Genomic DNA, 269,302 nt, shown 5'->3' on the forward strand with positions numbered 1-269,302 from the left:
CCGAACATGGCATGCATGCGGAGGCACTTTCGGCCCCCGAACGTGGCCTGGCCAGCCACTATAAAAGGGTCCCTTAGCCGAAAACGGGCGAGCTTTTTCCCCATTTTCGGCCAAGGTGAGTCCTTCCGCCATTCCTCACCATCCTTGAGTTCTTTCCTTCAAATCTTTCAAGTTTTTCACAAGCTTTTGTTTTGTTTTGAAGATTTTCGAGTTTAAAGCAAGTTTTGGAGCTTTGAGGTTCAAGAACTCAAAATCTCCCACCTTCGAGTTTAGGACGTCTCTCTCTCGATCTTCAAGAGGTAAGAGCCGATCTTAAGCTCATTTCATGTTTAAAGTAAGTTTTATGCAAGATCTATGGGGTAGAATGCATGTTTAGCTCATAGTTAGGTTTTTTAGTTAATGTTATGTTTTGAGCATGTATGTTGGATTTGTGTTGTTGTTGTGTGTTGTAGTTGGGGTTTAAGTTAGTTTGAAGCCCCTAGGAGCCAATGTATGTATATTTGCATGATTTGGATGAGTTATATGCATGTTGAAAGATTTGGGAGGCAAATGTGCATAAAGGAGCCAAGTTTCTGCCCTTTGGCAGAAACCAGGTTCGGCAGCCGAAGGAACTTTCGGCCGCCGAACATGGCTGGGGAGGCAGGCCTTTCGGCTGCCGAAGTTGCCCCCGAAAAGAGACTTTCGTCTCTGTCTGGGACTTTCGGCCGCCGAAGGCGCCGCCGAACCTGCCTGGGTTTCAGCTCTGGAGGGACTTTCGGCCGCCGAAGGTGTCGCCGAACCCGCCCTGTTCAGCCTTCCTTTGCATATTTTGGCATGATTGTTTGAGGTGTTTTAGGGGGTTTTTGGGGGATGTTTTTAGAGTTATGTTCTAGTTGTTTGGTCCCTCATTTGAGTCCACCTGTGTAGGTTCGGACCCGAGGAACCGAGGACCCCAGCAGTGAGTTAACTGCATCAGTCTTTGTCAGAGCTAGCCAAAGGTGAGTAGAATAAACCTTTATGTTTTTAAGCAAATGAATTATAAAGTTGAGCATGTTCATGCATCATGAATGCCATGTGATGAATTAGGTTGTTTGCATTAGAATTCACGAATATGTTGCATTGCATTTATGATGTTGATGTGGATTGGTCATTGAATGATCTTTTAGTCCTCATATGGTATGATGATGCTACGGCATGAGATGGTATGGAAGTCCAGGTTGTACCCATTCTACGTCCCTGGCACTATGTAAGAGAAAGTCCAGGTTGTACCCATTCTACGTCCCTGGCACATTGGTATGTATGATATGTTATGTTAAGAGAAAGACCGGTTGTACCCATTCTACGTCCCGGCACTTTGGAATGTAGAGGACTATTGGTGACAATACCATCCGAGATGTGATTAGTTGTGATGTGTTGCATTACATAATGGCATGAGATTTAAATATTGTTTTCTATTATTCTGCTCACTGGGCTCTAGTAGCTCACCCCTTTTCCCTAATCCCCCCAGGATTGCAGGTACGGGCTAGACAGAGAAGTCAAGAAGAGTAAAGAAGTCTTATGTATGTAATAGTTAGAATGTGGACATGACAAATTGTATAATGATGTATAGAAATGTAATGTAACGATGTTGAGGTTTAGAAGTGTGCTTGACCATAGTATATTGTAATCCATTTTTTTATTACATGATCCTAGATGTTTATTAATGTCTATGTTTAGCCAACTCAACACATGTTATGCCACCCATTGGGGGCATTGATGAGATCCCACAAAGGGGTCAAGTTTATTATTATGGTTATGTTCAGTGCATGCACAAGTTGAGTTTGGCGTATGATAGAATGTATGAAAGAAAAGTTTTAATTTTTATGTATGTCGTTGATCATGTATGGGATTAAACAGGATTTTCAGGATGCATGTTAGGCTTGCTACGGGTCCCGGCGGCCTTAAGTCGACCCGGATCCTAGCGCCGGTAGCGGTCCGATTTTCGGGTCGTTACAACAAGTGCTAGGCGTATTCATGGAGATCGATACTTGAAATCAGTCCCTTCAGAGCTCGATGGACCAACGCATCGACGAAGCCCGCCTTGAGGAGAATATCTTGGCTATTGGTGAGGCCCGTGGGAATATCATCAAGCTCCAAAATCAGATCGAGGACCTCATCAAACGCCTAGGATACATGAGGGAAGAGGTTAGCAGGGCTTCTGAACGGGCTTCTGGAGCAGAGTCTTAACAAGACGAGGCCTTGGCACAGTTGTCTGCTTTGGAGAAGTCCTACTGCCAGCGTGATGAGGCTCAGACCCAGCGTGATGAGACTTTAGCCCATACTGCTGTCCTCCAACAGGAGCTTAATAAACACATTGAGGACATGAAAGGCATAGCCTTGGCAGTGGAAGAGTCTCATCTTCAACAACAATAACTTTGCCATTCTGGTAGTCAGGAATCAAAACGAATTTGGAGAAAATGACATATAATGAGATTCTCACATATCTTAAGATTGTCTTTTTAAATAACTTGTCGATAGTCTCATTTAGGTAGGATTTTGATTCTATAATTAAGTCTTAATAGGATAAGAAATTCTATTGTTCTAAATTTTAGTGTGGAATGGGTCTTGAGAGCTTATTTAATTTGAAATGGATCATAGAGAGGTCTATTCAGATTTACAAGTCTCTTGCGTGAATAATAATAATAATAAAAAAGAAGTTTAAGATGAATGGAGAAATCTAAAACAGAACTTAATTCATGAGTTTGAAATAAATAAATATTGAATATATTAATTAGATTTAAATTCAGATAAAGTGATGTATTCTATTCACTGTGCATTCTCTGCGAGATGAAAGGTCAAAAGAAAAGTATATTTAAACAGTCCATGTCCCCCAAAAACTTTCAACAAGAAAAAGGATGAACTCCACTTCCACAAGTCACTTGGCAAGTTTTCAATCGAAATAAGTGATTTTTTTTCTAAAAAAAAAAATTATTATTTCAATAATGTTCATAGTCAATCTTGATTGGTCTATCTTTAACTAAATTTATGTAAATGAACTTAGTACAATACTTCAAAGATTATCTAAATTTTTAATTTCATAGTTTATTTATCTTGTAATTACCTAATAAACATATAATTAAATCTATTTTTTAAAATACTCAATATTCAAAATTTACTTACCTAATTAATTTGGATTCAAATCACTCCTTTTTATTTTTTAAAGATATTCTATATTTAAAATTTAAATATTAAATTACTGTAAAAAATCATATTATTCCATTTAACTGCTAGGATAATATAAAAATTTAATATAACCATTATTAATTTTATTCTGAAATTGATTAAATTAATGCTAAGAAAATATAAAGCATATAAAAAAAATTAAAAATACAGATAAGTAAAGTTGGAGGTATGAGAGATAATTTCAAAGAAAGGCACTAATGCAGTGAGTGATGGGTCGAGTTGCATCCAGTTTTCCCACAATAGTGACACATATTTACAGCACGTGCTCAAATTTCTCTGCAAGTGTCCATGTCTCGGAGAAGCATGCTTGTGAAAGTCGTTCTTTTTTTTTTTTATTATCATGATTTTTTTAAGATAAAGGTGGACGAAGACTTTCACACATGCCTTATATAGAATGAGTGTATAAGTGAGAATTGTTTATGTGCTCCATGAATATGGCAGCTTTTCTGTGAGTAAAGCTGGAGCAGATGATAAGGTTAGAAAGAATATTTCAAAGAAAAGCACTATTGTAATGAGGTATGGGTCTAGTTGTTTTCAATTTCCCCACAATTAGGAACACATATTTAGAGCACGTGCTCAATTCTCTGGAAGATGTTCAAGTCTTGTGAGAGCGGGTAATAACGATATTATGTCTGAATTTCAATTATATGAGTAATGCAAAAACCTTCTAACATATTATAACCAATTTTCTAGTTAATCTGATATTATGACTGAATCTTTTATTTTTAAAAATATAAAATGACCATATTACCCTTATCTTTTATCTCTCTCCCACCATCACTTCTTTATCTTTTTAACCCTTTCTTTTCTTCCACGTTCTCTTTTCTGTTTCTTCTTCTTTTGAATATCTTCGTTGATTCAATGATCAAAGTTCATGCTTGCTTTTTGATTCATGTGATTCCAACTGTCTTCCTCACCGTTTTGGATTCTCCACATCTACTAACAAATAATAATTATAAACTAAATTATTTATTAAAATTATTATTATATGTAGTTAAAATTTGATTTTTTTACAATAATTTTATTGCTATTAAATCATTATTTTAATAATATAAAGATAAAAAGTTAATAATTACGATAAGAAGGTTTAAAATAAAATTTTTAAAAAAAATACAAAAAAGTTGAACCCATACAATATTTTCTCCATGAATTTGAGTGGATAAGGGGGAAGCCTTTGTAAACCCAACTACAGTATAAACGAGACTCCTCATGCGTGTCGAGCATCTTCAATCTAGATCTCCTCTTCTAAGCTTCTTCGCATTTAGAAGCGAGTAGTATTATGTTAAAAACTAAATTTTTAAAATTTAATTTAATTTTAATAAAAGCATACATGTATATATTCACATGTCAATATTCCAAATGAGCAGACAAAGCTTCTATCTCATTTTTCTTTTCTTGCAACCCTATATAGTTAAATATAAAAGTGGAGAGAAAGATACATTTTCACTGTTGAAAATGTAAAGAAACAGTGGAACTCAGATGCTGTGGTGTTTGAAATTTTGAATCATTGTCACACTGCTGGTCTCTAGTATTGGTAGGCTCCATTCTTGATTTTGTTCTTTAAACAGGTTTTGAGAGCACATGTTGATTTTCCTACAAAATGAAAAATTAGCCAAACCATCATATCATGATGCGATAGCCAGCTAAATAGTATTGCGGTTTATATGGATAAGGAAATAGCAGCAATTTGTAGTTCTGATTCACCCATTAGAGACTTTAAATTTTTAAACATTTATTTTAAATTGATTCAAATAATTTTTAAATTTATTTTTTATTTAATTTAAAATAATTAATTTAAATTATTTAATAATTTTATATTAATTATTATATATAATTTTATTTTTTTATAATTTATAACATAATAATTCTTTTTACTTAATTTAGCAACGTCTTTATTATAATTTTATTATATTAAATTAAATATAATTATTATATCAAAATTAAACTATTGAATATTGTGATTCACTAGTGTTTTTAGTGATTTAATTTCATTTTATATGAGTAATCCTTTTTTTACAACACACTAATTTTCAATAATTTTTATAACTCAAATTAATTTTGATATTAATTATGAAAATTAGGTCTAAATTAATTTAAATAATTTTATTTTTTATTTAAATTTTATATTAATTATTATATATAATTTATTTTGTCATAATTTACTGAGATTGAATGTGATAATTTCAAGGTGTACGACTATTTATTTTATATATTTTTAATTAATTTACACTAATAAATTATATAAAAAAAATTAGACAAATATTATATATCTTTTTGTATATGAATATATATATATTCTGACCATTATATAATTATAAATTATAAATTTTTTTCCATAATTTATTTTCTTCAATCGACTCCACAAATTGTGTATACTATATTTTTTTTAAAATAAAAATTGAAAATTGAAAGAGTAAAATTTGATCTTTTATATTTATTCAAATATATTTACCATCAAATTAAATCTGTGAGTGCCTATGTATCCTATATATAGTTATAGAAATAAGACTTTCTGTGTTTAGGTTTTATGTTTTTCTATTTATTAATTATTTATATTATTTTATTACATTGTATACGTTAATTAATTATATTTTGCATATGCAAATATTTTAACTTAAATTATTTATGTTATAAATTTTATAAAATAAATTTATCACTTAAATATTATATAATTTAATTAACGGTATTTATTTAATATTTTATTTTATCTTGTTGAGATTTCATCCAGAAGAATAATTAGTTAACTGCAAGCTAAAGGATCACCTTTAATAATTTTGTATAAATTTCTAAATTTTATAATTGAAATTTAAAATTAAAAGACCTTCTGCATTATGGTTTTTTATTGAAAAATAAAAAAAAGAATTTTTTGCCAATTTCTTAATAAATTCATTCAATTGATAATTATGCTTTTATGTAACACCTATTGACATTAAAAATTAAAAATTTATTATTTTAGTGATCTAATTTTATTCTTTAGATCTTGGTTTAATAATTCAGATTCCCAAAATTGATTTCATTTTTATCTAATTTCAAAATTCAATTTGGGGACGTATGTATAATTTCGTACGGCAATAAATTGATTTTTTTATTCTTCATATGTCTATGAAATAAAAGCCTATTTCTTTGGAAAAAAAAATCCATGATTAATTAATTATCAAAATATTATTGCTGTAAATCCATTAAAAGATCACCAATTTTACCGTATAATCTTTATAAAAAAAATGCAATTATGCAGTTGCAGTAAATATATAATACCTCGATGTATTATTTATTAATAAACTAAAATTTGGAAAGAGATAGAATTTTAGTATAAATGAGTGAATTTAGTCTGAATGGTTAATGTTTTTCTTTTTTTTTTTTTATTCTTTAGTGATACATAACCGCCACTTTATAATAGTGTCACATGTCGCTATAATATAGATTTATCCGTATGGACATACCTGCCTTATTATCATTGTCAGACGACTATTTAATTCCCTTCTAACACTCGTGCTGATAGAGTTGTGGCATAGCTGAACCTGCTCCCTGCTCCCCTATCACGATAGATGAGCTGAATATCTTTTTGTTGAGTTTGGACCTCGATCAGCCAGGCCTGCTCGATCATGGACTGGGTCGCACGCTAATAAATCAGATTACATAATGGACTCTAATATGTTTTGGACCTAATTCAACTACAATATGAGTGTCAATGACTCAACGACTATCATTTATATTTCCTGCGTTCTATTATAAAATAAATTTTAAATACAAGTCTCCCCATCTATATATTATGAAATATTAACTTTTTACTGAGAAAAACAGGAAAAATTATTTTACACTGTAGTTTTCTAGTTTGACTAGACTATTATATTTAAAAAAAAAACTAAGAAATGTGAATTTATATATAAATATATATATATTAGCATTAATTTATATATAAAAAAAATTTTAATAGTTGAAATGAGATGGTACGAGTTTTTTTTTAATCAAAGTTTTTTGTCCATTTAACGAATGCTTTGTTCATTTAACGAATTTACCTACTACGAATCTAGATTAATCGAATAAATAAATTTTGAATAGGAGATTAGTCGTAAAAAAAAACACTATAAACAGAAATAAATGACGATGATTTATTTAGTGGCCAATATTTGTAATCTTAGTCTAAAATAATACTCAATTTAAGCAAGAACATTACTGATTCATAATTATCACAAACTTGTTAGTGCCATGACAACAAAACCAACATATTATTCTCATCACTAATTACTCACAAATATCATATGAAATTTAGGGTAAACTGTAAAAAGTAATTTCATATTCATCCCATAATTTTATTTTTTTATTTAAAAATTCTTTCTTTTTTAATTTTATTTAAAAAAAATTGACTCCTTTCTCAAAAACAAAATCACTATTTGAATTTTGCATAAATCTAACTATAAGAAGGTGGGAAAGGAAAGAGATTTTCTCTCCTTCATTCCAATAAGGATAATGGGAATGAGTGATCCAATAAATCATCATTGATCAAAGACAAATCTGAGAGTTGAGAATGAATCCCACATTGAAAATAAATCATTGTGGAATTATTAATATAAAAATTTTATAATTTTTATCTATTTTATTTTTTTATATATATTAAAAAATATAATTTTTATTATTATTTTTAATTATACATATTTTAAATATATTAAATTTTATTAAATATTAAGAAATATTTTAAGAGATTTTTAAAAATAAGATAAAATTAAAATATTTTTTTAACAAATTTTTTTATTATCAAATTTAATTTTATCATCAAATTATATGATATATTTGCTATGATATCTTGAATTTTGAATTTAGAATTCGTATAAAAAGTAGGAGTTAGCTATAATTAAAAGTTAATTATTAATATGTTTATTAATATTTTTTATAAAACAACATTATTAATAATTAACTAGATAATAATAATCACTCACAGGTTTAGCCTGATTGTAGATACATCTGAATAAATCTGTGAGATTTCAGGTTCTACTCTCCCAATTTCCATCTCTATTTTAAAAAAAATAATAATAAAATATAAAAATTATTAATTTAAAAATAAATAATTAAATATCTGATAAAATAAAATTAATGAGAATTCTTATAGAAAAATGTTAGATCTTTTGAAAGCGATTATTTAGTTGCACAAGTAGTTTTATTTGATGTAAATTAAATTCTTTTTATTTCAGTATTAATTAAATATTATTTTAAAAAAATAAAAATCTATCATTAATGTAAATAAAGAAATAATTACATTTTTAAAATTAATTATTAAGAAGTTTAAATATAGGTATTGTTGAACTCATTTTATTATATATTAATGAAAATTATTTCATATTTCTGTATTTGAGATATTTAAAAAATTTTGTTTATAGTAAATCTTTATTAATTAAAGAAAAATAATTTAAAACCTTAAAATTAGTTTTGAATTAAGATCAATCTGAATTAATTAATTCAATAAAATTTACAATAATAATAATAAAATGAATAAAAAGAAATACAATAATAGCTAAAATATTGATAAATTTATTAAATTAAGATTCCATTTAAAATAAAATAATTAATTTTTATTAATAATTAAATTTTAATTTTATCAAATATAAAAATGAGAGTGGTGGGAAAAAAAATAGAAAAATAGTTGAATAAGCTTTAATTATGTTTAAGACTAATTAAAGTATCAAGTGAGATGGAAAACCTTAATTTCTGAAAAATCTAAAGTGTTATTATCCACTGATCATGTAAAGTCATCCTCTTCTCCATTATTCTTGTTTTTTTTTAAATTATTGGAGGCTAACAGTTTTTTTTTTATAAAATAAATAAAAAAATTTTTAATTTGAGTTTAATTTTATAAAATATATAGATATTTTAATTTTAATCGAGTGATTTTGAAATAATTATGGTAATTCTCATAAATAAAGAACAAAACAACAAAGGGAGCAAATAAAAATAAGGAAAAATTATTTTTTAGTCTCTGAGGTTTAACATAATTAACACTTCTGTTCTTCTATTTTGGCGACCCAACGCTTAAGTCCCTCACTTTCTCTTCCGTCCAAATTCGTAGTTCTTCCGTCTATTTAAACTGTTTGGTCAAAAAGTCAAATGTGAGAGATGATAATTTTTTCCAAAAATACTCTTCTCTCAATGTGAAATTCCTATTTTTTTTTCTCCAGTTGCAGAAAGGGTAGAAAGAAGAAGAAGAGGCATTTGGGTTTGGGTTTAGTGAGGGTTAATTTTGTCAATTCACGTGTCCCAAACGGCTATTTTGAACGGAAGGACTATGAATTTGGACAGAAAATAAAGTGAGAGACTTAAGTGTTGGGTCGTCAAAATAGAGAGACAGAAGTGTTAATTACGTTAAACTTCAGGGACTAAAAAGTAATTTTCCCTAAAAATAAATATAAAAAAAAACACTGTATATGACACAAAGGCATGGTGAGTGCAAAACTTCTCTATAAATTGATGAGCTTGTGATTCAAAAAAGAGTAATTAAAGAGTCTCAAAAGCATCCCAAAGACATAGCTGAGCATGAAGAGAGTAGTTGAGTATGCACATGTAGTGGAAAGCCACAAGCCTTACATAGCAGTGCTCTTTATACAGTTTCTATATGCAGGCATGGCTTTGTTCTCCAAGGCAGCAATTTCTAGAGGAATGAACCCTTTTGTTTTTGTTGTTTACAGGCAGGCTTTTGCCTCAATCACATTGGCTCCATTTGCTATCTTTCTTGACAGGTTAAATTTATCAAACACCTTCTGTGCATACTCTGTGTCTCTCTCCATTAGCTGATCTCTCATAATTTCTTGGTGATTTTTTGCTTGCAGCAAGAAGGCACCTCCCCTGTCAAGTGGTTTACTTTTCAAGATATTTTCGGTTTCCTTTTGTGGGTATGGACCACTTGAAATTTTTTTCTTTTTTTTCTAATTAAGACTAAAATGCATGCATTAATTAAAATTTTTTCAGATTAACTCTGAGTATGAACCTCTACTATATTGCAATCAACTTTACAACTGCAACTTTTGCTGCTGCAACCACTAACATAATACCTGCCATAACCTTTATAATGGCTGCGCTTTTAAGGTAAGAGCATCAACTTTTTAATTTCACTCCATCTTAAAAATCTTTGTCTTCAATACATAAATGATAATTTTTGAATAATATTTCAGGATGGAAACTATTTCCATAAAGCATGTGCATGGAATTGCAAAGCTGATGGGTTCTGCTATTGCTGTTTCTGGTGCTCTAGTGTTTGCTTTTGTCAAGGGACCTCCTCTGAAGTTCATCAACTGGAATCAAGCTACTCATGATGATCATATTCAAGACTCATCAATGAAGGGTTGTTGCTCTAGAGAAGAATGGATCAAAGGTTCTCTTCTGATGATCACAGCCAACATACTTTGGTCTATGTGGTTTGTCTTGCAGGTGAATTTTTTTTTCCCCTTCTTCTCCCATAATCATATGATAAATGTAATCATTTATTGAAATTTCTGTATGTTTTAGCTAAGTGTATTTGTGGTTTGGTGGTTTGTTAGGGTCCCATTTTGAAGCAATATCCAGCAAAACTGAGGCTTACTGCTCTGCAATGCTTCTTTTGCTGCATACAGTCAGCTTTTTGGGCAGTAGCTGTGGAGAGGAATCCATCAGCTTGGAAGCTTGGATGGGATGTTCATCTTCTGGCTGTGGCCTATTGTGTATGTACTCTCATTCATCATACCTTATTTAACCATATTATTTAGTTTATCTAATTGGATGATTAAAAAGTTTGATTATAAAATATAATAATAATATAAATGAGTGATATATCGGAGACTAAACAGCTAATTTAGATACGCGATAATAATATCATATAAAATTAATAATGTCTTTATTATTCATGAAAATAATATATATTTATTAATATTAATTAAATAGTTAATTTTAACAAAATATAAAAAGGTAATAGTAATAATCTCAATTATTATTTGTATGATTGGAGTGTGAAGTTGATTTAAATTTCAATATCCCACAAAGATATACCTGTTACTTTATTGGACACAATTTTTTGCATAGATAATTTGAAATCTTGATATCTCAAATCAACTATTTAGGACTAGTAACTAATAAGCATTAAGAAATTGCATACACACACTACTTCCAAATGCACAGTAGAAAAATGTTTATTCACAAAACATTGCAGCAATTTCCTCCCAACTGATAGGAGAATGTCTTGCTCAATAATCCATCAAAACCCATTAATGATTTGATTTATCCTTAATGCAGTACCATATCGAAAATTTATGAAATTTTTTATTTTATTTTATTTTTTTCTTTACTGAACATGGAGTGAAAATTTCAGGGTATAACTGTGACTGGAATATCGTACTGGTTGCAAGTATGGACAATAGAGAAGAAAGGACCAGTTTTTGCATCAATGTTCACTCCATTAGCACTTCTTATTACAGCCATTTTCTCTATATTCTTGTGGAAAGAAACTCTCCATTTGGGAAGGTCTATATCCTTCAACTTCTAATTTACCCTTTTTATTTTTAATATTCATGGAAATTAATTAATTATTAAATATATTATCAAATAAAATAGAGCCATAACCAATCAAATCATGTAAATATAGACAATGACAAATGAAAAAAATTGATTTTTTGAAATGTAATGGCAGTGTTGGTGGGGCAATTTTGCTGGTGAGTGGACTTTATGGAGTATTATGGGGCAAGAAGAAAGAAGAAGGAAAAAGTGTTAGAAATGAAAACAATGCAGACACTGAAATCACATTGGAGTCCATTACCCATCACTAGGTGATTGTGATGGAATTGTGGCAGATCATCATCACTTCAATTCCCTCTCTTATGTAACCATGTGCATGCCCTTTTCTATATATTTATATTTTCTTTTTTTGTTTTTTTCTTCATGTGTAGATATTGATTTTCAACGAGGAAGAATTGCTATCAAATCTTTTCAATTTTGAAATATTTTAAAATTATTTAATTCAAAAGTTCAACCTCTTTAATTCTTTATCAAAAAATCACTAGTAAAATTAATTAAAAATTAGATTTTAAGAATATAAAAATGAACTAATTAATTTTATAAAAATTTAAGGATTTAATAGTAATTTACCTTGACAAAAATATGAAACATCCAAAAAGAAAAAGGGGGAAATTTAATTGAAATCAATTATTATTAGGGTTTAATATAAATATCTAGAGTGGAGAATTCTTAGAAGAGACAATGATGGAGTCTTCAATATATCTGTCAGCCTCCAACTGATTGATTAATCTATTCCTAAGTATTATTTTTTAAAAAATATGTCCCTGAAAGTCAAATTTTTATTTTTTAAATTTTATTCAAAAGTTGTAATTTTTAACAGTTTATTCAAATTATTGAAACAAAAAAATAATTCAACTTATTAAAAGTTGTTGCAAATTATTTTTGTCAACTGAATAATTCACTCTATTTTTCTATTTATTTACAGTTATTCATGAAATTTAACCTTATCACTTTTATTAACACATAAATTTTCAATTTATATCTATAAATATCGGATAATAATAAAAATCTAATATTAATACAGAGAGAATAGACACTCTAATATTTTTTTTTAAATATACTTTCGAATTAATAAATAAATTAAATAGCTAAAAACGTTCTATGTAATACAAATAAAATAAAATTTGAATTTGTTTGTTTTGAAAAGAATTTGAAATAATTATAAATAGTTTAGATAAAATTATTAAAATAACTAAACAATTTTATTTATTTTTTTATAGGCAAATTTAATGAAAAAAAAAAAATCTAAGCAATTGATCTAAGTAATAAAGAAAACGTTTCGTTTTGATGTTTAAAACAAGGTAGAAGAGAGATGCATGTTTCACAATCATAACTCAATCAATAATTAAAGTAATGATAATGCATGAAAACCCTTTACAATAATTAAGCAAAAATCCAAACAACCATATATATCAACAAGAACAAAAGTGATTCAGCTTCCAATATCTACATTCTCTTTTCAATATATTCTTTTTAACTTAGATTGATTTTAGAATAAAAAAATAAATAAATTCTTATAAAATCATATTTTTTTTAGAATGAATTTTTTTAAAATTAAACGAAATTGAATTTTACATTTTAAATAAAAATAATTACGAAATTATTTAAAACAGATGGGTAAAGTTTTTCTTTGATTAGCTCTTTTTTTTTGTTCAAGGATAAAGGTTATGTCAATTTATATCAACAGTTTTGGAAATGGTAATTATCAACCATTCAACTAGTCTTCTACATTATCTTTTCTCAAACTTTTTCACCTTTAAAGATTACAATATTGATTTTTAAAAATCAATATTTTGAGATAAATAAAATATTTGTTACTTTAATTATTTCATTTGAAAATAAAATTTTATTAATTTTTAAAATTTTAAATCTTATATTAGTTATTTTTATTGAAAATTACATACTAAAAATATATAAAAATGGTTGATAAATATAAATGATTGAATTATAATATTAAATTGACGGTGATTTTGATATATCATGAGTCACTGATACTCGAACTATAGACGAGCCCTTGTAAGAGAGTTAAGTTTGAAACTTATTAGAATCCATTATGCAAGTTGGCCCATTAGTACGTGATCTAGTTCACAATTGAATAGATCAGACCGATCAGGATCATACTCATTAAAGAGGGACCCGACTTATCTAATGTAATAGGAGAATAAGGAAACAGACCCACCTATGCCACAACCCTACCAGCATGAACGCGGAAAGGGAATTAAATGGTCGCCTAACTATGGTGAGAAGACATGTGTGTTCGTACATAGTGCTCTGTATAATAGTGACATGTGATACTGTAGATATCATAATCCTATTTTCTAGATCTCAAAATATTACAACTCAATCACTCATATAAATTCGTATAAAAACAAATTAATAATTAATTTACTCGATATTTTCTCCAAATTTTAAAATTATAATATTTATTTTTAATAATAAAACTTTGGAGGCTAAAACATATTGGTTACTCCTAAATACATTATTTGTTTCTATTAATATTTTTTAAGGCAAAACTTTATTAATCTATATATATTATATTATTTGTTCTAACAATAATTCTTGTTAGTACTTAAATGTTTTATTATTTATTTTTAATTTATTAAGACTGATTGTTGTTTATGAAAAATTAGGAGTACTATTTTTAGTTTGTTGCTAATAAAAAACCTTATATCTTTTAAATATATATATATATTCGTATAGAAATAATGAAATTTATATTTTTTTCAATCATATATAAATAATTGAAATTTTTTAAATATTATTGTTAATTAAATTTATAATTTGAAAATTATAAACATTATAAAAAAATAAATTTAGTACATTATTAAGTGATATAATTATTTATATTAATTGAAAGTTTAAATTAAAAATAAAAAATAATAATAAAAAGCACAAAATACAGAGAAAACGATATGGTATTAAAAATCCTAAGTCCCTACTCAAAAATTTTTTTTTTTAAATTTATATAGAGACTCGAATCTAAATTAATTAGATGAGTGTTATATTTTTAATTATTTAATTAAATTATGCTAGTCAGCATGTGGTAATATTTTATTTTTTAATTTATTTATATTTGATATTAATAATATTTTTAACATGAGTATCTCAAATGCCACAAAATATGAAAAATATTTTTTTGTGAAGTTAACGAAAATATAAAGGCATTTTTTTTATATAGACTAAAACTAAATATTATCTCTCTGTTCCATAATATATTTTTCTTGAGTTCTTTTTAATGGATTTTTTTTAAAAAAAAAATTTCAGTATTTAGTCTTTTACGAGTATCCAACTCTCAATATTCATCACCCATGCTTAGCCTCTGGTCATTTGTAGACTTATTTCAAAACCCAAATTTCAAAACCCAATGCTTTAAAGCCCAATCAATTCATTCTTGATTAATATAAATTATAATTTCATTTTATGTTGTTTAACAAGATTAAGAAAAGTTTTTTTCCCTAAATATATTAATTAAATAGTATTGAAATAAATTTACAATTCAAAGTTAGAAGTTTGTCATTGAAAATATTACAGTAATAAAATAGATTTTTTAAAAACTATTTTTAATAATATTTAAAATAGTTTTTTTTTTCACTTTAGTATTAGTTTTGGACTTCAAACACAATGTCAAAATTTAATCAAATATTATATAATAAAGTAAAATATATTTATCATAATGGGAGTCCATTAATAATAAATATGATTTTTTTTAATTTTAAATATAAAATTTAAATCAATAAATTATTTTATTATCACATAAATTTAAAAACTGCATATTAATGGAGAAAAAATTATTGAAATTAGAGTAATTATATAAGATAAACAGTAATGTAGTAAAATTGAAGAGTACTTCTATATCATGATTTAATTATTGAATATTGTAAAATAATTGTTTTCTTAATCATTATGTAAAAAAATTAAAAAATAAATAAAAATTAAACGAGTCGGGTATTTATGCATAGAAATATATATATAGAAATATTATAATTCCCTAAAACAGACCGACTCAATATTGCGTACTCCAACCCATGACTAAAGCATGCCGGACTGACTCCATACGCGGGTCCACCAGGGAATAGTCTAGTTCGGTGATGTGATAAAAGATAGGAGAGCAGGTCCAACCTCCTCACATCTTTATCAACATGTACGCCAGGAGAATTAAATGGTCGCTTGACAAAGAGAGGTACGCTGGTACGTCCGTCCATATGGGTCTGAGTGATAAGAACAAATAATATTGCAATAGGGTGGCGGTTATGCGTCACTGAAGAATAAAAAAAAAAGAATAAAAGAGGAGAGACGTAATTTTTCCGAATATAACTTTTTACTTACACTAAACCCAATTTTCTAAATTTTAGAATATCAATATATAATCAATATTGTAATATGCAAACTTAACCTAATATCTCTTATCTAAAATCAAAATAGACTCAGAATTCAAAATTATTATTGATGAATAAACTTTACAATAATGGAAAAAGAAGAAGAAGAAAGAGAAAGAAGCATGCAAGATTAGATTTCATGGCTGTGCATGGTTAGGATTCTGATCCAAAGGTGTAATCTTGTGAGGACTAAACATAATTTTGAAGCCATCTATGCACTGGGCAATTGCCAAAACCATGAAAGTAGCAAAATAAAGTATGAGAATTGCAACGAAGAAGGTGGCTGTTGCATGGCGTTGTGGAGCTCTAGCTTCTTCCAATATTCTCTTGTGATCTATAATCCCTATTACCATCAAAATGGCTGCCACTAAAAACCCACAACTTAGGGCTAGATTTCTTAAAAGTGCATCCAAAAAGCTGTTCCTTTCCATCTCTCTCTACTGATTAATTTTCACGTACCCTTTTGCATGCAAATATTTTCAATAAGCTTATCAACTTGGGAACAAAATCAACCATTAGCCCTAAGTTTCTCTCTCTCATCCTCAAGAAGAAACAAAAAAGAAAATTTATTAGATGGTGTGAATGAATAATATAGAGTTACAGATGTGCATGCCCAAGAAAATTGAAAAACTTGCATGAATATGCCAATCCAGAATATAACAAGAAAATTTTAGTAATAAATTTTCTAATAAAAATTAAGTTTCCCAGAAAATTTAGGATCCAACCTATAAAAGAAGGGGGGAGAATATAGTTGCAATCTTATGTGGGTGCCAATTTTAGGGCTACTCTTGATTACAAGCTCTCATTGCAGAGGGAAATATAGAAAGTTTCTTATTTTTCTTTTTCCCTTTTTTTTAGTATTTGAGAAAGAGAGTTCTACTCCTTGAGATTTCTATCATAAATAGCTTCAATTTCTTTTTCTTAGAAAATTAACCATAGGATTAATTATGCCTTCAAACCACAAGTATTATCTAGGATGAGATCTCAATTTGGCTCTTCAGTATTTTAATATTGTTTATTCTGAATGTATTTAATTTTATCATAAGAAAATTGATAAAAAAAACTTCAAATTATAAATACAAAAAATAATTACATAACTCACATGAATTTTATAAATTATTTTTGGGTATTCGAAATTTATTATTTCATGCTATCCAATTTCATTGTAAGAAATATATTTTAAATTAAAAATTAAGGATAATGATTTTTAATAAGAAATTAATGAAGACATAACTAAATAAATGACATTTAAAAGTGATTAACTAGAAGGTGGCAATAATAGAGTTCAATCGTTGAAGAAAAAGGAGGAAAAAAGGGAAAGGTAGTTTATCTATCCATTGACTATGTTTCCTAAGGTCTAATCCTTCCACATGAAAGAAATATTACTTTAAAAAAAAAAAAAAAAAGATTCTTCCAGACGCCAAGCTAAGCAATTTTTTTTTAAATTACTACATAAAATTTTCTATTTTCTTAATTTATTTTTCTCCACCTACTACTATGAATATATCATTTTTACATCATATTTTATAGGTTTTTAAAAGTTTAAAACATTTTTTCTTTTAAAAGTAAAACTATTTATTATATTAATAAAATTTCATCAAATAAAAAGGGATATCATCTTAAACAGAGAAACGATTATATCTTATAGATTCTCTAGCTAAAATATGAGCAAGCATTACGATGAATCCATATAACAGAAATATCAGTTCTAAAATTTAATAAAGATTTATAATCATTCAAAATTAAATATCTGCATAAGATAATTTGATAAAAATATTCCTCTTACTTATCTCTCGAGCATAAATCATTAAAGTTTTCCGAACAAAGTCACGGAAGAGAGTTTCTACGAGATAAATCTCAAATAAGATTTCAAAACTGACGTCGTCAATTGCGATTCCGGAAACTCATTATAACTAGTAAACTTCCATTAAACATTATCTTCCGAAACAACCGAATTAATAAAATTTGAAAAAAAGTCAACCACAAAAATAGACCCATGACACTTCCACATTAAGGAAAGGCCTCCTCCCAAACCTTGTCTATTGACTGAGAAGCAATCATCAAAATGTAAAAAAATATGAAAAAATTTCATGCGAGAACTAAGAGATTTTGTTTCTATCAAAAATAAAATATCCGGCTTGTAACTAGAAATCAAATCCTTCAATATAATAACTGTCCGAGGATTGCCGCCATAAATCTGCCAAAGAGGTCTGCATATTCTGAAAATTGATTGGATTGTACGTGAAAAACATCCCCAGTATACAGAAATCATAAGTGATGATCGGAATATCTCTAAACTCTTAATAGGGACAACAACATCTTCTTTTTCATCGATAGTCAATTGATGCATATCGTCTTCAATGGAGAAGGGGAAATAAAAAGTTAGATTTCAGGAAGAGGAAAAGGTGAGAGTATCGAGTCAAAAAGAGACTACAGAGGGAAATTTGCGTCAAAAGTTATTTATCGAATTAAAAAGTTTAAAACATTTTATCAACAAAAATTATCAACAAGCATATATATATATAAGAAATATTGTAAGTTTTTTGAAATAAAAAAGTAATTGATATGAATATAATGATTAATGAACTTTAACTAATTAATTTTTTTTAAATTATGAAGTAAGATTAACTCAGAATATATCCATTAGTATAAAGTTGATTTGAGTCGTTCAATAAAATTAATTAGTTAACGAGATTAAATATTTTTTATTAATAAATAAAGGATTAATTTTTATTTTGAGTGTCGAATCTAATAAAAATAAAAAATATTATTTTTAACCATTATAAATTATAGATATAGTGAATATTGTCGAATCCACGTAAAATGAGTTAATCATTGTATTTTTGTTTTGCAAGAATAATATAAAAGAAGATGAATGGCGTTCTCATGATTTGATGACCTTATGATTGATCTGTCGACTTGATAACCGATCTATCGATCTTATGACTGACTACTTAACTATTGATAAGATGACCGATCGATTTTGGATCGACTACCGGATGACTTGATGGCCAACCACTTAGGGACTACCCTAAAGAACGACGTGACGACCTATTGAGCAAATGACTTAATGACTGACTGACGACTATCAACTAACCACACGATGACAAACTGAACTATTGACTATTCTGATGCCCTGTTGACTGACCATTGGATAATTTGATGGTCGACCACTGATAACCTAATGGCTATAGCCTTGACTAATGATCAACCTGTGATCGGCATGACATCCTGTTGACTTGTTGAATTAACGACCTGTCTGATGATCGACCTGTGATCGGCTTCTCAACTAAGCAAAATAAAACTGCAAAAATAAAGGGGGGTTTGAGTTGAGTAGATTTAACTGGATGCAAAAGTAAACTAATAACGAATAATGAATTAAAGAGATTAATCAGAGTAAGAAAATATCTAATTTCAAGAATATCTTGATGATAGTTCTCTGGATTGGTCATAGATAGAAGGATGTCCGACTCAAATTCTGATCAGCCAGTTATAACAGTCTAACAATATAATTTTTCCTTAGATAAAATACTGAAAAGGATTAGCTCACCAATCAATCCCTAATCAGCAAACAAACAACATGATCAGCTCAATGAGATTTAATTTGATAATCATATTAAAAATTAGGAACACTTGACTCCGACCAAGAAGCTCACTCGGTGCAGCTGTCAAAATTAGAATATGTTATTCCACAATAAAATATTGTTTGTCACAAGTATCAAACTCACTAGTGATTACAGATTTAATGAATCCAAATGATTGTATATCATTCATTTAATTGAACAATTGGCAAGACTATATCAACTAAATAAATAATAATCTCAAGAATAAAAGGAATACTATAGAAACCAGAAATTAGAAGGAAAATTGAGCTTGATTTGATTTCACAATCCTTGAGATTACACCTTAAAAATTCTCTAACTAGATAAAGGAGTTTAGCTACTGAAACTTATGTTTCAATTCTCAAAATTCTCAAAAACTCTCTCCAAGACTCTGAATATCTCAATGCCCAATACGAAGAACTTTCCCTTTTTAAAGGTGTAATCCTAAACTAAAGAAGAAGAAAATAAAATATCTCTTTAAAAGGGAAAGTGACAATCCCTAATTTCTAGATCTTTTTGAAATCATTTCTTTCCAAATGGGTCTTATTCAATCATATCTAGAAATCTCGTGATATTTCATAAGTCAGGCCATTAGTCCGCCCTTGTAACGACCCAGAAATCGAATCGCTACCGGCGTTGGGGTTCAGATCGACTTAAGGTCGCCGAAACCTATAACAAGCCTACTATACATCCTGTTACACATGATATAATTCCATATATGATCACATGAACAATTAAAAAATAAAATCATTACATGAACCAAGACTCGACCTGTGCATGCATCATATCTGAAAACATAAAATTCATACTAGAGCCCTTATCAAATGCTCCAGTATGGTCAACATAACATGCCTCAAGCTCAGTTCAAACATAACTTATATTTAAAATTTTTTACATAAAAGGATCATGAAACATAGATTACAAGGAAGAACATAGGCAAAGCACAATTCTAATCTACAAATTAATACATGTTCATAACTATACTATTACAATAGGCTATACCAGCAACTCAGCGGACTTCCCGAACTAATTCTAATCCTGCAAAACTGGGGTTAGGGGAAAGAGATAAACTACAAGAGCCTAGTGAGTAGAACATAAAAAAAAATAGTTTAATGAAACATATACTCGTATGAATGCGTCATAATACAGATAATTCATATCAAGATGGACTTGTCACCAGTAACCCTCTACCAATTCCAATAGTGTCCGGCTCTCGACGGGTACTACTCATGACTTCCTCTTAAACATAACATAACATGTTCATAGTGCCAAGAGCGTAGAATGGGCAGCCCTGATCTTTCCCTTACATAGTGCCAAGAGCATAGAATGGGCAACCCTGGTCTTTCCATATCCGTCATAACATATCGTAACATACTCGATGGCTAGTGGGTCATCTAACATCCATCTATAACAATAATAAATTATGCAATGCATTATATTTGTGAACTCTAATGCAAAGCAACCTAATTATATATATATGGGATTTGTGATGCATGAGTATGCTTAGAAAGTTTGATTTCTTTAAAATAATAGATCAGTTCAGTTTTACTCACCTCTGGCTGACGCTCGCCTAATATTGAAGCAGTTATCTCACTGCAAGTCTCTACGATCTTTCAAGTCCAATCATACACAGATAGACTTAAATGAGGGACCAAAAATAACTTTTACAACGCTTAAAACAACCACCAAGGAATCCCTAAAAATACACAAGAACACTCGTAGGAAACGAGTTGGAAAAGGCTGGGCAAGAAACTTTCGACGGCAGGTTCGGTGGCCGAAGGTCCTTTATAGATTTGAAGATCAAAACCTTCGGGGGCAGGTTAGGCAGCCAAATAGCTGCCTCCACAGGCAGGTTCGGCGGCTGAACATGGGTTCTCCAGCAAGGCAGAATCCGATTTTGCCCTAAACTCACAGAAGGCAGAACCCGATTCTGCCCTAAACTCACAGCCACCAAATACTCCCAATCTCATATGCAATAGACTATAACAACCATACACACTCAACACGCATAAGGGGCATATATAGCTAGCCTAGTTCTCATCATGCATCATCAACAATACAAGAAGAATCCTCCATTACTCCAAAAATAAAATTTTAAACTCAAAAACATAAAAAGGGAAAAGACAATCCTTTGCATGCATTCTTAAAATAGCAATTTTAGCAACACATAACTAACATTGAGTCTAAAAATAAAAGGTCTTAGACAAGTCAAACTTACCTTTTTGAAGGGTCATAAACACAACAACAAAGATGAGGTTTTGGAGAAGGAAAAGGAATGAAGTTAGAAGATTTCAAGAGCTAGAATTTTGAAACACCACTCAATCTTCAAAACAAAAGTAAAAACTCATGAATTATTTAAGGGATTTGAAGAACTCCACAAAAGCATCAAGGAGAGTGCATGGACTCGTATCTGCCCGAAAATGGAGAAAGAGTTCTCACATTTTTTGCTGAAGGCTTTTTATAGGTGGCTGAAAAAGTCAAATTCAGTGGCCAAACTTGAAAGTTTGGCCGCCGAACCTTCAAACCTTTACAAAACTCTTTTTTTTTTTAACACGTTTAAAAATGTCTCAAATTCATTTTATAAAAGTCTCATTTTACCCTTCTAAAAATTTCAGTTTCGAAATTTCGGATTCCGATAGGGATTCCGTCGGAAAGTTGAAATTTCAACGCTGGAATTTAATTGAGTATTACAGCCCTGCCTGAGGTCGGCTTTGTGCGAGGTTTGCTTTACTCGCATCTACTTTGCATGAGGTCGCCTTGCAACTCCATCTTTGATTTCTGCCTAAATATTTCAATTATGATCTTTTTATTCTAAAGAATATAAAATCTGTCAATATCACAAAAAGAAAAAAAAAATTCATAACTCATTATAGTCAACTCTAATTTTATAAGAAATAATGTGCATTAAATAGGTAAAATATACCCCTATAAAAGATAAGTTTTCATTGATGATAATAAAAGGTTCAAAACCAAAATAAAGGAGTATGAAACAATATCTCAATGGCCTCTAGACGCAAAATAAATAACCCACGTATTAAAGCTCAAATCTAGAGACCCGAAGCCGACTCGAAAGCTATTAGCCCATATACTTTGAAATCTAAAACGATCAATAATTTTTTTCTAAAAGATTTCGATTAATAGCAACACATTGCTAAAAGGGCAAAAAACACCGGAAATTTTAATTATATATTATAGTCATAAATTGTTTTAAACAAACTCATCGAGGTCTAAGGAGCATAAAAAGAAAAAGACAAAATCTATCAAAAAGATTCAGAAATCCAGAACCATAAGAACAGATTTGGTGACAACAAAGGTTTTCTGTGCATACCCACAAGTATAGTATAACGAAAGACAAAATGAAGGAAATGATAAGAAGGATAGGAGGTTGAGGAGATGGATAATAGATGTTTATGTAATGGCTACATCATCACGTGCCAAACAGGGAAAAAAAGGGCGTTAGAGAGTTGAAAATTCAACTTGTGGGACCCCTCCCCACTACTGCTCAAATAACCTGCCAAATTTCAAAACGCACAACAAACTTTGAAAATTCATCGTTTTGCCTTCATAAAGCAATTTCATCTTTTTTTAATTTTTTCAGTTACATTTTGACCATAACCCGACATCTGCTTCAACAAATTTTTACCCGACTTCCATTCTATATAGTATAAAAATATTAACATATTTTATTTTTTAAATTAAAATGAAACAATAAAAAGTAAATTTTCTTCTTAGAAAAAATTTCTCTATTTAATATATTTATGTGAAAAATATTTTCAATAAATAATATTAAAAAAAATTATATCAAAGATATTTTAATTTTTTTATAATACTTACAAATAGAGTAATCAGTAAATTTTTTTATAAAATAATATACACAAACTATTTTGACTTAGAACAGAAAGCCAACATTTGAAGATATTTTGAGAGAATATAAATTTTAATCTTCTTATAAATACCATCTATTTTATTTTGAAAATCCACATTTCTCTCAATTTCAATTTCCACTACTTTTCAATTTTTCACTCTTTAATTGTCATCTCTTTTTTTTTAATTTATATATTATTATAATTAATTTATATATTACTATAATTTAAAAAAATAATAATAATTTTAAGATAATTAAAAAAATATAAAAAGTATAGAGAGAGGAAGTAATTAAGAGATTAATTAAATAATTAATTAATTTATTCAGTCATTAAAGGAAGCTTCCCGAACACGTTTTGAGGAAATCTGAGTAGGAAACCGCATGGCGCACGCACTTGCACACGTCCCAAGTAGACGGACAATCAGGGATAGTATAGTCATTTACAATACCCCCAAAGACCTGCATCATTGCCGCGTGCCCCATATCATAATTTTGCTCACATGACCTACGTCTACGTTTTTCTTTTCTCAAAAATATAAAATAGACTTATTATTATTAAATCTTTATATTTTATTAAAATTAATTACGTGGGCACGGCTTTGTTTCATCCATATTTTGTGACGTTTCAATACTAAAAATATTATTTTAATAAAAATAAAAAATCTCTTTTAAAAAAATAAAAATAAAAATAAAAATAGAAAATCATTCTAAAAAAATATTTTTTTCCTTTTCTAAGAAAAAAAATTATTTTTTACAATTTAAAAATCTTATTAAAATTTATATATAAATTTATTAATAAATTTTTTATATGAAAATTAAATAATAAAAAAAATATTTGATTAAAAATATTTTATTTATAAAAATATTTAAAAAAATATTTTTTATAAAAATATTTTTTAAATATAAATTATTTTCTATAAATAATTGAAATTTTATTTTTATTTTTAAATTAAAAAGTGCATATATTTTATCAGCCTAAAAATTTTAATCCTTATTTTAAATAAAAATATTAATAACTTTTAAGATAAAAATATTAATAACTTTTAAATATTTAATATTTTTAATGTATTATTTAATCTATGATTTTAAATATTGGTATTAATTAAATTTTATTTAACAAGATGATTAGAGTTGGATGTTTTAAAATATATAAATATTATAAATATTTTTTTCTGTTTGTCCATTTATTTTTTTATATATATTAAAAAATATAATTTTTTATTATTTTTAATTATATTTATTTTAAATATATTAAATTTTATTAAATATTAAAAAATATTTTTAAAAATAAAATAAAATGTATTTTAGAATAGAATTAATAAATACTAGATAAATGTAAAAAACATTAAATGAATTAGAATCGTGTAAAAAAATTTAAAATAAATGAATAAGCATTGTGTAACAAAATTCAAAATACAAATCAAATGAATTTAGATTGAAAAACTATTAAAATAATTTTTTTAAAAATCGATAATAAATAAATATAAATTGATTTTTATCAAAATTAGAAGGTAAATTAAATGAATCTGTAAAAAAATTAAAAGGTAAATTAAATGAATTAAATTGAAAAATTATTAAAATAATTTAAAAATCAATAAAAATTAGAAACAATTATTAAAATAATTCAAAATTAAAGAAAAAAGAAAAACCTTTTTTTTTCTCTCATCCTTTCAACAGCCTACTTTTTATATACAATGAATTTCATGAAAATAATTTTTTGAAAAAATTAAAAAAAAAAGTGAACGTTGTGCAATAACTTTTATTCTCAATATATAATTAATTTGGAGAAAAATGTAGCTCATCATTGCCAACTACGGCATGTCGTCCCGCGTTAAAAGCAATAATAGATACATTAATGGAATGATGTCACCGAACATGTACATGGTATTATCAATTATTAAATTCAAACATGAAATAAGTAGATTGATTTTTAAAATAGCTGGTTAAAACTCCCACTCTCTACGGAGAGACAGCTTTCCACCTCCGAATGGGATAAGCAGTATCGAGTTGAAATTGAAAAAATTAATTAAATTAAATTGATTTAAAAATTTAATTATATTTTTATATATTTCAGTTCAATTTAAATTTAAATTTTAAAAATTTCGATTATTTTAATTCGATTTAATTTTAATTAGAAAAAAATTAAAAAAATTAAATCGAACCGATTAGTGATAATAATATATTTTTTAAATAATATTGATAAATTAAATTATATTAAAATTAAAATATTTTAATTAAATTTTAAAATATTAAAAATAAAGTTTAAAAAATAAAAAATTATTAAAAATTAAAACCAATCAAACCGAATCGAATTGAATCGAATTAAATCAGTTCGATTCAATTCGTTTTCTGACTAAAATCGATTTAATTCGATTTTTATAAATACTAAAATTTCGATTTTTAATTTATTCAAATTAATTCGATTTTAAATCATATTGAACCGACCGAATACTCACCCGATTCTAGGTTTCTTTCATTTGAAATGTCACGTCTTGTTAATAATGATTGAGTTGCGGAGGGCTCCTCCCTCCCCTGTTCGGGTGTAGATTTTTCACTCTCCTTTAGGGGTGGGCATTTGGTCGGTTCGGTTTAAAATCGAACCGAACCGAATAAACCGAAAACCGAAATTTTAGTGTTTATAAAAATCGAATCGATTTTGGTCAGAAACCGAGTCGAACCGAACCGGTCTGATTCGGTTTGATCGATTTCAATTTTTAATAATTTTTTTTATTTTTTACACTTTATTTTTAATATTTTAAAATTTAATTAAAATATTTTAATTTTAATATGATTTAATTTCTTTATATTATTGAAAAAATATATTATTATCACTAATCGGTTCGGTTTGGTTTTTTCGGTTTTTTTCTGATCAAAACTGAACCGAACCGAAATAATTAAAATTTCTGAAATTAAAAACCGAACCAAACCGAAATGTATAAAAAACCGAATCAAATTTTCAATTCGATTCGATTCGATCAATTTTTTCAGTTTGAACCGAATACTGCGCACCCCTACTCTCCTTCACAAAAATTTTGTGAATAGTTTTATTAGTGCTTTATTATTGGCAGACAGTTTTTTCGAAAATTTTGTGAATATGTTTTTTAATTTGTGAAATTCATAAATTAATTAATTTTAAAGAATATATTTTATATAAACATTATGAAGTTTATATAAAATTAACGTATTATATATGAATTTCAATATATTTAATATATCATTAACATATGTAGTGTAAAAATTAGTACAAATTATATTATTATGCATGTAATTACTGAAGTGAATTGAAATAATAAAAGATTAAATTTTAAAAATAATGAGCACAAAACTAAAATATAAAAAACATGAATAAAACAAATTAAAAAAAATGCTATAAACAGAACCCATCTCAAATATTTTATTAATAAAAATTAAGAATTTTCATACGTAATCACAAATATAAATTAAATATACAAACGAATTGCCACATAATCAGAACTCATAAAATGCACAAATTAACTTAGAGATGAGCACCGTTTGAAAACCAAAAAGAAAAAAAAAAAAAACAAATGAACAATTTCAAATGAAGTGGTGAACATAACCCATATAAGCAAAATGAAAAACTCATTCATTGATTTATTAATTTTGATAAATAAATTAAATATTGATGATATTTTTAAAAATATATTAATTATTTTTTTATTAATTTTAATTTTTAAATATTTTACTATAAAAGACAGCAAAATTAATAGACATACAAAACATCGTAGTTAAAATAATTTTAATTAATTATTTGTTAATTAATTAAAAAAAAGGGAGCCGAGTGCAAAATACTAAAAGCAGCCGTTGGTCGGTCAAAGAGCGCTGTTAGCGGAATTTTGAATTTTTTAATTTAAAAAAAAAAAAAAATTCAGGTCAACCGTTTCAGGCCCCAATTAGTAATTTCACAAGAAAAATCCAGGCAAGCTAGCCAAGGACTTTAAATCTTCTGTAGGTTTAGGCCATTAATAGTCTACTAAAAAAAAAAAAAATTCAAAGATGATCATATTCTTATATAATTATTATTAATTATATATAAATAATTATTTTTATATAAATTTTACTTAATTTAATAATTATTAAAATTTGTGTTGAGTTTATTTTAAATAAATATTTAGTTGATTTAAAAAAAAAATTTAATTATATAATTAGTGGCGACTATAAAAAAATTTAGTGGATTATAAAAATTAAAGCAGCAACCATTTATGCTGGTTCGTGAACTGGATTTAATCAAGTTTCAAGTCCGTCTGTATACTTTTTCTCTAGAGAGAGAAAATAGAGAGAGAGAGAAACCGTGTGGTAAAGCTAAGGATCTGTCGCAGAGAAATATGGCGGTGAGCTATGCTTCCACTTACCGTTTGTTCTTTTTTATTTTTTGCTTTTTAGATCTCTTTCGGATTTTCTGTTTTTCTCCAAAATTTTTTTTCCTGGTAAAATTCCTCAAATTTTGTGCTTCTGCTCTGTGATTTTAACCTGTATAAGTCTGGTATTGAGTGCGTATCTTCATCTTCCCCTTTGCTCCTCTTTTAGTTTGATTTCTGTGACCTGGGGTGATTTTGTTTGGCGAGTTTGGCCATTTTATGCAGATGGGTTAGCGAGTGATTGGGATTTTAGTGCATTCTCTGAGGCTAAAGTGTGTGTTTTGATGCAGAGTATGTGTCGAGAGAACTGATCTTTGTTTCCATTTTCCTGATCGGTGAAGAACTAAAGATTGAGGGTGGAATAACGAATCTTTCAGCAGTGCCTGTGGTATAAAGGTTAGTTTTTCTTTTCCCATTTCAGACCTGAAATGCTTAGATTTGACATGTTGAAATTGAAGCTTTACAATTTTATCTAGAAAAATACTTGATGGGCTTGGTTAATTCCGCCTTAAATAAAAAATTTTAGGGGTTGAAACATAAATTAGGGGTTTAACTAAAGAAAATAGTTTCTGATCTCAACAATTTTTATTGATGTTTTTTTTTTTTTTAAAAAAAAAAAAAGACCAATTTTGACCCAGTTGATTTTAGTGGTTTTTGCATATGGGTTTGGATAAATATGTTGTATTTTTGTTAATTCTTCATTTGAATACATTTGTACGATTTTGAAAGTGAGATGATTGATCGAATTTGTGTGGTGTTTTCCCCCTCTTTCTGAAGTGTGTTTTACAAAGTATATCTAGTTGTTTCTTTTCCTTTTTGTTAAGATACCTAATTTGAATAGGATCGCACTTAATAGGAAGCTAGGTTTGAGTTAATATCAATTTTTGTTTAAAAACCCTGTCTAGAACTGGCCAAAAGATCATCCTCTGATAAAGTGTTAGGTGCTTTAGGTCCATGCGAGTCTTTTCTTTTGTGAGAATCTTCTTTACTTGCTTTGTGCTTTTCCTTATCTGTCTTGTATCTTATTTCTTTCTTGTTTATTAAGCATTCATGCTAAAGATTAAAATAAACTTTGGTTGATTTGCAGTTGTCTGCAGTTGTGGTATGGTTTGCAGACTTCCATCCACTCAAGTGTAAAATTCTTTTATGCAACCATATTAAAGGATCTTCTCAGTTAGGGTTACAAAGGTTTTGGAGCAAATGTCATTCCGCAGTATAGTTCGTGATGTGAGGGATGGGTTTGGGAGTTTGTCAAGGCGGAGTTTTGATCTGAGGCTGACAGGCCATCACAGAGGGAAATCTCATAGCTCGGTAAATGAGTTGAATGACCAGCCTGTGGTCATCCAGAATAGTCGTTGGGCTAGCCTCCCGCCTGAGTTGCTGCGTGATGTGATCAAGAGATTGGAGGCAAGTGAGAGCGCTTGGCCTGCTCGGAAGCATGTTGTTGCCTGTGCTGCCGTGTGCAGGTCATGGAGGGAAATGTGTAAAGAAATAGTCACAGGTCCTGAGTTCTCGGGGAAGATTACCTTTCCAGTTTCCCTGAAGCAGGTGAGGTTTCTTGTGATCTTTGTCTCACCTCTACAACATAGTTGGATGATGTAATCACATTCAAATATTCAAGGTTTAAGGCATTGAGTTAGGTTTTGTTTCTGCAAAATTACCCATCTGGACATGATCAGGTGGATGTCTTTATTGATTTCTAAGAAGGGGTGCTGTGCAATATGTAATGAAATTTGCATGGTTTTGATTGTCACTTGCAGCCAGGGTCCAGGGATGGAACCATTCAGTGCTTTATTAAGAGGGACAAGTCAAACTTAACTTATCATCTTTTCCTTTGCCTTAGCCCTGGTGAGCTTTTCTCTCGAAACTTGTGTTGATTCCAATGGCTTTTATATGCCTGCCTTGTCTTGTAATTTGTGTGGTGTTGTATTTTTATGTGTAAATATTACTGTGCTTTAGTTTTTTCTTCATGAAATTTGTGGCCTTCAGTCATGTGGATTTTTTAAATCTCAACGTTTGAATTCAATTTGTAATAGGGTACTGTACTTTCTGGATTTATGTGATGTAATTTGTAGCTTTTTGTTCTTCCAATAATATAGCATTTCTACGTCATGCTGAATTATAGGTTCTAGTTTTATGACAAAAATAATAGTGGTTTTTATAATTCTCCTGAACAGCTGAAGAATGATATATTCAGACTAGTGGTAATCTATTTTCTGTGATATGGAAAGACCTGTTTGACTGTTGTAAGCAATTTTTAGTAATAATCATCCAATTGTGATTAATAGGCTAATTTATTTTCCATACCAAGGGAATTGTCACTACAATATCACACTGCCTTTGAACTTTATTCATCAATTGATGAGTTAATCTTTATTCATAACAAGCTTGTTCATTACCTGTTGTATTCTTTTACCGAAAATGAAACTTTGGTTGGGGCTCCGCTAAGTGGCATTAGGGAAGTGCTGCTTCTCAGTCTAAACCCATCCTTTAATTGTCTACTCAGCATAGTGTTTGTGGATTGTGTCTTGGTTTGTTGACTTGCTATTTTACTATCTGTTTGCCATAAACTAGACCAGTATATTGAGCTATCTCAATTCTCAAACTGAATTTCTGCTAAGCACTTTGTTCTGACTATTTTTTGCCATAGACTAGACCATTATGTTGAATCAGTTAAATGTCCCTGCACTTCCCTTATTTAATTAAGTGGTTCTCATGTTTTCGATTTAGTTCTCTTTTCCAGCCAACAGATCTCAACTGAGTTATTAGAATGCAATAAAGTTTCACATTATTCTTATTCTGCTGCTTAGATGTTCTGCATGGTTGTTTTCCCTTTAATTTTACTCTACGGTTAACTTGACTCTCTCTTGATAAATGCCATGCTTTTGCAGCCTTGCTTGTTGAAAATGGGAAATTTCTACTGTCTGCAAAACGAACCCGGAGAACTACTTGCACAGAGTATGTAATCTCAATGGATGCAGATAACATATCAAGATCAAGCAGCACTTATATTGGAAAACTGAGGTAGAAGTTTGCCTTGTATTTTCTGTTTGATTAGCTGCTATTGCATCTTCTCCAAAACTTTGGTAATATCCCTTATTTTAGACATCATGATAGATTTTAAACATGTGTTTCTGAAGCTGGCTCCATCAATGCTAGTTGTTTGCACATGGCATTGTTATATGAGTATACTTATGTTTATAACTTCTACTTCTCTAAGCCAGGCAATGGGTTCAATGATAAAGTCATCTCCTTGAAGCATGTTAAATTGAAATGACTGGGTAATAGGTTTTTCATTTGCAAGACACTTAAAAATTGTCATTCTGAATGGAGTTGTCACTACACATTCGTATTAGTTGGTACTACACATTCGTATTAGTTGGTTTGATCTTTTATATGTATATGCAAGAATGTGACATGTTATAGTGCCAGGGAATTTGAAAAGGTAAAGAGTCTATTCTCTATTAATTCCCGTATGTACACACATGAACACATGCACATAATTTGTAAGCATGTAAGTTTGTCAAGGATGTTTTGACATCCTTGTACTTGGTGCAGAAATCAAGTACTTTCTTCTAAAATCTCGGTTCCAACCAATGTCAAATGGACTTGGTTTATTTTTATGTTAGTTTCATAAATGTTTTTGTTTTCCCGGATAGTCTAACAAGATAGAATTGTTTATGCCATGCACCACATGATTAAGGTGCTCATATCTGTGAAGATCATAATTTTCTTTGTTAGTTTCATAAATGTCTCAAGTGCTTGAATTGTGCTGAAATAAAAATTTGTCTTGTTCCAGGTCAAATTTTCTAGGTACCAAATTCATAATTTATGATACACAGCCCCCTTACAACAATGCTCAACTTTCCCCACCTGGCCGGAGTAAAAGATTCTATTCAAAAAAAGTATCCCCAAAGGTACCCACTGGTAGCTACAACATTGCTCAGGTTACATATGAGCTGAATGTATTGGGCACGAGGGGTCCACGTAGAATGCACTGCACAATGCACTCAATCCCTGCCTCATCCCTTGAGCCAGGCGGTTTCGTCCCAGGCCAACCTGAGCTCCTGCCACGTTCCCTTGAAGACTCATTTAGGAGCATTTCCTTCTCTAAATCAATCGATCATTCAACCGAGTTTAGCAGTGCCCGGTTTTCAGACATTGTTGGACCTCGAGACGGGGAAGATGAAGGGAAGGAGAGACCATTGATTCTCCGGAACAAGGCGCCAAGATGGCACGAGCAGTTACAATGTTGGTGCCTCAATTTCCGTGGAAGAGTAACTGTTGCCTCTGTAAAAAATTTTCAACTGATCGCAGCAACGCAACCGGCAGCTGGTGCACCAACACCGTCACAGCCAGCGCAGTCTGATCATGACAAGATAATTCTGCAGTTTGGTAAGGTTGGTAAGGATATGTTCACAATGGATTACCGGTATCCACTGTCTGCATTCCAGGCATTTGCTATCTGCTTGAGCAGCTTTGACACTAAACTGGCATGTGAATAGAAGGAAAAGAGACCAGGGCAAGAGATAGAAACACTTAGTTAAGCCTTTTTTATATGTGGTAGGGTTTGGTAGGGGATGTGGGGGATGGTTGTATGCAGTGGCTGTACAACTTACTGTCAACTGGAAAGTGCAAGAACATTGGAGGTCACTTTGATTTTTCTCACCCATTTACTTTCCTTGCCTTGGTCTTCTTCTGCATTGTGCTTTATCTGCCCTTCTGCTATTAATTGTTTAACTTTGTACCTTTTACAAGAAAAAGGGGAAACACATGAGATATGGAAAGTGTAATTGACATCATCTATGAACAATTTGATTCCAATTTACAAAAAATTTAATTAGTTGTATTTTATATTTATAATTTATATTTAATTGTGACCGACCATTATCAGGATGTGGGATCGCGGCCATAGGAGTTGTATCCCACTTTCTCACAATTGTTATTAAATATTTTGTTTCAGCATTTTATCAAACAGGTGAGCCACTGTCAGTGAGTATAATATCTCCCTTGTTTCTTCTTTCGCTTCGCTCTTTGCATGCAACTCCATCAATGGCTACTGATATTTGGCTACTTAGAGAGGCCAGAGAGTTAGGAGTAAGTGTTTCATGCTAGGGTTTCGATTTGCTTGGAGGCCATTCATCTTCAGACCTTATGGCTCCACTGGAACCTCGACAACCAGGTTCGAAGCTGTGCTATGAACATCAATCGTTGTAATGGCCCTTGGACTATAACATCGATGACTGTAATGTTCAAGGGTAATTGATTTAATTATTAACATCTTTATGAACAATGATTTGATTTTATTGCAATTTTGTGATTGTTTGACAAAAATTGGAACTGAATTTTGTGTTTCTGGATTTGGATCTTGAAATTTTAGTTTGGATGTTGAAAATTTTTTATTTAAAATTTTTTTGATGTTAACAACACTAGTTAGATTAGTTTGAAAATTTTGGTTTAAAATTTATTTGATTTTAGTTAATTGTTGAGAATAGTTCTAATTCAACTTGAGGAACTAATGTTTTTATGAACTCGAGAGAATTGATGGATATAGCCGAATCAGAATTGATTTTTCATTTATTTTAATGCAGTTGATTTTTTTTAATTATAGTTCGGTTCCATTCTTTCTCTTTAAAAATGATTTTTTTTTTTAATTTTTTCAGTTGGAGAGTTAATTGTTATTATTATTTTTTTTAAATAAAATACCATAATTTTTCATTTTTCAGAGGAAGCTATAATTTAATTACTAAAATATATACATTAATTTTTTTTTTTGAAATGGAAGGCTGGGAATTGGAATAGTAGAATTTGAAATCTTTCAGATTTATTTAGATATATTTTATCTCCGGACTAAATTTACGAGTGTAATATATTCATTAGTTTATATATTTTAAAAGCGATCTATTTAACTCTAAAAAAAATAAATAATTAGCTATTATAATGAAAATATATTTGAATTATATATTGTTGTATTATATTTTAAGGACTAATTCATTTTGGACTTTTCAGGTATTATTTATTTCACAAGAAAAAGTTTAAATGAATTTTTAAAATTAATTAATATTTTAATTTATTTTGAAATAAAAAATTTGCAAGTAAAAAAAAATTGATTCATTTCATTTCAAACAAAAATTTATTTATTTTTTTAAAGAAAACAAATCCATTATTCAGAATACTATCCTAAATATGGTGACCAGCATAGAAAAAGGAGGTTCTAGCAAGCGCTCATTTGTTCGCTTGTCTTCAAATCTATCTAATAATAATATTAGCTCTTTAATGTGATAACCTAACACAATCTTGAATAATAATCTCAAACTCTGAAAAGTCTATAAAATTAGAATTAAGATGAAATAATAAAGTCTAAGAAGCAGTAAAAATGCAACCCGAACTAAGAAAATTATTTTGTAGCCAACCAAGAGCCTTCCTAAGTGCAAGTGCTTCGACTAGAAGGGGTCTAGAAAACTGTCCAAAAAATCAAAAATACCACCTTGGAACTGTTCTTCTTGATCTTTAAGTACCATTCCATAACCTCCATAACCAAACTTTTGAAAAATAGCACCATCAGTGAAAGCATGCCATTGAACCTCGCCCGAATTAGATATTGAAATAGAAGTGATAACATGCCACCTATGAAGAGAAGCTGGACTAGCAGCAACTGAAAATTGAAGACTCATCAAACCCTTGTTGATGGTGCTGTAATAATTGCCTTGTGATACCTCTTCCCAATCATGAACCCATCTTTCAATTGTAGTAGTTAACCAATGAGAATTCATGTCATATTGTTACCAAAGCCAATTAATACCACCTTTCCAAATTGTCCACGTTATAGCCACTACCTTCCGAATGGACACAAATCTCTAAACATTACTCCCTTTAATACACTTAAACAATATATGGTCCCTATCTTCCTCACCATCACATCACCCACATGTTTTATCAACCATCATCCCTCTCTCTCTCCTAACTTCACTGTAGTTGGTAACGAACCCCTCAATACTCTCCACATAAACTCCCTAATATTTAGGTGGAATTCCCATATGCCAAACTGTATTCCATAACTCACTCACTAATCGCTCTCCACCCCTATTCAAATTTTTGAGAGCCAAATAATAATTCGTTTTGATACTGTATACCCCCTTTCTCTCATAATACCATATAATCTTGTCCTCACATTCACCCAACCCCAAAGGAATATTCAAAATGTGTCTGATATCTCTTGCACTAAAAAGCTCTATAACCTTACTCGCATCCCACTCCCTCCTCTCACTCACAATAAAATCCTCTACCTTCAAATTTGGTTCGAGAAATAAGTAACCATCATCAGCAATAAAACTATCATTCTTTGGAATCCAAGGGTCCATACTAGCTAAAATCTTCTCTCCATTACCAACCCTCCACCTATATCCATTGTTTAATGTACCCGTACCAAGCAACACACTCTCCCAAGTAAAGCTAGGATTACTACGTAGCGTAGCCTCTAAAAAAATGAAAATATTTAGCTTTGAGAATGTGAAATAAAAGAGTGTTGGATTCCGAAATTAATCGCCATCCTTGCTTCCCTAGTAAAGCAACATTAAAACAACGCAAATCATGAAAACCCATCCCCATCCTTCTTACTACTACGCGTACGGTTCCAAGATAGTCAATGAACACCTCTATCATTAGATTTCCACCAAAAAACATTCATCGATTTTTGCAACTCATCACAAAATGAAATAGGAAGGAGAAAAACCATCATACAATATGATGGTATAGCTTGAACAACGGATTTAATGAGGATCTCCTTACATGCTCTAAATAAAAGCTTACTTTTCCTAGAATAATTCTACCCCAAAGCCTCTCTTTGATATAATTGAAGACCTGCTTCTTATTTCTTCCCACAAGAGAAGGTAAACCCTGAAATAGCTTATTTCTTTAATTCAGCCACCATAGGGCTAAACATTAAACCTGATTTTTGAAAATTAATTGCTTGACCAGCAACTTCCTCATAAGTCTTTAATATCTCTTTAACACGCCTGTTTTCATATTCATTAGCCCTAAAAAAGATAAACAAGTCGTTTGCAAAAAGGAGATGGAAAACTCTAGGGCATCTCTACCTACTCTGCAGCCATGAATCCGGCCTCTCAATTCTGCCTCCTCAAACAACAAAGACAGTCCTTCCGAACACATAAAAATAAATATGGGAAAAGTGGATTCCCTTACCTTAAACCCCTCTTTGGTTTAACAGGCCCCACAATAGTACCGTTACAAATCATGGAGTAGTTAACCGTAGTAACACATAACATCATCCACTTAATCCATTTAATCAAAAAGTTTATGGCCCTCATCATGTTTTCTAGAAACAACTATCTAACTCTATCATAAGTTTTAGATATGTCAATTTTAAGAGCTACTGACCCCTCTCCATCCAATCTTTCTCTCTTCATCCCTTACAATAACTCAAAGGCAACAAGCACATTATCCTGAATAAATCTTTCCGGAACAAACGCAGGCTGACTAGTGAAAATAATGCTATTAAGTACTCTTTTTAATCTATTGGCCAAGACCTTAGTAAGAATTTTGTAAAGAACATTGCACAAAGCAATAGAGTAAAAGTCACGGATAGAATCAAGACTGACCATCTTAAGAATCAAGACAACATGAGTATCATTTAAGTGCTCAGGGAAAATACCTCTTTGAAGCCACAATCTGCAATTATCAGCCACATCTCTACCCACAATATGCCAAAACTTCTGAAAAAATGCTGGATTGAGATCATCTGACCTCAGGAATTTGTCCAGATGCATTTAGAATGCTGCAACTCGGAATTCCTCATTTGTAAAATCAGCCACTAAGTCTCTGCCATCATCACTCGAAATTCTCTTCCTCACTAATTTGGAAACAGTATCAGGCCTATCGTCTCCTTTCGCAAACAAATCGGCAAAATAATCACTAATAAATTCATGCAATTCTGCCCCACCTTCAACTCAATCTCCATCATTATTCCTCAGCCTTTCTATCTTATTATTAGCCTTCCTACCCTTGATATAGGCATGGTAAAATTTTGTATTTCTATCCGTATTATTCAACTAGAAAGTCTTTGCTTTTTGTCGAGCTTGAATATCTTCAAATTCTAGCAAATTGTTCCATTCACGTCTATGAGCAAGGTAAGCAGAATTAGAAAGGGTGTTTTCCTCCTCTTCTAATAGTTTCTGAATGATACGCTTCCTATCACGTTTGTCTCTATTTTGTTAGGCCCCCTATCTACTTATCTCCTGCACACAATTATCACGTTTATCCAATATTTTAGCATTGGAAAACCTAGTCCACCCTTTACGCACAACGTTTTCTAACTCGTTATCAAGTAACCATGAGTTATCGAATTTAAACTTCCTTCTCCCTACTGTCACAACATCAACTCTAGTGGAAAATAACAAGAATTTATGATTTGAGACAAGCGAAGAGAGAACTTTAACATTACTGTCTCTAAACTGATTCAACCATTTAGAATTAGCAAAACATTTGTCCAACTTCTCACGAATTACAACTTCCCCATGGCGCCTATGTTTCCAGTAAATTTAGGACCTATCGTAATTACCTCAGCCAAATCGGCATCCTCCACCGCTGAATGGAAGTCATTCATAAAAAATTATGGTTGTACTAAGCCACCTTCTTTCTCATCGTGTGACAAAATATCATTAAAATCACCTAAGTATATCCAAGCTTTGTCATCTCTATTCGCCAAAGCTCTTAACAAATTTCATGAAGACCTCCTGTAATTCCTTTCTGGATGACCATAGAAGCCTGTAAACCGAACAAACTCTCCTTTCCAATGAAAATTATAATCAATAAAATATTTTGAGTACCCTGTAATTTGAATATCCACAGTATTATTCCACATCAAAGCTAAACCTCCACCTCTTCCCATGTTATCCACTGTAAAATGATTTGAAAAACCCAAACTACATCTAACCTCCTCTACCTTCCTGTCATTCGCTCTAGTTTCTATCAAGAACATAGTGTTTGGCTTGTGAATCAAGGAATATTCCTTGAGAATTCTTACCGCCTGGGTATTGATAAGACCCTGGCAGTTTCAGCTAAGGGTCGTCATAGCTTTCGGCTGTCATGTCTCACATGACTAGCCGTTGAATTATTTTGAGAAGCTTCATTCGAATCCTTTAACACAGAAACAAATGGTGCTTTGTTGTTATTTTCCTCACGTTACCTTTTTTTTCTTATCATCAGACTTTGTAATTCCCTCATGCTCCATTTGGTCCATTAAGGAATTGGTCTGGTCCACTGATTCCACCTCCATCCCTAAAGACAATCTCTCTTTCTTAAACCCACTTAATGTATTGGTCAAATAAGGATCATGATAGCCAAAATTATGCATGTCACGTAAACTGCCTTTTTTACCTTTCTCAATTTTTGCCTTAGAATTAGCCATACCTTCCAGAGATTCTTTCCTAATTCAACTACTCTCCCTCTTTGCAGCCCTGCGTGGAGAAGCCCAGAGCGATTCATCCCACCCAAACCGGATGTCTTCTTTCTTAATCTTCAACCTCCATTCACAAAAACTGTCTGTATGTCCCAATTTTCTACACAAATAGCAGAAGGTGGATAAACGTTTATATTTAAAATAAACAAAATAGACTAAACCATCTGGAGCCACCAATTTCTTCTTTCATCGTAACGATTGCAAAATATTGAGTTTTGTTATGACCCTTATAACCTCAAGGTTTTCCATTGTAATGATACTACTATCATACTCCACAAACTGCCCCATGAAATCTCTCAACTGCTAAGCAGATGCTTCATTCATATAACCAGGTGGGATATCAGACACTTGAACCCAATAATATGCATTAAGGAGAGAGATGGTTAAAGGATCAGTAGCAGTTCAATTTTATCCCACACAAGGAGATGTTTATTAAAGTGCCACGTGACCCATTCCAGACTCTTTTTACATCAACTTCATTATAAAAGCAGAATAGATGACATTTGGCTCCTATATCTTGAATATCCATACCACCTATAGGGTGCCAAAGATCGGCCAAAACATTCTTCATAGTCACAAAATTAATTGAATTCAATGTTAGAAACATTTCAATAAGGCAATGTTCATACGTTGTCGTAGGAGCTCTTGGTAATGGGGCTAAGCGGATCTCATTGCTCCTCTTCATCAGCCAAGGAATGACCATTTAACATATCCTCTATAGAATGAGAGAAAAAGAGAAAAATAGAATAAAGATAGAAAATAGAAAAAAAAAGAAGAAAAGAGGAAAAGAAGAGAGGCGAAGAATAGAAGAGAAGATAGATTAGGTTTTCACAGAAACTTAGGGTATTGAAACCTACCGGAGAAAAGATGCATAGTGCATTCGAGAGGATGATAACTCAAAAGGACTAAATTTTCAAACGAAAAATTATTAAAATAAAAATTAATTAAATTAAAATTTTACAATATTTTTAAAATTGACAACCTAAGAATTAAATTATTAAAATTTATAAAAAAAATAAAAACTAAATTGGGAATGGAACAAAATAATACCTTGCAATATAGGCACCAAACTGCTGATTTTCTAAGAATTACAAATTCTAAATAGACTAAATAGCAAGTTTTTCTTTTTTAATAGCATAAGAGGAGATCTATAAAATCGCCCCTAATTATTACTATTATTAAAGTTGATATTTATATTTAAAAAATTCATTAAAATATTTTTAAATTAATATTAATTTCTTTTATTTTTAAGACTTTAGTCTTTTCATACATTTTATAAATATTTTCCAACAATATCGCGTTAATTAAATTTTAAATAATCATTTGCCTACTCATGGAATTTTTGCCATTATAAAATTTTCATATATTTATGTAAAAAAATATATTAAAATATCTATTTTGAGAGGGTATTTTTGTCTTTCCAAAAATATTAACAGATAAATAAATCGAGACTAATATCATTTTCATGGTAATATAATGTTGAATTTAATTTTTTTTTTTTTAACAAAAAAGATATTAGTGGTTGTAGGCAATTTTGAAGAAACGAAGTCTGAGCAAGAACAGTTAGGAAGAGGAAATTTAGAAAGATTCTACAATATTGTTGGAACCAAAACAGAACTCACCTGAATTTTGATTACTTTATTTTCAACAAACCCATCAGCCAAACAAATCCAAGACTCAAAACTGAACAAACAAGTAGAAGAAGAAGAAAAGAAGAAGATCCCATCTTGATTCTTAGCAGGCTTGCTCACTGAGCCATGGGAGAGCTAGGGAAGATGGAGGAATGACAGATTCTGAGAAGTGAGCACTTTCTATTTTATATTTTCTTTCTTTCTTTCATAACCCAACTGCCAATAGCAGACTGCATCTCTGAAACTTCCATTACTGTATAGTCCTCAAGGAGGATTATGCATCCTTATGCTTGGCTTGTGCATGCCGATAATGGTGATGGTGGCCAAGGCCATTGTTCACTTCTTCTGGAAAAGGCATGATTTGAGGATCTCTCTCTGCTTCTTATCACCAGAAATGAATCGTCTGTAATCATGATATATCTTAATATTTTATTTGGTCTAGTGGTTTAAATTTAAAATTTTAATTATCAATATTGAAAATTCGGTAGGTTTAGTCGATTTTCTTTTTCAAATATTGGAGATTAGCTATTAATTTTTCACTTTTATAAAATTTAGTGTATATATATATATATTTAATTTTTTATTACAAAAATTAATAATTAAAAAAATAAATGAAAAGATTTGAACAAGAGAATTTTATTTTTTATATTTTAGAATAAAAAAATAAGATTATTCATTAATTGGCTTGATTTTTCAGTGATGAGAATATTCTATTATTAAACTAAATAGATTCTCATTATTATTATTATTATTTGGTATTATAAAAAATGAATTGATAAGGCAACACAAAGGAATAAAATGATAATGGACCTACTCAATAATTACCTCTTCAAATAGGACAAAGAAGAAAGGGAAGTTGGAATCATTGATACATATGCTAATGCTGGTCCTAGCCTTCTTATAATATTCTTTATTATTTTTCAAATGAAATTCACAAATATAAAAATAAAATTTAAAATTTCTTAAATTTATTCAAATAAATTTATCATCATATTAAATCTGTAAGTATTATAATATTCTTGATTTAATGTGTCTAATTTAATTATACAATAAATTAATGATAAATTACCAAGTTAATTTAAAATTTAAAATTAAAAAAATTGGCTAACTTTCTATTTTTCCACTTTTGCCCGCAATAAAAAAAATTATTGGTATGATATAATACAATTAATATTGTCACATTTTAGAGTATAATTATTGATAAAAAATAATATTATTTTTGAGTAATTTATACATTTAATATTGTATGCACCAATTAATACAATACAATTAATATTGTATGCATCAATTCAAGCCTAAAATATTGTTTTTTTTAGAAAAAAATAGAAGAAATTATTTTTTTATATAAGAAAACTGCATTTATTAAGAATATGATCAATTCACATTATTATTATTTTTGAGCAATGATTTTACATTATTACGTCATGATTCATGAACTCTCTATCAAAATAAATTTAGAATTAATAAAAACAAACGTTATCATTTTAAAATTTTTGCAATTGCATTTTCTATTAATTTAATTTTAATTAAATTTTATATATTATTTTAAATATAACCATTATTATTATTAGTATTTAATAAAATTACCACTGTTATATTATCGTTATCTCATGTTGTTATTATATCGATAAATTATCGTTATCTCAGATTATCATATCGGTAAATTTGAGTACAATCGTTAAATTTTTTTTAAATTTAAAATTTTTTATTATTTTATTTAAAATTAAAATTTATAATATTAAAAATTTATATTATTATTAAAATATATTTTTAATTTTATTTATAATTTAAATATACTATTTTATATTAATTTAATTTCAAATTAATTTATCTTTTAAACTATTTTTTTAAATCTAGTCTAAATATTATTAGAATTTAAAAAAAATACATAATTAATAATATTATTAAAAGTAAAAAAAATTAAAAAAAAATAAAGCTAATAGTTGCAATTATACTGTATATTAATTTAATGACGAATTAAATTCTATTTTTACAATATGCTTTAGCTTTTTTATAAAATATTTTCAACTATAATGTACTTTTTAACTAAAATAATAATTATAGTAAATAATTAGAAAAAATAATATAAGAAGTGGGTTAATTATTGGAGATTAAATTAATTTAAATTAATATAAACAAATTATTGATAAAATTAAAATAAATATAATAATAATATTAAATATTTTAACTATAAATTTGAATTTTAAATATAATAATAGAAAAACTCAAATTTTAAAAAAATTATAATTACACATGACTTTATAAAGTTTTATCAGCAAATGATATGGGAACAGCAATAATGTGATAGATGACCTGATAATTTTTATACACCAATATATAAAGTTAAATTAAGAGTTTAATTGAGAATTATATTAATATAAGATATAATTATAAAAATTTAAAAGGATAAATTTTTTTTATTTATGAATAACTCATAAATTTATACGCAATATATGAATAAAGATATAGGTAGTTTCTGTGCAGAAACAGAAGAGAGAGAGGAAGAAAATGAGAACTTTTATTTAAAATCAGAAAAATGACGTTATGTCCAGTTCTGGAAGCATCGCTTCCTGTTTATACCAAACTGAGTCACACGCACAACATGTGCATACAAACAACTCAATCTAAACAAAACGACACAGTTTAGATAAACAATATAAAATAGCAACTACAATCAATAAAACGACATAGCTTTTAACACCCCCTCCTCAAGTTGAAGTTGGGAGAGGCAGAAGATTTAACTTGCTGGTTAATGTGCTATGGCGGGAGGCTGGTAGGGCCTTGGTGAATAAGTCTGCCAGTTGTTCTTCAGTAGTGACATGGTGAGGTAATATAAATCCCCGTTGAAGTTGATCTCTCACCAGGTGGCAATCTATCTCGATATGCTTCGTGCGCTCATGGAAAACCGGATTGGCAGCAATGTGGATGGCAGCTTTGTTATCACAGTGCAGTGGAATGGGCAATTGGATGTGAACCTGCAAATCCTGCAAAATATAGCTAATCCAGAGGAGTTCACATACAGTGTTAGCCATTGCACGATACTCAGCCTCAGCTGAGGACTTAGAAACAGTAGGCTGTTTCTTTGTTTTCCAAGAGACAAGGCAAGGGCCCAAGTATATGCAATATCCAGATAGTGACTTTCTGGAATAAGTGCAAGCTGCCCAATCAGAGTCACAGTAGGCATTTAGAGATAAATCAGTACTTACAGGAAAATAAAGCCCCTGATGTAAAGAGCCCTTAAGATAGCGAAGCACATGTAAAGCAGCCTCCCAATGAGGCTTTCAGGGCATGCTCATAAATTGACTCAAGTGTTGCACAGCATAACATATATCAGGCCTTGTGAGATTAACATAAAGGAGCCTCCCAATCAGTCTCCTATATAAATCAGGTTTATCAAAAACCTCTCCTGAATCAGGAGATAAATGCAATCCTTGAGGTAAAGGACAAGAGGCAGGTTTGCAATGAAACATGCCTGCATCTTTCAATATGTCCGAAATATACTTAGTTTGACTGAGTAAAGTTGCTTGAGAGGATCTAGCAACCTCCAGTCCCAAAAAATATTTTAGGGGTCCCAAATCTTTGATAGTAAATTTTGAATGTAAAACAAGTTTGCATTCAGTAATGGCATCAATGGAGTTTCCAGTCAAAATAACATCATCAGCATATATAAGCAATATCAAAGTTAAAACATCAGTGTGCTGTATAAAGAGACAATGATCATGGGGGGACTGCACAAAGCCTAAACCCTTCAGAAAAGTGGTAAATTCAATGTTCCACTGTCTGGAGGCTTGTTTAAGCCCATATAAGGACCGTTTAAGCAAGCAAACTTTCCCTGGCTGAGCTTTGTGATAGCCTTGGGGAGGTGTCATGTACACCTCTTCATCAAGATTACCATGTAAAAAGGCATTGTTTATATCCAATTGAAAAATAGGCCACTGTTTGGAGGTAGCAAGAGCAATCAAAACTCTTACAGTTGTAAGTTTGGCCACAGGGGAAAATCTATCCTTATAATCCAACCCCTCAATCTGGTTGTAGCCCTTGGCCACCAGCCGGGCCTTATATCTCTCTATATCCCCATTTGACTTAAATTTCACTTTATAGACCCATTTACAGCCTATTGCTTTCTTACCCTTAGGTAAATTAGTGAGCACCCAAGTGCTGTTATTTTCCAGGGCCTGAAGCTCTTGCTTCATGGCTTCAACCCAATGTGCATCCTTAGATGCTTGAGTGAAAGTACAAGGTTCAGAAGCCTTGTTAACATTGCAAATGTAAGATTGATGTAGAGGATGGAAGGTCATAAAGGATATTTGCTGGGAATCAACATAGTCTTGCATCCAGATAGGGGCTTGTCTATGCCTTTGTGTCCTTCTAACTGAAGGATGTTTCTGTAGGTCATCACTGGTGTGACCAGATGGACAGGTTTCAACAACAGGACAATCATTCTCAATCACAGGAATAGGAAGCACATGATTTTCAATCCGATTGCTATCTTGGAAGGGAAAAATATTTTCATGAAAGATAACATCCCTACTAATAAAGAAGGTTTTATCATTGATGTTATAAAGCTTATAGGCTTTGTGTGTGCTGGCATACCCTATCATCACAGCCTTAATGGCTCTTTCTTGAAATTTATCCTTCTGAATTCCCACAGAAGTAGCAAAACACAAGCAACCAAACTTTCTCAAGTGAGAATAGTCAGGTGGGGTCCCATAGAGCCTCTCATAAGGCGTGGACCAACCAAAATGCTCCATAGGCATTCTGTTAATGAGGTAGGTGGCAGTTAAAATGCATTCTAACCAAAAATGAATTGGGGCTTGTGATTGTATTTTCAAAGCTCTAGCAGTGTCAAGTATGTGTCTGTGTTTCCTCTCTACAACTCCATTCTGTTGTGGAGTGTAGAGGCAGGATCTTTGGTGCTTAATTCCCTTGCTCATAAGCAGAGAACTATAATTATGGCTTAGAAACTCCCCTCCATTGTCACTTCTAATGACTTTAATGGTAGTATTAAACTGATTTTCTACCATGTGTATAAAGTTTCTAGTCAAGCTAAAGGCCTGACTTTTTAAGTGCATCATGAAGGTCCATACAGCCCTACTATAGTCATCAACAATGGTGAGGAAGAACTTAGCTCCAGTGATAGAGCTAGTCTTATATGGCCCCCATATGTCAATATGGACCAATTCAAAAGGTTTTGAGGCTAAGGTGTGGCTTCTGGGAAAAGGTAATCTGGCTTGTTTAGCTAAGGGGCAAACAGGACAGCATCTCATAGCCTCATTACTGATGTTCATGCCTTTAACATGTTTGAGCTTACCTACTGATGCATGCCCTAGTCTATCATGCATGTCATTCATGGTCACTACATGCTTATGTGTCTGCTCAAGTTGCATGGAATGTTCTTTATTCAAATCCATTTGGGAGAAAGTGCTATTTACAAAGCTGTGAAGATCAACATTAGAGTTCATGATTTCAAACAAACAATTCCTTACATCAGAATGAGAAAAGCTCATTTGGTTCAGCCTGAAGAGGCCTCTTTGTTTCTTGCCTATGGCCACCACCTTCTTATTCAGTGGGTCCTGTATAAGGCAATAATCCTTCCACATTACTATACAGTAGCCATGGCTATTCATTAATTGACCAACAGAAATCAAGTTATATTGAAAGTGTGGAATGTAAAGAACATCATCTAAAATCAATTTTCCAAAGAGATTTAGCTTTCCAGATTGAGTAACTTGAGTTGTTTTCCCATCTGGAAAGCACACACAGATGTGCTTGTGTAGTGGATGTAAGGTGGTGAACAGATTGTTGTCTGAACACATGTGATTTGTGGCTCCAGTGTCTAGGATCCAATTAGATACATTTTGCATATGTGCATTGCAAGTGTTATAGACAGTAGACTTACCAGCAAAGTCCATGAAATGTGCCTCAGATCCATGAGATGTGCTTGGAGCAAGAGTTCCTTTCCCTTTTACAAGCTGGGAGACTTCTTGTTTTAAAGAGCTCAGCATGGATGTCAATTCATGTATTTTACCTGATGTGTCCAGGTATTCCAGAGGATTATCCTCTTCTGACTTGTTGCCCTCAAAAGCAGCCATAATTATGGTGCTTCTATTTCCTTTGAAAGATTGGGTTCCTGCCTTGTTCTTACCCTTGAACCAATCAGGGTACCCAATCAGCTTAAAACACCCTTCTCGAGTGTGACCATCCATGTTGCAGAAGGTGCAGTGGCCCTTCTTGACCTCAGACCTCCTTGGTCTGGACAGATTCTGAGCTTGAGCCTTATTTAATAAGGCAAGAGATTCTGAGTTGTCATTCATTGCCCCCAGAATCTCCCTTTGAGACTCAAATTTTACAACCATGGAGTATGCCTTGTTTACTGTAGGTAAAGAGTCCATCCCCAATACCTGATCTCTCACAGACCCAAAGGCCTCATTCAAGCCCATTAGGAATTGCATGAGCCTATTCCTGTTTGTTATTTCAACTATGTCCCTAGAGGCTCCACAGGTGCAGGTTGGAAGAGGTTCGACTGACCCAAGCTCATCCCACAGCCTCTTCAGCTTAGTGAAGTAGACAGATACAGACTGGTTTTCTTGGGAGATGAGAGACATTTTCCTGTGTAACTCATAGATCATAGGACCATTGCACTCTCCAAATCTCTCACAGATCTCTTGCCAGAGATCTCTGGCAGAGGCGGTGTATATGAAACCATCGACTAACTCCTTAGATATGGAGTTGAGAATCCAAGATGTGACCATGAAGTCACATCTTTTCCATTGTTCATAACCTTCACTGTCTTTGCTAGGTGCCGAAGTAGTGCCTTCGACAAAACCTAATTTCATCTTGGCTCCTAAGGCTATTCTAATTGCCCTACTCCAAGATCTGAAATTAGTTCCTACAAGAGGTGCGGAAACGAGACTCATACCTGGATGGTCGGATGTTTGAAGGCTCAGTGGGTCTCCCATCCCCGCATTCGCGATCTGCAATTTTTCTGGAGCTCCAGTCCCTTTCTGTTCCTTGCTATTGCTCGCCATGACCAGATCTATTGAAAGAACCAAGGATCTCTCCTATGCAATCGGCGACGCGCCGGCGTGAGTTAGGAACCGCGCTCTGATACCATGTGCAGAAACAGAAGAGAGAGAGGAAGAAAATGAGAACTTTTATTTAAAATCAGAAAAATGACGTTATGTCCAGTTCTGGAAGCATCGCTTCCTGTTTATACCAAACTGAGTCACACGCACAGCATGTGCATACAAACAACTCAATCTAAACAAAACGACACAGTTTAGATAAACAATATAAAATAGCAACTACAATCAATAAAACGGCATAGCTTTTAACAGTTTCTCTGCAGCCTGACTATCTCCTTTATAAAAGAGAGAGAGAAAAAAAAAAAAAGCTACAAAGATATGCGTATTCGTTAGCAAACTTCTTACATGAATACGATTTAAAATGGATTCAAAAAATAAATAAATAAATTTTATTTAATTTTTATATAAAATTCATCATATTTCTATATTTTAAATCTATTTATATCATGCTTAAATAAATATTTGTCATCAGATGAATATCAAATCAATTTAAATCTAATTATGGTTTCATTCATATGTTTAGCAATAGTTTACAATAACCTTTATTCTGATAAATTGGATAAAGTTATACTATATTAGGTCTGCATAGTTTATCAAAATTTAGTAATTTAATTTTTTAAAAATCTAATTAAAGTGTCATTATAAATTTATCAATTTAAACTCTTTATTTTTTTTAAATAGTTAATTTTTTTAGTCTCAAATATTTATACTATTTAATTATTTTAATAAATTGATAATTTTAGTCTGATCAGAGTTATGTTGAGAATAATAAAATATTATTAAATTAAATATTTAATTAAATTTATACATGTACTATATATATTTTAATTAATTATAAATAAATTTCAATAAAATTATCTAATTTAATTATTATTAAATTTATTTTCATGTGAAGTTGAGTCTATATAATTAAAGGTTAAATTATTATTAAATTTCTGAATTTTTATAAAATTAACTATTTAGTTTTTATTTTAAAATATTCATGTTTTTTTTATAAAATTTAATTTTTTAGTTTTTTCTGTAAAAAAATTATTAGTTGATTTAGTATTATTTATATTATTTATTTTCAATAATTTTAATTATATATATAATACTGTAATCTCATAAAATAAGTTCGCTATTAATTTATTTGATAGAATATCCGAAAAATTTAATTTTATATTTTAATTGAATAATTTTAAAGTGGAAATGAATTAATAATTTTTTTAAAATTTAAAAAATTTCATTTTATAACACCATAATGAAAATATAAATTTTATTTTATTTAAACGAATATGATATTAAAATTTTTTATTAGAGTGCGATTAATTTTTAAAATCATTCTCGGTTCTAATTGTTTTTTTTTCTTGTTAATTAGATAAAATCCGTTTATGACATTTTTTAAAATTGAAATTCTCGATAACGTGACATAAAGCATCCTTGACAATACTCTCACAGTTAAACACACCCTAATCAAAATTGGAAGGATTTTTAACTATGAGAATTTAATTAGTATTTGGTGGAGCACTTATGTGAATCTTGAAAATGAGATTTTTTTTTTTTTTTTTTAAAAAGAGTTGTTTGCCTGTGGTGATAGAATTCAAGAGAAAATATATTGGAACTGGACTTGGCACAATTGGTCACTAATAGATTACCTTTTTGGAACATTAATAATTAGTACTGTGTTATGACTTTATTAGTGGAACTTTTCATTTTATTTTCAAGTTGTGATTAACCCTATAAAATATTTATTTTCATAAGTAATTAATTTATCTATTAGAAATTAAGATAATTATATATATATATATATATATATATATATATTATTTCACTTTTAAATCACGTCAGATGAATTGGGTTTCTTTTTTATTAGTTTAGCTTGTTCAATTGTGGACTGATTGCGCGCTAACGAATCAGTTTTTATAGTGAGTTATGATGAGTTTTGAATCTGACTCTCTTATAAGATTTGATTATGGTTTGAATGTCAATAACTTATACTTTATATCTAATCGATGAGCGAAAATCAAATCATTTCCAAATTATAGTTATAAATGAATTAAAATTGATTAAAAAATAAATCTACTTTTTTATTGATGAAGCATGACTCACATTTATATTATATAGATTTGGATGCATAAAGCATATATAAACCAACACCAAAACTTGCAATAATTTGTCTAAATTAAAATAATTTTAAAAATTTTAATTAATTTAATCTAACTTCACCTAATTATAGAAAGTTGGTAGAGGATTTGTTATGCACATAATTAACTGCTCCTTTTTTTTCTTTCCATATTTGACAAATTTTCAGATTCTGGTCCACTTCTGGCTGGGAAGACCATCCCGGCCAGCCTAATTCATTGGTGAATCCAAATAAAAAAAATATTTATAATTTTAATCTAGTTAAATTATGTTTGGAAGAATTTTTTTTTATTAACATTTAGGATTTAAAATAATAATATAATTTGAAATTTGAATTCAATATAAATCTGTTTAACATTCATCTTCATTTTAAATTTAGAATTAAAATATTTTAGCTAAATAAAATACTTTAAAATTTCAAATCCATAAATTAAACATAATTTTCTAAATTTTGCCTTTTTAATAAAAAAACCACTAGTTGTTTTTTTCCATATTGCACGAGTAATTTACTATAATATAATTTAATAGTTAATTTGATAATTCATATTTTTAAATTATATTATAATTTTTTTACAATAAAATTCTCAAGCACACTATTTTTTTACAATTTTTTAAGATATTTTTTATCTTTAAAATCAATTATATAATTTTATGATACTAAACTTATCATCTTAAAAAATTAACATTTTAATTCGGAAACGAGACATTTTAGAATTAACCTAAAGTTTTTCATATATAATGATTCGATTTTGCCTAAAGAAATACGACTCTGTAGATGGCTTTGCAAACAAAAATAACCTAAACCCGCGTGACACGTTCTCGGGTCACGATGAGTTGGATTCGGAACACTACGGGCCGCAGATCGTAACTCTAGAAAGTCTTGGGCTTCCGTTCGAGAATTTAAAAGACATTGGGCTACAAGTGGGCCTGACAAAAGGCCCACGCCCACTGCCTACAAAAGATCCCTTATCCTTGTCCATCTGTTGAAATATTCCACTGCAAAATTCAATTCCCCCGTATATGCTCCAAACAAGACTGACACTATCTCCTCTAACCCTAACTTTCCGCTTAAGCGCCATCTGCTTAAAGGACGAAGCCGATTAATGCCGGTCGCCGATTATTCTTCCTATTCGCTTATTTCGATTGCCATTGATGAGTCTGACTGCTTTTTTTTTTTTTTTGGAATTTTTGCCCGATGATGCATATCATAAACTTATTGAGCGGTTGCAAATGGTAGTTTTAGTTCACTCTGGCCTTCGCTCGCCACCAGTTCCTCCACCGTCTTTTGCACATATATATATATATATATACATACATACACATGCACACACAAACGCACCAGTGTTGTGGTGGCGTGTGAAGGCTTTTGATGGACGCCATTTGGCTAAAACTGCGAATGATTTGTTGAAAGCTATGAGATCTGAGGGCTTTTTTTATTTAATTTTTCAAAGCTATGCATTTTGCCTGAACGGTGAATGTGTTTAATTACGCTAGTGTTGGCTTTGCATGTATGCTTCCTCTGGTCTCTGGGCCTGATCTATTCCAGTTAGGATACTTGTTTAGATGTTGCATTGGTCATCTTGTCTTTTGATATATTGATTTGCCTAGATTTTTCCGCTAGTTAAATGCTGGGTGTTTGGTATTTGTTTTGGACTGTGAATGATGATTCTTGCACTGGGCTCTGAATTATTGATGGAAATGCAAGCCTAGAAAGCTTTATCTGACTCCCTTCTCTCTCTCTCTCTCTCTTTATTAGTCTTGGTGGGTTGTCTCTCTAGGGAATACGATAAGCTAATTGAATAATTGCCCATAAACCTTACTATGCTTTCATTCTATTTCTCTCTGTTTTTGTCCTTAATATTTACAAATTTTTATTGGTTTTAAAACAGTTGTGGTGTCTGTGCTTCTTATTCAGATCCTTTGTAATTCCTGGTTCATCAATTCATATTTAAGAGCTTCTTTGTCTTTTGAATTTGCTATACCCCAACTGATGACACCTGATCAAATGGGAAGTTGCTTTGATGCCTCCCATCTTCACTATCTGTACTTCTGTCCCCAGTTATACTGGCTGGTGGTGGTTTTTATTATTGTTTGAATTTATTCTGTTATCTGTGAAGATGTTGATCGACTTTTAATGAAAATCATGTTTTTCACTGCCCGAAGTTACAAGAGTTTGATCAGAGGGCTTATAAAGCTATCTAAATTTGCTCTTCTTTTTTTTTTTTTTTTGGGGGGGGGGGGGTGTAGACAGAATAATGTCACTTTTAATAATTTGTGTAATGGTCCAGAATATTATTATGCTATTGAGTTTATCAACTTTGTTGTGCAATAGTTGGATAATAGGATACTGAGAATTATCTTCCTTTCTCACTGCCCAATGATGGAAAATGAGAAGTTAATTGAGTGGTTACTAGGACGTCCACTGAGAGCATTTTGCCATCTATACCTGTATCAGCATTGCTGTGATCTCTCTGTCTGTCTCTCTCTTTTTTTTCTTTCTTTCTTTACTAGGGTTGATGTTGTGATAAGGCATCAGTGGAAACTAGGTGCAACCTCGATGAACTATTCCAGCTTTGATATCTGAGGGCATTTTTGGATTATGTGCATCCCCAAGGTTTCAGTACATGTTGGATGTTAACTTTTATCTGTAATCATTTTCACTTCTATGCTCTATGTTCATTTGAGCCAGTCATTTTACTTTTACACCATACTAATTTTGTCTTCTTAGTCATGTGTAGTAGACATTTCAGTGGAAGTGATCTCATTGTTCGAGTGGTGACTTTATTTTCCATTTGTTAGCTGCCTCTATTTCGTACTTCACCTCTTACTGTTTTGCTTGAACTCTTTCCCTTCTTCTCATTATTGTTATTGATGGTGGCGGCAATGGTGGTAGTCATTTCCTTTATAATTGAGAGGTGAGGAGGTTCTATGCGAAAAATAAAGTCCTACTATGAATGAGATGCTTTAAATATAGATGCTGGGAAGGTGGTTGTGCTGCAGAAATGTCATCTTTCTATTTTCTCTGCATTAGCTGTTGTTTTCTCTTCATTTTGATGTCATGTACAATAATCATTGAGTTGTTTTCAAGTGTTAGTTTTTCTTTTTTGTGTGTGTTTGGGGGGGGGGGGGGGTATGTTGGGAGTTGCACAGTGTTACAACTAGAAATAACCCCATTGATTATATTATGCCCAATGATGGACAAATCAACCGAATTGAGTGGTTGCATGGTTTTTTATCATTAGTCTATCACAACCACCTCTGTGTGTGTATGTATGTTGTTCGTGATGTGTGTGTGTGTGTGTGTGTGTGTGTGTGTGTGTGGCGTGAAAAGGCATTGATAAAAACCATGTGCGTTTAACCACAGATGATCTGTTGAAGCTATGAGATCTGAGGGCCTATTATTGAATGCAGCCAACGTCCAGGGTGGTTTTTTTGTTGAATTGTGTGGTGTTATGAGCTGAATTCCCAATCTCTGTAGCATGTGGGATAGTTATATTTGTTTAGTGTGTATTTTGTTGATGGAAATAATTTTTTGTGTAGGTAGCTGATGTTGTCCCTAAAAGAAAGTCTGCGTGATCTAACTTATATTGTATTCCATTAGTGTTGGGAATAGGATATCAGAGATTGGGCAATTCTAGCTTAGACTTGGTCCATGTTGGACCTAAGACAAATGTGTGGTTACATATTTTTATGTTGGTCTCACTATACCAATTGTGTCTCCGGTCCACCGTGGACTGGGCTAAGCAAGAATTTCCTAAAAGATTTCAAATGTCTGTTTATCCTCATCCTTTAGACCACTTGATGAAGAATTGAAGTTGTGATTTGTTTTTCATCTTCAATATGAAAAATTGTAAGCTGCCAGGCTGTGTCAGTATGTGATGTGAAATATGGATGCTCATGGAGTAGACCTGTGTCGGTTCTATGCCACAGCTCCGTGTCAAAGGTGATTGAAGCTAAAAGCTATCAAGGTTTACAAAATTGAAGGCCGAGATGGCCTAGAGGAATTGTTGGATGTTACGGTAAATGTGATGTTGAGATTTCTGTTTGCAGCTAGATTTTTCAATTTGTAAGCATTAATTTATTTATCAAATGTAAATATTTGTGAAACTGATCGGATGATATTGATATGGGATCATGGTGAGGATTTTCATTGCTCTGATTTACAAATAGTATCATCGAGTCATGTTTATATTCTTTTGATTCATGGAGGGTTCTAAAGTCAGCTACGTTAAGTGCCAACATTAAAAGGAAATTAACTTATTCCTCTGTTTTCTCTCTACTTTTTTGAATTCCTTTGTATTGGTTCGTCCTCAACCCTTGTGATTTTCCCCCTTTTTTAGCATATTTTTTCCTTACTTCATTGTCGTTAATTTTCATTTTCTTCTTTTTAGTAGTGAATTAGTTTTTGCCATCTAGTTTTTTTAATTAAAGCCCAATGACAATTCAGCAATTTTGCAAAAATAGCAGTCTGTCTTTACAACATCCTTCGTGAAGGGATTGCAAGTTTTTCTTCTTTTTATTTTTTTTCCTTAATTTTTTATGCCTAATTTACTATTTAGTTTAGTGAGATTAATTATTTTGCATTTCTACGTTTAAAATTGCATTAGATAGTTTTATATTTTTAATTAATATTCTAAAAAATTAAAATAGTTAAATTCGTAAAATTTTTAATTTTAAATAGGGATAAAGTGTTAATCATTTTATACATTATTAAAAATATAATTAGATCGTTAATGGTTGTTTTTGAAATGAAAATATTAAGTAATTGGCTATTTAATCTACAAGAAATTATTTATTTTGCTATAAAAAATTTTAAAAAATTAAAATTAAAATTTTAAAATTTAATGAAAATTGAAATAGGTTGGAGAATTAAGAGTAAGAAACGAGAGGAGAGATGGTGATATTTTATTAAGGAAATGCATTTTTTTATATCTCTGAAAATGTTCTCTAAATATAATTATTTTTAGGTTTTTAGACATATAATTGATGTTCTTAAAGTATTTGGTTTTCGTATAAACAAATAAACAGATAATAAAAGGAAAAAAAATATTATCTAGTGGTACAGCAAAATTAGTTGGTTAGTCTATGGTTTTTAAAACTTAAAAATTCAGTGAGTTAAAGTTTTAATACTATTATCTTATTATCAGTTTCTAATGATAATAATGTTAAATTTGAGTTTTAAAAACACAAACATTATTTAATATATTTTTAAAATGATAAAAAGTAATTAGTTAATTTTTTATATTTCATAAATTAAATAGTAATTTTTATTATGGGTGATGAAACAATGTGTGTAATTTATTTTTTGAATTAAAATTTAAAAATATTAAATTTTATTTAATTTAAAAATATTAAATTTTATTTAATTTATAAATATTAAATTTTATCTTTTAATCTAAATTTATCTTTAAATTAATAATAAAAAATTAAATAAAATCATATACATTTAAAAAAATTATAACTTCCACTGTTAAATTAGACTAGAAAGGTTATAGTTGAATTTATTTATATTTTTGCCGAAGCCGTTGGACGCACTAGGTGACTCTCTCAGTACATCACTTGGCTGGCGGCAGACGCTGCTTACGCGCTTTTTTGTTTTTTTTTTTAAATAAATTTATTAACTGTACTGGACTTGTAAATTTGGTTTCAAAGGCTGGACCTTCTATGGCCATTTTTTGGGCCCGTTCGGTAATAAAAATATTGATAGTTCTGATTTGAATCTTCCGGTCTCTGTCTGATTCTGATTTCAACCCGCACCGTGGCCGGTTTACAATCCCCTCTTCTTTCTCGCCGCGGCCACCCCAGAAGAAAAAATTTCATAAAGGGGAGACTTTACAATGCTGGAGGCAAGAAGCCTGAGAAAGGCCGTTGTCCCTTCAACTCTCATTGAGAATCCTTCTCCTGGAAATCTCCAGCCCACTCGCCTTGCTCTCCATGTACCTACCTCCCTTGCTTTTCTTAATCCTTCTTATGTATTTATGCCTCTGTGTTTGCTGCTTCTTTTTTTTTTTTTTTTTTTTTTTTTTGTGTTTTTAATCCATTTGCTGTTGTTTTTCAGGTTAATGAGGATGCCTTCTCTTGTTGGGTCTACATGGCTTCTGGGTGTCATGTCTACAAACTGCAGGTTTCAAATGAACTTGAATTCATGCTAACCCATTTTGACAATTTTGTTGCTTTATATGTATATATTTTTTGTGTAGTATGATAAAAACTCAAGACGTACTTCTTGATTTTCTGTTCTCTGTTAAAACCCAATTAAGTGTTTCAGTTGCTAATTGCGGAGTTAATTGTTAACTTCTTATTGGTATAAAATGATTATAGTTCAAACTATTGTCTTTGTCCCATCAACAAAGAAACTTTAAGCATTTGCAAGTCAAGCAGCTGTATTTCAAGGCTTGTTTTCTTTACATTATAGAGCAGGTGTTCTATAATTCCACACTAAGTTCATCATGAGTACCAACTACAAAGAGGATTAGAATCTTCAGAAAAGAAAATGTTAGGAAGAGCTTGTGAAGCTAGAAAATAGTGATATTAAAATAGATTGAGAAAGGCATGTCATATGCTGTGTGATTTTGACCAGAATAATGCTGTAATGACTGAGTTTTGAGTAACCACCTACTACCTATCAAGATTAAGGTTACTCCAAATTCATTTTTGGACCTGTTTTATAATTTTTTTTAATGATTCTGTATGTGGTTAAGTGATTTGAACTCACGAACAAGTGCAGAAATTTATCTTTATAACAATATGTTTGATAAATTTTCTGGCTTTAATAAATTTGGTAGCCCGTTATGAGCATTATAGTTGCAATGAAGCAACAATATCTACCATATCATATGTATCTTCCTGTGGTAACCAATTAGTGAGTCGTATTATTTGGGTTCTCCTTTCCTCCTTTGAGATACTTTAATTTTGGAAAATTTATATGATTTGCAGTCTCTACAATAACAGTGAACACTTGACTGATTTAACTACACGGCTATAATTGTAGGAAAGAAGTGAACCATGAGAATTCTTATGTTGTTTCATCTGATCTTGTTTGTGAAGGTTGCTTATTTTTAGTTTATGATGTAGGCACTGATCTATTGTGAAGAATCAAATCCTTCAATAGATGACAGTTAAATTGGCCAGCTCAATTTATTTTCTTCTCCTTTTCATAGGTTCCAATGCAAGATTCTTTTGTTAGCAAGGGGAAAGAAAGCCTTCTCATTCCTGTCCAAACACAGGTACTTCTGTTATAGTTAAAACAGTTTGCTATTGTCAGTTTGCAGAAAGCAGGTCTTGACTCTGCTTGGCTTATGTCAGCTTATGAGCTTAGTTGATTGCATCAGCCATCATTTAATTAGTAAAGTGTTAATTTAGTCATTTATTATTTGGCATGTTAAAGGTCATGGACTCTTCTGTAGTTAACCGATGCCCTCATCGTTCAGAAATTCAGAGTATAGTGCTTTGTGAAACTGAAAGTAAGTGATTTTGTATTTGCATTAACAGAGTCATAAAGATGTATTGTCCTTATGGCATTTATTCTTAGAGCTTAATTTTTGTACTAAGAGAGTTTATCCTGTTTGTGAAATTTTTGCTTTGACCAAATTATCTGTAGGCCTTGGTAACTTGGTGTTGGGAAGTGTGGATTGCTATGGTCATCTTATTGTCTCTAAACTAGATAGTAGTGGTAAAGGTACAATTCTACTTATTTTACTTTTCTTGATGATGGCTTGACTTGCTTTGAAGATTTGATGGTATACTTTGTAGCACTACTGAATTGATATTGGAACTGTATATCATTCTCATCTTCTTTGTTAACTCTTTGAGGGGATAATCTAACCAGAAATTAACTTCTGGCTTTTACTTATTTATACCGGCAAACTACACTCTAGCATAAAGTAGTTGTAACCCAAAATTCAGGCATTTGTAGTTGTGCTTTTTGGAAGCTTCAGGTGATAAATTACTGTTGTGAATGCATGTTGATGGGACTATTTTCTAGGGGCACTCTATTTTCAAGCAAAAATAGTCAAACCGAGCAATAACAAATTAGTGTATCTGTGAAATTTTGTTCTTGTGGACTGTAGAATTCTCTTCTGTCTATCTTCTCTATCTGAATGAACTGATAACTCCATTCAGTTTATACTCAAGCGTGCTATAGTTTTATTTGGTTTGAGTGTTTCCAGGCTGGCATGCTGCTTGTACTCTGTGCCTAATGTATCATCTTCTTTATATTTCTACAGATCTTGCCATATTGGGTTAATTGCATTTTCAATCAACACAACATTCATGGAACAATACTTTTTAGGTTTTTAGGCATTGAAGAAGATTGATAAATTATTATCTGTTAACTATTTCTAGATCATGGATAATATTACTGATGTTACTGGATTTGCAGACCTAACATGTAGTGTGCTTAAAGAAACAACTGCTTAATAGCTAAGACCATATGTACATTAGTTGCTTAGTTGTTCTTTTACCTATTTGTGGTTGAAAATACAGTCTCCTAATATAATTAAAAATGTATATTGTGAAATTTTCAGATATTGATAGCCTTACATATTCAGTATTGCCAAGAGATTCGGGTGTTGGAGAAGGTAGTTGGGCAGGGCTCTGTTTCAGTCCAAGTCAATGGTCAATGGTATCTAGTTTTTCTTTGAACTAATTTGAACCTGTAGACATTCAGTCTGGTCCTTGCAAATACCTTTTAGATCTATATCACTGAATAAGCAAAACATTGTAGCTATTTGAGTTGAGCAATATGACATTAAGTTGTTATATCTCCCAAACAATTACATGAACATGATGGTAAGATCTTTTGAGCTATGTAGGTGCTTCCTTGCAACAATGTGCTAATTTCTTCATTGACTGCTTGATGCTTTTGTATTATTACTTTATTCTAAATGTTAATTCAAGCAAATGCTAATATGAGCTTGTACATGGGGTACATGATAATAATGTATCCAGTTATTGTCTTACGCTCTGATAGGTTAATGGCTGTTGAAACTCTTTGCAAATTTGCATATAGAATTTAATTCGCTTATTATTATTATTTACTTGGAACACCTATGAAAGAACCCCTGAATCTTTTGTGCTTTCATTATAAGCCCGTCAGTGAAGTTCTATTTTATTGAATCATTTCAGTTTTTAATTTAGTGCCATTAAGTGCTAGCATACTAGCTAATAAAAGACATAATTTGTCCAAATAACAATATGAAAGTTTTGAATAGCAGAATTCTATTTTAAAAAGACAAAGAATCTAATATTGGTTAACAAACTTAATTTATCAAGGTTACAAACATATGATATGAACATTTTGTTTGACAAAATGCTTTAATTTTTTTAATATGCAGGCATTAGAAACCAATACTAGAGGATTTAAAAATGAAAAATTTTGGTAAATTGCCCAATATTTTATTTGTTGCATCAAAATTAGTGCTAAGTAGCCAGTTTAATAGTTCAAGGGTTCAATGGAACACGCCTTTGGTTGCTCTGCGCCACAATTAAAGCATAAACGGCTCAAGAGCTTCTGACGGGTTTTGCCATTTCATGATAATTAACTTATTTTCATTTACCAATGCCATTTGCCAGAAATGTTTTATAAGTAGCATATAATAATGCCTTGTTGCTGTTAGTATCTCAATGTTGGGCTCGTTTATACATGAATGTGAACTTGTCCTCTTCCTGAATAATCGTCCTGTCTTAATTTCTGTCTGGTCCAGGCAGCTGTAGCAAGGAGCTTCTGCAAAAGCATTGATGTTTATGACCAAGACATTCACCTACGAACTTTGCGTACGTAAGTGTTGAGTATGCTTGCTATTTATTTTTCTTTTTTTCCCCTTTCATTATTTCAAATGGAAATTCATGATCAGAGTTCAAAAAGCATCATGTTTATTTGTAACTCTTATGTTGCTTTTCAAATTTCTTATGTATGTGTAGATTTGCACGTACCACTGTGAATTTGTCTGTGTTTGAGAGGGGGTACTGGTGAGCGTTAACCAGCGAACCTGTTATATGGTCGAACATTTGGTCAAACTTTCTCAATTCCAGCATCTTAAATTAGTTGCAATCAGTTGGATCTTTTTGCCTCACTGTTTTTGTTCAGAGATTACTTGCTGAAAATCTACCAGAACTATACAGCCTTATATATATAATTATATATATATTTTTTCTTGAATCTTACGGCTGCTTCCGTCTCAATCCTAATATGGACCTCCTGTTTTTATTGGTAATGTGTTCATAGCAAGACATACATGAATATTATTTCGAAGGATTTTTACGCAGTTGCTGGTGCTCCATTAAATACTTATTGGATATATCTATATTGTAGAAAGGCTGAAGTTCGTAGATTCATTTAGATACCTGAGATTCATGTGGCTATTTTGCAGACTCTGGTATCCATCCTCATTGAATTTTTTGCAGAATTTAAATAATGGAAATGGAAGTTCAATTTTAGCCATCGCTGAGGGCTGCCAGGTATAAGTCTGTATTCAGCTTGCTTTTCATCATTTCTTGCATAAAAGTTATTACTCCACTTCTTTCCGTGGAATTACTGCAGCTGACAATATGGGACTTGAGGATGAAAGAAAATGGTGGTTGTCTACATCGAATTTGTGGTTCTCTTGGTGATAATTTCTATGCTGTCTGCAGTTCACCAACTGGCTATATAGCTGTGGGTGGAGCTGATCGCACTGTGACTATTTATGATCCTCGGAGGTTGGTCAGTTTTAGTTTGTTGTAGCCTATGTATAGGAACTTCCAATTAACAAGGGGCTGCAAGTTCTATTTTGGTATTGGGGTTTGCCTATTTTGATACTTGATCACTGATGTTGTATGTTTTGAATATATAAAAATATGCATGTTAAACATATCAATTCTGCTAGTTAATGAGTTGTGTTTTTCTCCCATATGCTTGCCTAGTTTTTGTTGAAGATTGATATAAATGTGATGTTCCTAGAATTAAAAATGTTTCCCACCGTGAGCTAGGGGGAAGCATTTGGTTGGTTCAATTTATTCAGTCCCAAAATTTAGAAAGAAACTGTACTATCACAAAAACTACGTTAACCAAAATAATATATTCAATTCAATCTAATTACTCCGTTTGGGCTTTTCCTTGTTAGGCATTTAAATATATCTCAAATATATGAAGACGATTAAACTATATTAAAAGTGTAGTTGATTAACTGAAAGTTTCCAAATTTATTTAAAAAAATGAACTAAAGTACCCAAAATTTACTGGCTTGGTTTGGTACTTATGTTGTAAATTGAGTAATTTCTCATCCATGCGATGAACAGAATGAGGCCTTATAAGTGCTTCTGTCTTTACTGTAGATGGTCGCCACTGGCAAGATGGGTGCACTGTTCAAAATATGAGGTAAAAATTGTATTTTAACGACTTCCTCCCTCCCCCCCCCCCCCTAATTTTTTCATTGTTGAAGCGTTCTACTTTAAGGAGCTATTTTAAATATCAAGGGTAGGTTTATTGCTAACTTGAATTCGGAGCGAAGAAAAGACTTTTCCTACTTCATTTGTCTATATTTGACGGATAACATATCTTTGATAAGTAGCATTAATTTGTGTAGCCATCTTCACCAGAACAACTCAAAATGCACTTTTTAATCTCATCAATGGAAATTGTAATGTGTACTTCTTGGGCATGTTCAGAACACTGTTGCTTTTAGTATTTTCTATAGTTTTTTTTATTGTTCAGAAGTCACCATTATAACCATGCGAATACCTAGTCATTTTGAAACATTTATCTGAATTCACTTTTTTTTTGCTGGTTTTTGAATTAGCTAACATGCAACCTGTTATAGCTGCACCAATACATTTTTGCCATGTTCTTTTATGGACAGAAATCTGAAGTCTGTTGGTTAAGATTATTAAGCTATTAAAGAAAACTAAGCACAGAAGTGACTGAAAACATGTGTTGTCAGTTTTCTCTCTTGCTTTCCTTCATTTTAACATATCTCCCTGATTCAAATTTATGTGATTAGATTACCTTGCTTGTGAAGTTCATAAATTTTTGTCAAAAATACATGCAAAATTAATGGGAAATGCCAAGAGTAATAAAAGCTTGCCTTTTGGCTTGTATTTCTGTCAACATATTAATTGTAAAATTGACCAGGAAGAATTTAACAAAGGTTTAAAGTACTTTCATGTACAGTAGTCTTACAGCTCTAGCATTTGTCTCTTTGGTTTTTAATATTGCATCTCAAGTTACTTCTGTTTCATTGTATTGCAGATAACTGGACTTGCATTCTCATCACTGGACTCTGATTATATCTATATTCAAGGTGTTGACTATGAGGTGATTGCTTTGGAAGCAACTGAATCTAATCTCTTCCTTTTTCTTTTTTCCCATTTCTTTTGTGTGTTTTTTATTTTCCTTAATTAGTGCTTTCAGTTTCAGATCGTCTAGCAGTTTAATTTGTTTAAGTTTCAGCTTGGTGCATACAAACAAATTTGAGCTTAAGCAGGGAAGGATCTACCATAGGGTCACTTGCCCCTACCACCCCCAAAGAGATCCTTTTAGAGTATACGGTCAAAATTTTCTCTTTAATAATTGAGGTTTGCCCTCATGTTTAAAAATTATGTTTGCCTATACTTTTTTCACTTAATAATTTCAATTTGTCCACAAACTTAAAATTTTAAAATATCCATCAATTTATATTATTTACAATTATTTAAAATTAAATGTTATACTTTGATTATTCATTACATACTTTTTTTTTAATTTGTGTAATTTGATCTTAATAATTAAAATAAATAACTCTATCACTATTTTTCTTAAATGAACATTTAATTGTTTATATTAATATATGTATGAGGTAGGTGATGAAAATCAAATCTTACCTATGATAATTTCTTATAACTTAATACTATATTAAAAAGTGATATTTTTCATAATGCTTGCCAAAAATGTTGGGTTGATCTATTTGGTAAAAGTGAAGCAAACACTTGAGTTCAAATGCTTTGTCCAAATCTTGGAAGGAGAGTATGGTCAAGAGCTTTGAAACATCGATCCTACGATGCATGTGGGTGGTTGACGTGAAGACAATGTATAATTTTGTCGTATGGTACTTGTTTGTCTGAGGCATGAAAATTAGAATAGCTTTGCAGTTTCAAATGTCAAGCAAACTATTTTCATCTCATAGTCTACTTATGTGTTGTGAACTGATGCTTAGATGCTGCATAATGTGGAGGATCGTAATAAAATTTTCTACTTCTGTAAGAATCTCTCAATATGCTTGTGTTTTATTTATAATGTTACAGAATCGTGAATGTATATTTGTAGGTCTGTTGTGGCCAATGGAAAGAGAGCACTAAGGTCTTTTCATTCAGAGGAGATTCAAACTGGCTTGGGTTCAATAAGGTATTACTTCTGAAATTCTCCATGAAAGCATGTGGATATACCCATTGGAAGCACACACATATATACGTTTTTTTCTCTTGCAGACATAAATCTAATTCTATGTCTGGGACTAGTTTGTTTGAACAACGTCTTCTCTTATTTCTCTGTCAATGAATCGTTTGATTTGACTAACCAAACCAAATGAAATAGGTTCTTAACTGAAAGTTCCATGTGTTGAGCGCAAGAACACGATAAAATATTCTTGTGCGAGGAAAAGGGAATATATTAATTCATGTAAAAGGCCATTGCCGAATTATTATATAACTCTGGTAAAGCAGAGTCTCCAGCGAGAAAAATCTTGAAATTCCTAAACATCTAATACTTTTCTCCTCTTCTAATACTATTCTATTGGTATACATCGAACTATGACTTGTTCCAAGATCTCTTCATTCTCAGGCTGTTCTTTGCTGCAGTGTTCGAATTCAAGTAGGGATTTACTCGGCGGATGGTGTGATTCTGGTAGTGTGTTCCTGGCTGATGTTGGAATTAATGGAAGCTCAGTAGAAACCTCAAAAGTCAAAAAGGAGACGGATATCATCCCAAGTGGTTGTTGAGCTGTCTTCTTTTCTTTTTAGTTGGCTTTTGCTCCTTGTTTGTCCACAAATTTTGTTCAGTCAGCAGCATTTTATCATCACAGTTTCAAGCGGCCATTGCTTCCAGTCAAGCCATTACATTAATGAGCTTTAAGCTTTTCACAATCTAAAGTCTTTAGTCTCCTGGAATCCATCATCCACATGATTTCTGGGTTTTGACCATCCAAGTGTGGCCATTGAAGACCAGCAATAGGATGCAGACATAATTGCAAATACTATTGATTTCTGTAAGCTTCTTTGATTCTGGAAGATGAAGAGTTTAAGGATTCATTCTTTTATGTGTCAGTCTTCAAGAAGGCTCTTTGGATTGATTTGAATTTTCTTGTTACATTGACACAGGCAAGTGGCTGCCTGCAGAGAAAAAGGAAAAAAAAAAACAGTTCATGGGTTTTATTTTAAGGTTTTCATAATTGCTGCTGATCCTGCTTTTCTGCTTGCTTTTGAAAAAGATAATAATAATAAAAAGGGATAGAATATAAAATTGCAAGTTTATGCAACCATTTGGAGCTGGAATTGCATGCTTCCAAGTTTCTATTTTCTTGTCAACTTAGCAATCTAAATAATGACCAAGCATTGGGAGATGGTGACATCTGGCTGGGTTTTGAGGACTTTTTTTGAGCTGCATTGATGTGAAATTTTCAAAGTCAAGGTCAAGGATATGAAGATGAAGAATCTTAATAAGATATTGCTGGTCATGGTAATGGAGTTCATAGGTTCTGATTGTGAATTGTGATAGATTAGGGACCCACAAAGTTGGGTCCCCATTGTTCATGAGTTCATATTACAGCTCACCAACCTCTGTTGGGAGATGTATATCACCTCCCCTGTTTCCACCTCTTATTTTACAACCAAACAATGTCCAATGTAGATTCTTCATTTCATTGCTAAGCAATGGATTTTGGATATTTTCAAAGTTTTGGAAATTTATAAGGTCATGTTGAACATAAATTATAAATTTATGCTATCTAAGCATTCTAATATAAAAAATTTCTCCACTTTCATTTTTATATAATTTTTTTTTTTTAACTGAGATTTAGAGACCGGAGAGTAGATTCTGAAACCTTTCATATTTATTCAGATATACTTACCACCGCACTAAATCTATAAGTGTTTATATAATATTATTTTAAAATTAATAATTTTAAAAGAATTTCAAATTAGTATGATTTACTTTCTATAAATTTCTTTATATAATATGTGAGAATTTAATTATTTTTAATTTAATAGAAATTAACATGTAAAATAATTATATAATTTTACAAGTTTCACTTAAATTTTTTCCTTTCAAATTAAATAGATTCAAACAAAACATTAAAGAGTCTATCAAAAAAAAAAAAAGACATTAAAGATTTAATTTAGTTAATGTTAAACCTGTCGTGTTTTTGATAGCTGGTTGCAAGTTGTATGTTGTGCGGCAAGTCCAGCATGGGAGGATTTTGATTTGGTAGATCTGTCCTTGCTTAAAACGAAACGAAGCCCTAGATAAATTTAATTTAAAAAATATAAAAATAAAATTTTAGAAAATCCAATAAAATCTAAATAACGATTGAGCTTTTGTTTATTTATTTAATATTCCGTTGCAGATGAAATAGTTAAGGTTTCTTGTTGCTTTCTAACAAGCATCACCAAAATGTTGAACCTTAAGAATTATTATTAAATTTCTTAATTTTTAAAAAAATTTATTAATTTATCTTTATATTAAAATTATTTAATAAAAAGTTTTCATATTTTTATAAACTCAAATTATTTTCAATAAATAAAATTATTAATTAATTTATTAATTAAATTTTAATTTTTTAAAGTTATTTTTATTATACCTACGTGATTTATATATCGTTAGAAATTAATAAAATTATCACATCATTCTTTGTATCACTATGCCACACTAATAAATTTCAAAATAAAATTGATAATAATTTAAAAATTTATAATAAAATTGTAATAAAATTAAAAATATGAAGTTTTTTTACAATTATTTATTTTATTAAAAAACATTTTTTTAAGAGATGAAAAATAATCACTCCAACTTATAATTTCACATGCATTATTAAGTTTTAAATTAATTCATATATTATTAATTTTTTTTAAAATTTACTCTAAATATTAGTATAATTTAAAAGTTCATTAACATTATGTTTAGAGTTAAAAGAATAATTTTAAAAAATATATCAAAAATTATTTTATTATTTTTGATATTGTTAAGTTGAATTATATTAAATATTATTTTAAATTATTTTTAATATTTGATAATTAATATATTTAATAAAGTTATTTTTTTAACGGTAATTTTAAAAATAATACTAAATAATAAATATATTAGACAAATTTAAGAAAAAATAATTTCAATCATGATAAATTGTTATTATAAAACTATTGATAAAAATAATAAAAATAAATAGTAATATAAATAGTAATTTTTAAATACATTTAATAATAAAAAAAATAACTTAAATAATTTTATAAGTTTTTAACTATATAAATAGTGATAAGATGCATTTGGTAAAAAAATTAAAAAAAAAATTTAATAGGTAAAAAATAAAATATAGTGTAAAATTGTAATAAAAAATAAAAGTAGAGAATTTTTCAGGATAATTATTCTAAATTTTTATTGATGATATTGAGTGATGTAATAATTTTATTAATTTTTAGCGATATAAATAATAATTAATATATTTAGAGTAATTTTAAAATATTATAATTTAATTGATAAAAAATATAAAATATAATTATAATAAAATTTATATAATTTTTTAGTAATTAATTTTTAAAATTATAGAAATTAAATAGTATAAAAATTTAAAATGGTTAATAAATTTTTAATAAAAAATTTAAAAATTTAAATTTTATAAAATAAAAAATTTTAATTAAATAATTTTAAATAGCATCAAACTAATGAATATTTTTAAAATTTAAAAATAATAGTTTAAATTTAAAATAGTGTATTAAAAAAATAATTGGGAGAGGGGAGATTAGACTCGTTTGTAGAATAGGTGTTTGAAGCAAGAAAATGGCGGTGAAATATTGTGCCTCTAAACCCAATTGTGATAAAGAATCAATTTAACAAACCAATGATAATAATAATAATAATAAATTTATGTTCATTGGAGATAATTATTTATTTTTAAATTTTAAAAAATAAATAAATAAAATTTAAAATTCAAATATTTCTCTATATATATATATATATATATATTAGTTCATTCATTTATAAATATATTATTTGTATGAGAGATTTGTTTTTTTTTATTTTTATTTTATATTAATATTTAAAAATATATCTATTTTTTAAATGTATAAATTAAATATGACAAGAAATTATTAGACTTGTCTAAAGAAGTTAAACTAAAGTACTGACAATAAATGCCCTCTTCCTTTTGAAGTTCTGCGAAGCAGACAAGACACTGGAATATGTTTTCGTGGTATCAAGAAAAAGCAGCTATCTTGTTAGACAACTGAAAATCAAATACGCATATGACAGTTTTGAATCAAATTTAGATTTAAATTATTTTAATTCGCTATAAATCTTTTTATTTGGATTTATAAGTATAATTCAATCTAATTTAATATTTTTTATTTATTAACTCTTTATCATTAACTGTTAAAATAAAATTTAACTAATTAATATCATATTAATTATAAAATATTATGAAAAATCATTCATTCAGAAAATGTAGTTAAATATTTAATTAGTTTAATTTAAAATTAAAATAAATTAAAATAAATTAAAATTTTAAATTTAAATATTTATAAAAATTAAATCAAATCAATAAAAAAATATATTTAAATCAAATAGATTTAATTCAATTCAAAATTAGATCCGTCTTTTGGGATGCAAATATGCAACTAATTCTTTCAAGCATTAAATTAATTAATAATATTTTTCATCTCATAATTTTTATATATTTTTTATTTTTAAATATTTTTAAATATAATTAATTTTGTATTCACTTCTTTTCAATATAATCACTCATTAATTATTTATTTATTTTTAAATAAAAATATAAATTATCTTTTAATATTTAATTCAAACCATAAATTATTTATAATAATTTTATTATTTTAATAAAATTTAATATCTCTGTTTGATATATAATTAAAAAAATTATTATTTAACAAAAATAAATATTATTTTCAAAGTATTAAAAAAAATAAAGTTAATAAAAAGGGAAAATTATTTTGTAGTTCCTGAGATTTAACGTAATTAACACTTTTGTCCCTCTATTTTGGCGACCCAACACTTAAGTCCCTCACTTTCTTTTCTGTCCAAATTCGTAGTCCTTCCGTCCAAAATAGCCGTTTGGGATACGTGAATTGACAAAATTAACCCTCTTCTTCTTCTTCTTCTTCTTCTTCTTCTTCTTCTTCTTCCTACCCAGTAACTTTTTCTTCTTCTTCTTCCTACCCAGTAACTTTTTCTTCTTCTTCTTCTTCTGGAATTTCACATTGAAAGAAGGGTATTTTTAGAAAAAATCATCACATCTCACTTTTGACTCTTTGACCAAACGGTTTAAATGGACGGAAGGACTACGAATTTGGACGGAAGAGAAAGTGAGGGACTTAAGTGTTGGGTCGCCAAAATAGAGGGACAGAAGTGTTAATTACGTTAAATTTTAGGGACTAAAAAGTAATTTTACCTAATAAAAATGATGTGAGAAAGCATTATATGATTTATTTATGAAGTTAAATATAATTAAAAATAAAAAGACGGTTTGCAGCCTAAGAAAACTTAAACGGACACGACACGTTTCATAAAGAAGGGCCAATTTCGTAAACTTCACAGCCCACGCTCTCGAACTATTCTAGAAGTGGTACACGAGCGCGAGTAGCGACTAGCCGGAGACCTCACCACAACGAACTCTACCAGACTACGCGCCAACGAAGATCCAGCTGTACTCTCCACGTGTACACTTCCCAAGAATATAAAATGACAGTCTAGTCACGTTAACAAACCACCAGGCAAAAAGGCCCCCACCTCTCTGTTCATGGATAACGACAGAATATTCTCATCCAACGGCAGTTACGTCTATCATCGTACACGATCCCGCGGTTTGTATTGAACTGAAAACCTTTTACGAGGTAATACGTGTTCTCTGCGTGTGCGGTGCGTGTTAATATGAGAAGGTTTTTCGGTTAAGTTTTATTTTTAAAGTAAACAAAATTAACTAAAAAATTTTATTTATTTTTTTCCTAATTATGGTAATTTATTTTACCTTTCTCTTTCCGACCCACCATGAAACGCGGTCCAAATCACCAATAAAATGCCCATCTTCTTCATTAGGGTTTCGCAGCCATTTCTTGGTTTATCGCGCTTTCATCAGTGCTTCAAGCTTTCTTTATATATGTCTAGGCGGCTTAATTAGGATGTCTTCACATTCAATTTGGACTTAATTCTATACGCTGTAATCAAAATTTGCGCCCTTAATTGGGGGTTTTTTGTTTTGTCATGTGATAATGCCCGCGACGGATTATCAGGGTTCCTCTGCGTCGTTTGGTCGTTCTATTTTGAGTCTCCGCCGTGACCAGGTTCATTCCATGGAAGCCACGCATGAGGCATCTGGTCATGAGTTGGAGCTTGAAGCTTTTCAAAGGAATGTAACGGAGCGGTTCGTGGATCTGTTTTCTGTCGGTTCGGATGATTTACTTTCGCTATCTTGGATCAGGAAGCTGCTCGATTGTTTCCTGGGTTGTCAGGAGGAGTTTAGAGTTATTTTGTTGAACAACAGATCCCACGTTTGTAAGCCACCTGTGGATCGGTTGATCCATGACTTCTTTGAGCGGTGCGTGAAGGCTTTGGATCTTTGTAATGCTATTCGAGATGGAATTGAACAGATCAGAGAGTGGAAGAAGCTAATTGAGATTGTTCTCTGCGCTTTGGGCAATCAGAAAATGCTTGGGGAAGGACAGTTCCGTCGTGCTAAGAAGGCGTTGGTTGATTTGGCTATTTCAATGCTCGACGAGAGGGAATCTACAGCTGCTATGGCTCAGCGAAACCGCTCCTTTGGCCGCCAAAATGCGGCGTCTTCTAGAGACCAGCATCATCGGAATTTTGGCCATTTTAGATCCTTGTCGTGGAGTGTGTCACGGTCTTGGTCCGCTGCAAGACAGCTCCAGGCGATTGGGAATAATTTGGCAGCACCCAAAGCCAATGAAATTGTCGCTACTAATGGAATTGCGGTGACTGTTTATACCATGAACTCAATTTTATTGTTTGTAATGTGGGCTTTGGTGGCAGCAATACCTTGCCAGGACAGAGGGTTGCAAGTGCATTTTTCGATTCCTAGGCATTTTCAATGGGCTGCAGCAATGTTGTCATTGCACGAGAGGGTGCTGGAGGAGTCAAGAAAGCGGGATAGGAAGAATGCTTGTGGGCTGTTAAGGGAGATTTATCTGGTAGATAAGTGTACTAAAAGTTTGGCTGAATTGGCTGATTCTATTCAATACCCTTTGACAGAGGAAAGAGAGGCAGAGGTGAGGCTCAGAGTGCAAGAGTTGGGAAGGGTTTGTGAGGTAATAAATGAAGGGTTGGATCCATTGGAGAGACAGATTAGAGAAGTATTTCACAGGATTGTTCATAGCCGGACTGAAGGGCTTGAGGCTCTGGGTAGAGTGAACCACAACGATTGATGTCATGATTGTGGGTGCTAAACAAGAGACGTAAAGAGGATGATTTGAGGCACGGGCTTAAAAATAAAAGGGTATGGAAGCAAAAAAAAAGGAAAAGAAAGAAGAGTATTTATTAACAAATATATCGTGTAAAGCAAATGTAGGATATGGAAATTCAGACTCTTGTTCTCCATGGTGCTGATCTCCAGCTTTTCATTGCCATTGTATAATCAAAATTTCCCAGTAAATTACATCTTGCAACTGTAGCTGACTTCGTGTTCTTGATTTTGACTCCTTCCCTTTTTGTTTGTTAAGGGTATACATACTATTGTACATTGCGAGAGATGTTGCTATTGCTTTTTTTTATTGTTATTATTATTATTTACATTTTGGTTTTCAATGCTATAACTAGTTAATAATTGAATGTTCCAGTGTTTGCTGAACAATGTGATGGTTGAAAGAAGCCATAATACTTATCGAAAATAAGGTTTAAATAAATTGATCTAAATTTCTGATTGATTTGTTGTTTGTGAGCTTGCATGTGGTCAGATCTCTCTCTCTATCTCTCTCTCTAATTTATGCTTTCGTTTCTCATTTCTCAACACAACATCGGAGACCTATTTTTTATACAATGTTGTAATTTCCGACCATCTCATTTATGAATAATTGCCTAAACAGATATGCAGCTGCTTCTTTCTGCCCCTTTAAGATTACTTATCTGAAGGCATGCTGTGCTCATTAACTGACCTTCTAAGGTGTTTGTGCAAATTCTCAGTGGACATTCATGTTCTATCTTACCTTTGCTGTCTCCATGGATGAGGACACAGATCTCGTTTGTCCCCTCTCTTTCTCTCTTTCTAATATATATATGTATATCTCATAATTGTTACTTTCTTTCCTATGTATAGCTCATAATTGTAGTTAGTTTCTTTCCTTTGTGGGTACTGGGGGTAAAGAATTCAATTTGAATCTTTCCTTAATCTTCATAAATTGATTCTCACCCCTAATAAATTACTGCAGGAATTGAACTTTCTGCTTGCATTACCGCAATGCTGGCGCTATGCTAACCTATTACATTCACAGCTCCAGCTCTCCCTTGTAGAGAAGATTATTTGACTTTGATTTGTTGGTATATAAACGAAGGTCATCTTGGGCTTATCGTACTTCTTCCTTTATTTAAATACAAAAATGGTCAATTTTTTTATTATAATATCTTTGAGTTATCTATTGTTGACTTTTGTTCATTCAGTTTTAATGTCCTTCAAAGTTGCAGCTGTAATAGAATTTTCATTTATCGTGGGATGACGTTTTTTTTTAATTACTTTCGGAGCTTTATATTCTTGGCAAAGGCAATATGCATTAATGCTGTTCATTCTTATTCTATAAGGAAAACATCGCATCAACCAAGTTGGATTTATGTGGCTGCTTGATTTTGGGTGAAGTATTTGCCTGAAGAAACATTCTGCTGATAACCCCTGCTTGTGGTGGGAAAAGGATCTGCCACTAACTTATTTGATCTACATCAAATGATAGTTTAGAACTGTAGAGTAGCATAGCCTTATGGCGTCTTTGAGAAATTTTTAGTAGTGACTTTATATTTTTTATTTTTTATTTTTATCACGATGCAGAAACATTGTTGGAGTGGTAAGAATTTTGGATTGAGATGTCAGTACAATAGATGTTTCAATGTAGGATGTCTAAAGCTTCTATCGTACATCTTTCTACCCTTCACTTTTTTATCTACTGTTGTCTGTGCTCACTCTTTAATTGACATTATTTTTTCCCCATCCTTGCGTAATGTGTCCCCGTTTCAAAAGCAATATTGATCTTCTTTCCAGCCGATATTACCAAAAAAATACACTGGACAAGCATGTTAGGTATTACCATTATGAGGGAGGAAATGTTTTATTCCATCTCTGTTCATATTAGCTTTTTATGCTCTGGCAGATGCGAAGATTTTTGAGGAAATTTAATTTGTTCAATTTTACGTGTTTCTGCGTGAGGTCTATTCCAGAGAAAACTGATGCCATGTTATTTACCTTTTTATATGGACAATGGTCGTAGTAAATAGATCCAGACCGGGTAATGGAAGTAATTCTAAATTCTTATTGGTAAACGAGGCTTGCTCAATTGCTCTGTTGCTTTCTAACAAGCAGCACAAAAATGTTACTAATTCGTAGCTGAATTTCTAGCCAAAAGTGATTCAGCCTGCGACCTGCGTTAACTATTTGCTTTAGGTTGTTGTCTGTAAGCTCTGTTGCTGTAGGTTGGCAGACCCCCTTATTGCCTGTGTCTTGGCCAGGTATGCAATGCTTCTCCCCTATAGAAATTCGGTCCAAAAGAATAGACTTGGAAGCTTTGAATCCAGTAATTGTTTCTCATATCAATATTAGCTAAAAAGAAAAGGATTTCTCAACTAATCCATTGCTGTCTTTATCTTTTATGTGCATCACAGGGCTTGGTTGGTGAAATATAACATCCTGGAGAAAGAGCAGATTGGTCGCTTGCATACCTACCATAGAAATTGGAGAGCCAGCCATTTTAGTGGCCATCCTTACAACATCAAAATTAGCTGTCATAACTGCTAAAGCTTTAATTACCAAAAGCTTTGTGAGTGCACGAAACACCTAGAGTAATAATGTAGATTCTGAATGGTCCATTTTCTTAGCTAGTAGCTAGGCAGCAGGCCTCCCAATCTGCATGTGAAAATGATATGCTTTATATTAACATGAATAAGGCTCCTCAAATCACGTTTATGTTTATAAATCTTAACTATTTCCATTGAGACAACTGAATCTTAAGAAGGGATCAAAATTTACTGTTCGTGGTCCGACTTTAGGCTTTATCTGCTTCTTCCATTTGTTCATGCATAGCCATATTTGGAAGTTGTCTTAACTCTTCATGCAGCCCACTTATCTTTCAAGTGTTTAAATGGGTTCAACACTCTCAGCAGTGGTGGCCCCTTCCATAAATGCTTAGCTTTCTTTCTATTTATCAACTTATATCCAGCTACTTGTGGCCATTCCAATCTGCAGATTATTGCCAGCTAGGCTTAGCATTACAGTCTGAACTAGGTTTTTTTTTTTTTGAAAAAAATTGATAGTCTTAATTAATAAATATTGAAAACTGTTAGAGTGTGAACATAGTCTGTACATAATCATAGGAGATTACATAATCATAGGCTAATTGATTGATAGAGGATTCTTAGGAGTTGTCTTAACAAAACTTTGTAATATGTATATATATACACTTACTTCAATGGAAAAATATACTGAATTTGTCCAATTATTCCTTATCTTATTACATGATATCAAAGCCATTTCTATAGAGATTTAATTTATTTTTTCTCTCCCGTCAAGTTTTAATTTTTTTTGGAGATTTAGGGCTTTTGTTTTTTTAGGTTATCCATTTAGGGTAACATTTGTCTCTCACTGCCCACTTAGGGAGGACGTCGAAGTTGCCTTGCAGTCCCTTTGTCAAATTTGTAGTTTGTTTACCGTTTGGGTGTTGGGTGGAGACGTTTTTCTTACTGTTCACTGGGTTAGGTTTTATCATCTTCTTTTAATTCGTTTGAAGGTATAGGAGTATAGGGTTTTGGTTGAAATGGTTTATGACAGTAAGACCCATATTATTAAAAGTATCTCAATGTCTTCAGTAGCAACTGAGACAGGTACAACATGTCTTATTTCCTCTTCATATAAATGGGTCATTGATTTTGGTACCACGGATTACATGATAGATAATTCTCATATTTTTACTAGCTTTCGATCTTATAAAGCATCTTCTCCTGATATTATAGCTGATGGGTATAATGTTGAGAGTTTTGAAACTGTTAAACCTACCCCTTCTATTACCCTATCATATGTACTAAATTTACTTAATTTTGTCTTTAATTTAATCTATGTGAGTAAACTTACTAAAAACCTAAATTATTGTGTTTCCTTTTTTCCTGATCATCGTCTCATTCAGGATCTTGTGACGAATTAGATTATTGATAAAGGATATGTATTTGGGATCTCTACATTTTAGATGCATGGGTGCCTCAGTCTGTTATTTGCTCTAGTGTCGTGTCTCCGTGTGAAGCACATTGTCAGTTGGGACACTCTTCTTTACCGGTTTTGAAGAAGCTATGCCCTCAATTTCATAAGGTATTTTTACTGGAATGCCAGTCATGTCATTTTGCAAAACATCATCGAAACTCTTTAAGTCTTAGAGTCAATAAATGAGCTGAGTCTGCTTTTGAATTAGTTTATTTGGATGTTTAGGGCCCATGTTTGGTTGAATCTAAGACTGAATTCAGATATTTTATCACTTTTGTAGATGATTACTCTAGAATGATTTGGATTTATTTTATGAAGCATCGTTTAGAAGTGTTTTCTCATTTTTCTACCTTTTGTGCTGAAATCAAGACTCAATTTAATGTTTTTGTGCAAAATATGCGGAGCAACAATGTTAAAGAATATATGTTAGAATCATTCCAGGCTTATATGACTCAACATGGTATTTTTCACCAATCGTCATGTGTTGATGTACCCACTCAAAATGGGGTAGCTGAAAGGAAGAATCTAACATCTCCTTGAGACTGCTCAAACTCTATTGTTTCAAATGCAAGTTTCTAAGCAATTTTGGGCCGATACTGTCTCTACTGCATGCTTTCTCATTAATCGTATGCCCTCCGCTCCATAGTACTAAATAGTAATACTCCTTATAATGTCCTCTTTTCTAAGAAACTATTATTTTCTCTCGAACTACGACTGTTTGACAACACTTGCTATGTTCGGGATGTCAGAACTCATGTGATTAAACTTGATCCTAAAGCTTTGAAGTATGTTTTTTTTTTTTATATTCTCGCCTTCAGAAGGGGTATTGATGTTATTCTCCAAATCTCAATAAATATCTTGTCTCAACAGAAGTAGCTTTTTCCGAGCAAATTCCTTTTTATCCTGTTGCTCAAATCTCTCTTGATCAAGAGGAGGACGATGAATGGCTCATTTATAGAATCATATCTGATGGTGGGCCCTCTTCGAATATGCCTTCTGCTGTACAATTTGATGGTAACATTCCTTCTAGTACTCAGTCTCCTGTTAAACTGTCAGTTGTTCAAGTTTACTCTCAGAGACCTGTACATGATGATACACATCCTGCACCAGAATCTTCTTCACCATCGGATTCACCACCAAGTGGTCTTGACCTCTCCATTAGTTTTTGTAAAAGTAAATGACAGTGTAAATCTATCTATTATATTACTAACTTTCTGTTTTATGATCACCTATCTTCTTCTTCTACCTCCTTAATTATTTCTCTAGATTTCATTTATTTGGCTAAGACAGTTAAAGAGGCATTGGTTCATTCTGGATGGCATGATGCAATGTTTGAGGAGATCAAGGCTTTAGATGAAAATCATACTTGGAAACTAGTTGATTTATCCTTTGGCAAGAAGGCTGTGGGCTGTAAATGGGTTTTTGCCTTCAAAGTCAATCCAGATGATTCTATAGCGAGGCTTAAGGTTCATCTTGTTGTCAAAGGTTATGCTCAAGCCTATGACGTTGACTATTTTGACACTTTTTCTCCTGTGGCAAAAATGACCTTAGTTCGCTTGTTCATCTCCCTAGCTGTTTCTCAATATTGGCCTTTATACGATTTATATATTAAAAATGCATTTTCATATTGTGACCTCCAATAAGAAGTGTATATGGAGCAACCACCAGGGTTTATTGCTCAGAGGGAGTATGGGAAAGTCTGCCATTTGAAAGAATCTTTTTATGGTTTGAAATAGAGTCTCCGTGCATGGTTTGAAAAGTCCAGTGAAGTTCAAAATTTTGGGTTGAAAAAAGTAAGTGTGACCATTCAGTCTTTTATAGAAATTCAGATACTGATATTATTCTCCTTGTTGTATATGTTGATGATATTATCATTATAGGAAATGATAGTACATGGATCTCTTCTCTTAGAAACTACTTGCATGCGAGTTTTCATACCAAATACTTGGGTCAGTTTAAGTATTTCTTAGGAGTCGAAGTGTTGAAGAGTAAAAGGGAAATTTTTCTGTCTCAAATAAAGTATGTCATTGACTTACTTGCAGAAATTGAAAAGATGGGAGTTAAACCGTGTAGCACACTAATTATTTCTAATATATGTTTTACAAAAGATGATGAAGACCCTTATGATGATCCAGAGAGACACAGAAGGTTGTTGAAAAGCTGAACTATCTTATAGTGATAACTTGGCCAGATATTGCTTTTGCAGTAAGCATTGTAAGCCAGTTTATGGCTGCATCTACGGTGAAATATTGGGCCGCTGTAGAATAAATTTTATGTTATCTAAAAAAGACTCCTCGACTCGATATACTCTACAGTGATAATGGGCATACTGCACTTGAGTGTTTTTCTAATGCTGACTAGGTGAGATCCAAAAGTAATAGAAGGTCGACTACAAACTACTGTATATTTGTTAGAGGAAAATCTAGTGTCTTGAAAAAGTAAGAAGCAAAATGTGGTGTTCAAATTCAGTGCCGAGTCAAAATACAGAGCCATGGCCCAATCCACTTATGAAATTTTGTGGATAAATAATCTGCTGAAGGAAGTTGGTATGGATGTGTGTCACTCGCGAAATTTTAGTGTGATAATTAGGCTGCTCTTCACATTGCTTCCAATTCAGTATACCACGAACGGATTAAGTATATTGAAATTGATTGTCATTTCACCTGTGAGAATATTTAAGAAAATTTAATCTTCACCAGTTATGTGAAGATAGGAGAGTAATTGGGTGATCTACTCACCAAAACTTTAAATGGGTCTCGAATGGGCATAATAAACATCTATGATGCAATTTGAAAGGAAATATTAGAGTGTGAACATAATCTGTATATAATTATAGAAGATTACATAATTATAAACTAATTGATTGATAGAGAATTTTTAAGAGTTGCATTAATAAGACCTTATAATCTGTTTATATATATACATGAGAAATATATTGAAATTGTCTAATTATTCTTTATTTTATTAAAAAACATCAATTAAATTTAATTTTTTTAATATTAATTATAAAAAGAGAAAATCAAACCACACATATGCTCATGTTACGTTATTAAAATTAGGAGTTCATTCTAACTTTTATTTGTCAAGTCTCATTCACAAATCACATTCTCAAAAACTCTTGTTTTTCTCTTTTCTTTTTTTTTTTTCTCTAAACTATTTGTTTTCCATTAAATTCAGACTCAAATAATTTGTATCTATACCAAATAAATTTATTAAAAAGTGCAAACTACTCCTTTTTAAGTTTTAGAAGTCTTTCAAATTCGAATTTAAAACAATTAATTAAATGAGAAATTTATATAATTTCATCTAACCTAAGTTTTATTTTCCCTTTAATTTAGTTTTTTATACCTTCCTCGTGATTCCCTCTCTCTACCTACATATTCACCTTATATAATTCAAACCTTTAATCTTTTATTCGTTTTCCTTGCTTCCATCTAATCATGAAATTTTATTTATTTTTTTATAAAAATAGAAAAACAATTACAAATTTCCAACAATACAGAACAACTCAAATGACAATCAAAAGTTGCATGGATAGAGAGACCAGAAACTACTATCCTTTATCAAGTTGCTAGAACATGTCTTTTTTTTTTTTTTTGCTAAAAATAGCAATTCAATTCATCTTATGTCTGAGCCTTAGACAATTATAGATTAGGATGACATAAAGAAGCCTTTTGAGCTTAAGAAAAAATAGATTTATAACTAAGACAAGCTAGATAATTCAAGGCCTAAGAAAAAAAGACACACTTCTAACTGTTAGTATAGAGCTCAAAAGATAGCCCAAAGACTCAATTGGAGTTGAGGTCGAGAAGAGCCAGATAACTATTCAACACCGGCCACTGGAATTTTGAGCAAAGCCTTATTAGGAGAAGCGATCAAAGACTCAATAAAGCACAAGGGAATAGAAGAAAATGGCCAAAGCTTAGGTTGGGAGCCTAAGAGATCTATCTCAAATTAGTTGCACAAAGCCAATGGCAGTATAGGTTACTTGGAAGTGGCATGGTCATAAATAGACGTTGGGTAGAGCTCTTTGCCATATGTGACCTTTAAGAGACTGGATGCCTAACAGGAGGCACAATAACGTCTCCAAGAAATGCCACACCATAAAAGAAGATCTAGAGTAATCTTTTTTTTTTCTTTTTTTCTTTTTTAGGCTCAGGTTTGTTTAGTTTTTGAGCATTTGCATCAGGTTATTCATTTTCAGATTCTCAGTGGCATTTCACTTCCTGCTGCTTCTTCTGTGCCTGTTCTCTTGTAATTTCATGTTTACAAATCTTTCATCCAGTCTTGGCTCAACCAAATCTTGCATTTCTTGGATTCACCTTCATCAACCTTTTCTTCCACCAAAAACAAAATTTCTTGGCTCCTCAGTTTTTCTAACAGCATCCCTTCATTTACGGAGGGGACTTGAGCTATCTTTTCAGTGAATTTTAATATACTTTCATTGTTTTATTTTCTAATACAATTACCTCTTTCAAAAAATAATTAATTTTTCTATTGGCTTATATATATATATTATAAGTAAATCATTGGGTTTAATTAGTATGATTATCTCATAGGAAGTTATAATAAATAGATTTCATAAATCATAATGAGGAGAAGTTTTATAATACAAAAACAATTATATTATAATTAATGATTAATATAACGATTATGCAAAATAATTTTTTTATAAATTTAATAATATAACAATTATATTATATAACAGTTATATTATAAATAATTATTAAGTATAATGAGTTTTATATAAATTCCTAACATTTAACCGTTCAGACATAACACATTCCATCACTAATTCTCCACTTATATTGCATTTATGGATGAAGGAATATTAATATGATTTTCTTTTATTTTTAAAGAAATAAAAAAAAATATTAATGATAGTGTAGAAAAGGGTTTGTGACGTCATTTGTTGTAATATTATGGTTAAAGTAATTTGTTTCTTTATTGAGTGCTTCTCTTCTCTATCTGTAATCATAATAATGATAATTTTTATTATAAAATATAAAAAAAATTACTTTTTAGTTTCTGAGATTTAACGTAATTAATACTTGTATCCCTCTATTTTGGCGATCCAACACTTAAGCTCCTCACTTTCTTTTCCGTCCAAATTCGTAGTCCTTCAATCTATTTAAACCGTTTGGTCAAAGAGTCAAAGGTGAGATATTATAATTTTTTTCAAAAATACCCTTCTCTCAATGTGAAATTTTTATTTTATTTTTATATTTTCTCCTGTTGCAGAAAGGGTAATAATAATAATAATAATAATAATAATAATAATAATAATAATAATAATAATTTTTAATGAGGTTAATTTTATCAATTCATGTGTCCCAAATGATTATTTTGAACGAAAAGACTACGAATTTGGACAGAAAAAAAGTGAGGGACTTAAGTGTTCGGTCACCAAAATAGAGAGACAGAAATATTAATTACGTTAAATCTCAGGGACTAAAATATAATTTTCCGTTCATACTTTTGAAATTTTAATTAATTTCAATGGAAAATATTAAATAAAAAATTAAGAAATTTACTTTTTTATTTTAAAAAATATAAAAATATTATTAAAATTTATTAATTAATCATTTTATTAATTTTAAGTGTTAAATATTTTATTATTAATTTTTACAGTTTTAAAAATTTATTAATTGATTAATTAAATTTTTAAAAGGTGAACTAATTATTCTTTTTGTATTAAAATTATTTTAAATTTTTTTATAATATTTAATAAAATTAATTAATAAATATTTTAAAATATTAAAAATATTTTAATGTATTTTTAAAATTTAGAAATGATTTAATGAATTTATTCATAACACATAAAGTAAATAATAATAGTAATTTTTGGATAAAGTTTTGAAATCTTTCCCAATTAACTTACTTTGCAAGACCTCATTCACCCATCTAATATATTGTAAAATGAATAGCAATCTTATCTATCAATTGAATTCTTTTACTATAAAATCTTATATTTTTCAACATCCCAACATAATTTCAATCAATTAGCTACTATTATAATACCAATAGAGTGAAATGGGGCTTGAAAATTCCAAATTTAAAATGTACACAAGGAAGAAAGGAGTGGGACAAAAGTAAAAAACAAAAAGAAACAATCAATTGCATGGCTAAACACAAAAGATAAAAAAAGTGGCAATATCATTTCATCATAATCATTATACTTAAAAAGCTATTTTGAACTCATTAACCATAGTAATTAATTAATTATTTATTTATTTTATATATTCATTTCATTTTATAATTTTTTCACATATATTAAAAAATATAATTCATTTTATTAACTTTTTAATTATTCACCTCTTAAATATATTAAATTTTATTAAATATTAAAAGATATTTTAAAAATAAAATAAAATTATAATAATCAATTTATATATTATTATAATCTAAAAAATAAATAATAATTATAAAATAAATTTTTTTTATAATTCTAATTTTAATTTTTTTAATATTTTTATAATTGTACTATGATTTATATTTTCGTTAAAAACTAAGGCTCAAAACTTGTTTATCATAAAAAATTTTTCAATTAACAAATAAAAATTTTCAATAAAGTTGTTTCACAAATCTATATTTCTATTACTTATCCTGAACTGAGTGTTGGAAATTTAAGTATGAGACAAAAAAATACTTTTTTTTTATTTCTATACCTATTTTTAAATTTAAATATTTCTTTAATTAGAGTTTTCTTTGTTAATTTTAAAATTTTTTTATTAATTTTTAATAGAAATATAAACGGTGAGTATAATTATAAAGAGTATTTTTATTAAAAAAAAAGTAAAAGTAGGATTATAAAAGAATATAAAATTTAAAATTTTTAAGAATATAAATCTATAAATAAATAAATAATTAATTAATATTATAATAAATCTCATATTTAATTATAGAGTGCACATCTGTCTAAAAAATTTCAGTTATAATTACAGTAATACAAGCAATGCCACACAAAATGGAGTGATTTGAGCTCCAAATAACCCCACCGATACCTGCATTCCCACCCAAAAGCACAACTCAATATGTTATATCTAGATTTACATTTCCCTTTCACAAATCACATTTTCATCAAAAGAAAAGAAAGAAACCTTTTAGAAAAAGAAAAAGGAAATTTATTAATTTTTTAATTATATCTAAATATTAAAAATATAATAATTTTTTTTTGAAATGGAATATAATAAAATTAAATAAAATTATAATAATATATTTATATATTAATATAGTGTAAACAAATATGAGCAGATGGGACGAGAGGTACCGACGTTACCTGAGAAAAAAAGAGAGTTTGAATTGTAAAATTTGCAGGGAATATGAGCGGATGGGACGAGAGGTACCGACGTTACCTGTTGACGATGAGCAGAGGCGGACAAGGGGCGAATAGTAGCTGAATCAACTTCACCGGTAGGCAAAGGAACGGCTGGATTACTATTGATAAACGGCATGCCGCCGCCACTTTTATCCGGCACCACCGTAGGTACAGTCAATGGAGAGTTTGAGCCACTAATGGGTTGAAGAGCCGGTGAAGATACTCCGCCACCGGAAGTGGGTGATGGAATTGGAGCCGGTGCTTGTGGAAGGACCTTTATGGAGAGTTTTTGAGAAGCTTGAGCGCAAGATTTCTGAGAGCCATTGTTGAAGGCGAAGTAGTAGAAACCAAGGCGTGATGGGTACCACTTGATTTGCATTTGCCACAAGAAATTACAATTTGTTAGCCATTTCATATGAAAATTAGCTCAAATCTTTCAAAGCTAATCTTGGCATAAAAAAAATAAAAATTTACAAAACTAATTGCTTCATTTCTAATTTCCACTAGTTGGTTCCTCTATAGGAGTTTTCTGTTAATATAGAATGTTAATATAGAAAATAAATAATAATTTTCTCAAAAATATTTTGGAAGACGATATACCGTGTAGGAGGTGGAGTTGGGCTGAGTGAGAAGTGAAGCTTGAGTGAAGTTGCAGAGATTGAATGCTCTTTGGTTCTGGAAAATGTAGAGCTTGTAGTGATGCTTGTGTTTGAAAACTGAAAAACAGAAGGAGGAGGAGGCAAAATGACAAAGCAAAGGAGTCAAAGAAAATTATTAATAATAAAGAAAAATGCATGAATTTTTTTTTTAAATTTATTTTTGAAGTACTTACTGATTGAGTCTCCTACATGAACACTGGGATGTTTCCACTCAGAAACACCATCTACTAGGATTGTTATGGAGTGAGAAGATTGAGAGAACAAGAAGAGTAGAAGAAGAAGAAGAAAAAGCATGAAAGAAATCTGCATGGGTCTTAAAGATTATTGGACAATTAGAGGCTTAGAGGGAGGAAATCAATGGGGGCACTCTGGGTCTGGATCATTATAAACAGCAGAAGATTTGAAGTGGAGAGGGAGAGAGTGTTAAAATGTCAGATGTGTTTGGCCTTTTGATGGGAGGAGAGGAGCTTTGGAAGGATGACAGAGAAGAGACTTTGGAGAATGAGTTTTAGTATATATTATTCATAAGAAATTTTATTATTTAATATAAAAAAATACAGTCTATCGTTTTTCTAAAATATATTAAAATGCTCCTAAATTTTAAAAAAAAATCTATTAATATTTATATTAATTTTAACAGTTAATATTTTATTCTTTAATTTAATATAAAAAATATTATTTTGATTTCTATTTTTATAAAAAAATATATTATTTCATATTTTTTATAATATTTAATAATTAAAATTAATAAAAAAATTAATTAATACACTTTTAAAATCTTATAGACATTTCGCAAACTAATGCGTTTTTGTACTTTTTTTTATTCTTATGCTGAAAGTTGGACGGAATGATTTTGTTTTGTGGAAAATTTCAAGCCATCATCGACACCTTTAAAAAAAGGAAGGGGAATGATTAAATAAAATGGAGAGAATGGGAAAATTTTGGATTTGTTTTGTGACGTGGTGTGGGCTTGGGTTTAGGGTTGGATATCCAATAAATATTTATAAATATGTAATTATGATGTGGATTATTATTCCTAAATGATTAGTTCTGTGAAGTTCTTTGGCAATAAATAGCATATAATCACTTCATGTGGTTGTTCTTTTTCTTGGGTGTGGAGGAATCTTAATCTACTTTCTTTCATCAAATCCCTGACATCTTTCTTTTTTTTTTAAAAAAAAAAAAAAAACTAGTGCTTTGGTTCTTTAATTTGTACTGCGTCTTTGAAAAATAAAGATTATGAAGAGAAGAAGAAGATTTTTCCACTAAGCAAATCTAAAAACCTTTTAATGTTTTTTTTTTTTTTTTTTTTTGGAAAAGAAAAAACAACTAGAGACCATTGTCTTCTTAGGAAACTCAGTTTTCCAGTTGCGAATTAATTTCCAAGATTCACTTTATGGGCGTCTTTCTCCTACAAGTTTAAATTAATAATTATAGTTGTCTTGAAATAAGGCTAAGAAATTTTACAATTGTTGTTGTACATAAATATAACACATTGGACGATAATGAAAATTGAATCCATCGGTTTGAAGTTTATCTTCTCTGTCCCATAAAAAATAGTTTCATTTGTTTAAATTATAAATTATTTTTTTAGGATGATAATTTATTAACTTTTTAATATACCTTATTTACTAAGTATTAAAAAAGTAAAATTTATTACTTCTAACTGCAATTTAGTAATATAGTAGTATGTGTAGGTGAAAGATTTTCTTTTTATTTTCTTTTGATTTGCAACAGTGAAAAGACTGTTTAACTTATACCAAGACAGAACACATATTTCTTATATTCTATCCCAATAATTAGGGAAAAATATCAGCTTTTTTTCTTTTTATTATTTTTTTTCTCCTATTGCTATACAGATCTCTCAAGTAATCTTTTTTTTTACACCTTTTTCCGCACATCCAAACATGGTGTTAGCGGGAGGCCAAGACTAGAATACAAGGTGCTCAAGCCTCGAGGTGGAGGGCAGTTGCTTTTGTTTTGAAATTTCGAAGTGGGCCAAAGTCTGCAAAGAATAAAAGGATCAAACAAAGACAAAACAACACTGACAAAAGGACTACCAAAAGCTCAAAAAGAGACCTTGAAGACCATAAAATAAAATATACTGAAAGCAATTGTACAACACAACAGATAGTCTTGTTATAAGCATTTATCCTTGCTCCAAATTCAATCTCAACATATTTCTATTTGCAAAATCATATCCAACAGGAAACCGTCGTCTTTTTGTCATGCTCCTGTATAAAAATCAAAGCTGCTGATGACAAACCCAATTCAGTTCACTTGTTGGAATGATTGCCAGCAATCTCATTTCTTTTTAACAATGCCCTTCAGCATGCCGACTACACAAACTATTACAGCAAGCAACTTTTCTAGAATGCCCCACCAAAGGACCATTTCTTACATCATTATACACTATCATCACCCACATATGAGAGAGAGAGACAGAGAGAGAGAGAGATGCTTCAACACGACAGCTTCAGTTCACATGATCAGACACATGCACCAATTTTTTTTCCAGGAAATTAATGCAGCATGAGCTTTTACTATAAATAGATACCATCCGCCAATTTTACATTTTATATAAAAGCTATCATAAGTTGCCAGCACGTAAATGGGGTGTGCAGGTCCAGAATTTGGAATTTCTCAACCCCTCCAAACACCTCTCTGTTTTCCCCTTACAATAGCAATTGGGAAGCACCAAGTTTGGCATTGCTTGCTAACTCGACAAATAACTAGAATAGAACCTAGACCCTCTAACATCCATCTTAGCATGATAGGCCTTCCACATATGCAGTTAAACAAGGAATTTGCTTTCATAATTCAGGTTGCTATGCCCTTGTATATTAGTTTTGGTAATTAATTTCAGAAGCCGCAATTTCTTTCAGAAAAGAATCAGGTACCTAGTTTTGAAGAAAATGGATTTTTATGCCAAGAATACTGCTTTTTTCATTTACTCTCCATGTCAGCAAACAGTATCTGTCTTCATCTCACACTTTGAGAACATATAATCTTACCACTGCATGGAGTGAACTCTCCGGAGCCTTCGGGGTGGTCTTCTCTTCTCAACAACAGGCACCACTTTCTCCATAAGCTGCAGGAGAAAAAATACATATAAATTAATGGGGAAAAAGAAACGTAACCAATAAGTAATGGTTTATGCTTCACTATCCTATTTTTACCATGTCTGCTCTCCATCATTTTTATATGATCTTGCTTGCCAAATCTCCGGAAGATCTTATGCATGTATAATGTATTACCTACAATTCTTTTCTTTCTTTACATGGTCCTAATTCCTATGATTCTAAAGAAAACGTTTATACCCATAAAAAAAAAAAATTATATACTCCACCTGTAACTCATTTAAATATTTTCTTATTTTCATGCTTTCATACTTATCAACGAAAATTTGTTTGCTGCAAGTAGAAGTTGCTCATGTAACAAAAATAGTTGAAAGTTTGATTACAAAATTTCTTTCAGTATCTACAAGATATAGAAAGGGGATTTCAAATGATACAACCAGCATTTCAGTACTGAAAGTAGTTTGCTTATTTCCGGCATTTCAAGATTTATGAATCTGGTTTTTAACCTCCTGCAAAGTTAGATCAGCAACATTCTGCTAGAAGTGTAAAAAATTCTTGTTCCCTCTTTAAAATTATTACACAGTGACTAATCTCTGCCTTCATTAATTACCAAAGCTCTAAAATGTTTTATAGTTGAGAATCTTAAGGGCACTATTCCTTTTCTGCATCAAAACCGATGAGAAAAGGACTTGCTTTCAGATGTGATGACCATCTATAGGAACTATCAAAACCTACTCAGGGTCTAAATAAACCAAACTGTTCCTAAGCTATTTGAAGTTCAGCCCAACTGAGCTCAACTCAATTTCTAAACAAGTCAAGGTTGAGCTTAGTTTTTAGCCTCTTGAGCTCCACAGTATTCGGCTAATTAAGACTCGTGAGCTTGACTAATTTTCGAGTTCATAAGCAGACTTGTGAACAGTCTCGTTAAACAGGCAGAGATTAATATCATAAAAAAATTAAGCTCAAACTTCACATTAATACTTGACTCGAGTTCGAAATAAGTAAAACTCGAGTTCAGCTCAAATTCAAAAAAATTTTAATAAATCAAACTTGAGCTCTCCAAAACTCGGCTCGACTCAATTCGCTTGCACTTTTACCAACTTATAAAGGAACTCATTCAGAACAAAGCATCAAAATGAATTCCATCTTGTACCAGCCAATTTTAGAGGAATTGTTGTGCTAAACAAATCTATATCTTCCCATTAATCTTTAAGTTCAGTATATCGACACAGAGAGAGAGGGAGCATAAGTCACCATCCCTTTTTGATCTTAATATTTTCAAGAACGAAAAAGTAAGGAATGGCACATTACAAATGCAATTCAATTTCCAAATAACTTTGTCCTTTAATTTTTTTCTTTTCAAAAGAAGAAGAAGAAGCAGAAGAAAAGAAAGGTTGTCTACCCTTGAGCCTTGAGCAGTTTGTGTGCTTCTAGTTAGTACATAAAACAGACAATTTGTCGCATGATTACAAACACCTGTGAAAGCCTCTAAATAGGTATCCTTAAAGAGCCTATATTTCTAAGTGAAGTTAAGCTACTCAAATTTACCTTATTTTTTTCCTTATAAAATTTAGACACCTTTCAATTGTGTTGATAAATAATCATCTCGTACACACATAAACACAACCTTGTGTATATCACTCAGTCAAAACTCAGAAGCCCACACAATCCCAAGAAGAACCATAACCAAATTCCTTCTTGTTTGTCCTTAAATGGGAAAGATGTGCATTCATAGTGCCCCTATGATAGACAAATAAAATCTGCGCTGAAAACATGTCTTTTAAAAGTTAAAATCTGTGCTTCCTTCTCCTTTTCTCATGCATCTGAATTTGTTTCTGCAGTTAATGCCTAATAATCCAGTATCAACTAGTCCTTTATCTCAGTCATAAACTACAACATGGTTCTCCTGTATTTATTTATCAATTATTCTGGAAAATTTAACCTAATCTAATTGTAAGCATTATCCATATTTCAGAAGAAATGCAACATCCAAGTAATATTAATACCTGTTTGAACCTTTCTTTAGTCCTCTCTTCCTGCACAACAAATTTCTTTGGTCAGAAAACATAAATTACTTATCTTAGGACAACTAAATCATCAAATTGCCTAAACCTCAGTAGAGTAAACCCAATACATAGAGATCATAGAAATAATATTAAACAAAATAAAGCACATTCTCTTTCATACTTATTGATAATTAAGGATACAGTACAACATACAAATTACAAACCAATAGAAGAAACTAAAAGGCATAGCAACGTTATTTACTTGATCCAACCAATTTTAAATAAGCAGAATCAAATATTAACTTGCCTGCAAAACTGCAAATTAAATGAAATGCAGTGTATGCTTGGTAATGTTTAACTTAAAAACAATGACAAGTGTTGTAACTGGCAGTAATTGATGCCATGACAGTATTATACTTGAGCAAACAAAACTGAAATACTCTATCTTCCTTCATGCACCCAAAGAAATAAACTAAGTTGCTCAACAGCACAGCATGCAACCCTAGCCACTTTGAAGATTGGACCCCAGGGAATTACTATTTAAGATAATTCCCTTCAAAATAGTGACCTAAGTGCCATGAAGGTCTTCCATATGAACGCCCAACCTGTGTGAATTGATTATACTGCGAGTCTGTGAGAGCGAGTACATCAACACAATAAGTAGAGAAAGCAGGAAGGAGGAATGGAGCAGTTCAGGACTCAGGAGGTAGGGAAAAAGTAACTAACACCAATTGCCAAATGAATAATAAAACCATGTCCAACGACCTCAGGATTTGAGTTAAACACCAGCTATAAAAATACATGTATTGAATAAACATTATCTTAACACATTCACATTTTTTGGCTGTTTCAGAAACAAAGTAGAAGAGAGCATGTAACAATATTAAAATTTTTGCAGCATGAAAACAGATATCCAAATGTAGCTAACATTAAGGCAACTGGTCAGAGATGTAAAATGGTATACAGATATATTTACTTTTCTCATCAATGACTCCAAAAGTTTGAGAAAATCATAGTATTTAACAATCTAGGAGATATTAAAATAAAAACCGATTACACACTAGTTTAATTTAGAACATCTCCAATGAATAACAATGAGAAGAAAATTAGATACATTGGTTCAGTCAGATAATATGGAGAATATGAAGTCAACATCAATAGTTGATGGCACACCTCATTACTTGAATGATGGTATGCTCCACTTCAAAGTAAGCAGCCAAACCTATCCCAAAGTTTCTGTTTCTTCCTATAGCTTGCCTACAAATTATTAAGTCAGCAAATTGATAAAGCACTAGTTTAAGGCATTACCTTGGATCCATTGCAGATAGAGTAAGTCAATTCATATTAAAGTTGCCCAAGGGACCATGGCAACAGGAAAAAAATCAAAAGCACAATTTTTTGGCAACAAAATAATGGCAAAACATTGAAATAGCGCAAGTGGCTACCTTCAAAATGCCAACTCAGAAAGTTCAAATAAAAAAAAAATGAAGTTGCTCTTTTATATTTGTTATTATTATTTTATTTTATTTTTGCATTATCTCATAGCTTAGCAATAAGTATTTCTCGATTCTGAATGCCATAGAAAGAGAATGTGTTAACTATCTCCATGACAGTCTAAACTAGACGTGTATGTGCTTTGCAGCAAAAGATTATATACACCTTAAATTACAATTTTCCTAAAACCAATTACAATGAGAAGTTACCTTCTCTTTCAGCAACCGCTCATTCTCCTCCTCTAGCCTCACTGCCAAACACTCTAATTCGACTTGATAAGCCTAAAATCCAGATCACCACAATTTAGGAAGAGAATGTGCCTTGAATATCAGCCAAATTCAATAAAAAAACAACAAAAGGAAGACACAACTCAGCATTTATGCAAACACAACATTTCAACTTACTCACCCGCTTCCTCTCTCTAGACCTGGCAGCTGACTCCCTATTCTTGATCATCCTTCTCTGTCTTTGTTGTGCCGCCTTATCTAATGGTTCCATTATGGTAGTCCTCCCTCTTTTTCCCCTGCCTACACCACGTCCCCCTCCTCCAACAACCCCATCCGCTCCACTTCCAAATCCAACAATCGATCCCTCTACTTTATCCAACATCTGGAACGCACTGGGTGGAATGGGATCAAACGCATAAACTCCCCCACTCAACCTCTCTGGAGGCGGCATCTTGACCTCATCCTCCTCCCCAACGTCCACCGCCCCAGCTTTGGCCAGAAAATCCTCCAACGTCATCATCTCATCAGGTTCCTCCTTCATCTCCTTCCTCCCGGAGACAATTTCCCTCCATACATCGTCCACGGTTTTACTAGCCTGAGGAAGAACACCGTTCAATTCTTGATTATTGCTACTATTACTATGGTTTATCTCAATTGTCGCCGTTGTCACTGCTGGCGACGGTTGCGGTGGTGGTGTTGCCGGGAGAAGAGGAGCAGGGGTATCAACAAGAGTAATTTGAGCGTCAAGGAGAGTAGACTCAGCAGAAGGAGTGGGGTAGGCATTACGCAGGATGCCGTCGACGGTCATTGTAGTAACCGCCGATGAAGACGACGATGGCGTAAGATTACGAAAGTTGCTTTTAATTTGATCAGAAGAAGAAGAAGAAAAAGCATTTAGTGACTTTGTTGAAGAAGAAGCAACAGATACAGAAGCGGCAGCAGCACTAGCAGAAGAAGAAGAAGAAGAAGCGCGTCGCGATCGAGCTGTTGCTGATGATGATGTCAGATCCGAACTTTTCGGTTTCGACGACGCCATCACCTTCGACGACGCCATATTTATTCTAAATTTCCTGCACTTTCTCTCAAGAATTTCCAGTTACCGGAATTTCAATTTTCGCCTCCTTCCCACTCCGTCATGTCCTTGCATCTATGGAATTTTTATTTTCTTTTTGGTCTGTGTACAGTCTAAGGTTTTTGGGTTTTGGGGTTTGATGCTCTGCTAGTTTGTTGGGATCAGGGAGACTCAGACTGGGCTTCAGAGAGCGTGAGGGTCAGCGCGTGGCGAAATTTGTTTTATTTTTAGTATTATTTTTTCATTCGAGGGCTTTGACTCGGTGTCTTTTTTTGAAAAAAATATAGAAGATTGGAGAAGGGGCTAATGTGACGGGGAGACGTGTGGTGGCTGTGACATAACTTTCAGGTAATTACTTTGGAGGTATCTATCTACCTGAAACGTGATTGGTTTGGATTGAATCTATTGATGTCATGATGTTTGGATTTGATTCTGATTGGTTTGTACTTTTTCTCAATGTATTCCGTCTTTGGAAGAAAAAAGGCGATCGAGTATCGGATGACTGTACCTCATTCTAAATGTGTGTCGTTTCGTGTAATGTTGGGCTGGTTAAATATGGACTTATTGATTTCCATATTTTATATTAAAAACACACAAAAAAAACCACGTAGAAATGATGAAATTACAAGAGATAGCATTACGTAAAATAAAATAAAATAAAATAAATTCACAACCTGTGAAAAGGAAGAGAATAGGTAAAATAAAATAATAAAATTTTTTGAAGTCTCGAGTTTAAATCTAAGTATGTGGTATTTTTAAATATTTTAAAAAAATATTTTATCTTTTTAATGAGTATGTTCAATATAAATTTGGATTAGTTAAATTAATAGATTTTTTTAAAAAAAAAAGAGAATAGAGAGCAGAGAATATGATAAAGAAAGTATCGATGTTTGTCCTAAAATTCTCGATTTTATCAAATTGATATTTAGGTTTAATTTTTTATTTTTTCTAATGATGATTTTTTTGTTTGATTTAGCTTTTTCTTATATTTGAGTAGGAGAAAGAAAATTTTATTTTTTTATACTTTCTAATGTTTACTCTTTTTCAATTTCCCTTGCTGAAGTGGTAATAGTGGTTTTGGTTGTTTTGTTTTGTTAATGTGGTTGTTCTTTTATTTTTTTTTTGTGCAAACTTTGTTTTCTATATAAAAATATTACTTTTATGATTCTACAATTTAAGGTACTTCATTTAGTTTTCATAAAAGATTTTGCTTTCAGTGATGTTAATATTTTGAGATCACGGCACTATATTTAATGATCACTACTCTTATACATCGTTGATAAATTAAGTTCTATTAAATTTATTCATTAGTTGCTATTTAATTTAATGATATGCTGCAGTCGAATGCTCTTGTTTGTTTGGCTTTTCGCATATTGATTTTTTTTTTTTTCTTTCTTTTGTCATATTTTTTATGATTTTTTTTTTACAGTGATTGCAGGTTTTTTTCCTCTATTTTCTTCCTTGTATTTAATGTTCTATATAATAGTTAAAAAAATTTAAACTTGTTCATATATAAATCCTTTAACAACACTTCACTGTTTAAAACTTCATGTAAGCCAATGGCTTTTGCAACTCCTGGAGGATATAGACATTAATAATAATCTAAGAGATCATCGATAGGGATGTAAACGGGTAGGATATCCGTGAAAATTAAATTATCCGAACCCGAACCCGATTTATATTAGTAATATCCGAATCCGTTCTGAACCCGATTAAAAATTAATTTAAACTATCCAAATCCGTACCAAATCCGATTATTATTACCCGAATAAAATCCGAACCCGTTTAATTTTATATATTTTAATTAATAATTTATATAAAAAATATTTTTCATTAATAATTTTCATTTAAAAAATCTAATATTTCTAAAAAATATTTAAATTTAAATTTTTAAATAAAAATATATAAAAAATTATAAATATTATTGTAAAATATATTTTTTATATTAAATTAATTATTTATATAAACGGATTCGGATGGTGGGTACCATGTACATAAAATTCGAATTCGATCCGAACCCGCAACGGGTATTATTTTTAAAACTTGAACCCGTCCCAAACCCGATTATAACTACCCAAATCCGTTCTATTAGGGTTCGGTCGGATCGGGTACCCGAAAATACCCGATCCGTTGCCATCCCTAATCAGCAATTAAATCATTTACAAATCTAGTGATTCATTCAATTGACAACATTGAAACGTTAATATTACATTATTTTTAGTCCAGCCAAAGATATGTAATCATCCAATTTAGATGAATCACCCATGACATCTTGTGAGTATAAAGTTATTCTTAGTATACAACATTCAATCGTTTACTTTACTCTTCCTATTTATCTATATTATTAAAGGTTACAAATTAAAATGGATCAGTTCAGTTCCACCAAAATATATATTTTTATTTAGAAACATGTCAATATAACTTTTTATATATGTTTAAGTTGTTATTTTATATGCACTAATACAAAGTACAACGATATAATTTTAAGTGAAAAAGCAGCGAAAGTAAGAAATTTAAAAAAAAAACAACTTCAATTTCAACCATTTGAAAACTCTCATTAAAAAGTTGGTGGAACATTTTAATTTTGAAAATTATAAAATACACATAATTTATGATATAAAATTTAATATAATTCATATTAAATATATGCGATTATATTCCAAATCAATCATACAAATGACAACTTTAAAGATATTATGTTTGAATATTAACTATGATTTATGTATTCAAATCTATGTAGGATAATTTATGAACTTTTTTCATCAAGACCAACATCAAATATCCTCTTAGGTCATCTCCAACCCTATACACTATTTTTTGCATTATTTTAGTGATTTGTATCAAAATAATGCAATATTATCTCCAATCTTCTGCACCATTTTTAACACCAAAAAAAATATTCTATTTATATTCTTTTCTCTTTAATATTATATTATTTATTTTATTTTAACTTTATTTATATATTTCACTCAAAAAATTCATATAATTTTATATATTCACTCTAAATACTTATATATTTTATATTTTCATCCAATATTCAAATATTTAATTATTTTATAAATAAACAAATAAAAATATATTAATTATAAAAATTATTAATTAAATAATAATTATAAAAAAACATTACTTAAACATTAATTATAAACATACATTAATAAATTAATTTATTATAAATATTATTTATAATTGTGAATATATTAATTTAAATTAAATTTCAATAATTATAAAAATATAAAATAAATTAAAAATATAATAAATGATGAGAGTGAAAAAAAATTTAAATTTAATTGAAAATATATATAAATTTTAAATTATATTATAAATTAAAAAAAATAAAAAAAAATATAAATTTTAGATTATATTATAAATTAAAAAAAATAAAATAAAATAAAATGACGTTGCTACAGTATCACGCCTAGCAGCGTCACGCCATAAGTGTAACACTGTAGCGCAACGTTAAAATTCCGTTGGATTTTGACGCTGCATTGGATGATCATCTCCAACGCCAAAATAAAATTTGGTGTAGCGTTCGAGATGACCTTATGATCATTCCCTGATTGCAGTAGAAGTTCAACGATATCATAGAGCACATGGTTGTGAAGGTTTTTAATTATTTAATGATCCACCAACATTTAATTTAAGAAACTCTTATGGGGGAGATTACTAAAGTTGTTATTTTAAATATCAAAGACAATTTTGTCACTAAATTATAAATTAATTGTAAATTGGTATTGTCTTTAACATAAAGAATAAATTTATAATTTAAAACTTTAAAATTTAATTGATACACAAATTTTAAATAGAAAATAACTTGTTACTAAAATTCAATATGTTTGTTGTAAATCACATTTTAAAGATTTTAACAGAAAATTTTAGTTTGGTGAGAATGATAATTGAGTACTAGATAAATAATGAAGAAATGCGAGAATCACGTTAACCAAGAAGAAGACAAGTTTAATAGCTAGCCAAACATGTCTAGTCAAATATATAAATTTGGGAGGGCAGAAGAGGCCACCCATCCTGACTCCACGACAGTTGCATTAGCTGAATTCGTTTCCATTCTCATTTTCGTTTTCGCTAGTGAAGGCTCTGCACTTGCTCTTGGTATATTTCATTTCATCTCATTTATTCTCTTTGTATGGCTCTTTTGTCTCTAAAATAAATTGTGAAAGGTCGGATTTCTTTATAATCTTTCTGCAAACGGTAGTTTTCGTCCTCACTCGAGCGAGTTAGTCTCGTTAAAGAAAGTTTCAAATCAGAGAGAACCTGAATTTGCCTCAGTAACTCGAGAAAGTATAGGAGAACGCTAAAACTTGAAATCGCCATAACTGAAGCAGAAGAATCAAGGTGCATGAACTATCTCCATAAGCATCTCTCACTTTCACTGGATGACTCTTCGCCAGACAAGTACACCTGAGGACGTATTCCAGTTTCAATAATAATAGCTGGACGGTAAATGAGTCTAAGAGTATAAGGTTTTTGCTGTCATTACAAAATTAATTAACGGCAAATGGATCTTATTTGTAACGGATTTAAAATTTAAAAACTTAATTGTTAAGTAAAGGAATTAATTTGTGGGTTTTACTAAAATTTAGGAAATTGACTGTAAATTACTCAAATAAATTTATTAATATTTTTATCTTTTAAATAAAAATTAAATACTAAAAATAAGTTATTAATTAAAAATATTTTTATAAAAGAATAATTAAAAAATTTTATTATAAATGGTCAATAATTTATTTTATTAATTATTTTTTTAATAATTTAATCAGTAAATTTAATCATTATTTTTTATTTTTTCTCATAATTTTTTACGAGAATTAAGAAATAAAGGAGTAAAATCTGAGATATTTACTCATATACACTTATCATCAGACTGAACTGTGAGTGTATTTTTTCTCGTAATGTTAAATATAATTTTTTATATTTTAAATATAATATTTTTTTTCAATGAATATATTCATGGAAAATTTTTAAATAAGTTATTAATTAAAAAGAAAGGATTTTAAATAATTTTATAATTTATATATAAAAAATACTCTTTCTTTTCTCAAATTTATTATTTTCTCTTCAAATGGAGAGAAAAATAACAGGAAAAAAATGAGTTATTTTCTATTTTCTCTTTATTTTCCTTGGCTTAGATGACCAAATAAATTACAACATCCAATTAAATTTGTACTACAATAACTTTCTTTTTCTTTTGATAAGGATGTTGAATGTGGATCTTTCATAGTTTAACTAAATACAGTTAATTATTAACGAGATTTGTGAAATTTAATATTTATTTTTATTAATATAAATTAACTTATAACTAAAATATTTTAATCTTAAGGTATTTACTTTTTAAAACTGATTAAATATTCTTATTTAAATTTCAATTATTCTTTATGCAATACTTACATATTAAGTCTTCATTTAATTTAAAAAAATACTTTATAATAAAATATATTTTTATATTTTTTAATTAGGATACTTAAAAAAATTAACTAACAAAAAATTTTTTTAATTAAAAAAATCAAACTATTTTTTTAAAAAATAACATTCTCTTATCATTATTTTGTTGAAAAATAGTTTTTCATAAAAATATTTTTTAAATATAAGTTTTTTTTCAGATAATCCAAAGCTAAAAAATAACTAAACTTATTCTAAAGGCTCTGTTTACTTTATGGAAAATATTTTTTAAAAGAATATTTTTTTTATATTTTTTAATATTTGTGACACTCAAAAAATTTAATTAACAAAAAATATTTTCTTGGTCAAATAAAAAAATAAAATATTTTAAAGAAAATAACTTCCTCTTTTAAAAATAGAAAATTATTTTTTGCATCTTAACATCACTATTAAGAGCTCTATATATAAATTTTTTAATAAATTTTATTTTTAAAATTAAAATTAAACAATAAAATATAAGTTTAAAATATTTTTCATGAAAATATTTGTTTTAGAAAATATTTTTTATGGAAAATATTTTTCAAATACAAGTTATTTTCTACAAATAAATAGAGACTAAGACTCCATTTATTTGTAAAAAATAACTTGTATTAAAAAAATTATTTTCCATGAAAAATATTTTTTTAAAAAATGTATTTTTTATTGTCTAATTTTAATCTAAAAATAAAATATATTAAAAAATTTATATATTGAAGTGTTAATAAAAAGTCAAATGATAGTGATTTATGATAGTAAGGATGGAGTTGTACTATAATTGGTTAGAATATGTAAAAGAGGAAGTGTGAGGCGATGGTGGGTGTCTACAGCAAGCATTCCAATACTCAAGTTATAATTTTGAAAAATAAGAGAATGTAATAGACGATTTAGAGTTTGAGTAGTATAGAAAATATCGTACCTTTATTTCTGTGATTGTTTTCATTTTGTACTGTAAAAAAATAGAGATAAATATAATATTTTTTAAAAATCCGGCAATGATATAACTGATTACTCGATAAAAAATATCACTAGCTAATAAATTGGTAATTCCGCAATTACAAATGTGATGGGAATGTGCCTTGTAACGATAACAATGTGACAAGACTTGACTTATTATGGAAGGACGAGTCATGATGATGATTCAGATATTAAAATGTTTGGGTCTCCTTTTACTCAATGAGATTGTATTTTTCACTTGTCAGATCTTGCCACGTGACTCCGGTTTTATGGTGATAGTTCATAACTTATTTTAATGTAACATTAAATAGAAAATGACTTTTTTTCTCAAATATTTTGATAAGAAAAATAATTTATATTAATTTTTTTAAATACTTTAAATGTGTGAAAATATAAAAAAATATTTTTTTAAAAAATAAATGGAGCCTAAAATTTAATATATTTAATATATTAATTATTAAGTTTTATAATGTTTACTTAATCGACGCAAGTTTTCCTCTCTGATCTCTTTGTGACTCGATACTCTCGCCTTTTCCTCTTCCTTAAATCTAACTTTTTTTTCCCTTTTTCATGAAAGACGATCTACGTCAATTGACTATCGATGAAAAATAAGATATTGTTGTCCCTATTAAGAACTTCAGAGATATTCTGATCGTTACTTATGATTTCTCTATGGTGGGGATATTTCTCACATACAATCCAATCAAATTTCAGAATATGTAGACCTCTTTGGTAGATTTATGGCGGTAATTCTCGGACAGTTATTGCATTGAAGGATTTGGTTCCTAGTTACAAGCCGAATATTTTATTTTTGATGGAAACAAAAACGAGTCTGTTTTTGTGGTTGGCTTTTCTTCAAATTTTATTGATTCGGTTGTTACAGAAGGTGATGTTCAATGGAGGTTGACTAGTTATTATGGGTTTCCAAAATCGCAACGACGACGTTAGTTTTGGAACCTTATTCGAGCTTTATCTCGTATAAGCTCTCTTCCGTGACTTTGTTCGGAAGACTTTAATGATTTATGCTCGAGAGATAAGAAAGAAGGAGGAGTATCTTTATCAAATTACCTTATGCAGAGGTTTAGACAGGCACTTGAAAAGCATTTTTGCCAAATTATCTTATGCAGATGTTTAGACAGGCACTTGGAGAACATTTTTGCCAAATTATTTTATGCAGGGGTTTGATTCTAAATGATTGTAAATTTTTGTTAAACTCTATAACTAATATTTCTGTTAGATGGGTTCGTCATAATATTACTCTAACTACTCACACTTTGACTAGAGAATCTATCAAGTATAATCGTCTCTTTATTTGGGATGATATCGCTCTTTATTTGATGAAATTTTATTAATACAATAAGTAATTTTGCTTTAAAAGAAATTATTTACTTAATCATGTAGACATGCACTAGTTAAATTCTGTTTGAATCGGATTGAATCTCAAACATTTATTTAACCATCAAATCCATTTAAACCATGTTCACAACAATTGTATTTTACTTAATTTTCGCACTAAATTTGTTTAAGTTTTATATTATATGATATTGATAAATTTTAAAGTACATTTAAATCACAATAAAACTTTTTTTCCCTTATTTTCACCCACCATATTCAATTAATATTTGACACAAATGTAAAGACCTTTAAATTTTAATTTCTAAAATTAAGTTTTACTTAATGAAGATCAACAACTTTATTTTTACTCTTAAATTTATTAAAAATAAATGTTTTAAACAAGCTAGCGCAACATAAATAATTCCTTGTTATTGGTTATACATCCAATTTAAAAAAAAAATACACATCTATATATTTTTTTTTAAAAAAACCCACAATTAAAGAGTGAAAGAAGTAAGAATCAAAATAATATTAAGAGGAAAATTACAAAAATTTACCATGTACATTTTTTAAATTAGGGTCTAATATTAAATTTATAACAAAATTATATGTTATGATTATGCTGTTAACAAATAAAAAATTTTCATAAAATATGGTTAAATATTATTGATGTATTTAAAAAATAAAAAAAATATTTGCGCTTCATAAATTTTCAGTTTAGAATTTAAAAGTTTGGGTTGGGGCTAAGAGGAACATGGCCCTGAATCTTTTAATTTTTTCTAGGGATATATATGTATTTTTTTAAAATTATAAATAAATAAAAAAAATATTATTAAGTCACTTAATTTTAAAAAATTTATTAATTTTTATAATTTTAAATATATATATAGTGATTTTCAAAAAAAAAAATATATATATAGTGGTCAAGGGATACACTCAAACTTATTGAGTGGATTACTATGAGATATTTGCTCATATTACCAAAATGAACTCAATTAGAATATTACTATATTGCGTTGTCAATCTTGACCGGGATTTACAAGTGAAAAATGCATTCCTCCATGGAGACTTGGAGGAGGAAGTGAGTATGAAAATCTATCCTGGATTTGCTGATGAAAAAACACAAGAAAAAGTGTGCATACTAAAGAAGGCTCTTGGTTTGATCGATTAAATAGAACTATGATTTTTTTTTGCTATCAACAAAGAAATGTTGAGCATACCTTATTTACAGGATATGACACTGAAGAAATAACTCAACTGAAAAAATTTTTGACTCAGGAGTTCAAAATTAAAAATCTAGAAAAACTGTAATATTTCTTGAAAATCGAGGTTGTTAGGTTAAAGAAGGAAATCTTTATTTTTCAGAGAAAACACATTCTAGATCTCTTAGAATAAATTTGAATGTTAGGTTGTAAATCAGCAGAAACTCGCATTGAGAACAATCACAAGCTATAAGCAGGAATTGATGAATTAATGGATATTGTTAGATATCAGGGGTTGATAGGCAGACTGATTTATCTTTCGCATATTCGACTAGACAAAGCATATGCTGTCAGCTTAGTCAGTCAGTTTATGCATGATCCTCGTGAGTCTCATATGCAAACTGTTTTTCGCATTTTGCAATACTTGAAGTCTGCTCCTAGAAAAGGTCTCCTATTCTCTAAACATGGTCATCTTCGCATACATTCATTCACATATGCATATTGAGCTAGATTCCTTGATGATAAAAGGTCGACTAGTGGGTATTGTACACTTGTTGGAGAAAATCTTATCACTTAGAAAAGCAAAAAGCAACGTGTTGTTGCTCGATCAAGTGCTGAGATAGAATATAGAGCGATGATACAAGGTGTTTGTGAACTCCTATAGTTGCAGAGATTATTGGGAGAATTTTATCATGACAATAAATCTGCTATCAGTACAACTCACAATCTAGTTCAATATTACCAAACGAAACACATAGAGATTGATCAACATTTCATTAAAAAGAAGATAATAAATGGTGTCTTGAGATTAGATCATGTGACTTCCGATGAACAGCTAGTTGATGTATTTACCAAATAGCTCAGCAACAGACCTATTATATATTGATTTGCAAGTTAGACATGTGTTATATTTATGCACCAACTTGAGGCTAAGTGTGAACCAATATAGAAGGTTCCTAATTAGGAGAATTTAAATCTTTGGGATCCTAATTAGATTTAATTTAAGGGATTTTATTATTATTATAAATATTTCTAATTTAGATTGATTTTTTATGTATAAATACTCAAACCTTATAAAGATCAATTCAATTGGAATAAAATAAAAAATTCTTCCTAAAATTCTTCATTAATATATCACTATATATTCAATATTCATTGCATCATCTCCCCTAGTGTAATCCACAATGAATTATATCAAGTTAAATTAATTGAATTTTAATCTCTTTAATTATTTTATTTTTTATTTTATTATACCAAATATGAGAAAGTTAATAGGTTAATAATTAATTTTATTCTTAATATTGAACAAAATATCATTAATTTTTTTTAAATTAATTATTTTATTAAAGGATACACCATTAACCATTAAAATCGAGGTTGTTAGGTTAAAGAAGGAAATCTTTATTTCTCAGAGAAAATGCATTCTAAATCTTTTAGAATAAACTAGTACGTTAGGTTGCAAATCAGCAGAAACTCCCATTGAGAGCAATCACAAGCTACAAGCACGGATTGGTGAATCAATAGATATAGACAGATATCAGAGGTTGGTAGGTAGACTGATTTATCTTTCGCATACTCGACTAGACATAGCATATGCTGTCAGCTTAGTCAGTTAGTTTATGCATGATCCTCGTGAGTCTCACATGCAAACTGTTTTTTTTATTTTGCAATACTTGAAGTCTGCTCCTAGAAAAGGTCTCATATTCTCTAAACATAGTCATCTTCGCATACATTCATTCACAGATGCAAATTGGGCTAGATTCCTTGATGATAAAAGGTCAACTAGTGGATATTGTACATTTATTGGAGGAAACCTTGTCACTTAGAGAAGCAAAAAGCAATTTGTTGTTGCTCGATCAAGTGCTGAGGTAGAATATAGAGCGATGATACAAGGTCTTTGTGAACTCCTATGGTTGCAGAGATTATTGGGAGAATTGTATTGTGATAACAAATCTGCTATCAGTACAACTCACAATCTAGTTCAACATTATCGAACGAAACACATAGAGATTGATCAACATTTCATTAAAAAAAAGTTAATAAATGGTGTCTTGAGATTAGATTATGTGACTTCCGATGAACAGCTAGTTGATGTGTTTACCAAATAGCTCAGCAACAAGGCCTATTATATCTTGATTTGCAAGTTAGGCATGTGTTATATTTATGCACCAACTTAAGGCGGAGTGTGAACCAATATAGAAATTTTCTAATTAGGAGAATTTAAATCTTTGGGATCCTAATTAGATTTAATTTAAGGGATTTATTATTATTATTATAAATATTTCTAATTTAGGTTGATTTTTTATATGTAAATACTCAACCCTTATAAAGATCAATTCAATTGGAATAAAATAAAAAATTCTTCCTAAAATTCTTTATTAATATATCACTACATATTCAATATTTGTTGCATCATCTCCCCTAGTGTAATCCATAATAAATTATATCAAGTTAAATTAATTGAATTTTAATCTCTTTAATTATTTTATTTTTTATTTTATTATACCAAATATGAAAAAGTTAATAGGTTAATAATTAATTTTATTCTTAATATTGAACAAAATATCATTAATTTTTTTAAATTAATTATTTTATTAAATGATACACCATTAAACATTAAAATCGAAGTTGTTAGGTCAAGGAAGGAAATCTTTATTTCTCATAGAAAATACATTCTAAATCTTTTAGAATAAACTAGTACGTTAGGTTGCAAATCAGCAGAAACTCCCATTGAGAGCAATCACAAGCTACAAGCAGGGATTGGTGAATCAATGGATATGGATAGATATCAAAGGTTGGTAGGCAGACTGATTTATTTTTCGCATACTCGACTAGACATAGCATATGCTGTCAGCTTAGTCAGTCAGTTTATGCATGATCCTCGTGAGTCTCACATGCAAACTGTTTTTCTTATTTTGTAATACTTGAAGTCTGCTCCTAGAAAAGGTCTCCTATTCTCTAAACATAGTCATCTTCGCATACATTCATTCACAGATGCAAATTGGGCTAGATTCCTTGATGATAAAAGGTCAACTAGTGGATATTGTACACTTGTTGGAGGAAACTTTGTCACTTAGAGAAGCAAAAAGCAACGTGTTGTTGCTCGATCAAGTGCTGAGATAGAATATAGAGCGATGACACAAGGTCTTTGTGAACTCATATGGTTGCAGAGATTATTGGGAGAATTGTATTGTGACAACAAATCTGCTATCAGTACAACTCACAATCTAGTTCAACATTATCGAACAAAACACATAGAGATTGATAAACATTTCATTAAAAAAAAGTTAATAAATGGTGTCTTGAGATTAGATCATGTGACTTCCGATGAACAGCTAGTTGATGTGTTTACCAAATAGCTCAGCAACAAGACCTATTATATCTTGATTTGCAAGTGAGGCATGTGTTATATTTATGCACCAACTTAAGGCGGAGTGTGAACAATATAGAAATTTCCTAATTAGGAGAATTTAAATCTTTGGGATCCTAATTAGATTTAATTTAAGGGATTTATTATAATTATAATTTATAAATATTTCTAATTTAGGTTGATTTTTTATATGTAAATACTCAAACCTTATAAAGATCAATTCAATTAGAATAAAATAAAAAAATTTTCCTAAAATTCTTTATTAATATATCACTACATATTCAATATTTGTTGCATCATCTCCCCTAGTGTAATCCATAATAAATTATATCAAGTTAAATTAATTGAATTTTAATCTCTTTATTTATTTTATTTTTTATTTTATTATACCAAATATGAGAAAGTTAATAGGTTAATAATTAATTTTATTCTTAATATTGAACAAAATATCATTAATTTTTTTTAATTAATTATTTTATTAAAGGATACACCATTAAACATTAAAATCGAAGTTGTTAGGTTAAGGAAGGAAATCTTTATTTCTCATAGAAAATATATTCTAAATCTTTTAGAATAAACTGGAACGTTAGGTTGCAAATCAGCAGAAACTCCCATTGAGAGTAATTACAAACTACAAGCAGGGATTGGTGAATCAATGGATATGGATAGATATCAGAGGTTAGTAAGCGGACTGATTTATCTTTCGCATACTCGACTAGACATAGCATATGCTGTCAGTTTAGTCAATCAGTTTATGCATGATTCTCGTGAGTCTCACAATTGTTTTTCGCATTTTGTAATATTTGAAGTCTATTCCTAGAAAAAGTCTTCTATTCTCTAAACATGGTCATCTTCACATACATTCATTCACAGATGTAAATTGGGCTAGATTCCTTGATTAAAAGGTCGATTAGTGGGTATTGTACACTTGTTTGAAGAAATCTTGTTACTTAGAGAAGCAAAAAGCAAAGTGTTATTGCTCGATCAAGTGCTGAGGTAGAATATAGAGCGATGACATAAGGTGTTTGTAAACTCTTATGGTTGCAGAGATTATTGGGAGAATTGTATTGTGACAATAAATCTGCTATCAGTACAACTCACAATCTAGTTTAACATTACCAAACAAAACACATAGAGATTGATCAGCATTTCATTAAAAAGAAGTTAATAAATGGTGTCTTGAGATTAGATCATGCGACTTCCAATGAACAGTTAGTTGATGTGTTTACTAAATGGCTCAGTAATAAGACCTATTATATCTTGATTTGCAAGTTAGGCATGTGTATATTTATGGATCAACTTGAGGCGGAGTGTGAACCAATATAAAAGGTTCTTAATTAGGAGAATTTCAATCTTTGAAATCCTAATTAGATTTAATTTAAGAGATTTTATTATTATTGTAAATATTTATAATTTAGGTTGATTTTTTATGTATAAATACTTAAACTTTATAAAAATCAATTCAATTGGAATAAAATAAAAAATTCATCCTAAAATTTTTCATTAATACATCACTACATATTCAATATTGGTTGCATCATCTCCCCTAGTGTAATCCAGAATGAATTATATCAAGTTAAATTAATTGAATTTTAATCTCTTTAATTATTTTATTTTTTATTTTATTATACCAAATATGAGAAAGTTAACAGGTTAATAATTAATTTTATTCTTAATATTGAATAAAATATCATTAATAATAATTAATTTTATTCTTAATATTAAAAAAAATATCATTAATTTTTTTAAATTAATTATTTTATTAAAGGATACACCATTAACCATTAACCTTATTTTATTAACCCATACTAAATATATTTTACTAAAGTTGGAGCTTATGAATATTATTTAATTTTTAAAAATTTTTTATTTGAATTTAAACCGAAATTTGTTGATTAATTGAGGTAAGAACTTAAAAATAAATTTATTTGAACATGAATTAAAAATTGAGAAGTAAATTGAACATTTTGAATACTGACGTCATAAGTTTTTTTCCCCAGCAGAAGCATGACCAATCCAGGCTTTGGTTTAGAAGGCTTGTTTCATTGGGCCAGCCCAACAAGCATTTCTAACAGAAATGAAATTCCACAAGTAATTTATTCTTTTCTCCGTCGTGGATTTAATCTCATAGTAACTATATCAACATTACATCAGAAAGTCTTAAATTTAACTCATTCAATTTTTTATTTATTTAATTTTGATAAAAGAAACAAATTTTTAAAAAAATAGATAAAAGGTTCAAATTTTTTAATAGAAAATAATACTTTTATTTATTTATTTATTATTTTTTAAAGAGAATCATGCATGCATTATTTGGAAAAATTGTTTAATTTGCTATCTAACTACCTATTTCTTAATTTAGAGACAATCGTTTAATCAATTTATTCATGCTAATTTTGTTTAACGTGCAAACACATTATTTGTAATCAGGGTGAGCATTCATCAGTTCAGTTTAAAATTAAATCGAATCGAATAATTTAAAAATTAAAATTTTAGTATTTATAAAATTAAATCGAATTGATTTTAATTAGAAATTGAACCAAACCAAATCAGTCTGATTCGACTCGATTCGATCAATTTTTTTAATTTAAACCAAATACCCGCGACTGTGTATTGAATATGTTAAATATTTTTTATATTTAATATTAATTTTTATTATATAACTATGCTATTATTACTACTTTAAATAAGGTTTATGATTTTGTAGTAAGTTTTCTTATTATAAAAGAAATAATAAAAAATATAGTATTAGAATATAATTTTTCAATTTTATTCACTAATATTTTCGTTTAATAAAATTATTGTTAAAATATATTTTTGAAAAATTATTATAGTCTAATTGTAATATAGATTGGAAATAAAATAAACTTTACTTGTAGTGAGATAAGATTTCAAAATTAATAATTTTTTTATTTTTTTATTTTACTTCAATTTATTGATTTTTAGTAATAAATTATATTTAATTATTTATTATTCAAAATATATGACTAATTTTCAGTATATTTATTTAGTATTTAATTATTTTATTTATACTTTTATTTTAACATAATAAAAACGTATAATTTACAAAGTTTTACTCTTGTTAAAAATTTCAATTTTTTTATTTTGATAATATTAAAAGTTTTAAATTTTTTATTTTAATAATATTAAAATTTTAATTATTATACATAAAAATTAATTGACAACAATAGTTTTTAAAATGTTTAAATTTATTTAATAAATGTTGCATTTTCAATATTAAATATATATTCTCTTTTGATAAGGTATTATTTTATTTTATTATTAATAGTATTTACAAAAATTTAAAATATATAAATTTTTAACATAATAATTTCTAAAACGCATGTATATATGGGTAAAACTTTTTAAGAATAAAAAAATAATTCAAACATTAAGTTAATATATAATTATAAATAAAATAATAATAAATATATATTTTACAATATTTACTTAATCCTTTGTTAGCTACACTCGGTTTGGATCTAATTGAATCAAAGCCATTTAAAACCATGTTCACAGCAATTGTATTTTACTTATTTTTCACACTAAATTAATCTTTAACACAAATGCAAATATCTTTAAATTTAATTATAAAATTCAGTTTTACTTGATGAAAATCAACAACTTTATTTCTGCAGTTAAAATTTGTTAAAAATAAATCCTTCAATTTGAAAGAAAATGAAATAATGCATTTGGATTAGTAGGGGTTTGGTTATTCAGTGAATTAGAGTTGTATATTTACTTCGTCGTTCAGTATTCTCACATTCTCAAGTACTAAACTTAGGCAAAATTGAAGGACTTTGTATTAAGAATTAATATCAGAGGTCGTAGGAGTTACTGATCTTGAGTGGTTGGAGCTGTGCATCTGATCAAATGGGAAGTAATGCTTTTGATTGTCCATTGAGGAATTCAGAAGAGGAATTGTGTCGCAGTGGCCAGGAACTGAACAAGAGGTTTGAGCAGACTGGTAGTGTTGACATTTCAGCAATGGTAGATTCAGATGAACAATTTGAAGCAGGTCCTCTTCAAGAAACACAAAAGCGGGAGACAATTTCGGGAAATAAAGCAGGTGATCTTCAAGGAAAACAAAAACAAGAAACGAATTCAGGACTCCAGCCATCAGTTCAAGATATCTTTGAATCGAAAAAGTTGAATGCTACTTCTTTCCCTCAACAAGGTTTGTCTGTTTGTTTTTTTCAAAAATACTTTGGAGGCTCAAGTTTTTTTGACTTGCGTTTTACCCTATCTAGATTTTTGCTGGTCTTCACCTTTTTTCTGCTTTTGAGTAATATTTTTCTAATTATTTTGGTACTATGTTGCATTAATAAAATTGCTGGAAACTAGGCTCACCTGAAATTTTGAGTTTCTGATTGTGGAAGCTGTGTCATGCTAGTTCTCGTGTGGAAATAATCAAGAAAATTTTATGCTACAAGTAAAATAATCTCAATAGTGAAAAAGCTATATGTGCATGTCTTGTACCAAAACGTGTGCTACATAAATGGGATATATTGGCTACATGAGAGTAGGATAGGAGATTTGGAGGTTATATCAATTTTCATAAACTCTGGTAAAGTAAGAAAAACTTATATTACATGTCTTGCATATTCATGGCTTACTCCGACTAACACATTCACTTGAGTTTGAGAACAGATGCGTCTACCTGAAACCACATCTCTGGCTAGTTTTCCTGAATTTATTATTATTTTTTTGTGTCTGCCAGTGAGCACTTAAATTCCACAAAAGGATAGTAAGAAGTATCGTAAACTAAAGCTATAATTTAAGTGATTGTGAGGTAGTGATTTCAAGATTTTATCTCATTTGTGACAGTCTAAATAAAATACTGTAGAGTATAATAAAAGAACAATTTGAACATCTTGAGTTAGGCAAGCAGTTTTCCTGCATATCCCTCACGTTCTGTATTTTATTCATTTCTCAGAAGTTAAACATGTTCCCTATGTTCTTTGCTATCATGGAGAATCTGATATCTGTGCATGTCTGTTGTGATATTCTAATATTAAAATTACTACTATGTATCAAATCATTATAAATCCTTGCAAAATATTCATGGTAGTCCATCATAGTACATTTTTTTCTTTTTTCTTTTTTCGGTTTATTATGTCTGTTTTATGGAAGGAAAACCTTTTAGCAGTAGCTGTATATTTAATTGAGCATCATTGTGCACTTCTTCTTAATGACTCTACATAAATAATTTAGACCATTCGCCTTCCAGTTTTTTTATTGTACATAGGGAAATGGGATGGTGGTTGAGAAGAAAATTGCTTCTTCAATTCTTACATATAGATGGATTTATATTTTCCCTCCCTTTGACCTATGCTTGTTATTTTTGGTTGATTTATCTGACACAGATGCCATATTTCCTACACGGATTGGGACCTCCTTGGTCCTTGGTCCTTGGTCCTGCTCCTTGTCCTTGGTGCTATTCACACACACAAATATCTAGCTTTTTAGATTGAAGTGATAGTATATGTTCCTGACTATGCTTTTAGAAACTCTTTGTTTGTTTGTTTTCCATTCTTAACAAGTATGTCCATCCAAATTCTCATTTTTCCTTCAAATAGTTATTCCGCAAAATTTTTGCAGCTAATTTGTTATAGATCACATATTATATGTGGAGGGCTGAAGTTCTGTCATAAACAGTTAAACATTAATGTAAGGGAGAATTTTCATGTGCTTCCTGACATTAAAGCTTCTGATATTGAAGGCTTGGGTCGCTGCACTCCTGTGGGTTCTCATAGACATCCGCCAATTGATGACGATGACAATGCTACTATCTATAGATCCATAACAGAGAAGAAGACCCCAAGACATGAGCTAAAATTAGATAAACTATCTGAGCATGAAAAGGTAATTTAGCAGTGTCTGCAAGTTTTTAGCTTGTGCCTGATCATATATTTTCCTTTGCATGTATGCGTAGTACGTAGGACAGTAGTAGGAGATGCTTTCTATGCCTTTTCTTTTATAGTTCATAAGATTACAATTACCTCTGCATATTGCATGTCAAAATGTCATATGCTTTTTTCTTCTACAGAATGACTTGTTCCTTTTATTGTGGCATCACATACCAGTTTAGGGCCTGTCATGGATACAAAAATGAGGACATCAATTTTTTTATGGTATCATTACTTTACAAATCAAAAGCTATACAACTTGTGCTACCTTATTGTCTTGTTTTAAAAAGTATATATTATGAAAATTTTAGTTTCTTTGTGGCTCGTAGTTCTAGGTTTTTTTAGCAATTTGATGAGCAGTCGATCTATGAGGGGCTTGATTCAGGAAGTTTATCCTGTTCAATTGTCCACAGCTTCTATCTTTGTGGTTGGTTTTGTGTTTTCTTCCTACTGATCATGATTCTTTCTTGTAATGGTCTTCAGAAAAAACTTATTTCTGGGTTGGTAAAGATCCAAAATGATGGAACAGTGGATGTTGATCTAGCCAAAACTGCTCCCAACTCAGTTGAAGGGGGGACATCTTTCTATCTTAATGATACCTCTCTTGAATCTTCCAATAAATTAATTCCAAGGTTGAAAATTGCAATTCTTGTGGCTGGAACTAGAGGAGATGTACAGCCATTTCTAGCTATAGCCAAGAGACTTCAGGCATGTTCGTAATACTTTGTTCATTACACTGATCCATTGTTTTTGCTGTTGTTCCTGTCCTCATGTTATAATCCCCAACATGTCCTACATTAATTGCTCTAGTATTGTACCTTTTCTTGTTTAAAAATTTTCAGGTGTTTGTGTAATATTCTTTATAATTTTATTTTTGTTATGGATAATGGGTAGACCAAATTCATTAGAGTCCAAATATTGAGTAAGTCTTTTCAAAATCAGTCAATCATAATTATTGTTTAGATTAGAATAGACATGTTGATTATTATTATCTTTATTATTTTTTAGATTAGGATAAACTTTCTAATATTATCAATCTTTATTATTATTTAGATCAGGATAAGCTATCTAGTTATTATCGAGTAAGGTAGATGTTACGGTTAGCTGCTTGTTTGGGAAATTGTTTCCCACATCGACTGAGTAGGAAAATTAGGAAGGATATACAATTAGCTAGCAAAAATTATTAAATAACTTAGATTAATCATTTTAAGTCAGTAGAACTTTTAATTTGTTAGGAAATCTTATGCTGTATGACTTTCACTGTATATGTATGACTTTCACTGTATATATGGGTTAATTCATTGAGTAATAAAAACAAGCATATTAAGTAAAAATACAATTTAAGATTCTCTCTTATTAATGAGTACGATATGCTATTGTATGACTTTCATTATATATATGGGTTAATTCATGAGTAATAAAAATAAGCAAATTAAGTAAAAATATAATTTAAGACTCTCTCATTAACGAGTCTGATATGCTATTTTATGACTTTCATTATATATATGGGTTAATTCATGAATAATAAAAACAAGCATCATGAATAATAAAAACAAGCGGACTAAGTAAAAACACAATTTAAGCTTCTCTCACATTAATGAGTCCTCTAATGAGTCCCTATCAATTCATCCCGTGGCGTGATCCATGACCGTATTGTAACAATTTTTATTTAATATGTGGATTTTTTTAATTATATTTTATGCATTATTACTTTATTCTGGGAAAGAAGTATCTGAGGTTCACAATTCAGACCATATGTCCCTAGTCCCTAGTTCGAAACCATATGGTAAAATAATCCATTGCCATAATTTGAAGTATGTTTAATAATCCAGTGTTTTGTTGCAGGAATTTGGTCATCATGTTAGGTTGGCAACTCATGCTAACTTCAAAAGCTTTGTTAGGTCAGCTGGTGTAGAATTTTATCCCTTAGGTGGTGATCCTCGGATTTTGGCAGGATGTAAGAGGTCCCTAGTTTATGAATCCGATTTATATTACAATGGAATTTCTTTTTGGTGGCTACTCTATTTCTTCTATATGCTAAGTTATATTATATAGCTAGCATGTTTATTTCAATTTGTTATCACAGATATGATAAAAAATAAAGGTTTCATCCCATCTACACCAGGAGATATTGCCTTACCATTGAAGCAGATAAAAGCTGTTATTGAGTCTTTTCTTCCTGCGTGCACAGAGCCAGATATGGAAACTGGTGTGCCTTTTAGAGCCCAAGCAATTATTGCAAACCCACCTGCTTATGGTGAGTTGGTAAAAACTGAAGATTCTCATCATCTTCTTATAAATCATGTCTGCTTTGTTTTGTTTTCCCCTTCAAAAAATGCTTGATGGTTGTTGGTTCAGCTTGTGAATAAGTCCTGTTGTTGTTTAGTATACTTTGAGATTGATTCTGAATGGCCTATTATGCATATAACTTTAATTGTAGAAAATGAGGTTGAGTTATGAAAATGTCTAGTCTAATTGTGCTTTGTGTCACAGGACATGTACATGTTGCTGAAGCTCTTGGTGTACCAATTCACATTTTCTCCACAATGCCTTCGACGTGAGTATTAATTAAAAATAACCATGCATTTGAAAGTGGAAAATAAATTATTAAATTGAACTTGTGATTTTTAGTTAAATATTTATTATTCACTCTGAGACTGATGCTATTGCATTCTTAAACAAATAGAAGGATTAGAAGAGAGCCATCTTAAATTCTAACTAAATTATGTAGCATATGCTTTTCACTATTTTAGCTGATACACGTCTGCTTAATTCCTTGACCCTTGGCAAATATTCTACCATTGTTAAAAATGTGGTATTCTTAGTTGAGGAGTTTATATATATATATATATATATATATATATATTGGTTGGGGGGGGGGGGTGGGTTGGAAATTGGGATGCGGTGGTGATATCTAGCATGCACCAATGCTAATACATTGTTGGTGCTAAATGAAACGTGGGATGCTATTTTCACTACCCTGAAGCGAGGGAAAATTACAGGAGAGATCAATAAATTACCAGTATTTAATTTATAAAAGCTTACTTAAATTTATGTTTGCTAACTTCCATTTTTATAGGCAGGCCAACATATGAACTTCCTAACCCCTATGCACGTGTTCCTCAAGCTGGTTATTGGGTATGTTTTCACTTAGCACATTGTACTTCTCCATAGTCTATGCTTTCCTTGCATAACGGGAAGCCATAGTGCTATTTTCCTTATACTTGTTTCCATCTGTTCTTGTTGGATTCAGCTTTCATATATAGTTGTGGATTTGCTCATATGGTGGGCAACAAAAGGATATATAAATGACCTAAGGAAAAGAAAGTTGAAGCTTCCGCCAATTTCATACTTCAGTATATACAATGGATCAATATATCATTTACCTACAGTTTATATGTGGAGTCCTCACCTTGTGCCAAAGCCAAGAGGTAAAGACGCTTAGTCCCTTCTTTTCTTCTGTTAACAGTGGTAGAATCTCTATTGTTTCCTTCTATTTAGGCATTTTTTGTAGTTACATAGTTGTTAATCATCTCATTGTGCACCGATGCATGTTAGCCACTTGCAGCTCAATCATTGATTGCTGGGAAATTTATCTAGATATGTTTCAGTATCTAATGCATTTTTACGTTATTTTTCTCCTTACACCTTTAATTATTACCACATTTTTATGGAGTGTTGGGATATAATTTTTTTTTGTTTCACATTACAAGAGGAGAGTAGAAGATTTGGACTTAGGATCTCTATAAAACACCAACTTCCACAAATCACCTGAGACTGAGCTAATCCAAGTTGATAGTGCACTAGGTAAGCATCACTTTTTCAAAATTGAGTTTTGTTTTTGTCTGATAAAAATTCAAGTGTGTAGTGGAAGTCCTTTAAACATTCATTTGGATAATATGAAAAGTAGACTTGCAGACCTTTTATTTCAAAAGACCTCTGATGTTTCTATTCTATATTAACCTTTAATACTAGAAGGAAGAGCACTTGTTGGCCTTGGTTAAAGGCAATTATTAGAGGGTAATACATATATAGCTGAAGGTTCAAGTAAAAATAATAGTCTCTAGTTTTTGTAGCTTAAAAGGATAGCATATATGTAGAATAGAGATGATCTCCGTAGCTGAACAAAACCATTGTATGTGATGACAATAGCTCAAGTTTGTTTTTCTTTCAACTCATTTGATATTTAGCTGACCTATTCATTTGATGGGCTAGGTTTAGCTTGAAGTTTGGTATATGCCCAAGCTTGACTTGAAAATCTATACCGATCATTATGACTAGCCAATAACAAAAACAACGTTTAAGCCCTTATCCCAAACTAGTTGAGATTGGCTATATAAATCCTTTTTCGCCATTCAACTCCATTTGGCACCAAGTTGGCATCAATAACTAAAAATTATAAATATTTTGATACCACTTCCCTCCACGTCATCTTAGGCTCCCTTTCTCCTTTTTCTATTATCTTATCACAATTCTATGTGGTATTTGATTCTCCATGTTAAACATGACAAAAACATATTATTTGGCCCTTTCTTGTTTTATCTCCAATTCATGTGCTACATGCATTTTTTAACAGATGTGCCATTCCTAATCTGTCTATTATTGTGTTACAAGATATCCATTTTAATGTCCACACTTCTATCACACTCATCTTATATATGTGTTGTACCTTAGATCCAACATTCACTTCCATACAATGTAGCTGGTCTAACCATAATCCTATAGAACTTAGGTTACTTTGTTAGAGATTTATGATTGCATAATACACCCAGACCCAGCACACTCCTTCATTTTATCTATCATGTATTGATCCTATAGGTTACATTCTTATTTAAACCTCCATTCTTCTGTATAATATAACTTAAATACTTGAACTGATTGCATTTGGGCAGCAAGAATTTGTCCAAATGAACCTCACTTCCATCTCGCATTGCATATCTGTCATTTTATTTGCACTCAAAATCTTGTTCTCAAAAGTCTTTCTTCATAATTCTAAACTTTTGATTAACTCCTTCACTAGTTTCATCCACTAAGCCAATAAAGTATAATATACCATGGGATATCATCTTGAATATGACTGGTCAACTCGTCTATGACTTAGATAAACAATTACACACTCAAAGCCTTTTTCCTTGATGTAAACCCGCTATTTCGGGAAACTCGTTCGAGTCCTCTTCCATTGTCCTTGCATTTGTACCGTCTCCCACATATATGTCCTTAATAACATTTATATGTTTGAAGTTTACACATTTCTTTTGCGTCATCTACTAAAGGATTTTTGTACTCTATCATATGTCTTTTCTAGATAATGGATGTTATATATCCTCTTTTCTTTCTTATATATCTTACTAAAAAGATGGCTTTATTGTACATCTGGCAGGCATAGAGCCAAATTGGTTCTCTGATACGTCAGTAGTATCCCTCGGTCGTTCAATCATTCTTTTCCAAAGTTTATCTTATGACTCAGTAGTTCGAAACTATGATAGTTTGTACAAGTTTGGATGCCTTGTTTGCTCTTAAAGATAGGAATTGAAATGCTCTTCCTCCACTCTTATGGCATCTCTTGTGATTTTAATCTGCATTGTATTGCTTGGTCAGCTAAGCTACTTCAAACTTGCCAAGGCACTTCCATTCTTCTACGGGGATACCATCTAGTTTGCAAGCTCTCTCTATCTTCATATTCTTCAAGCTCTCTTTAACTTAGGCAAATATGATTCTGCAAGAGTAAGTAAAATTCTTTCCTATCAAATGAACATTAAGATCTATAAAGTTTCTCACGCCTTGTATAGAATGACTTATCCATCTCTCTTTAATCTCTTATTTCTTGACAAAACTTGCTATTTATCATCTTTAATGCACTGGACTTGATGAAGATCTTTATTCCTCTCGCTTAAGTTGTTCTAGCCTGTGCCTCCCATTTTCTTCTCCAATGTCCACATTTTTTGGTACACATTGGCTAGACATATATCGCTAGCCCCTTTTGGGGGATTAATGTTGTTTACCCTTTGTGGGTGTGTTGTATGGTTTTCTTTATCTTAATTTCTGGGTTGTTGGGCATTTACGGATCTATTGTTTTGGGCATCTGATTGAAGGAGTTGGACATTTGTTTATCTTTTTCTAGCAGATTGAGGGAGAATTGCTGCGTGCCAATGAGAATTTCTGGGTGCTGCATTTTCTGAGAATTTTGGGCACTTGTTTTAAGGAGAATTGTTTTGAGCACATGATCGTTTTTTGAACTGCCATGTCAAACAGAATCAAGCCAAATCAAATCAAACCGGTTTGATTTGGTTCAATTCAGTCCTTTTTTTGTTCAGTTATTTTCTTTTGAAATTGGCTTTCTGGTTTTTTAAATTTGGTTTGGTTCGAAACCGAACCAATCTAATCATCTTCCCTACCTCAGTCTATAATGATGTCTATGTTTCAGTAGCAATACAACTTAGTTTTTAATATTGACTACTAAAAGGTTGTCACAAAGTTTCCGTTTTTCTAATTACTATTGTTCTAGACTCAGTAAATCTCTGCATTCTGCAAAGCTATATCAGGACAGTTCAATCAGCTGCATTGGGTGCTTCACATTTGCTTTTGGGAAAGAATCTGAGAGATCTAACAATTCATCTGCTCCAAATCAGTGTTGATAATTATTTTCACACACTCCGCTGTTTGTCATTCATTTTTGCAGTTGTTTCTTTTAGATGCTCTCGAGTGTTTCTTCTTAAAGTTTTTGTAGTATTTAATTGGTTTCTCAAATTCTAATTTTTATACTTTGCACCAATTAATAATAAACTTCATAAACTATTTGCAGATTGGGGTCCTTTGGTTGATGTTGTTGGTTATTGTTTCTTAAACCTTGGGTCAAAGTACAAGCCTAGAGAAGAATTTAACGAATGGATTCAGAAAGGAACAAAACCCATTTATATTGGGTTTGGGAGCATGGTATGTTGATTTTACAAGAGCAGTTGTAGTTATCACATTTTATGTTATTTGTTCTTTCAGTTTCTTATGTCTCATGATGTACTTCAATGATCTCTCATTTTCTGCTTTCTACAGATTTTTTTATTATCTTGTATTTTTCCTTTCAATGCATAGTTTCTGTTGCATTGACTGTTTGTCCTCCAGGCATATTTGGATATTGAAATCTGGAGGGTGGAGCTCGACATATTTGGAAAATTGATCGGTTAATAATTAATTTACCTAGTTTCTCAGTTTAGAGTAAAAACAAACAAATAAGTAAATAAAACAGTTGCTCATATGTTTGCACATTTTATATGGAGACACAATTCATTAATGCATTGAATACCTATGAGAATGCCATTAGGCTAGGATACTATATGTTTGAAGTGATTCAGGAATAAAATGGTAATTCCTTTGTTGCTAACTGCGTAATGTAGCTAAATTTCTTATGGAAGTTCTCATTTGATCACTGTTTATAAAATAAGAAAGATATGGAGCAAAGCAGCCATCTTTACTACTATGGTATACTATTTCTTAGTTTCATTTTATCGTTTTCCTCTTTGCATGGACTGTATGCCAGTACTATGTAACTAACTTGTTAGATGGTTATTCTTCTTGCCGTTTGTGCTTGTAATACAATCCTTGGTGTTACTGCCTTACTGGTGGTATGCTTGCATCAATCAAGCCAATTGTAACAAATCAGAATTGTAGGAAAATTATGCGTATTCTCTATTGAATAAGAGTGTTTATTTACACATTACAAGGTTTTGTTATGGTAACTAATCAATCTCCTATAAATCCTCCCTCAATCAATTAGCCCTATGATTTTGCTATATATTAATTATTTACAGATTATGTTTATGCTCTAACACCAATTAACACAGTACTTTTGCTTATGTCATATTGAGTTCTTTTCCCGCTCCAATACTTTGCATGTGTATCAATCCTTTTGTCAACTCTGCATTCTACTATGATTTTTGTATTTGGCAGATAATTTTTTTATGTTTCATCAGGAATATTTGGGGAGGATCTAATTGAACAATTACTTGTTATTTGTTAAGCTTCTTGAATATCCTAAGGAGACCACAGACATAATAATGGAAGCATTGAAAGCTACTGGGCAAAGAGGAATAATTGTCCGAGGGTGGGGAGATCTAGGACATTGTAAGTATATATATTCCATCTTAATTTTTCACTTTCTTGGTCTGTGGGTTTTTTAGCAAATTCTGATCACAAGGACAAATAAACAAATCCTTCATGTTAGCTGCTGGTTTAATTTCAATCATATCAGTTCATATATAAATGCCTTGCCACCGTTTACCTAGAGATATTATTTTTTCCAAATTATTTTTATTTGATCATGATATCATGTGAGTGATTGCTTTTTTGAAATGAATTTAAAAATAAAAACTAAAATGATTGCTTTAATGAAGGCAATGAGAGGCTACTTATCATACATTGTAAACAAATATTGCTTCAGAAATGTCAAGGACATGTCTTCTTTTAATTTTGATACTGTCAAAAATATAAAAACTTATGTGATATTGTTGACTTATTTGATATGATTTGATTTGATTATGGATTTTAAGAATAAATTAGAATACTTAATTATCTCTGTAATTATTCTTTGATTATTTGCTTTCTGTTCAGTTGTAATTCTTTGTGTATAAATAGTCATGTAAATCACTTGTAAAGATTAAGAGTGAAATATAAGAATACTCTAAAATTCTCTAAAATTCTTCATGGTATCAGAACTTTTTCCTGATTTCAGAATTTAAATTCAATTTTTCCTTTTTAGGGTTTCAAAATCTTAGATCTACCTTTTTAGTACTACCCTATTAGGGACCTTTTCACAACTCACTCCTGCAGCACTAGGAGGATCGCTGGCCAGACCACCCAGCTCTGACGCCGAAAAGTCACGCACGTGAGGCTCACGCTCCCTCCCATCCCGGCACATGAGACACCGTTCGATGCTGCTTCGCCGCTCCGATCACTCCGGTGCCAATTTCGACCCTCTTTCTAGCCTTCCCGTACTGCTTCCTACTCTTTTGGTGATTCGGTTGGGCTCTCTTATGTGTACAACCTTGGGTACCTGTATTTTCTCATTTTTCTGTCTTTTGTGCTGAAATCAAGACTCAATTTAATTTTTCTGTGCAAATTTTGTGGAGCGACAATGCTAAAGAATATATGTCAGAATCATTCCAGGCTTATATGACTCAATATGGTATTATTCACCAATCGTCATACGTAGGGGTGAGCATTTGGTCGGTTCGGTTCAAAACCGAACCGAATAAACCGAAAACCAAAATTTTAGTATTTATGAAAACCGAATCGAATCGATTTTGGTCAGAAACCGAATCGAACCGAACCGGTCTGATTCGATTCGGTTCGGTTTGATCGGTTTTGATTTTAATAATTTTTTATTTTTTACACTTTATTTTTAGTTTTTTAAAATTTAATTAAAATATTTTAATTTTAATATAATTTAATTTCTCTATATTATTAAAAATAACATATTATTATCACTAATCGGTTCGGTTCGGTTTTTTTGATTTTTTCTGATCAAAACCGAATCGAACCGAAATAACCAAAATTTTTGAAATTAAAAACCGAACCGAATTGAATAAAAAATCGAACCGAATTTTCAAATTAATTCGATTTCGGTCGATTTTTTCGGTTTGAACCGAATACTGCTCACCTTTAGTCATATATTGATACACCCACTCAAAATGGGGTAATTGAAAGGAAGAATCGTCTCTCCTTGAGACTGCTCAAGCTCTATTGTTTCAAATGCGAGTTCTTAAGCAATTTTAGGCCGATGTTGTCTCTACTGCATGCTTTTTCATTAATCGCATGCCCTCCACAGTACTAAACGGTAATACTCCTTATAATGTCCTCTTTCCTAAGAAGCTATTATTTCCTCTCGAACCACGACTGTTTGGCAGCACTTGCTATGTTCGGGATGTCAGACCTATTGTGAATAAACTTGATCCTAAAGCTTTAAAATGTGTTTTTTTGGGATATTCTCGCTTTCAGAAGGGATATCGGTGTTACTCTCCAGACCTCAACAAATATCTGGTCTCAACAGATATAGCCTTTTCTGAGCAAATTCATTTTTATCCTGTTGCACAAATCTCTCTTGATCAAGAGGAGGACGATGAGTGGCTCATCTATAGAATCATATCTGATGGTGAGACCTCTTCGAGTATGTCTTTTGCTGTACAATCTGATGATAACATTCCTCCTAGTACTCAGCCTCCAATTAAATCGTCAGTTGTTCAAGTTTATTCTCAGAGACCAGCACCTGATGATACATGTCCTGTACTAGAATTTTCTTTGCCATTGGATCCACCACCGAGTGATCTTGACCTCCCCATTAGTCTTCGTAAAGGTAAATGACAGTGTAAATCTACCTATTCTATTGCTAACTTTTTGTCTTATAATCACCTGTCTCCTTCTTCTACCTCCTTAATTGTCTCTCTAGATTCCATTTCTTTGCCTAAGACAGTTAAAGAGGCCCTGGCTCATTCTGAATGACGTGATGCAATGTTTGAAGAGATCAAGACCCTAGATGAAAGTCATACTTGGGAACTAGTTGATTTACCCTCTAACAAGAAGGTTGTGAGTTGTAAAGGGGTTTTTGCCATCAAAGTCAATGCAGATGGTTCCATAGCGAGGCTTAAAGCTCGTCTTGTCACCAAAGATTATGCCCAAACCTATAGCGTTGACTATTATGACACTTTTCTCCTGTGGCAAAAATGACCTCAGTTCGCTTGTTCATCTTCCTAGCTGCTTCTCAGCATTGGCATTTATACCAGTTATATATCAAGAATGCATTTTTGCATGGTGACCTCCAAGAAGAGGTGTATATGGAGCAACCACTAGGTTTGTTGCTTAGGGAGAGTATGGAAAAATTTGCCATTTGAAGAAATCTTTGTATGGTTTAAACAGAGTCCCTGTGCATGGTTTGACAAGTTCACTGAAGTTGTTCAAAAATTTGGGTTGAAAAAAAATAAGTGTGACCATTCAGTTTTCTATAGAAATTCAGATATTGGTATTATTCTCCTTGTTGTATATGTTGATGATATTGTCATTACAGGGAATAATAGTACAGGGATCTCTTCTCTCAAAAACTACTTGCATGTAAGTTTTCATACCGAAGACTTGGGTCAGCTTAAGTATTTCTTAGGAGTCGAAGTCTTGAGGAGTAAAAAGGGAATCTTCCTGTCTTAAAGGAAGTATGTCCTTGACTTGCTTACAGAAACTAGGAAGATGGGAGCTAAACTATGTAGCACACCAATGATTCCTAATATATGTCTTACAAGGATGACAAAGACCCTTACGATGATCCAGAGAGGTACAGGAGGTTGGTTAGAAAGCTGAACTACCTTATGGTGATGACTCGGCTAGATATTGCTTTTGCAGTAAGCCTTATAAGCCAGTTTATGTCTGCACCTACGGTGAAACATTGGACTGCTCTAGAACAAATTCTATGTTATCTAAAAGGGACTCCTGGACTCGGTATACTCTACATGATCATGGGCATACTGCACTTGAGTGTTTTTCTGATACTAACTGGGCGGGATCCAAAAGTAATAGAAGGTCGACTACAGGCTACTATGTATTTGTTGGAGGAAACCTAGTGTCTTGGAAAAGTAAGTGTTGAATTCCACATCGGTTGTGGAAAGGGGTAATGTGCCCCCTTATATGGGCCATAGGCACTCTTCCCCTTGAGCTAGCTTTTGGGGTAAGTTAGACCTGGTCCAAATTTAACATGGTATTAGAGCCTCCCATCCGATGTTGGGCCTCCTATAAATATATCACGCACCAGTAAAAATTCTAGGTGTGAGGAGGGTGTGTTGAATCCTACATCGGTTGTGGAAAGGGGTAATGTGCCCTTTATATGGACCATAGGTACTCCTCTCCCTTGAGCTAGCTTTTAGAGTGAGTTAGACCTGACTCAAATTTAATAGTAAGAAGCAAAATGTGGTATCCAGATCCAGTGCCGAGTCAGAATACAAGCCCATGATTCAATCCACTTGTGAGATTCTGTGGATAAATTATTTGCTGAAGGAAGTTGGTATGGATGTTGCGTCACCCATGAAACTTTGGTGTGATAATCAGGCTGCTCTTCACATTGCTTCCAATCCAGTATACCATAAACGGACTAAGCATATTGAAGTTGATTGTCATTTCATCTGTGAGAAGATTCAAGAAAATTTAATCTCCACCAATTATGTGAAGACAAGAGAGCAACTGGGTGATCTACTCACCAAAACTTTAAATGGGCCTCGAATAGAATATTTTTCTAACAAGTTGGGCATGATAAACATCTATGATCCAACTTGAGGGAGAGTGTTACAGTGTGAACATAATTTGTACATAATCATAAGAGATTACATAATTATAGGCTAATTGATTGATAGAGGATTCTTAGGAGTTGCCTTAATAAGACCTTGTAAACTGTATATATACACACTTCAATGGAGCAATATATGGAAATTATCCAATTATTCCTTATCTTATTACACAAATGATTCTTTTACTCTCATATTCGGAACAAGTTCTGTTATTTGTGTATCCAATATTAAATTATTATTTGTCCTTCATGTTTCTCATTTTTTTGTCAACCTTTTATCTGCCAATACCATCACCAATGCTCTTAACTATAAAATTGAGTTCTTTCCTGATCATTGTGTTATTTAGGATCTTCTCACAGAGAAGAGGATTAGCATGGTAGACTGCATGATAGCTTATACATGTTGGAAGGCGATCCAGATTCTCTGATATCTCAGGCCTGTTTTAGAGAAAATAAGAATGTCAATCAAGAAATACTACAGTATCACAGACGGTTAGGGCATCCATCATTTTTTGTCTTAGAAAAACTTTATCCTAGTTTGTTTGCTAGAACTCAGTTTGGTTCTTTATTTTGTGATCTTGTGAGTATGCTAAGCACACTAGAACCTCCTATCCTTTGAGTCATAATAAAAGGCAAATTCCTTTTGTAACTATTCATTCTGATGTTTGGGGGCCTACTCAAATTGTCTCCTTATGTGATAATCGATGGTTTATCACCTTTATTGATTGTTACACTCGAATGACTTGGGTCTATTTGATTAAAGCTAAAAGTTATTACTCGAATGACTTGGGTCTATTTGATTAAAGCTAAAAGTTATTTCTTTTCTTATTTTCAATCCTTTTACAAGATGATTTGTATTCAACTTAATTTTAAGAACTGACAATGGAAAAAAATATATGGATAGTAGGTTTTCTACTCATTTGGAGATCAATGGGATAGTATACCAGACAAGTTTTTCTTATGCTAGTGTACAAAATGGCGTTGCTGAAAGGAAAAACATGCATCTATTGGAGGTAGCTCAATCTCTTTTGTTCACTATAAACCTATCCAAAGCATATTAGGGAGATGCAGTCCTTGTATCTGCTTATCTTATCAATAAAATGCCCCTCAAGGCTCTTGACTTTATGAGTCCTTTGGAGATTCTACAAAAAAAGAATTCATACATTGTTCCATCAAAAGTATCATACATTGTTCCATACTAGGACGACGGAATAATTGGACCCCAAGGCCCTCAAATATGTATTTATTGGGTATTCTTCGACACAGAAGGGATACAGGTATTATTATCCTCCATCTAGAAAATACATTGTCAATGTGGATGTTACTTTCTGAGAAACTAAATCCTAGTTCAGTACTACCCACTCACCTCTTCAGTGGGAGAATAATGAGTAAGAAGAGGTAACTCTAAATTCTGTGATTTTGAATGATATGGTTCAACGAGAGAGCTCTAGGTGATAGGGGGAGAGAATTGGACGTTTAAAAAAGTCAGATTTGAGGAGGTATTCAAGGAGAGACAAGGTAGAAGCCATTATGCAGTCTACTCAGAGTCAAAAAACTTTTTCTGGTGAGTTATCCATAACTCTTAAATGCTCTAATGATGAATAAACCCATTGCACAAAAAAAAGGTGTCAGATCTTGTACTAAACACCTTATTTCTAACTTTGTTTCTTATGAATCATTAGTCTATTTCCTCTGTGTCTATTCCACAGGATTGGAAGGAAGCTCTTGCAGATCCTAAATGGAAGGGAGCAATGATTGAAAGGACGAAAGCACTGGCAAAAAATGAGATCTGGGAGCTTGTCACTCTCCCGCCTGGGAAGAACTTGTTGGCTGTAAGTGAGTATTCACAATAAAACACAAAACTGATGCCACAATTGAACGGTTTAAGGTCAGATTGGTTACTAAAGAATTCACCTAAATTTATGGAGTGGATTATCAAGAAATATTTGCTCTAGTTGTAAAAATGAGCTCAGTTAGAGTCCTATTATCTTATGCAACCAACTTGGACTGGGACCTACAACAGTTTGATGTGAAGAATACTTTCCTCCATGAAGATTTAGAGGAAGAAGTGTTCATGGAGATCTCTCTTAGGTTCGCTGATGAGAAGACACAAGGAAAGATGTACAAATTAAAAAAGGCTTTGTATGGAATCTCCCAGAGCTTGGTTTGATAGGTTTAGCAAAACCATGATGTCCTTTGGTTATCAACAGAGTAATGCTGATCACACTCTGTTTGTTAAATATCACAAGGTAAGATCACCCTTCTTATTGTGTATATTGATGATACAGTGGTGACAGGTGATAACAAAGAGGAAATGACTCAATTAAAAAGGTTGTTGGTTCAAGAATTTGAAATCAAAGATCTAGGAAAGCTTCAATATTTCCTAGGTATTGAGGTGGCTAGATCAAAAAAGGAATCTTTATCTACCAAAAAAAGTACATTCTGAACCTTTTAGAAGAAATTGATATGTTGGAGTGTAAATTGATAGGGAGGTTGATTTATCTCTCACACACTCAACTGAATATAATCTATGCTGTTAGCTTAGTCAACCAATTCATGCATGACCCTCGCGAGACTCATATGCAGGTTGTCCTTCACATCTTGAGATACCTTAAGTTTGCGCTAAGGAAAGGGCTTTTTTACTCCAATCATAGTCACTTTCGAGTTGAAGCTTTTACATATGCAGATTGGGCAAAATCTCTCAATGACAGGAGATCCACCTCTAATTACTGCACAGTTGTGGGAGGGAATCTTGTCATCTAGAAAAGCAAAAAATAAAGTATTGTTGCTCAGTTAAGTGCTGAAGTAGAATATAGAGTAATGGCCCAAGGTGTGTGTGAGCTTTTGTAGTTGTAAAAGTTATTGAAGGAGTTGAGGTTGCCTGAGAGAGACAAGATAATTTTGTATTGCGACAACAAAGCCGCCATTAGTATAGCATAAAATTCAGTTCAGTGTGACCAAAAGAAACATATTAAGATTGATCAACACTTCATTAAAGAAAAATTAACAGACAGGGTTTTGAGTTTAGTTCATCTGACTTATACTGGACAACTTGTGGATGTGTTCACTAAAGAGCTCAACAATAGAATCTAGCATAATCTGATTTGCAAGTTGGGCATATGCGATATATATGTACCAACTTGAGGGGAGTGTTGATTTATTTGATATGATTTGATTTGATTATGCATTCTAAGCATAAATTAGAATCTTTAATTATCTCTGTAATTATTTTTTGATTATTTACTCTTTGTTTAGTTGTAATTTTTTGTGTATAAATAATCATGTAAATCACTTATAAAGATTAAGAGTGAAATACAGGAATACTCTAAAATTCTTGGATATATATAAACATGGCAATCACCTCTAATGGGGTTGTTTTAATTCTTGGGAACATTTGCCTTTATGAAATCGAATGACAGGGATTCGCATGTTCGGGATCTTATTCTTTGCTTTTCCAAATCTTATTTTGATCTACCATCAAAAGTGAAAAAAAATGAAATTGGCAAAGTGGGAAACTGTTATCACAAAAGTCCTCATAACTGATGTAATGAAACGTCCTTGAGAACTATAATGAAAAGCTAGACTTGTTTAAGATGAAAAAATAAAGTGGACAATTTCATTTTAATTTTCTAATGGTCTTCCGAACTGCCAAAAAAACTTTGCAGTTGTGCATTAGCAAGTAGGAATCATATCATTCAAGACAAAAGATTTTGCATTAATTTTCGTGCTATATCATTTAAGAAGGGAGGATTCACTTTTTTATAAGACGAGGTTCCTCTAGATGAGAGATGAATGAATAAAGGAATTGTAAATATGAAAGCAAATTCTACCTGGCAAAGCTGAAAAGTTACATTTGGTTTATTGGATTGGACAGGAAAGCCCCGTGTTTTTTCTCCTGTTCAGTCCTTCAGTCCCCTTCTCTGTTTTCTTTTCCCTTACTAGACAATTTATCCAGTCCAATGGCTGAGATTGTTAGCATTCCTCGTCAACATACCCCTTTCTTCTTTTAAATAAAAATGAAGTTTCTTCAATATTTGTGTGCTATTGTTAAATTTGATTCCTGTATATCGATGATTGAAGACTGTCTGGAATGTCAGCATTACGTGGTTGCTAATAGTAATTTGCTGCTTGAATTATTTCATAAAAGATTGTAGAATTTCTTCATATTGTTGGTATTTTGGTTACCTAGCTTTGTATTGAATGCCCTGTGCTCTATATGAGTTATCCTAAAATTGAAACTGGTGGTGTTTGTTGAGTAAACAAGAGACAGTAACGTTTGTATTCTCTCTTCCTTTTCTTTTTTTTTTTCATCTTGCAGTTACTGAACTTCCAGATACTGTATTCCTTCTAGAGGATTGCCCCCATGATTGGTTGTTTCCCCAGTGTGCTGCTGTGGTGAGTTATTATTATTAGAGAAATTTACTATTTAGTCCCTATATTATATGGAAACTCATTAGTTGGTCTATCAGTTTTGTAAAATACATTAGATTGTCCCTGAGATTTTAAAAGTTTGCTAATTAATCATTCTGTTAGTTTTAGCCGTTAAATATTTTACTATTTAGGCTCTATAATTTAGAAAAACTAATTAATTGGTCGCTCATGTTTGTAAAAAAATCTACTAATTAATCTCTCCATATTAAAGGTATTTTAGATTTTTTTTATAATATTTAATGACTAAAATTAACGGAGGGACTAATTAGTAGATTTTTTAAAGTTTCAAGAATATTTTAATATATTTTTCAAAATTGAGATACTAAATAATGAGTTTTTCAATAATACAGGAATTAAATAGTAATTTTTTTATTATTATTAATTTTTGTTGTATTTTTTCTTAGAAAAACTTACTATTTTGTCCCTATGGTATAGAAAAATTTATTAGTTAGTATTTCGATTTTAAAAAATATATTAAAATATTCTAAAATTTTTAAACATATACTACTTAGTCTTCCATTAGTTTTAGCCTTTAAATATTTTATTATTTATTCCAATGGAAAATTTCTTAGTTTGTCACTCAGTTTTGTAAAATTAAATTCATACTAATAATCCTTTCATATTGAGATCATTTTGAACTTTTTAGAATACTTAATGGCTAAAATTAACGGAAAGACTAATTTGTACATATTTTAATACCTTAAGGATGTTTTAATGTATTTTTTAAAATTAAGAGACTAATTAATGTATTTTCCAATACCATGAGGATAGCAATATTCCCTCTTTCTTATTATGCTTTTAATAACTAATACATTTCCTTGCAATTAATATAACTTTGTGCAGTTGCCAGCATGTGCCTGCAATTTTTTTTTTTTACCTTTCTAGTATAATTCCTAGATAGTTTTCATTTTATCATATATGAAACTGATATTTTCTGCTTCTACTGATGTATTAGAACAATATAAAAGACTTGCTAATGCATGCTTCTAATAGAATGATATGTGGTTAATCTAACACTAACCTTTTATTTGCCATGATTCATTTTGCAAGAAAAGAATTCAAATGAATTCTTGCAAAATCATACAAGATTTCAACTTCTCTTAAAATGAAAATTTTTTAAGTTAAAAAGAATTGAATTCTTTTATTCCAAAGAAGAGAATTGTTAGAAAAGAAATCAATTGGATTGAATTCTTACGAAATTTTTGATTTCAAAGAAGAGAATTATTAGAAAAGAAATCAATTGGATTGAATTCTTACGAAATTTTTGATTCCAAGGGTAAATGTGCAGGTTCATCACGGTGGTGCTGGAACCACAGCCGCAGGACTAAAAGCTGGGGTAATGCTTATTTAATTAGTTTCCATTTTATGTTGCTGACTGCATGAGTGCGTGTTTTGATCAAATAATTTAACTATATCAGAGTGAGGTGTTAACTTGAGCATGTACAGCTACAAACAGTTTCTTTGATTCTCTCTCTTTCTCTCCAATCATTTCACCTACCATATATTTTATGCCCCCTTGTTCTTTAATAATATTTCCTCTCTTCTAAAAGGAAAAATTCTACTTCAGGATTCTAATGAATATATGTATTTGTTAGATAATAGGTAATTGGAAATGACAATAGGATATGATTGGTAACCTATTTTAAACTATGTAATTTAATATTAACTATAATTGAATGCTTTTAGTTTTTTATTTTTCCTATTGAGAAACTTCTTAATTACAGTGCCCGACTACCATAGTGCCATTCTTTGGAGACCAGTTTTTCTGGGGTGATCAAATACATAAACGAGGGCTGGGACCTGCACCGACGCCAATAGCTAAGCTCAGCGTTGAGAGCCTTTCAAATGCAATAAGGTTCATGCTGCAGCCAGAGGTAATTCTGATGTGTATATGTGCTCCCAATTCATGCAAGAGTTGATTCCAGAGGATGACAATACAATAGATTACTCTAGCCTTTATATTTAAACTTCATTTTATATGATTTATCCCATTTATAGTTCCATTAGTCTTTGGAAGATTAGATTTCATTGATTGTGCAGCAAATATGATGCTACTCCATGATGCTTATGTTGCTTTTGATTCATACTCACTTTGTAGTTCATCTCATTATTTTTGTCCAGTTTACTTTTTCACACATATTAATAAAAATAATTTATTTATTAACTTTCTAAATATATCCATCTTAAAAATATTAAATTTTATTAAATAATAAAAAATATTTGAGAGGTTGTATTGAAAATAAAATTAAATTAAATACGGTTATAATAGTCAATTTATATCTTAATCATATTCGCACAATAGAAAAAAAAGGAAAGATGTATAAAAATTACGGAATAGATGGAATATATTTTTCAATGAAATTAGACTTCCTCCCCATCTTATGTGGAGTTTGTCATAGCCATAAACAAATACAAGAACTTTCATGTCCTTGCAGGCCTAGTTGTTACGATCAATCTTCCTTATTTGATTTAGCCCATCAACTCTATTCCTTCGCATATTGACCATCACGTCTGCCATCACCCATTTGCATTTGCAGCTTTCTTTAAATGCTTCAGTCTTCCTTCACTTCTATGAAAATCCAATTGTCAGTTACTAAATGGGTACTTTCAATTTTCTTAGGTGAAATCTCAGGCAATGGAACTAGCAAAGTTGATAGAGAAAGAAGATGGTGTTGGTGCTGCAGTTGATGCATTTCATCGGCATTTGCCTCGTGAACTTCCTCTGCCTACTGCGGCTTCTTTAGATGAAGACAAACATCCAGACCATCTACAATGGTTCTTGATTCAACTCCAAAAGTGGTTCTGCCTGCCTTGTGGAGTATAGGATTCTTTCCTATTTTTCATTTTTATGTCACAGGTTAGTTTTATCAAATTTTCTTTTAATCAATTCATTCATTCCATTGATTGGATCTACTGTGTGGTGGTGAGTTATATATAGTTTTGAAGTCACATCTGCAGGGTTATTGTGCAATAATAATTCATTAAATTTTGTTTTTTCAAAATGAATTATACCAAATTATTTAAAATTAATATTTATAACTGATTTTCGTCCATCTACTCTTCACCCACAGTTTCTCCTCTTCTGCAGTACCAAATACCCATTACAGGCCTCATCCCATTACATGTTATAAATGAAAAAAAAAAAAAAAAAAAAAACATTGTTTCTCATAAGATGGTGAATTTTTATTGGGATACAAGTAATAATTAATTAAAAGGTGAAAATAAATGAATAATGAGAGTTTATATTATATTTGTTTGATAAAAAAACCAAAGGGGAAGCTGGAGAAACTTAGATCTTTGTTATTTGTGCAGGTTTCAAGCAACAGACAACTAGAGATTTGTGCTAATGCTGTTGGCTTATGCTGGTGGATGCTTCCATTGTGTTGTTGCAAACAATAAATAAATAAATAAATAAAAACTATATACAGCAGCAATCGTGGGTGGCTGTTTCTTTCTTTTTGCCAAAAATAAATAAATAAAATCGTGTGTTGTTCTGTTTGAGACAGAAAAAATTGATGTAATAAACAATTCATTTTGTGTTGCTTTGAATTTTGATGGGCATGTGGTGGAAATGTATGTGATATGCCAGACAATGAAGGACTATGAAAGAACAGGGAAAAAATGAGAGAAATTAATTAAAAATATTATTTTTATTTATTTTTTTTAAAGGTGTTAGAAAATAAAATTTAATCTAACGAGTTGACATGTTAACAAAAAATAACATCATAAAATTGAGGTATCATTTATGTAATTTACCTTCAATAACATAAATCGATAGAGAAAAGTAGGAATTGGCTAAGATGAGAGTGAATTAAGAACAAGCAAGGTCTTCAAACTGAATTATACAAATTCTAGTCTGAATTTTTGAAATATTTTTAAATCAATTTAAATTTTTTAGATAGTAGATTTTTGGGTTGACATCATAAGGTAAATTTTAATTGCAAAGTTTATAAATTGTGTGTAATTATTATTAGACCGGATGGAAAAAATTAAATGTTTATGTGAATTTATGATTATAGCTAAATTTTTAAATATTGTAAAATGAAGTTTAATAATTCTCAATTTATTGCGATTATAGTAAAAATAAATTAAATTATTAAATTTTAAAATAAATTATAATATAGGTCTTAAACCTTGAATAAATTTACAACTTTAATTTTTATATTTTCAACATTAAATAATTTAATTTCTCACTTTTGTTATATATATATACAAATTGGTAATTTCATCCAAATTTCCATCAAATTACTACTAATTTTAATCGAAATGATCAAATGATAACTTCAATCGGACATAGGTAAAGCTTCTAAGATTTTATTTTATTAAAAAAAGTCTTTTATTTTAAATTTGTATTTAAAAATAAATATATTTTATATTTTATTATATATAATAAATATTTTATAATACTATAATTAGATATATTGTCTTTTGTTAATAATATTAATGTCAATTTAATTAAATATTTTATTATATAAAAATTTTATTTTTAAACGTCATAGTCTTATTTGATTTAGAAATTTAATTTAGTAATTAAAGACAGGTAACTCTTTTGATAAATCCAGGTTGGAATATCTGATTTCTCAATCTACTACTTGAAAAAGGAAAAACAAAAATAAAAAACAACTATTACACAGCCATTATCAAGTCTGTGGTTCGCTTTTTGTAAAGCTTGATATTTTTCCACCTTGATTCCATGTAGTGGCTTGAACTATCAGGCGCCGCATACACCCCACACTTGAAATAGTGCTCCGCCGGGCCGTCGTCGTAGACCACCACTTTTTGTTTACCATTGACGTAAACTTTTATTTCCCCTTTTCCGACGTTATGAATCACGTTAAGCCTTAACCACTTATTATAGATGTCTGTGGCCACCGGGTCGGACCTGTAGGGCTTCAGTTGGCCATTGTAAACTCTAAGTTGCAGAGATGTGGATTTGGTAACTGCCCCAAATACCTGCATAACTGTGACCCCTGAGGTTCCTTCTGGAACGTACAATTGCCCTTCGAATTGCCAAACTCCAGATGAGTAGTCATGTCCCTGCAAATAAGTGTTAGTTAATTAATTAATTAAATTTAAAATTAAATTAAATAAATTAAAAATTAAAATTTTAATAAAAGAATTAAATCAAACCGATTAATAATTCTTTCATACCTATAAATATTCCTCAATAAATTATACATGAGTTTATGAAATATGTCAAAAATCACAGAAGGATTAATTAATTATGTTAATATATTATTTATTATGCACGCACATATTTAATTTGATAATAAGTATATCTGAATAAATATATGAGATTTTAGATTCTACTCTTCTAATTTTTATTTTAAAAAAATATATATATTATCTACGGTTGAATTTACCTAATATAAAATAATTTAATCTCTTAAATTTAGTTAATTAACAAAATAAATAGTTGGCATAATTACATTTTGTATTTAAATAATTATATATTTCACAAAGTATTTAATTATATTATCAAAATAGATAATATTAGATTATATAAAAAAAATTTTAAAATCTTTTTCACAAAAATTATTTGAAAATAATTTTAATGGTTGTTAATAATATATCACCATAATTTTTTTTTGAAAAATTATAAATCATAATATATGAATTTAAGAATTTAATAAAATTTATTTACTGTTTAAAAACTATATATTATATTATCACTACTATATTTTAGGTTTAAACAATAATAAAATTAAATTAGTAATATTTTTTATACTTTGTAAAAAATAAATAAACTATTGAAATATAAAAAAATTTAAATATAAAGACAATTTTGGTAACAAGATAAAGTTTCTAAAATTGAAAAAAAGAATTATGCTTGTATTAACGTAAATTAAATATAAAAAACAATACACAAAAACAGATAAACATATATTTAGAAATTAATTTTTAAAATTTATCCAAGATTCTTTCCAAGATTAAAGTATAAATATCACTCTATGTTTGTTAATTTTCGGTATAAAAATCATTTGCAGAAATTTCAAAACAACCAAAAAAAAAAAGTTTAAAACAACTTTTGCGGTAGAACGAGAGAGAGAGAGGCTTAGCTTAGAGCTTTACCTTAATGCGAACTTCAGTTCGGGGTCTGGTAGGGCTGCCAACTTTGAAGGGCTTGTCATTCTCGTAAACCCAAAACCGTCGAATCCCATTTTTGTAAGAATAACGTTCGTTCAAGGGCTTGTCATATGGTTTCTGTATGAGGAAGTTGTCCTCTGTTAATGCCACCTCACTGAATCCATCAGTTGGATCTGCGCTGCTGTTCTTCAACAAGCTCACCATAGCCATAATGAGGACAAAACTTGAGTAAGCTGAGAGTTTCATTTTCATTTCCCTTATAACCTGTCCTTAATTCTTCCCATATTTATATTCGCTTGCCACTTATACTTTCCTTTTTTTTTTCACAAGATGAAGTATTTATTAAAAAAGTATGTATAAAATTATAATTTTATTAAAAATTAAATTATTTATTAAAATATATTATTATATATAATAAAAAAATTAAAATTTTCATAATAATTTTAAACGGGTATCAAATTATTAACTTAATAATAATTTATATATAGAGATATACAAATATTCATTTTTTTCATTATCTACTTGTGATATGAATTATTTGTTCTAACAGATTAAATACCAATTATAAGCTACAATTTGTAAAGATTTTGGGATAATTGCATAAAACAAAGAAAATGCAGAACATGTAATAAGATTTTAGGGATAATCGCATAAAACATAGAAAATGCAGAATATCTTATAAGATTTTGGAGATAATTGCATAAAATATAGAAAATGCAAAACATGTTAAACACTATTATATGAAAAAGTTATCAAATTATTGATTCACATAATATTTTTAATCGATAAATTAATTTAATTTATTGTGTTCAATGAAAAAATAACAAAAGATATATTTATTTTACGGAATCAAATTTAAGAGACTTAAGAAATGACGAAAAAGAAAATAAAATGAAGTTGAAGAATTCAAATACCTGATGAACAAATTCAAACTTGAAAAAAATCTTCTAATTCTGAAAGAATAAGAGTTAAGATATTAGTTGAAAAACATCTTAATAATCTGAGATTCAGAAAATAAAGTTTTTATAGGATTTTGTGAATTTAGAAAAAATTTAGGTCTAGAGGAGGGCAATCATCATTTTATCGGTTTTCTTTTGTCTGCTAGTGACGTATAACAAACTGTCTATCATTGGGCCACCTGTCCCTGCCATGTTGATTCGGACATATGAGAATATCATATTCCTGCTACATGCGTAACGGCCTCTGATTCTCCACGGGCACGCATGCTGATGGATCCGCCAGACGGATGGATCGGTTTCCTTTTAGGTTCCGAGCCGGGCCGGAACCTAAAATTAAAACTGAGTCAAAAAATGATCTGTCTGATGAGCCGTACGGGCTGGGCGGGCCTGATTGAGAAATTTAGATAGAATTCGGTTTCAAGGCTGAGTGGGCCGGACTGGATCCATGCGGGAGACTTGAGGGTCTCTAAATAATGGGCTATTGTCATGGGTCTGACCCCAGACCGGAGTGAAAAAATCCCTCGTATTATAAGATTATAAGATCAAAAAAAATTCTCCTTTTAAATAATGTAAGTGTTCAATCAGTACATGAATATAAGAGGGAATTTATTCTATTATTTTGATAGGTGCAATTGCTATGGCTCGTTAATTATAAATAGAATTAATAATTGCACTCTGAAACCTCCGTTTGTATAAAATAATTTGTACAAAATGTTTTTCAAAAAAATATATTTATATTTTTTTGTGTTCTAACATTTAAAAATTTTAGTTAATAGAAAAATATTTTTTTGATTAAAGAAAAAAAAAGTTATTTAAAAAAAGTTATTTCTACATTCAAATGAGAATTCATTTTTAGTGTTTTAAAATTTTTATTAAAATTTCTATATATAAATTTTTTAAATTAAAATTAAATAATAAAAAATTATTTCTATTTAAAAAATATTTTTTAAATATTAAATTATTTTCCACAAACAAACGTAATATAAATTATAATTTAGTTTACCTATATAGGTACACCATCTAATTATTTTACTAATGACTCGTTAGTTTTATGAAATTTTTTTTTTTAGAAAAATATTTTTTTACATCTTTTGAGGGTTTTAACCTTTAGAAAATTTAATTAATAAAAAATATTTTATTAATTAAAATAAAAATTAAATCATTTTAAAGAAAATTAATTTTAAAAAGAAAAAATATAAAAAATACTCCATAATGTATTAATTTTTTATTTCCGTTCAATTTATATTAAAATAATAATTGTGATATTGCTCTGTTAGCAAATAGCAGTAATTTAAGTAATTTAACATAAAAATTATATCACGAATTACTAATTTAATACAAATTGAATTACAAATCTAAAATAAAAATGAATAAAAATATATGCTATTTTTTTATATTTTCTAATTAATAAATATATTTTATTTGTTATATCAGTAATATTTTATGACATCATAAAATTACCATTATTTATTAATTTATAATAGATATTATTTTAACATAAATTTGATCTACTGACTTTAAAATAAAAATGACTAAAATTATATAATAATTTTTTATAATTTTTTTAAAAAAATTATTTTTCTGAAAATATTATTAAAATTTTTATATATAAATTTATTAATATATTTTAATTTTTAAATTAAAATTAAATAATGAAAATAAATTATTTTATTAAAAAATATTTTACAAATATAAATTATTTTCTATAAATAAATGAAGTCTTAATGTTTTTTTTGGGAAATATTCTTCTCTTCTTTTTGGCCATTTCTGGATAAGGGAGACTTTCTCCCAACTGAATTGTGGATATCATCTCTACCTATAGATTGGCTGTGTATTAGTTTTGTGTTGCAAGTCTTATAGATTCAAGGTAGAGAATGAGTTTTTAGACCTACACGCGATGGTTTACAATGATCTATTATTTTACGGTGTTGGAGCTCTATGCATAGGTAGAGAGTTGTGATGCTGCAATGGGAAGCTATCTTTAGGCCATTTTCAACGGTGCGCTAATTTTCATTTTGGCGTTGGAGGTGGCCCTTCAAAACTGTGCCAAAATCTAACGGTTCTTTTTTAAATTATAATATAATTCAAAATTTTTAATTTTTTTTACTCTTATAATTTATTATATTTTTAATTTATTTTATATTTTTATAATTATTGAAATTTAATTTAAATTAATATATTCACAATTATAAATAATATTTATAATAAATTAATTTATTTATAATATATTATATAAAATAATATAAATAAATTAGTAAATTGACACATATATTATAATTGAACTTCGTAATGAGCATTTGTGGGAGTAATATACAAATTCAAATGATCATATAAATTAGCTTATAATTTTTTATTGATAATTTAGTATGTATGAGTTTATTTTATTTTTAATTTGCTAATTAATGTTTAATTAATGTATGTTTATAATTAATGTTTAAGTAATATTTTTTTATAATTATTATTTAATTAATACATTTTTATAATTAATATGTTTTTTTGTTTATTTATAAAATAATTAAATATTTCAATATAAGATGGAAATATAAAATATATAAATATTTAGAGTGAATATATAAAATTATATGAATTTTTTGAGTGAAATATATAAATAAAATTAAAGTAAAATAAATAATATAATATTAAAGATAAAAGAATATAAATAAAATATTTTTTTGGTGTTAAAATTTGTGCAGAAGGTCAGAGATAATATTGCACCATTTTAGTACAAAGTACCAAAATAGTGCAAAAAATGATGCATAGAGTTGGAAATGGCCTTATTGTCATACCCGGCTGGAGTCCGGCATCGGAATTCTACTTTCCGGTGGAGTCCGGGATGTCGGAAGTCTCTAGAAGGGTAGGATTTATGTTTTCCGACAGTGTTATGATGCATTTGAAGGTTTTTAGTTGAATTGATTTGAGTTGGTTTGAGGAAAGGAAGAGAAAAGGCTATGGAGACTTTTGCCAAGTTCGGCCGCCGAAGGTAAGTTCGGCCGCCGAAAGTGCCCAATGTTCGGCTTCCGCAGTTCAGATTCGGCCCCCGAATGTTGCATGGTTTTGCATGCGATTCGGCAGCCGAAGCTGAGTTGCTCAGCCAACTAATGAGCATTCCTGAGTCAGCATTTTGGACAGGTGTTGGCTCCACACCCTGTCCAGAAGCTTGGCCACGTCTCCTATATTGTTCAGCTCCTGCAAGTGTGTTGTTTTGTTGGGTGTCAAAAGTTTTGAGAGTTTGAAGCAAAAAGCTTAGGTTTGAGAGTTTATGCGTGTGAAGAGAGTTGATTCATTTTCTTTGTTCAGATCGTTCATCTTCTTGAATACAGGAGGTAAGTGAAGATCTTGAACATGTTTTACTGTTTTACAGAAGCTTTATGAAGGTTTGGGTAGAGATGCATGCTTAGGTGACAAAGGGTGTTTTCTTTTGATGGTTTAGCTTGTAAGCATGATTATGTGTTCTGTGTGATGTGTTTTGTTGGGGTGTTTAGGTAGTTTTGGACCCCTTTGTACATATATATGAGTATATGTGTGTGGAGGAGTTGAGGTATGCATGTTTTGAGAGCTTGAAGGGATGGAGGAGCTTGTTTGTCGTCGGGGCTGAGTTCTGGATGAACTCAGGTTCGGTAGCCGAAGGTTCATTCGGCCGCCGAACCTCTTGCATGGTGGCTTAGGCTGCCACAGCTTGCCCCCGCGAGTTTTGAATGTTCGGCTCTGTTTGGGGGATTCGGCCGCCGAAGGTGCCGCCGAAGGTTAGAGACTTTCGTCTCTGGAGTGCCTTTTGGCCCCCGAAACTTGCCCCCGAAAGGGTTCGGCCGCCGAAGCTTGAGATTCGGCCGCCGAAGGTGCTTGAGTTTCGTCTCTGGAGAAGACTTTCGGCCGCCGAACCTGCCGCCGAAAGTGTTCTGTCCAGCTTTCTTTTGCCTACTTTGCATGGTTAGTTGAGTGAGTTTAAGGGGATGTTTAGGGAGGTTAATAGAGTTATTCAGAAGCTTGTTTGGTCCCTCATTTGAGTCCATCTGTATAGGTACAGATCAGAGGAACCAGAGAGAGCAGCAGTGAGTACTGCTCCAGCGTGTTCAGAGCCTGCAGAGTCAGTCCAGTTAGCCAGAGGTGAGTGGAGCTAAACTTCATTCTTTTACTTGCACAATGGAATGTTTTAGCATATCTCATGCATCATGATTATGCCATAGGTTGAGTGCATTAGTACCCACAAATATGTTGCATTGCATAGTTATTTGTTGATGTGGGTAAATGCTGAATGATCCCATAGTCACAGACAGGAAGTCCAGGAGTCTTTGACTACGCCCTGGCAATGGTAAGTACAGAGGTGTTATATACACATATACATATATGACAGGAAGACCAGGTGCTCGATTCTACGCCCTGGCACAGAGCTACTGGGACTATGTGGTGACAGGTTTACTCTTGATGTGGCTTGTTTGTGTTATGACACATTCAATGAGATCATGTTTTACTGAGATGTTTTACTGTTCTACTCACTGGGCTATAGAGCTCATCCCACTCCCTTAACCCCAGTTTTGCAGGTTCAGTATACAGTGTACAGGGACAGTCCAGCAGGATACAGAAAGAGTAAAGAGATGTGTAATAGTGTAGAGTGGACATGTAATGTTAAAGAGAGATGTAATGGTTCTGTTTTCAGTTACAGATGTGCTTGACTTAGTCGTTTGTGATGTAAATCTGTTGTTTTGTACATGATCTGTCTATGTATATGTTTTCCTGTATGTGTGAAAATCAGGCGTAACAGGTATGAGTTAACCCATCTAGAGTAAGCTCTAGTCAGGGGTACAGAGTACAGAGTACAGAGTACAGAGTACAGAGATAGTGCATGCACAGGTTAAGCCTTGGTTCAGAAAAGAGATTTTATTTTTCACAGAAAATGTATGATCATGTATGAGTTATACAAGTACACAGAGAGTATAGCAGGCTTGCTACGAGTTCTGGCGGCCTTAAGCCGACCTGAATCCTAGCGCCGGTGACAGTCCATTTTGGGGTCGTTACAGATTGGTATCAGAGCCCTAAGTTCACATGATCGGACCTATAGAGACAGTGTCGGGCTCATAACAGGTAGCAGTGGTCAAGCACAATAGGAAATCATGTCCACCAGGATAGGGTCTTGAGTCCTATCTGTTTCATGCCATGAGTTATGCATGTGCCTTCTTGCTATGTGCTGTTTATGTGCTAAAGTGCTATGTTATATGTTGTGTTTCCAGCTAGTAAAGATGAGAGGAACTCGTCGATCAGCTCGATTGACTGGAGGCCCCCCAGATAGTGAGAGACCAGCTGCTCGTCCTCCTGCATTGCCAAGGGCAAGGTCGCAGAGATCTAGCAGGGAAGGTACGTCAATAGACCCTAGAAGGTCTGTCGACGAGAGCAGAAGAGGAACAGTGAGGGGAGGAAGATCAGAGGAAAGGAGGGAAGCGATGGAGATTGATCAGTCAAGAGATGATAGCATGGGTATAGGCAGTTTTGAGGAAGGTATGGGAGAGTCGCAGGGAGGTGCTCAGACCTCAGGTTTTGGCTACCCAGAGTATCCGATGGGAGGTATGTCGGAGTACTCTAGTTTTGTGCCATATCCTTCTTACATGCCATATATGCCTTATCCCTCTTACTACCCACCATATCCTATGTATCCATCTTCCCCTACCCATCCAAGTGCAGCACACCCAGAGCCAAATGAACCAGTACCACCACCAGAACCAGTAGCCCCTGTTGTTGACAGACATCAACCTAGCTCATCTGGAGGTAAGGTACAAATGACGGAGTACTTGAAATTGGATGCTCCTAAATATAACACGGGAAATGATCCATTTGAATACCTCAGATCAGTTAGGATGATAACTAGTGAGTTGGGAGCTGATGATAGTAGAGCCATTGAGATGGCAGGGTTTACACTTAAATGCAAGAAAGCCAGAGAATGGTTTAAGAATTATGTGGAACCCAGAATGAACAGTATGTCTTGGGGAGAGTTCGCCAATGAGTTTGCAGGGTGGGCTTTTCCTGACAGTTCTAGGGAGATGAAAGTAATTGAGTTTGAACAGTTGCGACAGACAGATGAGATGAGTGTTGATGAATTCACAGATAAGTTTCTGGATTTGCTTCAGTATGTGGGTCAAGCCTATGATACTGATCAGAAGAAGGCAAGGAGATATACTATGAGATTGCATCCCAGGTATTCTTCCTTGATTCTTCCAGCAGAAAAGGAGAGTTTCCACACGATAGTGGACGCCGCCAGGAAAATGGAAGCTAGTGCCAATATTCAGAAACAGTCAAAGGCACAGGCTTCGGGTTCTAAAGCCCCCACTTCAGGCAGCAAGAGATGGGATAGAGCGAAAGGAACAAAGAGTAAGTTCTGGAGTAAAGTGAAGTCAGGTCTGGGAATAGGTAGTGGCTCAAGCTCTGGCACAGCTCCAGTCTGCAGACGATGCGGAAAACCACATGGAGGAGTTTGTCAGTTGGGATCTACAGCTTGTTTTCGCTGTGGACAGGAAGGACATATTGCTCGGAATTGTCCTCAGGTGACTTTTGCACCATCCCAGCAGATGAGTTCAGGCAGTGTGGTACAGCCAGTTGTTCGGCCAGCAGCTCCAGTCATGCCTCAAAGTAGTGGCAGAGGTAGAGGGAGAGGGGCAGCCTCTACTTCAGCAGCAGGTTCCCGAGGTGGAAATTCGGTAGCCCCAGCACGGATTTTCACTGTGACACAGGAGGAGGCGAACACGTCGAACACAGTGGTGTCAGGTAATCTCATCATTGGGTGTTCAGATGTGTATGCTTTGATGGACCCCGGTGCTTCTCATTCCTTTATTGCTTCGAGAGCCATAGAGAGATTGGGTTTGATCAGTTCTGAGTTAGAGTATCCTCTCTGGGTCAGTGGACCTAGATGTGACCCATCAGTGGCAGTGTCAGTCTGTCGTTTCAGTCTAGTGTTCATAGAGGGTAGATACCTTCTAGCTGACCTTGTGGTTCTAGATTTGACGGATTTTGATGTCATTCTAGGGATGGATTGGTTATCTACATATAGTGCTACATTGGACTGTAGAGAGAAGATAGTGAGTCTCAGAGACCAGGATGGGTCAGAGTGTGTCTTCAGAGGAGACAGGAGAGGTACACCCAGAGGTATGATTTTAGCCCTTCAGGCTCATCGTTTGCTTAGGAGGGGTTGTCAGGGGTTTCTAGCTCATGTGAGAGAGCTAGACAGTCAGGTGAGGGAACCAGCCACCGTACCAGTAGTCCGAGAGTTTCTCGATGTGTTCCCAGACGATTTACCAGGACTCCCACCTGATAGGGAGATAGGGTTTGAAATTGAATTGCTGCCAGGTACCAGACCTATCTCTATTCCTCCCTACAGGATGGCGCCAGCAGAGTTACAAGAGTTGAAAGAACAGTTGCAGGATTTGGTAGATAAGGGTTTCATCCGCCCTAGTACCTCACCTTGGGGTGCTCCAGTGCTCTTTGTCAGAAAGAAGGATGGATCCCTCAGACTTTGTATCGACTACAGACAGTTGAACAAGGTCACTATCAAGAATAGGTATCCTCTACCTAGGATTGATGATCTATTTGACCAGCTAGCTGGAGCAGGTTGTTTCTCTAAAATAGATCTGAGATCCGGGTATCATCAGTTGAGAGTCAGAGAGGCAGATGTGCCTAAGACAGCTTTCAGGACCAGATATGGGCATTATGAGTTCTTAGTGATGCCGTTCGGGTTGACTAACGCCCCTGCAGCATTCATGGATCTCATGAATAGAGTGTTCAGTGAGTTTCTGGATCACTTTGTCATTGTTTTCATCGATGATATTTTGGTGTATTCCAGAGATGCAGAGGAGCATGCCCAGCATCTGAGGATAGTTTTGCAGACACTGAGAGAGCATGGTTTGTATGCCAAGTTCTCGAAGTGTGAGTTTTGGTTGAGGAGCATTGCCTTCTTGGGACACGTGGTATCAGCAGAGGGTATTGAGGTAGACCCCAAGAAGATAGAGGCTGTAGCGAACTGGCCCAGACCCACTACAGTGACTGAGATTAAAAGCTTTCTGGGACTGGCAGGTTACTACAGGAGGTTCGTGCAGAACTTCTCAAAGATAGCAGCTCCGATGACCAAACTAACTCAGAAGAATCAGAAGTTTGTCTGGTCAGACCAGTGTGAAGAGAGCTTTGAGGAGCTCAAGCGGAGATTGACCACAGCACCAGTGTTAGCTCTGCCTGTCAGTAATGAGGATTTCACAGTGTTCTGTGATGCATCTCGAGTGGGATTGGGTTGTGTATTGATGCAGAGTGAGCGGGTGATAGCTTATGCTTCTAGACAGTTGAAGAAGCACGAGTTGAATTACCCTACCCATGACCTAGAGATGGCAGCAGTTATCTTTGCACTTAAGATGTGGCGGCATTACCTCTATGGGGTTAAATGCGAGATCTTCACTGATCACAAAAGTTTACAGTACATCTTGAGTCAGAGAGAGCTGAATTTGAGGCAGAGGAGATGGGTCGAATTGCTCAGTGATTATGATTGTAAGATCCAGTATCATCCGGGTAAGGCGAATGTTGTGGCAGACGCCCTCAGCCGGAAGTCACTAGGCAGTTTATCCCATATAGCAGTAGAGCGGAGACCAGTCGTGGTGGAGCTTTACAAGCTCTTAGAAGAAGGGTTACAGTTAGAGTTGTCTGGTACAGGTGCATTGATAGCACAGATGCGAGTGACACCTGTGTTTCTGGAGCAGATAGCTCAGAGACAGCATGAGGACCCTGAGTTGATGAAAATTGCCAGGACTGTTCAGTCAGGCAACAGTGCAGAGTTCAGCTTTGACAGCAAAGGGATCCTCCGCTATGGGAATCGACTTTGTGTACCAGATACGAGCAGTGTGAAGGCAGACATTATGAGGGAAGCTCATAATGCGCGGTATAGTGTTCACCCAGGAGCCACCAAGATGTATCAAGATCTGAAAAAGGTCTATTGGTGGCCAGCCATGAAGAAAGAAGTGGCGCAATTTGTGACAGCCTGTGAGATTTGCCAGAGGGTGAAACTAGAGCATCAGAAACCAGCAGGAATGCTTAACCCATTGCCGATTCCAGAGTGGAAATGGGAGAACATAGCCATGGATTTTGTAGTGGGTTTACCAGCAGCATCCAACAGGATAGACTCTATATGGGTGATTGTGGACAGACTCACGAAATCTGCTCATTTTCTTCCAGTACGGAGTAACTATTCTGTGGATAAGTTGGCACAGGTCTATCTGGATGAGATAGTGAGATTACATGGAGTTCCAGTGTCTATAGTTTCAGACAGAGGACCTCAGTTTACCTCTAGATTTTGGCGAAGTCTGCAGAGTGCGATGGGCACGAGATTAGAGTTTAGCACTGCTTTCCACCCACAGACTGATGGACAGTCAGAGAGGACCATCCAGACCATAGAGGATATGCTTCGACTGTGTGTGTTAGACTTTGGCGGTTTTTGGCGGCAGCATCTACCTTTGGTGGAGTTTGCCTACAATAACAGCCATCATGCTAGCATAGGGATGGCTCCTTATGAAGCTTTGTATGGGAGGAAGTGCAGATCCCCTGTTTGTTGGGAAGAAATAGGAGAGAAGGCTCTTGCAGGGCCAGAGTTAGTAGAGATTACCAGTAGAGTGGTGCCCGTGATCAGAGAGAGAATCAGAACAGCGCAGAGTAGACAGAAAAGTTATGCAGACGTGCGCAGAAAATAGTTAGAGTTTCAGGAGGGTAATATGGTATTGCTGAAAGTGTCTCCAATGAAAGGAGTGGTTCGTTTTGGGAAGAAGGGTAAGTTAGCTCCACGGTACATTGGACCCTTTGAAATTGTGCAGAGGATCGGCAATGTGTCGTATAAGCTGGATTTACCTGCTTCTATGGCGAGAATTCACCCGGTATTTCATGTTTCTATGCTACGGCAGTTTGTGTCAGATCCGAATCAGGTTCTGAGTGAGCCTGAGGTGGAGATTCTTACAGATCTCACCTATATAGAGCAGCCAGTGCGGATTCTGGACACGCAGATCAGACAGCTAAGAAACAAGGAGATTCCGATGGTGAAAGTTCTATGGAACCACCATAATCTAGAAGAGTGCACCTGGGAGACGCGAGAGTCGATGCTCCAGCAGTATCCATATTTGTTTTGAGGTTAGTTTCCTCCGTTTTTTGTGTTATTTGTGTTAGTATCATTCGAGGACGAATGTTCTTAAGGGGGGGAGAATGTAATACCCGGCTGGAGTCCGGCATCGGAATTCTACTTTCCGGTGGAGTCCGGGATGTCGGAAGTCTCTAGAAGGGTAGGATTTATGTTTTCCGACAGTGTTATGATGCATTTGAAGGTTTTTAGTTGATTTGATTTGAGTTGGTTTGAGGAAAGGAAGAGAAAAGGCTATGGAGACTTTTGCCAAGTTCGGCCGCCGAAGGTAAGTTCGGCCGCCGAAAGTGCCCAATGTTCGGCTTCCGCAGTTCAGATTCGGCCCCCGAATGTTGCATGGTTTTGCATGCGATTCGGCAGCCGAAGCTGAGTTGCTCAGCCAACTAATGAGCATTCCTGAGTCAGCATTTTGGACAGGTGTTGGCTCCACACCCTGTCCAGAAGCTTGGCCACGTCTCCTATATTGTCCAGCTCCTGCAAGTGTGTTGTTTTGTTGGGTGTCAAAATTTTTGAGAGTTTGAAGCAAAAAGCTTAGGTTTGAGAGTTTATGCGTGTGAAGAGAGTTGATTCATTTTCTTTGTTCAGATCGTTCATCTTCTTGAATACAGGAGGTAAGTGAAGATCTTTACAGAAGCTTTATGAAGGTTTGGGTAGAGATGCATGCTTAGGTGACAAAGGGTGTTTTCTTTTGATGGTTTAGCTTGTAAGCATGATTATGTGTTCTGTGTGATGTGTTTTGTTGGGGTGTTTAGGTAGTTTTGGACCCCTTTGTACATATACATGAGTATATGTGTGTGGAGGAGTTGAGGTATGCATGTTTTGAGAGCTTGAAGGGATGGAGGAGCTTGTTTGCCATCGGGGCTGAGTTCTGGATGAACTCAGGTTCGGCAGCCGAAGGTTCATTCGGCCGCCGAACCCCTTGCATGGTGGCTTAGGCTGCCACAGCTTGCCCCCGCGAGTTTTGAATGTTCGGCTCTGTTTGGGGGATTCGGCCGCCGAAGGTGCCGCCGAAGGTTAGAGACTTTCGTCTCTGGAGTGCCTTTTGGCCCCCGAAACTTGCCCCCGAAAGGGTTCGGCCGCCGAAGCTTGAGATTCGGCCGCCGAAGGTGCTTGAGTTTCGTCTCTGGAGAGGACTTTCGACCGCCGAACCTGCCGCCGAAAGTGTTCTGTCCAGCTTTCTTTTGCCTGCTTTGCATGGTTAGTTGAGTGAGTTTAAGGGGATATTTGGGGAGGTTAATAGAGTTATTCAGAAGCTTGTTTGGTCCCTCATTTGAGTCCATCTGTATAGGTACAGATCAGAGGAACCAGAGAGAGCAGCAGTGAGTACTGCTCCAGCGTGTTCAGAGCCTGCAGAGTGAGTCCAGTTAGCCAGAGGTGAGTGGAACTAAACTTCATTCTTTTACTTGCACAATGGAATGTTTTAGCATATCTCATGCATCATGATTATGCCATAGGTTGAGTGCATTAGTACCCACGAATATGTTGCATTGCATAGTTATTTGTTGATGTGGGTAAATGCTGAATGATCCCATAGTCACAGACAGGAAGTCCAGGAGCCTTTGACTACGCCCTGGCAGGTATAGCAAAGTCCAGGAGCCTTTGACTACGCCCTGGCAGGTATAGCAAAGACCAGGAGCCTTTGACTACGCCCTGGCAATGGTAAGTACAGAGGTGTTATATACACATATACATATATGACAGGAAGACCAGGTGCTCGATTCTACGCCGTGGCACAGAGCTACTGGGACTATGTGGTGACAGGTTTACTCTTGATGTGGCTTGTTTGTGTTATGACGCATTCCATGAGATCATGTTTTACTGAGATGTTTTACTATTCTACTCAATGGGCTATAGAGCTCATCCCACTCCCTTAACCCCAGTTTTGCAGGTTCAGTATACAGTGTACAGGGACAGTCCAGCAGGATACAGAAAGAGTAAAGAGATGTGTAATAGTGTAGAGTGGACATGTAATGTTAAAGAGAGATGTAATGGTTCTGTTTTCAGTTACAGATGTGCTTGACTTAGTCGTTTGTGATGTAAATCTGTTGTTTTGTACATGATCTGTTTATGTATATGTTTTCCTGTATGTGTGAAAACCAGGCGTAACAGGTATGAGTTAACCCATCTAGAGTAAGCTCTAGTCAGGGGTACAGAGTACAGAGTACAGAGTACAGAGTACAGAGTACAAAGATAGTGCATGCACAGGTTAAGCCTTGGTTCAGAAAAGAGATTTTATTTTTCACAGAAAATGTATGATCATGTATGAGTTGTACAGGTACACAGAGAGTATAGCAGGCTTGCTACGAGTTCTGGCGGCCTTAAGCCGACCTGAATCCTAGCGCCGGTGACGGTCCATTTTGGGGTCGTTACACTTATAGCCTCATTTTTACTTTTCTTCAATAGAATAGTTAACCCTTAACGTTAACAAAAAGTAAAATGTCAGTAAAATTTGTTATTCCTATTTTTTATAGTCCTAATTTATGATTTGTTCGAGTGTTTGAGATTTTTTTTATAAATTATTAAATATTCAAAATTTACTGATTTGACTAATTTAAATTCGCGCTGAACAGACCTATTAAGAGGTAAAACTATCATTCTCAAGTTTTTAAAAGTATTTTATAGTTTGAATTTAAAATCTCTAATTAAAAGAGAAAAAATTCGGATTATCTCATCTCATATATCAAAATGAATGCTTAAATTTTAATTTAGGAGGAGAATAAATTTTTATCAACATATATCTAATGTTTGAAGGCTTTGATACTCCCATGAGATTGCCTATGTCTTCTTTTTCTAGTTTGGTGGTTCAACTCCGGTATTGCGAAAAATGTTCAGGCTTTGTTATGCTATGCTTATGGAGTTTTCATATTCTAACATCTTATTTTATTTTATAAACTCTTTTATTTGTTTACACTATGTTTAGATAATATGTAATATGTAGAAAATAGGAAAGAAGAAAAATAATTAAGAAAACTAATGAAAGAATTCTACTTTCTATTTTTATTTAAAACAGTGGAGAAAATAAAGCAAAATAATCTTTATTTTACTTTAATTTTTTTTCTCTCCGGTCTAGAAAGAAACTAGCAAAGAATTATGTTTTTTTTTTAATTTTAAATTTACATTACGTAAACAATAGAAAAAAAAAAGTATAATGATAAATTTGTAAATATATAATCATTTTCTTCTACCTTATTCGCTTAAATTTTTTTTTAAAAAAAAAAATTTCCACTCGTTCAAATAAAAAAATATTTATTTATTCGCTTTTTTTTTCTTTTCTTTATAGGAAAATTTCCAACAAGGTGTTAATTTTTTATTCTAATAAGGCCTATATATGAAAAAAAAAAGCAATTGATAGATTAAAAATTTGAATTTCTTATTCTATTTTAAAATAAAAATAAAATATTAATAATTAAATTATTTTGATACTTGTTTGGCTTTCTCTGCTCTCTAGATTCTCACGATATTTGTGTTGTTGCGCAGCGAAACTTTTTTTTTTTTTTTTTTTTTCCTTCTCCTCTTTTCGATTCTATTTGACGGAATAGGGGTTTTTTTGTGGATTCTCTTTATCAGTAGTAATAAGGAGAAGAGTTCACAAAGCTATGGCGATTTCTTCTCTCTCTGCTTCAACAATTCCATCTTTGAAGACACCGCCCTCACAGCTGACTACTACCAATTTGACTTCCTTGTCTTCGCTGCAGTTTCCAGCGCAGCTTCAGAGGCTTCAGTTTAGGGTCAGAGGGATTTCCTCTCCTTCCAGGTCTCGAATTTTGCATCTGGTAATGCTCTTATACTCGATCATTTCCTCCCACCTCTTATGTTTCGTTTTCTTCTTTTTCCCTTTTTGGAGGAGACTGAAGGATGCAAATTAGGTGATACGGATTTTAGAATAGAATAATAATTAGAGGATGTAACATAAACATCTCTTGTTCAATTTTTACGTAGGTCCTAGGCAATTGGGTTGAAGTCAATTTGAGAGATATGCTCACATTCTATGGAGTTTGTTCTTGATTTTGTGCAGCTTAAAAAGCTCTGCTTAAGATTTTAGCTGCTGTCAATTGGTCTCAAGGGTGTTTAGTGCTTAGTGTTGGATGCTTTTATTTGGTCAGTTGGCTGAAAAGGAGAGTAGGAAGGAACTGGGTCCTATGAATAGTTACGTGTAGAGTCGTCATATTTGTTTTCAATATAATTTCTACATATCGGATGTTGCCCCTACCTCCTGGCAACTGACAATACTATTAGAAAATATCGGATCTTATAGTAATTCCTCGTGAAAGAAGGAGAAGAAGAAGAAGAAGAAGAAGAAGAAGAAGAAGAAGAAATAATGTCAATGGGATTTAGATTGAGGTCATTTTGGGGCATATGATTCTATGTGAAATCCTTATTTTTTTTCATTTCCAAATATCAAAGATGAGAATGAATGAATGGGTTTCCCGTTCCATATCCTCATAAACCTGGCAATTTCTTGGAGTAATAGTTCATTTCATAAAAATAGTTTTTAAAGACCATAGTGGAATTCAGAATCCACTGGGTGCTTTTGCAATGGTTCATTTCAATTTACTGCTTTACTTCATTTTTAGCGGTTCTTACTTATGTAATGAATAAAATATGTTCTGGAGGATATTTTGGCAGTAGTGCATAATTGGTGAAGGGCATTTCTTTTTCTTAAAAAATTGAAATTACTTCATGAAGTCAGTGCTTAATAATCTCAAATCTCAAATTTTTACCCATCAACAGTATGCTGGCATTTTGGTGATGTATACTTTCGAAGAAATTTATTCTATGACTATGACAGAACTATCTTTCTTCCTTTTCCATCTCTAATTCTGAGTTTATATTATTCTGGGTATATTAGATGCTCCTTCTTACATTCAAAGTTCTGTCAATTAGTATGCTATATATGTAACAACTATTGTTGTCTTTTATGCTTATGCATGAGCATCATGATCCCTCATGCTTTCTACCCATTACACTTGATCCCTAAGAAATAAATTGAGTTGCAGATTTCAAGTTAGATACATGCTCTTTTTTCTTTTTTATTTACCTTTTAGCTAGACAAAGTAATTTAGTGGGAGCGGACATTCGATATGCTTAAAGCTTAGTAGGTGAACAAAGTCAAGTCTTCACAAGAACAGCAAATCTTGAAGATGTAACTTAGTGTGGAAAGAAATTGCTTGATGTGTTGGATTTGTTATTCCAGATAGTTGTTGCCTAGGCTCATAGTAATTGGTATATTTAGTAGTAGTTTGCAACTTATCTTTTAGAGTTTGAGAATTTAATCAGAAGTTTCTTGACATTAGATTGGCAGCCAAACACAGTATGCCCATTTGATTATGGAACTATGAAGTTAATGCCAATATTATGCTTCTGGTTCTTAGAAGATGGGATTTTTTTATGGATTTTTTATCTCTCCATTACTGTATGTAATTTGTTGTAAATGTAATAAAGAGAATGCTCAATCTTACTAGATTAGATTGGTCTTATTAGTTGCTTTATGTGCTAGTTTCTTTTTGCATCTGTACTATATTGAGTTTAAACAATTTGCTAAATGATTGTGCAGGTTGCAGCAAAGAAGCAAACATTTTCATCCCTTGATGAGTTGTTGGAAAATGCTGACAAGCCAGTGTTGGTCGACTTCTATGCAACCTGGTGACTTCCTTTTCGTTCCTTTTCAATGTGTTTTCTTTCTAGCCTTTCTTTTATTACATTTTATGAGAAAGAATTGTGTCATGGAGATGACGTCTGATCATCTTCAAATCACCTAAAACCCTGCAGTAAATTCTTCCATCTTCCCAATTAAATAATTAGAGTTAATTTGCTGGCCTTAAGAGATTTTTTTTAGAATATGTGATGAGCATTTTGTGCTAAAGACTGCAATGATGCTGAATAAGGATCTTTAAGATGCAGATTTTTTTTTTTAAAACTTTGACATGGGTTGGAATAGCAATCAGAGAATAAGAATAAATAGGCCAAGCTGTTGTTTGCAGGTGCGGTCCTTGCCAGCTTATGAGTCCAATTCTTGATCAAGCAAGTGCTGTCCTAAAAGACACGATCCAGGTGGTAAAAATTGATACTGAGAAGTACCCGAGCATTGCTGACAAATATAGAATAGAAGCATTGCCTACATTTATCATCTTTAAGGATGGCAAACCTTATGACCGCTTTGTAAGTTCGTTCAGTATCTGTAAGCTTCTTTGAAAAAAAATAATTTTACATCTTCAGGATGATATTCTTGAAATGCAATGCTTTTTGTGAGACCATCAACAAGGGTTTTCTCTTCACGTGTATCTGATTGCTGATTGTCTTGTCAATGGCATTCTTTATGATAGAAATTAAAATAAAATATAGAAAAGGAATAAGTAGGAGATACTATATATAAAACGTTTGCTACAAGGCTTACAATCTGAATCTGCTAGAGCCAGAGGAGAGCAAATCACTTCCTCTCAATATTATTTATCCCCATGCTGCAATTCTTTCTTTTTAAATTTTAGTCTACCATTTGATGTTTCAACGCCCATGTACTGTCATCCATTTTCTGATTTTGACTTGTTACTGACCTTGCTGCCTTGGTGTGGTAATTTCCAGGAGGGTGCTTTGCCTAAAGATAAGTTCATTGAACGCATCGAGAATTCACTGCAAGTGAAGCAATAGATATGGTAACCCTTGTCCCTTTTTAAGTCTGTCCCTTTCAGAATGCGTAACCCTTGTCCCTTTTTAAGTCTGCCCCTTTCAGAATGCATTTGCATGCTATGAGACCCCATAAATAAACTCACTCCCAATTTCGGCGCACAGATTCTATGAGGAATGAAATATGAAGCCATTATGTGTAATTTTTTACTAGGAAGGTCACCCATTCTTCGCCTCCCAGAATGCTGTAACGAGGGTAATTGTACCTAAAAGAGTGATAAACACAAAAATACAATAGCATATTTGTTTATAACTCTTGGAAATTTTGCAAAAAGATTGTATTTGTTTTTGAAACATTTATAAGCTCCACTCTTTTAATGGTTACTGGACTTGGTGCAGCCATCGTTGATCAGGTCATGTTATCTCTTGGTTGAATAAGTTTATTCCATTGCAGTTTCTGGATCGATTAGAAAGTTAGGCTACTAAAAGAAGTCCTGGATTCAAAATTTTCCACTCAGCAAGATTGTGTAGGGGCAGCTATGCATGATTGCTTCCTGCCAACTGTGGAAGCTTCAGATTCTAACCTTTGTAGGGCAGAACCTTGGCTTGGTTTTTTGATTAATTTCATGTTTCTACACATCTTCCTCATGTTGCAATAGTTTAAAATTACCAAGTTCAACTTTAAGCCATTGATGGAGGAAGGAATCGACATTGAGCTTGATAAAAATGAGATTTATTATTATTAATATTATTTTAAGAAAAGATTTATACTTCGTTTGGAATTAGTATATAGTTTTTCTTTAAGAAATAACTTTTAGAAAAAATTCAATATACTAAAAAATTGAGAAGTTTAAATATTTTAAATTTTTTAATTATGGTAATGTATAATGGCTAGTCACGTGACATGCATTTATCAGGCATTTCCTTGTTAGTGTCATTTTTTGATAAATTACATAATAAATTAAAAGAGAGAGAAAGAGGAGAGATGAAATCTCGGAAAACGAATCAATGGAGAAGGGCAGCTGAAGTAGTGCGATTGCGTCGGAAAGGGATTTTTCCCATTTTTGTGTTTAGGATTTGTTATTTTCGTTTGTGGTTTCTATTTGATTTGGCTTTTATTTAATTTTGGCTTTCGTTTTCTCTTCGAGTCTTCTTGTTTATTTTCCGTCGCTTTTGAGCAAGAGGTCCGACGCTGTCCTTGATTAACCCTCAACAAAGGAGGACAACCGGTTTTAGTTTTTATTTTTATTTTTTTATTCTTTTTTTATGATTTTTGCAGATCTACGACGATCATCCGCGAGGATTCGTTCGTTTGGGTCTAATTTAATAAAATCTATGTTCATCTATTATTTAATTTAATTTAACATACGATCATGATGATCGTCTGTGGTTTTTATCAAATATTTTTTTGATAAAATGTCTAAATAAGTTTAATTAATTTTTTTTAAAATAAAAATTTGAATTTTACTTTTAAATACAAACTGATTTTGATGTAATAAGTTTAATTAATAATCTATTTATTTTTAAACTTTTAAATATCAATAATTATATAATATAATATCCGTCCAAAGTATACGATTAGCTATTACCATACGACGGAGCCACATGCCAAAATTCTAATAAACTGTGACGTTCGGTCATGAAAATCTTCCATAAGAGAGGAGATCCGGTCATTGTAAAGGTCAATACTCGGAACAACAGAAAACTCGCCCTTTTATGACTGGTCGAGTCTTTCTTAACATTTAAGTTACCATTAAAAGATATTATACAGCACATCTCCATTACGCCTACAAACACGAGATTTCTTATCCACTGGCTGGTACTAGTCGGATTACTAAGAAAATCACCAACTAACTCCATTTTCTCACAGTGTAAAAGAAGTATACACAGAGTTCAAGGTACACATTATTGCACACTTTTCTTAAGTTCAAGCAACTTACTTACACTCATCCTTTCTGATAAATTATTAACTTGAGTGTCAGAGTGATTGCCAATATGCGCCAACCACATCACTTTCTTTCTTTTGTAGAGTGACCAATCATCTTTAGCTCATTTTCAGCCACATCATTTAGTTACATTACTGAGATCACCCATTGAGTTTTCTTGTTCATTTGGGATAAATCCGATTAGTTTTTTGTTTATCTTTTCACTCAAAGTGCTTTCCCTCTTTGTCACTTTACCCTTAAAATGGCTGAAAACTCATGAGTTGTGGCTAAATCTATTACCAACAAAGGAGTCATCGTCTCCTATACCCCAGGTAGTGACAGGACACTCCTCTCATGGTCAATGAGATAGACCTCAACAATCCAAACAATGAGCAAATTGTACAATACATTAAAAAGCTCCAAGCAACTCTCAAGCAATATAAATCTCGGGAGAAGGCCTCATTCATGGCTCCCAGAATAAGGGAGGAAGTTTCTTTCGAGACCCCAAAGACATGCAGTCCAAAAGAAAGGCCAAACTAGAAGATGAGAAATCATCAGACGAGACCCCAAAAGATGTCAATTGGAAGTAGTACTAGAAGAAGCAAGATGAAGATTATGGTTTGGACAACTCTTCACCCCTATCAGAGGAAATTCTTGCAAAGACTTTTCCCACAAAGTTCAAGCTGTCTAGTTTGGACAAATACGACGGGATGGTAGACCCTAGGAGTCATTTGGCTATCTTCTGAACTACGATGCAGCTCCAGGATGTCAATGAATTTGTATTGTGCTGAGTCTTCTCGTCCACTCTCACAGGTTTGGCCTAAAAATAGTAGCAGCATTTGAGTTCAAGTTCTATCTACAATTTTACACAACTTGCTATATTATTTAAATCTAAGTTTGCTACTTGTATATCTCCTAAAAAAATCTCCTCCGACTTATGAAAAATCCGACAAGGAGAGCGCGAGTCTTTAAGGAGTTTTATCTCATGTTTCAATGTTAAAGCAATACTGATTGAAGAATTGAATCACGAGATAGCATGTGAGGAATTAAAGAAAAGGACTCGCAACATAAAATTTATGGATTCGTTAATCAAGAATCCAATAGCCACTTATTAGCAATTAATGGATAAGGCACAAAAATACATTTGGTTGAATGATGAAGTCTAGGCGCTAAGAGAGGATAAGAAGACATGTCAAAGTAAAACCTAGAAGCCAAAAAGGCAAGGCTACAAAAGAGATCGGAAGAGGTATCCCGTGTTTCGAGGGAAAGAAGATCGAGGTAAGTAATACACTCCTTTAAATGACTCACGCACACATGTTTTGATGTGGATTAGAAAAAACGACAAAGAGGTCAAATGGCCCATCAAGCTTAACCCAGACAAAGTGAACATGTGGGACAGAATAAAGTATTGTCGATTTCATGAAAATCATGGGCACACTACAGAAGAATGCAGGCAACTAAAGGACGAGATTGAAAGTCTCATTAGAGATGAAACTATAATGAGATTTGCTATAAAAGATAGAGAAGAAAAAGGGTCAGAGCCTGAGGTAAGATCACTGGTCAATCTTGATGAAAATGAATCTGTAGGGGTTATTCACATAATTGCAGGGGATCAAGTAGCGATAAGGAAACCAAGGTTTTGTAGAAATAAAATGTCATTAATATTCAATTCCTAAGTCAAAATCTGAATCTTTAACATAGAAGATCCAATCCTTAAAATAGTTTGACATAACAAGAAGGGATGCCGAGTCTAGTGAGTTAGGCGAAAACCAGAAGGGACTATATAAGGTCTCCAAGGTTATTCGTCCGAATGATTATAAGTTGGTCAAGTTAGATGGCTATGTCATTTTTTATTCTTGGAGTATTGTGTAATTCATGGAAATATTATCAATAAAATTATGATGTATTTTTCAATTCTTTTAGTATTTAAATTAGAATTATCAGAAACGATAGATTCATGAAAGCGTTGGGCTAAATAAAATGCCATAAGGCGGGTAATCGCCAGGCAAGCCACAAGGCGAGTGACTGCCAAGTGAATCTTTAGGTATTAGCCCCAAAAGACAAGGGTTAAGACAATTTCTATCAAAAAACGCCACAAGACGAGTGACCATTAAGCGAGTTTTCGAGTGTTAATCCTAAAATATAAGAATTAAGGCAATTTATGTCAAAGAACACTACAAGGAGAGCAATCGTCATACATATGACCGAGTTTCAAACCTATTAATAAAGTTTAAGGCATTTTTTGTCTAAACCTCGAGGTGGATAACTGACAAGCAAAGGTTCGGGTGTTAGCTTAAATCATTAAATATTTTAAGTTAATTTTACGCCGTTATTTTTATGTTGTTGGTATCGATCCTTATACTTGATAAAAATAAAGACGAGATGAACAAAATATTTTCTCATTAATGGAGGGAAAAGATTATAAAGCAGGAGGGTCTTCTTTGCTAACCCCCTCTTGAGCTCCTATTATATTTTCTACTATAATGACATCTTCAATTAAAGTCGAATCGAAAGAATGGTTGCTATTTTGCCTCTCCTCTACTTGTTCCTCTTCTTCCTCCTCCTTTGGGAAAATGTCATCGATCCAAGAGAAGTTTTTTGAAGGATAACGCTTGATTAGCTCCTTCTTGACAGAATCTTGGCCTTCCAAAAATATTTTCCCACCCCGAGCCACTGTCTATTGAAGCTCAGCTTCCAGTTCAGCCACCCTATCTATGATGGCTTGGTTCTTTTGAGCATGAGACTACTGCTCCTGGACTTGCCGTTGAAGGATAGCCACTTGATCCTTGGCGGTTTTAGTTCGATTCTCAAGGGCGAGCTTTGAAGTGTTGGTTTCATCTAGGTCTGCCTGGAGTTTATCTACAGACTTGAGGGTCTCGTTCATTGTGTTCTCTACCTCGGTGATTCGAGCCTTCAGCCTTAAGTATTCCTCTCGAAGGAGGTTTTTGTCTGTTTCCTGACTACTGAACTCTCTCCTCAAAGCTTTGTTCCGCTCCTTGGCTAAGTATGTGCATAGGATGCTTTCCATGGCAGAGTGAATGATGTTGTCATATAGTTCGTCTATCTCAACAGCACCCAGACGATGGCGGTCATTGGGTCTCAAGGAATTCTTGGCTATAAGGATTAACAACTGGGGTTTCTCAAGAAGCGAGTCCACCTAGGTCAGCGCCATTGCCAAGTGTTGAATGCCTTGTGGCCACAGGGCTCCAGTTCTAGCCTCCTCGTATTGTGCACTGAATTGATGGGGCGATACTAGAGGAACATCCCTGGAGGAAGACTCGAGTTGGATGATAAATGGCTCAATTGTAGTTGAGGGTGGAGGAGGAGGAGGAGGCAAAATGATAATCTCTTCTGCCCATCATGCCCGTTTTGGAGGAGGGCCCACAGTACTAGTAGTGGACTTTCTTTTTCGGGCAGCACGAGCTACCTTTGCAAACTTGCTCTTTCCTTTACCCGCCATATCTGCATAAAACAGAGAGTGAGCAAGTAAAATAATGTAAAGGTAAAAATGGTTAAAAAGTAAAATACCTTACTCTGAGGAAGACAATAAAATCATCCTTGGTTTCTGATAACCGGTTGGCCGAGGCAACTGGGCTCGTTCTATTTGGAAGTGGCTTTGCCAGGATAAGGTGGCGTTCCTCACGGCCACGTTAATGTCCATTCTGTGGACCGAGGCCATTTTCTAGAGGAAGTCTAGAGCCTTTTCCTCGTCTCTCTACAGTTGAACTCCACTATTTGGAAGTGGCTTTGCCAGGATAAGGTGGCGTTCCTCACGGCCACGTTAATGTCCATTCTGTGGACCGAGGCCATTTTCTAGAGGAAGTCTAGAGCCTTTTCCTCGTCTCTCTATAGTTGAACTCCACCCTTTTTGAGCTCCACATAAATGTTCCAATCAGTCTGGAGTTGTCTAAAGCCCCCGAACACTCGGTGGTAGACAATGAAAGACTTATTTTTTCAATGTTTCAAGGAAGAGAGGATATGGTCAAAGAGAGTCTGACTTTTTTTCGCTGAAGAACCAAAACTCCTTATTCCTCCGGATTCCTAGCTAGTATAGCTGGGAGAAGAGAGCAACTCTCAGATTGTTATTATTATTGAAGCACACAAATCGAAAGGCCACGGGAATCCTCCAACTGTTTGAATGAAGTTGGGCGACTACAGTTTATGGATTTTGAGGATTTCAATGAAAAATGGGTCAATCGAAAAATGAAGACCCACCTTCAACTATTCCTCGTATACCATGATGGTATCTTGAGCAGTGATCTGGTCATTTACGTGAACATTTAGATTAGGAGCGGAAATCATGAAGATCTCTTTGGAGATCTTGTAATGGTCATGAAGACTATCTACGTCCATCTCAGTTAGCACAAATGGGATGTCATTCACCTGAAGGATATCATTATCATGGGCTGACCTCAATGGAACTACAGGAGCCAGAGCACGAATGGGGCCGCTGGAGGAAGAGCTGGGGGTTGAACTACAATGAGAAAAAGAACAAGAAGACAAAGAGGACCTGTTCATTTCTAAAGTATGAAAAAAGACAAAAGTAGGAGTTACTTTCAGAAAATGCAAGAGCCTAAGGCCGAGAGTACTAATCTTTTCAGAGCAGAAGTGGTGATCGTAGGCGAAAGGGAGATTTTATATTGTTGTTTCGACAGCTGATCTAAATGTGGCTTGAGAAGTAAGGCAAAGCAGTATTGATGACTAGTACAGGCGAAAAGAAGTGGATATGGAGAATCAATTTGTGCATGTCACATGTCCAACACCATGAGAACAGCTATAATTTTTGAATCTGAAGAGTCGAAGTCTGATGGGAGGACTTCTGATATGACACAATATTCCCCCAAAATATGCCATTAGCTGTCACCATACGACAGAGTCACGTGGCAAGACCTTAATAAACCATGACATTCGCACGGAAGTCTCACCCACGAGAGAGGAGAACTTGTCATTGTAAAGGTCAATGCTCAAAACGACTGAAGACTAGTCCTCTTATTACTGGTCGAGCATTTCTTGTCACCTAAGTTATCGTTAAAAGAGATTATACAACATATCCCCATTACGTCTACAAATGTGAGGTTTTTTATCCACTAGCCGATACTAGTCGGATTTCTAGAAAAATCACCAACTAACTCCATCTTTTTTAGTATAAAAGAAGTATACACAGAGTTCAAGATACGCATTCTTATATACTTTTCTTAAGTTCAAACAACTTATTTACACTCGCTCTTTCTGATAATTACTGACTTAAACGTCAAAGTGGTTGCCCATATACATCAACTACCTCACATTTTTTCTTTTGCAGAGTAATCAATTCAGCTCCTTTTCTACCACATCAAAAAATAAAATCAATTTTAAAAAAAATAAACACAGCAAAATAATTTTTAATATTTAAAATTTGCATAAAATAGATCACTATTAAAAAAATTAAAAATGTAATTATTTAAATTTGGTTAATCTTATCTTTGTCTCTAACTTTGAATATATACTCAAATTTATATTTACTTTTAAAACATGTTTAATATCTAAAATATACTAGTTCATTGATTGATGAATAGTAACAAGCCAAACAACAAGATTAATTAAGGCTCAAAGAAAATAAAGACAATTTTCTAAAGGAATTCTAGCATCCAAGCCCAAAAACTTGACTTAGTAACAGATCCAAAAATAATATATGGAGCGCTACTTATGTTTTAAAACCACTGGCAGTCGAAGGAGAAGGAGACCATTTAAAGAGAAAGAGAATTTCAGAACATAGTCAGGAAGATAAACTTGTAAAAACACCGACTAGAGACCCATAAAGAACCTCCAACCACCAAAAGCTTCAAATACTATAAGGAACAAGAATAAGAACTAGATCTAACCATTACTGAGGTCACACCATCAAAGAGAAACGAGGGTTCAACATCAGAATCGAGACAAGGCTGCATCCAGAGTCAAGGAAGGCAACATGCAATCCAAAAATAGCAAGAGAAGTAACCAAAACAGTGAACTAACTAAGCAAATCTAACCTTAGTGGGAAAGGAGCCGACAAAAAGAAATGAAGAGTCCTTTCTTAAGATTAGAGCGACTACTTCACTTAGGATAATGGGGAGCGATATGTAATCCAAATAAAAAAGTAGGGCTACCGCCTTGCTCCACCCCTGAAAGAAAAAAATTATAAGAGCACCATAATTGAGCAACTCCAACATGAAAAAGGCAACAAAAAAAAAAACAAAAAAGAAAAACAAAAACAAAAATTGACAACCCAACAGAAACTCTCAACTAAGTCTCATTGCCAACAACATCAAAACAAGAAAGTATTTACACTCCACTCAATAATGGGAGAAAAAACCCAAATCGGGAAGAGGGAGGCTCCTAGACCGGAAGGGTAAAAAAGCTTTTAAAAGGCATAAGCACTAATAAACCCGAAAAAAGGACTAAATTAAAGAGAGAAAAAAAAAACTCTCTGGCTAATGGAGAAATGAAGCTTTTTGAAAACATGTTAAACTTTAATTTAAGTGTTATTAAAATCTATATTACCTACTATATTGACATAAATTTTCTTTTATTATTTATATTTTAATTATTTAAAAAATAATTTTCATTTTTTAAGTAATATTAAATTTTTGTAATTACTTTTTGTAATCATTTTGGCTCTACATTTCAAAAAAAAATTAAAAAAATATATATTTTTTATTTTTTTAGTGTTTAGAAATCTCAAAAAATTTAATTAATGAAAATTTTTTTTAATTAAATAAAAAAATAATTTATTCTTTTAAAAAAAATCATTTTTTACATGTTGAGACTCTTATAAAGCTTTATATATAAATTTATTAATAAATTTTATTTTTTAAATTAAAATTAAATAATAAAAAATAAGTTATTTCATTAAAAAAATATTTTTTTAAATATAAATTATTTTCATAAATAAAATAACTAAACGTATGATTTTATAAAATTTAAAAATATTTTAATTAAGTTATTTTGAATTATAAATGAGATAATGAATTTTTAAAATATAAGGTTATGATAGTAATTTTTATTTATATTATTAAAAAATTGGCTAAAACCTACCGTGCACGTGTAATCACATGGACCCTACCCATCTAAAGCATACGGATATAATTTATCTATTCTTTTTTTGTTTTATTTTGTTCCTTTCAATGAAGCAATTTGCCGACATCATCATCGAGCGAAGGTTATTTTCTATAGTTACTTAGTTTTATATAAATAAATTTATTTAATTTAGAATAAATTTACTTAAATAAAAAATAAATGTGATTTAATATAATCTAGAATTGATCTCTTGATTTTGTAATATGATAATTTATAAATTAAATAAATTACAAAAATATTTTCAATTTAAAAGAGAAAAGTAAAGTTTTATTTTGGAAAAAATTGTGATATTTTTTTAAAAAAAATCAAATTGATAAGCACGGCCATGGCCGGACAAAGGTCGAGTGTTTGGATATTTGATGCAATTAGGGGTTTTCATAGAAACGTGGCTTCTTTTGGTTTAGCTTTCATGGCCCAATCAGGCACAGCCACTCGTCATTCAAATGTTTAATGCAAAGTGTAGTGCCCTGCCCTCCACACTACACTTTATATTTTTTATTTAATTAATTATTTATGCAAACAAATTTAGACTTATCGAGCGCATAAATCGGTTTGAATTGAAAAACTGAATCGAGCCGATTAATTTTGGTTTAATGGTTCGGTTAATTAAAAGGTTCGGTTCAGTTCGGTTAGTATTTTTCAATTTATTCGATTTTCAGTTCGATTCGATTTAAACGTGTTAAATAATTGAAAAACTGAAAAACCGATTTTATATATAGAAATACTAATTTTATATATTTTTAAATTTTATATGAATTTTTATGGATTTTTTAAATATTATTATTATGTATTCAAACAATATGTATTGATAAATTTATGTGAAATATTTATTAAATTATTCTACTGAAATTAAAAGTAAAAAATTAAAAAAATTACAGATTTTTATTTAAATCAAATCGATTTTTATCAGTTCGATTCGGTTTGATTATATTTTTATAATCAATTTTTTTAATTTTTAATATTTTTATACTTCAGTGTTCGGTTTTTTCGATTTGATTTAATTCGAAATCAAACCGACCGATTGCAGAGCCCTACTCATCACGTAAAATCTAAATTCAAAACTAAATTTTTTTTTTTAATTTAAATTTATCTCAAATATAAGATATCCAAATCCACCACAGAAGTGGAAAGTCATATCATGGTTATCGCATTATCTAATACAGTTCCTATCACTGTCTGACCTTATGCAGTTTTGATAATTTTTTAAATAATAATTTCTTAATTTCTTATATTTTATGTAATCCGATTCTACATAAATTTTTTTATTTTTTATTATATTAAAATATCTTTTTAATATATATATAAATAAAGTAAATAAAAATTATGAGATTTATAAAGTAATAAATTTATTATTTATAATTTTAAGTGTTTATTTTATTTTCTAACCAAAGTTAGACATTGTTTAAAAATAATTTTTATCAAAGTGAGATATTTATTTTAAAATTTTATAAAATAATAATACCCTTTGCTATGACAGCTGAGGAAAAGGTGAGTATCTGGGGAGTGGATATACCGTTTGCCGACACCTTCAATTCCACTGCTATTATGTGGACGCCACTCCACCGTCCATATTGAATCGGACCCACCAGCTCAATCAATCCACTTCCTGTCAGTTCAATTAAATTAGGTTGTGTTGGGTTATGTTTTTTTTTAAAAAAAAAAATTAGATAAAAAATTTAAATATTTATTAATTTTTATATTTATATCTTAATTTTAAAATTTTAAATAATAAAAATAATACTTTCATATTTATCTTAATTTTAACTATATACTTTAATCAATTTTAATTAAAAAATTTTTAATTCACATTTTTAATTCACTCTAAAATTATTTTTTAAAATATCTATTAAATAAAAAAAACAAAACATTTACATTAATTCATATTTATATTTAAATTATTATCTAAAATTTTTTTTATCACCTCTTAATTATAATAAAGAGAAATAAATTAAATATAAAAATTATTAAAAAATTACAATATAATTTTTAAAATTTTATTTAAATAATAAAATAATCTTTAAAATACATATTTTTACTTTAACAATATTCTTTTTTATTAATCTCATTATTTATTTTTCATTATCATTTATATATATATATATATAAATATAAATGATAATGAAAAATAAAAATATAAAATATAAAATATTTTATTTTATTTAATATTCTTAATATAAAATATAATTTTTAATCAAATTAACTAATAAATTAATATACATTATAAATATAATCGCTATATAAATAAATAAATAAAAAATTAAATATCTCAAATAATTTAGAAGAGATATAGTTAATATTTAAATTTTAATAAAAATAATAAAAAGATGACTTTACATAATAAAATACGTATATTAATATTATTAATATAAAATATAATTTTTTATATTCTAAAAATATATAGATAATTTATAATAGTGAGTATAAACCTTCAATAAAATATTTTAATATGTAATATTTATATACTATACTTCATATGGTGAAAATTTATTTATAATAAATATTTATTTAATATTATATATAATAAATACAAAGTAAATTTACTTTTAATATAAAATTTAAATTAAAAAATTATATGTTTATTAATATAACAAGAGATTATATTATAATTTATTATTAATTTTTTTTAAATTTAATTTAATCTTTAAATTATAATTATGATCGATCGACAAAGATTTAATTTTATTATATAAATATTTAAAATTTTAGATATAAATATAAATTAATGGTTTGAATTTTTTTATTCAATAAATCTTTTAAAAAATAATTTTATATACTATAATTTTTTTATTAAAATTAGTTGAGACAAACGCCTAAAATTAAGAAATATAAAAAAATTAATTTTATTATCTAAAATTTTATTGCTGGAAAAAATTTGTTTTCTAATAATTATTAAATTTATATAGTATTAAATAATTTATTATTTAAAATTTTAATTTTAAAAATATTTAAAATATTATTACAATTTTTAAAAATTTATTAATTAATCTTTTTTTATTTTAACTATTTGAAAAAAAATTTTAAAATACTCTTAATTAGAAAGATTAATAAATTTATATTTTTATAAATTCAAAAAATTAATTAATTAATTATTTTATGTTATAAATATTAAATAATAAAATATTTAAAATTAATGAATAATTGATTAATGGATTTTTTAATACTTCATTGGCGTTTTTAATGTGCTTTCAAAATTAAATAATTAACTAATAAATTTTTTTATATTACAAAAATTAAATAATAAATTATTTTTTATTTTTTATCTTTTATTTAATAAAATAAAAATGTATAGTTTGTTAATATTCTTACTTATTAGAAAATGATTTTTAAGTAAAAGAACTCAAAACTGAAAATTGTAAATATTTATTAAAATATTTTTTAAAATATTAAAAATATATCAACCAATTATTTTATTAATTTTAATTGTTGAATATTTTGCTATTGAGTACATATTATAAAGAAAAACTCAATAATTATTTTTTAATTTTTTAAAAATATTTACTAATTAAACTTTTGTATAATATTATTTTAAAATTTTTTTATAATATTTAAGCGTTAAAATATTTTAATATATTTTTTAAAATCAATATATTAATTAATGAATTTGCATTTAATTTAAATAAATAATAAAAATAAAAATTGCTTTTAATTTAAAAAAAATAAAAATCCTATAGTGTTATAAAAATATCATTAGTTAATTAATTTTTTTATCAATAAATATTTAGAGAGGGAGATGAAAATCAAATTCTCATTACCAGTAAGTTTTCAGATATACTTTATTAACCTATTTAATAATATAACAAATATTTATTATCAATAAAATATTTTCATTTGATTTGTTCTACTTAATGTCCTAAACAATAAAAAATATGCAAAATATTTTTTTTAAAAATGTTTACATAAATAATAATTTATTTTCTATAATGCAATTTAAAGAATAAAAAATATTATAAAGTTATATAGTAATTTATAAAAAAAATTGTCAAAAAACAGAAACTGAATTATTTTTTAAGAAACAATATTATTTTTTCAAAAAAATTAATATCTCATTTGTTAATAATATATTTTTTATTAATTATTTTTTTTAGTGTATCAAATATTAAAAATATAAAAATAAATTTATAAATAAAATCAATGGATACTAAAATCCACTTTTATTTATTTTTTAAAAGAAATAATTAATTATCTTCCCACATTTTCGGTTAGAAACTGAAAACTTCTTCAGAAGTGGATAATGATCCGTCAACTCCACAAGTCCTAAGACCTGGGCCAAATCGCCCATGTCGTTTTGTCCTTTTATTTGATCTTTCTTTTTTCTTTCTTTTTTCAGCCAAAAAAAAAATATTTCGAGAATAAATTGTTAAGATTTTTTTCCCGAAGAAATTGAAAAATAAAAAATAAAGGTAAGAGATTTTTTTTTTTTCCCTTTTAAAATTTGATAGAAAATTCAACCATAAGTAGAAAATTGAAATAGATATGCTTTGGGAAGAACCAGGCTTCCATCGCTTATAAATAGCCTCCACACCTGCAATGTCTCTCTCTCACAACACACCATACCACAACCCAAATCCTTCTATTTGTCTCTTTTCTTGTGCTTATTGCTTGAATCACCACCATGGCCGAAGAAAAGCACCGCCACCACCTCTTTCATCGCAATAAGGACGAGGAGAAACCCACTGGGGCCGCTGATGTCTACTCTCAGACTTCTGAGTTCTCTGAGATTACGGATTATCCTAGCAGCTATAAGACTTCTGAGTTCTCTGAGACTACGGATTATCCTAGCAGCTATAACTCACCACCTGATGCTCCAGACTACGAAAAAGAAGAGAAGCAACACAAGCGTCGCGAGCATTTGGGCGAACTCGGTGCAGCTGCTGCAGGTGCTTATGCCTTGGTACTATACTCTCACTTTTTTTTTATTTATTCTTATTTTATACTGTAGATTTCGATCGGTACTTCAACTCGTGATCTTTTATAATTCAGTACGAGAAGCATGAGGCAAAGAAAGATCCTGAACATGCTCACAGACACAAGATAGAAGAGGAAGCAGCAGCAGCAGTGGCGGTCGGAGCTGGCGGATTCGCCTTTCATGAGAAGCATGAGAAGAAAGAAGCCAAGAAAGAAGATGAAGAAACTCATGGAAAAAGACATCACCATCTCTTCTAAGTGTGCTTAATCAGTTAATCAATTATCTGTGTGCTTATACGTACGCTATCATCTCACGAATAATGAAAATAAAGTATTTGTGTGTGTAAATGTGGCTTTCAAAAGCCAAGACTTCTGCAGGTCTGTTAGTATTTTGTAGCTCTGTGTTTACTTCTATATTTTTAATTATAATATTTATGTTATAATAATTTGCTTTTCACTTTTCTTATTAATTAATAATTTTCTTTAAATTAATTAAATTTAATTATTTAAATGCTTAAAAATAATTAACTATTTGGCAGTAGGTAGCTAGATTATCAATCAAGTCATGTATATAGAACTAACCTTCACCTAAATGTGAACATCACCATTAATTTCCTCCACTTCACACTCCACATATAATAAATATTTCAACTTATCAATCAAAATAAGTTTTGAAAGGTAGTTCTGCGAATTAATATTTATCGAGAATATTTTATTTTTTAATGAATTAATTCGATGCAAATAAAATTTAATTTTAATTATATATTTTAAATGATAAATATTTTGAACCGTAAATACGTGTGAATAATAAAATAGTTAGTTGAAAGAGTAAAATTAAAATTATTTATAATTTTGGCTTTCATTTAATTAACTACATATATATACACACTAATTAACTAGATTTATTTAGTAGGAATGAGTACTATTTGATTTAAATTTAAAAAAATTGAAGGAACTGAATTAATTTAAAAATTGAATTAATTTTTTATTTAAATTTATTTGATTTATAATTTTAAAAATTTTAATTATTTTAATTTAATTTTAATAAAAAAAATTGAAAAAAAATCTAACCCATCAGTAATAATAATATATTATTTTTTATAATATATAGAGATTATATCATAATTAATATTAAAATATTTTAATTAAATTTTAGAATATTAAAAATTAAAAAAAAAATTATTAAAAAGTTTCGCTAATCAAATCGAATCAAACCAATTTTATTCAAATTGATTTCTTTTTAAAATTTATTTAATTCAATTTAATTAATTTCAATTTTAATTTATTCAATTTGAATGGAAAGGTGGGAATTACTTCTTCTCCCAAAATCTTTAATATATGAAAAAAAAACCTATATCTATCAGATACAAATGGATTCAATTGTAAACTTCCAGCTTTTTTTCATATATATTATATGTTTTGGCGTGTGGGTTACGTAATTATATTCTTTTAATAATTAATTTTAATTAAAATTTAAATTCAAGATTTTACAAAATATAAAAATAACTCTTCTATCTTAAAGCTCCATGTCATAAGTTAATTAATTAATATTATTATTATTAGCTCACCTATCTCTCTCTTCTTCTTCTTTTTCTAATTTTTATTTTTTGGGGTCAAAGGCTCACTTCTGAAATTAAATAATGGAAAGCTTGTATTTGCATCTGGTGTATATATCTTATGAGATCCCTCCACCTGTCTTGAATAGCCACATCCCCACATGAATTTTATAATAATATTGAAAAAGGTCCCACAATTTAACCTGTATCAAATTATAAATAGCTTACCCTAAACTCTTTCAAATCACACCCTAATCTTATTTTGATCGCTCATTTATACTAATTTCTGCTGCTACCTACAACTATGGCAGAAGAGAATAAGCACCACCACCTCTTCCACCATCACAAGGAAGGCGAAGAAGCTGTTGACTACAAGAAGGAAGAGAAGCACCACAAGCATCTGGAGCACCTCGGTGAACTTGGTGCTGCTGCTGCTGGCGCTTATGCCTTGGTAATAATTAATCTTTTATTTTCTTTCTTACATGATGAATTTACTTAATTTTATATTGGGTGTGTGTGATCAGCATGAGAAGCACCAGGAGAAGAAAGACCCAGAACATGCCCATAAACACAAGGTGGAAGAAGAGATTGCTGCAGCTGCTGCTGTAGGAGCTGGGGGATTTGCTTTCCACGAGCATCATGAGAAGAAAGAAGCTAAGAAAGAGGATGAAGAAGCTCATGGGAAGAAGCATCACCATCTCTTTTAACTTCATATATATTTGTATTTGCCTGTGTTTGTGTGTGTTTATATTGGATTTGCCTTTGCATGTTCTTCCCTGTAATAGATGCTTCTCTTCTTTGTGTATTATCTGTGTCAATGTCAAATGTTTCTACTAATTAAATAAAATTTTGTTTACTTTTAGATTTCATAGTTTGAGTTTTTAGAAGCATCTTGAAGTTGAATATTTGAAAATGATTTTTTTATGATTGTTATCAGAACAATTCTAATTATTTAAATTGAATTTATATAAAATTTATTTATATTATAAATATATATGGATCCAATTTTAAATAAGTATTCTTTCTGATAGCTTGATCGAATCTTTTAAATAAAAATAGTTATTATTATTATTTTTTGGTAAGTGTATTTTTTTGCAAATTATAATAATATAAAGTTTTATACTTCAAATCTATATTTTATGTCCATTTTATGAAATCTGTGTTGTTTTCTCAAAATAAGCTTCTAGCATTGAGGGTTTTGTTTCGAAATGAAAGAGATTAAAAAACCTGGCAGAAAAAAAACTAAAATTCATTTTTTATGTATAAAGGCAATCACATTTTTTAATTAGTATGCCCACATGTGATCACATTTTTTACATGACTCGATTTTTCATTTTTTAGTATACCTACTTGCAATCATATTTCTGATATGACTTGATTTTTCATTGTTTGGTATACCTATATACGATCACATTTCTGACATGATTCGAATTTTTATTTAACTGCATATCATTATTAAAAAATACAAATTTTTATTTAAATCTAAAAATGAAAATATTTGATACTTTAAAATTTGAAAAAAAAAAATGAGATATCAATCTTCTGATACTTAAAAGTAAAGATGTGAGTGTTTTTCACACTCAGTACTCTAATATTCGATTTATATTTAATACTCAACAATAATACTCGATCACTTGATAAATAACTAGTTATTATTAATTGATCAGCTAATATTTATAATATTTTTTATTTTTAAATTTATAATAACGCCATTTTCTTTCATTGTATAAATTAAAACTTATCATATTTTATGTAGGCATCTCTAAAATACTAATTAAAATTTTTATATTTTTTATTTTTAAATTAAATTTCTTATTAACTTGAAGATCAGAGTCGATTATCACTGACGTCATCCGCATATGTTTTTTAGGAATTGATTATTCATCACCACATGTACCTCATGTTTCCTAGAATATATCAATTGAATTTAATAAAAAAAACTGCATTATAGTATAATAAATAATAAAATAAAATAATATTTTAAATAACGAAAGAAAAGGGAGTACCTCAATAATAAAAAAAATATTAAAATGAGTAAAAAATAAATAAATCACATCTTAGGCTTTCTTTATTTAAAAAAAATATTTTTAAAAAATATTTTTATATTTTCTGATATTTAAAATATTAAAAAATTAATATAAAATATTTTCTTAATTAAAATTCAATCACGTTTAAGAAAAATTAATTCTTTTTTGAAAAAAAAATATTTTTTTACAGTTAAAAGTCTTATTAATATTAATATATATAAATTTATTGATATAATTTTTAAAATATAATTTTTAAAATTAAAAGTAAATAATAATAAATAATTTATTTTATTAAAATTATTTCAATAAATAAATTTTTTTATATAAAATATTTTTTATAAAAAAATCATTAAATATATAAAAATTATTTTTTACATACATACAGATTTAGAGTACTATGTAACTTAATGAGCCGGTAATTTCAACCATTTAAAATAAAAAATTTAGTGAATTAACGTATTTTTTAAAAAGTTAACTCAATATATTATAATATTATAATAATTAAATAATAAATTTTTAATTTTATTATTAAAAATATCAAGATTTGACATATTACAATAGCGGCAGATATAAGCAATGGAAGTTGGGTGAAGTGATAAAGCTGGGCATATCCATCAAATATGATTGTAGTTCTCTTGAGAAAAGTACCAGCAACCTTCCTTGATTTTACAGAAAATACTTTTTTAGAGAAGTATTTTCCATTTTTCAGGTTCTTGCATGTATGGTCTTGTGTTGTTTCTTTTGACTTTCTCCTAACTTGTGTACGGCGGTGATCGCGAAACACTCTCCTCTTGTTGGCATCGATCATATTTGAAGATAGGCTATTTTGGTCCGGCGTTGTACTTGGAGGTGATTGTGGACGTGCTCTCCTTTCTTGATCTCACACCATCCGTTTAAGCGTGTGCTTTCATTGCCTCCAACTCTGGTTCTTCGTTAAATCAGGCTTTCACGAGCGATGACCAAAGAGACGAGAGTTGGGGGTAACGCTTCTAGAGTTCGCCTTTTGGGTCAAGATTTGGGTCATTTGGCTATTAAAGTCTTTTATGTCGTTAATGGGTTAGTTTCTATTTATGGGCCTTGACACCCATAAAAATTATGAAAAAATAATAAAATAAAATATATTTAAAATAAATATAATTAAAATTTTAATAAAAAATTATTTTTTTAAATGGATAAAAAAAATTCATAAAAAAATAAAAAAAATAAAAATTACAAAAAATATGGAATACTTAAAAACTAAGGAAGATGTGTTAATTAACACATCTTATGCACATGAATCTCAGATAATTTATATTCATCACAAGTTTAAATTATTAACCAAATCTGAAACGAACAGTATAACTTCACCGGCACTGTGTTAAAGACTTGTAGTGCTGCATTCACACAATAAGATTTATGATCATCAACAACTCAAGTTTAATTCTTTTAAATATCGATTTAACCATAACTTTAACAGTCAAATTTCAACCAAAAAAATCTAAAAAATGTTACTGTGTCCAATAAAAATAAAACACTCAAAAAGACAATTGTTTAATTTTTCTCTGGAATCAAACACCACATCGAAAAAGACTTTTGTAGGAAAACAAGAAAGGAGTCAGAAATCTCGTGTGGAAAGTGCCGCTCATTGCGCCAGTCTTACGAGAGATTGGAGCTGCGTTAGCACAAGAGTTTCATCACTCTCTCTGAGAATCTGAGTAATCCACCAAGAGAACAACTTAACAAATCCATTGAAAACACCCGGTGGCTCAAATCCGAAGAATGAAAGAACGAAAAAGAAGAAAGACAATTCAAGAGAGAGAGAGAGAGAGAGAGAGAGAGAAAGAAGGATCGCGATCTCTTCCGGCTCAGCGACGGTGCGAGGCGAAGCTGAAGTTGGCGATTTATAGGGCTCGTGAGTCTTGCCTATGGCTTATATAGTGGGAGCTGGCTATCTTGTGCTAGGTTTGCCCTAATTCACAACTGAAAATTGATGTTAAAACGGTTTGTCGTTTAAATGTGCTTTCTTAAATAACCAATAATAACATTTTATTTATGCAAATGCGTATATCAAATATTAAATAAATTGTTTGAAATTAGTTAAATTTTCAAAATTTCTTTGTAAGTGTTAAATTAATTATTTTTAATTTTTATCTAAATTTATTGAAAATTTCAATTTAAATCTATTTAATTTAAAAATAAATAGGAGAATGATTTTATTAATACTTGAAATTAATCAATAAATTAAGAATTTTGTTAAAATTTTTTAGTTTGATGTTAAATTAAGTTTAATCTGAAGTCTGAATTAATTTAGAAAAAAATTATAAATGAGTTGATAAAGGTAAACATTTATTCATTTGAAATCTTAACATGTCCAGTTTAATTTGAAAATGAACATTATAAAAATAGATTAAAATGTCTTAAAAATCCAAAAGTTTAGCCGCTTATCAATTTTAACTGTTTTATTTTTAACAATTTTTAGCCTGATTCGAAAATTTTAAATTTATTTTTAAAAAAATATAAAAATACACTATTTTTGCTTTAGAGTTTATAATTTAATTTATATCAAAATATCATATATTATATCATGTCTCTACCAAATTGTGATAATTTTTTTATGCAGTCAAAAAATACTATGTGATAATTAAAATATAATTATTAATTAAAAAGTAAAAATATAAAAAAATATATTGTGATTTCTTCAATTTTTATTTTAATATTTGTGATCTAATGTGTATTAAATTAGTATTTAGTGATATAATTTTTATAGATTTAATCTATGAAACATGTAAATCTAACTTTGTAAAATACATTTTCAATATTTTATAAGATTTCAAAGGATCCGATGTATTTTGGAGCTAATTTATCTTTCTTTTCAAAATAAATCATCTTTTTCGTATGAGACATTTTAAGCAATACCATATTTTCCTCCTAAATGACAACTTGCTTCTTACGTATGTCTGCATAACTCTTCGACCTACTTACAGTTGTTCTGATTATTTCTCTGATAATGGGCACCACCCTGTTGGTGGTTTCTACCAATTCTAGTCCTACTAAAACCCTTTTTTTTCTACTTCTTCCCAACAAACAAGCGATCTGCACTTTTTCCCATGTAAGTTTCATATGGAGCCATCCCAATACTAGCATGATAACTGTTATTATAGGCAAACTCAACTAATGGTAGATGTTGCCTCTAAGAATCACCAAAATCTAGCACACATTCTTAATATGTCCTCTATGGTTTGGATAGTCATTTCCGACTGTCCATCAATCTGTGAGTGGAAAGCAATGCTAAAATATAACCTTGTGCCTAAAGTATTCTGCAGACTCTATCAAAATCTAGAGGTAAACTGGAGTCTCCCATCTGACACTATAAAAACTAGAGTCCCATATAGTCTGATGATTTTTTTCACGTAGATCTGTGCCAATTTATCCACCGAATAATCACTCTTGACAATAATAATGTGAACAAATTTGATCAATCTATTCACTATTACCTATATAGAGTTGTGTCTCTTGGACGTCATTGGTAATCCCACTACAAAATTCATTGTCATGTTTTTTCATTTTTATTCTTGAATGGGAAAATTACTTCTTAGTCCATGAGATTTAACGTAATTAACACTTCTGTCCATCTATTTTGGCGACCCAACACTTAAGTCCCTCACTTTCTCTTCCGTCCAAATTCATAGTCATTTCGTCCATTTAAACCGTTTGGTCAAAGAGTCAAAGGTGAGAGGTGATAATTTTTTCCAAAAATACCCTTCTCTCAGTGTGAAATTCTTATTTTTTTTCTCTTTCATGTTTTCTCCGGTTGTAGAAGAAGAAGAAGAAGAAGTTGCAAAAAGGGTAGGAAGAAGAAGAAGAAGAAGAAGAAAGAAGTTGCAAAAAGGGTAGGAAGAAGAAGAAGAAGAAAGAAGAATAAGAAGTTGCAGAAAGGGTAGGAAGAAGAAGAAGAAGAAGAAGAATAGGCATTTAGGTTTGGGTTTTGTGATTTTGAAATAGCGGGATTTTTAGTGAGGGTTAATTTTGTCAATTCACGTGTCCCAAACGGCTATTTTTGACGGAAAGACTATGAATTTGGACAGAAAAGAAAGTGAGAGATTTAAGTGTTGGGTTGCCAAAATAGAGGAACAGAAATGTTAATTACGTTAAACCTCAGGAACTAAAAAGTAATTTTCCCTTCTTGAATCAATAGTGGGTTGAGCATTTCAACTTCACCCTCTAATACACTTCACAAGCGGACATGGGTAGAACTGCTTAGTGATTATTATTGCAAAATTCAGTATTATTCGGATATTAAAGTTGGTATATGGACCGGACAAAACTCGCCTTCTTAACTTTAGGGCGAGACTCCATAAGAAAGTTATTGTTAACAACTATAATCCCGCAGGTCTTTTTTATACTTTCGATCACAGGATTCCAGACCAATTAGCCAGTGAAGATCCTTTACCAACAAGCCAGCTACGTTATTACAGAATTATTAGAAAATATTATATTTATCCATATCTTCTTACCGTATAAAAGGAGATCAATCATAGAAGTAAATGTACGTTGTCCTCTCACACCACTACTCTTAAGTTCTAAATATTATACTCGCTCTCTTTTCATTTTACTAACTTGAGCATTGAATTGGTTGTCGTGAGTACCCACTACCTCATATTATCTTTCTCATAAGTTTAGTCAATCACAACACAGTTATATTTCAGCTACGTCATCAATCTAATCTCTATAACGTTAATTTTATTTTTTAACTAATAATTATATTTTAATTGTCACGTTAACATTTCTTGATGGTGTTAAAAAATTTACGCTATTTTCTAATGAAATGATATTATAAGTAATATTTTAATGTAAATTAAACTCTAGATTGTAAAGTAAAAAGAGTGAAATCGCAAACTATTTTTTTATATTTTAAATATATAATTATAAAAAATTTAAGATATATAAATATATATATATTTTTTTGCAATTATCCACCAAATTACCTCTTTTCAGGCTAAAAAAAACAGGCAACATAGGAGATGCGGGGCCCACCACAGTACTCCGGAGATAGGGTAAAACGGCTTCGAACAGAAACAACATACGTGCATAGCAGTCGATCTCTATATACATCTCCGATCCTCTTTTTTTTCATTTCTCTCCATCTCTGTTCAGTCTCTTTTCTCCATCTCTCTATCTTTATTTCTCTCAGGCAAGTTCTTCATCTATCTCTCGCTTTTCCATGTTCGATCTCACTCTGCTTTCATAGATGAATGTATAGTCTGTTAGGTCGCTGAGAAAATCTTAACCAGAAATGAAGTTTTTAGCTTCGAATTTCATTGTTATTAGCTATTATTTAGACCCGAAGTTTTTGTTTTTAACCCCGTTTTGCTCTTGTTTCTCAGCTTCTGAATAGGGCCCTAGGGTTTTCAGTTTTCGCATACTCTAAATGATTTATTTTTTCCACCTTTGGGGTTTAACACCGTCTCGTTTTGGTTTACTGCGATAGTTTTTTTATTTCTTTATTCGGACCTTTTACAATTAACTTCTTGAATACTCATTATAAATTGCTTCTGATTTATTCATGCATTGCAGGAAATAAGAACAATTACGTTGTACAAATAGTTTGTCTAGCTTTTTAAACGATTAATTACTGAACTTGATTTAGTTTTTTACGCAACGTCCCTTTTTAATTATTACATACTAGTCCAGTGTAAAACTTGCTTTTTTCGTTTTTTATTGTAAAGTTGTTCATTTGAGGTCTGCATTAGCATTTTCTTGTGTAATGCTTATAAATGGAGTGATTTGGTGTAGTTGATTCCATTTTGGGTGAGATACTTACATTGTATATGTAGCTCTTTTAGATGCTTAAACATAAATTACTGAACTTGATTTGGTTTTTATGCAACTTTATGTTTTTAATGATTAAATCTGGTCTACGTGTAAAACTTGCGATTTCAGTTTTCGAATGTGAACACTGTTGTTCATTTGACTACTGAATGAGCATTGTCTTGTGCTGTTTATTGGTGGAGGGAGCTGGTATAATTAGTTGCTTCCCTTTTGGTTGAGATACTCTTCAATGAGATATGATGCTTTGGGTACTGGAAATATGAACTGTGGGATTGCTTTTGTAGCAGGGTGGTACAAAATGGCAGAACTTTCCAAAGTCATCCACGTACGCAATGTGGGGCATGAAATTTCTGAAGTAATTTCTCTCTCTCTTTATTTTGGTTGCTCATGTGTATATGCACAGAGTTATTCAATGAAGGGTATTGTCTTTTTATTTATACAAGTGTCACATGTTTTCAAAATGTTTTTTTATGATTGATGATAAGGTGTTCACCCTAAATGTAAAAGATGTTTTGGCATGTTACATTCACAAGCAGAAGTGAACGTTTACATTATGATTAGAATGGAGTTTCTCCTTTGCAAATATGAATATAGAAACTCAACTTACTAAATATAGAAAATTGTATAAATATTATTCACCATTATACCATTTCTGCAATTGTCCAGAGTGATAGTAAAACTTGGAAAAATTCAACCGTTTTCTTGTAGAAAGTCTCAATTGAACTGGTGAAACCAATATGCAATAGGATGAGAAGATGATAATTATGGCAGATAAAGATAAAACAATGAAAAAATCCATAATAGGGCACACTTTTTCTGGGATTTTCCCCCTCTCTTATTACAACTTGAGTTATTGCCTTATTTGCATGCAATGAACATAAGGATTCTTCTTCTATCAAACATAGATTTGTAGCATAAGATGAGCTAAGCTGCCAATTATTAGGCCTGAGCCTGAGCTATATTCCTGCTGTTAGCTAAGGTTTAGTATAATCCAGTCTCTGAGTGAGAAATACTAGATTGGGCTTGATTTTACATACTTTTAAGCAGGAATATCTCAAATAAAATGGTTATTTTGTTTAACTGAGGCTGAGTTAATATTGTGTCCTATATGCTATAGTTTATCTTAACCACAGAATGCCATAAGGCATTAACTAGGAAATTTGTTGGATGAACTGAGAGGTTGTTCCATATTGGTCAGAACACTTTATATTCTTAAGTGGTTTTGAACTTGAGTGTAATAGGAAACTACTGTTTTGTGTGAGAATTATTTTGTCGCAATCAAAAAGCGCTCATCTTTTCTTCAGGAGAAGGCCTTGCAGTTTTTTCCTCTTCTCTCCTTTTTCTTGAAAAATTGATCAGATTATGGCATGTTATCTCTTTAATCAGCTGAGCATATTTATCTCTGATGCTTCATGCGATACCCTTTTCAGAATGATTTGCTTCAGTTATTCCAGCCATTTGGGATCATAACAAAACTTGTTATGCTTCGTGCTAAAAATCAGGTTTTTATTTTCTACTAATCAGAAGTGGCTGTAATTTCTATTTTGAGCTTAAGCAAAATGCACTAGAGCATATTGTGTTATTCCAACTATATGTGCAGGCTCTCCTCCAAATGCAAGATGTTGCTTCAGCCATGAATGCTCTGCAATTCTACTCAAATGTCCAGCCAACCATAAGGTATGCCAATTTGCATATGCTTGTTATGGAAAACTTGGCATTGAGGATATTTCGTTTTTGTCATTGTAGAATCTTGTGATCTAAAAGGAGCTATCAAAGGCTTTATTGTCTCAAGCATTCAAATTTTAATTACGTTGTGAATCTACTTTTGTTCTATTAGGGGTAGAAATGTTTATGTCCAATTCTCATCGCATCAGGAACTAACCACAATGGATCAAAATTCTCAAGGACGAGGAGATGAGGTTGGTGCTTCATACTAATATGTTTAAGTTGAAAAGTAGTTGTGTGGTTTATATTTATGCATAAAGCATTTTAAGGACCAATCCTTTGTGGAATTGCCTTTCAATTGTTACATACCATTAGTTGATGTTGGCTTAAAATGTTAAACAATGAAGATTTTTTTCCTAAGAAGAAACAGAGTGTTAAGGATGATCGCGAACTAGGACCTTATTCATTATAGGAAGTAAATGAACTTGTTCAGCTCTGCTGGCGTATAGAGGAACAATACGTTTGTTACTGTTATAGTTTAAGGGTAATATAAATCATTAACTTGTAACAGTTGTGCAATTAAATCATTTTGATTTCCTTATGAAAAGCAAATTATAACTCTACAATGACCACTGACAGTTAGCTTTTCTGACTTGCTGCCTGGATTTTGCTATTCTCATTTACTTTTTTTTTCTTTTTAATTATTGTCACTTGTTAAATGCTTTCTTTAAGTTTAACTTTTATTCTTATTTTGTTTGTGCTTTTTTTTCGAATTAAAATTCTTTCTATATATCTCTCCTCCCTATCTATGCTTCTCTATTTATTCTCTTCTCTCTCTTCTGTCTCTATGGTGTTTGCTGTTGGGGACTCTGGATGCACAGCCAAATCGCATTCTTTTAGTTACAATCCATCACATGCTATATCCTATTACTGTGGAAGTGCTGCATCAAGTTTTTTCTCCCCATGGATTTGTGGAGAAGATCGTCACATTTCAGAAGTCGGCTGGTCAGCTTCTTCAAGTTTTCTTCTCTTTCTCTCTCTTTTCTCCCTCGCCTCTCCACTTGCAAATTTTAATTCTCACCTAGAGACTTAAGGTCTTTTTGTATGCTTATATTTTCATGATGAACATTCTAATGGGTCTGCCAAATGGCTTTATAGTTTTGAATAATCTGTAATATTTTCCCTAACTCTTTGCTTTGAGTGCTTTTGTGGAATGCTTTTATGATTTTCAGTGGGTGACAGAGGCATAATGATTTCAACAGAGTTGTGCAAAAGAGTTTTCCATGGTTTTTAATAGTTATTTTCCCTTTATTATCCCTGCTCACTGTTCAGGTTTTCAAGCTCTTATTCAGTATCAGTTGCGCCAGAGTGCTGTTGCAGCTAGGACTTCTCTTCAGGTAGTATTCTATCTTTTATTTCCCAATGTGACATTCATCTGTAAGTTTGTTTGAGACTTGCAAGTGGCTTGATTTTGGATAAGTTTGATGCTTGTCTATGTTGTAGGGACGGAATATTTATGATGGTTGCTGTCAGCTGGACATTCAGTTTTCAAAGTAAGTAATACATTTTACTAATTATTATCTACTTTTAACTGCCGACAAAAAGAAAACGCTATCTGTTGCTGTCTTTTTTTCTTGGTTGTGTTTGAGTATGATTATCCATGATTTCACCTTTGGATGTGCAAAAAGGAAAAAAAAAGTATTTAAATCTTTGTCCTCTTGCTGATATAAATTTATTCTTCATTGTTGCCCTCCAGCTTGGATGAGTTGCAAGTGAACTACAATAACGATCGATCAAGGTTTGCGATAGTTGCATGAATTGACAGTATAACTCTCTTCTATCGTTGAAACATTATCCTATCATTTTCAATAATATTATGTCTCTTTGTGCAGGGATTTCACTAACCCACATCTACCTTCTGAACAGAAAGGCAGATCTTCACAGGTATGCTATATTCTGTGGTTTTATTTTTCATGAGTTCACATGCATGTTAGTAAATAGAGATTGAGAAATATTAAATTCCTCTCTTTCTTCATGCAGCAGGCTGGATATGGTGATGTAGGAGGTATGATATGATTTATCTTCAAGCTCCTGAGGCTGGGGCAGTTGTTGAATTTGGAAGCTATGCAGTGACTATTAGCTCATTCTTTTAATATCTTGCTTGATTATAACTGATTCTCTTTTTCGTTTTTCTCTGCTGCAGTTGCATATCCACAGGTGGGTATTGCTCAGGTCGCGGTAAAAGTTATCACACACGATTTGTCTGTTGGCTGTTATCACCTTTTTGCTTTTTTTTTTTGTCTCCCTTTCTGTTGAATATTAATATACATATGTTTTTTCAATGATTCCAATACTGCTTTCAAATATTCCTCTTATGTCACTACTTAGGTTTGTTTATTTAGTTTAGGACATGGAATTGAGAGTCGGATACTCGATTGTTTACTGATGGATTTGGGTGGACATTATACAAATCCATATCCCTTGCTGCATTTCTCCCAATATTGTTTGGAACAATTCCTGGAATAAGCAGAAGCATCATAACCCCACAAAATTCAACATGGAAAATGAAAAAAGAAGGAAATAACGAGGCATGAATTGATGCCTCAGAATTCTCTGTTTGTTGGATCTTGTTTTGTGTTATACAGTAATGTTTACATGAATAATGCTTGAGATTTTCATGCGAATTAGTTGGATCGTTTTTTATGGGCCCTCATCAAGATAATTCTTCAAAGCTTCTTTATTTTCTAAAGTTGTTTTAAATGAAACTTTTTAAATTTTGATACAGTTTGATTTATTTGTTCATATATTGATTAGATGGCGAATGCAGCTGCAATTGCTGCTGCCTTTGGTGGAGGTTTGCCTCCTGGAATTAGTGGGACGAATGATAGGTGTACAGTCCTTGTATCCAATTTAAATCCTGATGTAAGTTACCTCTGCTCTTTCCATTCTGTGAATTTTTTACTTTTGGTTGACATATCTGCTATTCACATTGAAAAACTTTCCTGTGCTCAGAGAATAGATGAAGATAAGCTTTTTAACCTGTTTTCCCTCTATGGAAACATTGTGAGGATTAAGCTTCTCCACAATAAACCAGATCATGCACTTGTTCAGATGGGGGATGGTTTTCAGGCTGAATTGGCGGTTCATTTCCTGAAGGTCTTATCATAAAAGCTTCTCATGCTACATTACATTGATTGATACTTTTTCTAATGTTTTATTGGGTTTTCTTTGCACCTGCTCCTTGAAATTGATGGTATGCTTAAATGTCAAGTCTCATGGATGAAATTGGTTTATTTTCTTAATATTTTAACTTTAATGAGCATTGGCAGCATTTCTCCCCACACAAATGAAGCTGTATCTTTCTGTCAGTCCAATGGATAAGATGATATATAAGAACTCTAGGATTCAGATGGCTTCGCTGGGAAAAACAAGCAATTGATCTTTCATTCATGCCTATATTTATTTCCTTATTTTATGTTGATTCTTCCTGCATTTTTGGCGGTGTCAATCCTTGTATCATTGATTTCTGTGGTTCTGCTGCCTGCTTATTTAAAGGATCAAATCACAATGGTTTGTGAAGTTGGTGTTCAATAGTTTTGATATATGAAATAAGAATGATAAAGAAGAAAAAAGGACAGGTTCTACCGGTACTTACAGTAACTGTCCCTTTGGGTGGAAATTTGTCTTCCTCCTTGCTTCTGTGGTTTCAGATAATCCATGAATTAGGGAATCAATCTCAGTTGTTTGTTTGAATCTCCCTCTTCCACTTTATTTGCATTTCTTTCACTTGCTCCTGCCAGTGAAAGAAATGCAAATAAAGTGGTCTTTTCAGGTCTTTTATCTTTGTTTGATGGGCTCTTAATTTTTAAAACTGAACATTTTTAATGGTTTTCAAATGTGGAACAGGGTGCAATGCTTTTCGGGAAGCGGCTGGAGGTTAACTTTTCTAAGCATCCAAACATAACTCAAGGTGCTGATACACATGAGTACAGCAACTCCAATCTCAATCGCTTCAACCGAAATGCTGCAAAGAACTACAAGTACTGCTGCTCACCAACAAAGATGATCCACCTTTCCACTCTTCCTCAGGACATCACTGAAGAGGAGATAGTGAGCCATTTGGAGGATCATGGTGCCATTGTCAACACTAAACTCTTTGAGATGAATGGGAAGAAGCAGGCCCTTGTTCTGTTTGAAACTGAGGAGCAGGCCACTGAAGCCCTCGTGTGCAAACATGCGAGTTCACTTGCTGGGTCAATAATCCGGATTTCCTTCTCCCAGCTACAATCAATTAGAGAAACCTCATAGAAGGTAATTGCAGTTATGAATAGACTTTTTAAGGACTCTTGGTAGTCAGTGATATTTAATCTGATGTATTGGTGATGTGCTGTTATGCGTTGCTTTCTCTTCTCCTGTAACAGTTCACTGCTTTGATACTGGATGGATTCTGCTTTTGGTTTTTATTATCCTCCTTTAACCTCTAATGTTTGTACCAGTTATTTATTAGGTTCATTCAATGAGGACCCTTAATTAGATTCATTGTTTGCAGCAGATAATGCGCAGTTTTGGCGAGTAGGGGTAGGGAGCATGTTAAATCCTTTTCAAGTTGAGGAATCTGTTTTGTATCATTTTTGTATATTGTTTGTACTTGAGGCTAATTGGGCCTTTTTCGGTTACGTTCTTAATCCAACGCCCAATTTGTCTGTCCTGCTCGTATGAGTTTCTTTTTGTTGTTGTTCGTCTATTTATCCCTTCATTCTTCTTCTTCCTCTTCTGCTGCTGCACCCCCTCCCCTCCCCCCCTCTTTTTTCCTCCTCTGCCAGTGCTGCTGCTGCTTCTTCTTCTCTATCCATATGTTTGGTATGATTTATTTTGCAAGAAAAAATTCAAATAAATTCTTATAAAATCATGCAATCATTTATGCATGTTTTTATTTCATTTGAAAATGAAAATTTTTTAAATTAAAATGAAATGAATTCTTTCATTCTAAATAAGAAAATTGATAAAAAAAATTAAATTGAATTGAATTTTTATGAAATTTTTTATTTAAAACAGTGTGTGTTACTAGAGGTTCTGATAAATGATAGTTTTTTAGAGGTGAGCTTATTTTGATTTTAACTGAACAATCAATTTGTTTTTTATTTCGTTTTCTTTTTGGGGTAAATTAGTGTGGCTTTGTTTACTACTTTTAAATATTTTGGTTTTCGAGTGCGTTATGATTATGAAGGGAGACAAATGACGGAACCAAAGCTAAACCTATCAAGATTATGTTGTGCTACTCGATACTCTTTGTTTGAGAGTCCTTTTACGATGTCGTGCTCGTTGCTTTTTCTAAACCCCATCCCTCTCACATGCCATAGATCTCCCTCATTTCTCAGCAGTCAGCAACGCCATCAACCCAATTTTTTCACTTCAGTTGCATAAAGATTACTAGGCAATCAATTCGTTATGTTTAATTTTGTTAGCAATGTATTTTTATTTTCTTTTTGGGTTTTAATCACAAGGATTCCTAACTCAATTAGCTAAAATTAAATCCTTCTATTTTATTTTAATTAGGACTCTTCAAACTTCACATTACTGGTATAAATTTAATACCACATTTCAAAATAATGTTGTAAGGACGATTTTTATTCAGCATATAATTTAATTTAATTACTAATATTTGTTTAATTATAAATTCAGAATATTTTTAAAAGATTTATCATTTTTATTACCAAACACATTTTTTGACAAACAAAAAACATGATAGTAGTTTACTATATTATACTAAATTAATTTGAGTTGGCTTTCAGATTAAATTTTTTACTCCAAGGTCAGTTGAACTTATAGCTGCGAAATCTGAGCCGTCCATTCCTTATCACATTTTTTCACGCTAGCTACAAAATTTACACCGGAACATTTTCCAAAAAGAAAAGAAAAATCAAACCAGTGGAGTGCGGAAATAGATAGATGGATTCAACCCTGAATCGAATATCAGCTTCAGCTGCTCCTTTTTCAGTTTACAAATTTCAAAAGCTTCATTTTCTATCTTCTTCTTCCACTAGAATTTCTGTTAAGCGACTCTTCTGTTCCAATTCCAAGCTGGAAATTAATCGTCCCCAAGACGACGCCGTTCTCGACGAGTCCGCTTTTGAGGCCCAGAGATTACGCCTTGACGCCAAGGCTAGAGAAGCCATGGCCGAGACTTCTAAGAGAGAGATGGAGGCGGATACTGAAGATGATCCCAAAGCTTGGAAATGGGTGATCCGTAAGAGAATTTGGGATTTTATGGAGGCCCGTAACTTTGCCCAGAATCCGCGACCTGTTCACCATCGTATCCCCAATTTTGTTGGCGCCTCAGCTGCTGCTAAGAATGTAACAGTAACAATAAAATCGATTTTCTGTTTTGTTTGATGTAGTGGATTTGACTTGTTAATGGGTCGGGTTATGGCAGTTGGCCGGGTTGGATGTGTTCCGGAATGCGGATTGTGTGAAGGTAAACCCTGATTCTCCTCAAAAGCAAGTCAGGTTTCTCACTCTCTCTGGTTAGTTTTTTCTTCGGTTCTTCTTCTTGTTTATTTATTTATGGAAAATTTATTATTTATTCTCCACAGTAGTAGAAACTTCTTAGTTCATCTCTTTATTTTAAGAAAATATTATCTCTTAAGTTTTTAAAATTAGTTGGTCTCTATATTTTAAAATACGTACTCTTTTTAAAAAAGTCTATCAATGAATAAAAGCTGGTTGTTTTCTTATTGTCGGTTTTTGATTGAGAAGCTGATGATCATGTATGCACAGGTGGAAAGAAACTGTTGACTCCTCAACCCCGATTGAGGACAGGGTTTTTCTCTGTTCTTGAATCCCATTTCTTGCCTCCTAATGCCATTAACGAGGCATGCACCTCTGTAGGGGTTGCCAAGTATGGAAGGCCAATTGGGTTGGATGAAAAGATCAAAGTAGATCTAATTGTCATTGGTTCAGTTGCTGTTGACCCAAATACAGGTGCTCGTCTTGGCAAAGGAGAGGTAATAGCATCTTATATTCTATTCTACACCTCTTGATCGTTGCTGCAACATATATTATAGATGGGAAATTCTTCCTCACAGCCGGATGTATACTCTAACCAATCCACAACTAATATGTTTGCAAAAATCTTGTTGAAAATCATGGTGGTTGGTTTCTGATTGCTTGGGTGTATAAACACTCTGGTTTCGGCCAAGAATTTTCCATTACAGATAGTTGTAGTTGATGGCTTAACGCCATCATGTCTGACTGTTTTCACAGTGTATCTTGATCCTTTTATATCCTGTCATGGGCTAAGGTTTCAGTCTTCAGATCATGTACGAGTCTTTGACATTTTGTCAATGTCTTAGTATTAGTTAATAAGGCTACTCATCTCCACTTTCGGAGTAAAAAATGTGGTAAAAGGTTTTATAAAGATTATGTGATGTTGAAAGAGATTTTGGGTGCAGGGATTTGCAGAACTTGAATATGGGATGCTGCGGTATATGGGGGCAATTGATGATTCAACACCAGTTGTCACCTCTGGTAAGTGCAATAGTTGTCCTGGATCCTACTTCCACCCTTCCTTTTATCTCAATACCTCAAGCAGATGCTCTTTTTCTTCTTCTTTTTCCTTTTCCTTTTTTTTTTAAAAGATTATGGAAAAAAAATATGTCAACCTAAATTCTCTCCCCCCCCCCCCAAAAAAAAAAAAAAAAAAAAAAGTCTGGAGGATTAGTAAAAGCTGCAATACCATCTCTTTATTAAGCAACATTGTGACTAGATTTCATGTTCATGCAAGTTGTCATCTTGAGCAAAATAGATATTAAGCTATTATGTTTCTTGAGATCAGTACTTCTCTTTCCAAATTATAATGGTAGGGTCATTTTGTAGTTGGAGAGAGAAGGAAATGAATGGTAATTCCTTATTGAGTGCAAACATAAAACGTAGGTGGGTATTCCATTGTATCTAATGCATATAACTCAGAGTATGAACAGTTATATTCAATTTTAATTATCATATATTATGAATATCATAATTCAACTATTTTGGTGCTTCATTCTCTCTTATTGCCGGTGCAGTGCATGATTGCCAATTAGTAGATGATATTCCAGTGGAGAAATTGTTGATCCATGATGTTCCTGTTGACATCATATGCACTCCCACCCAAGTCATATTCACCAACACAACCATCCTCAAGCCTCAAGGTTTGTGAAGCAATAAAGTTGGTAGTTTAAGCCTCTAACCATCTCCATCTTAATTTTCTTTACGAAGTGGTGTTAATGATCTCATGATTAAATTTGAATCTCTGCCTTGTGAAAGGCATTAGCTGTAGTAACTTGTGAATGGCAAAAAAGGGTATCAAGAAATTGATTTGTTATATGATGGGATGAAATAGTCTTAAATCAACTTTTTTTCTTCTTTTTCCTTTTGGGGGTGCTTCTCTTGCAGGTATCTACTGGGAGAAATTGTCTCTAGAGAAGCTTGGCCAAATTCGGATACTTAGAGAGCTTAAGAGCAGAATTGAAAGGGAGAGTGGGCAGAAACTTCCTTGTGGACCATCTGAGAAACTACCCCCTACGGCTCAGCGGAGAAGGAATTCTAGGAAATGATTTTATATGTGAGTTTTAATGCAAATAACTAGCATACAATAGATCAAACACTACATACGTATTATCACTTTTTCTTTCAAAAAAAGAAAGAGAAAGAAAGAAAGCTTCACTTCGACTTTTTTAAGTGAGATATTGCTCTTATCAATATCCTCCACGCATATGTAAATTGTATATATGAGATTTCAGGTGATGATAGCAAATTGGACTGAATTATTATATAGTTCCCTAATCCCTAGTTCATCATAATAATTAAGTTGATTTTTGCGCTTTGAAACTTGGATGAATCAGTTTTTTATTTTGTGGGTGATAAAGCCTTTTCGGCCGTGGAACTCTTGCTTGTTGGACGGTTTCCGGTGATGGTTTCGATATTGGGTAGGCAATATTTTTTCAAATTAATCATTTAAAAATATTAAAAATACATCATTCTCATAATCCCCTTTATTAGTATTAATGATTTAGGTTTTGAGCCTTAAAATGCTTAAGCGCAGATAGTTCAGAACAGCAAAAAAAGCTCAAGCATCGCCCGAAAGATGCTTGAGAGTAAATAGTTTGAAAAGTGATAAGGGCAAAAATAGTTCAGAAAGCGTTTGAGGACAAAAATATCCAGAAATTATGAAGAGTCAAAGGACTCGAAATAAAGAATTGATGCTAAAATGTACGGAGTATTATATAGAGTAAAAGAGTTCGGACGAAAAATTAAAACTAAAGAATTGAAAAAAGAGCTAAAATGCTCGTATAAATAGTTAGCGCTAAAGAATTCAGAATGATATAGAAAATCAAAGAGTTTGGACGAATGTTTAGGGTTAGAGAGCCCAATAAAATGATAAACCACTCATAAAACCAATAAACTGAAACGTTTATTAAAAGATGGGTTTAGAGACTGAAAGATGCCTCAAAGTAAAACGCTCAAAGGAAAACCTAAAAGAGCAGATTAATAAGGTCAGAATAGAAAGGAAAAGATGGAAGAGACGACTGTCAAGGTTTTAAGGTCAGTTCGGAAAGGCAATACTAGAAGGACAGAGCACTCAAATTGAACCTCTCAAAGAAAAACTATCAAGGTCAGGCTTTTCATGAAAAAGACCACTAAGATCAGATCTTCTAAAGGGATGATTATCAAGATGTAAAATTTGCTCTCTCAATTTGATTTATGTTAAGTTAACTAATTTTATTAATTGCACTTCATAAGCGTCAACCAAATGAATAAGTACATCGAATTAGCATTATAGATTCTCTTTTTCTACCGTCATAAATAACTATTGAAGAAGTGAAAGGATAACTCATTACGTATAAAAAATAGATCCTTAAGGTTATGACATGTGTACACATGAATCGAAAGTTTTTGTGCAGAAAGAATTCAAAAAAGATCCTATCTCTTTCCGTTACACAAAGAGAACCAAAGCCACTATCCTCTTCTTTGTTTTACTACCCTTAACTCTACTAAATTATCATATCTGACTTGAGTGCGGACGAATTTCTATCAGGAATTCTTTCAATAGACCTCTGACCGTCTTTTTCATCTTACAGAATTCCTGATCATCTTATTTATTTTACAGGACTCCTTCAAAATCAAGTATGAAAAACTTAATAAACCAATTAAAGATTAATGATCAAACTAGGAAATTAAATTTTTGTCTAGGAATTCTCTATCAAAATTTATTTCAGTCATCGAAAATACAAGATTTTAATGGAATAGAAAAACTAAATTGGGTTTGTTTGATGATTAAAAATTAAATAAATATATAAAAATTTAACGATTTATTTTTAAAAATAAATAATATAATTTTTGGAGAGAAGATTCGCTCTCAGGTCTCCACTTCCCAACCTCCCGAGTTATGGAATTGGCGGGAATGTTAAAGTAAACTGACAAAACGACGATAGATCAATCATTTTTACTTAAAATAAATCAAAATTCATTCAAATTCGAACCCTTATGCTTGCGTTTTTCCTTCCACCTTCTTCCTCTTCTCTCTAGCTCTCCCTCTCTCTGAACACAAATCACACTTCTCTTTTTACCTGTTCGATAAAACTCCGCCATGAACCAGTCGATTTCGACAACATCACGGCTCGGTGAATAAACTAAGTCATGGGTTCACCAGTGAACGGAGTGACCCCGAGCTCGTCGCCCAGAAGGTTTGTGCTGGGATCTACAAGGTTGTCGCCGCCAATCATCCTGATTATGCTCTCGTGCGTTGGTGTATCTGGTCCCGTATCTGGGTTTGATTAACTTGCGTCTTTGTACGTGCTGTTTATGTTGTTAACTGTATAAATTGTCGAGATTAAATGCTGTTAATTCAAGCAAGTTCCAATATTCCATGCACAATATCTTTGCGCTTCTGGAATAATTATACTTTGTCTTGTATGATTGGCTTGATTTGCTTGTTAAATTGGTTCATATTGTGGCTCAGTTGGCTGCTACAATTCGAATCTGCACAGGGATACAAAGAACTGCTTTTTAGAAATGTAAGCGTTTCGGTTTGATCGAATTTCCTTAGTTTTGTTTTGATTTTAGTGGATTGTCTTAATAAAACGTGTTCTGGCATGAATGGTAATGCAGGAATGCATAACCATGTCGATGAGAGGTCTAGACAAAAGGCTTCTCTTATTGTAGATGATGTTTATTAAGTGATCATGAAGACAATGTTCCATAATTATTTTTATTTTCTTGTTTTTCAAGCAATAAATATTGCAAATAAAATTATCTTGATCATCTACCATTTTAGGGTCAGGAGCCTAATTGTTGTTTTAGGTAAGAGGTTTGGGCTTAAGTTTACCAAATTGAATGAACTTTGATGATGACAAGAGCTTGGAAAAATTCTACCAATTTCATTGATAGAAACAAACATGTATTTATGCATACAAATTTAACAGACAATGCAAGACAGAGCACCTTATCATGCTGGAACTTGGAACTGAAAAACATAACAGCTAGTTACTAAAGATATGTTGTAACTTGTTTATTTCCTAATGACCTGGTCTTTTATTTCTGCATGTGCTTGGACTTGTTCTATGTCCTTCTGGAGTGTAGCATCCTCTGCGGCATCATCAGCAACACTGACTTTTGAATCACCACTTGTCTCATTAGAAATGTAACTGACCAAATCTTTCTTAGATCATTCTGTGACGAAAATTCAATTTTCAGTAATCAATTCTGTAAATCTTATCAATGTGGCTTCTACTTTATCAAGAGTCAGGTGACTCTTTTCTTGACCAAAATTATGCACCAGGAATGACATTCAGACTGAAATTTTTAGTTTTCTTAGATTTTGCTTGATGCGGGATGTGTATATTAGATAATTTATATTTTCCTTCTACTGGAATGCTACTCTTCTAGAAGGTGACATCATCTGTGGCAGAGATTTTGGCTATAACTACTTCGGCTTCAACACTCGTGAGAGGTCCTATCCTTTGAAGGTCGGTAAGGACATAGTGGAAAGATCAAATGTTGATGAGGGTCGATGTTGGTATCCACGAGGTTGACATTGACTCTATTGTCAAAAGTATAACACTTGATGCCTCAGCTTTGGTTCACTCATGCTACATGTTGTGAATGTATTCATAGAGAAAACATGCCAACAACATGGACATGGAAATTATGGATAAAGAAGACATAGTTGCGACTAAGAGTGCAATGGCAGCGAGAAGTCTTTTCAAATCAATTAACCTTTGTTAGCATTCAGATTAGGATAAACTTTAAACTTTCTAGTTATTATCTGATAATCGCCGGGCTTCACCACCCCGGAATGAGGCCAGGCCCAAGAGGCTAGTACCGGCCCAAAGCTCATGAAGCCTCTGGGACCGGCTACTCCCACGCCTTCAGCCCGGATGCGGGCACACAGAGTGGACCAGGTCACTCACAAGCCCAGACCCAATAAGAGGAAGCTCAACCCGGTAAAGTGACAAGAGGAAGGACAACGGGTCTAGTCATTTCGCAGTTGAGTGACAGAAGCAGGTGGCATTGTAGCAGAGAGACTGTTAGACATCACTAGCAGACAAAAGGAAAAAGAATAAAAGGAGAGGAACACCTTCCTCTCCATCTAAGCTCACACAACTACTGTAAACCCTATTCTCTAGATCTCAGAATATCAATTGGTGTCGTCTGTGGGAGCGAAAGAGATCTTTTCGTCACCGGAGTTCCGTTCTTACAATACCCACTGAGATCCAGAATGGCTAACCACAATGAAAATCACGCCGTTAACACCCCAAATGACCTGAGTTTTGCTCAAGAAGGGCAGCAGTTCTCCTTCTCTAGCCTTACAACCCCCACTAACCAACCACCAATGCTGTTTAATCCCTCACCGAGCTCTGCAGGGAATGTACCTGTAGCCACCATATCCAACCAAGACCTTCAGACCATGGCCCTTCAATTACAGAATACGGCCCACTGGTTGGGGCAGATAATGCGGCAGAGGGGTCTCAATACCCCCTTAAATGTGTCTCCCATGGCTGAAGGAATCCGTATCAGTGAACCCCAACCAACTTTCAACTACCCCATCCCTCAACAGAGCAGTAGGGGAATTGGGGAAAGAAGCAGAGGAGCCGGAGACGAAGGGGAGCCGATAGCCAGGGTTCACGGAAGAAGAGTGAGAGAACTCATTGACAACGATAAGGCAGAAAGCTATTCCGCGGACACAGCCAGAAGGACGGAGAGTGAGGAATGGAGAGAGGGATGTCGCCTAGAGAAGAGGTCGAGACAAGAGGAAGAAGATGTAGATCAGAAGCTGCAAAAGATGAGGGAACAGTTCATGGCCGAGTTGGGGGCAAAGGACCACAGTCAGACTCTTTTGCCCACCTCCTCACCTTTTTCGGGGTGGATACAACAAGAGACCATTCCTAAAAAGTTCATGATGCCCTCCATGGCGACATATGATGGGACAGGAAACCCGATGGAGAACATTCTCAACTACAAGACCTTTATGGAGTTGCAGACCCTGTCAGATGCCTTAATGTGCAAGGTATTCCCTACGACACTCACAGGACTAGCAAGGGCCTGGTTTAACAGTTTGGAGGCTGGGAATACTAAGAGTTTTGGCGACCTCGCCAACTTCTTTATCAGCTGGTTCATAGCAGGAGTACCGGCTGACAGGAACACTAGCTACCTGGAGACAGTCAGGCAAAGGAGGAATGAGTCTTTGAGGGAATATGTAGCTTGTTTCAATACGGAGGCCCTGCAGATCCCTGAGCTAGATGAAAGCCGGGCTGTGGAAGCCATGCAGAAGGGAACCACCTCTCCTGAGTTCTTTGTCTCGTTATGTAGAAAACCGCCCATCTCCTTGGCAGAACTGATGAAGAGAGCAGAAAAATACATAGCAAAATGACGCCTTAACGACCAGCAGATTTGCTAGAGAAGTTGCAGATAGAGGAAGAACCTTAGAAGAGAAGAGGTCGGACAGACCTAAAAGAAGACGCAATAAAGGACCCGAGGTATACAGACAGCCCTGGGACAGAAGAGAGCAGAGACCGCCCCTATCTCGGGTCCCCAAAGCAATAACCCCCCTTAATGCCTCCAGAGCCGAAGTGCTCGTGGCAGTTCAAGACAAGGAATTCCTTCAATGGCCCAAGCCTATGAAAGCGGAAGTAAGCCGGAGAGATCCAAACAAATATTGCCAGTACCATCGCACCCACGGCCATGACACCAATTACTGCTACCAGCTGATCAGCGAAATTGAAAGGCTGATAAAGAGGGGACACCTCCGAAACTTTATAAAAAAACCGGAAGGAGAGAGACCTCAGCAGAACCCCGCAGTGGAAAGGCCCCGAAGACTGGGAGTAGGGCCAGTGAATGATGGCTTTAGTGGAACCATTAATATGATTGTGGGAGGAACTCGAGGACGGATGAGCAGGAGGGGAAAGAAGAGAAGCCGAGACGGGGAGGGAAGCAGCAGTGAAGTCATGCAGGTGGTAGAGCATTCCCCTGTGGTCATCTCTTTCTTCCCTGAAGATGCCCATGGCATTCAAATGCCTCACAACGATGCCCTTATCATCGAGGCTGTCATCCACAACTACCGAGTTCGGAAGATCCTGGTTGATGACAAGAGCAAAGTAAACTTATTGCCGTATAGGGTCTTCCAGCAGATGGGGATACCAGAGGAGCAGATGGTGCGAGATCAATCCCCGGTAAAGGGGATCGGAGGAACTCCAGTAACCGTGGAAGGTAAGGTGAATGTGGCCTTGACTTTGGGAGAGCCACCCCTGTCTCGGACTCATTATGCCGTGTTCTTGGTAGTGAAGCTCCCACTAAGCTACAGCTGGGAAGGCCTGTGCTGTATGACTTCGAGGTGGTGACCAGCATCAGATATCTGACCATGAAATTCCCAACAGAGGCAGGGGTGGGAATAGTTTGAGGGCGTCAGGAGGAAGCAAGGGCGGTATACATGGCCACGGTGGCAGAACCGAGCTCAGTAGACGAAAGAATCAACTCAAAGGTTATGGAGGTCAGAGATGAGAAGAAAGAAGTCAGGACAGAACCTGTGGGGGAGCTGGAAACCTTCACTTTGTCTGAAGGAGAGACAGACAAAGTTTTCAGCCTCAACGCAGGCCTGACTGAAGAACAAAAGACGGCAACAATGGCTCTAATCCGAGGCTATGCCTCAAGCTTCGCTTGGAAACCATCTAACATGCCAGGAATAGACCCTGAGGTGATGACCCACAAGTTGAACGTTCTCCTCAGGGCAAAACCTATAAAGCAGAAGAAGAGAGTGGTTGGGAAAAAAAAACAGCAGGCCACCAGGGAGGAGGTGCAGAAATTAGAAGAAGCAGGGTTCATTAGGGAAGTCATGTACCCACAATGGTTAGTAAATCCTGTACTAGTGAAAAAAGCCAATGGCAAGTATAGGATGTGTATAGACTTTACGGATCTGAATCAAGCTTGTCCCAAAGATTGTTATCCCCTCCTTGCTATTAATAAAATGGTCGATTCCATGGCCGGTTTTGATTATATGTCGTCTCTGGATGCAATGTCTGGTTATCACCAAGTCCCAATGGACAGGTCAGATGAGGAAAAGACTTCGTTCATAACGGAAGATGGAACTTATTGTTATAGGGCCATGCCCTTTGGGTTGAAAAATGCAGGGGTGACATATCAGAGACTGATGAATAAAATTTTCAAGGGGCAGATAGGAAGGAATGTGGAGGTATATGTGGACGATACGGTAGTAAAGAGTCAAACCTTTCATCAGCACTTGATAGATCTGAAAGAAGTGTTTGAGGTGCTGGAGCAGTACAAAATGAGATTGAACCCGATCAAGTGCGCTTTCTTCATTAGAGTTCCTGGGGTACGATTAGTGGAAAGGGTATCGAGCCAAATCCAGAGAAGGTGGAAGCCATACTGAAAATGCCTAAGCTGACCTGCGTAAGAGACGTGCAGAGGCTCACGGGAGGGTGGTAGCACTTAACCGTTTCATGTCAAAATCAGCAGAGAGGTGCTGACCATTCTTCAAGAAGTTGAGGAAAGTTCCAGACTTTGAATGGACTGAGGATTGCCAACAAGCTTTTAAGGAGCTCAAGCAATACCTCAATTCACCCCATGTACTCAGCAACCCACTACTCTTTATCTATCTGGCAGCATCAGGACAAGCCGTAAGTGCCATATTGGTAAGTGAAGAAGGGAAAGAGCAGAAACCAGTGTTTTACGTCAGCAAGGTGCTCAAAGACGCCGAGGTCAAGTATTTGAACATAGAAAAGTTGGCATATGCCCTCTTATTAGTAGTAAGGAAGTTCAGGGTATACCTTGAAAGCCATCAAGGAGTGGTAATGACAGATCAACCTCTAAAGAAAATCCTCCATAGACCGGAGACGTCAGGACGGATGCTTGCTTGGTATGTCGAAATTGGCCCCCACTGCCTCGATTATCGACCTCGGATAGCCATCAAGGCTCAGGCCCTAGCTGACTTCATAGCAGAGTGTTTCTTCAATGAAGAACAAACAGAGCTCGGTGAAAAACCAACGGAAGCAACAGGAGAAGGGCGCAATGAGCAGCCCTCACGAAAGTTTAACTGGAGTCTGTTTGTAGATGGGGCATCCAGTGCTAAAGGTAGTGGTGTTGGAATAATGTTGAAAGGGCCAGAAGGATTCAAGGTTTGCTATGCCTTACGGCTAGAGTTCGATGCCACCAATAACATGGCGGAGTATGAAGCCCTGATAAACGGGATGCTGATAGCGATGGAGGTAGGGGCAACCGACCTTGAAATAAACAGTGACTCTCAGCTGGTGGTCAATCAAATAACGGGGGCATATCAAGCGAAGGACCCAATTATGCAAAAATACTTAGCAAAAGTAAAAGCCGTAGAAGCTGAGCTCGGTGAGCAAGGAATCATTGTGCGATATCAGAGAATAACTCGAGAAGAAAATGAGGAGGCAGATCTACTTAGTCGATTATCTAAAGAAGAGTTAGAACAACTTCCGAATGAGGTATACATACAACACCTCAGCACCCCAGCCTTTGACAAAACAGACACTATAATGCAGATCGGAGAAGGGAAAAACTGGATGACCCCATACTTGGAATATTTAGAAAAGGAAAAACTCCCTGAAGATAAAGTTGAGGCAAAGAAAATCGCAGCCCGAGCTGCCAATTACCAAGCAGTGAGGGGAACCCTGTATAGAAGGGGGAAGTCTAGCCCGTGGCTAAGGTGTGTAGGTCTAGAAGAGACAACCAGGGTCATGGAAGAGATCCATCACGGAATATGTGGAGCTCATGAAGGAGCAGGAACGTTGGCGAACAAAGTTTTCAGGCAGGGATACTGCTGGCCAACAGTTAAAAAGGAGACAGAAGAATTTGTCAGAAGATGTGACGTGTGCCAAAGGTTCGCCAACGCAATCAACGTCCTAGCCACTTCTCAATCCAGCATATCCAGCCTGTGGACGTTCTCACAGTGGGGCATAGATATCCTGGGACCTTTCTCCAAGATCACAGGACAGAAAAAGTTCGTAGTAGCTGTGGAATATTTTTCAAAGTGGCCAAAAGCTTAAGCAATCTCCATTATCACAGCAAGGAAAATGATAGACTTTGTCTGGGGCAACATCATCTGCAGATTTGGAATACCGAGGATACTTATATAAGACAACGGCAAGCAGTTTGACTACAAGACCTTTAAGGAATTCACAAGAAACATGGGCATATGGCACAAGTTCTTCTCGGTGGCCCATCCTCAAACCAACGGCCAGACGGAGGTTACAAACCGAGCTATCCTCCAGGGATTGAAAAAGCGACTGGATGGAGCAAAGAAAAACTGGGCAGATGAGCTCAATAGCATCCTGTGGGCATTCCGGACCACCCCTCGAACGCCAACGAAGGAAACACCCTTTGCATTGGCATTTGGCACTGAAGCTGTAGTCCCCATTGAGTTACGAGTCCCCACTCACCGAGTCCAGTTCAATAACGAGAACACTAATGATGACAAATTGAGGGGTAACTCAGATGTCCTAGAAGAGATTAGAGAAGAAGCTCAAGCCCGCACCGCTACTTATCAACAAAAGGCAGCTCGCTACTACAATAAAAAAGTTAGGGAAAGGAGCTTGAAGGTAGGAGATCTGGCACTAAGAAAGCTAGAAGCCACAAGAAAGAGAGCTGCAGTAGGAAAGCTAGCATCGACCTGGGAAGGCCCTTTCAGAATAATCAAAGTTGTAAAACCGGGTGTATATCGAATTGAAGACCTACAAGGAAATTTGGAACCCCATGTCTGGAATATCCAGCATTTGAAGAGGTATTTTCCTTGAATGTACAAACAGCATAAATAAACACTTGTACTCTGACAAATATGAATGGAATAAACAAGGATATTTATGTCAAGATGTTATTTTATCTTTTTGTGTCTGAATTCTCTTTAAAAGAGGAGAAAGAACAGGCATTACAGGACCTCAGTGAGGTAGGTGACCGGCCTCCCTCGACACCACAAAACCAGCTGAGATGATGAAACGACAGTAAGCATGGTTTTAAATCGCGATCGCGGCCGCGGTCGCGGATAACGGAAACAGGTCTGTAACGGCCGTAACGTAACGGTAACGGCCTGGCGCTATGCAAAATTTTCAAATTAATTTGCAAAGTTCATCAAATGATATGATATCAATAGATTTAATTCAGAACAATGTATACAAATATATAATAAACATAAATATATCAAATATATTACTATTTAGCTTAAATTAAATACCATATAGGAAATTACCAACCTCACTACCACCAAAAAGAACGTCGTGCAGGTTCTTGTTGGTCTTGACTTTGGCTCTCTGAGCTTTGATCATTAAGGTGATGCTGCTGATGTTGATAGTATTGCTGTGGATCAAAACTGAATAAAAAACCACCACCCATAATATCATTAGGATCACCATAAGTTGGCTGAGGGTATGATAAAGCTAACTCTGCTCCTGATAAGGGGTAATATGAATATGCAGGAGGATAATTTGTTGGATATGGCATCCCTCTAAATTGGCCATGGAACCCATAATTTGATGAAGTATCTTCAGATGATGAGCTACCACCAGGTCCACCACCATACATAAAATTTGGATTATACGTGCCAGCGTTGTATCCATAATTTAATGAATCAATTGACCCCTTCTCCTCATATGCAACATCCTTACCTCTTGTTTGGGATGTTTCAGCACCACCGGTACTAGAACTATGAGAGCCTCGTGATCTTTGATATGTACGCATCGGAGATGGTTCAGAAGCAATTCTAATTCCACTTTGTCTTTGACTAGGTGGATCTTGTGAACTACGACTACCACCTCCTTCAACTGTGGTTCTTCCTCCACCTTGATCACCACCACCATCATCATCATCACTACTAGAGCTGGATAAAATAAAAGAATCATCATCACCAGCAGCACCTTGTTGTCCTTGAGTTTGAGTGGCAGATTCAGACTGTGATGGAGCATTACCCGCCTCTTCACCATCTAACCATGGATTTGGTTGCCCATCAAGCAATGGAGATTCCCTTTCCTCCAACCAAGAGTTTAACGGATCATCTTCTTCAAAAATATAATCCAAATTAATTGGATCATAGCTCCTGTCTAACTCTTGTTGGCTTTTTCTTGTCACATTTTTTATTTTCAGCCTCATGTTGTAGTGCACAAAGACAAGTGCATGTAATTTTTGATACTTCAATCTGTTTCTTGTCTTTGTGTGAATGAGAGAAAATGTGCTCCAATTTCTCTCGCAGTTTGAAGCTGAAGTTGTTTGGCTCAGTACTTTAATAGCGATTTTTCTCAACTCAGGAGCACTTTCTCCATAATTAATCCACCACTCAGTTGCAAAATATTTTAAAATTTTTATTATTTTAATGAACTTAGCTATATAAAAAGGAACGAACAAAAATAATTTATACTTATTTTATAAACTTAGTACCTGGATTAGTGAACTTAATTGCCTTTTGCGCCAAAACTGTTCCAAAACTCTCTATTTTGTCCCGAAAAAGTAGGGCCTACATGTTCCAAATTCCAGTAAGTTAACTTCAAGTTCAAAAGCAACAGTTCAAGCTTCAAGCCTTCAACTACACTAACATAGTAGTAACACTTGAGAATTAGCTTGTTAGTTGTTACTTACTTGATTTAATGCTTTTCCTTGATTTACTAAATCCCCCTCTAGACGTTGAATCACATTTTTGAGAGCTAACATGATCTCATTATCATTTCCAATATCATGTGGGCCATATTGATATTGAGGATTTAGAAAATATCCTGCAAAATAAAATATGAAGATAGATAATAAGTTATCTTTTAATTTAACAACTTAATTTTCTAAACTATCAAATTATAATACAATGTTCTTACCGGCGGCATGCAAGTCATGATGCAATTGAAAATTCCATCTATGATAAATTATTCTCCAATATTCCAAATAGCTTCTAGAATTTTTTTGAATAGCCAATTTTGTTCGCTCCATTGCCTCATATATAAATCCCATTGTTGGCTTGTCATCTCCATCAACTAATCTTAAAACCTTCAGGAGAGGTTCTTGAACTTTCATTATTTGTTGTGCCCTCTCCCAAAAGTTTCTTCCTTCGCTGCCTAAGCCAAGCACAATTTTCTTGGCTTCATGCGCTGGACCACTTGTTGCTTGTCCATATTTACTCATCATCCATTGCTCCGATTCGAACATATTCCTTAGCCCCACCCTATAACGGACAATAGACTCTAAAGCAATGAAGTTTGTGGCAAATCTAGTGATGCCAGGTCGAATAATATCTCTATTGTCCGTGAATTTCTTCATATAATTGACTACCCAATTATGATTATAAATAAATTGAGTAATTACCTTGGCTTGGTCAATTATTTTTTTCACACTCTTCTTCTTTCCAATATCTTCCAAAATAAAATCAATACAATGAGCACTACAAGCAGTCCAATATAGATTAGGGAATTTCTCCATTAGTTTCTTCCCTCCTAATTTAATGGCAGCTTCGTTGTCCGTTACCACTTGGATAACTTTTTGAGGGCCTATTTCTTCCACTACTTCTTTCATAATTTTAAAATAGTATTCTCCATCTTTATGCTCCACATTGGATGCATCAACAGACTTGTGGAAAACTGTGCCTCTGTTTGAGTAAACAAGGAAATTTACTATACCCATACGTGTTGGCCCACTCCAACCATCACACATTATGGTAACTCCCCTCTCCTTCCATATTCCATGAAATGAGGCTATATATTTTTTCATCTCATTGTACTCATTTTTTAGATAAACTTCTGCAATTTCATAAGTACTAGGTGGAGATACATTAGGCCCTATTTCTGCTGCTGTTCTTAAAAGTGGCTTTGTCCACGGTGACTCAACAATACTGAAGGGAAGTCTATTATGTATAACAAAATTTTCAAATGCTTTCAACATTTTCTCCTTCTGTGTCTTCAACCATTTAGTTTTTAATTTTGGCTGCTTTTGTTGAGCTCTGCTTCTCTCTATCTCAACTTCTGTGGCAGCCAACCGAGATGCCGGTGTAGATATTTCTGCATATCTTTGTGCTTCTCTACCTCTCTCACGTGTAGTAGCAGAACGACCCAACACTTGTCTGCTACTACCACCAACATCAAATCTAGATCCAGTTCTCCTTCTAAATTCATCTTCTTCCAACTGTCTCATGCTCGCCCGTCTCGCCATTTCCATTTCGATGTCCTCCTCCTCCTCCTCCTCTTCATCATCTTCGATTCTATTTATATTCATAATTTCTTCTTCTAATTCTCTTTCTCTTTTTTCTTTATCCTTTTTAGCTAATTGGTATTCTTTCAGGACAGCGGCCATATCCTTCTTAACTTGGGAAGAAACTTTCTGACAACCTGCAATTTGACCAGGTATGTTAGCCAAGTGCAACTTCAATCTTGTTATTCCACCTGTGACTTTTCTCCCATAGAAATTACAAATCAGTTCTCCTTTTTTCCCTGTAGGTGTTGCAAACTTCCACCCAATATCTTCACTTGGTTTACCACCCCCTTGAGTAGAACCAGAACCACTTCCACGAGGCATTTTCAATACAAATATTTAATAACTGTTCATAAAAATTAAAAGATATCAAATGTCAAATACATGGAAGGCAAATATTTTTTTTCATAACTAATATTTTAATTTTAACCTAACTCCATACATTAATTTCTATTTAACACAAATTATATAAATATGAAATTTTTAATTGTTAGACTACAAGTCTTAGTCTACCACTATTAATTTAACTCAAAACTAACTCAATCAAAACAGTGCCAAAGGGTGTACTTCACATTTCTTTCCTCTTTCATAAGGCTTTCGTAATATCATACGTCATGCAAATGAACTGTAGATGACTTAGCCTTTCAAAAGCTTTCCATGTTAAATTCTATTAAATGTATGTTATGTTCCCGGAAAGAAGATATATAAACGAGAACAATAGTGGAATAAGTGTTAGGTCTTCAGCAACCTTTCTTCTTTTCCTTCTGGGAATTCTTCATGTGTACATGTGGAGTGTGATGCAATCAGATAGATGGAATTGGGATGCTCTTAGGGAAATGATCTTGAAGTATGGCACCCTTCTGGTAGCACCCGTGTCCATTGCTTCAACAAGCCAGATTCTTGGTAACAATCTATTAACTTAGTTCCTTTGAAGTATCTGCTGCCATCTAGTCCCTCTCATTTTCAGTGGTGAAGAATTTTTATGGTGAACAGACACATCCTCCATAACTTAACAGAGACTTGTCTTTGGTCTCATCCTCTTAAAAACAAGATAATCAATGAGAATGTATTTATTCTTTTCACAATCTGGTTGTTCCTAGTATTTGTTGCATGTTACAATGTCATGCATTGATCTCTCCATGTCTTATATCTCTGCAAGGCCCAAAAACTGAAATGTACTATCTGGAACACGGGTTGCTGCTGATGCAATCAAGTTTACTATTGTTACATCCGTCTCAAAGATGTAATGGAATTTCTTCATTATGTTAAGCCTTGTTTACACTTTACACATTTCTTTAAAAATCTTCATTCCATATTTATTTTGTAGTTCTGAAGACTTAAAGTCCATTTTGAGAATTATAAGAGTAGAAAAAGAGTTAAAATAATAATTCTTAATAATTATATATATATAAAATTATGAATGCATGTATGTATATTTTTTCAATTGAAACAATGGGCACAAAGTTTCAATGAAAGATATCTTCTACAGTCTGCTACTCTGCTTGTAATGATCTTGGCAGTTGGCTGTGCCATGCTGACCTTGCTCATATTTGAAGTTTTATTGTTATTATTATTATTTATTTTTGGTGAAAAAGGAAATGTTAATAGGACAAACATTGATGTCAATACTAATATGATACAAGTAGTATGCCCACTGCTTGCTGAAAAACAAAGGATGCATGTCCTGTGGCAGTTGCGAGTGCAAATTTATGGACATATGTCGGCAACAATCAACTGCAAGTTGGGATTGAGGAGATTTGGACCATGTAAAAGCAATATTCTGTAAGTGTATACCTGATCCATCATGAATCTAACTCTTCAAGAGCGTATAATGTCTATGAGTTTATAATTGCTTATGTAAATCACGGTGTGAGGAACTGGTTAGTTATGTTTTTTACAAAGATGCATGGCCATTTATTAGGGGTTCAGGATTGCAGAACTGTATGAAAAGGTTCAAATGTAATGGACATGTTCATGGTGCTTTTTGTATAAAATGACATTGTCCTTTTGTTTTCTTCTTCTGTGTATGTTTTGCTTTACTATGCATTCATGGGTTAAAAAGCCTAGATTTTAACTGCTTCACTGCTCCGTTATCCGAGATGGCCAAATGATTATATTTTTAAAGGCTTGATAATTGTGATAATGTTGATTGATGGGCCTTGGAGCATTTCCAATTAATTGAGCCTGACATAGGAGGAAGGGTGTTAAGTAACTTGGTGATTGATGTGCACTATTATCTTGCTTCCTAATAGCTTTTTCTTTAGGAATCAGTGTTCAACTTTACATTTACCATTATTACAACCTATAAACCTGTCTCTCTGTATATTCATTTCCCCCCTTGAACACTTATTTCCACAGCTTGCAGTATGCATCTTGTGACTGAACTGGTTTGCAGTTTACTTACCAGTCCTACGCATTATGAACGAAGTTGTGTATTATTGATTTCGATGACTTTTCATACCACGATGAAATGATTCACTAATACTTGATGCCCGCCAAATTTGACAAATAATTCGGAGAAAACAAGGTTACAATGTTTATACTTAAAATAGTATTTTGTATCATTTGATATTGATTTGCATGACAATGTTGCTAACTCCTAGATCAGGACAAAGCATATTAATATTATTATATTTTAATTCTAACGTGGGGAAGAGGTATATTCAAATTGAAGAAGAATGGCTGTTGCCTGTACTGGTGTGTGCAGTCCTCTGGCAACTTGTATGTCCCATTTTGTTGTTTGAAGGAATGTGCATGATTCTTTTTGGCTTTTTCCAAGCAGAGTATCCATATCTGGTTCGTTACTGTGTAGAAGCACGTTCTGGTTATTTTAATGATTGATGATTACTATCATATCTGCTGGATGAGATGGGAATGTGGGGAATTGGCTTTGATTTGATGACTAGATTAGCCAATAGATGCAACGTGCGCCGCCATTAATAAAGCTACAGTAGAATAATCACTTTCTGATAAAAATCTTCTGTAGGGCCATTCTTTAATTGTCAAAAGTGATATGGATGATGATGTGAGATTTGATTTATGATGAGTGGTAAGGAATGGTTCTACAGTTTATGGACATAAGTTGCTTCGTGGTAGTTGTAGAATGCTTGTTTGCATAACGACATAATTTGATTCCTCGAGTCTTAAGAATTTGGTGACTTTATGAACCAGATAATCTAGAGCTTATCACCTCGAAGCTTAGGTAAAAACTTGAGCTGACAAAGATTAGAAGTCTTTAGCGTCTTGAAACTTCAACTAACAACGCTTAGGCATGAATTTGCTTTCTTCACTAATGAAAATGAAGCTATTTCAGATTTTAAAATGTTTGGCCTTGAATTTTGTAGGTTCTCTTTTGGTCCATAAATCAAGGTTACCATCAACTGATGAAACCTCAACGCCATTATTCTAAAGCAACAGTGGGATTTGCAGATATGAACAACTGTGGATTGATCATAATTTTTCTGCAGATCATAGTCAACAGGAATATTGTTGGGCCAACATATAAGGTAGCTATCTTTGACCTCAACAACCAATTGTATTGTTTGATTCACAACTTTCTAAGTGATTCTTTGCTTGAAAGGTTTATCTTTAAATTCTTTTCGATATAAGCTTTCAATTTCTCATGCCACGTGTACTTCTCTAAGAGTCTACTTTTAATTCTTTGTTTTTTCTGCAGACAATTTAACAAACTACAATCTTAAAGTCATCATCCTGGATTTCATATTCACATTGTCCTTAACTAGAAGAACTCTTAGAGTCTTAGTTTGTTTCTTTTATAAATGGGCATCTTTAACTTCATCCTACAGACAATTTAAGGCAGCTCCAAGCTGAAAATGATTGAACAAGCCTCCTATGTTTTTATCCTATTCTTGTACGTAGAGAAAGGACTAATTCCACCTTAGCAAACGTGTGAATCACATTTCTACCACTCTTTTTCTTTGTGGAGAATTGGAGATATGCCATTGGTCTATCTTTTATTTGGGTCTAAGCTAAAATGAATACCCTTTATTTCTTTTTTGTTCTTTGTGTTTGGTCCAAATGCAATGCACTTAGACCAGAAAATATTGCCTTTTGGTGCAAATGAAAGGACTTGTCATGATATTGGTACAAATTGGAATGATGGGAGATTTCTTTTTAGACTGAGTAAACATAAACTCCTAATATAAATATAAGGAATTTTATGAGTTTCACTGTAATTTTATACCAAGAACCTTAAAATAATAGGCAATATCTAAAAACTGTGGATAAGATGCAAAAGGATTGCTAGATTTGGCATAACAATTAGGGTTAATTATCCTAAAGATGGCTTGGATTTATGCGGTTGATGGTGAGTTTTAAAGTTTATGGAGCTTTGAAGTTTTTGCTCAATTCACATTTAGGATTCTTGGTCAAAGATAGAAAAGTTAGGAAGCGATATTCTTCTTCAAGCTCTTTCTTCCAAATCAATCCACATTCAATTGAAAATATTTTTTAATAAAATAATTTATTTTCTATTACTTTATTTTAATTTTAAAAAATATAAAATATTAGGCTAAATTCGAGAGTACTTATTCTGGTTGATTTTAGAAAAACCATAAAAGCTCTTCTTAATTTTTTTTTTTAAATTACTTTTATAAATTGGTTCAACCACATATTTGAATGTGAATGATTTAACCATTGAAATGGGATCTGAAAGTGGGGGATTATTTAATTTTCAAGATCTCATAATTAATTGTTTTTGCTTACCAGGCCGTTTTTGAGGACCCAATTTATTTGGAACCAAATGGCCGCATCTTCAGCGTCCCACTCTCCAATTATATATACTGGTTCGTAGAATTTGAAATCGCTCAAATTTATTTAGATACATTTATTATTATATCTAAATAATTTTTTTTATTAAATAAATATTATTATTATTCTTATTTTTCTAAAAACATATTACATTTCGTAGCAGCTAATACATTTATTAATGTCTACAGCAATATTTTTAAAAAAAATCCATAATTTTGTAATTTTTCCTCTATGGTTTAAAAAACTTTTAAATATTTTTTTAAATAATAAAAAATTATTAAGATTTAAAAATCATGAAAAACTTTATTTTATAAAATCATTCCTTATTTTACTCTATTTTTCCGAAACAGGGTGTAAATGTATGGTTAAGAAAAAAGTTTGTTTTTTTTTTTCAAAAAAGTAAATCATTACGCTGGTAATTCATTGAATAAGTGTTTATTGGAGGTAGGTTTAGTTCAGCGAAAGATTTGACAAACTTCCCAATCTAATATTACGGCTTCATTTGTTTTTGTAAAAAATAATTTAATGTAAAAATTTATTATTTAAAAAATATTTGTAAGAAATAATTTCTTTTTAATTATTTAATTGCATATTAAAAGTTAATAAATTATAATAAAATTCATACCTAAAATGTCAATAAAATACACAAAACCTAGCATGATTGTTTTTAAAGAAGGAAATTATTTCCTTTAAAAATTATGTAATTTAAAAATCCCTTAATTTATTTTAATGAAAGAAAATATTTTTATTTAATTAAATTTTTAAATGCTTTTGATGCGCTTAAAATTGAATAAATCTAACCTCATTTCACACCCATTTGAAATAAAAAAAATTTTGTAAAAATTCAATTAAATTATTTTTTTTTAGAAAAGTTTCCGAAAAAAATCTATTATTTTTAATTTAAAAATATTTTATTTTAAACAAGATTAAGTTTTTGCATGATTTTATTAAAATCTATTTGAATTTTTTTATAAAATAAATTATATTAAATGAAAAGTTAATATTTTGATGGAAATCTTTAACGGTGAAATAAAATCTAATAAAACAATTTAATCTGACTGATAAAAATATATTTATAATTATAAATTATTAACAAAAATTATTAAATTTTTATTATTAAAAAATAATATTATATTCCATGAATAAAAATATAAAAATTTAATTTTCTAAAAAAAAAAAACTATTCTTCTGATGAGACAAAAGAAACATATTTTAGGTATTTGCAAAATGCTTTTTTTTTTTTTTTTGAAAAACAAAAAGGACGAGAAATAATTCTACCGTTTAAGAGCCGTCCCACGCCTAAACTGAAGCTTTCAATAGAATTATTATTATTAAAATTATTATTAAAAATCATTATCATCATATATAATAATGACAAACTAGAAGATCTAAATAAAGAATTATCATTACTGATTATATATAATAATAATAAAAAAATAAAATTTTTATTAAAAATTAAATCAAATCAAATTAATAAAATAATAATAATTTTGATCAAAATTAATAATAAATAATTATAATAATAATAATTTTTAAAATTTTCTTTATGAAAAATTATCATTGATTTCTATCACTACTTTTAACCACTGCTTTTATTTATTCAAATTATTTATTTAAATTACAGTTAACCACTACTTTTAAAAAAATAATTTTGAGACTAATTATTTTTATTTAAAATATTATAATCGTCTCTAAAATTAACAAATTTGAATATCAATAATGGTTAATTACTAAAAAAATAATCTTGAGAATTTCCTTTTGCAATAATAATTTTATATTCTGTGAGAAAATAATTTATTTATTTTTCATAGGAATCTTAATTAATTGACATCAAAGTAAATAAAGACATGAGTAAGTTAGGCTTAGCTAAGTAATAATTGATATTGCACAGGAAGTTCATGCACTTGCAACTCAACTTTGATTTGACTTGGATTTTGGATTTACCCTATTTAACTTTTATTAAACACTGTTGAAATAGTTGGTTTTTTTTTTAATTATAAAATTAAAAATAGATAGAATTTACAAGAATATTGGCACACATGATATAATTATGGTGTAGATTAATAATTTAATAATTATTATTATATTGCACTCCAAGGTTTAGTCTGGTGGAAAGTGTATCCTGTAGTCTTGAAAGGTTTAAGGTTCGACTCCCCCGATCCCCTATTTCAAAAAAAAATAATTATTATTATTATATTACTAAAGCAATTATTTAATAATAGTTTAAAAAATCTAAAAAATGAAAATACACTATTACTTATATTATATTAATTATTTTTTACTTTGTAGAAATGAAAATACACATATTTTGTATCATATATGATAATTAACAAAAATTATATATAAATAACATAAATAATAAATATATTTAACGAATATAAATAATGTGTAAAGTATTTTATAATTAATTCATTCTTTATTCATCTCATGCGTATTTTCTAACAATTTTATTATACGAGTAATTATAATTTTAAAAAAATTTAGTTTATTTTAAAAAAATAGATCTACTGAAAATATGAGCGAGATCGACTCATCTTTTTTAAACAGAAATATAACTAAAAAACTTAAAAAATTAACAATACCATGTTGGATAGATTTTTTATAGTCCGATCGAATTAAAATTCTAATACTCATATTTGTGTTTCGGCGGAATCAATTATTATTACGTTACCATATCCTTTATCAAAATATATATATATATATATATAACAGAGAAATATTAACGATCAGGCTCGACATTTTTTATTTTATTAACTAAAAAATAATAATAATTAATTATTAAAGTTAATGAGAGAAAAATAATAATTAATATAATAAATATATTTTAAGCAATAAAAAGAACAGCGTTGATATTTCTCAACATTAATGGTAATGTGCTTATCGAAATAACTGTTGTTTTTCTTATCTTTGAATGTAGAGTATTCAACTTCATTAACTTCTGGAAGAAAATTCATTCCTTCCTTGTGATACATAATTTTAATTAATATAAAAAAATTATTATAATAAAAATTTTTTAAAAAATATATTATTTTTTCTCTTATATCATTTTTATTTTTTTATTTTAAAATTATTATTTATTTTTTAAATTATAATAATATATAAATCGACTATTATAATTTTATTTTATTTTTAAATTTTTTTTAATATTTAATATATTTAATGTACATATAATTGAAAATTTAATAAAATAACTATATTTTTTAATATTATAAAAAATTTATGAGAGGAATAGAGTATAAATTAATTTTTTAAATTTTAAAAATAAATAATAAATTAACTTTTTAATTCTAAAGAATAAACAATCTTAAATTATTACTTATTACCCAATTTTTCAAGTTTATTGACTCAAAAAAATTCAACTTGTGGCTTTTTTTTTTTTTAAATTCCTAATTTGTGTGTTTTGAAAAAAAAAATATTGTGTGTTTTATGAAACAATTATTTTGCTTTTTCCTTAGACTGAAATCTTTCTGCCCATCAAAACTAAAGGGAGTCCTCACTTCTTTCAGTTTTAAATTCTATGGATGAAGATCCGGTTTAATTCTAATTTTTATTATCAAAATTTTTTATACGAATAAAATATAAAAATTAAATATCACTGATAAACTAGGCAATAAAAAATAATATTTTTTTATAATAAAAATAAATATCTCGTAAATAGATATTTCACAGTACTTAAACTTGAAATATCATTTATTTTATGGATTTTATAGAGGAGGAAAAACTTCAAAAAGATATTCATGAGTCAGGAATTTTCATACGAAATAATTAATTTTAAATTTTATAATAGATTTACATCAAATTTATCGATATTTGATAAAAATTTATGATAATTTTTTAAAATATGAATTTCGAGATGTATAATTTTTAAAAATATAGTAAGAGTTACAGATTTAATCACAAAATTTAATACGAAAATTTTTCTATTTAAAAAGTTAATTTTATATTTTAATTATTTTTTAAAATATTTTTATAATTTTATATGTTAAAGTGTTTTTAATTATAAATATCTTATATGACCTTGAGATATTACCGGTTAATGTTTAAAAAAGACAATTGACTTGCTGTATGGAATGTGACGCGCTCTCTCAAACTAAGAAGTCAATTTGGATTTGGTTTCACAAAAAAAAACAAAAAAAAAATAAAATTCCAAGCAGTTATACTAAATTTTTAGATTAAATAAAAAAATCACAAAATTCATAATTTTTCAAGCTAATCGGTCAATTTTTAAATATGTTTATTTTTTATATAAAAAAAAAAAAGGTGGAAATGCAAGTCATTGTCAAGGAAGATAAAGAGAAATGCTGCAATCTATAGGGGAAAAGGGTCTATTTGTAGGTCACTAACAAGGGCCTACCCTTAACCTACGCAACTCGATCCCATAGCCGCACCTACAGATAAAAACGTCCACGTGTGTAACGTAGAGTTGACCATAGTCAACGTTGACCAATATTGTGTTTTCCCTTTCGTGCACCTTTTGATTATTTATTTTTTTTCTTCTTCTCAATTCTACTTCATAAAATATTGAAAAATTATTATATAGTTTATATAGAAAATTTATTAGTGAATTTTTTTAATTTAAAAATATTTTAAAATTTTAAAAAATTTATTCTTTAATTTTAATTATTAAATATTAAATAAAAGTTTATTTATTTATTAAAGTAAACCGATTAGTGGTTGATATATATTATAATAAAAATATAGGGAAATTGACAAGTGGGTTACGTTAAAGTAAAACAATATGTAAAACTGTGTTAGATTAGATTAAGTAATTAGAGTCTAAATACAATTAATTTCAAAATTCAAATCCATATTTTAATCACCAAATTGTGATCTAATTGAATGATTCCACATTTTGTCCTAATTTATTTGTATTCGATTTTGGTCCTTTCTTTGCACACATTGCACGTCAAATTAGATACGTGTTTTGACAAAACAAATCAAATAATATATAACATGTTTTTTTAACCAGATATTAAGCACATCAAACTATAATTACTAATAATCTAAAAAATTAAATTTTTTTTCTCTTACTTTCGCCTTTTCCTCTTCCTTACACCTAACTTCTCATTTCCCCTTCCCCATAAAAGACAATCTGCGTCAATTGACTAGCGATGAAGAAAATATTGTTGTCCAGACCTCCACAAATATTCTGATCGTCATTTATGATTTCTGTATAGTGGGAATATTTCTCACATACAATCCAATCAATTTTCAGAATATGTAGACATTTTTGACAGATTTATGGCAGCAATTCTCGGACAGTTATTGCGTTAAAGGATTTTGTTCCTAGTTACAAGCCGAACATTTTATTTTTAATGAAAACAAAAACTCTTAGTTCTCGCATGAAATTCTTTCGTAATTTTTTACATTTTGATGGTTGCTTCTTAGTCAATAAACAATGATTGGAAGAAGGCCTTTCATTAATGTGGAAGAATCATAGGTTTATTTCTGTGGTTGGCTTTTTTTCAAATTTTATTGATTCGGTTGTTTCGGAAGATAATGTTTAATGGAGATTTACTAGTTATTATGGGTTCTGGAATCGCAACGACGACGTCAGTCTCGGAACCTTATTCGAATTTTATTTCGTAGAAACTCTCTTCTGTGATTTTGTTCGGGAGACTTTAATGATTTATGCTCGAAAGATGAGAAAAAATGAGGAGTATCTTTGCCCAATTATCTTATGCAGAGGTTTAGACAAGCACTTGAGGGGTATTTTTGTCTAATTATCTTATACAGAGGTTTGATTTTGAATGATTGTAAAACTTTGTTAGACTCTAGAACTGATATTTCTGTTAGATAGATTTGTCGTAGTACTACTCTAACTACTCATAGTTTAGTTAGAGAATCTATTAGGTATAATCGTCTCTCTATTTGAAATGATATCCCTCTTTATTTAATAGAATTTTATTAATACAATCAGTAAATTTGCTTTCAAAAAAAAATTAAACATATTGAACTAAATTTGATTTAATAATTAAATATTTATTACTCGTGTGAAATATTTAGGTCTACACATTAAATTTTATTAAAAAAATTTATATAAAGGTGAAATTAAATATTAAAATTTTATTAGATAATAATTTATATAAAATGTATAAAATTAATTTTTAATTTTTAAAATTATAATAAAAATATTTAATTTAATTCAATTCGATATTTATTTTACTTATTAATTATTAGTTTTCGTTTCGATTTCAATTCTCCTTAAATTCATTTATCAAATTGTAGATTTTGTTAAATTGATAATACCTTTTTTGCTATAATCATTTCATTGAAAATTTTAAAAGTTAAGTTAAAATTTATTTTCTTAAATATAAATACAATTTAATTTTAATTATCGAGTTTGATATTTTACTTTTATAAAATATAATTAACTATATTTTTATTATATATAGAAAATATATATGCAAATATTTAATAATACCATTTTTTTCACAAAATTATAGTAAAATTTATAATAATACATTCAATTTATAGCTTTATTTTTGTTATTAAATTGCTTAACATATAATGATAATTAATTATTTGTATAAAACCATTTAAGTATATAATTTTATATATTCATGATTTACAACAATTATTTCATAATAATAAATATTTTATAACTTTATGCTTGAATTTTAAATGTGAATTTAGTATATACTTAAAAATAAATTTAATTTAATTAAACTAAAGTTCTTTAAAACCATATATTATTAAGAAAAAGAGTTAATAAAAAAAAACTCTATTTTTTTTTTTTTGCAATTGTATTTTATTTTTTATTATTTTTTAATTAAATTTTACACTTTTATACTTATTTTAATTACACTCTAATGTTAAATTTTCTAAAACTACCAAAATCACTATGACATTTGACATGTCATTATTACAACAATGGAATTTAAAATACAATCGGATATAAATTAAAAGATCATGATTTAATTAGTAAATTTTTAAATTTTAGTTATAATTATAATTTTTTTTTAAATTAAAATTTTTTATTTTTTCCTCTTAAAATTAAAATTTATAATATTAAAAGAATAATTTATATTAAAATTAAATTTTAAAAATTTACTAATTAAAATTTAATTTTTTAACTTGTAACTAATTGATGAGTAGAGTCATGTCACAGTATATTTCGTTAATTTTTTATAAAATAAATTTAATATTATAATATAATTAGAACAAATATAAAATTTAAATTTAATTATCGAATCATAAAAAATAGAGTATATTTAAAAAATAATAGAACTTTTTTACTATTAACTCTAAAAGAAATTATAACCTCTAAATTAATTTTAATAGATTTATTATTTAATTTTTGAATATTAACATTATTAATAAATTTTATTTTTAAAAATTTATTAAAACGTTATTATTTTTTTATTTATTAGTGAAATAATTTTTTTTTATCGTAATTTTTACTAAAAGTAGATAAAAAAATAAAAAAAAATTTAAATCTAATTTTACTTTTAAATAAAAAATTTTAATTATTATTATTAAAAATCAAATTTTATATTTTTAAAAATCTATTAAAAAAAGGAAATATTTGGAATAAGAGAAAAAATCAAAATTAAAATTAAAAAAAGAAAAAGAAAAAGAAGCTGGAGGACGAAAAAGAAAAAAAAAAGATTTTTTTAATTATATTTTTAATGAAAAAAATAAATGAAAAAATTATTTTATTTAAAAAAATTTAATAAATTTTTATAAATATAACAACTAATTTATTAATAACAATATTTAAAAATTAAATAATAAATTTCACTTTCAATTTTCATCTTTCCATTCATCACCGCCTCTATAATTAATGAATTAGAATCCAAATTGTTTCGCACTCCTTGAGTAAGTCAAAGGCTTCATTTCTTCGGAAAAAAAAAAAAGTCAAAACCTCTATTTAGTTTATGAAAAAGACATTCTGATTTTTGCAGAATTCGTGAAAATTAGCTAACGATAATTATTTTTCTATTTAAAAATCTATTTTTATAGGTTTTGAAAATCTTATTATTTACATAGAATTTTGCTAATACAATTTGTTTTTATACTGTAATTAAATAATAAAAATAAATTAAATTCTTAAAAATATTTTTCATAAAACCCTAAATTAATTCTAATAATTTAAAAATTAATATTCATATAACTACATTCTTTATGTAGTTTTATCCATTCTCAATTTGTATATGACTCTGCACAGCTGGAAGTTGTGCACGAATTCTTCACAATCACGTCACCATTATTTTAACCTAGGAGTAGTTTTGGTTCTTACCTAAGTGAAAGGAAACTCAAAACAGAGTAAACCAATACAATTTTGTTCCAGCTTTTAGTTTTTTGATAAAATATTTAGAGATTGGACAAGTGGATTATAAAATTTATTTTTTTTATTTTTAATTAAATACTATTTAAATAAATATAAATAACAGAGTTAGAGTGCAGAGTAATTTTTTAGAGAGTCGAAGCTCTGTTCATTTGATGCATAAAATCTTCTGTTTCTTTCTAGTACAACTACAAATCAGCCAATTATCTGATAGCCCATTTGCTAATTATGGGCTAATCATCCTTTTTTTAAGAAAAAATTTCGAGCCCAAAATGCAAAAGCAGAAGAAGAAGCAGCAGCAGAGCCTGTCGGTTGAAGATGTTTCAGTCCAAGATGAATTCTTTCTCTCTGTAATCGGTCAATAATTCTGGTGTGAACGTATGCGTGTCAAACTTTTAATTTTTTTTTATTAAAAAGAAGGGAAATTCCCTTTTTTTCTCATTTAAATAAAATAAATAAACTTTATTTTGCATCTCAACCCTCCCCACCAAAAAAAAAAAAAACCTTGAGATCTTATCATGAAGAAAGTGTTCTTCTTGGTGCTTCTTCAAGTGATCGCTATTTTAATATCGGCTGATCAAGTTTGAATTCTCCATTATTTCCTTATAACTTCGATTCAAGAAGGTATTCCTGTAATCCTAATTTTCTTAGGAAACAAAAGGAGAAGAGAAAGTAAAAGAAAATAACAGGGAAAATCCTCTCTCTCTCTCCCTTTTTCTCTCTGATTATATGTGTTTGTTGATTTCGAAGGTGGCGAACCAGAGAGGCTCAGGCGAGTACTTCAGGTACCCTGCTATTGCAGACAGTGGCGATGATGACCAAGAAGAGAGACACCCACAAATTATAACCTCAGAATCGATGTTAAATCAGCCAGTTCATGTCACACAATCGCTAGCTGCGTTTCCTGGTCATGGCAGTACGGGGGAGATGTCTGCAATGGTTTCAGCTCTTACTCGTGTGGTTTCCGGCCAAGGAGCTGGTGACTGGGGATATGGAACTGGTTTCGGCGGTGCAATAACATCTAGTTATGGTGGTTTTGGTTCTCCAGCTGGTGTTTATTCATCATCATCTTCTTCTTCTTTATCACCTCCTTTTTCTGCTTATTCGTCTACTTCTGGTTCTGGTTCTGGTTTCTGGATTGGACAAAAGAGAGGACGTGAAGAAGAAGGTGCAGTTCAGTTGATTGAATCTGAGCCAAGGGTTTATAGAGGGTTTGGTGATTTCACAAGTTCTCATGGAGATTCTTCTTCTTCTGGTGCAACTCGTGAGTTTCTTTCCATTGAATCTGCCATTCTTTTTCTAATATGTTTTCACTTGTCGGATACAAACATCATATATTGCATGTAATAAAAATTTTATTCTCATCTTTATAATCAAAAGCTTGAATTTGTCAGCTTCATGAAATCATCAGACATCTGGAAAGTATCAATACAACAGTTCATTACACTACAGAATTTAAATATATATATATATATATATATATATATATATATATATAGATTTTCTCTATTTTCTTTGTTCATAATCAATCTTTTATACCATTTACAGTAACAGAAGAGCCAGCTGCTTCAATTATAGTTCCCACCGCCACCGCTCCCGCTGCACCACCGACATCATCAACTGAAACGGTATCTTATGAAGAAACCGGCGAGCGGAGAAGAAGATACAGAGGAGTTAGACAAAGGCCGTGGGGTAAATGGGCGGCTGAAATACGTGATCCGCATAAAGCAGCAAGAGTCTGGCTTGGCACATTCGAAACAGCGGAGGCCGCCGCCAGAGCTTACGACGAAGCTGCTTTAAGATTTAGAGGAAATAGAGCTAAACTAAACTTCCCTGAAAATGTCAGAGTGTTGCCACCTCCAATGCAAAATGTTCCTATTTCCCAAATCCCCATTGGTCTTCCACAGCCATCTCAATTACTGCCATTATCGTCTCAACCACCACAAGAGCCGCAGCAGCCGACGACACTTCCGCCACAATTCTTTTTGTCTCAGGCTGATACGATGAGAGATTACTGGGAGTACTCTCAGCTGTTACAGAGCACTGGTGACTTGCATGGATTTCAACCCTCGAGTTTGATGGAGCAAATGTTTTATAATCAGCAATTGGCTTCTCTACAATCAACTGTTTTGCCGTCGTCTTCTCGATCTTCATCGGCTTCATTATCTTCATCCATTTCAGCTCCTCCTTTTGCAACATCTTCTTCAGGGTCATTGTCATCATCTTCTTCATCCTCTGCTTCATTTCCTCTGATTCTGGCTGGTCAACAATTGGGTTATTTCCGGCCCCCACGAAATCAAAATCCGCCCACTGGTTCTGATTTGCCGGTGCCGCCATGGTCAGATTCTACTGACCACCCTTCCTCTACTGGTTAAAGTTGATTCCACATTTTTTTAGTTATTATTTTGTTCTTATCTACTTTCGAAATTTTAAAATATGTTTCAGTCATTATTTTTTTTCTTTTTCCTACAAATCGCTCAGATTAAAATTCAAAGAAAGATAAAAATCCATTTTAATTATAATATCGTTATTATTTTATAAATATTGTTGATTTTATAGTTTAAGCAATGAACATTTTGAACATTTTACGATTTATATCCTAATTGTTTCTTCCCTTTGCTGGATTTTTCCGATTTTATTCGGTTTATTATAAATTTAAAATATAAATAAATAAATTTTTTATAATAAATAAAAAATATATTAGTTAAAAAGATCTTCATAAAATTAAATTTAATAATTAAATAATTATTTTTCCCTATTGCATCACGGCTGCTATTATTTAATGAGTCTAATCTATGGGCAATCCACCACATTTGATTTATTGGAAAATTGAAGTGAGTTGCATGTGAGAATGAAGTTCTTTCTGGTGGCTGAATTGAATTTTATTTAATTTTCAATTGTTGGAAGTGAAATTTTGGTGGATTAGTCAAACATAAAGAATTTTGGAAACCAAACTTTTGATTTCTTTAAAGAGAAGAAATTTAATTAGTTTTTACTGTTAGATTTAAATCGAAAAAATTAATTAAAATGAATTAATTTAAATTTTTATTTTTATTTTTTATTTATTTTAATTTGATTTAATTTTTATTTAAAAAATTAAAAATTTATAAATTTGCATGTTTAAATTTCAGTCAAAATTATTTATAAAAGAAATAGAGACAAAGAGCTGCTTTCAAGGACATGATGTCCTAATATTCACCACATCATATTTGATTAAATCGTTTGAAATATTGAAGTTCTTAGGTCACTTTCAATCCCTTGATGATAATTTCAAGGAGAATAATTCTTGGTTTGATTTGGGGAATTTAAAATTAAAAAAGTTATTTTTAATTATACAGAGTTTCACCAAATAATTAATCAATAATAATTTAAATTTTAAATTAAATAAAATACTTATTTTAATCAATTGAATAAAACTATTATCAGTTCGTTTAATTTAATTTAGATAGCTAAATTAAAATAATTGAATTGAATTTTAATTTTATAAAATTATTATTTTCCTTAATGTGATTAAGCCTTATAAAAATTGAAAATAGGACCATTTTCTATGAAGAATAATTGAAGTTAGAAAACAGATACCTTATCGTTTTAATTTATTTAAAAAAATTATTATTTAATTCCTTATTAGAAATTTATTAGTTAATTTTTTTATTTTAGAAAATATATTAAAATATATATAATATTTAAAAAAATTTATTAACTAATATTAAATTTAAACTAAACTCTGAAAAAATAATTCAAACAAAACACGTGTCTCAAATTTTTATAAAAAATAAGTTATTTTTATTTTAAATTAATATAAAATTTAATAAATCTCGTCACCACTATACTGAAACACGACATATTTACAGAATCAAAATTGATAAAAAATTTTAATATTATATTAAATTTATATTAATCTTAACTTATCTCAAAAAATTAATTTAAATTTAACAATTAATTCATCTATAAATTTTAATCCATTAAATATTATAAAAAAATTTAAAATATATTTAATATAAATGAATTAATTAGTAGAATTTTATAAATTTAAAGAGATAATTAATAATTTATTTTTAAATTACAGTAAAATATTTTAAATTAATTAATAAATTTTTTAGAATGTTATAGATATATTAATATATTTTTTAAAATTAATAAATAATTCATTTATTTACACTTTAATTAAAAAATTAAACTCCATCAATTTCGTCAGTCATCTCCCACTGTTTTCTTTCTTATTTTGTTCGCCGAGTAAAATTTCAAAAGTCATTGTTCTAAAGCGTTAATAATTTTCAAAACTGAAAAAATAAATGAGAAAAGTTCAATTTTTTATAATTTATTCCAATTTAAATTCAATATTTCACGGTGAATTACTTTCACAATATTACCATTTCGGATTCACTGGTTATATAAAACATATGTCCCATCTAAAGCGACAGGTGTCAGTAAGCTATTGGTGTGCCGGAAACAATAATGAATCACAAAAAACGTGCAATATGTTTGAAGACGCTGAAACCTTTCAACTTGTGAACAATCGTTTGGTACCGACCAAATAGAAAATAAAAGAAAAAGAAAAGAAATGCGATTGTTCTGTCGATGTTGTCTCCTTATTACATTGTAATATTACTAATAAGGAACCTTCTTTAAGCTTTTTGGCCCTTTTGGTCATTGAAATAAGACCCCTCCTTTGCTTTCGACATGTCTCTCAAACATTCTTTTCATTCCTTCTACACTTCTTTTCTTTTTGAATAGCAAGCAAATGCATTGCATGATTACATAATGCAGTGAAAAATTATAAAACCGACTGAAAAATCTCTATAGATAAAATCAGTGATAAAATTTTATTAATATAACAGCCAATTAACTGAAATATATATACTCAATTTTTACGTTATTTTACATTTTAATTTAGGTATTTAAATTTTTAATAAATTAATTTGATATTTATATTTAAATATAATTTTAATTAATTTTTTAAAAATAAATATGAGAGTTTAAATAGCATATTAAATATAATATTATTTTTAAATACAAACTAATTTTTTTCCGTTGTATCCGAATTCTGTTGCACCACGAGACGCTGTCTGCGAATCGAATTGTTTGGGAATGCAACCTTAATCGGACGGAAAATTCCATCCAAAACTAAATACGGGCGATAAACCGATAGCGAATAAATACCGTGATTCGGCATTCAAGAGCACAGTGTGGCAGTTAATAATTTGAGAAATCAATTAATAAGGTGATATTTTAGATTTTTTATAGTATTTAAAATTAATAAAAATAATTAGTAGACTTTTTAAAATATTAATCACATTTTAATATAATTTTTAAAATTTTATAATTAACTAATAAATTTTTTCATATCATAAATACTAAATATTAATTTTTTTAAATAAAAATCCCTTCCACTCTTTAAATTCTTAAATTTTTGTCATCTACTTTCTTACACTCCTTTTGATCCATCAAGTGTTTATTTATTTATAAAAATTAAATTTAAAATTATTTTCTTTAATTTTAGAGATTAAAACGTTAAATTTAAAATTTTGAGAAGTAAATATGTTATTAGATTATATTTAAAAGATAAAATTTTTATTAAAATTTTTATTATATTTATTGAATTTAAAATTTTAATTTATTAAAATTTTTATTTATTTATAAATATTAAATTTAAAATTTAAAATATATTATTTTAATTTATAAATGAGATTTTATTAATTGAAATAACACCTACAAATTTATTAGAATTAAATTTAAAAATTAAAGTATTGAGTTTTAAAAAAAAATAATTTAGTTATTTTTTTATTATTAACTGTATTTTTTATAAAAAAATTTTAATTTTAACAAAATTAAAATAATAAAATTTAAAAATAAAAAAATAAATTTATTAATTACACTATAAATAAATAAAAAAATTTCCTATAAAAAGTTTAAGATTCTATTCTTTGAATTTTTTTGTATTTAAAACTACTTACTTTAGATTATAGTTCACGTCTCAGCGAAAGCATACAATGACATCATGTGTCTCTTGTATGAATGTCTAAATGGATGAGTTCTGAACACGTGGACGAACACGTCAGATGGCAAAATTTTAAAATTATATTTTTTTGTCAGGAAATTATATTATTTATTTATACGAAAGATGTGCACGGATTATTGATTAACAAAAGAAAATTTATAATTTATAATATACAAATTTGATTTTTATTTGTATGTATTATAATTATAATTTATAAATATATTATTAATTCTAAATTAAAAATAATTTAGGTATAATTTTTATAATGATTTTGAAACTGGATTAAAAACCTTAATAAATAAATATGATATAATTCCAATTTTTAAGTAAAAAAAATTAAAAAATGGCACACTTTTAATTCAGAGGATGTAAAAAAAAAAGTGGTCGGCCCATGAATGCCACGTGCAAAAGAGTCAGATTTGAAAGTGACGTAATAAGAAAATAAGATAGAAGAGAAGATAGCACATGGGCATGCGTGCAAGAGAGGAGTAGACGTGCACCGCTTGTTAACCATTGATGCTTTGGTTTCTGGAAACTTTTTATCAATCCTGGCCATTTTTAATTACTTTTTGTTTAAAATTATCTGTTACTTGAAAAAAAAATTATAAATTTACTTTTTTATTAAAACAAAATTTTTACTTTCAAATTTTAAAAACTTAATTACAATAATTATTTTTATGTTTTTTTTAAGAAAATGAGAATATAAAAACTTAAATTTCCACCGATCAAATAAGCAATATATCTTAATTATTAAATTAAATCAAATAATATTTGATGAAAAATATTTTTATATTTTTTAATATTTAAAATAAAAATTATATATAATAACTCATAAAAAATTATTAAATAATTTAAATTAACTATTTTAAATAAAATAACAACATAAATTAAAAAATTATTTGAATTCGTTTAAATTAAACTCTTTCGATTGGTATTAAATCTATCCGAATTAAAAAATTATAGAGAGTTCGTGGATGATAAAAGGTCTATCCGTATAAGACGAGATAAAGCCGCTCAAAATATTAATAAATTACAATATTTAATGATTCGATCTTAATTTAATAATTATATTTAATTCAGTTATTTCGAGCACATTACAAAAATTTAGTAGGAAATATTGTGACATTTTATGTCGATAAAATATAAAAAATCAAAATTTATATAATAGTTAGAGTAAAATTATTAAATAAGTTAGATTAATATTTTAAATTAAGTTATATTAGGCTGGAGTGTTTTATTATTTTATTTTTAAATTAAAATTAAATAATAAAAAATAAATTATATTTTTAAATATTTTACATATAAAAAAAACAAATCATTAGGTTAAAAAATGCCAACTGTAGTATGTTTAATCCGACGTGTGGTTGTTTACCTAACTATTTTGGGATGTGTGGTGTATTTTCCTTGTAATTTTACATCTATAATTAAATTATTCACCGTAATTATATGGATATTTTAACATTAAAACTTACTATAATCGTAAATATTATTGATTTAAAAAGAATTATTAAATAGCATCGTTAAAAGAGATGATAAAGATGAAGTGTGATGTACCAGACATTAGATATGTATCAAATCCAACAGCATTCACAAGCAAACTGTTGAAGGGTTTGGTTTATGTCCTGTTAACACAGGACATGAAATTGAAGTCAGTAGCTTATAGGGGAGAAAAACATGGCACTAAAATGCAAAAGTTAGGTTAACCATAGAGTATCTTATAACATACATTAATTTTTTATGTGTTTGAGAATTTTCTGATGATCAAGATTTGATTTCTCTCTATTTTTAAATTTTTTTTATAAAAAATAATAACCGTCGGATAGGGGTGAGCAGTATTCGGTTCAAACTGAAAAAACCGATCGAACCGAATCGATTTGAAAATTTAGTTCGGTTTTTTATACATTTCGGTTCGGTTTAGTTTTTAATTTTAGAAATTTCGGTTATTTCGATTCGGTTCTAATCAGAAAAAACAGAAAAAACCGAATCGAACCGATTAGTGATAATAATATATTTTTTCAATAATATAGAGAAATTAAATCATATTAAGATTAAAATATTTTAATTAAATTTTAAAATATTAAAAATAAAGTGTAAAAAATAAAAAATTATTAAAAATCGAAATAGATTAAACCGAATCGAACCGAATCAGACCGGTTCGATTTGATTCAGTTTCTGACCAAAATCGGTTCGGTTTGGTTTTTATAAACACTAAAAATTTGATTTTCGGTTTATTCGGTTCGGTTCGGTTTTGAACCGAACCGACCGAATGCTCACCCCTACCGTCGGACTTTTTACATTTTGAGGTGAGATCGGACCTTAGAGAAAAGTACAGACCCAAAGTCTATCAAGCGATTTTCGAGCAAACCAGTTAAACGTTGCAGGCTTTAACTCGGCGTTGTGAAGCAAGTCGGATCAGTCATACGTGCGGGCCTAACAGAAGATAGTCTAGTTTGGTGACATGATAGGGAGTAAGAGAGTAGGTCTAGTTCCTTTGCAGCCCTACTAGCATGTGTGCAGAGAGAAATTAAATAGCCGCTTGACATAAAGGGGTATGTTAGTATCTCTGTACGTACAAATCTGAGTGACAGAAACAGATGATACTGTAGTAAGATGACGGTTATGCGTTATTAGAGGATAAAAAAAATGAGAATAAAGGAGAGAGACGTGATACTCCCTGACTAAATTTACACATATAGGATCTCAAAGTATCGTAAAATATGTATGCAAGTTCAATAATGAGGAATAATTAGTGTTTTAGTTAACCAGAACACTAAAGATACATTAGGTCAAAGTTGCCATTTGTTTGTAATGGAAATGACTGAAACCAAACTTTCTCTTGATTGATTATGGAAGACTAGTAAAGTAAGGGCACCAAAAGACTTGTTGGTTGCGGCTGCTGCCTTCTTGAAAAAGCATGGTCCCTAACTCTATGTATAGTTAGGTGCATGCCTTGTTTTAGGGATAATGGAGATTAGGGTCAAAGCCTGTGGTGATTAAAGTCTTCATTTGTTGACACAATTTTCAATCTGTTAGAAGAACATATTTTGGATGTTGGGTCTGGGGGAGTTGCATTAATTCGTTTTTAAATAATTAGATCGCTTAAATTGTAATAAAATATTTTTTAATTCGATTAAATTATCATTTATTTTACGTAATTACTTTAATTTTAATAATTATTTTATATTAATTTATCACTAATAAATGTAGGTTACCATTTCAAAAAGAAATTAAAGTGATTGTATTGTAACAAACAAATGAAAAAGGAAGGGAGAAACAACAAACTGAAAATGATTGGTGTACATCCAGTATCAGTCCCATCTGAATTTTGTTCTTCCTAGGCATCAAATTCAGTTCATTTACGGGAGGACATTTTTTAGAAGGGAAAATTATTTTTTAATTCCTGAGATTTAACATAATTAACACTTCTGTTTCTCTATTTTGGCGACCCAACACTTAAGTCCCTCACTTTATTTTCTGTCCAAATTCATAGTCCTTCCGTCCAAAATAGCTGTTTAGGACACGTGAATTGACAAAATTAACCCTCACTAAATCCAAACCCAAATGCCTCTTCTTCTTCTTCTCCTTCTTCTTCTCCTTCTTCTTCCTACCCTTTTCTGCAACTTCTTCTTCTTCTTTCTCCTTCTTCTTCTTCTTCTTCTTCTTCTTCTTCCTACCCTCCTTTCTGCAACTTCTTCTTCTTCTTCCTACCCTTTTTGCAACTTCTTTTTTTTCTTCTTCTTCTTTCTTCTTCTTCTTCTTCTTCTTTCTTCTTCTTCTTCTTCTTCTTCTTCAACCGGAGAAAACATGAAAGAGAAAGAAAAAAAGAAATTTCACATTAAGAGAAGGGTATTTCTGGAAAAAATTATCCCCTCTCACTTTTGACTCTTTGACCAAATGGTTTAAATGGACGAAATGACTATGAATTTGGACGGAAGAGAAAGTAAGGAACTTAAGTGTTGGGTCGTCAAAATAGAGGGACAGAAGTGTTAATTACGTTAAACCTCAGGGACTAAGAAGTAATTTTCCCTTTTTAGAAACATATTTTCTTCATTTTCCAGACATATTTAAGGTATAAAATAAGGTTATTTGTATGAAATATTCAAAAAAATTTTATTATTTTATAATTTAAGTTTAAAAATTTTAAAAATTAATAAAATTATCTAAAATTAATTTAAATAGGAGAAAGTATCTTTTTAAATAATGTGGTAAAATGATGTAAATTATTTTATTATATTTATATGCTATATAGATAAATTTAAAATTTTTGAGTGTAATTATATCAATTTTTAAAATTTTAAATTAAATTATAAAATAATTAAAAATTTTAAATTTTTTACTAATAATATTTATCTAATGAATATAATAAAATATTTCACATTATCACATCAATAAAACATATTTTTATCGATTTAAATTTTAAACTTATATATAACTACAATAAAATATATAATTTTAAATAATTTATTAATTTTTTTAAATTTTAAATTAAATCACAAAGCGAAAAAATTTAAAATTTTCATATGATACCTTTAAATAATTTTCATATGATATTTTAAAATATGTTAATTGTTATATTTATTATCTTTATTTGGTGATCCATTTATAATGCTTTACCGATTTTGATTAATTTAGTCGAAAGAGTTGAAATGCAAATTCTATTTATCTGATTTATCAATATGTATTTGAGACTTTAGAAAATATATTTTTTCGATATTATTTTACTCGACTGATTTGGTTTATTGGCCTTTGTGCATATAAACCTATCTCTATTGGTTTTTCCATTTTTCTTTTATGGTGGAAAACTATATCATTATGTTTCATAAGGGATACTGATAGATCTTTATTTCTTTTCTTTTCTTCAAAAGTTGTTTTTTTTTTAAGTATAATTATGCCTTAACAATATTAATATGATACATTTTATAAAGAAAAAAAATAATTTTAATCATACAACAAATTAATATTGAATTTGAGTTTAATAAAAATATAATTATTTAAATTTTGATTTAAATTTAAATTATTTTTAACATATATAATTAATTTAAAAAATTTAGAATATGTTTTAAAAAATGTAAATGTTAAATAATATTGATAAATAATAAAATTATATGAATAAAAGAATACTATTTTGGATGCATCTTAATCTGTAGATAGTTTAAAGATGGAGAGGATGAATTCAAGCAAGGTTGGCAAATATCCAGTATCCGTCCCATCTCATAATATGCAAGAGACCAAATTCCTTTCTTTTTCTTCTTTTTTTTCATTTAATTGACTTGATCTATGTCTAATAGTTGTTTTTTTTTTTTTTTTTTTTTTTTATCAAAGATGAAGAAAAATATAATGAGATAAAAGATCAATACATCCAGAAAAAGACCCAAAGCCTACAAAATAAAGCCTCTAAAAGGTGTCTAAGATCCATAGAACAAACTAACCAAAAAAGCATCTAAACCCTAAAATCCGATCCAACTTATCTAGATCGGGTCTATATTCATCTGTGTAAGAGAAATTTTATCTAGATCGGATCTATATTTATATGTATAAGATGATAATGTAGTCTGTATAAAATTTTTTATACATTTAAATTATAGATCCGTGTAAACTCGATCCAAGTAAGTATTTAATTAAAAAAATACATAATGGAGGGAGAAATGATGATCATGATCATGTTAATTAATTAATTAAAGTCCTGATGGAGTTTCAGTTTCATCTTCTACAATTTCAACAGAAGCATATGCAACAGAATAATATTTCTTCCAATCACCAATTGTAGCAGAAATTAATCCACCGTCAACCTTAGCTCTAGCCAAACCATTCTCACAGAACTGAACATTATCAAGAGAATAATGAACGTCCAAGCTCGCAGTGCCACCTTCAAGCCCATCTAGGTTAAGCATCCCCACTGTTTCATTAAAATGCGCAGCACAATCCTTGAAAGCTTCCACAGATGCAGGATATTTTGCTTGGCTCGCAAGCCTGTTAAAGAAATTTCTTTTAACAATAGATTGCTTTCTTGCGACTGCCAGGGCAAAATTCGCGACGGTCCTGATGTTTGTTGCTGATAATATTTGGGGCTTGGAGTTCATCAGTGCCATGCAGAATCCCATGTCATTACTTTGCTTGCAAATTTCTGTCAGTAACTTGTTTGGATGTCGTGAAACTTGGAGTGTTGCCTCAGCTTTGGAAGGCAAATAGAGGGAGAGAGACGAGAAAATTATTGCAGAGATTATTAGGAAGCTGTGAGGACCCATTACTCTATGAATTGGAATTGCTGGTTTAGAATTTGATGTTGGGATTTAGATGATTTGGTTTCTTGAAAAATTGATGATGGTTTAGATTTGGGAATGAGGGTTTTGTAGGGTAATTGAGAAGCCTAATTTTGGTGGGTTTGTTGTAGTTTTTGTTCATTGTCATGAGATTAAAAGGCTGGCTTTCCTTTTTAAATTCTTAGACTCAAACTAAAATTTAAATTGAATTGTCATTGTGCTGGTATCAGCCATTAATTTTTTGCTTTATGGTGTAAATGGTTAAGATTGTTCTTTTTTCTAAAGGAATGTTTGTTTAGTTCAATTACTTTTCTTTTCGATAAAATATTAATAAGGATATATAATATATCGTACACAATTGAGATTTAAAGGGTTTAAATTTGACTCGTTAAAATTTTTCGAATTTTACTCATTTTAAAATCTTGCGGAATATTAATAATTTTAAGTTTAATTTATTTAGCAAGATGAATTAATACTTTAAGTTTGATTTGTTTAGCAAGATGAACCAATGTTTTATAGTGTCTAATATTTTATGAAGAGTGATTTTTATTTAATAACTATAAAAGTTTTACTTTAAAAATAATATATCTGAAACTAAATAATTTTAATTAAATAAATACATATAGGATTATAAGTTGGTTCAAATTTATTAAAAATAAACTCTTAAATTTTAATAATCTAAATATCTATAAGTTCTAAAAGAGTAATGAAATTGTGTAGGCTGATTTTTAGAAAATTCAAATTTAACTCAAAAATTTATACAGATTTTGAGTTATTCTCCTGGGACATTGAGGTCGGTCTACTTAAGGAGCATGTTTACCAGCTAAGCCGCGAACACACTCATAAATTTGAAAAGGAGCTGAATATTGTAGAGTTTAAACTCGATTCGTTCAATGAACGAGCTTAAAAATTAAAATTGAGTTTAAATTATTTAGAAATTAAATCGAATCCAATTGAATTTTTATGAAGCCAAAATTTTGAATCGCTCATATATATCTCAATTCATTTATATTCCTAAATTAAATTTTATTCGTATCAAATCGGTTCATTAAAAAATAATATTTATTTTAAGTTTATTTATCAAAATCAATAAAAATTAATTAATAATTTTAATTTTAAAAATATTTATAATAATTTATTTAAAATATAATTTAAATTCTCATAATTTTTTATATATTAATATAAAATAACTTAAAAATTAGTAAAGATACATATAAATAACTTAAAAACAGAGTGAAGAAGCGACTTGCAGCTGTTGATTGATCCATTGTTTTTGGCAGCGCAAGATTTGTTGTTGTTATTAAATCTGTTATTGATGGGTTGTGGGGATCTGATTTCAGAGGTTGCATGCATTTGATGAGGTCTTTGCTTACATTGCATACATCAGACAATAATTCTTCTGTCGTAGGTTTCTTTATCGGTCTTGACTGACGTGAAACACAAATACTGCATGGAGTCTCTACAGTATAGAGAATTATAAATAATTATATTTTTCACTTTTATGTACTAAGTGAGATTTCAAGAAAGATATCAAAATTAGAATTTTGAGATATTATATTATAATTTTATAGCGTATGGATTGTAAAAAAATAATAATTAAATAATCGTAATGATTTCAATTCACTCAATTTTATTAGCAAAGTGTGTGGATGAACGTGATACTGGGCTCTATTCTTTTGTTTTTTAGTTTCTTTTGTAGAGCAAAGAAGTTGAGGGATCAGGTAGATAGAAGAAAATGATTAACATGCAATTTCCAATTTTGATTCCTGCAACTAGACAAACAAGTTACAGAAAATGAGATGATTTAAAAGTTGAGTGTTAATAGATTTTTCACTGAAATTGAGGGGTGAATTATTTCAAAAATCCAAAATTTAATATTCCTTTGCAAGTTAATTTAGAATTTTGCCACAATGATTTAGTTCCCTAAAAGATTAAAAAAAGAAAATTATACCCAAAAGTACAAGTTTCTCATCATTTTCAAAATATAAAAACAGAAGGCACCATCAAATGTTCTATACTTAGGATTATAAATGGAAGACAAACACTGAACCTCATTTGCCCTTGCACCCTACAAACAAGACAAATAACTCATCTTTTCACTTTTATTTCAAAAATACTTTATGGACAAAATATTTAATAAGATATTTTTTTATTGTTTAATTTTAAGTTAAAAATAAAACATATTAATAAATTTATATAAAAATATTTTAATAAACATTTGAAAAAATGTGAAAAATAGCCTTTTTTTCTTTAATCATAATTATATTTTCAATTAAGTAAATTTTCTGAATATTCAGAAAATATAAAAAATATTTTCATAAAAAATATTTTTTTTAAAGAGAGAGTCTAAATAAATCAATAATATTATTACTTGATAATGGATGATGATTTTTTTTTTCCAAAAGAAAAAATTGCATTAAGTACATCGACTCGTTTTCTCCAGACAGCCAAAGAAAGTCGTACACATAATACAATATTACAACCAAAGCCCAGACCAAGGCTAAAGTGGTGCTTAGCAGGGGAAAATCAAGCCCCTAGATATACAGCAATCAGCTACCAGCTAGCTGAATTTGCAATGCAAAGTGAACTTACAACTAATTCAAAACAAAAGAAAAGGGAACAAATCTGAACCAAAAAAAAAAACAAAACAAATAAATAAATAAAAATCCACAATCCAAAACTTCAAAATTCATTATGTTGAATTCGTTTTCAACTACTATCTGCAATAATGTCGATAGAAAAGAAGCTTTCCCCGGAGACTGAATTATGTCCTGTTACTGATTGTGATGCCAACATAGGTAAATAAATAAAAAGAGGAGGGAGCAAGAGGGAAACACTGCAGAGAGAGTTCACCACACAGAAATGGATGAACTGTTTTCAAGTCTTGAAAGTAATTATTTACACAAAGAATAAAGCCAGCACTACAGATTCAATCCAATCCAAGGTAATAGACGTTCAAGAATTTAGAGGACCCAAAAAAGAAAAGAAAAAAAAAAACAGTACCCTCTTTTATCTTAAACAATTACAAACACATTCCTATTGACTGCACTCCACCACCCGATAACATAAGCCCTCATGCCTACACTGGGAACTGATTTTTTTGGCTCCCATGATCAGATAATTGTAAGTTTCTAATCATTAGCAACTTCAAAATTAGGAAGGAGAGCATCCAAACAAATAACAATCACCCATGTAGATGCCATGCTAATATCAGCAGATTAAAAAACTACCTATCATCATTGGCGCGGTTCCTTAGCTGTGACGTAGCTTCTGCTTTCAGTGACATTAGAGTTGGCAAGGACCTCTGGTGCAATTTCCCAGCTCCCACTTCTTCTTCCCCAACTGGAATGTCTAGTGTCTGACCGAATTGTGGGAGCTCGATGATCTGAACTGTGAACTGAATCCACCTCTGAGATATTATGAGGAGGCCCATTGCTTCCCCTGCTTCGTATGTCCTCGTCAATTTCTTCAATATTACGACGTTGGGAGATTTTCAATAGATCTTCACCTATCTCGAGATCATCCTCAACTTTTGGACGTGGATCCCCACCTATCTCTTCTGGTTCTGCTTCCCTAGTACTGGGCAAAGTAGGCCTCGGTACCTCCTCTTGAACAAATGCCCGAAAGTTGTTTTTTGAGGGCTTGACCTCTGTGCAAAATACTTCTAGAAAATTATGAACACAACCCAGGTTGTACACATTGATTCTGTTGTCAGCTCTGTACCGGAAATTTTCATATGTAGTCTGGATAGGAAGAAATACAAACAGTTTAATCCATGTAGAGGATGCACAAAATGGCATCGATACAGAACAAAAAGGACCAGATTTAAGGATCATGAAATCATAAGCAATCCTAGTCACTTCAATGAATTCCTGGGTACTTTCACTTTGTATTCCTTTCAGGAATAGAATACATTTTTACTCCATTAGAATGTAGACATACCTCCGATGGTCACACAAATTTATGATTCTTCAAATAGTTCAGTACTTTGTCCAACTTAAAATAAGAAAAAAAATTCAAAATATAATGAGCCTGACAATCAGCTGCTATTGCTCATAAAAATGCATATTGTCCATTTAAAACTTCAACTGATTGTGCAGGTCTGACATTAATAAACCACTGAGAATGTGAATGTCTTCAATTTAAAGTTGCAAAGCTTTTTCAATTATACTGATTGTTGACCTCATAATCCAAAATGAAAAGTTAGATACCACAAAGATAGTAAGATATAGACCAGAGTCCATAAACAAGATCTTGGCTGATTAAACTCATCACAATCAGATCAACCCCTTAATTACCAATCCAAACAAGAGAAATAAACTGACCTGGTTTGTGCCTATGAGGTACAAATGGAAGCCAGTAAGTCCACCAACAAACCAGAGGGAGATGAAACAATAGGCCATTAATATGACAGATGCTGGTGATTCTTTCATGGCCCTCCAGACTGTGCTTTGGTAATTATCCATTAGAATTTTGATGTACACAGCTGACATTGCAAATACATAGATGCAAAGAAGAGTTGCTGAAGAAACAAACATGAAGAAGAAACGGTAGTTGCGCTGCAGAATATAAACAGAATCAGATTTAAAACACCACCACATTGATGGATCAGAGTATTCACAATGTAAACTCAGAATGTAAAAAATGAATGCAACATAAGGAAAATAACTTCCATGAGAAAAGCATACCAAACCAATGCACTGTCCCACCCAAGGGCAATGATGATCAAATCGTTCCACACAGTTGTTACAAATAGAACAATGGGAGCAACGGGGAGGGCGATAAAGCATGCATGTATCACAATACTTTACTCGAACAGGAATGCCATTAACCATAACTTCCTTTGTCCGAGGGAACTGGAGGCTTGGTGTTTGTCTTCCCCCAGCCTCAACTGACACAGAAGAATCATTGCGGAACACTTCCTCTGGGGGATGTGAATTTCGGGGGACAATACCAGGGTCCCGGGCTGATGTGAGAAAAAGAAGAACCAACACCTGTCAAAATCAATCAAGAAACTTATGTAAAACAACCAGTGTCAATTATAAAGGAACTCATCTATATTCGCTACTGTCCACAAGGATTCTACTATAAATAAGAACATTCAGGAATAGCAACCAATGAACCTTCATCCAAGAAGACATACTTCTTTATGCAACTCACTTGAAGAGAAATGTTAGCTGCAGTCACTTTTTTAATGGACTGTCCATCACTCTCCATTTTATTAGTTGAAGTACATAATAAATAGAGATTAAATAAGGAGAGAGAAAATAACAATTAATATAATAAATATTTTTCAACCAATGGGATAGGTTGGACAGTCATTTAAAAAAGTGATTGCAGCAAGCAGTCCTCCTCACTTGAAATATAAACCAGTCATAAAAATGAAAAAAACTATCAAAAATCAGTAGCAAAGGCCTTGAGCACATCCAAGTATACATAATAATTACTTGCAAAAACTCAAGATGACCATACAATTCAGACTACCATTTTTAGGTAGTTAAAATTTGGGTAAATACATATAAAACATTATTTAAAATTCCAAAAGAACAACACTGTTTTCTAATCATGAAATCAAAATCAATTGAATTCACCTGATCAGATTGCCTGAACTATTGCCTGAACTACAAATGTCATTTCAAATTGTCAAATAATTTAAATTATTATATCAAAATACTATAAAATATAAAAATAATTAAATACTATAAAATATACAAATAATTAAAATCTTCAAAAACATCTGTCTACAAGCCCAGTACATTATTTTTGTATGGCTAAAATATTCAATTTCGTCTCTACACTTATTAGGGTTCAATTTAACCTATTATCAACTTTTTGTTTTTTCCAAATTAGCTAAGAAATTTCAATTTAAGCTCAATTTAGCCAAATAATCAAAATTGCTACGTTGAATTTCTTGATCTAGCCCAATCAAGAAACTCAATTTCTTAATTTTTGGGCTAGATTAAGCTTATATTGAAACTTCAAAGATAATTTGAAAAAAAAAAAGGTTGAAAACTGGCTAATATGAACATCCCAATGTATACGGGTGGAATTGACCATTAACGCCATCTTTTTTTGTTTACCAAATCCAAAATAGAGTCTTCATAGTAAAATCATAACCTTTTAAAGTCAAATAACACCATTAGTATTAACCGTACTAAAGTAACCTTCAACCTGTAAAAGTTTCTATGAATAATAATTTAAGGTGTCATAGAATAGTAACAATTTGAGGTGAAAAATGATACTAGAATCTTAATATGTGACAGATAAAAAAAAATGAAAACTGCAAAAGCTGAATGTTTACGCTTGAATAATTTAGTTTTGGATTCAATTTACAATTTGGAGACTTAGTGACAACGAAGAACTCATTGTTTGAATACAGTATACAGGGGGAAAACTGATGAATAGATTCTTCCACGGTTCTAGAAGTGTTTATTCGTCCCCATAAATTATCTTACGACTAATGTTAATTGGATGATTTATGGGCAGTTGGCACTTCTCATCACAAATCATAGTCTATTAGCCTTCATAGAACTCCTAACAAGCCAAGTACAAATAAAAGATGCATGCCCCCTTGTTGTGCTTCCAACTTGGGGCCAAGAAATGGATGCATCAGTTCCTTAACTTATAAAAAACTATACACAAAAAATTAACAAAGAAAGAAAGAAAGAACGAATAGAAGGCATACTGCAAAGATCAGCATACAGTGTCAAAAATTTTGTGGAGATGTTAAAGTTATTGGACACTGAAATAGAGGCATCCTATCAGGCTGCCATCCTATCCACACATATGCATGCTCAGGCACATCAAGTTCCTATAAAATCCTAGTCTCCTACTAAGGATTAGCGGTCAAGCATCATGTAATTAAGAAAACTTACATAGATAGTAAAGACAATTGCTACCACCATTATCGCATATCCAGCATTGTATGGTGAAAATTCATGGCGAAGGTGCCTCGCAACAAATACACAAAAGATTACAACTGGAACAATTATCAGCAACAACGTGATAATCAGTGAACGAGCATCAGGTCCAAATATCAACCTCCCACCAAGGATGAACTTCTGTAACGGATGGATAAAAGAGACTTTCAGATGCAGTAAATCTAGAATAATGAATCTGATTGGTCAAAGAAACAACAAAGATTTTGTTTTATGCTTCTGAAGAGCTGCTCTTCTTATTCCTTTTCTTCTATTTTTTTAGGGAAGAGGGCTAATGCGAGGGAGGGGATTGAAACATGGAGCACATCATCAATTGGAACTATAAAGTCATTAGACAATTCATGCCAGAGTCACTTTTATAGTATTATGGATGTAAAGTATTATGAATGTAATTGGCATGCTGCAGAAGTTAAGGGTTTTATGCAAAGCACTGTAGCACACTCCATTTCATTCCACATCTTACAAGTCACAAGCAAAAGAAATTTCTCCAATGACATGTAGTAAACATGAAGCCAAGTTTTTTCTAGAAAAAACTATCTCACAAAAGTTACACTTCACCGCAAAATCGAAAATAACTGGCAATTCCGTAAAAGGAAGAATAACTAAATACCTACTACCACAAACATAAGTCAGGAATGGAGAAATTCATTAGTAAAAATAAAGCAAAAGCCAAATTCCTTTCAGTCATTGTCACTACTGCATCATTTTGAAACCAGTGAGGATCTCTGATGATCATTCATGTATAAAAACATGCTCTTCCAGTCTTGTATAACTATAAGCAAGGAATTTAATTACTTCTTAGCTATTTAGAGGCATCTTCCCCATGTTCAGCCTGTATTCAAGGCATAATACAAATTCCAATAGGAGCATGTGTCGGTGGGTGGGTGTGGGTGGGTGTTTGCACATGCGTGCATAATGTTGTGATTTGATTCAAGGGACAGGACAGGACAATCCCTCTTCATCCTTTAATTCGAGCACCAATTGGACAGAGGAAAAAAGTTCCAGGCCCAACCCTTCCTTTTTCTGTCCCCAACTTCTTTCACGGGAGAAGCTACCCCAGTCCCAAGGACAAAAGTGATAAATTCTAATGTATAAATGTCCCAATGAAAAAAAATTTATATATATATATATATATACACACACACATATATCACAATTGAAATTTTTTAACCTATTTAATACTATTATGTTTATTTGTTTCATTCATACTTTACATATTAATAATTTTATCCCACATCAACTGAACAAGCAAAACTTAATTCCTCTAGATCCTACCTTACCATATTACTGCACATGGCACACACACAAAAAAATGATCAATATACCCACTGCTCATCAAAAATATCAAGGAGCCGTATTCCAAATAGACCAAGAAAGAGAGTAGTCAAAACATGTGAGATTCACTACTTTTAAATATAGAAGACCAACATTTCAATAGTGGCTCGCTAAGTTTTCTTATCCACGGCAAATAATTGGTGTTCATGATATTGAAAACCATGGACTTGTCACTAGATAAAGCCCTCAAGTCCTCAACTTCCAATAAGACAGTGGTTACAGAATACAGTTAGGCAAACAAAACAGACATACAAGGAAGTCAAAGTGTATCTTCAACATGACATATATGAAAGACAAAAAGTGTTAAGAATGTCAAGTAGCCAATCTTCATTACGTCATCATTATGAATTCTAGAATTAGGAAATTCCAAGAGAATGAATTACCAGAAAGAATAAGAAAACTTGTAATAGCTACCTCATTGTCATCCAAATGTTTAATATCCATTAGCAAAAATACAACTTAGCTATGCAATGAAGATTTAAAGAAAAACAAAAAACAAAATAATCAAAAGGACGCTATCCTTTTAAGGACCCCTCCCTGCTAATTTCAACGTGCTAATTCTGATTTTGGCTTTTAGGCAGTCATCCAAATGTTTAATATCCATTAGCAAAAATACAACTTAGCTATGCAATGAAGATTTAAAGAAAAACAAAAAAACAAAATAATCAAAAGGACGCTATCCTTTTAAGGACCCCTCCCTGCTAATTTCAACGTGCTAATTCTGATTTTGGCTTTTGGGCAGAAGCAACCGGTAACGACTGAATTGTGTTTTTAAGTGAGCTACCTTCTTTAGTTGGAATTCCATATTGTGGACTCACATTGAGAGACTAAGAGATGAAATTGATTACTGCAAAGATGACATTAAAGAACTACATAATAAAATCAATTACCATAAGGATCAGTTAGTTTATATATGTCATCAGATAGATAACAAAGGTCGTGATTGTGCGTTATGTTGTTACTTACATAATCAATATAGATAAATTTTACTAGATAAGGAAAGAAAACATCGAGATATCCAACAAATTTTACAAGTTAAAGGAAGGGAGTTGGAAGAATACAATTAAGAACTTGAAGATGAACAACAAAAGCAATTTGAAGTTCAAGACGAACAAAAAGATGAATTTGAAGATCAACTTGAATATGAAAGGGAAGAAATACAGATAGAACCATCAGAACTTTGATTGTTGAGCATTTATATTTGGAAGATTGTTCTAGGAACACATGTTGAAAATTTTCTTCTAGAGAAAGAAGCTGAAGTTGATGAGGAAAAGCTTGAAAAATCCATTCTAGAAAACAAAGAAAATCAAGCCACAGAAATTTCAATTGAGAAGAAGGAAAAATCAAGTCATGGAGATGACAAGGAAATTGAAAATTTTTCAATTTGCATTGTTCCCAGTGATTTGAAGAGTATCAACTTATTGTCATTGATTTTCTATGTTTATATATTTCACAGGATGCAAGAAAGTGTGAAGCTCTTCATTTCAATCTCATTACTACCATCAAAGAAGATAAAGTTCTTTGCTCCCCAATCCAATTATTCATTATTCCACACTATAAAACTTAAGGTCAAGTCTTCTTCAACCAGGGGAGAATCATGCAGTACAGGACGAAAACTAAATTTAAACAGTAAATTCATTGTAGAACTAGAATGTTAGAAATCTATTATTTAGGAACTGTGTTACTATACTTAGAAATTCTATTGTATTTAGTATCATGTTTCTAACTTTTGTTTATTGGTTTAGCATTTTAATGTTTTGAAATTCCTAATCCTAACAGGGATTGCTAGTATACAAATATCTTCACAATTTGGCAATTTTTCTTTGAGCAAATTATTACAATTATTATTGAGAATTAAATAAAATTTTGAGAATTTGTTTTTCTCCCGTTTGTATCTTGCAGATTTATTTCTCTTGACATCTCTGGTTTTGTCTTGTTCTACATCACTTAGTTTATTGTGAACAATAAGCAAAGATTTCAAAATATTTTCCAGGAAGAATAGCCAGCTATACAAGCACAATCTATTTTCTTAAAAACACCATACACAAAAATAAAAGTGTGCAAGGAGACAATTGCCTCAAACACTTAAACATACCCTTCAACTTGTTACACCAGACAGAAAATTCCAAAATACACACATCCTAAAAGCTCTCGCATTCTTTCAACAAACCCTAAGTGCCCATCTAAACTAGCTCAATGTCATTATAAATTAATAATGATAATAACAACAACAACAGAAAAACAAGCCTTTTTAACCTTTCAAATGTCAGTATGATATATGTGTACATGTAAAGAAGACAGGCTATAATTCTGTGAAGTTCCAGAAAGAAGAGTATAAAGAAAATACAATTGGTTGCAAAAAGCAAATAAAATTGGTTAGCATCTTCTCTCTTCTCCAATGCTTTATAGGCAATAATATTTCATGTACATATGGAGGACATGTCCCAAATGGGAAAAAAATATATTGTCTTACATTTTCATGTTTCCTATCATTCTCCTGCACTCAGGAGTAAGAGCACACTATTTTCTCTATATTGCAATACATCTTTATCGTTGATAACTGTATCCTATCTAATAAATGGCTTCCCTCAAAGGGTCCCTAAGCCTTCATAATGTAACATGTCTTAGAGCAGAAGAAACAGCTGCTTTGTCAAATATAATAAGTGCTCGGAGTCTAAAAAAAAGTAGTAATGGTAAAAATGTGTCTGTGTGCTCACATAAAAAAAAAATTAATAAAATAGAAAAACAGCAACAACTGATATGCCAGTGATAATAGCACCAGGAAACCTATCAATATAATAGTTAACTTTTTTTTTCTTTATACTACATGCATACATGCATACTATATACATAAAAACATACATATATATATATATAGAGATACCAACCCAAGATTACAAGTTACACTCTTTTAGATACAAAAAAGTGAAGCACAAGTACTAAACCGAACAATAATAAGCACAAAACATTACAATGCCATCTCATACGTTTTCTAAAAGCAACATATAAGGGTCTTGAGAACTATTTTGCACAAATTTTGCACATCAAAAGTACAAATCAAAGTCACACGATTTCACCACCCATTGCTCCATTCAGTTATTAACTCGTCCACTGGTCCCAAAAACCCGAGACCTCAGTTTGATTGCTTAATAAATGGAAAGATTAGCACGAATAAAATAGAAGTATTCAGCTGTAAAACTAATACAGCAATATACCAAGTGTTCCAAATACCCACACCCCAACTTTCCCTATAGTTTTTCCTCGTATTTCTCAGCAACCAAACAGGGAACGACTAACACAGTGGAATACATGGCAAATTTCAACCCTCAGAAAGAAAAGGAGAGTGAGATATAATGTACAAACTCAAATTTGGCTCAGCCAAACAAAACCCACAAATTGCAGAGTAAGTAAAGCAAATCTAAACCAATACCCATATGCTAAAAGCCAACCATTGACAAAGATTCAAAACCCGAAATACAAAAACCAATCAGAGCATATAAAAGGCCCTCACATTACTTCCTTTCCACACTTCATAAACGCGCTTCGCCATGACAGTAACTCTCACGCGCCGCCCCCTTCTTTATCTTCCACTTACTACGCAGGCACGGAGTCGAAGATTTCAAACTTGGTGTTCCCCCTGTTCATTTCATTTCAATTCAATTTCATTCAAAAAAACCCAAACCCGAAAAATAATAAATCAGTGGCCAGGTGAAATCACAGAAGGTGATTGATAGAGTAATTATGGGGGTTTGGGCCTGGGTTTTTGGGGATTTTACAGAAATTATTACACCCTCACTCAATGAGAGAGAGACAGAGAGAGACGATCTGCGAGATGGCGGTTTGTGGGTTTTGGAATTTTGGGACTAGTGTGAGCGTTTGTGATTGTGTGAGCGAGAGATGGAATGTTTTCTCTTTTTTTTTTTTTTATAAAAAATTTCTTTTTTTTTCAAAAATGGACCTCTTCGTCTTCTATATGGTAAAGGGAGGCTGCTGTTGAACATTCAAATAATAAAAATAAATAAATAAATAAACAAATATATATATTGTTATTAATCTTTTAATTGTAACCTTATAATATTTATTTTTAGATATTTTGTCATAACAGTTATTTCTATTATTAAAGTAAATATTGATAAAGAAAATATACTTTAATTTTAGAAAAATATTTAAAACACCAAATTGAAGAAAACTAACTATTATTAAAACATTAACCCTTCATTTGAAAATAATAATTTTATAATAATTTAATTTAATTAATTTTTATTTCAAATAAAAAAATTATTATTTTTTAATTTAAAATTTTTTATCATGTATAAATTAAAATTATAAAAAGATTTTGATAATTTAAATTATTTTATTGTAAAATCATTCATACTAAATAAGTGATGAATATAACAATTTTTTACTCTTACTCTCACAGTAAAATTAAGAGCAAAAATAGAATTATAGAAATAATTACTCAATAAATTTCATAAAAACAAATTTACTTTAACTTTTATAATTTAAGAAAATTGAATCAATATAATTAAATTATTAAATTTTAGTAAGAAAGTGGAGATGTATGAATTCAAACCTTGCTTTACTAGATTAACTATACTAGATTAACTATACTTTTAGCCGTTAAAACATGTTAAACTGGTTATTGAATTAATAAAATTTCATCAAATACAGAGGGATATCATTCTAAAAAAGAGACGATTATACCTAATACAGACGATTATTTTTAAGAGAGACAGATGATTATACCTAATAAATTCTCTAGCTAAAATATGAACACGACAAACCTATTTAATAAAAATATTAGTTTTAGAATCAAATAAAAATTTATAATAATATTTATATATTATTTTATATATTTATTTTTAAATTATTATAATTTAAATATATAAAATAATAATTTATAATAATCATTTTAAATTCGGTAATTCTTTCACAAATAAATAGAAAAGTTAGTAGTGCTATCTATTATATTTTTTAAATAAATTTATTTTATTAAAAAATATTATTCAACGAACAGGCACGAATTAATATATAAAATAGCTAAAGTTGAATCCATTATCAGAAAAGAGCTCAAGAAAATTTTCAAGAAAGATGTTGGACGAGCTGCTGGCTTGCTTCGTCTCCACTTCCATGACTGCTTCGTTCAGGTGATGACTGTAATATTTATCTTTTAATATTCTTTTTGTTTCTCTCTCTCGCCAATCGCCGTCGTATATTTACTTGAATTATTTCTGTGCAAGAGAGAGAAAAAAACTTTAAACTCTTATTTTAAAAAGAAAATAACGTTACAGGCAGGATCTAGAAGCATCCTGCTTTCTTATGTAGCTGACAAGTACACGTGCACATCTTGTGCCAATCACAGCCCTATTACAATGGAAAGAACATAAAAGAAACGACACAGTTTCAATCAATATATGCATACACGCTCAATAACTAAAACGATGCAGTTTCAACACCCCTCCTCAAGTTGAAGCTGGTAAAGGCAGTAAATTCAACTTGCCAGTAAGACTGTCATTGCGAGATGCAGGCAATGCTTTCATAAAGATGTCTGCCAATTGTTCTTGAGTGGGGAGATGACTAGGTAGAATAAAGCCTTGTTGGAGTTGGTCCCAGACGAGATGGCAATCTATTTCAATATGCTTCGTGTGCTCATGAAATATTGGGTTAGCTGCAATGTGCATTGCTGCCTTACTGTCACAATGCAGTGGAATGGGCAGCTGGATGGCAACCTGCAAGTCCTGTAAAACATAGCTAATCCAAAGCAACTCATAGACAGTGTTAGCCATTGCACGATATTCAGCCTCAGCTGAAAACTTAGAAACAGTGGTTTGTTTCTTCGTCTTCCAAGATATGAGGCAAGGACCCAAGTATATGCAATATCCAAATAGAGACTTCCTTGAATAAGTACAGGCAGCCCAATCAGAGTCACAATAGGCATTCAAGCATAAATCATTGCTCACAGGGTAATGAAGCCCCTGATAAAGGGTGCCGTTGAGATAACGAAGCACATGTAGAGCAGCCTCCCAATGAGGCTTTCAGGGCATGCTCATAAATTGACTTAAGTGTTGCATGGCATAGCATATATCAGGCCTTGTAAAATTAATATAAAGAAGCCTCCCAAGGAGCCTTCGGTGCATGTCAGGCTCATCAAGAATTTCTCCTGAATCAGAAGTTAAATGTAACCCTTGAGGTAGAGGACAAGAGACTGGTTTACAATAAAACATCCCAGCATCCTTTAACACATCCGAAATGTATTTAGTTTGGCTGAGAATAGTTTCTTGAGAAGATCTAGCAATCTCTAGCCCCAAAAAATATTTCATAGGTCCCAAATCTTTGATAGTGAACTTTGAGTCTAATGCAAGCTTGCATTTATCTATAGCATCAATAGAGTTTCCAGTCAAAATGACATCATCAACATACACAAGTAGAATCAGAATCAAATTGCCAGTGTGTTGTGTAAAGAGGAAGTGGTCATGAGGAGATTGAACAAAGCCTAAATTTTTTAGAAAATTAGTAAACTCAATGTTCCATTGCCTGAAGACTTGTTTAAGTCCATATAAGGACCTTTTAAGCAAGCAAACTTGCCCTGGTTGGGCTTTGTGATAGCCCTGAGGTGGTGTCATGTACACCTCTTCATTTAGATACCCATGAAGGAAGGCATTGTTAATATCCAATTGAAATATTGGCCACTGTTTAAAGGTGGCCATAACGATGAGAATTCTTACTGTGGTAAGCTTTGCTACAGGTGAAAACATGTCTTTATAGTCCAGCCCTTCTATTTGATTGTAGCCTTTGGCTACCAATCGGGCTTTATACCTTTCTACGTCTCCATTGGGTTTAAGTTTAACTTTGTAAACCCATTTGCATCCTATTGCCTTTTTATTCTTAGGCAAAGTGGTGAGTATCCAAGTATTATTGGTTTCCAAGGCCTGAAGCTCTTGCTTCATGGCCTCAATCCAATGGGCATCTCTGGATGCTTGAGAATATGTGCAAGGTTCATAAACCTTATTGACATTGCAAATATAAGACTTATGTGATGGATGAAAGGACATAGAAGATGTGTACAAAGAATTCACATAGTCCTACATCCAAACAGGAGTCTGTCTGTGTCTTTGAGTCCTTCTAACAAAGGGACTTTTTTGAAGACCATCATCGGTATGACTAGATCTATAAGGAATATGATTTGGAGAATCACATTCAATCACAGGTATAGGAACCACAGAATCCTCTATTTCACTTGACCCTTGGAAGGGAAAGATATTTTCATGGAAAATTACATCCCTACTGATAAAAAAAGATTTATCAGCAATGTTATACAACTTATACGCTTTATGAGTGTTGGCATACCCCATCATTATGGCTTTAATGGCTCTCTCTTGAAATTTATCTTTATGTGTACCCACGGTAGTTGCATAGCACAAGCATCCAAATTTTCTCAAGTGAGAATAGTTAGGTAAGGTGCCATATAATCTTTCATAAGGGTTGTCCAATTAAAACCCTCCATAGGCATTCTGTTAATTAAGTAGGTGGCAGTTAAGATGCATTCTGCCCAGAATTGGGTAGGTACTTAGGATTGCATTTTCAAGACTCTAGCAGTGTCAAGTATGTGTCTGTGTTTTCTTTCCACAACTCCATTCTGCTGGGGAGTGTATGGGCAGGATTTATGGTGTATAATTCCCTTACTAGCAAGAAAGAGTTATAAGCATGACTTAAAAATTCCCTTCCATTATCAGTTCTAATGGTCTTAATGGTAGTGTTGAATTGATTCTCTACCATATGAATAAAGTGTTCAATAAGACCAAAAGTTTGGCCTTTTAAGTGCATCATAAAGGTCCATACGGGTCTACTGTAGTCATCAACAATGGTGAGGAATAGTCTAGCTCCAATGATTGAGGTGGTCTTATAAGGTCCCCATATGTCAATATGAATCAATTCAAAAGGTCTTGAAGCTAGAGTATGACTTCTAGGGAAGGGTAATCTAGCTTGCTTAGCAAGAGGGCAGATGGGGCAGCAAGTCATAGCATTATCACTGATGTTTATGCCTTTGATATGTTTGAGTTTGTTAACAGATGCATGTCCTAGTCTATCATGTATGTCATTCATGCTCACAGTACAATTGTATATCCTTTCACATTGCATATAGTTTCTTTTATTTGAATCAGATATAGGAATCATGGCATTTACAAGGTTGTGAAGATTAGCATCTAAGTTCATGATCTGAATTAGGCAATGTCTAATCTCAGTTTGACAGAAACTCATCTTATTCAGTCTAAATAGATCTCTTTGTTTCTTTCCTATGGCCACCACCTTCTTATTCAGAGGGTCCTGTATGATACAGTAATGATGGCATATTACAATACAATATCCATGACTATTCATCAATTGACTAATGGATACCAGATTGTATTAAAAGTAAGGAATATATAGAACATCATTCAGAAGTAATTTTCCAAAGAGGTTTAGCCTTCCAGATTGGGTGACCTGTGTTGTGTTCCCATCTGGAAAGCAAACAGATATGTGCTTGTGTAGTGTTTGTAAAGTGATAAACAAACTGCTATTTGAGCACATGTGATTAGTGGCTCCAGTGTCTAGGATCCAACTATCATCAGTGTCCAATTGTGCATAACAGGTTTTATGAAGGTTAGGATTACCTGCAAAGTCCATGAAGTGTGACTCAGGTTCAAGGCATGTCCCAGGAGCTAGGCTCCCTGTAACGACCCAGAAACCGGACCGCTACCGGCGCTAGGATCCAGATCGGCTTAAGGCCGCCGGGACCCGTAGCAAGCCTCCTATACCTGCTATATACCTGATAACATCCCATACATGATCATACATTTTCATAAAAACTTGAACTTTTCATACACCAAGCTTGACCTGAGCATGCACCATAACATTAACCATACAAAACCCAGACTAGAGCCCTCATCAAATGCTCTAGTTGGGTTATCATTACAATAATCAAGCTTGGTTTTCATAAACAATCATTAAAACATTTCATTAAAAAGATCATGTACCAAAAGGGATTAACATACACTGGGGCCAATCACAATTCTATCCTCAATACAATTCTTTACATTACATCACATTATAGCATTGTACAATACATGTCCACTACTAACTATACAAACACTCAGCCTCTACTCTTCCTGACCTCCTGGTCTATCCCGAACCTGCAAACCTGGGGGTTAAGGGAAAGGGGTGAGCTACTAGAGCCCAGTGAGCAGAATAATAAAACATTATATATTAAAACGTATACTTTCATGAAATGCATCACATCACAAACAATTCACATCAAGGATGGACTTGTCACCAATAACCCTCTACATATCCAATGTGCCCAGCCCTCGACGGAGCTCCGCAGGACTTCCTCTTAATCATCACACAATGCCAAGACGCGTGGACATGGGCAACCCTGGACTTTCATAAATCATACATAACAAATGTCAGGACCCGTGGACATAGGCAGCCTTGGACTTTCATTAATCATCATATCATATTGAGGGCTAATGGGTCATCCAACATCCATCCACATCAACATCAAGTTATGCAATGCAACATATTCGTGAATTCTAATGCAAACACCCTAGTATATATATATCATGGCATTCGTGATGCGTGATCATGCTCAAAATTTATTTGCTTGCAACATAAAGATTCATTCTACTCACCTCAGACTGACTCTAGGAAGACTCTAAAGCAGCTACCTCACTGCTGGGGTCTTCGGTTCCTCGAGTCCGAACCTATACAGGTGGACTTAAATGAGGGACCAAACATACACTAACATGACTCTAAACAACTCCCCAAAAACCCCCTAAAACACCTTAAAACAATCATAGAAAACATGCAAAGGAAGGCTGAACAGGGCACTTTCGGCGGCAGGTTCGGCGGCCGAAAGTCCCTCCAGAGCTGAAAGTCGCATTCGGCGGCCAAAAATGGTTCCAGAGCCGAAACTCGCCAACCTTCGGGGGCAGGTTCGGCGGCCGAAACTCCTTTCCAGAGCTGAAAGTCCAAACTTTCGGGGGCAGGGTTCGGCAGCCAGAACTGCCTCCCCAGGCAAGTTCGGCGGCCGAACATTGCTTCGGCTGTCGAACCTGAGTTTTTCCTGAATGGCAGAACTCAGCCTCAAACATGCACATTTGCCTTCCAAACTCTCCAAACTCATACACAACTCTCCCAAACATGCATAAACATGTACACAAGCATATAGGGGTCTCAAACTAGTCTAAACCCCAACAAACATCACATTAAACATGCATAACAATACACATTACCTCATATAGCTCACATAACCCTAACATTTTACATCTAGCTTAAACATGCATCTCTACCCCAAAATCCTTCACAAAACTTGCTTAAAACATCAAAGAAGGTGAGGATCGACGCTTACCTCTTGAAGATCGAGAGAAGGCGTGACCCAAACTTGGAGATTAAGAGGGTTTGGGCTCCGGGGTCTCCAAACTTTCCAACTTTGATTTTAAGCTCAAAAAATCTTCAAAACCAAGTTAAAACTCGTTAAAACTTGAAGAGATTGAAGGAAAAACCTCAAATCTAACCATGAAAGGTCATGGATTCAGCTCTGCCCGAAAATGGGGAAGAAAACTCGCCCATTTTCGGACATGGAGCCTTTTATAGGTGGCTGGCCAGACCACCTTCGGAAGCCAAAGGTGACTCCAAAACTCTACCATGTTCGGCGGCCGAACATGAGGTTCAGTGGCCGAACCTGGATTTTCTTCCTTGGTGCTTTTCTTTCAAAACTCAATTTCTTTCTTACTTAAAACCTTAAAATATAAGAAAACATTTTAGAAAAACATATTTTACCCCTTCTAGAGGGTTCCGACATCCGAGATTCCGTCGGGAGACAGGAATTCCGATGCCGGAGTCTAGCCGAGTATTACACTCCCTTTTCCTTTGACAAGTTGAGAAACTTCTTGCTTTAGGGAGGTCAGCATGGATGTCAGTTCATTTATCTTACTTGATGTATCAGTATAATCAAGAGGATTGTCCTCTTCATGCTTATTTTGTTCTACAGCAGCCATAATTTTGGTGTTTCCATATCCTTTTACACCTTGTGTGCCACTTTTGTTCTTTGACTTGAACCAATCAGGGTATCCAATCAGTCTAAAACACCCCTCCCGAGTGTGCCCATTCATATTACAGAAGGTGCAATGCCCCTTCTTGTTGTCAGGCTTTCTTGGTCTGACCTGACTTTGAGTGTAGGTTTTGTTCAATAACACAAGGGATTCAGAGTTGTCACTCATGGCTCCCAAAATCTCCCTTTGAGATTCAAATTTTACCACCATTGAGTATGCCTTATTCACTGTTGGTAAGGGATTCATTCCCAATACTTGGTCCCTTACAGACCCAAAAGACTCGTTCAGTCCCATCAGAAACTGCATGAGTCTGTTTCTGTTGGTTATTTCTACTATAGCCCTAGAGGCTCCACATGTACAGGTAGGGAGGGTCTCCATACAGCCTAACTCATCCCAAAGTCTCTTTAGCTTAGTAAAGTAGACAGCAACAAGGGCATTCTCTTGAGACATAAGAGAAATTTTTCTGTGTAATTCATATATCATAGGGCCATTGCATTCTCCAAACCTTTCACATATTTCTAACCAGAGATCTCTGGCTGAAGCAGTGTATATAAAACCATCCACCAGTTCCTTAGAGATGGAGTTAAGGATCCAAGATGTGACCATGAAGTCACATCTCTTCCATTGTTCGTAACCCTCAGAGTCTTTGCTAGGTGCCGAAACTGTTCCTTCGACAAACCCTAGTTTCATCTTGGCACCTAGGGCGATTTTAATCGCCCTGGTCCATGATATGAAGTTTGACCCTATAAGAGGTGCTGAGACTAGACTCATACCTGGATGATCAGAAGCTTGGAGACTCAAAGGATCTCCCTTTCCTTGGGCCATGCCTTGTGATTTTTCCGGTGCACCCGTCGCCTTCTGTTCCTTGCTACTGTTCCCTCGCTCCGTCGCCATCAGATCTCTCAGAAAACCTCTAGATCTCACTCATACAGCTATTGACGCGCCGTCATGAGTCAAAACTAGGCTCTGATACCATGTGCAAGAGAGAGAGAAAAGAACTTTGAACTCTTATTTCAGAAAGAAAATGATGTTACAGACAGGGTCTAGAAGCATCCTGCTTCCTTATGTAGCAGACAAGTACACGTGCACATCTTGTGCCAATCACAGCCCTATTACAATGGAAAAACATAAAAGAAACGACACAGTTTCAATCAATATATGCATACACGCTCAATAACTAAAACGATGCAGTTTCAACAATTTCTCTCGATTAACGTCTGTCAGGGATGCGATAGCTCGGTGTTGCTTGATGGATCCGCCGGAGGACCAAGTGAAAAATCTGAACGGCCTAACTTAACCTTAAGAAAACAAGCTTTAAAATCGTCAACAAGCTTCGAGAGATTGTCCACAAACAGTGTGGCCGTGTCGTCTCTTGCTCTGACATAGTCGCCATCGCTGCCCGTGATTCCGTTTTCTTGGTAATCACCAACTACTGTAACTTTTTCACTTCTTTAAAGATAACTCAGTTTCTTTTATGGGTTGCAGACCGGTCTTGACTACGACGTCCTATTGGGAAGACGAGATGGAGTAAACTTCGCTCGAGTGAATCAAACTTTTGTAGACCTAGTAGGACCAGACGCTAACACTACCACCATTCTCGTCAAGCTTGCTCGGAAAAAGCTTGATGCCACCGATGCAGTGGCCCTATCAGGTTCCCACACCATCGGCATAGGCCACACCACATCCTTCACCGACCGTCTTTATCCAACCCAAGATCCTACCATGGACAAAACCTTCGCCAAAAGTCTCAAGCGAACTTGTCCGAAACCAGACACCAGGAACACAACTTTCTTGGATATTCGATCCCCTAATAAATTTGACAACAAGTACTACTGTTGATCTCATGAACCGCCAAGGGCTGTTTACCTCGGACCATTGTTACTAGCTTCGCCATTAATGAAACACTGATAGTTTCCATGATCAAGATGGGGAACTGAACGTTTTGACAGGGAAACAAGGGGAAATTCGAGCCAATTGTTCTGCCAGGAACTCTGATAACAAGCTTTTGGTGTATGTAGCAGAAGAGGAGATGGATCACCTGCTGAAATGAGATAATTAAATTAATAAACTTGTCAAAATCTCACAATCACATACGTAGTATTAACGAGTTTGATTTTTTAATTAAGAAAAGTTTATTTTAGTAATTTAATTTTAAATTTTGAAAATGAAAGGAAGAAAATTAACTTTCAACTTATTTATATATATATATATATATATTTAATTTTTAATAAAAACCCTCGTAAAATTGATAAACAGTAATTTTTAAGTCTCAAGAATTTCTCTTTTCATGAAAGTTAAAGATAAGTATGTTCCCTTCAGAAAAATAATATAAAACGAGCCAAAGAAAAATAAAATTCAGATTTTTTTTATTTTTGCAAAATTTATCTTCTATCAAAAAACAATGAAGAAAGCCATTTCAAAACTTCATTTTAGAAATTTAAAATTCAAAATTTCTGTTTAAACTTTAAATATACTAATTTCAATGGTATTTTAAATTAAAATTAACGAAATCTTTAAAAATTGCCATTGTTTATAAGGCAAGTCTGTGTAATTTCATAAACTCTTTAATTAAAATATTTTATTTATTATTTCCATTAACTTAATCCTTCTATTCATTCTGATCTATTTTTTCCGTTAAAATCTTAGTAAAATGAAAGATAAAATAATTTAGGATTACCCTTATTCTTACATTTATAATAAAATCTTTATATAACTTTCGAATTCTTTCCCCAAAATTTTTTCATAAATTTTCCTTTCCAAACTGAATTAATAGCATATATGGTTGAATGCTGATAACCGCCAGATTTCTTTACCCCGGACCCTGGTTAGACCCATAGAGATAGTCCACAACCTGGAGGCCTCAAGGCTTCCCGACCGAGTCTGGCCCATTCCACTCCACTTCGAGACCAGACTCCTGCTAAACCCGACAGTCAGACCGGCCCAGCCCATTAGGACCTAAGATCCGGCCTCTCCTGGAATTGGCATTTTTCTTTCTAACCCTGTCATGAGAAGAAAGGACAATAAGCCCGGTCACTTCGCAACCCCATTCGTCCTCGCGCCGGAGGGCATTAAATGGCCGCCTGACATAGGAGAGGTCGCCACATTATCCGTACGTACTAGCCCATACGGAAGAAAAGGTGGTCCTATACTAGAAAGGGTGGATACACGTTACTAAAAAAAGAGGATAAAAAGGGAGGAACACCCCTCTCCAAGGGGGGCCTTTTTTAGAACGCATTGTAAATCTTATTTTCTGGATCTCAGCTAATCAATTGGCGCCGTCTGTGGGAATGAAGGAGATCTTTTCATCGCCGGAGTTCCACTTTTACAATACCCACTGAGATCCACAATGGCCAACCATAACGAAAGCAACCTTGTCAACACCCCTAATGATCTGAGCTCTGCTCAGGAGGGGCAACAATTCTCTTTCTCTAACTCCACAACCCCAAACAATCAAACACCAATCCCCTTCAAACTCTCGCCAAGTTTGGCAGGGAATACATCCAGAGTTAACTTATCCAACCAGGACCTCCAAGCCATGGCTCTCCAGCTACAAAACACCACCAACTGGTTGGGGCAGATGATGCAACAGAGAGGCCTTAGCACCCCGATGAATGTGTTGCCAATGGTAGAAGAACCCAGAACTAATGAACCTCAGCAGCCTACCTTCAACCATCCTCAAACCAATAACAGAAAAACTGGAGAAAGAGGAAGGAGAACCGGGGGAGAAGCAGAACCGGAGGCCAGGATTCATGAAAGAAGAGTAAGAGAGCTGATAGAAAATGATGAGGCCAACAGTTATTCTGTCGAAACAACCAAGAGGACGGAAAGTGAAGCGTGGGAAGAGGGATGTCACCTAGAGAAGAGACCCAGACAAGAAGAAGAAAATGTAGATTAAAAATTGCAGAAGCTGAGGAAACAGCTCCTAGCTGAGTTGGGAGCGAAGGATGTGGTTAGGAATGAGTTAATGGTGTTTGTTTCATATGATCTCATGGTAGTTTGGTCTACTACTTTTATAACTATGATATAATTCATTTTATTAAAAAAAATCAAATCAATTTTTAAAAATAAATAAAAAATTATTAAAAAATAAAAATATTAAATTGAATTCTTATAAAATTTAAAGGCAGAATAAGGTTATATCTGCCCATTTCTAAAAAGCAATAGAGAGCCATATTTACATCAATTTTGAGGCCATTTTGATTTCTAAAATTAGGGCAAAAGTGCAATAGAGATTTAGTGCAGGTAAGAGTTATATTGTTGGCAATGAAATAAATCACGAAAAGGAGGAAAATAATGCAGAAGAAGAGAAAAAAAAATTAATTAAATAATAAAAATAATTTAATTTTTTAATATATTTTTAACAGTATAAATAAATAAAATTAGGTGAAATAACTTTTTTATTGACAAAAATAAAAGGAAGAGGCATTTTAATAAATTCTTAAAAATTGCTTATAAATAATAGTAATATCTATGATCACAATCATAAATCTCCCATTCCTTTTTGGATTTGCGGATTTTATTTTATTGCCTTAATTGATATCTGGGTCTTCCTCTTGTTTGCATGCCATATTTTGGGTGGCTTGACGGTGGGTGGTTGTTGGGACGGCGATCGTGACTTCTATCTTTGGTATAGTCGGTGGCAAGCGGTGGATGTCGATGCCTTCTGGTGCATTGGGCTCAAAGCTTTAGGCTTAGTAGACTTCTTTTGTGGGTTGCTTTTGGCATTCTATGGGCTTATAGTATTTGCCCAGTTTTGATCTTTCAATGCAATTTGCATAATTGAAAAAAAAAAAAAATCAATGGCTTTAGCTTTTAGTGTTCGTTCTTAAAAATTTCTGTTAAATAAATGTTATTTTGAATTTTTTTTTCTTAATAAAAAGAGAAAAAATAACTAAAAATTAAATAATTGAAATAATTTTTTATTTGATTTCATCCGATTTTTATTACCCTAAATTTTTATTTTTTTATTAGTAATTGAATCTGAATTAAAAATAATTATTTAATAAGATTAATTTAAATGGTTTCTCATATTTATGAAAATTCTATAAATTAATTTCTTATATCAAGAAAATTTTAAATTTTTTTATAATAATTAATAGTTAAATTAATGGAAGGATCAATTAATAATTTTTTTAAAATATTACAAATATTTTAATATATTTTTAAATATAAAAGTACTAATTAATAAGTTTTTTATATGTAGGAATTAAGTAGTAAATTTTTAATAATAAAATAAACTGAAAATACTAAATTTTATTTTTTATTTAAATTTATTTTTAGAGAGTAAATTTAAATCAAAATTTAAAATTGAATATATTTAATTTTCGGGTATAACTTAAAAAAAAACTTTATCTTTAATTTTTTTGATAAAATACTGAAAATACTCAATTAATTATTAATTGAGAAATAATAAAAAAATGTAATTAATAAAATATAAACATTAATATAAAATAATATAAAATCTTAGTAATTTAAACTCTTTGTAAACATTAAAATAAATAGTAAGATTGTGTTTTTTAAATGATTATTTAAATATATAAACTTTAAATATAATAGTTTCAATTTTTATTTTTTTGTAAAAATGAATTATTATAAAATCTATAATAATAAAATAAATATAAAATATGTGAAAATATAATTTATAACAAATTATAATATTATTTTGAAATTAGCTAATATTAATATTCTAATTGATTAAATTTATTTTTAAATTATGTAATTGAACTAACAATAAAATCTAGTAGTTTTATATTTTTTTATCCAATTTAAAAATTATCAATAAAAATAATTTAATGTTATCTATAAATTAACTATAAAAACCATGTTGAAAATAATTAATATTTATAAATTAAAATATTATGTTAAAAATTTTTAGAACAAAAAGGTATACAGAAAATAATAAAAATAATAAATAAACTATCCTAATTATCTTAAAACTTAATTTAACACATTAAAAATAATTTTTACTGATATAAATTATTTTTTATGACTATATTAAATATATAAAAAATAATTATATGATTACTTTATTATTCTATTATTTTCTAAAAAAATAATATTAATATTATTAAAATTATTGATTATTATCTTATAAATTTAAATTTTTTATTTTATAATTTAATTTTTTTTTTAAAATAAAGCTAAAATTCCATAAAATAAAAGGGATATCATCCCAAATAAAGAAACGATTATACTGATAGATTCTCTAACGAAAATATGAACAGTTCGAGTAGTATTACGACGAACCCATCTAACAGTTTAGAGAGATTTACAATCATTTAAAATCAAATCCCTGCATAATATAATTTGACAAATATACTCCTGAAGTGTATGTCAAAATCTCTGCATAAGATAATTGCTACTCCTTCTTTTTCATCTCTCGAACATAAATCATTAAAGTTTCTCGAACAAAGTCACAGAAAGAGTTTCTACGAGATAAAATTCGAATAAGATTATAAGACTGACGTTATCGTTGCGATTCCGGAAACTCATAATAACTAATAAATCTCCATTGAACATGACCTTTCAAAACAATCGAATTAATAAAATTTGAAAAAAATCCAACTATAGAAATAGGCACATGGCTCTTCCACATTAACGAAACCTCTCATTTCAATTCTTGTTTATTGACCGAAAAACAATCATCTTAATATAAAAAGTTATGAAAAAATTTTATACGATAATTAAGAGTTTTTATTTTCATTAAAAATAAAATATTCGATTTATAACTAGAAAGGATTAACTGTTTGATTTTTTAATATTTATATATATACCTCATAATTTAAACATTTATTTAATTAATTTAAATAAATTGAGCTAATAAAAATTATTATTCACTTTAAAATTTAAATACAATTATAAATAATTAAAGTAACAACTTAATAATTTTTTATAGTTACATAAAGAAGTTTTTAAATTATATTAAAATTGTTAGATTTTTTTTATGTTATTGATAGTGGATTCTTAAAATTATTATAATCAATTTAATAAATATTTTATAATTTTAATTTTATAAATTTAGATTTATTATCTAATAATTTAATATTATTATAATTATTTTAATATTTTAAGTTAAAAAATAATTTCTCGTTATATTATCATTTATTACCTTATAATTTCTAATATCAAATTTTGAATTTTTTACTACTTATGTATATCCTAAAATTTACATAATTATTTATCAATTTTAAAATAATTTTAATAATAACAATTATTTTTATTTTAAAAGTAAAATATAATTGTTATAATTAAAAGATCAGCACATTATATAATTATTTTATATTATCAAAACTATTATTTTATATTCTTTTTATAATTAATTAATATTTAATTCTAATTTTTGATATAATTATTAATAATTAAAAGAACCATTTGTTATCAAATAATTTAATATTAATAAAATTTTTATTTTATATTATTTTTTATAATTATTTAATATTTACATGTAAATTTAATAATACAATATATAATAATTATTTTAATATTTTTAATTAATATTTAAACTTATTATTTTAATAACCTTATCTAAAAAATAATTTAAATATTACTAAAATTATTAATTTTTAATAATTATCCTACATAATTATTAAATAAAATTAATTAAATTCATAAATAAAAAATTTAAACATACATTAATTTTAAATAATAAATATCTAAAATTATTTTAAAATAATATTAACAAAATAATAATTTTTTATTTTAAAATTTAAAAGTATATATTTTTATATCTTTAAGAAATATATAAGTTATATCAATTTTACTTGATAATATTTAAAAATAAAATGATAATTATCATTAATAAATATAATTATATTATATTACTAAAATAAGATTATAAATAATTTTCTGTCGTTGGATGAAACTGCTGAATCAGGAAAAAAAAAAAAAACAATAATTTAAAAATAAATAGGAAAGAGTGAAAACGAAAACTACATTTAAAAAAATATATGGATAAACTTTAAAAATATATATTCAAGCACGGAGTGGGTTTCAACTAACCTCTCTCATTTAAATAATAAAAATAAATTCAACTAAATTTAAAACTATCAATATTAAGGCTGGATTTATTTGTTTTAACATAAATATTTATTCAGAAAATAATATTTTAAAATATTATTTCTCTTTATTTCATTGGGATTACAATTTAATTCGAAAAATCTGTACTTGATCCAAAATGACTCAAATATAAATTAGGAGTGAGTATTTGATCGATTTAAAATCGAATCAAATCAAATAAATTGAAATTTTAATATTTATAAAAATCAAACAGAATCAATTTTAGTCAGAAATTGAATCGAATCGAAACGGTCTTATTTAGTTTGATTCGATTTGATCAGTTTAAATTTTTAATAAATTTTTTATTTTTATACTTTCTTTTTAATATTTTAAAATTTAATTAGAATATTTTAACTTTAATATATGATCTAATTTTTTTACATTATTAAAAATAATATGCGATAATTACTAATCGATTTGGTTCAATTTTTTTAATTTTTTATTAAAATCGAACCGAATCGAAATAATAAAATTTTTAAAATTAAAAATTAAAATCAAAATAAATAAAAACCGAATCAATATTTTAAATTAAAAAAATGAGATAAACACTTGAAGAAAAAGAAGAAGAAGTCATGATAAACAAGGCTCTTGTGAAAATGCATGCCAAATTGGGGGAAGCATGCTGCTAATGCTTCACAAGTGTGATGATGGTGCTTGCTTAGTGACAACGATTGGAACCAAAACTCTTTATTTTTATTTATTTTTATTTGACAAACACAACTTAATTTGGTTCTCTTTGTATTGTCTTTTGCTTGAAAAATTGTCTTCCCTTTAGGACAAATGTCCCAATGCTCCCCATTAATATTAAATTCTCTAATTTTGTGGACTTGGATTTTGAATGGCCCAATTTCATAAATTTCTCTACCTACTGTGTTCATGGGTGTAAGCATAACCATTGCTTCCATATTCCTCTCAATATCCTTAGAATGCGATGCCTATCAAAGATACTTTAATTTCCTTCGTACAACCAATATTGACTACATTTACGTATCGACTACAATTAACGAAGAATATAAAAATTAAAAAATATAAAAAAATATCATGTAATTTTACTCATTTTCATTTTAGAGTCTACTTTTTAATTTATAACAAAAAAATATCATATATATCGCATCGTTAATAAAAATTGATAAAATTTTATATATTTTTTAATATATTTTTTAAAATTAAAAGATTAATTAATAATTTTTTGAATTTATTATGAATTTTCTTATAAAAAATTATAATAAAAACATTATCTAGAGAAAACGTCCAATTAAGAAATGCATCATATGTTTTAATTCAATGATGATGAAGGGTCTATGATTCTTAGAATGATCATGGCTATACTAGATTGATGCTCAGAAAAAAAGAAAATAATTGTAAAGTGGAAAGCCCCATGTATAAGAAAAAAAAAAACAGGAAGGGCCCACAAAGCACTAACAACCTCAAACAGGTCACCAACATGGCATAAAGAGGAAAGATAAGAGTGTTTTTGCTTTTGATAAAGGCAAGATTGGCCTTTAAAAATTGACATATTTTGATTTAGGACTCTCTCCTCTTATTTTCTTGCCTAAAACAAGGACACTTTTTTTTATCAAACTTATCCTGTTTAATCTTTAAAAGCCTATGCATCCTCATCCTCTGGGCCCCCCTACCCTCCAGTTGGGTGGTCAGTGGGCCCTTTTCACCATGTGAACTTCTTCCTCCATCATGGCATCTTTGTACACTCTAGACCCCACCTCACCACCACCACCGGCTCTCATCATTCCTCCTCACAAAATCAATCAATCTTCCCAGCATCACCACGTGGTCTGCCACCACACTGGATCATCATGTAATAAATGAAAAAAAATTTTCGTTAATTGATTTTTTATTTTAAAAACTTCATTAAAAATTTATTAATTAATTGTTAATATTTTATTTTATTTTAAATTTTCTATTATAAAAAATTAACTATTATTTTTTAAAAAGATCTATTAATTAATTTTTTTATATTAAGGGTATTCTAAATTTTTTTCTAATAATTAACGAATATAGTTAATAAAAAAATTAATTAGTATATTTTTAAAAATTTTTAAAATGATTTAATTATTTTTTTAAGAATAAAAAATTAATTAATAAAATTTTCAAGGATAAAATAGTAATTTTTTCCAAAAAATATACCCTCCCCTGCATTGTTTGTCCAATCCAATAATATTGACGTGCATGTGAACATTTCATTTACTATGTTCCCTCATTATATAAATACCCAGAATTTGTCAATTTGGTAAGCAACAAGAGAAAGAGAAAAAAAAACAAACAGCTTTTGAGCTCTTGGGGTTTTCTTTTTGGCTTTGGTTTGTTGATCTGCTGGTGTGGTGGTGGTTCTTGGTGGCGGTGGTGGTGATGATGGAGAAGTGCAAGTCATACCCAGAATATTCATCGTCTTTCTCTGGAGAATTTGGGTTCGAAGATGGATCAAATTCGTACAGCTTCAACGGGCCATGTAATAAAGGAAACGGATTTGCAACATCAAACGATCCAGAGATGAAGAGAAAGAAGAGAATAGCTTCATATAATGTGTTCACCATGGAAGGGAAGCTTAAATCTAGCGTAAGAAACAGCTTCAAGTGGATCAAGAACAAGTTCGGTCCTGGTGATGTTCGTTATGGTATGTGAATGATTTCTTTGAAGATCAAAGAGAAGGGTTTTTTTTTTTTCTATCTTTGGAAACTTAGAGAAGAGTGCTATGATTTTTGTTCTTTTGATATTTTTCTTTCACTTGGAATATGCTTGCCATGCATGATCACACGATAGTTGGGATCTTTTGTATGTCGGAGAAAAGGAAAGAAAAGAAAAGAAAAGAAAAGAAAAGAAAAGAAAAGAAAAGAAAAGAAAAATCCCTTCTTTCCTTTCATTTCTTTCTTGCTCTTAAACTCCTACATATTTTCCCAAGTTCTGTATTTATTGCACACCTTTGGATCGCCTTCCATTTAGAAGAAGAAGAAGATGACGATCATAATCATAATCACAATTTTAATTACCACTGAAAAATAACTTTCATCATAATTTTTTAAAATATTTCTTAAACAGTCATTAATTAATTTACAAATAATATTATTTATAAATATCAAAATCAATTCATCAATCCGATTCTCATCTGGTTCACGGTTCGAACCAGAACCAGAGGAAGCAAAGGTGAAGAAGCATCCACAAGGTGCATGAAGAAGAAGAAGAAGAAGAGGAGATGGTTTGTTAGAAGGTCGCTGTTAAGATGAGGCGTCCATTTTATGCCCATATTATTTGAAAATCAGGAATTAGGTGCCAATCCCCATCACATTAATTTCCAACATTTTCTTTTTTTTTTAATCAATTTTCTTAATTTTTCCTTTCACATTCAACATATTATATAGCCTTTTCTCTCTCTATCCTCTTAAAAAAAAGATAAGTCTTCCATCTAATCCAAAGAATATATTGATTAAATTATATAATTGATTCTTACCAAATCAAACTCTTATTTTCATAATTTAATTTCTCTATTTATTAATTAATTAGGCTAAACAATTTCAATTCCTTTTCATCAAAATATCTTAAAATTTCAACCTTAAACAGAATAAAATGAATAAAAAATATTTATCTTAAATAGGTATAAAATTATCTAGCATACCACATAATTTTCTAATTTTATATATATTTTTATTGTTTGGGTAAACTATAGTTTAGTCCCTCTAGTTTAATGAAATATTTACTTTAGTCCCTGTATTTTTAAAAACCTACAATTTAATATTTCACATTTAAAAAAACTACAAAATAGTCTCTACTATCAAATTTTCAGTTAACCTCCTGTTTATTTTAATGGAAATGACTAAACTACCCTTTAAATAAAAAAATCAAATCAAACACTAGTCACTCCATCCCACTACCTCCCCTCCCCAATTCTCTCCTTCTTCTTCTCCTCATCCTTCTCCTTCTTCTTCTCTTCATCCTTCTTCTTCTCTTCATCCTTCTTCTTCTTCTTTTTAGTTGCGACTGCTCTACTTCTTCTTCTTCTCCTCATTCCAATCCTTACCCTTCCTTAATTGACTACCCTTTAAGTAAAAAAACTCAACCAAACACTATTCACTCCATCCCACTGCCTCTCCTCCCCAATCCTCTCCTTCTTCTTCTCTTCATCCTCCTTCTTCTTCTTCTTAGTTGCGGCTGCTCTCCTTCTTCTTCTTCTCCTCATCCCACTACCTCCCCTCCCCAATCCTCTCCTTCTTCTTCTCCTCATTCCAATCCTCACCTTTCCTTAATTGCCAATGGGGAATCTTTGATTCACCCTTCTCCAATTGCATGAAATCAAACACAAAAGAAGAAGAAGAAGAAGAATGATGAAGAGAAAAGGAAGAAGAGGATCGGGAAAAGAAGGAGAAGGATGAGAAGAAAAGGAAGAAGAGGATCGGGAAGGAGAGGTAATGAGATGCACTGATTTGGAAGTGAAAAATGGTGTTTGATTTGATTTTTTTATTTAAAGGGTAGTTTAGTCATTTCCATTAAAATAAACAAGAGGTTAACTGAAAATTTGACGGCAGGGACTATTTTATAATTTTTTTAAATGTAAAAGATTAAATTGTAGGTTTTTAAAAACACAGGGGCTAAAGTAAACATTTCATTAAACTAAATAGACTAAACTATAATTTACCCTTATCATTTTACACTATTTACTACATTAAGATTTGTGATATGTGCTGTTTCGATCTCTACTCTATCAATTTTTATGACAATTTAAATATAATTATAAAAAATTAATTAAAATAAGAAATTCATATTTTTAAATAAAAATTCTTAACTTTCAAATAAAATACTTTTTTTTATCTTTTTTAAACACTCAAAAAATTTAGCTAATAGAATTTTTTACGACAAATATATAATTCATCATCAACTATACAATTTAGTGATGATTTTATCGTCAGTGGTGCATATTAATTTATCTCTATGACATTTAGCAATACCTAAAAACTTTGCTACTACACTTTAACAATGAGAGTTTTTACCATAAAAATTAAATCGGTTAATAAATTTAATTTTTATTATTTGTATTATTAATATAAAAATTAAATTTATTAACCGATTGGCTTGATGTTTAGCCAACAGTGGTTGCCACCGCCGATCATAATATCGACACCACGGCTTCTGTCGAAATAGGATAAAATGAAGAGATCAATGGGAGCATAATCAGAAAAGCAATATGCATGTTCAAAAATAATAATACACTACCAGCATAAAGGACCAAAGCATAACATCCAAACAACAAAAACAAGAAATGAAAAACCAAACCAATCAGAAAGCAAATTCAGCCATGGTCAATTTTCTACAATCAACGAATCAAATCGAATGAAAGCTTGAATCTCCAAGAACAACAACAATTACATCAAAGAGACAACGAGACAGAGTTTGCTGAGAACGTAATTTATTAAACGTAGCGGTACGGTCTTAAGTTATCGAACGTTAAACTATGAAAACTCACTCTTATAAACATAAAAAAGTCAATATCAGAAAATAAAAAACTATGAACAAACCTAACCACTAACAAAGAAAAGATCAAAATAGAAAGGAATACAAATATACAACATGTGGGTGGAGAGGTTGTATTTTAAAATTTATTTGATGAAAATTAGCTAGTTAATTAATTACAAATTTATGAATTATTTATAGTTATAAACTTCAGTATTTGTAATAATCTCTGATGACCGCTGTATTTCACCACTACGATTTGAAGCCTGACCCATGATCAAAACCCTTTACTTGAAGGCCCTTAAGCCTCCAAAATAAACCAGGTCTAGCCTGTTAGGCCTTAAGACCAGACCTCCCCCTAAAACCTCTATATCGGGCCGACCCAGTCCTTTCGACTCTAAGATCAGACCTCCCCTGAGTTTCAGTCCTAATCTCACCAACCAGCCCAGTCCGGAGGAGAAAAGGTAGCCAGCCCATTCACCTAGTGGGTCTATCTGCATGCGTGCCAGAGGGAATTAAATGACCGTTACGTATGGAGTAAAGATCTGATATTCTCGTACGTCCATATCCGTATGACAGAAACAGGTGGCCAAATGGCAGTGAGGCCGTTACACATCACTAGTAGACAAAGGAAAAGAATAAAAGGAGAGAAACATTCTTCTCTAGGACTAAGTTCACTCAACCCTGGTAAAACCCTATTTTTTTGGATCTCAGATCATCAATCTCTTAATGTTTTTTTTTCTCCCTCTCTCTATATATTATAATTTGGTTAGAGTAAACAATAAAGCTTATTATTTTTTCATTGTTATTTGCTCATTTATAAATACTTTACATTATAATCCTTGAAATTTAGTAAAACTTACAATTTAATCCTTATTTTTTAATAAAAAGTAATTTAATTCATAAATTTTTATTTTGTTAATAAAATAATCGTTTTATTAAATTTATTATTAGTTTACCATTAATTGAAGAAATCAATTTAAATTAAAAATATTAAAATTATAAGAATTAAATTATTATAAATTATTAAAATTAAAGAGACCAAACTATTATAAAAAAGTGAATTTAAAAGATTAAATTGTTATTGTATAACAACGAATTTTAACATAATAAAAGATTAAGAGTTAAATTATTTCTCACTAAAATAATAAAAATTAAATTATGAATTTTATTAAATTTAGGGACTATATTATAAATTATTTTTCATTTATTAATAACATAATTTATAATACTCTCTCTAATAAAAATGAGTTTATTTTCTTTTTTCCTTCATGGCAAATTATTGTTTAGGTAATTTTATTTTCTAGATAGTAATTTATTGGTCAATTTCATAATATACTCTTATTTAATATATATTAAAAAATAAATTTATTAGTTTTAAAAATAATTTAATAATAAAAAATATGAGTAAGTGGTACATTAATAAAGTAAATATAAGATTTATTATTTTTAATTATATTAATTATATTTTTTAATTCATGCGAAAAAAAATAATACACTATCTTTGTAAGACAAGTGAGTAGAATGATAAATTAATTATGAAAATTAAGGCTCTATTTATTTTATGAAAAATATTTTTTTTAAAAAAATATTATTTATTTATTTATTTTAATATTTGACATATTTAAAAAATTTAGTTAATAAAAAATTTTTTTATTAAAAAAATCATTTTATGAAAAATAACTTTTTTTTATAAAAAAATCATTTTCAACGTTCTGAAATTTTTATTAAAATATTTATATATAAATTTTATTTTTTAATTAAAATTAAATAATAAAAAATAAATTATTTTATTAAAAAATATTTTTTACAAATTAAACTGAATCTTTCAAAATTTAGTTTGATTTTGTATTTTTTTAATTTTAATTATTTTATTTGATTTGATTTTAATTAAAAAAATTTAATAAAATTAAATCCAATTAATTAATTATTAATAGTATATTATTTTTATAATAAAATAAAATTATACCCTAGATTAAAATATTTAAGTTAAATTATAAAATATTTAAATTAAAATATAAAAAATAAAAAATTTATTAAAAATCTAATTAAATTAAACTAATTTGATAGCTCTTTTAGTTCAATTTTATAAATATTTAAATTTAAAATTTTAATTTATTCAATTGCATTTGATTTCCAACCACCTTCCCGCAAATGCTAACAGGATCAGGATCAGGATCTTGTCATCTCCTCAAATGGGTCTGCTAAATCATGGGCCTTTCTATGCTGGCAGATATGTCGTTGGGTTCCTTTATAACTCATTACCCAAAAGTTTTCTGCTTTCCCGAGGGTTTGATCGCTCTCCCCCTTCCTTTCATCTACTTGAGACGATTTCTGGACGCTGCATTTCGTTGAAGCTTTAAGGAAAAAGGAGGTATTGCCCATCTCTGACAGGTGTTCTTCTACATCTTTTTGGATATGAATCGGCATAAACTTTGAATTAATTAGGTCTCTGTTCGATTAAAGATTCATTTTGTATGAGGAAATCCTTAGGCTTTTTATTGTTTAAGTTCTTAAAATTAAGAATTGCATTTGGCTACAGCAATATGTGGGGTTGATTTACTGCTCCCTCTTCTTCTTCTTCTTCTCCTCTTCTTCTTCTTTTTAATCACATTGGAAAGATTTTTTTCCCCTTACTTTCATATTTCGTTAGTTCTTCTAACAATACTTGCAGTTCTAACTCTTGAACTAAACTTTTCGATGATTTTTACCCATGGGATATGCTTAACAAATATCGATGATCCTATAGAGATTTTGGAGAATTCAACTCAAATTGGAACAATAGGGTGCATAGTTTTGCTATAGTTTATTGGAGTTCTCTTTTCTTAAGTACCAAATGGATTAGTATTCTGGCAGCATTTTGTAATGTGGCAATTGGGATTTCTGTTAATAACCATGTCAACTTTGAGTTTATGGGTTCGCTCAGGGGTAGAAGATCAGCATTGTTCTACAAATTGGCGATTCTATTTGAATAGGCATCTTTTTAACGAATGTCTTGGTGTGTATGCTTGTTTTTATTGGTTGTTTGCTAACTCCATTTATGGTTTCCTTAGTGAAACTCTTTCTTTTTCGTGAACTCAAAACTAATTAAGAAGTGATTAACTGTGCATTTTAATCAATCTGATTTTGGTCAAGATAATCTTGGATTGGGTGGTCAAGCTATTAGCAGTTACTGCTTAGTCTATGATTATGTTTCTTAGCATGAATACACTCATATATAGTAGAAATCTTTGATCGAGCCATCATCATGCTTTATGAAATAGCATTGTGGTTAGGCCAACTTGATTTGGTTGGCACCATTGTTCAAACCCAAGGATGATTGTGTCTTAATTTTGACTCAGTTGATGTAATTTTTATGATCTCAGTTTTGATTTGAATAATAGATTTGAGCTGACTGGGAATGAATAGAAATTGGGTGCCATATCATATCATTACTTTAATAATGTTTTTGCTATTGTAGCAGTATATGTCATGAATAGAAATGTGTCACTATCAGCCTTGGGAAGTTGATTCATCACAAGTTGAAGAGTCTTCACCTGTGAGAAATGGCATGGAACGGGTCGATGCAAGGTGGGAGACACAGATGGTGATGTTGGAGGCACGGATTGCAAATGTTGAAGCTCGGGTTGAAAGGCTTGAGGCAAGGATGTTGTATTTGCAAAAAGGAATGCGTATAGTATGTGGTTTGTTTTTGGTCACTCTTGCATATGCTATATGCAAATAATTAGTTTTAGGCTTCCGCTTGTGTTTCTCATAATTAGATGTGTATTTTAAAAGGTTCTTTGTATAAAATTCAGATTTTTCATTCCAACGTGAAAATAAGGTGGCCATTTTGTGATGCTGTTGTTGATTTGTAGAGAGAAATGATGCAATACAAGATTGAGAAATGTGAAATGTAAACTATGTGAATCGTGCTCTGGGTGCCTCAATTTACAAGATTTGTTCAATTCTAGATTGTTTTCCTGCCTTTTTATCTTATATAGAACACTGGTTGAATCAAGCAACAGTGTATGACAGTCATGGTTGGTTATATTTTTGTGAGCTCTAAGATGACATCTGAATCATATGGGCAATCAGTACAGTTTCATCTTTAGCCTGGGATTGTGATTATAGATTGCTCACCATGGATGATGGGACATAACCTAAAAGATTATTGCATACATCAGAAGCTAACTTGGGATTGTAGCATTCTGCATTTTGTTTGTGAAAATAACTCTCAGTGCTGATCATATGGCAAAAAGTTGGAGCTAGGCAGAACAATGCCCTTACCCTTCAGGATCTGAACATGAGATCATTCTTTTTAACCTGAGGTTTATTGATGACTGATAAGATAAAAGTTGGCAGGTAAGTTGTCCAAATGACTACCTGAACACCTTTAGCTTCCAGTCCAAGCAATAACCCAGGAAAAAACTATTTCTTGCAAATCAAATGAATAGCAAGGTCTTGGTTTATGATAATCCATCAATAATGCATTTGGGGAACCAATTACTGAAGGAGTTGCAGAATACTGGATATGATACAGCAATTACACAAGCTAAGAATGTATATATGGCTTTGAAGATGGACAAGGCAATTACAGAAGTCAAAAAAAAAAAAAAAGTATCCATGCCGCTGAGGATGAAGAATTTGAATCATTCTAGATCAATTATTCCGAAATTGGAAAGAAGGATCTTTACTTGATCAACAAAGTCTGATCCTGTGGCGTACTCTGTTAGCATCCCAACAGCAAAACCAAACATAGCCCATCTGTTCAGCCACAAAGGAGGACGAATCAGATAAACAGACATTATTATGCTCATCAAATTATAGCTCAAAGTAAGCTAACTTAATCTAAGAATGTGAATTTCAGCACAGCTAAACAAGTAGCTAAGACCTAAGAGAGGAATTAAGAAGATTTCGTTTACTATACAAGGAGATTTACCATGTAATGTTCATTTTCTAAAAATCTGTGCTAGAGTGCATGGACATCATCATCAATAATTTATGTTGTAATTTTACGTCAAATGCAGAAACTACTACACATCATTAGTGAGCCGGGAAGAAATTAAAATCACAATCAGTGATGATGACAGAGTCCAAAGTCACTAGGAAGAAGTTCCTTGCTTTGGGCTTCACTTAGATGAGAATGGATTGGGGAGAAAATTAGTGGATTTTGGGAACCAAACAATTTTGTTGATGTCAATTCATATTTGCTTCTCGAAGGCACAAGAATAATGAATCTGAACATTTTTTATTATATCCCAACAATAGATTTAAGAAATGTAGGAGATTCATCACTAATGAAAGTATGAAACTATGCAGAAAGGAAATACAAAAGGAATAATTAACTGCAAAAGAATAATCCATCAAATTCAGTCCCTCTGTTAATCCTTTTGACTTCGACTTAAAATCCTATGTTGAGAATAAATTATTTTTAAGAAAAAAAAATCAATTGAATTCTTACGTAATAATATATGATTCATATTTTTTAGCAAAAAAAAAAAAAAATGAATTTCTTTTTAACCCAAACATGACAATTAATAAAAGAATTGAATTAAATTCTCGTGATTTCAAACGTGCAACAGTTTAGGGCCCTTAAACTGTATTTTCCTTAAATAAGACCCAGATGAGGAAATCAGAGTCTGCTCTTCATTCAGAAAGTAATGTATTTTGTTAGCCTATAACTCTAAAATACTAAAGGGTTTCGGCGCACAACTCGCCAATGGCGCTTTGCTGCCCCAACAGTCACTAACAGCTACTAAGAGAAGAAGAGAGCCTAGAAAAGCACATCAATGGAATGACAAGGTAGCAGGAAGAAAGAACAAACAGCTGCCCAGTAGAAGGTGCATAAAGGGGTGCAAAATGCAAATTGCCCCAAAAGAAAGAGGAGAAACAAGAGTGAGGAATGCCTACAATTAATTACATTGATATTGAGTGGACAATGGTTAGGGAACCAATGTCTAAAATTGAGTAAAAGTAGCAGTTTTAGAGCTCATGAATGAGTTACACTATTCAGGATTGCTTCCTAGAGATAAAGATTTTGGTTGAAAATAGCTGTGCTGTTACATATTATGGCGGACTTCATATAAATTGTTTTCTTTCTATTTTATGAGCAGCCCCTGATCAAATGAGAGGTCATTCAATTTCAACAACTAAAAGATGAGGGGAAAAAACCCCCCCCAAAAGCTCCAAATTCACAATGAAGCTTAGCTTAATCCAACTAATGAAACCCCGTAAACCAGATAACCAATCTTGACTTAAAAAGAAGAAGAAGAAGAAGAAGAAGAAGAAATTTCTTACCTTCCATTTGCAATCTCATTCTTCCCAAGGAATCCAAAGAAAGGACCCTGATCTGTCTCCTCAAGCTTCTTCTGCTTAAAATACTCCTGAAGCTCCTTAGCCTTTTGCCTCTGAAACTCCAAAGTGATCACATTCTTGTCCTCCAATTTCACCTGAGCAGCAGGCTTGGGTGGTGGAGCAACTGGAGAAGATGGCGGAGAAGGAGGGACAGGCTTCAAGGGAGTCGGAGGTGATGGTGGAGAGGGTTCTCTAAGAGGAGGGGCTACAGGTCTTCTTATAGGCCCCTCAGCTTGAGAGCTCCTGATGGTCACACTATAAGACTTTGCAGTTATGGAAAATCTAACACAAGAGGAAGTGGAGCAGGTAACTGATGAAGAGGAAGATGGAAGAGAAGAGCATGATGATGAAGGGTTAGAGATTCTGACGCATGGAATTGACGATGCCACTGACATCTTCCTCTCTTTTTTTTCTCTCTCCAAATCCTATCTTTCTTAAGCCTGTAGGATTCTTGTACTGTACGTGGGTTTTTCTTGGCTTTTGGTTTTTAGAGGGTTTTGGCTTTGGGTATGTGGGTGTTATCAGAATCAGAAGATGTGTGTGGATAAGGTGTGGCCAAGTTTCTTAACGGTGAATATGGCAAAAAGCTAGTTTTGTCTGTCTATTGGAGATGATTTTGGCGTCTCACAGCCTCTTATCAGGGTACCAATGAGGTCCGAGGTTTAACATGGTAGTCTTGCCTAGGATAAATAAAACCTCCGAATCAAAGTCTCATGGTAGATTACAGAAGTCTCAGAGATTTGTTTTGGTCTACAAACCTATGACGACTTTGGCAAGATTTGAAAATAAGGGTGTTTAAAACATGTCTTAGGACTCGTTGGGTTTTTACAATTACAGCGAGTTGGCAGCTATCTGTGGCCAAATATTAGCAATTTGCAGCAAATCCAAGATTTCAGCATTATTGCTTGCATTTGAAAGCTGCTCCAACCATTATGCTCGTCAAACATCTCAAGTCACACGTTGAGAGATCAAAATCTGAAGGCAGATTCTCCATTAGAAGCACAAAGGCTTTTTAGATTTCGAAATCAATTGCATCAAATGACCAAGAAGAGGCAAATAGTGACACAATGGCTAAGATTTGAAAAGAAAAAAAATAGGGCAAGGCAATAGCAAATAAGAAAATAATTTAGAAGACCATAGTGACAAAATTGAAATCCTCATCAATTTAATATAGACACAAATGATCAATCCAACAGCTGGCAGGCCAGGCGAGGCAGGGAGCACCTTGATATGGTTTGCAATCTCCTATCCACTCAATTACTTGCTTTTTTCCTTTACCAAGAAATCAGTTGATTCGGGGAGAACGCAGAAGACCGCGGTTAGTTGCAATTTGCGTATTGCATCACTTTCAAGGAAAAATTGAGCCCACAAAAATGTTCTCTAATAAAATCGATCACATGATAACACAAGAACAACTTCTTTCATTCCCATTCTCAAATTCATCATCTGAGCCAGCTGTTTCACTGTCATGGGACCAAATTGCATTTCAGTAGTAGGGAGGGTAATTATTATGAAAATAGAAATAAATATAACAAAATTTGAATTTGCATAAATCTCAATAAATATTACATTGCAAGATGCATATTGGACAAGAATGTCGACATATGAAGAAGGAATGCATCTTTCACAACTTATAAATAGAAGGTATCGACAAAATTGAACATTTGCTGCTGTCTCAAAATCTATTTCACATTTGCTTTCTAACTTGAATTGATTTAACTATAAAAGCCAGCTCCTGGACGTCAGCATCCCAGCTCCCAATATAAACCAATCCATATATCACTACTTCTACTTGAAACTATTTTAGGAATGTAGAGTCTTTTCCAAATATGTATAATAACTAAGAGGTGAATCAAAAGAATCCTAAAACAACAAAAATACCTTTGAACTTCAGTTCAAGCCCTAAAAAGATGGTAAGGCATTGGAGTAGTCCATTCAAATCTTCTCAAATTATGAATGCAGGCAGGTATACCACTAAAATAAATTTGCACAAGAAATAAAACTTTCAATTTGGCAAGGAAGAAAGTGAATAAACATGGTTATGTTGAATGCCGGTTCAGTCAAATTCTTAGGGAAATACAGCTAACCAAAATGAAAACAAAAACATAAGCACCAGATGGAACATGAGACCCTATTGAAATTTGTTAACTTCTTTTCAATTAGTCACTGCAATTTATGCATATGTCACTGGAAATGTGCATTATGAAAACAAAAAGCAATACTTGTTTGCCATTTTGTTGTTGCAAGTAATAATGGCAATGTCCATATGTTACTTGGTTCATGCATTCTGTTCCATTAGGCCCTTAAAGAAATTATTGAAAAGATACATCAATTCCTAGTTAACAACATGGGCACAAAGTAATAAATAATAATAAAAAACAACATACTTACTATTGGTAATTTGTACTCAGTTTTTAAGTTCTGAGTTTAGTTCTAGTATTTGATTATCCATTCAATGTATGAAAAGAGAACAATTCAGCATAATTAACATTGATAAAGGAACCTTCAAATGACAAGCAATAGCAGACATGAAAGTAGTAAATAATTCCAAAGGATCAGCAAAAACATGCCACCGATATTAAACTGCCAGCTGTTTTAAATACCCAAGCAAAAATGATCCCCTCCCAGCAAAAACTATGGTGGTATGGACTCTTGAATGAGCAAAAATAGCATGTGAACTGAAATAATTAGAAATTACATGTGGGGGAAAATAAGAATAACAGAATAAGACAAAAACCAAATAACAAGAAATGGCTGATGCACAAAGGACTTATCAACACTATAATCATAAATGGTTCTGTATTTGTATGCATACTCCATAGACAAACCAAAGATGTACTATGATCATGTTCAGGTAATCAACTTCTTTGAAAGGGAAAGTGCTTTCAGCATAGACTTGGCATCCCCAGCAAAACTAATATATATATATATATATATATATATATATATATGTTTTCCTCTTTCTGACTCAAGTGTTTGTTCTAAATGCCATATATCAACTTCATTTGAAATTAATTGTTACATGCTAATTTTTATAGTTAATTATTTCATATTTAAGGAGCATTTGACTGAAGGGCATACAAGGAGAAAAAACATCCCTATTACAAGATTCAGAAAAATATAATAAATTACTTCTGAAAGACCAAAAAGTAAGTTACACTCATATCCAGAAGGTTAAAATAATTGGAACAAATCAGCACTAGAATTGCCCTCCCTGAACTTGTAGTTTAAATTATCCCTTTACTCTGTGGACATCAGCTGCTTAATGTGATGTGCAAGAAGAATATTCAGGCCATTAGGATTATAATCACCCTCCAGTAACTGGAGAGAGTCAACCTCCAAAATGGTCCTGCCAAAATCTCAGATTCCAAACTAACTTCAAACCATGTAAACCCCATTGTTTATCCCTAGTACACGAACACATACCGATGTTATATGTAAAACCACCCAACTACATAAATTGCATTGCATTGCAGTGATATTAATCAAACTTACTGGCAATTTTATTTTGCTTACTTCTTAGATAATGGAAAAACAATTATCAACATTTTTCAATAACATGAATGACCTGATCCTCTTAAGATTTGTATTGACACCAGCAGACATGTCTAAGTCCTTATAAATGGAATTTTAAATTGCCAATTTCTGATTCCCAATTGAATGAAGATGAATCACTAGGAATTCTGACTTCTGAGAAACAAGTTATTTGAACATGACAAAAAATAACAACATAATGTAAATCCTTATGCAGATGGAAACCTAGAAATTAGAAAAGCATCCTGGTGTTACCATTTGAACATCTATAATCTATGCTCATGACACATGCAGAATGGAGACACCAAAACAAGTAACAACACTCTTTTAAATCCTAGAAGCATGAACTAGATGCAAAACTGCAAATGCCTGCTTATAATAACTGAATTTGGAACAAGGGCTTTCCATACCTGGGCTCAAATTCCCTGATTTCAACAAGCTCACTACCGCAAACATCTGTCCACTGCACTTTTCTCCTTCCGGTAAGATCAGGGATATTGCTACATTTCTCATGTAGTGCATCATGTTGATTAGAATCCTTAACCGGAACTGGAATGCTATTTCTTGACTTCTTCAAGCTACTCCTAAGAGTAACTCTTCTCACATTGTTATCACCTTGAATTTCAGTTGTATGGTCTTTACCTTCGTCAGTAACAAGAGGATCCGGCAAGACATCCTGCTGTTGTGCAGGACCTACTTTGAGAGGCGATGGAGAATCAAGCCCAGCGGAAGCGCGACCAAAGCAAACAAAGGAAGCGCACCCGCTGGAAAACCTATTCTTCAAGGAAGCCAGCTGGAGGTCAGGATCTGGTTCGTTATCCACCAACTGGTACTGATTCCACGGCGAAACTCTCATGGGTTTATCTTCGTGCTTCTGACCCAAGAGAAGAAGGGTCAGGCCCTTGCTATACCCAGAAGCTGAAGAAGAGAAGAACCCTCCTCCTTCCACTGCCAATAACATCAGTACTAATCATCTGGGCACCAAAAAATATAGTTTTGGTGTAGTCCCCCCTGCCTCCTTGCAGTAACAAAGACACCAGCCCTTCATTCACCCATAACTCAGTGTCAGACAGGTTATGAAACTCCAAAAAGCCATAAAAACTATTCATTATGAGAAAAAAAAAAGGGAAAAAGAAAAAGGTTGAGAGATATAATTTAAAATGATACTACAAAATGAGAAATATGAAGTTTCAAGGCTATGAGCCAATTTATAGCTACTGAAGTTGCTAACTGCAGATGATTTGCCGTACTCCAAAGTACTAATAATTACAAGTGTACACCCAAACAATCATCTCACGAGCAGAAACTTTAGCTCCTATCCCAAAGCCGTATTAACAGGATGAAACAAGGGAAAAAGCAAAAAAGTGGTAAAGAAAATTACTCTAAATTCAAGAATTATTCAGAGAACCGATCTACGGTAGCTAAAAAATACTAAATGTCTACTGCACGCTAGGTCATATCAGACATGGTCAACCAAACTTTTCTAGAAAAAATGGAAGGGAATTGACAAATGATAATTGATAATGGAATGAGTCAAACGATTAAATATATGTCATCCACAACTTACAAACATGGAACACAACTGAAAATGATTGTCAAAACATAATAGAGAAACACAAAATCACAAGAATCTCAGTCTGTGGAAGTAGTAATCACCACCTTCTACCATTAATTACCTTCAAATATATTTGAGAAGCTGAACAATAATGGCAGAACCAAAGACTTTTGGCAGCTGATCCAAATGCAATAACAAACAGGATTGGAGAAAAAAGTCTTTAATTGTTTCGAAGAAAACTAGAATTCCTGAAAATCATCAATAATTCAAGTATAAAATCCCCATTGCCAAGAAGGACAGTAAAGATCTGTTTATTTCAATGAAAATAATAATACTGCAAAGTAGATAACATGGATCTCTTCACTTCACATATTCGGTTATTCCTTAAACCTCTGTTAGGTTGCAGCGAAAACAAATCAAAAAGAAAACTGTAAAATTCTTACTGAACTTTTTCTTTTCACTGCCACTGAAATGAACTCTCAACATAAGATTTTTTTCTCGGGAAACTAAGAGAAAATCACATACCTGAAAGAGAAGGTACAGATCTGAAAGACAGATTCTCGGAGTCTAAATCGGCGGCGCCAGCATGTCGGCTCGAATAAATCGGCGATGAATTGGAGAGTGGGAAAAAACTGAACGAGAATAAATTAAAAAGAAAAAAAAAAAAAGAAAACAGGGAGAAAAAAAATTATAAAGATTATTCTCACTTCTGGTTCGAATTATTTAAAGGACGATAGGGATAGTGACTCCATGGCGCATGATAGCGATGGGTCCCCTTTTATATTATTATGTTTTTATTATTATTATTATTATTATTATTTTTAACTCTTAAGTAATCTTTTGCTTTCTCTCTAATCACATTTTTGGAAAGTAATTATAAAAGAGAAAGCTTGCTTTTGTTTGCTTGCCTATGGCTGCTGCCTATGGAATAAGTAATTTAATATTATTTATTACTATTTATTTCTTAATTAAATTACTACTCGTCTTCGTATTTATCTTTAATTTTTTTAATTATCATATAGTTTGGTCGTTGAATTTTATTTTAATATTTATAAAAAGAAAAAAAGTGAATCATCCATTCATTTACTTGTTGAATTTATGTTAAATGTTATAATTTTTTTTATTAGTAATATTCTAAAATTTAAAAAATAAAATTTACAATATATGAGTAAACTTATTACGAGAAAATTACATCTCTTTTCTTATATTTTTTATTTTTTTATTTTTTATTTTTTATTTTTTATTTTTTGAAATGGGGATGGAGGATTCGAATCTGAAATCTATCAGGTTTAACCGGATGCACTTACCATCAGGCTAAGCCTGGGAGTGCTTTTTATTTTTTATAGCTGCCACTCCAACTTACAATATTATATATTTTTGTCACTTAAGTTCGTATATACGAATATGTCAGCATATTCCTTCTATCAAGCGACTATTTAATTTCTCTTAGTGCATTTGTAGTTTTTATTATTTAAATCCATATATACAGACGTGTAAGCGTACTTTCTCTATCTAACGGTTATTCACTCGCCGAAAGGATTGCGAGATGACTGGTTGGAACATATGATATTTGATCCGTATACTTTAAAAAATCTAATGAGTTTTGAGTCTAAACCTTTCTGCCAACATCATTTCAAATACAAAAAGTTCGACTATCATCCATCAATAGTTTTTTCATATTCATTCTACGATTTATATTGATTTTTCAGTTATTTTTTAATCATATCTTATTTAAGTATTAAATATTCAATTATAATTTTAAATATAAATACATTTATATTCTCTCGTGACTCATCTTTTCACTAAATATATTTTGAATCATTTACTTATTTAAATATAAGAGATTTTATTTACCCAACCATGTGATAGAGCAGCTGGAAACAGCATCACTAAGAAATCTGCATAATCTGCAGCCATTGCTACGATTAGCTTTGTAGCTGAAGGTTTACCGCTCACCTACTAGGAAATGAGATGATGATGACGTGACCCTACCCAATTAATGATCCTCTAATTACTTTGATTAGGTGGAGCACCGATTTGCAATTAATTAATTAATTATATAATTTTTTTATATTAATTTATTAAAGATAAGAATTTCTAGAAACTCAATAACTCGAGTCTCTTTCATCGGCCCTTTCAAAATTAATCGACTAAAAAATGCATACTCCATATAAATATGTGTTTACAAAAAATAACTTTCATTTAAAAAACTTTGCACCAAGTCTTAGGATCATGCATCATAATTCAATCATAAGATTTATCTTCATTTCCTTCAGATTCTTCGTGTGATCTTCCTAAGTCTTTATATTTGTTACACATGCCGCAACTATAACTTTTTTTTGCTTATAATTGTCATACGTATACTTCACATAAAAATAATGTTCATTAGTTGGCATTAATAACCTAAAAGTCTCAATTATCCGCTACAAACATGATAAAAACAAATATTATATGAAGTTTTAATACAATACCAATAATTAATTAAGATTACATATGAGATATAAATCATGAGTTTACAGTGAGTGGTAAAAACCGACATGAACACCCATCCTATTTCATTAAGGTGACCAAAATTATTAACCGGCAATTTTAGAAGCCATATCCAAGAATTCTTGTTCTCAATATCAACCACAGCTAGTGTAACGAGAAACATGTTATCATTTCCATAACTTGCTATTACGCATAATAATTGCCTTCCTATTGACGTCTTGAAATGACATCCATCAAGATCTATAATTAGTCTAATTCCCCTAAAAAAAACCTTACTTCTAAGTTGTAAATATGACATACACATATTGAAAGATAGTAATCTCTTTTGGCACACATCTCTTTTGTTTCTTTATCACACTCTCATGTTCACTTATAAAGACCTTAATCCAGTTACTAGGTTTTGTTTTCAATATTGTCAATGCATAACCTCTAACTCTTTTGAATTACTCTCTAACATCACCATCAAATTTTGCTCTGGATTTTCTCTTTGCCCTATAACATTTGGATAAGGAAATATATATTCTCAATTTCCTTTATAATTTCTTCTACATTGCCCTGATATTTCAGTTTAGATTTTTTCCGAATTCTTTAAGATACTTTTCTACCAAATGCTTTGAATTAACAATGTAACTGTGAAATACTCTAAGGAAATGGTAATCAGGTTTGAAGTTTTTATCTGAAATGTCTCACAATTCTTAAGTTTGCTTGCGTGGACCCTAAATCCACATTTGCTCTTGCAAGCTGCTATAATCTTCAGCCTATTATTTTTACCAAAGCATAATTATATCCTTGCCTAATAGCCCATTCCCTCGATGCTTTTCTAAACATATGACCATTTGTAAACTTCATACTTACAACAATTAAAGCATCCTTCATTTCAATTTTTTCATCAAAATCCACAAAGACATTTGCATTCTTAGTGTCTGAGTTCATATCATGCTTTGTAAGTCATTATCTCTTATTAGTCTCTACTTAAATTCTCTAATATCTTCTTCATTGAGGTTAATACTACCACCACCTACCTGCATAACATCGTCTGATTTATCTTTATAAACTTCATGTACTGCTTCATTACCACTAGTCTCCTCATCCTCAAATATATCATCACCACTTCCCTCATAGTCTACATACATCTCACTAACATCACTTGTATCAACATCCTCTTACTAGAAACCTCCCCTACATTTGAGCTCATCACATCACATGATCATCATCTTCAGTATCACTGCTAAATAGAAGCCTTCAACCTCTCTCCCAAATCATGTATATTGTCATTTACATTTTGCTCAAAATCATCTTCACTTTCAATTACTTTTTGGAGGTTTTCATAATTTCATGATTTTCAGCAAAACCAATTACATTATCAGCTTCATGCTCTGTATTTTGTTGGAAATTATCCTCAACAACCACCAAACGAGAATCATTTCCCACAAAATATACATCTATAAACTTTTCACCATTATTGTAGTCAACCATATTGTTTACATATTGATCACTGAGTATTTTCTTAAATCCCTCTTTACCTGTTAAACGAGCTATTATCACTGTGTTAAATAAGACCTCCCTGGTGCACCATATGAGGTCTATTTGACTACTTACCCCCCTAATAGTGCATCCTCAAATAGTCATATTCACTTGCTATATCTAAAACCAAAAATAGAGGAATAGCATGAGTAAAATACTGAAATTATAAATAACAAACAAATAAAATCAAGATTCCCTACTCAATTTCAACTAACAATTGTGATCTCAAATGCAATGAAAAGACACAAATAGATAAAAAGATCAAATTTGACATTTTTCATACTCTATAGTGCACGAAAGTGAGCTTCAAACACTATACAAGAACTAAATGTTATATTACATCTCGATACTTTTCAAATATACTCTAAACACAACAATGTTGATGCCAAAATGTGAGCTTTTTTTACACCATATTTGAACAACCCAAACTTTTGATTGCAAATTTTGAGAGAAAATCATA

General features: G+C 31.5%; 21 protein-coding genes, 2 long non-coding RNA genes, 1 other non-coding gene and 1 pseudogene across 51 annotated transcripts; 17 read left to right on the forward strand and 8 right to left on the reverse strand.

The window, feature by feature from the left end:
• The first annotated feature begins 9,639 nt into the window (after window positions 1–9,639).
• On the forward strand, window positions 9,640–12,114 carry LOC110606419 (WAT1-related protein At1g43650). 2 transcript variants are annotated; one of them, XM_021745218.2, is made up of 7 exons: window positions 9,640–9,926; window positions 10,017–10,079; window positions 10,156–10,272; window positions 10,359–10,614; window positions 10,797–10,883; window positions 11,528–11,679; window positions 11,846–12,114. In XM_021745218.2, the coding sequence occupies exons 1-7, from the start codon at window positions 9,724–9,726 to the stop codon at window positions 11,979–11,981; spliced, it is 1,014 nt and encodes a 337-aa protein (XP_021600910.1). In that variant the 5' UTR covers window positions 9,640–9,723; the 3' UTR covers window positions 11,982–12,114. The 2 variants fall into 2 exon arrangements, with proteins under 2 accessions (XP_021600910.1, XP_021600909.1); XM_021745217.2 differs by having other exon boundaries at window positions 9,643–9,926; window positions 10,725–10,883.
• Window positions 12,115–27,763: 15,649 nt separating this feature from the next.
• Window positions 27,764–32,792, forward strand: LOC110606588 (tubby-like F-box protein 8). Of its 4 annotated transcripts, none has more exons than XM_021745457.2 (6): window positions 27,764–27,922; window positions 28,240–28,345; window positions 29,037–29,497; window positions 29,710–29,797; window positions 30,841–30,973; window positions 31,749–32,792. In XM_021745457.2, the coding sequence occupies exons 3-6, from the start codon at window positions 29,150–29,152 to the stop codon at window positions 32,452–32,454; spliced, it is 1,275 nt and encodes a 424-aa protein (XP_021601149.1). In that variant the 5' UTR covers window positions 27,764–27,922; window positions 28,240–28,345; window positions 29,037–29,149; the 3' UTR covers window positions 32,455–32,792. The 4 variants fall into 4 exon arrangements, with proteins under 4 accessions (XP_021601149.1, XP_021601152.1, XP_021601150.1 ...); XM_021745460.2 differs by having other exon boundaries at window positions 29,047–29,497; XM_021745458.2 differs by lacking the exon at window positions 27,764–27,922 and adding an exon at window positions 27,930–28,081.
• An 18,126-nt stretch (window positions 32,793–50,918) lies between these two features.
• LOC122722571 lies at window positions 50,919–50,990 on the forward strand. Its single transcript, XR_006349509.1, has one exon. It is a non-coding gene; the product is annotated as a small nucleolar RNA snoR118 (small nucleolar RNA).
• A 4,003-nt stretch (window positions 50,991–54,993) lies between these two features.
• LOC110605820 lies at window positions 54,994–63,645 on the forward strand. Of its 2 annotated transcripts, XM_021744467.2 has the most exons (13): window positions 54,995–55,199; window positions 55,322–55,387; window positions 56,424–56,489; window positions 56,651–56,726; window positions 56,864–56,941; window positions 57,789–57,886; window positions 58,968–59,041; window positions 59,634–59,721; window positions 59,804–59,961; window positions 60,577–60,619; window positions 61,490–61,555; window positions 62,543–62,620; window positions 63,073–63,645. In XM_021744467.2, the coding sequence occupies exons 1-13, from the start codon at window positions 55,101–55,103 to the stop codon at window positions 63,211–63,213; spliced, it is 1,131 nt and encodes a 376-aa protein (XP_021600159.1). In that variant the 5' UTR covers window positions 54,995–55,100; the 3' UTR covers window positions 63,214–63,645. The 2 variants fall into 2 exon arrangements, with proteins under 2 accessions (XP_043809509.1, XP_021600159.1); XM_043953574.1 differs by lacking the exon at window positions 56,864–56,941 and having other exon boundaries at window positions 54,994–55,199.
• Window positions 63,646–68,488: 4,843 nt separating this feature from the next.
• LOC110606711 (protein ROH1) lies at window positions 68,489–70,240 on the forward strand. Its single transcript, XM_021745659.2, has one exon. The coding sequence runs from the start codon at window positions 68,704–68,706 to the stop codon at window positions 69,874–69,876; it is 1,173 nt and encodes a 390-aa protein (XP_021601351.1). The 5' UTR covers window positions 68,489–68,703; the 3' UTR covers window positions 69,877–70,240.
• A 10,508-nt stretch (window positions 70,241–80,748) lies between these two features.
• On the reverse strand, window positions 80,749–82,366 carry LOC110607031. Of its 2 annotated transcripts, XM_021746076.2 has the most exons (4): window positions 82,046–82,366; window positions 81,814–81,929; window positions 81,251–81,580; window positions 80,749–80,899 (listed from the first exon to the last, which is right to left on the reverse strand). In XM_021746076.2, the coding sequence occupies exons 1-4, from the start codon at window positions 82,179–82,181 to the stop codon at window positions 80,834–80,836; spliced, it is 648 nt and encodes a 215-aa protein (XP_021601768.1). In that variant the 5' UTR covers window positions 82,182–82,366; the 3' UTR covers window positions 80,749–80,833. The 2 variants fall into 2 exon arrangements, with proteins under 2 accessions (XP_021601768.1, XP_043809487.1); XM_043953552.1 differs by lacking the exon at window positions 80,749–80,899 and having other exon boundaries at window positions 81,107–81,580.
• Window positions 82,367–83,566: 1,200 nt separating this feature from the next.
• On the reverse strand, window positions 83,567–90,099 carry LOC110606688 (G-box-binding factor 4). Of its 8 annotated transcripts, XR_006349445.1 has the most exons (6): window positions 88,861–90,090; window positions 88,662–88,733; window positions 88,132–88,215; window positions 86,959–86,988; window positions 84,887–84,963; window positions 83,567–83,877 (listed from the first exon to the last, which is right to left on the reverse strand). XR_006349445.1 is itself a non-coding variant. In XM_021745613.2 (5 exons), coding segments are annotated over exons 1-5 (1,053 nt in total). In that variant the 5' UTR covers window positions 89,734–90,089; the 3' UTR covers window positions 83,567–83,876. The 8 variants fall into 8 exon arrangements, 5 of the variants coding, with proteins under 5 accessions (XP_021601305.1, XP_021601302.1, XP_043809340.1 ...); XR_002486545.2 differs by lacking the exon at window positions 88,132–88,215 and having other exon boundaries at window positions 84,773–84,963; window positions 88,861–90,087; XM_021745613.2 differs by lacking the exon at window positions 88,132–88,215 and having other exon boundaries at window positions 88,861–90,089.
• A 15,567-nt stretch (window positions 90,100–105,666) lies between these two features.
• On the forward strand, window positions 105,667–128,244 carry LOC110605821 (sterol 3-beta-glucosyltransferase UGT80B1). Of its 4 annotated transcripts, none has more exons than XM_021744470.2 (15): window positions 105,668–106,219; window positions 107,765–107,907; window positions 108,435–108,659; window positions 109,797–109,908; window positions 110,038–110,208; window positions 110,445–110,508; window positions 111,035–111,089; window positions 111,205–111,382; window positions 114,754–114,884; window positions 115,964–116,066; window positions 124,580–124,656; window positions 125,981–126,028; window positions 126,417–126,566; window positions 127,313–127,553; window positions 128,023–128,244. In XM_021744470.2, the coding sequence occupies exons 1-14, from the start codon at window positions 105,916–105,918 to the stop codon at window positions 127,514–127,516; spliced, it is 1,965 nt and encodes a 654-aa protein (XP_021600162.1). In that variant the 5' UTR covers window positions 105,668–105,915; the 3' UTR covers window positions 127,517–127,553; window positions 128,023–128,244. The 4 variants fall into 4 exon arrangements, 3 of the variants coding, with proteins under 3 accessions (XP_021600162.1, XP_021600161.1, XP_043809311.1); XM_021744469.2 differs by having other exon boundaries at window positions 127,313–127,549; window positions 128,005–128,244; XM_043953376.1 differs by having other exon boundaries at window positions 105,978–106,219; window positions 107,644–107,907; window positions 127,313–127,549; window positions 128,005–128,244.
• A 999-nt stretch (window positions 128,245–129,243) lies between these two features.
• On the reverse strand, window positions 129,244–131,063 carry LOC110606975 (citrate-binding protein). Its single transcript, XM_021746009.2, has 2 exons — window positions 130,765–131,063; window positions 129,244–129,729 (listed from the first exon to the last, which is right to left on the reverse strand). The coding sequence occupies exons 1-2, from the start codon at window positions 131,029–131,031 to the stop codon at window positions 129,319–129,321; spliced, it is 678 nt and encodes a 225-aa protein (XP_021601701.1). The 5' UTR covers window positions 131,032–131,063; the 3' UTR covers window positions 129,244–129,318.
• Window positions 131,064–145,341: 14,278 nt separating this feature from the next.
• Window positions 145,342–149,249, forward strand: LOC110605813 (thioredoxin Y2, chloroplastic). 3 transcript variants are annotated; one of them, XM_021744453.2, is made up of 5 exons: window positions 145,353–145,655; window positions 147,437–147,525; window positions 147,864–148,041; window positions 148,462–148,532; window positions 148,958–149,249. In XM_021744453.2, exons 1-4 carry the CDS (start codon window positions 145,479–145,481, stop codon window positions 148,525–148,527), a joined length of 510 nt encoding a protein of 169 aa, XP_021600145.1. In that variant the 5' UTR covers window positions 145,353–145,478; the 3' UTR covers window positions 148,528–148,532; window positions 148,958–149,249. The 3 variants fall into 3 exon arrangements, with proteins under 3 accessions (XP_021600142.1, XP_021600145.1, XP_021600144.1); XM_021744452.2 differs by lacking the exon at window positions 148,958–149,249 and adding an exon at window positions 148,669–148,915; XM_021744450.2 differs by lacking the exon at window positions 148,958–149,249 and having other exon boundaries at window positions 145,342–145,655; window positions 148,462–148,915.
• A 496-nt stretch (window positions 149,250–149,745) lies between these two features.
• On the reverse strand, window positions 149,746–156,899 carry LOC122722502. The gene is made up of 2 exons (XR_006349438.1): window positions 156,673–156,899; window positions 149,746–156,568 (listed from the first exon to the last, which is right to left on the reverse strand). It is a non-coding gene; the product is annotated as an uncharacterized LOC122722502 (long non-coding RNA).
• Window positions 156,900–162,040: 5,141 nt separating this feature from the next.
• On the forward strand, window positions 162,041–162,874 carry LOC110605791 (abscisic stress-ripening protein 5). The gene is made up of 2 exons (XM_021744431.2): window positions 162,041–162,414; window positions 162,504–162,874. The coding sequence occupies exons 1-2, from the start codon at window positions 162,136–162,138 to the stop codon at window positions 162,684–162,686; spliced, it is 462 nt and encodes a 153-aa protein (XP_021600123.1). The 5' UTR covers window positions 162,041–162,135; the 3' UTR covers window positions 162,687–162,874.
• A 1,343-nt stretch (window positions 162,875–164,217) lies between these two features.
• On the forward strand, window positions 164,218–164,853 carry LOC110605792 (abscisic stress-ripening protein 2). Its single transcript, XM_021744432.2, has 2 exons — window positions 164,218–164,435; window positions 164,509–164,853. Exons 1-2 carry the CDS (start codon window positions 164,289–164,291, stop codon window positions 164,689–164,691), a joined length of 330 nt encoding a protein of 109 aa, XP_021600124.1. The 5' UTR covers window positions 164,218–164,288; the 3' UTR covers window positions 164,692–164,853.
• A 6,179-nt stretch (window positions 164,854–171,032) lies between these two features.
• Window positions 171,033–178,192, forward strand: LOC110606502 (polypyrimidine tract-binding protein homolog 3). 6 transcript variants are annotated; one of them, XM_021745340.2, is made up of 15 exons: window positions 171,033–171,181; window positions 172,107–172,174; window positions 173,250–173,321; window positions 173,420–173,496; window positions 173,657–173,738; window positions 174,366–174,489; window positions 174,817–174,881; window positions 174,988–175,037; window positions 175,241–175,282; window positions 175,377–175,428; window positions 175,525–175,549; window positions 175,688–175,722; window positions 176,299–176,406; window positions 176,497–176,640; window positions 177,391–177,968. In XM_021745340.2, exons 2-15 carry the CDS (start codon window positions 172,118–172,120, stop codon window positions 177,790–177,792), a joined length of 1,335 nt encoding a protein of 444 aa, XP_021601032.1. In that variant the 5' UTR covers window positions 171,033–171,181; window positions 172,107–172,117; the 3' UTR covers window positions 177,793–177,968. The 6 variants fall into 6 exon arrangements, with proteins under 6 accessions (XP_021601032.1, XP_021601033.1, XP_021601027.1 ...); XM_021745341.2 differs by having other exon boundaries at window positions 171,068–171,181; window positions 172,104–172,174; XM_021745335.2 differs by lacking the exon at window positions 171,033–171,181 and adding an exon at window positions 178,037–178,192 and having other exon boundaries at window positions 172,104–172,174; window positions 177,391–177,795.
• A 1,161-nt stretch (window positions 178,193–179,353) lies between these two features.
• On the forward strand, window positions 179,354–182,307 carry LOC110605801 (5-formyltetrahydrofolate cyclo-ligase-like protein COG0212). The gene is made up of 6 exons (XM_021744439.2): window positions 179,354–179,838; window positions 179,918–180,008; window positions 180,262–180,488; window positions 180,936–181,011; window positions 181,548–181,673; window positions 181,918–182,307. Exons 1-6 carry the CDS (start codon window positions 179,434–179,436, stop codon window positions 182,076–182,078), a joined length of 1,086 nt encoding a protein of 361 aa, XP_021600131.1. The 5' UTR covers window positions 179,354–179,433; the 3' UTR covers window positions 182,079–182,307.
• Window positions 182,308–186,017: 3,710 nt separating this feature from the next.
• On the forward strand, window positions 186,018–199,227 carry LOC110605970. The gene is made up of 3 exons (XM_043953587.1): window positions 186,018–195,362; window positions 195,456–196,992; window positions 198,555–199,227. The coding sequence occupies exon 1, from the start codon at window positions 189,828–189,830 to the stop codon at window positions 191,043–191,045; it is 1,218 nt and encodes a 405-aa protein (XP_043809522.1). The 5' UTR covers window positions 186,018–189,827; the 3' UTR covers window positions 191,046–195,362; window positions 195,456–196,992; window positions 198,555–199,227.
• LOC122722394 lies at window positions 187,641–188,360 on the forward strand. Its single transcript, XM_043953086.1, has one exon. It carries the CDS (start codon window positions 187,641–187,643, stop codon window positions 188,358–188,360), a length of 720 nt encoding a protein of 239 aa, XP_043809021.1.
• A 9,502-nt stretch (window positions 199,228–208,729) lies between the features above and the next one.
• On the forward strand, window positions 208,730–210,717 carry LOC110605960 (ethylene-responsive transcription factor ABR1). 2 transcript variants are annotated; one of them, XM_021744656.2, is made up of 3 exons: window positions 208,735–208,894; window positions 209,021–209,534; window positions 209,819–210,717. In XM_021744656.2, the coding sequence occupies exons 2-3, from the start codon at window positions 209,129–209,131 to the stop codon at window positions 210,643–210,645; spliced, it is 1,233 nt and encodes a 410-aa protein (XP_021600348.1). In that variant the 5' UTR covers window positions 208,735–208,894; window positions 209,021–209,128; the 3' UTR covers window positions 210,646–210,717. The 2 variants fall into 2 exon arrangements, with proteins under 2 accessions (XP_021600347.1, XP_021600348.1); XM_021744655.2 differs by having other exon boundaries at window positions 208,730–209,534.
• A 12,641-nt stretch (window positions 210,718–223,358) lies between these two features.
• Window positions 223,359–232,750, reverse strand: LOC110606625 (protein S-acyltransferase 8). 2 transcript variants are annotated; one of them, XM_021745519.2, is made up of 5 exons: window positions 232,313–232,748; window positions 227,404–227,589; window positions 225,217–225,522; window positions 224,854–225,087; window positions 223,359–224,271 (listed from the first exon to the last, which is right to left on the reverse strand). In XM_021745519.2, the coding sequence occupies exons 1-5, from the start codon at window positions 232,349–232,351 to the stop codon at window positions 223,765–223,767; spliced, it is 1,272 nt and encodes a 423-aa protein (XP_021601211.1). In that variant the 5' UTR covers window positions 232,352–232,748; the 3' UTR covers window positions 223,359–223,764. The 2 variants fall into 2 exon arrangements, with proteins under 2 accessions (XP_021601211.1, XP_043809281.1); XM_043953346.1 differs by lacking the exon at window positions 227,404–227,589 and having other exon boundaries at window positions 232,313–232,750.
• Window positions 232,751–239,681: 6,931 nt separating this feature from the next.
• LOC122722395 lies at window positions 239,682–240,785 on the reverse strand. The gene has a single exon (XM_043953087.1). It carries the CDS (start codon window positions 240,783–240,785, stop codon window positions 239,682–239,684), a length of 1,104 nt encoding a protein of 367 aa, XP_043809022.1.
• Window positions 240,786–241,076: 291 nt separating this feature from the next.
• LOC110606189 lies at window positions 241,077–241,946 on the forward strand (annotated as a pseudogene).
• Window positions 241,947–250,185: 8,239 nt separating this feature from the next.
• Window positions 250,186–250,903, forward strand: LOC122722381. The gene has a single exon (XM_043953046.1). It carries the CDS (start codon window positions 250,314–250,316, stop codon window positions 250,584–250,586), a length of 273 nt encoding a protein of 90 aa, XP_043808981.1. The 5' UTR covers window positions 250,186–250,313; the 3' UTR covers window positions 250,587–250,903.
• Window positions 250,904–255,541: 4,638 nt separating this feature from the next.
• LOC110606008 lies at window positions 255,542–257,355 on the forward strand. Its single transcript, XR_002486473.2, has 2 exons — window positions 255,542–255,797; window positions 256,867–257,355. It is a non-coding gene; the product is annotated as an uncharacterized LOC110606008 (long non-coding RNA).
• Window positions 257,356–257,850: 495 nt separating this feature from the next.
• Window positions 257,851–260,556, reverse strand: LOC110606578 (light-harvesting complex-like protein OHP2, chloroplastic). Its single transcript, XM_021745442.2, has 2 exons — window positions 259,683–260,556; window positions 257,851–258,149 (listed from the first exon to the last, which is right to left on the reverse strand). Exons 1-2 carry the CDS (start codon window positions 260,132–260,134, stop codon window positions 258,035–258,037), a joined length of 567 nt encoding a protein of 188 aa, XP_021601134.1. The 5' UTR covers window positions 260,135–260,556; the 3' UTR covers window positions 257,851–258,034.
• A 290-nt stretch (window positions 260,557–260,846) lies between these two features.
• On the reverse strand, window positions 260,847–265,511 carry LOC110606576. 3 transcript variants are annotated; one of them, XM_043953254.1, is made up of 4 exons: window positions 265,354–265,511; window positions 264,950–265,076; window positions 263,684–264,315; window positions 260,847–261,202 (listed from the first exon to the last, which is right to left on the reverse strand). In XM_043953254.1, exons 3-4 carry the CDS (start codon window positions 264,232–264,234, stop codon window positions 261,133–261,135), a joined length of 621 nt encoding a protein of 206 aa, XP_043809189.1. In that variant the 5' UTR covers window positions 264,235–264,315; window positions 264,950–265,076; window positions 265,354–265,511; the 3' UTR covers window positions 260,847–261,132. The 3 variants fall into 3 exon arrangements, with proteins under 3 accessions (XP_043809189.1, XP_043809190.1, XP_043809191.1); XM_043953255.1 differs by lacking the exon at window positions 265,354–265,511 and adding an exon at window positions 265,272–265,342; XM_043953256.1 differs by lacking the exon at window positions 264,950–265,076 and having other exon boundaries at window positions 265,354–265,505.
• Between the last annotated feature and the right edge of the window lie 3,791 nt (window positions 265,512–269,302).

The sequence above is a fragment of the Manihot esculenta genome, chromosome 18, assembly GCF_001659605.2.
Source record: "Manihot esculenta cultivar AM560-2 chromosome 18, M.esculenta_v8, whole genome shotgun sequence".
Classification (NCBI taxonomy): domain Eukaryota; kingdom Viridiplantae; phylum Streptophyta; class Magnoliopsida; order Malpighiales; family Euphorbiaceae; genus Manihot; species Manihot esculenta.

Coding starts and splice junctions, on each gene's coding strand:
- LOC110606419 (XM_021745217.2), top strand. CDS start 9,724: ATGAAGAGAGTAGTTGAGTATGCACATGTAGTGGAAAGCCACAAGCCT. Junction 10,615..10,724: donor CTATGTGGTTTGTCTTGCAG/GTGAATTTTTTT, acceptor GTGGTTTGTTAG/GGTCCCATTTTGAAGCAATA. Junction 10,884..11,527: donor TTCTGGCTGTGGCCTATTGT/GTATGTACTCTC, acceptor TGAAAATTTCAG/GGTATAACTGTGACTGGAAT.
- LOC110606588 (XM_021745457.2), top strand. CDS start 29,150: ATGTCATTCCGCAGTATAGTTCGTGATGTGAGGGATGGGTTTGGGAGT. Junction 29,498..29,709: donor TTCCAGTTTCCCTGAAGCAG/GTGAGGTTTCTT, acceptor TGTCACTTGCAG/CCAGGGTCCAGGGATGGAAC. Junction 29,798..30,840: donor TTTCCTTTGCCTTAGCCCTG/GTGAGCTTTTCT, acceptor ATGCTTTTGCAG/CCTTGCTTGTTGAAAATGGG.
- LOC110605820 (XM_021744467.2), top strand. CDS start 55,101: ATGCTGGAGGCAAGAAGCCTGAGAAAGGCCGTTGTCCCTTCAACTCTC. Junction 56,942..57,788: donor ACTAGATAGTAGTGGTAAAG/GTACAATTCTAC, acceptor TGAAATTTTCAG/ATATTGATAGCCTTACATAT. Junction 59,962..60,576: donor ACTATTTATGATCCTCGGAG/GTTGGTCAGTTT, acceptor TCTTTACTGTAG/ATGGTCGCCACTGGCAAGAT.
- LOC110606711 (XM_021745659.2), top strand. CDS start 68,704: ATGCCCGCGACGGATTATCAGGGTTCCTCTGCGTCGTTTGGTCGTTCT.
- LOC110607031 (XM_043953552.1), bottom strand. CDS start 82,181: ATGCAGATTTCTTTCATGCTTTTTCTTCTTCTTCTTCTACTCTTCTTG. Junction 81,930..82,045: donor TCATGTAGGAGACTCAATCA/GTAAGTACTTCA, acceptor TCTGTTTTTCAG/TTTTCAAACACAAGCATCAC. Junction 81,581..81,813: donor CCAACTCCACCTCCTACACG/GTATATCGTCTT, acceptor ATGCAAATCAAG/TGGTACCCATCACGCCTTGG.
- LOC110606688 (XM_021745610.2), bottom strand. CDS start 89,733: ATGGCGTCGTCGAAGGTGATGGCGTCGTCGAAACCGAAAAGTTCGGAT. Junction 88,734..88,860: donor GGTCTAGAGAGAGGAAGCGG/GTGAGTAAGTTG, acceptor TCTGGATTTTAG/GCTTATCAAGTCGAATTAGA. Junction 84,124..84,886: donor AGAGTTCACTCCATGCAGTG/GTAAGATTATAT, acceptor TGTCATCAGCAG/CTTTGATTTTTATACAGGAG.
- LOC110605821 (XM_021744470.2), top strand. CDS start 105,916: ATGGGAAGTAATGCTTTTGATTGTCCATTGAGGAATTCAGAAGAGGAA. Junction 109,909..110,037: donor TCCTCGGATTTTGGCAGGAT/GTAAGAGGTCCC, acceptor TTGTTATCACAG/ATATGATAAAAAATAAAGGT. Junction 124,657..125,980: donor TTCCCCAGTGTGCTGCTGTG/GTGAGTTATTAT, acceptor GTAAATGTGCAG/GTTCATCACGGTGGTGCTGG.
- LOC110606975 (XM_021746009.2), bottom strand. CDS start 131,031: ATGAAAATGAAACTCTCAGCTTACTCAAGTTTTGTCCTCATTATGGCT. Junction 129,730..130,764: donor GAACTGAAGTTCGCATTAAG/GTAAAGCTCTAA, acceptor ACTTATTTGCAG/GGACATGACTACTCATCTGG.
- LOC110605813 (XM_021744450.2), top strand. CDS start 145,479: ATGGCGATTTCTTCTCTCTCTGCTTCAACAATTCCATCTTTGAAGACA. Junction 145,656..147,436: donor GGTCTCGAATTTTGCATCTG/GTAATGCTCTTA, acceptor ATGATTGTGCAG/GTTGCAGCAAAGAAGCAAAC. Junction 148,042..148,461: donor GCAAACCTTATGACCGCTTT/GTAAGTTCGTTC, acceptor GGTAATTTCCAG/GAGGGTGCTTTGCCTAAAGA.
- LOC110605791 (XM_021744431.2), top strand. CDS start 162,136: ATGGCCGAAGAAAAGCACCGCCACCACCTCTTTCATCGCAATAAGGAC. Junction 162,415..162,503: donor CTGCAGGTGCTTATGCCTTG/GTACTATACTCT, acceptor TTTATAATTCAG/TACGAGAAGCATGAGGCAAA.
- LOC110605792 (XM_021744432.2), top strand. CDS start 164,289: ATGGCAGAAGAGAATAAGCACCACCACCTCTTCCACCATCACAAGGAA. Junction 164,436..164,508: donor CTGCTGGCGCTTATGCCTTG/GTAATAATTAAT, acceptor GTGTGTGATCAG/CATGAGAAGCACCAGGAGAA.
- LOC110606502 (XM_021745340.2), top strand. CDS start 172,118: ATGGCAGAACTTTCCAAAGTCATCCACGTACGCAATGTGGGGCATGAA. Junction 172,175..173,249: donor TGGGGCATGAAATTTCTGAA/GTAATTTCTCTC, acceptor TACCCTTTTCAG/AATGATTTGCTTCAGTTATT. Junction 173,739..174,365: donor CTCAAGGACGAGGAGATGAG/GTTGGTGCTTCA, acceptor CTGGATGCACAG/CCAAATCGCATTCTTTTAGT.
- LOC110605801 (XM_021744439.2), top strand. CDS start 179,434: ATGGATTCAACCCTGAATCGAATATCAGCTTCAGCTGCTCCTTTTTCA. Junction 180,489..180,935: donor CTCGTCTTGGCAAAGGAGAG/GTAATAGCATCT, acceptor TTTTGGGTGCAG/GGATTTGCAGAACTTGAATA. Junction 181,012..181,547: donor AACACCAGTTGTCACCTCTG/GTAAGTGCAATA, acceptor TTGCCGGTGCAG/TGCATGATTGCCAATTAGTA.
- LOC122722394 (XM_043953086.1), top strand. CDS start 187,641: ATGAAAGCGGAAGTAAGCCGGAGAGATCCAAACAAATATTGCCAGTAC.
- LOC110605970 (XM_043953587.1), top strand. CDS start 189,828: ATGACAGATCAACCTCTAAAGAAAATCCTCCATAGACCGGAGACGTCA.
- LOC110605960 (XM_021744655.2), top strand. CDS start 209,000: ATGTGTTTGTTGATTTCGAAGGTGGCGAACCAGAGAGGCTCAGGCGAG. Junction 209,535..209,818: donor TTCTTCTTCTGGTGCAACTC/GTGAGTTTCTTT, acceptor TACCATTTACAG/TAACAGAAGAGCCAGCTGCT.
- LOC110606625 (XM_021745519.2), bottom strand. CDS start 232,351: ATGGCGAAGCGCGTTTATGAAGTGTGGAAAGGAAGTAAT. Junction 225,523..227,403: donor CAATTGTCTTTACTATCTAT/GTAAGTTTTCTT, acceptor TGATTTTGACAG/GTGTTGGTTCTTCTTTTTCT. Junction 225,088..225,216: donor TGGGACAGTGCATTGGTTTG/GTATGCTTTTCT, acceptor TATATTCTGCAG/CGCAACTACCGTTTCTTCTT.
- LOC122722395 (XM_043953087.1), bottom strand. CDS start 240,785: ATGGCGACGGAGCGAGGGAACAGTAGCAAGGAACAGAAGGCGACGGGT.
- LOC122722381 (XM_043953046.1), top strand. CDS start 250,314: ATGATGGAGAAGTGCAAGTCATACCCAGAATATTCATCGTCTTTCTCT.
- LOC110606578 (XM_021745442.2), bottom strand. CDS start 260,134: ATGTCAGTGGCATCGTCAATTCCATGCGTCAGAATCTCTAACCCTTCA. Junction 258,150..259,682: donor AATGAGATTGCAAATGGAAG/GTAAGAAATTTC, acceptor GTGGCTGAACAG/ATGGGCTATGTTTGGTTTTG.
- LOC110606576 (XM_043953254.1), bottom strand. CDS start 264,234: ATGTTATTGGCAGTGGAAGGAGGAGGGTTCTTCTCTTCTTCAGCTTCT. Junction 261,203..263,683: donor ATCAGGGAATTTGAGCCCAG/GTATGGAAAGCC, acceptor GTCCCATGACAG/TGAAACAGCTGGCTCAGATG.